Source organism: Balaenoptera musculus, chromosome 6 (assembly GCF_009873245.2).
Source record: "Balaenoptera musculus isolate JJ_BM4_2016_0621 chromosome 6, mBalMus1.pri.v3, whole genome shotgun sequence".
NCBI lineage: Eukaryota > Metazoa > Chordata > Mammalia > Artiodactyla > Balaenopteridae > Balaenoptera > Balaenoptera musculus.
In genome coordinates, this window is record NC_045790.1 from 79783426 (window position 1) to 80043216 (window position 259791).

The 259791-nt window shown below is 42.3% G+C and overlaps 6 protein-coding genes, 1 long non-coding RNA gene and 1 pseudogene across 14 annotated transcripts; 4 read left to right on the plus strand and 4 right to left on the minus strand.

Annotated features, from left to right (window-relative positions):
• Positions 1–7524: 7524 nt before the first annotated feature.
• Positions 7525–84031, plus strand: RECK (reversion inducing cysteine rich protein with kazal motifs). 4 transcript variants are annotated; one of them, XM_036856207.1, is made up of 21 exons: positions 7525–7671; positions 17360–17418; positions 22180–22254; positions 23170–23206; positions 25764–25849; positions 27418–27465; positions 41263–41296; positions 43872–44069; positions 54212–54479; positions 57091–57270; positions 61263–61475; positions 63168–63304; positions 66233–66373; positions 68529–68717; positions 70238–70360; positions 71822–71993; positions 77672–77864; positions 79141–79351; positions 80546–80619; positions 81464–81619; positions 82451–84031. In XM_036856207.1, exons 1-21 carry the CDS (start codon positions 7572–7574, stop codon positions 82670–82672), a joined length of 2916 nt encoding a protein of 971 aa, XP_036712102.1. In that variant the 5' UTR covers positions 7525–7571; the 3' UTR covers positions 82673–84031. The 4 variants fall into 4 exon arrangements, 3 of the variants coding, with proteins under 3 accessions (XP_036712102.1, XP_036712104.1, XP_036712103.1); XR_005020375.1 differs by lacking the exons at positions 77672–77864; positions 82451–84031 and having other exon boundaries at positions 81464–81527; XM_036856208.1 differs by lacking the exons at positions 7525–7671; positions 17360–17418; positions 22180–22254; positions 23170–23206 and adding an exon at positions 28653–28754 and having other exon boundaries at positions 25768–25849.
• Positions 19965–20505, minus strand: LOC118897222 (40S ribosomal protein S23). Its single transcript, XM_036856210.1, has one exon. The coding sequence runs from the start codon at positions 20470–20472 to the stop codon at positions 20041–20043; it is 432 nt and encodes a 143-aa protein (XP_036712105.1). The 5' UTR covers positions 20473–20505; the 3' UTR covers positions 19965–20040.
• A 13934-nt stretch (positions 84032–97965) lies between the features above and the next one.
• Positions 97966–116898, plus strand: GLIPR2 (GLI pathogenesis related 2). 2 transcript variants are annotated; one of them, XM_036856787.1, is made up of 5 exons: positions 97966–98082; positions 107276–107384; positions 107741–107844; positions 109694–109771; positions 116289–116898. In XM_036856787.1, the coding sequence occupies exons 1-5, from the start codon at positions 98070–98072 to the stop codon at positions 116447–116449; spliced, it is 465 nt and encodes a 154-aa protein (XP_036712682.1). In that variant the 5' UTR covers positions 97966–98069; the 3' UTR covers positions 116450–116898. The 2 variants fall into 2 exon arrangements, with proteins under 2 accessions (XP_036712682.1, XP_036712684.1); XM_036856789.1 differs by lacking the exons at positions 107741–107844; positions 109694–109771 and having other exon boundaries at positions 116289–116355.
• Positions 116899–121562: 4664 nt separating this feature from the next.
• Positions 121563–123507, plus strand: CCIN (calicin). The gene has a single exon (XM_036856553.1). The coding sequence runs from the start codon at positions 121650–121652 to the stop codon at positions 123414–123416; it is 1767 nt and encodes a 588-aa protein (XP_036712448.1). The 5' UTR covers positions 121563–121649; the 3' UTR covers positions 123417–123507.
• A 15855-nt stretch (positions 123508–139362) lies between these two features.
• Positions 139363–158717, plus strand: CLTA (clathrin light chain A). 4 transcript variants are annotated; one of them, XM_036854338.1, is made up of 7 exons: positions 139363–139683; positions 146577–146614; positions 148720–148837; positions 152875–152986; positions 156026–156079; positions 157268–157303; positions 158266–158717. In XM_036854338.1, exons 1-7 carry the CDS (start codon positions 139482–139484, stop codon positions 158435–158437), a joined length of 732 nt encoding a protein of 243 aa, XP_036710233.1. In that variant the 5' UTR covers positions 139363–139481; the 3' UTR covers positions 158438–158717. The 4 variants fall into 4 exon arrangements, with proteins under 4 accessions (XP_036710233.1, XP_036710234.1, XP_036710235.1 ...); XM_036854339.1 differs by lacking the exon at positions 157268–157303; XM_036854340.1 differs by lacking the exon at positions 156026–156079.
• LOC118896502 lies at positions 148845–160732 on the minus strand. Its single transcript, XR_005020191.1, has 3 exons — positions 159987–160732; positions 159566–159690; positions 148845–150804 (listed from the first exon to the last, which is right to left on the minus strand). It is a non-coding gene; the product is annotated as an uncharacterized LOC118896502 (long non-coding RNA).
• A 1823-nt stretch (positions 160733–162555) lies between these two features.
• GNE (glucosamine (UDP-N-acetyl)-2-epimerase/N-acetylmannosamine kinase) lies at positions 162556–203180 on the minus strand. The gene is given in 12 exon segments (XM_036854337.1): positions 162556–165050; positions 165611–165727; positions 168359–168541; positions 170512–170733; positions 171108–171237; positions 173352–173562; positions 174305–174392; positions 176800–177012; positions 179356–179508; positions 182264–182712; positions 197465–197670; positions 202800–203180. Coding segments are annotated over 11 exon segments (2166 nt in total). The 5' UTR covers positions 197629–197670; positions 202800–203180; the 3' UTR covers positions 162556–164814.
• Positions 203181–215856: 12676 nt separating this feature from the next.
• LOC118896392 lies at positions 215857–217583 on the minus strand (annotated as a pseudogene).
• Between the last annotated feature and the right edge of the window lie 42208 nt (positions 217584–259791).

Below are 259791 nucleotides of genomic sequence, written 5' to 3' on the forward strand. Positions count from 1 at the left end.
TGCATATTCCTGGTCTCTACCCCTCCCCCGCAACAATGATTCAAATTTCACTGTGTCTGCGGTAAGGCCAATAGGAAACCTGGGCTTAGAAACAAAGTTATTTAGTGTTTTAAATTCCCCAGAAGCCAGGACTTCCTTGGTGGTCCAGTGGGTAAGACTCCGTGTTACAACGCAGGGGGCCTGGGTGTGGTTAGGGGAACTAGATCCCACATGCATGCCACAACTAAAATGTCCGCATGCTGCAACTAAAGATCCCAAGTGCCGCAACGATGATCACACATGCTGCAACTAAGACCCGGCGCAGCCAAAATAAACAAACAATAAATAAATTCCCCAGAAAACTGTACCGAACTACATAAATTGCTAGTGAAGAATAATTGAACGGGACTTCCCTGGTGGCGCAGTGGTTAAGAACCTGCCTGCCAATGCAGGGCACTTGGGTTCGAGCCCTGGTCCGGGAAGATCCCACATGCCGCGGAGCAACTAAGCCTGTGTGCCACAACTACTGAGCCTGCACTCTAGAGCCTGTGAGCCACAACTACTGAGCCCACGCACCACAACTACTGAAGCCCGCGTGCCTAGAGCCTGTGCTCCGCAACAAGAGAAGCCACCGCAACGAGAAGCCTATGCACCGCAACGGAGAGTAGCCCCTGCTCACCGCAACTAGAGAAAGACCGCGTGCAGGAACGAAGACCCAATGCAGCCATAAATAAATAAATAAATAAATAAATAAAGTTAATTGTTAAAAAAAAAAGAATAATTGAACAATACAAGGATCTTTTGAAAGTAATGATGTTAGAGTCTTCCTGCCAGATTTGAACTTATTACAAAGTAACAATTACTGAACGATACACCACTGGCTATTTTTAAGTTTTGTAAAATCAGTGGTTATCAGAGATACCAGAAAATTAATTCCAACTATAGAATTTAATACATATATGTCAGGTCAAAATTAATAGCATGAAGAAGGAACCACTTTTTAATAAATAGTGGGACAGCAGCAACATTCAATTGAATGAAGGTTTGCCTTTAATCCATACATCACACCACACGCTACCATAAACTTAGGATGGATTAGAATTAAACATAAGACACCATCATGATCACACAAAACAAAAAGAGAACAGAATGACATATTTATTCCAGCTGGGGAAGAGGGCATGATTCACTATTCTGGAAGAGAAAGAGGGTTATCAGAATTAAAATAGACATATGCAAACATACATCGTACAAAACTCTTGAATACTATGGTCTGATCATACAAGAATCAAACTTCTCCCAAATGGAGGTTTGTTGGGTTCTGCAAGTATTTGATTTGAGTTTCTTTTATATATATGTATATATATTCTAAATGACTTTTAATATGTCGTAAGACCATGGACACATGCAAACTTACGTTTTGATTTTTGGCACACAAGAGGCCGCTACCACAATAGCATGTGTATTGTTGAGTTGACTCCTTTGCATAGACCTCAGAATAAATCTTTTCCTGCCATCTCTTCATGTTTATTTTATCTTCTTTAAATGTGTCCTTGATTAGAAAAAGTGTAATTCTGCAGTGATCTTTTCCCTAATCCAAGCCTACGCTCAACTGCTCATTTATAATTGTACCAGGGAGTACAAATGTGCACTGTTACCAATTAAGTGTCAGGCAAGGCTCAGAAGCATCTGCTTGGTACATGTTCTCATCATGGTGTCATAGCCAATTGCACAATAACAAGGAAACATGTAACTGGTCACACAGTAATAATGTCTCATTGTAAATAGTATTGGAATTAACCATACATTTGGGGTGTTACTTCTCTGACTACATTTATGATAAGGAACTTGAGCAGTTATCCAAACTTATTAGTAAATCAATATTTTTTCTTATTTTTACTGTCTAACGGGCATTTAAAAAATCAATACAGTTTGTTTTTTAGAGCAGTTTTAGGTTCACAGCAAAACTGAGCAGGAAGTACAGAGTTCCCATATACCCAGTCCCCCCACACACACAACCTCTCCGACTATCAACATCCAGCAGCAGAATGGTATCTTTGTTACAATCAGTGAATCTACATTGACACATCATCACCCAGAGTTCATAGTTTAGAGTTCACTCTTAGTGTACATTCTGTGGATTTGGACAAATGTGTAATGACATGTATCCAGCATTATAGTTTTGTACAGAATGCTTTAACTGCTCTGAAAATCCTCTGTGCTCTGCCTCTCCATCCCTCCCACCCCCTCTAACCCCTGGCAACCTCTAATCTGGTTACTGTCTCCATAATTTTGCCTTTTCCAGAATGTCACAGAGTTGGAATCATTTAGTATGTAGGCTTTTCAGATTGGCTTCTTTCACTTAGTAACATGCTTTTAAGTTTCCTCCATGTCTTTTTGTGGTTTGATAGCTCATTTCTTTTTATTGCTGAATAATCTTCCATTGTATGGATGTACCACAGTTTATGTAACCACTTACCTATTAAAGGACATCTTGGTTGCTTCCAAGTTTTGGTAGTTATGAACAAAGCTGCTATAAATATCCGTGTGCAGGTTTTGGTATGGACATGAGTGTTCATGAGTCAATATTGAAATTAAAATCTCTCAGTACTTCTTTTTCAAGGTACCATCTTAATTTGAACAAAGAGTAGTCTGAGATTGCAAGGTGGGCTAGTTCAAAAAACATGACCCTTTGCAAACTACTCATCTGTATCAATCAGGATTTTCTCTTATAGCAGGCAACCAAAACAAAATACAGAAATGGAAGCCAAGACTGATGTGACTGCAGTTATCATACATAATTCCAGATTTCAAGTTTTTGTGTTCATCAAAGTCTCATTTATTATCTTTGAAGTCTCATTTATTATCTTTGAACCAGTTAATTATTATTAATTATTATAAATTTGAACTTAGAAAATAAATGTAGAACTAAAACACAGCTTTTTTCTATTTTGTATGGCAGAACTCTGTAAGATTTTGTTGGAAAAAGGATTCCACTGCTAAAAAATAAAAATAATATTTTTTAAGTTTGAAAATTACTGAAATAAGCAGGCAAGAAAAGTAGAGAATGGGAACAACTTCATACTCACAAGCTCATATCTTTAGAGGGCTCACTGGAGGCTGGCAGGATATTGTACCAGTATCACAGACTAAGGTCACAATGCTAAATTTTATAACGTGTTGGTGTTGGATGCCTTGGCATTAGGGCTTCTCTCCCTCCTGTGAGATCTCAATATAGGGGCCAACGGGGCTTTCAGATACACCGATTCTGCTCCAAGTCATGGGATCCTTTGTTCTCCAAGGCCATATTCACAGTTAGTAAATTAACAGAGAACATGATAGCACTTAGAAAATGTTTGCTCTGGCTGGGCAGTTGCTTCCAAGCGACAATTTCTAGAAGGGCTGCACAAATCTTTGATGGACAGCTACTTGTCTCTGCAAGTCCCCTTCCTGCTGAATGACTAAAACTTAATCTCAGTCAATTCAGTAGGATCTCAGCTTAGTCAAGGCCTCTCCCGAACCGCCCCCTGAGTTTTGAGAGGAAAATACAGAGTCAAACCCACCAACTGGGACTGAGGAAGAAGGCAGGACATTTGGTCCTCAGTTGTCATCATCAATCCCTGTTGACACCTGCATTCTCACCTGGTGTCCAGTGTATAGACCATGCAAATGCCAGCTACAGCCTTCTCATTCTGATCTTGAGGCCTCTTCAGGCTCTCAGCTTTCTCAGCTCCTGCCTTGCCCCTCTCAAAGGGCATAGAAAACACTCAGCTCCTCTTCTGTGTCACTTTAGGTGGGGAGCAAGGAACAGTACATACCTGCAGCCATTTCTCCTCTACACTCCCATCATGCTCAGTGCAGGGGAACTTCATGAGGTGTGTCACTTCCCTGAGCTCCATGGGAAACGAGGCTCAGATCCCCTCTTATCTCATATTCTCAAGCCTTTCTGGGGTTCTGTGTCCCAGCCCACAGTAGCCTCCCTTCTCCAGTGGCTCGCCTCCTCCCCCATCACAGGGAGTCAAGTTGTTGGGGACTGATGGGGGTGGAGGTACTGTATTGACTGACCACGGTATTCTTACAAGTCCATTGTTCAGACAAATACTTTACGCCCTCAGCCTTTTGGGCTAGGTTCTGATATCTCAAAAGCTTTTACTCTTGAAACCACTGTCTCTGGGAATTTCAGATGTCTTGTTTTTAAAACCAAAAAGCTAGGAATTATCATCTTTGTCTACTTTTCTACTCTAATAATCATCCCTGAGGAAATGAATGCCTTGCTCTCATGTCTAGTTTTAGTAAAGAAATTACTGGGAATATACTTAAAATATATTAATATTTCAAAAAATTGGCCCACCATATATATATATGTGTGTGTGTGTGTGTATACATATATATGTGTGTGTGTATACATATATATGTGTGTGTATACATATATATATGTGTGTGTATACATATATATATGTGTGTGTATACATATATATATATATAAGACTTTATATATAAAGTCTTAAAGAATTCAAAATGGACCTATTCCTTATCAAGATAGGTCAATTTGTGATAAGAAAATGTGTTTAGGCTAAATAAACCCAGAAAAATTATTTCCATTAAAGATTAACTTCAGGAATTTACTGTGCATAAATTCCAAAAACCAATGTATGGGGTCCTAGTTAATTAAAATCAGCAAAACTTGCCATGTTCTTAATAAAAATGTTTCTCTTCCTCTAGATACTAGAGAGAAGGAGCTACATAAAGGAATGAAGAGCATTAGAAATGCTTAACATGTGGGTAAATATAAAACACATTGTCGGGACTTCCCTGGTGGTGCAGTGGTTAAGAATCCACCTGCCAATGCAGGGGACACGGGTTTGAGCCCTGGTCTGGGAAGATCCCACATGCCGTGGAGCAACTAAGCCCAAGAGCCACAACTACTGAGCCCGCATGCTGCAACTACTGAAACCCACGCACCTAGAGCCTGTGCTCCGCAACGAGAAGCCACTGCAATGAGAAGCCTATGCACCACAACGAAGAGTAGCCCCCGCTCGCCACAACTAGAGAGAGCTCGCGCACAGCAACAAAGACCCAACGCAGCCAATAAATAAATAAGTTTAAAACACATTGTTTCTCATTTTATAATCTCTTATTTAAATAATTGACTAAAGCAAAATAATAACAGTGTGTGGAAGCAAAATGTATGATAACATTAACACAGAAGATGGGAGGGGAAAATGGAAGTATACTGGTGTCACGTTCTTACATTTGACATGAAGTGATGATTATTTGAAGGTGGAGTGTAATAAGTTAAACTGTATACTATAAACCCCAGCGCACCTACTGAAAAATAAAGCAAAGAAGTAGAGCTGATAAGCCAATAGAGGAGATAAAATGAAATCATAAAAACAACACTCCAAATGCTTTATTATTCTAAAAGAAGGTAGGAAAAGTGGAAAAAAGAAAAAAAGAACAATTAAAAGACAAATTGTCAGATTAAATTAAAAAGAAAAAAAGCAACCAACTATATGATTTCTACAGGAAACTTACTTTAAATATAAAGAAACAACTTAAAAGTAAAATGATGGGGAAATTATACTACACAAAGATGAATCAACAGATTTGATGGGGTTTATTTATCTAAAATACAGAAAGATGTTTTTGAGCTCAGGACAAAATCATTGGTCAGAAACATTTTTTTAAAGTGCCATTTTAAAGATGACCTCTAAGCATTAACCTTTGTTTAGAATGAAAGATAATTACACCAGCACTGTACAATAGAACTATGTAAACGCCAGAGTGAACCACATATGTAATTTTAAGTTTTCTAAAAGGCACATTAAAAAAGTAAAAAGAATAATGGTGGCTACATGTTGTTATACGTTTGTCCAAACCCACAGAATGTGTTACCACCAAGAATGAACCCTAAGGTAAACTATGGACTTTGGGTGATAATGATGTGTCAATGCAGGTTGATCAGTTGCAACAAACCTACCACTGTGGTGTGGGATGTTGATAGTGGAGGAGCCTGTGCGTATGTTGTTATGTTGAGAAAGGGGGTATATGGGAAATCTCTGTACCTTCTGCTTACGTTTTCTGTGAACCTAAAACTGCTCTAAAAAATAAAGCCTATGTAAAACAAAAACAAGTCAAAAAAAAAAGGTGAAATTAATGTTAGTAACATTTTACATTCTTGTTTTCATACTAAGTCTTCCAAATCTGGTTCCAGCACATGTCAACTTGGACTTGCCACATCTCAAGTACTCAACAGCCACATATGGCTAGTGGCTACCATATTAGTGCAACTCTAGGATTTTTGACTCTTCTCTCCTGGGGAGGAGTGGGGAGTAAGGTGGGATGAAGTGGTAAAGGTGACTGGGTCTAAATGCTGAGAACCTCTGACACCACGTCGAATAACTGTACATCATTCTATCTTATAAGTAAAGAGGCGGCCTCGCAGAGAAGCAAGAGAATTGTTGCCACAGCAAATGTTTTAGAAAGATTATTGTAACTTATTCATGTTTTCCTTTTGTAAACCTAAAAGAGAGGGAATAGAGAGAGACCTAAAAGACATACAAACCAACTTCAGTATATGGACATTGGTTGGAACTTGAAAAACTGTAAAAGGAAATTATGAGACAATAACGAAAATGTAAACTTACTGGACATTTAACATTAGGTATTTTAAAATGTAACTGTGGTTATGTTTTTTTAAAAAGGAAGGGGAACGGAAAAAGTTATTAACATAACTCACGAACGGAAAAGAGAGGGAGAGGAGGAGGGAGAGAGGGACAGGGGTGGAAAACGCTTTGATAGCAAGTGAATCCTCTCAAACATACCCCACAGGAGCTGTGGGGATAAGGGGTGGAGTGGGGACCCACCTCCAAATTGTCTCTTAAAAGTCTAAACCCAACGTGACATTCAAGGCTCTCCATATTTAGATACACAAGCATTCCTCTTCCCACATTTTCCTGATAGGAATAGGTACCTAGAACATCAAAGACATTGAGGCTACACGTGCCAAAGAGCTTTGGTGGCGAATTCGTGCCTCGGGCCCTTGTCAGGGGACCGTGTCCGCGGCAGATTCCCTCCAATTTCAGGAGTTGTCCCGGGTGGCACGCCTTCTTTGGGTGTGAGGCAGCGTCTTGCAGAAAGGATATTAAGACCATTGAAGGTACGTGAAAGGGACAAGTCCCTTTGGTTCAGCCTTGGCTTATGCCCCAGTTCTCAGGCGAACTTGCAGTGTGACCTGGACCAGATGGTCTCTTCTCTGAGCCTCAGTGACCACATCTGCAAACCTCGGGAGGTCCAGGCGTTCCAAGGGCGGTTCCAGCTCTGACATCCTCCGACTCCACTCTTGGAGAACGCTGGCTGCGGTACTCCGCGGCAGAAGGCGACACACAGCTGGGCCTTAACAAAGAGCCCGGGTCTCGGGCAGGTTCCCGCCCCCAGCAGGTTTTGGAAAGTCTGTGCGGCCGAGGGGCGGGGCTTCAGCGCGCCGCAGCCAATCACCAAGGGCCCAGGCCGCCGGGGCGGGGCCTCCGCGAGCTGCGGCGGCGGGCAGGCTGGGTCCGAGCATCCCGCGGCTCCGGACCCCCGGCCCGGACATGGCGACCGTCCGGGCCTCCCCGCGAGGCGCGCTACTGCTTCTCCTGGCCGTGGCGGGGGTCGCGGAGGTGGCAGGGGGCCTGGACCCGGGCAGTGCGGGTGAGTAACTGCTGGAGCAGCGGTTCGGGGCGGTCCGGAGCGGCCGCCTCAGCGCTCCAAGATGGCGCGGGGCAGGGGGCGGGGGTGCCGGCGACCCCCAGACCCGGCCCAAGTCTGGTGACCCAGGGTCCGGAGGTCCCAGCAGGCTGCAGGAGGAGCTGAGGCGGGACGAGCAGGACCCCTCTCCACGCTCGCTCTCCCCGCCCCGATCTGCTGAACTGGGAGCGGTGACCCGGGTTCGAGGCCTTATTCTGTCACCCACCGAGCAGGGGCCCCCAGCTCAGCCCTTATCCCCTCACCCGGCTCGGGTCTCTGTCCGAAGAGGGTGAAATGCCTTTGCCCAGGATGGTCGCGAGGGTTGGATGGGATTTCTGAGGTGCCGCCGCCTTACCCCCGCCCTGGCCAGTTATTGTTGCTTGTTCCTTGACCCGCGGTTCAGAAAGGCCGACCTCGGGCAGCGAGGATTGATGGGCCCTGCAGCCTGCCTGACTTCTGAAGTCTCAGAAGAGAATAGATCCAAGCCTCCTAAATCCGATTCTGCTGCCGTTCGCTGTGGGTATGCTGTGTGTCCAAGACAGCGCTGGGCTCTGGCAGGAGACAGATTAAAAATCAGTAAACTGTCTCTTTGGGGGCTGACTGGCTTGAGGAAAGTTTTGTTCTTGCTCTAGAGGAATTAGACCACGAGTGGATAGCAAGCTGTTCAGTGCTTATTGAGTGTCTCTCACGTGCTGGGCTTTTAGGAGTTGTTGCCATCTCCTGCTTTCCAGCAGCCCTGGCTAGGAGGTGGGGTGCAACAAGACATGAGCAGCTCGAATTCAAGGCAGAAGGGTCCAGAGGAGATGAAGGGCTGTGAGTGCACAGAGGGAGAGAGATGATGGATGATGTCCACCTAGGGTAGGAAGAAAATTGAGTGATGCCCCAACTGCACTAGATATTAAAAGATGGCTGGGATTTGTACATGCAAAAGTGGTGGAGAAGTGCATTGCTTACAGGGAGACACACCTAGAAAGAGCAAAATCAGTCTCAAGGTTATAAGGTAACTTACAATGTTAAAAGTTTTTTTGTTTTTTGTTTTTTTTTTTCGGTCAAGAGTATTTAAAGAAGGGAGAGGATTGTCAGGAACCTGGGGTTAGATAGTTAATTATAATTGGATTCTAACAAGCTGTCAATTAGACAAATCAAAGGAGAGAGAGAGACAGAATGCTGTGTATTCGTGGCTAAATCAGCTTACCTTTCTGGGTCCCATTTTTCTCATTAAGTTAAAGAAATTGAACTAAAGCACTTTCAAAGTTATGGTTCATTAGAAAATTAGTCGTCCATTCTTATTCTACAACTAGTCAATTCTGTGGGAGATAGTAGGGTAGAATATAGTTAAGAATATTTGAACAAATTAGTTAGCTTTAGTCTCTTTGTGCTTTAATATCCACATTTATTGTATACAGAAATTCTCATAGATTTTATTGTGAGAATTGAGGTAATACATGTATAGCATTTAGAATAGCATATAGTAAGCACTGAAATGTTAGCTCTTAAGGTTGGGAAACACTGTACACTGTACCCCTCTCTTATAAATTCACAAACACGTTAGATTCATAATAATTCACAAGGATTCCTGTAGTAAAGAAACTTGTTGCTGGGAGAATAGAGAAATGGGGAACTGACTGCTGATGGGTATGCGATTTCTTTTAGGGTGATGAAAATGTTCAGAATTGGAAAGTGGTGAGCACAGTTCTGTAAATGTACTAGAAACAACTGAATTGTGCCTTTAAAAGGATGAATTTTGTGGTATATGATTGTTAAAAGATAAACTGAGGCATATTAAAATGTTAAGAGTTTATTTGAGCAAAAATTGATTTGAATTGGGCAGTGCCAAATGGGAAGTAACAGGAGCTAGCGGAAGGACTTTTATGGAAGAGGTGGAAACAAAGCAAGGAAATATTCGATTGGTTATAGCTTGAGCAGGTGCCTTATTTGGGAAAGTCCAGGTGGCTGTTTGTGATTGATTGTCCTTAGGGTTCTGATTTCTTAACCTTGGGGCACTATAGGCTTAGGTTTTGGTTTGCTTAGGTAGGCTACTGAGGCATTGAAGCCGCCGCCTCAGTCTAATGGCCTCCTTGTTTTATTAATTTAACATGATTTATATCTCAATAAAATTATTACGCAAAGAAAGAAAGAAACTTGTTTGCTTAAAGAACTCTTTTTTTTCTTCATAACACCTAAAGCACACTTTAGAAAATTCTGGGCTAGATGATTTCTAAAGGCCCTACCAGTTCAAAAAGTCCATGACAATATAGAGTTTGCATTGTTTAGTAAGAAGAAAAATTCCAAGTTTGATGTAAAAGTGAGATTTGTTCCTTTTACTAAATTCTTAGGCATATATTGCCTGGTTCCTTACATAAAAGACATTGAGTAATACAATGGACAAAGGCTTCCACTGTGGATTTGTATAAACTGTGGAAAACGTTCTTCAATCCTAAACAAAAATTAAGAACACAATATTAAATTGTATTTCATTGAAGGCCTGACTTGTATTCCTGCTCAGACAGTCTTCTTTCCCATCTCCTTACCCCATCCAAAGTCGGGTACTCCTGTCTCCTCTGGTATAAAGTGTTTCACAAGTCTCATCTGTTCTGACTTGCAGATTTTTGTTCCTGTTGGGGGAGAGGGGGTGAGGGAAGGAATCATTTGACTTGCTCAATTATTATTATCTCCTGTGAAGTTTGGCCACACCCTCCTCATTGGAGTAATGCCACACTTCCTATCCTGTGTACTTTCTGGTCTCCTCAACACCCCCAGCTCTCCTCCCCAGCACCTCTGGTGTTCCCTTTGGAGGATGGGATGGAACCCTATGCTGCAGTCTCAGGATCTGTGTGTCATGGCACCTGATATTAGCTCTGTTTCTATTTAAGATATTTTCTAATAGTACAAAAGAGAGAAAGAGGTAACATTAAGGGCTAGGTTTCAATAAGTTGACATTTAAGAAATTATGTAATAGCCTAGAATCCTGAAAAAGAATGTAATGAATTTTAAGTTAGAAAAAGCAACCGCCTATCTGGAGGAATGTAATAAGAAGCAGATTCTCTTCCCTAAGAACTATCTTGGCCCACACTGTACAAAGAGCTAGAATTGGTGATAGACCAGATATGACAGTTTATTCTGGTGTGCTACTAAAAGTTCCTATCTTATATCCATAGATTTAAACAGTCTTTCATTAATCATACTTTTCACCATATGCCACTTCTGGAAGAAAGTGGGACAATATCAAGGAGGTGGTTTTTATATATTATAAATGTGTTTTTTTAAAAGAGCAAAACAGATACTACAGGGGTTTGTTTATTCAAAAAATATTTGCATGCTTACTATATGTCAGGCACTGTTCTAGGTGCAGGGTTGCTGCTCTCAAGGGGCTTACATTCTAGCAGAGGGGAGACAGACAATAAACAGTTAAATAAAATGATTTCTGGTAGGGATAAATACGCTGTGAAGGAAACACATAGATGGTAGCGTAGAGCAACAGTCCCCAGTCTTTTCGGCACCAGGGACCGGTTTCGTGGAAGACAGTTTTTCCGCGGGGTGGAGGGAGGGGGGAGGGGGATGGTTCGAGTGGTAATGCTAGCAGTGGGGAGCAGCAGTTGAAGCTTCACTCACTCGCGCTCCACTCACCTCCTGCTGTGTGGCCCGGTTCCTAACAGGCCACGGGCCACCAGTCCATGGCCAGGGGTTGGGGACCCCTGGCGTAGAGGGGAGTGGTTCTTAACATAGTGATGACAAGAATGGCTTCTTTGAGAAGGTAAGGTTCTGAACTGAAATCTGAAGACCGAAGGTGCTGTCCTTAGAAAAGACCGGGGTGGAGACCAGGAAATACATAGGCCCTAAGGCAGGAAAGAACAGAAGGTCAGTATGGTTGCAACATAGTGGGCAGGAGAGTAAACCAGGGCTAGATGGTGCTGGGCCTTGCAAAAAGCCACGTAAGGACTGTGGATTTTATTCTATATACAAATAAAAACCAATGGACTTTTAAGTAAGAGATAAGTGCTTTGATTTCTATTTTAGATCACGCGGGCTGCTGAATGAAAAAAAGTGATCGTAATAGGGTAAGAGTAAAAGCAGAGCTACTAGAAGCCCATTTAGTAGTCGAAGCAGGAGATAATGTCTTACAGTAGAGTGGTGGTGGAGATAGAAGAGGAGAGATTCAAGATATATTGCTGTTGGATTGGATGTGGGAAGTGAGGGAAGGAGGCAGTAAAGATTATTTATAGATTTTTACCTTGAGCAACTTAGTGAAAAATAATGCTATTTACTGAGGTTGAGAAGATGGGGAGGAGCAAGTTGGAGGGTTGGCAGGTGAGTCAGGAAGAGAATCAAAATTTCCATTTTTGTATGTGTTTAAGATGGATATTAGGAATAACTCCCCTTGGTCCATTGCTTTATAAACTTAATTTCATGCCTGTAAGTATTCCATTCAGCAAATATTTGTTAAGGGGTTAATAGTGCCAGACACTGTGATAGGCACTAGGTATATAATGTGGTAAGCAAAAACAGACATGGTCTCTGCTTTCATGGGGTTTAAGGTTTATTGAGAACATCAGACATTAAATATCACCAAAAAGTGTATAATATCTACACTGCTAATATTTATATGGTTATATTAGTACATATCCATTTATATTCTAAATCTGAATATATTTGAGGAAAAGTGTGATTTAGTCAAGTAATGGATGCTGTAGAGCACATAGATTACATGAAGAAGACGTCAAGAAAAGTATAAGTATTAAGAGAAACATTTTGACCATGGACTATACCATTGGGAGCCAGACATTAATACTTTCAGATCCCTTGTTTTACACATGGGTGTCCTATGGCATAGAATGGGGAAGGGAATTATCTGAGAGTACTGGCTATTAGCATCTGCAGGGAGGATCTGAGGAGTCATTTGCTTTAGTTGTTTCATAATGATGAATGATAATGTGTTAAGGCTCTTTTGACCCCCAAAAGAACAGAAACCAGGGTTGCTCAGGATTAGGGAGCTAGTTTTATAGCATCTAACAGGGAACACATGGAAATCCAAGCATAGGAAATTGAGCACAGCACAACCTCAGGGACTGCTGTGGGAACTGGAAAGCTGCCAGCAACCAAGACTACTTTTAGAGACAGTCTCTCTCTCTACCTCTCATAGAGTCTCTCTGTACATCTCTTGCATTTCCCACTCTCCACCAACCAGCTTCCTCCTTTTACTCATGGTTTCTGCACACCATAAAACTTCCTCAGCCCCAGCTCATCTTGACCTTATAGATGCAGAGCCCACCACCAACTGGCTGTATACCTCTGTGCCTGTGCATATGATTGGGTCCAGCTTATCTTTTGACCTGGGTCAAAAACTCATATGATGTTTGCTAAATCATGGCTTGGTCACCGTGTGAAATATGGTATGGCAGTGGTATAGTGGGAGAAATAAACTTTTTGTACTTTTTTTTCTGATTAAAAAGGCATTGTATAAATAGGAAATTATTACTTATTAACCAATGAATAACTAAAATTTTTCGAGCTGAGCACTGTGCTAAATGGGTACAAGAAGTTTCCGTTCAATCTGGAGATACCATTAGTACACACATGAAATTATTAGAGTTAAGTGTTAAAGCTTCCAGTTCTGACTGGAATAGTAGGACATTAAATAACCAAAAAACCAACATGGCCTGGAGTTGTTGGAGAAGAAAGGCTTACTAAGAGTTGAGTTGGGATTTCAGCCTTGAAAGATGTTTAGGATTTATGTCAGCAGGAAAGAGGGCACTAAACATTTCAGGCAGAAGGCTGTGTTCATGGTAAATGTAGGCTTTCCTTGTTAAAAAGTAATAGAAGATCAGGGAAGGGGAGGTAAGAAGACGACTTGGAAAATTTAGAACTGGAATAGCAGGAAGCCATTGTAGGCCCTTAGATTAGAAGAGTGACATCATGAAAGGTCTATTTAAAAATTAATCTGGCACTCACTGATAATAGAAGAGAATAAGCATAATTGGCTGTTGTAGCAGTGCAGTATGAGGCAAGCAATGGAGAAGGATATCCATCTGTCTAGATAAATAAAGCGGTATGACAAGATGTTAGCAGTGTTGAATCCAGGTGGTGGGTATATAAATAATCATTTTATTGTTTGGCTCTTCCTTGGCTGATGATATATTTTATGTATATACACATATATATATATCATTAAAGGGATAAATGTGACAATTGTAAGAATGCATTTATAAGTTAAAGTTGCAGTTGTCATTTAAATGTTTTTAAAGTGATTGTCAATTTCCAGGCTGTTTTAGAAATAAAAATTTGATTAAAAGTAAGATGAGATTTTTAAAATTAGCGTATCTTTTTTATTTGAAATGACTGTTTTCCGCTATCAGCTTGGATTTAGTTTTTTCCCCTTCAATAGTGCAGGATATATATATTTTGTTCTAGTAATTCTCTAGGAATACATTAATTAGAAGGAATCTTTATTTTCTTTAGAAAAGAAAACAGGACTGGCTTTTCATTAACCAAATTGAATTACAGCTTTTGGGAGGCTTCTGTGGCAAAATCTCTTTTAACTTCAAAAATCCTATAATTCTGTGAATATTTTAGCTTTAGATTAGGGTGTGTATTTGTTTTTAAATGCTGGTTGGTCTTAGAAGTTGCATTTTTCCCTTGTGGCTGGAGCATGTGCTTCCTGCTTACTTGCCTATCTTTAGTAGACATGTGGTCCAAACCAGCAGACAAACCTTGATGTTTCTAATTATTGGATGATTCTACTCACATATTTCTAGATTACATTAATACCTTCTTAAACCCAATATACATGGCCTTTAGTAAGCAGTTTTTGGTTTTTATTAATTTTATAATTACAGACTTTTGGAATAAGAATGCAAAATATGACGCTCTTCCTTATGTCTCTAATGAGGATAACACCTGTGCTGTTTATTTTCGTCCTGTCAATATCAAGTGTTATTTTGAACTAATTTACCTTTATCTGTTCAGTTCCATTTTATGAAAATAACCAGAGTTTTAAACTATTCTTGAAGAACTAGAAATTAGGTTAGAATCAAATTATAAAAACAAAACATTTCTAGAATTCACTGTCTTCTCTTGTATAAAACATTAGGCTTTGGAGAGTTTTTTTGCACTCTAATAGTTCAATGACCCAATTAATCCATTTTAAAAGCTCTAAAAAAGACAAAGACCTTTAATTGCCACATTAATTGTGTTTGAATCCTTTGCCCTCATTCTTAATGAAGGCATATGACTAGATGTCTATTTGTAGATATTTATTTCTTAAAAAATATGCAGTGTTTAAGATTCTGGTAAGTTTTTGTTGTTTCAAAGAAAGAAAATTGTGTACTAATATAGCGATGACTAAGGTTAAAAATAAAGTGTGGAAAATGTGATGGAGTGTAGGTCCCCTAGCCTGTTCTAGGAGGGTGGCAGTCCTCTCAAGGGAGGAAATGTACTATTACAGAGGAATGCTTGGTTGGGAGGGGGAAGGGCATTATTACCAGAAGACTTCAGGCTGCTCTCTTTAATCCCATTTTGTCAGAAATTTCAGAAGGCTTTTGGAAAGACTAGAAGGGAATATGTCAAAATGTCAACACACGTTCTGGCAGGACAGTGGGAATATTAGGTCATTTTTCTTCTTTTCCAAATTTTGGGGTTTCTTAATGAAAAAATGAATTATTTTAAAATTTTAACTTTGGTGGCCACTCTACTATAAATTTGACCTTCACCATTAAATAGGAAAAAAACAGGCCTTTATATTTTTAATAAAACCTTTCATTGTTATTGGAGTTTTAATTATGACATGTTTTATGTTTCTGTTCTAAATAGACCTTTGCTCCAAGAAACTTTTTTCCAAAAATCCTTAGGCCCAAGTCAGACTCTTGTCTGCCTGACTGTTTACTTTTTGCTAAGCCTGTGCTTATTGGGACCATATGTTATCCTGAGCTATCTTTGCTCTTGATCAGCTGGATTTTCTGCCCTCGTGTGACCTTTGTGTTGGGGGACAGTAGAAAGTGGCAGCAACTTGAGCACTTCAAAAGAGCACATCAGTATCACACAGGAGCCTCCCCCCCCTTTTTTTCCTGCCTGTCCTCTCCATTCTAATGCGGCTGGGGACATAACAGAATCTTAGAAGAGGGGATCGGCATGGTGTGGCATGGCAGGGGAGAAGGGGTGTTGTGAGAAAGTCTCATGAGTGAGTGGGCCCTCCCTCGAATTAGTAGCTTCTAAGAAAGTAACTACAGCCTATAAACAAGGAATTTTTTAAATTTCTGAAACTTAATGGAATTTCTATATGTTTTTCAGAATTTTAAAGTCAAATGTTTAGAACTTTAAGACAGCTTTTCCCACATAGTATTAGAAAGCCAGCCCCACAATAGTCTTTTATGAAACTAAACTATAGTGGTATAATATCACTATATATCACAGTAATATCATACACCCTGTCATTGTTTTACGGATTAACAGTGATCGGTTTTGAACTTAAAGGATTGTTGGTAAGAGCTAAAGAGGACCTTTTTTATTCATTCATTTCTCCCCAATACTAATCCTACCTTCAATCAAAAAAGCTCTGCTTTCACATATACTGAAATTGTATAGATTTCATTTAAAGAGATGATGTTGCATATATATATATAAAACCATTGTATTTGATCTACCTGCCTGAAATATAATATTATTATGTCCTTGTCTCTTTTGACTTAGCAGTCTAAACAGGCACTGATCAATGTAGTTGTATCTTTTTTTTCCAGTCAACATCACTCTAGAATAGTAACATGCCCCCCTGCTGATTATCTCTATCACCAATTTATTAATTTCTCTGGGCCCATAATGCTGCTTGGCAAATTTTTCCTTTTCTCTGATATTTCTCAAATTGGCATTCTGAAATGTTAATACGTGGCATGAAAAAAAGTATTCTGTGCTCTGAGAAATCTGTCTACTTAGATCCCTTTTTAGGAGATTAATGATGCATATTAACATATTAAAACCTTCATAAAATCCTACAGAAAAGAATTCTCTTTAATTTTTTAATCCTTTGTTTCCTAATTTATTTGAACATGAAACATTTTCTCTTGAGGGATAGATATTAACAATTCATGAAACAGTGTTTCATAGAACAGAAGTTTGAGAAACATTTATAGTTGCCTCCTTTATTCTCTACAATGGCTGTTCCAGACCTCTACAACCTCACCTCAAGCCCAACACCATCTCAATCCTTTTTGTTTTCAGACCTAATCTCTACTTCACTGAGATAATGGAGGCTTACGTGTAATATATCCAAAACAAAATTCACTATCTTTTTATCATTTAACCTTACATTATAGGTATAATAATAGAATATAGTCCATAGGGTAATTGTGAGGGTTGAATGAGATAATACATAAAGCAAGCAGTAAAATTCTGGCATGTAGAAAGTACACAGTACCTAGTAGTTATTATTATTAAATGACAGTCTTCCCTATTAGATTGTAAGCTTCTTGAAGGCAAAAACCATGTTCTGCAACACAGCACCGTCCTTGACTTGAAATAGGTACTCAGCAAAAGTTTGTTGAGTTAAAATGGATAGTAATAGTAATAATTGTTGAATAAATGGTTTGTGTAACCATCTGGCTTAGCTTAATCATCATGTTTATTTAACAATAGGCAACATCAGGTGTTTATTTTTTCTCCCTAGGTGCACTGTGTTGTAATCATTCAAAGGATAACCAAATGTGCCGTGATGTATGTGAGCAGGTAAGCTTACATAATAATTGTAGAAGATATTATTTAGTATAATTGTTCTGGAGAAATCTGCTGGGCAGCACTTAAAACAAGTGTTCAGAGTTCACATCACCAATGATGGAACAAATTAACGTGTGTCTGCTGACATGATGGAGCACAGTATCTTAAGTAGGATTCTTGCCCAAAATACATAACCTAAATCATGAGGAAACAATAGGGCAAACCCAGATTGAGGGATATTCCTCAAAACAACTGCCTGTACCCTTCAGAGGTATCAGTGTTATAAAAACAAAGGCTAAGAAGCTTCTAGATTAAAGGAAACTAAAGAGACAACTAAATGCTAGTGCATAATCCTGGATTGGGTCCTGGAATTAAAAAAAAGATTGCTATAGAGGACATGATTGAGATAAATTGGTGAAATTTAAATATGAACTGTAGGGACTTCCCTGGCAGCACAGTGGTTAAGAATCCACCTGCCAATGCAGGGGACACGCGTTCAAGCCCTGGTCCGGGAAGATCCCACATGCCATGGAGCAGCTAAGCCCGTACGCCACAACTACTGAGCCTGCACTCTAGAGCCGGTGAGCCACAACTGCTGAGCCTGTGCGCCACAACTACTGAAGCCTGCGTGCCTAGAGCTCGTGCTCCGCAACAAAGGGAAGCCACCGCAACAAGAAGCCCGCGCACCGCAATGAAGAGTAGCCCCTGCTCGCCACAACTAGAGAAAGCCCGCACGCAGCAATGAAGACCCAGCACAGCCATAAATACATACATACATACATACGTACATACATACATACATTCATACTGTAATAATATTGTACCAGTGCTATGATCTGAATTTGATGATTATATTGTGGTTAGCAAGGACGGTGTCCTTGTTCTTACGAGATATGTGCTGGGATTTAGGAATGATCATGTCTGTAATGAATTCTAAATGTTTCATCAAAGTAATAGTAATAATCTGTATATGTAGAGAAAGTTAAAGCAAATGTTGCAAATGTTAGTAATGGGTGAATCTAGATGAAGGCTATGTTGGTGTTCATTGTACTATTTTGGAAACTTTTCTGTGGTTTTGAATTTTTCTGCTTGAGCGTTTTTAGGCAGGTTCCACTGAGACAGTAGCTGTTTGTGTCTTACCTTTCTTTCATCATCTTGATTGTGTAGTTCTAGTCTTACCACTTGAGAATTAACGACCTCAGTCATCTTTTGAGGAGTTTTCAAGTAATAACCTGGATTTTGTTACTTCTTAAAAATGAGAGCACTACCTAACTGGAATTAAAACTTCTCTCAAACAGTATTATGAATTTAGAAAGATTTTGCAAGATACTCTAAGTATAAAACAAGACAGCTCATCTAAATAGCTGCTAGAGAATTCATGTCAAAACACTATAGCAGATTAGGTTTTCTACAAGTTTACTGCCAGAACGATAGCTTTTGAAAGCAAAAATGGCCTCTTGATGGTGTCACCATAAGGGAGCTTTTAAAGTAGCTCTTCTACTTTTGGAAGCACTGCTTTCCTGACTTTTTGCTTTGTTTCCTCTTGTTTTTGCCACTAAGGTTCCATAGGGTAAATGATTTTTATGAGGCATCTGGAACAGGCAAGGTCTAATTTCTTTAAATATGAAGTGCTAGAAATTCTATAATTTAGCATATTAAGTGAATACTGTAGTCATCCTAATAAAAAAAAACATTCTTCCCTGACCAAGTTCTTAACTAATTGAGAAATAAGGCAAAGGAGTAAGGCAGGTAAAACCCCAAATATTACTTTTATCACTAGTTACACAGATGCTGAATGTAGCATTTATCTCCAGGTAAACACTAAACTACAGAATTAGACTTACTCCCAGAGGAGGAGAGGTAAGGGTTGGGTTATATATGTTCACTTTCCCCTGCCAAACTCAGCAGTCAGATGAGTCAGTCATCGCAATCACGGGAGAAGTGAGAGAGGCCAGGGTGCTAAAATTGCTAGAGCTCACTGAAAATGAAAGGAATTACCAGGAGTGAGGAATCATTATTTCTTCAACCAGTAGGAAATGAAGAAAGGGTGGCGTTCTGCTGATATTTAGGTTTTGAGTTGGAGTGAATACTAGTGCCCTTGATGGCTGTGGAAAGTTAGGAAAAAGATGGTGGGGGGATGAGTTGCTGAATTATCAGTGAAAACCACTATGTGAAGACAGTTGGAGATTTGGAGTTAAAACTTTTAGAATTTGAATTTAGATAAGAAGTCAGGACTGATGTTTTATAATAGCACAATAAGGTGTCAGATGCCATATAATTCAAGAAGTTTGAGATCTGAGAAAAGTCCCTCAGTTTTAAAAAGAGGACTTTTAGAGGAGATATTCTAGAACAGGGACTTTTGTTTGCTTTGTTTGTGCTGAATCCCCCAGTGCTTAGAATCGAAACTCTGCCTTTTCCAATTCCACTACAAATGTGATGTGCTTCCTCCTTCCCTCCTTCTCTCCCTCCCTCCCTTCTTTCCTTTCTTCCTGACTTTTTTTAATTCTTTCTTGCCTTTCGTCGTTGTCTTTTCCCCTTTCTTTTTCTTTTCCTTCTTCTTTTTTTTTTTTTTTTTTTTTTTTTTTTTTTTTGGCATATGGAAATTTATTACTATCCTGCTTTCATCATCAAAACTTATGATCTTGGTCTTTCCTTCTTGCCTTTGTATAAGGCCAAAAGAGAGACATTGGCTACTTTGACAACCTTAAAGCGGACTCCAGGAATGTCACCAACAGCATGACCTTTGCGACCAAATCCAGCAACCAGAACTTCATCATTTTCCTCAATAAAATTCAAACAACCATCATTGGGTACAAAGGCGGTGATTTTTTTGCCATTCTTGATTAGTTGAACCCTGACACACTTCCTGATGGCAGAATTTGGCTGTTTGGCTTCAACCCCTACTTTTTCAAGCACAATTCCCTTGGCATGAGAAGCACCTCCAAAAGGGTTGGCCTTCAGGGCTGTGCCCAAATGGGCTTTCTTGTACTGTTTATCATGCCACTTTTGGTCTCGTCGGTGGCTACGGAGCTTCCTGGCAGTACGAAGACCGCGACACTTGCCCATCCTGCCGGCGCCACGGGCCTCAGCGAAAGAGCCCTTCTTCTTTTTAATCTTTTCATGATGGGAATTTTCAAATATATACAAAAGTAAAGAGAAATACAATAAACTCCCATATTCAGCTTTCTCATTGTTAAGTCAAGGCCAGTTGTGTTTCATTTACAGTCCCATCTACTCCTCCCCCCCCGCGCATTATATTGAGGCAAATTTATATTGAAACAAATCCCAGTTGTCATATCATTTGCTCCATAAATTTTCAGTCTGTATCTATAAATTATAAGTATTTGTTTAAAAAATAACCATATTACCATTACCACTTCTTTAAAAATGTAATACTCAAATATCTAGTTATTTTTCAAATTTATTAACTGTTTAATAAGTTTCATTTTATAAGTTTGAATCAGGACCCAAGTGAGATATAAGCATTGCAGTTGTTTTTTAAATATCTTTTAATATGCGTTTCTCCTTGCAGTTTGTTTAATGGATAAATCTGGTCATTTATCCTGTGGAGTTTCCCACAGTCTGAATCATGCTGTTTGTAACCCTATGGTATCATTTAATGTGTTCCTCTTTCCTCTGTATTTCTGTAATTGGTAGGTAAATTTAAGAGCAGAGCTGTCCAATAGAATTTTCTTCAGTGATCAAAGTATTTCATATCTGTATGATCCAATAGGGAAACTGCTAGCTCGGTGTGCACAGTAAACACTTGAAATATGCTTCAAGAGACTGAGGAACTGAATTTTAAATTTTATTTCATTTTCACTGATTTAAGTTTAAATTTAAATAGCCACGCATGGCTGGCAGCTACCTTATGGAGTAGATCCAGAGGCTTGATCAGATTCAGGTTAGGTTTTGTTTTTGTTTTGTTTGGCAAGTCTTACTCATAAATAGTATTGTGTCTGGTTGTCTCTTTGTAATGTTAGCAGTCATTGTTAATAATTGCCTCAATGCATTAATTCACTAGGAGTTGCAAAATGGTGATATTCTAGCTCTCTTCATTTATTAATTATAGTTTGTGGTTTGGGAGAAAAATGGCTGTTAAAACTAACTGGAGATAAATCCTTTTTCATTGTCGTTAGCATTCATAGACTTTACAATCTTGACTATTTGCAGGTAATAATATATGTAATGATTTAAATTTACAGAGACATTAAATTGTAATTGCATTAATTAAAGTTGTATTTGGAAGTGAGCCAACTAGCCTGTTGAGTGAACTTGTCAACCCCTCAGCAGCTTTATTTAAAAGATGGCTTTGTCTCTATTTTATGGAATTCTGTGGAGAAGTTTTTGCTACAATGCTATTCACACAGTTGTTCTTCACCAATATAAAGGGTATGGCATAGTCTATTTTTCATTGTGGTCAGTTGACTAAAAGCAGTTTGTAGGACAGTTTAGAATAAATTTATTGTTTTTTCTTCCTTTTCTGTTTTTTTTTCTCCCCTATACCCTAACAGGTTAACAGCCTGGTTTTCTCCATTTTTGAGCATTAGACTTGCCATATTTAGATTTTGTTGATTATTTGCCAAGCTAACCAACCTTTCAAGAAATATTGCCTCAACTTAATTTAGATCTTTCCAAAGGTTTTCCGTTTATAAAGGGAAATTGGAAAATATTCTAGACAATTCATATATCTAGAGGACAATAAGTTTACCTCTTCTATTTTCTTGTTGAAAAAAATGCCACAAAACTTTTTTTTTTTTTTTTGTCAAATAGATATTCTCCTCAAAAAGTGAATCCCGACTAAAACATCTGTTGCAGCGAGCCCCAGATTATTGCCCTGAAACAATGGTAGGTCTTATTTAACTTAACTATGGAAGCTTTTGTCTAATGAAGCACTCTAATGAGTTACTTTAGATTTAGCAAATTTTTCAGTGTGATTGGGGTTTGTGGTCAAATAAAATGTTAGATTTAACTAGGTACTTTAAAAAGATCTTCACACAAATTGCTAGATAGAATATTGTTTTTCATCTTTCATTGTTTATTTTATACCTATGTTGTAGGTATATGATATATTCCAGTCTTTAAATTTCATTATAATAGTTTATCTGGAATTGGGAATTTTACTTATTATCATATTTTGACAATTTTATGAAAACCATAATAACTAAGTCTTACATATATTTTGATTTTTAAAAAGTTGGATTTGGGGTAAGGGAAAATGTGTGATTTCTCATTACTTCTGTCTTCCCATTTTCTGGTATATTATAGATACATTGCATTCCTGTCTGAATCATGTAACTTAAAATGCCTCTAATGCGTGGGCCATCCTCAGCGTTTGGGATACTCATGAGCCAGGCTAAGAAAGTCTGAGCTGGCATGAGGGAGCCTCCTTAGATAAGGTAGCTTGGGTTAAATTGGGGGAAGGTTGATGATCAAACAGTTCTGACTGACATATTTTCCTTTAGTCACTCAACAGGCACTTTTATCTCTGTGCTTGGAAACAGTTATCCCAGTAAGCATCCTGAGTAACCATATTTGTCCTTAGTACTCTCAGATGGGAAGATGGGAAAACAGCAAGCAGTATTTTTACACCTCAGTTCTATTTTTTCTTCCCTGAATAGCTGGTTGATACTCATATAGTTTTGGATCATTGATTGTATAGACACAAACATAATCAAATTAGCTATATATAATTTCTGTAGAAACTTTCATATTTAGGAACTGGTTATCTACATAAAAGTCTTTTGGTGATTACAATTTTAGGTTGAAATTTGGAGTTGTATGAATTCATCTTTGCCAGGTAAGCAATAGAAGTGCAACATTTAGCACTTTATTTTTTAAAACTTATTTTGTGATTGTAAAATCTGTGTCATAGTCCTGTAACCTAATGTTTACCCTTGAATTTCTATCCTCTCCTTCCTGTAGGCACCCAAATTTTCAAATGTATAATTAATTCTCATTCACTCAATCCTTAATGGTACTCTTGTCTCCACTTCTACCATTCTATTGAAACTGGTCTTTGAAAGATCACCAGGATCTCTTGGTTCCTAGATCTTATGGCTTTTTCTCAGTACTTATTCTCTTTGACTTCCCTGTGACACTTGATATGATTGACCACTCCCTTCTTGTGACTTTACCTTGGCCTTGTGACTTTGCCCTCTCTTATCCCCACCTCCCCCACACACCGTTCCCCCCATAACTACCACAGTTATTTCTGTGTGTGGTCCTCTTCCCTTCTCTCTCCACATTCACCCTGGTAACCACGTTCCTTCCCAGAACTGTTATCTAATCAGCTCTGGGAAGATAACTTTCAAATCCAAGTCATTGTTCATGACCTCTAGACGTCTTTACCTGGATCTGTGCATCCAGGTGGCATCTGAAGTGCCAATTCAAAACCAAACTCACCTTATAACTGCTTTCTCTTGTGAATGACACTCTAGACTGGAATCCCTCAAGTCATTATCTCTGATTGCTTTTTCTTTTTAGCTCATTGACTCTCTTCTTGTAAAATCTTGCGTCTATCCTCACCATTTCTAGTTCAAGCCTTTATGATTACACCTTTGGGGTAGATTATTGCAATAACCTTGTAACTGGTGTTTCAATACACCATAGGTGTCCTCCCCACCCCCTTCAAAAAAAATCCCTCCGGGGATATCCACTTCCATTAGAATAAAGGCCAAACTCCCTAGCCTGGCATTCATGGTCTCCTAGGATTAAAGCTCATTTTCCAGTCCTGGTTAAAGCCAGTGCCTTGAAAAAAAGGGAGTATATCTTATGTTTCTCTGAATTCTAAAGGCTCTCACACTGTTTGAAGTTTTCATTTCAAACAAATTGTACTATTTGCTTCCTAGAATTGCCCACGTCCTTGCTTGTTCTCCCAGTTATCCCTCTCCCTGGTGTCTGCAATTATATATATGTGTGTATTGTTCCTACCAAACTGTAATCTCCGTAAAGGGTTAAATCATATATTTTATCTATCTCATAGCCCACAAAATACCTAATAGAGTGCCTTGTACATAATAGGGGTTCAGTGAATGTAAATGCTTGTTGAATAATTTAATATTTTCTAAGAGACACTGGATATGTGAAAACAGCAGTAAAATGCTTTATGGTATAAAAGTTCACAGAGTTTATGACCTACATTGATTCCATTCAAAATTCTTTCTAGAATATGAGTGATTCTGAATAGCAAGCAGCAAAGATTGAGAGGAAACTATACTAGGCAATGGGACTAGATGGGAGTCTGTTGCCCTTTATACCATTAAAACATGTAGGGTTACAGAAGCTTATGATATGCAGGATTTTTAGCCAGTTTTAACAATTGGGATTGTTTATGATTATATTTTGAGAGCTTTGTCTGTCCATGGGCCTTTTGTTTGCTTTTGTTTGGTTTGTTTTTTAGCAGAATACTTCTATTTGTTATATTAGGTCTTAGTTTCGTGTAGAGAACTATGTTACATATTGCCTTGAATCCCTGACATTTTTTAAAAATGGAAATAATAATCTAATGTACATGTGGATTTGCAGATCTATGTATTATATGGAAGCAGCATAAAGCATTTCTTAAAAGAGATAAGAAGGAATTTGCAGCATTCCTACAAGTGAATCTTTTCTTTTTTCATAATTATTACTTATATCTCCTAATTTTATCCTAGGAGTTATTCATTGACATTTATGATTGCAAAAAGGGATCTGAAAATTGCATTAGAACACTGTGTAATTTTATCACCTTTTGGTATCACTGTAATTTGGTTGGAGAAATAGAGCTATGCATAAATTGAACCAAAATAGTCATTTTGCCCCACAATAAAGTATACCCATCAAAGTCAGTCATGGCTCACAGGAGGTGTTCCTGTCTGTTTACTAAGTATCAGTTTTTAAACAGCATCGTGTGTTTTATGCTATTCTAGGTATTTAATAATTTGAATGTTGGAATACAATAATACTCATGCCCATTTTTGTTTGTTGGCTTATTAAGTTAAATGGAATCCTTTCCTCTTCTGGTTCATAGTCCAAAGGTGAAGAAAGCCTCTCATTGCTTTCCTTAGCCTGTATATCCTCTAGAGATTCTGTTTACCTAAGAGTGAGAATGAGCTAAAGAGAGTTTAGGGTGGGCAGGGAGAAGAGGGAAAAAAACAAAGGACTTGGTAATTATGCTGTGAGGGACCCTGAGAAGACTGATAGCATTGAGAGTAAGGGTGGGAGGAGGGGCTTCATACTTTTGAGACCCTGCTATCTAAGCTAGCTTTCTTATGGACACCTGCTTTGACTTGTAGTGGTATCCATGAACCAGTTTGGCACTCTATTTGTGTTTGTCACTGCTTATGACCAAAACATTTGAACATTTTGTTTTTAAGGTGTGTTTAAGAAGTCTGATGGCTGGGTTGGCTTAGGCTGCTGTGAACTGGCTATTACCTTGGAGTGTCGACAGGCATGCAAGCAGGTAACACTTGGCGATCAGGCTTTTAAGCAGCGTGGAGTAGAGTTTCAGTTTTGGCTGTGTCTTGGACCTAGCCTACCTCATATCTTTGGAGAGGTGACCCATAAAAGCTGCAAATTTAGCATTTCTTACATGGACCATTTCCTTTTAGACATGCTGCTTTTTCAGTTTTGGCTGCTGCATGTAAGACCCTCAGCCTTCTCTTATTCTTTCTTAACTTCTCTCTGCCACACAAAGAAAGAATATTATAGGAATCAAGGCCTTTTGTATTCTGCCTATGGTCATGCTTAGTCAATGCTGAATGACTCCAAATGGTCTTGTAAATTTCAGGCATGCTTGGATGAGAGCAGTTGACACAGTTGGCTTATTTTGCTTTCATCTTCCCTCTGTCTTTCATCATGGGTTTACTCTGAGTATGTTCTTTTATACCTTCTCTGCTCCTAAGGTGAGCGTGACTCCTACAGTGAATTATGACTTCTCTTTGATTTGATATATCTCAGGTCCAATTCAAGTTAGACCCCTGAACTCTTCCTCACTGTGTATATTTTCATAGTGGTTCCTCAGAGTGCTGTGGAAAAACTGGTCTCCTGGCTCCTCATACTCCAAATGGTGGGAGTATGGAAAACTGGGAAATTTAAGTGTCCCTAAAACTAAACTGGAAAGCCTTCTCTTATTTTCTCCTTCTAGTGACTGGTCTCTAGACAGGAGTATATGAGACATGCTGATGCCTTTGCTTTCATACAGACCACTGAGCCACACTCTTTGGGCAGCACATAGCCTAGCTATCTGCTATTCTCCTCCAGGCATTGAGATGAAACTGAGTTGTAGAGGATTTGAGCTATAGTACATCTAGTGGGCCACAGAATAGTTGCCAGTCCATTCTGCTTCTTGCTTTCCCTGTCCTCATCAGCTGGTCTATTCAGAATTGCATGAGCTTAGGTGATAGAACAGGAGGAAATAGAACAAGGAACCGGAGTCCATGGCTTTGGAACTACGTCTCTAAATGAGGATTATCATCATGTGGAAGAACAGCCACCCCTCAGCAGATTTGTTTTGGCTTGTTTTTTATAGAAAGTGTATACTTAAATGTAGTAAATAACCTTCTGTTTTTCTGTGTGTCAGTTTCCTCATCTGTAGAAGGAATAATATCTTCTACATAAACTTGTTAAGAAAATTACATAAAAATAACTTATTAATTGCCTGGCATTGCCTTTCCCTCTTTAGCTGTCTCCTCTGTTATATATGGATCTTGGCTCATATGGGAACTTAAAACATGAAGGGTTAAAGAAAAAGCAAACTATAAATGCCCTAGCAAAACTTCACAAGAAAATTCACTGCAGCAGAGCTTCAGAGCTTCACAAGAAAATTTGCTACAGAATGGAATTCAGCTTAAAAAAAAGTCCTCTGTTTACAGTTCCTTCAAAGTTATCTAGTTTCTGAAATAACAAAAGGACTGTGTCATTATGTGAGATAAAAGCCATAAAAGTTAGAGTGAAATTCTAGCATATCTGGAGCTAATGTTTGTTTAATGTGGATTAAATAAATTAATGCAGAAATTTGTTATTTTTTAGGCATCTTCAAAAAATGATATTTCCAGAGTTTGCAGAAAAGAATATGAGGTATGCATTTTATTTAACAAATTTGGATAGATTAATTAGATGTTATCAGAATTGATAAAATCGCTCAAATTTTAAAAATGAATTCATTGTTAAATAAATTGCCTTTTACTTTACAGAAAATATGGCCTTGAGAAAAATGTGATTTACCTTTTTTAGAAATGTTATAACTTTAATTAACTTGTTGAAATTAAATGTTAATTTGAAAGAAATGCCTAAATCACATATACAGAGGATTTAACCTATAATGTTTTCATAATAAAGCAACTGGTTGTATCCAAGGTTGTAAAATAGTTTTCCTTAGGTTCCATATCCTCTTTTGCCCCTTTTCCTATACCTTGATCCATCCAGGTATCCACCTTTATCAACTACCTCTAATTGGAAGAAACAAAATCACATTGCTAGTGTGAGTAGCTTCAGACTTTCCTAGCATCTTACATTTGCGGGGGGAAGGTACATACCAAATTACAAAGGCTGTATTAAATCTGAAGGACTCTTGTCTTCCAATGGTGGTGTTTCAAGCACTGTGGTATCTAGATTGGGCGTGGGGGGGACACAGGTTGAGGAGGGACAGAGGTAGAGGAGGTATTTCACACCAGGCAAATATGTACAAAAGATTGTCCCTAATGTGATAAAGCTCCTCACTGGGACTACTTTGTTCAGTTCCTAGAACTTCATTGTTAAGTATGATAATATTATTATTTTTTATAGTGTAAGACCGTGTAATTAAGCATACTTAAGCACATATGCCTCATTCATCATTTGTATGTATAAACATTGGGATTCCTATTGCTTTTAATAGTCTGTATTCTCTTGGAGAAGAAAGATAGACCAACTCTCTTAACTGCTTCTAGATTATAGTTCTGATTTTTTTTTTTCTTTTCTCAAAGCCTGTAATTATATCTCTTGATTAATATTTTGGAATTGGAAAAATCTTATTTATCTTTTGTTCCTTTGTACTATTGCTAAGTTATATCTGTTTCTCTGAAGACAAATTTCCAAATTAACTGCAACTCTTCTCTGTTCTTATTGAAAAGAGCCTTTCTACAAAGAAGTAAAAGATCTTTCTTTTTTTTCTTCTCTCTCTACCTTTGAAATAACTAGTTTTAGTTTCTCTTGAACAGAGTGGCTAACTGTGATAATTCCTTCTTTTCTCCCACATGATGTCTGACACTGTCCATCTCCTGTAGCCTGTCCTCCATTATTTTAGTGTGCTTCCTTCTCTTGTCTGGATTTCTGCATTGCCCTAGGAAGTCTGCCAGTATGTGTTGATGAAGGACGGGACAGGAAAGGTAAGAGAGATAAACACTGTCCTATGAGAGAAATACTAAGAGTAGTTTACCTTTTCCAGTCTATCCTCCCCTATTTGGCCTAGAATTAAGCAGCTATCTTGCAAAAATATACATGCCAAGAAGGTTCTTTCGCATATATATAAACGTAAAATATATATATGTAAAGTATACATGTGTTTTATATATATGTGTGTGTTTTATATATATATAAAACTGACTGTACAAATTATTCAAGATAATTCAAGATTCAATTTGATTTTTTATATGTTATTTAGAAATAAAAAGAGAGGCAAGAGCACTTTAACACAGAAAGAAGTTTCTGCATTATAAGCCCCAAATAACAGTCACTCTCACTGAATTGGTAAAGTCTTGTCTAGACACAATGGCTATTTGTTATAAAGTGAATTGGGTAACATTGGTGTAGATCAACCTATTTTAACTGGATTAATTGCTTATTAACATTAGAATAATTTATAAAACTAGGCTTTTGGTACCTTTTCCTTAACCCTGGAGTGGTCCCTGGAAGTGAACTTCCAGATGTGTAAGCTATTCCTTTAGGCTTACAACTTTAGGGGTTAACATTTACCCTGAAGGATGGTGTTGTGTAGTTTGACTAGAGATTCAGAGAATGAGCGGTTATATTTGAAGGAGCTAATGTTTATCTTTACTGATAAGCTGCTGCAGAATCCCCTTTGAGGAGATTTCCTGAGAAATTTACTTACATGAATAAAGTTTAAAATTTTTATGCCATCTAAGATTGTTTTGTTCCAACCAAGCTAAGATAAACTAGTAAAATGTAAAGCATTTTTATGTCTGATTTTATAGTATCTGGTTTCTTTTTTATGCAAATCAACAAATATTTATTGAATAGTGAGAGGCAGTTTTATTATATTAGAAAGAAAACAAACTTTCGGGAATTCCCTGGCGGTCCAGTGGTTAGGACTCCGTGCTTCCACTGCAGGGGGCATGGGTTCGTTTCCTGGTCGGGGAGCTAAGATCCCTCATAGCTGCACAGCGTGGCCAAAAATAAATAAATAAAATAAAATTATCTTAAAAAAAGAAAGAAAACAAACTTTGGAGTCAGACCTAGGTTAGAATTATGGTTAAGCTACATATAGCTCAACTTCAAATACTAAAGAATTAATTATACCTGAGTCAAGATAGTTAAAATATGTACTGAACGTGCAAGAACTCAAGGAAATTGGAAAGCAGACTGAGCATGTTGGGAGTTAACAGGGAAAACTTTGCAAAAGAGAGGCCTGAAAGGATTGGTATAATTTGGGTTAGAAGACTGGATCAACAGCATGTTAGCAAAAATGCACATGACTGAGGTGGGGGGTAAAAACGAAGATAGGCCTATTTTGGGCTGAGAATCTGCTTGGATAGGCAAAGTGGGACCAGATCCTGGAAAAATGATATTTTGGGGCTCAGCCCATTATTAAGTAGAGGGAGATGATAAAGATTCTGTGATAGGAGACCAACATAACAAATGAAAGTCCAATATTTTAGAAAGCTTCAAGTCTTAGGTATGTGCAGGCTAAGTTTTAGATCCCCCAAATTCCTCTAACTTAGCTAAAAACAAATAAGGCCCACAACTAGGATGATAGCAATAGAATTGAGTATTTGGGAATAAATCAGAGATTTGAAGGTAGAGTCCATCATTCAGGATTTGTTATAAAGGATTGAATATAGGAGATGATGTTCAGGGAAATATAAAAAACAATTAGTGAATTGGGAGATAGGACTAAAGAAGTTATATGGAAAAGCAGCGCAGGATAGGCTGAAAGAGAGTTTAAGGGACATGGAGGATAGAGGAAGTATTCTAATTGGAATACTCAAAGAAGAAGAAAGAATATGGGACAGAGGCAGTGTTTAAAGAAGCCCAAGAAATCCCCAGCAGAATTTTTTTTTTAAAGCCATATGTTACAGATATACCTCATAGCCACAGGTCTTAAAAGCAGTCAGGAAAAAAGACATTGTCTTCAAAGGAGGTCAACAGCTGATTTTTCAGTAGCAACAGAGGAAGCCAGGAACAGTGGAATGATACCTAAACTATTCTGAGAGAAAACAACTATCATATCCAGCAGAAATATTTTTCAAGAAAGAAGGCAAAATTAAGGTATTTCCAGACGACAAAAACAGAGAATTGCCAGTACTGGACCCTTGCTAGAAATCCTTCTTTAAAGGAAGTTCTAAAATATCTATAATTATTTGAGATGCAAAGGAAAATGAGAACAATAAAAATACAAAGTGACTAAGTTAAAACACACACAGGTTGTATAAAACAGTAATAATTTATTATTGAGTTTAAAAAAAGAAAGAAAATACACAGCAAAGATAGCATATACATTGGGAAGGGATTTTAAAGAAATTGAAGTATATTGTTAGGTCTTTTTAAGTGTAAAAACCCGTATCTCAGAGGTAGTTAGGAATACCAGACTAAAGATGAGGAGAGATCATGCCCAAAGTCAACCATGAAGTAACCCTTGAACGTTGAGCGTGAAAGAAAGCTCTGTGAAAGAAAAATTATAGAAAAAAATAGAAAGCTGATTTTGAAAATCGTTTTTAGGGAACGGAAAGAGGAGGAGCCATATACTGATCTGACATTCAATGAGAATATTAGATTGAGATATTCCAAGAAAAAGAGAAATTCTTATTAGTGAAAGTGTTCAAAGCAAAGATTTACTGGATAAATACATTGTGGAGGGGATTTCTGCAATGGACAGGAGATTTGGCTGTTCTCCCATCTTTGCAGTTCTCTTATTCTGACTCATACCTATGAAAGAGTACTTCCTTCAGAAATTGAGAATACTTCTTTCAGAATCACACACATTTGGTTAGAGCTATCAAAATCAACCAGTGGCTTGATAACTCCATCACAGACGTGTTCAAGTGTCACGGGCATGCTTGGTTCTAGGTTAGCCATGCGTTTTCACAGGCTTGGTCTTGGCCCATCTAGAAGTATTTATCAGGCCACATGCGCTCATGGATGTATGATACTAGACCAGGGATGATATTTAAAATATTAAACAACTGGAATGACAGGCACCAACAATCAGAACAAATGCTGGATATAAACTAGAGCCACACTAGTTTAGCCATACTAGGGCAAATTGGCTGATTAGAACTAAAGTAAAAACTTAATCATGTTTTCCATGAGGTGTGAGACATCTAGTGTAATACTTTTTGCATAGTCTTTGTCTACAGCTGGCTGAAAACATTTTCTTCTAGCCACCAAGACAGTGGTTAAAAACAAAAATTGGTTGTTGATAGTGATTTTCTTGAATGTCAGAATAGACATCAAGATGATATGAGGCTGGTGTATTTCCAGAGACCTGGCAGTGTCTGTAACATGATGAGACAAATTTTAGTTTCAGGTTCATAAACCCATTTCATACCTTTATGTCACACCTTACCTGCCATTCTCTAACATAATGGCCATAAATATATATACCTTTCCATTTGCTGCATGAGCCACTGAAATACAGTGTTGCAAATTTGTCATCACACTTTTGTGCTTTTACTCTTTTGTTCCTTCTTTCACAGATCCTTCTCTACGCTTTTCTTTATATTGTTTTCAGAAATGTGATTTTCAATTCTCTCCTTTCTTCCTAGCTTTCTTAGGTCCAGTTATTTGATGTTATTTCATTAAGGAAGTTGAGAAACTATGAAGGAAAGTCAGTAGGAGATATTTTTGTGAGGATTTGCTTTTTTTTTTTTTTTTTTTTTTAAAGCTTAAGCCATTTAAGTTTTAAACTAAACTGTTGCTAAAGAAAACTAAAATAATGTTCTGTCCTGGGGCTCTGGTTCTCTGAGAATGCTGAGATAAAATTAAGACTCTGAGGATATTAAAAAGAGGCTCTAAGAACCACAAAAACCAAGATGGTCAGCCTTGTGAGTGCCAGGCTCAGTTCTGTCAGCACTATCCTATCAACACACAGCTAAATGCATAAGAGAAGAGTGCAGGTATGTGTTAAATTTTATTTTTTGAATATTCACATGTTCAAAATTCAAAACAGTATACAATAAAAAGTCTCTTTCCTACCTCTTATACCACAGCCACCCAGTTCCTAAGGTCACCAGAGATATTTTATGCACATAAAAGTAAATATGTATATATAGTCCTCTTCTACCCTTCTGTACACAAATGGTAGCTTACCACACACTTTGTGGTACCCGTGGATGCCAGTGTTTGGTGCATATTTATGTATGTCTATATGGGCTGTCCAGTGTATCCTCAGGAAATGTCGCAATAAAATGCTCTGTTTTAAAGATTTCTATGTTTTAATTTTATTTTGTTCCTTTTCTCTCAAATTAACCTTGATTCTAGATTTACTACCAGAAGCATAAAGGAAAAGGGATGAAAAAATAGCCCTAAAAATTTAGACCTAGGAGGGCAGGGATGTAGGACCAGCAGGATTCTCTGGACAGCTAGAGGCCTTCTGTGCCTCGGTATGATTGGATCTGTGCCGCAGTAGTTCCAGGAATAGAGTAGACCTTCTTACATGGCAGATGACAGCCTAGGCTCTGGAAGTTGGCTTGGGGATTTTAGCAAAAAGAATCATGTGGTACTTTGCCTCAGCAGAGCCTTCAGCACCTAAATGTAAAGCTTCTTTTAGTTAGTACCAAGGAAACTCTGAGAATTGTCAGAATATGGTAAGTAGAAGACTGTGAATGGGAGGCTTTGTAAATGGTAAAATGCTATACAGGTATGCTGTATCAGAGTAGATTTGAGCCGTTACCTGCAGCTGATGAGCTCCAAAAAGAGCGAAACCTATTAGGTCCTGCAGTACTGGCTTAAGATAGTATAAAACCTTGATTATGTTCCATTTGTATGTTGTTTTGTTTTGTCATATTTTGTGCTGGGGAAGGGAATAGCTCCCATTTAGTCTCCTTGAGCTAGTGTATTTCCTCTGCAGTCCATTCTTCTTATAAGTCACCTGAATGAGATCATCCCAAAAGGGAAATCTGATCAAGTCTGATTAGATTGTGACCTGGTCTAATCCAAATGGCCAGGTTTTTCTCCCTAGGCAATCTCATCTACTCCCATAGCTTTAATTGCCCCAATATGATGACAACTCCAGAATCTTCTTTGCTAACCTCTTTTTCTCCTGAATCACTGCTGGATATGTGTTCTTTCGATGCTCAACTGACATTTCAAATCAGCCAAACTGACTGTTAACCTTCCCTACCTCTCCTTCCCTCTACCCTACTGCTACACAACACCACACATACACACATCTCCAAACAAAAACTTACATTTTTCTTGCATTTCTTGCTTGGTTGTTTAAGTACAGTCCTCCCAGACACATAAACTAAAAGCCTAAGAGGTATTGTCTACTCTTTCTTCTTTCTCACCACCTCCCACAAAACAAAACAAAACAAAAAATAAAACAAAAAAACTGGCTATCAAGCTCTAAAGATTTGCCTCTGAAATATGTCTTAAATTGGTCTCCTTTCCAGATCCTCAGTTACTGCCTACCTCAGGCCTTTATACCACTTTGGGGGACAACTACAATAGCTGCCCAACTAGCTTTCCTGTCTCTAATTTCTCCTCTTATTTACTATCTCCACTTCTCCTAGGGTGACCTCTTTAAAGACCAAATATGGTCATATCACTCCCTTCCTTGAAACTCTTCAGTGCCTCACCTGTAAGATACAGTTCATGTTCCTCAGCCTGGTGTACTTAAGCTTTTCTCGATCTAGCCCCTGACTCTTCCCTCCTTGACGCTTCAGCAGCTTACTGCTTATAACTTCCCAGATTGACCATGTGTTGTATTTGTTAGTTGTAGTTGTACCACCTGTTGCCCTCCTGGAATTCCTGTTCCCTGAATCCATCCTATCATCCCCATCCATTAGTAGGCTGGAGCCAGCTCCTACCAGCTAGGGAGAACTGGTTGTTAAATATTCAGGAATTTGGCAAGCCAGTTTTTAACTTGAAAAGCAGGTGTGATGGGGGTATTTATACCACACATATCAGCAAATATTACAAATCAGAACTCCCCTTCACCCCCACCCCACCCCAGCATGCCACAACCCCTACTGAAATTCTGGCTTAGATGGTTCCTCTTTAAAACCTTTCCTGCTCAGCCCTCTACCCTCACACACACAAAATTAGTTGCTATTTATAAACACTTGACATGCTTTATTATAGCATTGGTCACCATGTAGTGTAACTCTTTGTTTTCAAGTCACTTTTTAATGCTAAAGTCTTGAGTTCCTAGGACAGAGTCCATGTCTCAATTGTCTTTGCATGTCATTCATTCATTCCTTCAACATTCATTGAGTTGATACACTTAATATGTATCAGGCACTGTTCTCAGAGTACAAAGATGGAAGGATTTAGCCACTGTCTGTAAGAAGTTCATAGCCTAGTCCATGGGAAGAGAGAAATTCAAATAGTCCATTACAATACAGTGAGACAAGTACGTTGCTAGAAGTCTGTGCAAGACACGTTGAAGCCTGGAGGAAAAAACCCTTCCCAGGGTAATGGGGAAGTCTTCACAGAGCAGGTAAGACTTAAAGGATGAACAAAAATTTGTTGCCTGTAAATAGGTGCTACAGTTAGTATTTTTATAGATAGAATTTTTTAATAGAAAATTTTCCCACTCTGTACAGTACACAAGTTTCTTTGTTTCAGAGTAAATAGCCGTTTTATGTGAAAACCCTGTGTAAATGTCTATGAATCAGGCATTCTTTGAATGAGCAGAGAAAGCACTGAATACCGTATCTGTAATCACAGTGTTGTGTAGCAAACCATCCCAAAACTCCATAGCCTAGAATTATTATTTAATAATAATTTAGTATTTCTCATGCATTTAGCAGGCCTAGCTGCTTCTGGCTGGGCTCACTTGTGCATCTGCAGTCAGCTGGCAAGTCAGCCAGGGTCTGGCTGGTTTAGGATGCCCTTGGCTAAGTCAGCTCAGCTCTCCTCCATGTGTCTCTCCCAGCCTTCTAGCAGGCTAGCTCAGGCAGGTTCCCATGGTGGTGGCAGGGGCCCAAGAAAAGAAGTGGAAACATGCAAGTATATGTGCAGGTCTCTACTTACGTCATGCTTGCTACTGTCCACTTAACTAAAGCAAATCACATGACTAAGTCCAGAGTTAGTGTGAGAGAAATAGATACAGGGAAATGTAAAAAATTGGGGCCATTGCTGCAGTCAATCTGCCACAAATACATACTCTGTGTAAGCTGTCTTCTAGACCTTATGTTACTCTGCAGGTGTTACTTGCCAGTGAATTTGCTTCCAGCTGGTTGGATGCTCTGGGTGATAATGAGCAAACTTCTCTGAGCAGTCTGGACCTATTAATCTTATCTCAGTTTTGGGTTTCATTTTTATCCCACTATTGAAATGACGTTTATTATTTGGGAGGCTGAAGAGTCATTTGTTTAGTGATATCCATGTCCTATTAAACTCCTTTACATATTCTAGTCACTTAGATTTTTTTTACTAAAAAGCCATGGTGTCCACAACAAGGAGAAAATATCTTGTGGAGGTTTAAAAAAACATGTTTTTAAAGGTCAGTTATTGGGGAATTCCCTGGTGGTCCAGTGGTTAGGACTCGGTGCTTTCACTGCCATGACCTGGGTTCAATCCCTGGTCGGGGAACTAAGATCCTGCAAGCTGCATGGCGTGGCCAAAAAAAGAAAAAATAAAGGTCAATTATTTAATCTCTCCAACTTAGCATTTAATAAGCTAGATTCTTCATGCAAAACTTCAAACTGGGAGAACTCTCAGTCCATCTGTGAAAAGCAAACAGATTTTATTTATTGAGACCTTAGGAACAAAGCAGCCCCTTTACTTTTAACTAGTAGCCTTGGGAATAGGAAACATTAATAACAGTTCATAGAATGTACTCTTTTGGGTCTTTGTCCAGAAGTGACTAAAATATCCAAGATTCAAACCTGGTTTTGTTTGTTTTTAATAAGATTCATGTGAAATGTTTGTTTCATTTTCATCATCCTCATCATTGGTGAGAAAGGGAAGCTGGAGGGACCAGTAGTAGTAGAAGGGCAGTGGACAGAGAAAGTATTGAGACAAGTGGACAAACGGAGAAATGCTAGAAGGGGTCACAAGTGGAAAAGTGAGTGGCCAGGTCAGAAAATAAATCTGCAGAGCCAACTTCTGAGCAAGAGGTTAGAGCCGCAGTCTACCTCGCAGATGGACCCCAATGGCTCTTCTCCCCAGAAGGAAGGTCAGTGTGGCATAAAGGATCACATAGGGTTCCCTTGACTTTGATTTCACTCTGTATCTGAGTTTTTCTGCTAGGTGTGCCCACAGGTGGGAGGGCTTATTGCAGTTCTCAAAAACCATTTTAGGTAGGGCAGGGAACTGGCTAATGAAAGCAGCTGCCTGAGGAAAGATTTCATGATCAAAAATTTTTAAGGGAAATAATAATACTTCAAGAAAATGATTTTTTTTCACAATTTAAGATGTTGATTTAAAAAATAGACTTAAAATAGGTTACTCTATGGACATAAATTCAACCTTGCATTGGCTGCATTCAGAATAATAATCCAAAGTCTTCTCACAGGACAGTGTCATGCGAGAGCACTGGCAGAGCAATCTGGGTTCTAGCCCCACCTTTGCCCTTTGCTTACAGTGTACATCTCTCTATCCAGCTGTATAGTGACGGCTTTGGGACTTGAAGATCTCTTGCTGTCAACGCTCACATACTGACTTGTTCTTTGGGTCTCTGAGGTTTTCGTAGATCCTAACCTCAGTTACACTGTAATTTTGATCTCTTCTAGAGTAAGATGAGTGGGGTGAGGGAGCTGCTATATGGAGTCACATTGGGTATAATATTGGTGGCAGAAGGTCAAAAGAGGCTCGGTATAAACCCAACTGAGTATAAACCCTCAGTTACTGCCCACTTTTGCCACTAGATGGCGATTAGACATTTGAAAGACTTAAGAATTGACTAGCTAAGACCCTGATGGACCATCTTAAGAAATGAAGAGACTGTCGGCCAGGGCTGTAACTCATGTGTGTCTTAAGCCCTGTCAAACTAGTCAGCAGTAGTTTTAGCAGTGAAAAGGTAGAGTTACCTATAGTTTATACCTTAGGTAGAGTTACCTAAGGTTAAGAATCTTTTATCAAAGAGGGGGATATGATAAAATCATGATGCGTGTAAAGTAAGCAACAGAGAATTAATGAATTCATCAAATACCAGTATACTTGAGTGAAGGATCATTCTTTTTTAAATTTAATTTCATTTCATTTTTTACTGAAGTATAGTTGAATTACAATGTTGTGTTACTGCTGTACAGCAAAGTGACTCAGCTATACATATATAGACATTCTTTTTCATATTCTTTTCCATTATGGTTTATCACAGGATATTGAATATAGTTCCCTGTGCTATACAGTAGAACCTTGTTGTTTATCAATTCTGTATATACCAGTTTTCATGGTATATATACCATGCAACCCCAAACTCCCAATCCAACCCTCTCCCACCCACCTCCCCTTTGGCAACCGCCAGTCTGTTCTCTATAAGGACCATACTTTGAAACCTTAAAACTGGTAAAGATAAAGAAAGAGATGTAAAAATGGTATTAACACTAGAGGTGCTGCCATGTGGAAATATAAAAGTTTTTAGTTCAACAAGTTAGAGTAACTCTATGCATGAAAGGTCTATCAGTGAACATTAAGGGAAACGAGAAATGCTTAGGGAACATCTCTGAACTCTGGATGTGACATAAAGAGAGACAGCTGAGCCCTTCTATATCAGCGGTTAGCAAACTTTTTCTGTGAAGGGTCAGGAAGCAAATATTTTAGGCTTACCGGCCAGTTTAGGCTTACTGTCCACTCAACTCTACCATTATAGTGTGAGATAACTGTATACAATATGTAAATGAATGGGTGTGACTGTGTTCCAATAAAACTTTACTTACAAAAACAGGCAGCAGACAAGATTTGGCCTGGGTGCCATAGTTTGCCAAACCATTTGTGGGTGAAAGCTAGGGTCCATAAGTAGTTCTCCTTTCTAGGCCTCAGACTCTGGCTTCTTCTGTCAAATGAGTTGGATTAGCTGATCTCCGACATTTTTCAGATTTTGTGTCCTTTAGTACCTCTCTCTGAAGCTAAGTGATCCACAAGGCTGACCCAGAGTGATATTTCTTTTTATTTTTAAGATCAAATTTAAAAAAAAAATCAAGCTTGAACAAATTTGTAAGTTTCTAGAGCAGGATTTCTCAACCTTGACACTATTGACATTTGGGGCCGGATAATCCTTTGTTGTAGGGGAGCTGTCTTATGCCTTGTAGGATGTTTAACAGCATCTCTAGACTCCTCTACCTACTAGATGTCAGTTCAGTAGAACACCCCAACCCCCCCGTGTTATGACAACCAAGAATGTCTCCAGACATTGCCAGATGCCCCCTGGGAAGCAAGATTACCTCCACTTGAAAACCACAGCTCTAGAAACTTTAAGAGTAACTGAAAGAATAACAAAAATGGAAATCAGGGCATGTAACCCAGGACGGCCACCAAGATAATAAACATACTTCTTTAGGAACAAGGCCAAAAAAGCCAAAACCAAGAGGAACCAAGAGGAACAAGAGGAACAACCAGCATATTAGAAAGAGAATGGCAGGGAATTCCCTGGCGGTCCAGTGGTTAAGACTCCGTGCTTTCACTGCTGAGGGCCCGGGTTCCACCAGGGAACTAGGATCCCACAAGCCTCTCAGCTCAGCCAAAAAAAGCAAAGCAAACAAAAAAAAGAGAAGGGCAATGAGAATTTTATTCACCCAGTTAAGAGGGGCTGGAAAATTGGTAGCAGATGACTTTTTTTTTTTTTTCTTTTTTTTGGCTGCACCAGGTCTTAGTTGCCACGTGTGGGATCTTTAGTTGCTTGCAGCATGAGGGCTCTTTTAGTTGCGTCATGCGGGATCTAGTTCCCTGACCAGTGATCGAACCTGGACCCCCTGCATTGGGAGCTTGGAGTCTTAACCATTGGACCACCAAGGAAGTCCTGGTAGCAGATGACTTTTTAATGTTGATTTAGATCATTTTATTGAAAGTGTTCCTGAAACCATTGAACCAAAATAGAGGGCTACCTATAATGGGTAGCTGAAAAGTCAAACTAAAACAAAGAAACATGGATGAAGAGAAATATGAAAAAGACCACTCTTAAAGAATACCAAGAATATTTACTCTTCACTATTTTATATTTAATGAGATCTCTAACAGAAAGAATTCATACTGGGTGAATTCATTAGCCCTTTTCTATGGGTCCTGGGTATTTTGTTTTGCTTTGGATAAATCAAGTGTGGTTTATTCCTACAGTAGAATATTATTTAGTAGAGAAAATGCAGTACAGCTTCACACAACTACATAGATGGATCCTTGAAGCTAGGTTTTAAATGTCAGTAAAGCTGATCCTTTAATAAGTCTAGATCGTGTAGCCAGCTTGGAAGTTAGTTGCAAATAAAAGCCAAAATCATCTCTATTCATTAATAAGGGTGTACTTGTTTTCCATCTACCTTTTATTTATGCCCATATTCTTTTTTTTTTTTTTTTTTTTTTTTTTTTTTTTTTTTTTTTTTTTTTTTAGATAAGAAATGGATTTATTTAGAGAGAAACACACTTCACAGACAGAGTGTGGGCCATCTCAGAAGGTGAGAAAGGCCTATTTATGCCCATATTCTTTTAAGAATTTATTCTCTTCCAAGTGTGATATTAATCATAGTCTACAAGCCCTGATTATCCAAATAGCTTTGTACAAGGAATTTTTTGTTTGTCTTATTTTGTTTATTTTCCTTACAATGACTTTAACACAGTGTGATATTTTCCGAACAGTGATCTAAGAGATCTAAAAACATTAATTCTAGTCTCAGATTCTACTTTTAACTTGCTCTGTGACCTGGGGCAGTCTCTCCCCTGCTAAGGAAATGGTTTCTTTATCTGTAATATGGTAGAGAGATTCCCCAACTCTGGCCCCAGGATGGCTACATAAGAATCATCTTTGAGGCCTTGTTTAAAATTTAGATTTCTGTGCTTCATTCCCAAATTCCAATTCTGTAGTCTAGGGTAAGGCCTAGGAAGCCCAGGTGTTCTAGTGCATGGCCAGGTTTGAGAACAATTAGAGGTGATCTCTAAGGTCCTTTCAACTCTAAAATGCAGTGGTTATATGAAACATGTATTTCCCTAAATAACCTTTATTATATTATTTTCTGAAAGCTTTTTTATGTTCTACAAGAAATAATTGAGATTACTACATTGTACTTTCCCCACATATGCACATTGGTACAGCTTTACATAAACTTGGTTTGCTATAATGTGGTCAGCTTATGGCTTGGGTGATAATCTTGATCCCCAAAATGTATTAGAAGATGGTTTCTCTTTTCACCAGAATGCTATACCATAGTTTCTTTGTTTTTAATCTTGGATTTAGAGAAGGATTAAATAGTTTGATATCCTGATTTCTGTATAACTATAAAAGTGGAATAAAATTAGAAATTCTATGTGGTTGTTAATTTCTGTTTGTTTTCCTTTAATTTACAGAATGCTCTTTTCAGTTGCATTAGCAGAAATGAAAGTAAGTATATTGTTGATGGTTATACAAGCAATCCAAAGAGCAAAACACAGTTTACAGAATATGATTTAGCTGTTATAAATATTGCCAAAACTCTGACATTATAACTTAGGCTGTTACTAAACTGTCTGAAGGAATGTGCACAGCACGATTCTGATAGGCTCTTTCCTCTGGAGGGTTTGGGCCATTCATGAATTCGAACAATTCCCATGTCCTAATTACAGATTTACAAAGCAGATATCAGTGCTGGGTGTTTTAGAGGAAGATCATGCCCCACTTGGATAAACAGGAAGTTGAGCACTCCCATGTGATATAAACAGAAGTTGAACACTCCCACGTAATACAACGCAATATAATTGCAGCACTTGCTGAAGGCTGCCTCTCAGTTCATTCAGCAGATATTCACTGAGTGCTTGCTCTGTGCAGGGCAGATGCACACCTGTGGGGGACACAACCTGTACACAAAGAACTCTGGGACACGGTGGGTATGGGATAGAGTTACTGATAAGGTGCCGAGGGAGTTCAGAGGAAGGAGGGATCACATCTTGCAGGGGCGCTTAGAGGTGACTTCATGGAGTTGGTAGCTGAACTGGGCCTTGAAGGATGGACATGATGTGAGCAGTAGAGATTGGAGGAAGGGCATTCCAGCTGAAGGGAACAGCGAGAGCAGTTGGAGATGGGGAAACAGGTGTGAGGAGTAAAGAGTTGTTAGGTGAGCTTGGCAGTGGGGTGTATTAAAGTATAAGAAACATTAGCTGTCTGTACTTTATCTTCTACTCTTTCTAACTGGGGTTTAGTTCAAGATTTTCCAGATAGTCTTTAGCACATAATCCTATATCCTCCCATACTGTGAGGAAGCCAGCCTAATTGGGGCATCAGAAGACAGGCATCTTTGTCCTATTCTCACTTGTCTCCTCTGTCCTCAGCATCCCTCACCCCTGCCCCCAGTTTTAGCTTCATTGAGGTTGACAATGATAAATGTAGCCATTAATGATTGTTCTTTGTGATTAAAATGAACAATTCAGCAATGAACAATGTAAGTTTGTTAGTAATTTCAAATCAAAAACTTAGCTGGCTGGGCTTCCCTGGTGGCGCAGTGGCTGAGAATCTGCCTGCCAATGCAGGGGACACGGGTTCGAGCCCTGGTCTGGGAAGATCCCACATACCGCAGAGCAACTGGGCCCGTGAGCCACAATTGCTGAGCCTGCGCATCTGGAGCCTGTGCTCCTCAACAAGAGAGGCCGCGATAATGAGAGGCCCGCGCACTGCGATGAAGAGTGGCCCCCACTTGCTGCAACTAGAGAAAGCCCTTGCACAGAAACGAAGACCAACACAGACATAAATAAATAAATAATAAATACATTAATGCAGCTTCTCCAACCCCTAAAAAAAAAAAACTTAGCTGGCACAATAGGTATGAAACAGTTTCCTTGTCCAGGAAAGAGGCTTGTCTTGCTATCAGTTTAGTCCTACTTTAGTTCATTTGTGTATGATTTTATCATTATCATTATTTCTAGAAGTCGCCTGAGTTCCCTGCTCATTCCTTGGTCTGTGGAATCCACCAGTAACCTGATTCTGGTTCCTCTATAACCATCCCTACTTATTATCAGAGGTTTCCTACCTGCCATTTTCTTAACCTTTTCCGGCCATACCTCTACCCTTTTGGCTCCCTTCAGCCTCCCACAGACCCCTTAGCCTCTCCTATGAGGACCTCTTGCTCTTCATTATAAATCCCACATCTGCACCCCCAGCCACTCATCCTGCTCTTCCCAGATACCTTAAATAGTCCACCTTGATTTTTAAAAACACGTACATACAGAATCATTTATTCCAAATGTGGGTTTTATTTTTCAGTGTTGAAGCAAGTCAGTCATATCAGTTATGAGGTGAGGACTTTCAATTTAGGCATAGTCTTGGAGATTTTCAAACAGTATAGAACTTTTGAGATTTTGTTTCAAGATAGACAGTTATATAATTTGCAAATTTATGAAGTGGTCCTGATATCTCTTAGTTTTTACTGGTCCTATTTTATAAATGTGAGGTATTTGGGGTTTTGTTTTATTTTGATATGTTTGATTTGTTTTGCTTTGGTTTGCTTTGTATATGAATCTCCACAGATCTAACGTGGAAAGAAGCTGTTCCAGTGGTTCTCAACATGGGTGCTATTAGCATTTTGGGAAACAGTTTCGATTGTATGAGACTTTCCTGTACGTTGCGCAGCATTTAACAGCCCTGACCCCCATGTGCTAAATGCCAGCAGTCATCCTTAAGTCATCATGAAAACCAGAAACACTTCCACATGCATCCAAATTCTACCAGGGGCTGGTACTGCTCCTGCTGAGAACCACTGCACTATAGACTATAAGTTGACAAATAATGACTTTCTCAGACCAGTGAGCACCTGAATGTCCCCATGGCCATGCTTATAGTAGTGCTGACTTTAACTATGTGTCTTCTATGGCATGGTTTTATTTCTGAAATTCAAAAAGACACATATTGTTCCATCATTATTATGATGATTTAATGTTAGCAAATAGCTGATTTCATTTCAATGTAATCTCCTTTTTTTTTCCCCTAGTGGGCTCAGTTTGTTGCAGTTATGCAGGCCATCACACAAACTGCCGAGAATACTGTCAAGCCATTTTTCGAACAGACTCTTCTCCTGGTCCTTCTCAGATCAAAGCAGTGGAAAATTATTGTGCCTCTATTAGTCCACAATTAATACACTGTGTAAACAATTATACCCAATCTTATCCAATGAGGAACCCAACAGATAGTAAGTAAAAGCCACATATTCCTCTCATTTCAATCTTTGGTAAAATAATTTGTAAAAAAAAAAGAAGTAAATTCTTGAAGATATCTACAGTCTGGGTCATTTGGGAAATACCAGGCTTCCTTTGGTCTTTAGATTTGGCAGACTGGACATTATCATCACAGCTAAAAGATGCCGAGAAAGACAGTGCTGTCAAGGGTATTAAGAAACAGGCACTCTCTATTCTGAAGTGGGAAAATTCACTGGTATGGATATTTTAAGAGGGAAAATTGGGTTATGACCATGAGAATTTCAAAAATCATACCTTTTAATCTAGCAATTCCATTTCTCAGAAATTATCCTTCACAAAAACTCACAAATTTTCAAAAATACATCTACACATATAAAGGATGTTTACTACAACATTGCTAGTATAGAGAAAAATTAAAAATGACCTAAACATCCACCAATAGGATATTGATTAAAGTTGATTAAATAAATTATGTATCTCTATAATAACAACATTATACAATCAACATACTGGAAAATGTATTATGTAAATCAATGAAGTTAGAACACTCCCTCACACAATACACCAAAATAAACTCAAAATGGCTTAAAGACTTAATTATAAGACATGATACCATAAAACTCCTAGAAGAGAACATAGGAGAAACATTCTCTGACATAAATTTTAGCAATATATTCTTAGGTCAGTCTTCCAAGGCAAAAGAAATAGAAGCAAAATAAACAAATGAGACCTACTCAAACTTATAAGCTTTTGCACAGCAAAAGAAACCATAAACAAAATGAAAAAACAACCTATGGCCTGGGAGAAAGTATTTATAAACAACGCGACCAACAAGGGCTTAATTTCCAAAATATACAAACAGCTTATACAACTCAATATCAAAAAAATAAACAACGCAATCAAAAAATGGACAGAAGACCTAAATAGACATTTCTCCAAAGAAGACATACAGATGACCAGGAGGCACATGAAAAGATGCTCAATATCACTAATTGTTAGAGAAATGCAAATCAAAACTACAATGAGAGAGAGGGCAGACAGCAGAAGCAAGAAGAACTACAATCCTGCAGCCTGTGGAACAAAAACCACATTCACAGAAACATAGGCAAGATGAAAAGACAGAGGGCTATGTACCAGATGAAGGAACAAGATAAAACCCCAGAAAAACAACTAAATGAAGTGGAGATAGGCAACCTTCCAGAAAAAGAATTCAGAATAATGATATTGAAGGTGATCCAGGACCTCGGAAGAAGAATGGAGGCAAAGATCGAGAAGATGCAAGAAATGTTTAACAAAGATCTAGAAGAACTAAAGGACAAACAAACAGAGATGAACAACACAATAACTGAAATGAAAAATACACTAAAAGGAATCAATAGCAGAATAACTGAGGCAGAAGAACAGATAAGTGACTTGGAAGACAGAATGGTGGGATTCACAGCTGCAGAACAGAATAAAGAAAAAAGAATGAAAAGAAATGAAGGCAGCCTAAGAGACCTCTGGGACAACATTAAACGCAACAACATTTGCATTATAGGGGTCCCAGAAGGAGAAGAGAGAGAGAAAGGACCCGATAAAATATTTGAAGAGATTATAGTCGAAAACTTCCCTAACATGGGAAAGGAAATAGCCACCCAAGTCCAGTAAGTGCAGAGAGTCCCATACAGGATAAACCCAAGGAGAAACACACCGAGACACATAGTAATCAAAGTGGCAAAAATTAAAGACAAAGAAAAATTATTGAAAGCAGCAAGGGAAAAATGACAACATACAAGGGAACTCCCATGAGGTTAACAGCTGATTTCTCAGCAGAAACTCTACAAGCCAGAAGGGAGTGGCATGATATACTTAAAGTGATGAAAGGGAAGAACCTACAACCAAGATTACTCTACCCGGCACAGATCTCATTCAGATTTGATGGAAAAATCAAAAGCTTTACAGACAAGCAAAAGCTAAGAGAATTCAGCACCACCAAACCAGCTCTACAACAAATGCAAAAGGAACTTCTCTAAGTGAGAAACACAAGAGAAGAAAAGGACCTACAAAAACAAACCCATAACAGTTGAGAAAATGGTCATAGGAACATACATATCGATAATTACCTTAAACGTAAATGGATAAAATGCTCCAACCAAAAGACACAGGCTTGCTGAATGGATACCTAAACAAGACCCATATATATGCTGTCTACAAGAGATGCACTTCAGACCTAGGGACACATACAGACTGAAAGTGAGGGGATGGAAAAAGATATTCCATGCAAATGGAAATCAAAAGAAAGCTGGAGTAGCAATACTCATATCAGATAAAATAGACTTTAAAATAAAGAATGTTACAAGAGACAAGGAAGGACACTACATAATGATCAAGGGATCAATCCAAGAAGAAGATATAACAATTATAAATATATATAATATTATAAATATATATGGTGCACCATAGGAGCACCTCAATACATAAGGCAACTGCTAACAGCTATAAAAGAGGAAATTGACAGTAACACAATAATAGTGGGGGACTTTAACACCTCACTTACACCAATGGACAGACCATCCAAACAGAAAATTAATAAGGAAACACAAGCTTTAAATGACACAATAGACCAGATAGATTTAATTGATATTTATAGGACATTCCATCCAAAAACAGCAGATTACACTTTCTTCTCAAGTGTGCATGGAACATTCTCCAGGATAGATCACATCTTGGGTCACAAATCAAGCCTCAGTAAATTTAAGAAAATTGAAATCATATCAAGCATCTTTTCTGACCACAATGCTATGAGATTAGAAATGAATTACAGGGAAAAAAACGTAAAAAACACTAACACATGGAGGCTAAACAATACATTACTAAATAACCAAGAGATCACTGAAGAAATCAAAGAGGAAATCAAAAAATACCTAGAGCGCTTCCCTGGTGGCACAGTGGTTAAGAATCCGCCTGCCAATGCAGGGGACACGGGTTCGAGCCCTAGTCTGGGAAGATCCCACATGTCACGGAACAACTAAGTCCGTGTGCCACAACTACTGAGCCTGTGCTCTAGAGCCCGCGCTCCACAACAAGAGAAGCCACTGCAATGAGAAGCCAGTGCACCACAGCAAAGAGTAGCCCCCGCTCACTTCAACTAGAGAAAAGCCCGGGTGCAGCAACAAAGACCTAGTGCAGCCAAAAATAAAATTAATTAATTAAAAAAAAACATTTAAAAATATACCTAGAGACAAATGACGGTGAAAACATGACAATCCAAAACTTATGGGATGCAGCAAAAGCAGTTCTAAGCGGGAAGGTTATAGCAATACAAGACTACCTCAAGAAACAAGAAAAATCTCAAATAAACAATCTAACCTTACACCTAAAGGAACTAGAGAAAGAAGAACAAATAAAACGCAAAGTTAGTAGAAGTAAAGAAATAAAGATCAGAGCAGAAATAAATGAAATAGAAACAAAGAAAACAGTAGCAAAGATCAATAAAACTAAAAGCTGGTTCTTTGAGAAGATAAACAAAATTGATAAACCATTAGCCAGACTCATCAAGAAAAAGAGGGAGAGGACTCAAATCAATAAAATTAGAAATGAAAAAGGAGAAGTTACAACAGACACCGCAGAAATACAAAACATCCTAAGAGACTACTACAATCAACTCTATGCCAATAAAATGTACAACCTGGAAGAAATGGACAAATTCTTAGAAAAGTATAGCATTCCAAGACTGAACCAGGAAGAAATAGAAAATATGAACAGACAAATCACAAGTAATGAAATTGAAACTGTGATTAAAAATCTTCCAACAAACAGAAGTCCAGGACCAGATGTCTTCACAGGTGAATTCTTTTTTTTTTTTTTTTTTTTTAAGGAGCACTAGTTTTTTTTTAATTAATTAATTAATTTATTTATTTATTTATTTTTGCTGTGTTGGGTCTTCGTTGCTGTGCGAGGGCTTTCTCCAGTTGCGGCAAGTGGGGGCCACTCCTCATCGCGGTGCGCGGGCCCCTCACTATCGCGGCCTCTCCGGCTGCGGAGCACAGGCTCCAAATGCGCAGGCTCAGTAGTTGTGGCTCACGGGCCTAGCCGCTCCGCGGCATGTGGGATCCTCCCAGACCAGGGCTCGAACCCATGTCCCCCGCATTGGCAGGCAGGTCCTCAACCACTGCGCCACCTGGGAAGCCCACAGGTGAATTCTTTCAAACATTTAGAGAAGAGCTAACACCCATCCTTCTCAAACTCTTCCAAAAAATTGCAGAGGAAGGAACACTCCCAAACTCATTCTATGAGGCCACCATCACCCTGATACCAAAACCAGACAAAGATACTACAAAAAAAGAAAATTACAGACCAATATCACTGATGAATATAGATGCAAAAATCCTCACAAAATACTAGCAAACAGAATCCAACAACACATTAAAAGGATCATACACCATGATCAAGTGGGATTTATCCCAGGGATGCAAAGGTTCTTCAATATATGCACATCAATCAGTGTGATACACCATATTAATAAATTGAAGAATAAAAACCATATGATCATCTCAATAGATGCAGAAAAAAGCTTTTGACAAAATTCCACACCCGTTTATGATAAAAACTCTCCAGAAAGTGGGCATAGAGGGAAACTACCTCAACATAATAAAGGCCATATATGACAAACCCACAGCAAACATCATTCTCAATGGTGAAAAACTGAAAACATTTCCTCTAAGATCAGGAACGAGACAAGGATGTCCACTCTTACCACTATTAAACAACATAGTTTTGGAAGTCCTAGCCACGGCAATCAGAGAAGAAAAAGAAATAAAAGGAATACAAATTGGAAAAGAAGAAGTAAGACTGTCACTGTTTGCAGTATCATTTGACATGATACTATACACAGAGAATCCTAAAGATGCCACCAGAAAACTACTAGAGCTAATCAGTGAATTTGGTAAAGTTTCAGGATACAAAATTAGTGCACATAACTAATAAGAACCTGATATATTAAAAAATAAATAAAATAAAATTCAAAAATTCAAAAAACCCCAAAATTAATGCAAAGAAATCTCTTGCATTTGTATACACTAATGATGAAAAATCTGAAAGATAAATTAAGGAAACACTCCCATTTACCACTGCAACAAAAAGAATAAAATACCTAGGAATAAACCTACCTTGGGAGACAAAAGACCTGTATGCAGAAAACTATAAGACACTGATGAAAGAAATTAAAGATGATACCAACAGATAGATAGATATACCATGTTCTTGGATTGGAAGAATCAATATTGTGAAAATGACTATACTACCCAAAGCAATCTACAGATTCAATGCAATCCCTATCAAATTACCAATGGCATTTTTTACAGAACTTGAACAAAAAATCTTAAAATTTGTATGGAGACACAAAAGACCCCGAATAGCCAAAGCAGTCTTGAGGGAAAAAAACGGATCGGGAGGAATCAGACTCCCTGACTTCAGACTATACTACATAGCTACAGTAATCAAGACAATATGGTACTGACACAAAAACAGAAATATAGATCAATGGAACAGGATAGAAAGCCCAGAGATAAACCCACGCACCTGTGGTCAACTAATCTATGACAAAGGAGGTAAGGATATACAATGGAGAAAAGACAGTCTCTTCAATAAGTGGTGCTGGGAAAACTGGACAGCTACACGTGAAAGAATGAAATTAGAACACTCCCTGTTTTTGTGTATTAGAATACACAAAAATAAGCTCAAAATGGATTCGAGACCTAAATGTAAGACCGGGCACTATAAAGCTCTTAGAGGAAAACATAGGAAGAACACTCTTTGACATAAATCACAGGAAGATCTTTTTTGATCCACCTCCTAGAGTAATGGAAATAAAAACAAAAATAAACAAATGGGACCTAGTGAAACTTCAAAGCTTTTGCACAAAGGAAACTACAAACAAGATGAAAAGAGAACTCTCAGAATGGGAGAAAATATTTGGAAACAAATCAACGGACAAAGGATTAATCTCCAAAATATATAAACAGCTCATGCAGCTCAATATTAAAAAAACAACCCAATCCAAAAATGGGCAGAAGACCTAAATAGACATTTCTCCAAAGAAGACATAAAGATGGCAAGGAAGCACATGAAAAGCTGCTCAACATCACTAATTGTTAGAGAAATGCAAATCAAAACTATAATGAGATATCACCTCACACCAGTTAGAATGGGCATCATCAGAAAATCTACAAACAACAAATGCTGGAGAGGGTGTGGAGAAAAGAGAACCTTCTTGCACTGTTGGTGGGAATGTAAGTTGATACAGCCACTATGGAGAATAGTATGGAGGTTCCTTAAAAAACTAAAAATAGAATTACCATATGACCCAGCAATCCCACTACTGGTCATATACGCAGAGAAAACCATAATTCAAAACGACACATGCACCCCAATGTTCATTGCAGCACTATTTACAGTAACCAGGTCATGGAAGCAACCTAAATGCCCATCGACAGATGAATGGATAAAGAAGATATGGTACATATATACAATGGAATATTACTCAGCCATAAAAAGGAATGAAATTGGGTCATTTGTAGAGACATGGATGGATCTAGAGACCGTCATACAGAGTGAAGTAAGTCAGAAAGAGAAAAACAAATATCGTATATTAACACATGTATGTGGAACCTAGCAAAATGGTACAGAAGAACTGGTTTGCAGGGCAGAAATAGAGACACAGATGTAGAGAACAAACGTATGGACACCAAGGGGGGAAAGCGGTGGGGGATGGGGGAGTAGTGTGATGAATTGGGAGATTAGGATTGACATACATACACTATTATGTGTAAAATGGATAACTAGTAAGAACCTGCTGTATAAAGAAATAAAATTCAAAAATAAATTTTAAAAATAAATTTTAGGGGCTTCCCTGGTGGCGCAGTGGTTGGGAGTCTGCCTGCCAATGCGGGGGACACGGGTTCGAGCCCTGGTCTGGGAGGATCCCACATGCCGCGGACCAACTAGGCCCGTGAGCCACGACTGCTGAGCCTGCGCGTCTGGAGCCTGTGCTCCGCAGCAGGAGAGGCTGCGATGGTGAGAGGCCCGCGCACCGCGATGAAGAGTGGCCTTCACTTGCCGCAGCTGGAGAGAGCCCTCGCACAGGAACGAAGACCCAACACAGCCATAAATAAATTAATTAATTAATTAAAAAATAAATAAATAAATAAATTTTAAAAAAACCTACAATGGGGGCTTCCCTGGTGGCGCAGTGGTTGAGAATCCGCCTGCCAATGCAGGGGACACGGGTTCGAGCCCTGGTCTGGGAAGATCCCGCATGCCGCAGAGCAACTGGGCCCGTGAGCCACAACTACTGAGCCTGCGCGTCTGGAGCCTGTGCTCCGCAACAAGAGAGGCCGCGATAGTGAGAGGCCTGCAGACCGCGATGAAGAGTGGCCCCCACTTGCCACAACTAGAGAAAGCCCTCGCACAGAAGCAAAGACCCAACACAGCCAAAAATAAATAAATAAATAAATTAATTAAAAAAAAAAACCTACAATGAGAGAAGAAAAAGAACTACACCTCACACTAGTCAAAATGGCTGTCATCAAAAAGTAAATAAATAAATGCTGAAGAGGGTGTGGAGAAAAGGGAACCCACCGACACTGTTGGTGGGAATGTAAATTGGTACAGCCACTATGGAGAACAGTATGGAGGTTCCTTAAAAAACTACAAACAAAGTTACCATATGATCCAGCTATCCCACTCTTGGGTATATTTCTGCAAAAGATGAAAACTCTAATTTAAAAAGATACATGCACCCCAATGTTCATAGCAGCACTGTTTACAATAACCAAGGCATGGGGCTTCCCTGGTGGCACAGTGGTTAAGAATCTGCCTGACAATGCAGGGGACACAGGTTCGAGTCCTTGTCCGGGAAGATCCCACATGCCGCAGAGCAACTAAGCCCGTGTGCCACAACTACTGAGCCTGCACTCTAGAGCCCACGAGCCACAACTGCTGAAGCCCGCGTGGCACAACTACTGAAGCCCCCGCACCTAGAGCCCGTGCTCCACAACAAGAGAAGCCACCACAATGAGAAGTCCGTGTACCGCAACGAAGAGTAGCCCCTGCTCGCCGCAACTAGAGAAAGCCCACGCGCAGCAACGAAGACCCAATGCAGCCAAAAATAATTAAATAAGATTTATTAAAAAAAAAAAATAGCCAAGGCATGGAAACAACCCAAGTGTTCATCAACAGATGAATGGATAAAGACGATGTGACACACACACACACACACACACACAATGGAATATATTACTCAGCCATAAAAAAGAATGAAATAATACCATTTGCAGTAACATGGATGGAGCTGGAGATTATCATACTAAGTGAAGTAAGTCAGACAAAGACAAATACTATATGATATCACTAATATGTGGAATCCAAAAAATAATACAAATGAGCTTTTTACAAAACAGATAGACTCACAGACATAGAAAACAAACTTATGGTTACCAGAGGGGAAGGGGGGTGGGGTGAGGGATAAATTAGAAGTATGGATTAAGGTGTACACTACCATATACAAAATAGGTAAACAACAAAAGATTTACTGTTATAGCGCGGCAGGGAGCTATATTGACTATCTTGTAATAACATATTATGGAAAAGAATAAAAAAACCCAACATATGTATGTATAACCGAATTACTTTTCTGTGCGCGTGAAACTAACACAATATTGTAAATCAACTATACTTCAATACAAAAAAAAAAAAGATGTATGTTTACAGAAGTCCAAGATGTAATAAGCAAAAAAAAGCAAGTTTCAGAACTAAATGTATATAGTAAGGTACATTTTTAGTTATATACCTATTTGTTCCACATTATATGGATGTGTAATGTTTGAATTTTACCAATGAAATTTATTACTTTTATAATAAAAACATCAATATAAATGAGATCCTGATACTTTTAAAAAATTAGGGCCTCCTAATGAACTTGCACCTTATGGGGTCTTCAAAATCTCAGCTTTGGAAAGCCCATAATCCACTTTGTTCATTTAGAGGTGATCAGACTTTAAGAACTGACTAATTAAGCAAAACTGGCAAGAAGAACTTGTAAGACTCAGAAGCCAGATGTCAATGTTTTGATTTACACTGGGATACTGAAAGACTTGTTTTTGTAAACTCAAAAGCAGTGCTATGGGCCTTGTTTGGCCAGAATCTAAAGCAGAACTCTAAGGCTTATGACATTTGTGTGGTTGTGTGATGAAAATCAGAGGGTGAAGCATTTGCCATAATAACCTTCATTCATTTTAAAGGCAGATCTGTCTTCACTGACATTTAGGCTATAGAGAGGTGCTGCTGAAGCAACGTTGATAGATAGCAGCTCAAAAAAAAAAAAAAAAGGCAGAAAAATGTTTTAAGGGTAGAACAACCATCTCAAATGTCTGTGCTAATACACAGGAAATCCGGAAAAGAAAGCTACAGACAGATAACAGATATGCCTGAATAAGCTTCTTAAGAAGTCAGACTCCTAAGAAAACTACTTCAAAGAAGCCCTCTGAATCCTATAGACTGGTTGAAAGTGTTCTCTTGCTTTCTGATTTTTTATAGAAAAGTAAAGGCAGAAGCAAACTGATATCTTGTCAGAGTTTGTAATTGTATTATTTAAATTACTACTTAGATTAATTAATTTGCACAGATTTGTAAAAGCTTTATATCCCAGAATGTAATGAAATAACAGTATTTGTGGTTATTGCTATTAAAATTATCATCTTTCTCATTATGTCAAGAACATAATCCCTTTTATGTAGCTGTTTCTAACATGAAATAATTCCAGTTTGATCTACAATACCCTTTCCAGGAACATAAAATGCCTTGCATGTAAGGACCTCTTAGGTGTAAGAGGACCTTTCATTTATCTAGGACTAGTGCTGGAGATCCCATGATTGGGCACAGTGGTGAATCTGGTAATAAATACCTAGTCTACCTTTAGCTTTTCACTTATTTGCTATATTGCAAAGTAATGGAGAGAGAATTTGGTAGGCTCAGTATCCTAGAGAAATTGACATGACTCAAAGTAATAACAGGTTCCAGTACACCACTGGGTCCTTCTGTCTGAGCAACGCATGACATAAAACCAGCTAATTAAGCCACTTATATTCTGAAAATGTAGGTTTATATTGCTGTGACAGAGCTGAAGATCATGCTTGCCAAAATGCCTGCAAGAGAATTCTGATGTCTAAGAAAACAGAAATGGAGATTGTTGATGGCCTCATCGAGGGTTGTAAGACCCAGCCTTTGCCTCAGGATCCACTTTGGCAGTGTTTTCTTGAAAGCTCACAATCTGTTCACCCTGGAGTCACTGTACACCCTCCTCCCTCTACAGGCCTTGATGGCGCTAAATTGCACTGTTGTTCTAAAGCAAACACTTCAACATGTAGGTCAGTACCTCATTTTCCTTTATTAAAAACAGTAGAAAATAACATTTTAATTAATGAATTTAAGTCTAGCAAATGTGTGTTATATTCTTGCACTGTGTAGTCTTAAGAGTCTAGAAGATATAAAATCATTCTTTCATCCAGCAGATATTTATTGAGCATCATGTATATATAGAACATTGTTTTTGTACATTGAACTAAAAGCACTGTGTTTTGGGGTGTGGAGGTTTAGCATTGGCAGGGCAATAAATATTTAAAGATGATGCAATATGAATTCTACCCTCGAGGTTATCGTCAAGTAAGCTTACAATTTAGGAGATGTTTTGACCAGACATCTAAGGGATATTCTTTTTGTTAAATTGTGAAACTTTGAACTTAATCAACTTTTTGCATATGTTGGTGAATAACCTGGGCTGGCACTTATATCCAAAGTTAGACAGCAGTGTATTGGCATTCATTTGGATGATACACTTAGGGATAAAAAATTGATAATACTATTTGTGTAGGATGGAGGAAACACAATCTAGAGATAAGAATAAATGGAGATAAGGTAATGGTTTAACACAGGTGAAACAGAAGTTTGCTTTATTAGAGATATTTTGGGTGAAAAGGTACCACATATTACTAGAATATCCTGAAATGAATATGACATACAAGGAGTAAAACGATCTTCCTGTGGTTTCTAAATTGGATGGACTTTAGCAAAAAATTGTGCCTAGAATAGCTCATCAGACTTTATCAAAGATATGAAAAAATCTGGAAAATATCCAAAGAAAATTAACAGAAGGGCTAAAAGAGAAGTTAAGTTGGCCCTATAATCCAGGAAATTGGGTTGCTGATAGGAATTAATAAATGTACATATGGGAGGGATGCTGAGTACTTCTCTGAATGTCTACAAAAGAGTTTATGCCCTGTAGTCACTGGAGATAGGACTGGCTGTGTCATCCCAGAAGAATTTCAGTAAGAAACATGGCATCTCTTACCTTGATGTAAGGTTTTATGGTATACTGAATGCTTTCACTTTCATCTTGTTTCATCCTCATGAAACCTTACAAGATGACTGGTATCATCTTATGACTGATGTCAATTTGTATAATTCTTGTATGTATATAGAAAACTAACTCTGAGATGTTAAACAATCTGTCCAAGGTCATACAGAAAGTTAGGACTAAAGAAGGGACTGATTTCCAGATCAAGGTACCTAATGGATCTTTTTTTTTTTTTTTATGGCTGTGTTGGGTCTTCATTGCTGCGTGCAGGCTTTCTCTAGTTGTGGCGAGCAGGGCTACTCTTTGTTGTGGTGCGCGGGCTCTCATTGCTGTGGCTTCTCTTGTTGCGGAGCACAGGCTCTAGGCACAGAGGCTCAGTAGTTGTGGCACATGAGCTCAGTAGTTGTGGCTCATGGGCTCTAGAGCACAGGCTCAGTAGTTGTGGCGCACAGGCTTAGTTGCACCGCAGCATGTGGGATCTTCCTGGACCAGGGCTCAAACCTGTGTCCCCTGCATTGGCAGGCAGATTCTTAACCACTGCTCCTCCAGCAAAGTCCCTACCTAATGGATCTTGATATCAGCTTTCTCATCCCCATGATGTGTAAGCTCAATTGAGAGCAGGGACTTTGTCTCTTTTATTCAACACTGCATATCCAGTGCCTTCAACAGGGCCTCACACAAAACAGGCACTCAATAAATGCTGGTAGAATGAATGAGCAAACTTATAAAAGTAAAGATACCCTCCTCATAGGGGTAATTATGAGAGTCAAAATGTGACAGGGGTGGAGAATTTTTACTTGTGACTTTGCATATTCCGGTAGTATTAAAATTTTATGTGTTACTTTTTTTTTACACTTTTATTACATTTATAAATGTTAAAAATTAAACTAATGAATATAATGTGTGAAAGCACTTTGGAAATGATACTGATGTTATTTTAGCTATATACATGCACTGAAGTTGCTTTATAATCATCGAGTACTGAAATAAAAATGCATACATACTACAATAGTGTATATATATATAGTATATATTGCTATATACAATAGTTTATAGCAGCTTTGGAATTCATAAAGCCTTTACATGTAGGCTATCTTGGTATATCTTAAGGAATATAAGTGGCTTGGGGATACTTTTTCAGGGAGAATCCAGTGAACCCTAAGTCTATAATGCTTCTTAAAAGGAGTCTGAGGATCATGTCACAATTTTGCCTCCTGTGATTGAAGCATAAATATAGTGGACTCTATCTTTGTGGAGACAAAACCATATGCTTTATCTTACTTCAAGTAAAGGTAAAAGAGAGATCAGAAATATAAAGGGGAATAATTGTGCCAAGAATAAGGATGTACAGATACTATAATTAAACATTAAATTTAGCACTGAGCTTTCTAGAAACCATAGCAAAAAGGAAAGAGATGGATAATAAAAGAAAGCTAACTTTTTCATATAAAAGATTACTTTTTCAGGCTCTAAATTCTAGAAGATAGATCTTAGTCTTTTGGTTTTTGTACTTTTTTTTTCATTTATGTTCCAAAGTACAGTTCATAGAGTTCAAGTTTTATGCAAATCAAATATTTATTCATTTGGCTCATCTGTACGTTTCTTCATTTGTTCTTTTGTTTCAGGGAACTGTGCACTAAACTTTATAGCATGAGCTGGGGCAATACACAGAGTTGGCAAGAGTTTGATCGCTTTTGTGAATATAATCCAGTGGAAGTGTCCATGTTGACCTGTTTAGCAGATGTTCGGGAACCTTGCCAGTTGGGCTGTAGAAATCTTACTTACTGTACTAATTTTAACAACAGGTAGGAGCAAGTTACTATACATGGAATAGAAGTATTTTACCATTAATTGCCTTGTTTTTAAATAAGTGAAAAGATCATTTTACTCTGATTTTGTTCCTGCTAAGTTAAAAGGAAGTAGTATACCTTTATCATTTCATCTTTAAATGCTGTATTCTATCTTGTAAATCACCCCTGGGAAAGGAAGCACTGTAACAAAGTCCCTTCTAATCTCGAGATACTTCAAACTTCTAGAATTCAAAGAGTCTCCTCTTCAGTCTACCATTCTTCCCCTCTCCCTTCTGCTGCACCACCAGTGGAAATAATTCACTGCAGAATAAAACACTGTGAGCAATTTGCTCATCCGAATGCCCTCTTACGGACAATTTGTTTTGAAGGACCTTCAGATTGGTTGAAGTTCCCACTCAGTGAGTCCCCTATTTCATACAAAAACTTTCTTTACAGAAGCAATTTGAATAGGTGTTTCCCTGAGATATCAATTATGGTATGAAAAATAAGGGCCAAGAACTGAATTAATGGTTGAAGAAGCAATGAAGAAAACAGAAAAAGGGCATTCAGAAGCATAGAGACCATATCAGAGAAGCCAGAGAGGGAGAGTTTCTAAAGAAAAGGGGACTGGCTGGTTTTATGAACTGCAGCCCAGAGATCAAGAACACAGAAAGGAAGAGAATCATTCAGTTGAGGCAGAAGGAAGTTCAGAGGATACTCACCTCAAGCTAACACACATCCGATCCTCTTAAAAGTATTCAGATTATTATTTTGAGTAAGAAAATTGAGATATCTTTACAACTAGTGTTAGCCAATAAGGACCTGGCTTAGAGGTTGAGCAAATTTGAAGTCTATGAAATGTTTCAAGTTAAATTTGCACATAGTTCTAGCTTCTGGTAATGGTGAAGCAGTTTGTATCAGACTACCACTCCTGTCAGTACCAATTATGAGCTCTGCACAAAATATAAAAACACAATTGTTTTGAAGGCATTTGAGAGTGACCAAAAGCAGGAGGAGGTACATCTCATTAAAGATAGAAACCACACTGAGTGGGGGCCACATTTATCCAGTTTTTTCTTCATGGGCACTCTCAGTCCCCTGGCATGGCATATAGAATTCAAGCAAAAAGCAGCAGTCTTGGGCTGAGGAGTTAAGAGATCACAGTTTGGGGCTGCCAGAGTGGCTGGATATGAAATTGGAAAATCCCAGAAAGGAGGGAACCACAAAAGGAGATGCCCCAACAATCTGCATACAAGCTCCCCTTAAATCCTTGAATTTAACAAAGTCACAGGGTACAAGTTTAACATACAAAAGCCAATTGTATTTCTGTATATTAGCAACAAACAGAAAATGAAATTTATAAAAAAAATTTACACATTGCATCAAAAATATGAAATACTTAGAGGTAAATCTAACAAAAGATGTGCAAGAACTCTACACTAGGAACCAGAAAACTTTGCAGAGAGAAATTAAATGGAGAGAAGTACCATGTTCATGGATTAGAAGACTCAATATTGTTAAGATGTTAATTCTCCTGAAACCAATCTCTAGATTCAGTGCAATCTCAATCAAAATCCCAACCAGCTTTTTAAAAAACAAAGTGCCAGACTAATTCTAAAATTCATGTGAAAAGACAAATAACCTAGAATAGCTAAAACAATTTTTTTAAGGAATGAATTTGGAGAACTTACAGTACATGATTTCAAGACTTATTATAAAGCAATAGAAATTAAGTCAATGTAGCAATTCCCTGGTGGTCCAGTGGTTAGGACTCTGTGCTTTCACTGCCGAGGGCCCAGGTTCAGTCCCTGGTCAGGGAACCTAAGATCCCGCAAGACGTGTGGCACAGCCAAAAAAGAATAATAATAAATTATATAATAAATAAATAAATAAATAAAATTTAATTTTAAAAAGAAATTAAATCAGTGTAATATTGGCATAAATTTAGACAAATAGATCAATGACAAAATAGAGAGGCAAGAATAGACCCACACATATAAATTGATTTTCAACAAAGGCAGCAAGGCAATTCAGTGCAAAAAGAAACATCTTTTCAACAAATGATGCTGGAACAACTGAATATCTGTATGAAAAAAAAAAAACCTTAACCTCCATCTCACACCATCCATAAAAATTAATTCAAGATGGGTCGTAGAACTAAATATAAAAGCTAAAAATAAAAGCTTCTAGAAAAAAAAATAGGAGACTATGTTGATAGCCTTGATATAGCCAGAGATTTTGTAGGCAGGACACAAAATACACTAATTATAAAAGAAAAAAATGAGTGAACTAGAGTTCAACAGTAAACATTTTTGTTCACCAAAAGACACCATTTAAAATTTGAAAGATAAGCCACAGTCTGAGAAAAAATATTCAATATATTACACATGTACACACACACAATCACACACACGTGCATTTGACAGAGGTCCTGTATCCAGAATATATAAATAACTCCCACAGCCTCATAATAAAAAGTCAAACAACCCAATTAAAAAATTTTCAAGGACACTTCATCAAAGAAGACATCAAAAGAGCCACTTAGTATATGAAAAAGTGTATTACCATTAGTCATGCAAAATGCAAATAAAAACCCCAATGAGATGCCTCCTCATACCAAATAGTTAAAATTAGAAGACTGACAAGCATGTAAACCAACTAGAAGTTTCATACATTGCTGGTGAGAGTGTAAAATGGTATGATGGTACCACTTTGGAAAACAGTTTGGCAGTTTCTTAATAAGTTATGACCCAAAAATGCCATTCATAGCCAGGGGAAAGAGACATGAAAACGAGAAACAACCTTAATGTCTATAAGACAGTGAATGAATAAACCAGCATTTCTCAAAGTGTGGTCTGTGGTCCCCAAAACCCCTTGAGATCAAAACTATTTTTATAATAATACTAAGATGTTATTTGCCTATTTCACTCACATTCTCAAAAGAGTGAAGAGTGAAGTTTTCCAGCTGCTTTAAGACATGATACAGCAACAGATTGAATGCAGGAGCAGATATGAAAATGCAGCTGTCTTCTATAAAGCCAGACATTAAATAGATTTTCAAAACTATAAAACAGATCTACCCTTCTCGCTAATTTGTGCTTTAACATGTAATGGGTTTATTATCATTTTAAATGAATTAATAAGTACTTTAAAAATCTCTCAGTTTTGATTTACAGTGTGATGGGTAGGGGTGGATATAACCCACATAAACAAAAACTTTTTGAGAACTTAATAATTTCTAGAATGTAAATGAGTCCTGAGATCAAAAAGTTTGGGAACCACTGAGATAAACAAATTGTGGTACATTTATTAATGGAATACTACTGAACAATAAAAAGAACAATTTATATGTACAACAACATAAGTAAATCTCAAGATTATTTAGCTAAAGACACTAGACCCAAAAGAATACATATAGTATGATTCCATTTATATGAAGTTCTACAACAGGCAGAATTAATCTATGGTGATCTAAGCTCAAATGGTGGTGGCCTCTGGGGTGCAGTCAGCAGGGAGGGCATTGACTGGACAGGGACACAAAGGAACTTTCTGACGTGATGGAAATGCTTCTTTGTTGATTTGGATATGCCTGTGTGAATGTACATGTTTGTCAAATCACATCAAACTAACCATAAAATCTGTAAATTTTATTTTTATAAATAATACCTCAATTTTTAAAACTTGGACTTCAATATTTATTTTGTGAAATGAAAGAAATGGTATAGTTGGAGATGATAGTCCTGTCCACAGTGTTTTAAAGTTTTTAACTGCCTCACAAAAATTCATATTATGAAGAAAAATTGCAATCAGAGTCTTAACTCTAGTGTCTATGTCTACATTGAATCTTCATATATTCAAAGCTGACAATCTTTGATGGGTTGTATGTACTTTCTTCTTTAAAAAAAAAATCAGATTTTCCTGATGCATTAGCATGTCAAGATTTTACATATTGTTTCTCTGTAGAAAGTAATTGCCTCTTGATTCCTTCTGGCCTTTTTTCTCTTCAGGCCAACAGAACTTTTCAGGAGTTGCAATGCTCAGTCAGATCAAGGAGCCATGAATGACATGAAGCTGTGGGAGAAAGGAAGCATAAAGATGCCATTTATCAACATACCTGTTCTTGACATTAAAAAGTGCCAGCCAGAAATGTGGAAAGCAATAGCTTGTTCACTGCAGATTAAACCTTGTCATAGTAAATCCCGGGGAAGTATTATTTGCAAGTAAGTTTCTTTCATCATAATGACTCTCTGGTTTTGGTTCAGACCCTTCATGATCTCTACCCACAGCCTATCTTTAGTTTTCTTTCCCACCACTTCCTTTTGCCCACCCCCCCCCCCCCCCCCCCGCATGTCAAATGCTTTCCCACTTTTCCTCCTCTGCTGAAAATACTCTTCCATCTCCACTCGCCCACCGCTTGTCCTTCTTAACCCCTCTCAAATACCAGTCATTCCTATGGAATCTTCCCAGATTTCTCCAGCTGATAGTAATTTATCCCTACTACAAATTTCTGTAGACCTTTATTTGTACTTCTCTAATGGAACTTAGTTCAAGAAACATTGTGTATCTTCAATGCACAATTCTATTTGTATATTTTAATTTGTGTACTTGTTTTATATTCTGTTAGACTTTGCTCTCCTTGAGGAGTTTATTCTTCTTTGTACCTCTCTTTTCTTATCTCCTCTCTCCTCTTTTTCTCCTCTTCAGGGATTAGCATAATCCTAATATGCAATAGGTATTCCAAAAATGTTTGATGAGTGAAAGACTTAGTAAATATACTCATTAGGGCCTGTTCCTGAAACATTTTATGAATGGTTTGCTTAAGATCTAGGATAAAGTACAAGGACCTACTGTATAGCACAAGGAACTATACTCAGTATTTTGTAATAACCTATAAGGGAGAAGAATCTGAAAAAGAATATATATATATATATATATATATATATATATATATATATATATATATATGAAACTGAATCACTTTGCTATACCTGAAACTAACACAACATTATAAATAAAACTATACTCCAATAAAAAATAAAATTTAAAAAAAGTAAATAGGAAGACAAAAAAAAAAGGATCTAAGATAAAGATGAAAGCTGCTATGGTGGGTGAAACCAAAAGCATTAACTACATAGTAATCTGTGTCAGCTGCTCTTCAAGCATCTTTTTTTCCAAAACCAAGGTAATATCCAGCCCCTAAGGTAATGGTATGTGACTCAGTGCTGCTGGGCGCTTGATGACTGACTGCAGATTATTTCAACCTTGAATAGGGTCCAGATCTGTTCTCTGACATGAGTTTAGGGTGGCCTGAGTAGGGGAGAGATGAGGGGTAACTACTGGGTGACAAGCAAGAGGCAACAAGTGGGAAATTTATAGACTCTTAGCACAGAGATTTTATAGATGTCAAATCCCTATTGAAGACAGAAAATTTTAAAGTAGTGGATTTTCCAGTTGTTATAGGCCAAACACCTTAATGTTGATAACAAAGCAGATTTTTAAAAAGAGAACGGCAGGAAGGGAGTGATAGAAGAAGAAAGGAAGAAGCAAGCATGCATAAGGTCCTGAGACAATGTATGATTTTGCAAAGAGCAAATCAGATTAGCCTAGGTTCATTTCCTTTCAAAGACAGTGAAAAGCCACACTGATGGTAGTAACAGTAATTATGAGTGTAAAATCTGAGCAAGGCCTTTGATCTCAGGTCGGAGAAAGTTAGGCATGCTTTGATGTGGTAATACATTACTTACTCCTCAACCTAATAAGGTCTGCTATCACTTCTGTTCTCTTTTGTCATACTTACACCTATAAAGTGTGAAACATTGTTGAGTTATGAAAACTGAAACAGAATTGATATTGGCTAGACAACGTGAGGCAGTTCCTCAAACCCTAAATTTGTGTGTGTATTCCTTTTCAAGATCAGATTGTGTGGAGATTCTGAAGAAATGTGGGGACCAGAACAAATTCCCTGAAGACCACACAGCTGAAAGTATTTGTGAGCTTCTATCACCTACAGATGACCTGGAGAACTGTATACCTTTGGATACATATCTCAGTAAGTACTTCCTGGAGAACTGTATACCTTTGGATACATATCTCAGTAAGTACTTTGTTTTTTTTAATTTCAAAGGCTTCTCCCTTCTGTCTCTGCCCTTGATGTTTGCTTTGGATGAGCATCCTTCTGTTGAGAACATGCGGTTTAATGATACTACCTCAACTGCAGACTCTTATTTGCTTGGCCTCTTTGGCCCAGGAAAGAATTGTCATCTTTCTCTCTTTTCTTTTTTTAATTTTTATTGGAGTCTAGGTGATTTACAACGTTGTGTTAGCTTCAGATGTACAGCAAAGTGAATCAGTTATACATATACATATATACACTCTTTTTTAGATTCTTTTCCCATATAGGACATTACAGAGTATTGAGTAGAGTTCCCTGTGCTTTACAGTAGGTCCTTATTAGTTATCTATTTTATATATAGTAGTGTGTATATGTCAATCCCCCCCATCTTAAAATATGTACACAGAAGCAATTATTATATCAGTCTGAGGAGGTAGTGAACTGTTATCAATCAGGAATTCTAAGTGGTGAATCAGGGGCCAGCATACTCAGATAACCAGCTCTTTATCATTGCCGTCTCCTTGCCATGATTTGACCAAGAAGTGGAATTTCCCCTAGGGAGTCTTCAGCTTTCTGTCCTCAGAATATCAGTGGACCTGAGCCAGGTGTTGGCTTGGACTTACCCACCAAATAGGGGGTAAGGAATGATGGTCTGGGTTAGTACATGAAAAATGGAATTTTTCTGTGCCAAATACTCCTACCAAGAGCTAGAAGAATAAGTTGGTATCTCCTTGAAGGATTCTGGAGCTAAGCTTCCTGGCAGGAGGTGACTATGTGTGGTGGAAACCAGGGAGTAACAAGTAGAACTCATACACACCATGTAGTTAGGGTAAGGGAAGTGTTTAGGCTGCCACCAGGGGGCATTAGTGCCTTGAGCTAGCTGGAAAGGCAGTGAATTCAGCTCCTGCTAGCTTTGTTTTCCTGTGTTAGATAGGATTAAGTTCAACTGCAAATAACAGAACAGATAGAAGCAAAAGAAAGCCCAGAAGTAAATAGTCCAGGGCTGTTACAGTGGCTCCATCATCAGGAACCCAGGCTCCTTTTTCTTTCTCCACCATCCTTAGTGCTTGGCTTCCATCATCAAGGTTACTTCATGTATTTATCTTCACAACATGACTACTGTAATTCTAGCCACCATATCCTAGTGTAAGGGAAAACCACCCCTAATTGTAAGGGAAACTGGGAGAGATGTTTTTATCTGTGGGTCCATTGCCATCCTGCTATATATAGCAGAAAATATAGCAGAAAATATCTGCTATATTTTCTCAAGACAAACAAACTGTGTCCCTTAGCCTTAGTGACCAGTATAGAAAAAAAGAGAGCATTAGACTAGAATCATAGGCAGATCACTTCTTTGAGTCTCAGCTTCCCTATTTATAAAATGATTGGGCTGGATGAGATAAACTCCAAGAGCCCTCTACCTCTTTTAGCATTAGAGGCCTAAAATCAAGTAGGCAAAATGAATGTATTCACAATCCTGGATGCTATTAGAGCAGTCAAATATATGTGTAGAAGGAAACTATTTCAGTGGGAGGAAACTTAAAGAAATGCTTTTGTTTAAATTTCAATACTCTTTTTAAATATCACACATATAGTTGGCCCTGCATATCCACAGGTTCCGCATTTGCAGATTGAAAATATTCGGAAAAGAAAAATTCCAGAAGGTTCCAAAAGGCAAAACTTGAATTTGCTGTATACCTGGCAACCATTTACATAGCATTTACATTTTATTTACAACTATTTACATAGTATTTACATTGTATTAGGTATTATAAATAATCTAGAGATGGACTTCCCTAGTGGTGCAGTGGTTAAGAATCCGCCTGCCAATTCAGGGATCACAGGTTCGAGCCCTGGTCCGGGAAGATCCCACATGCCATGGAGCAACTAAGCCCGTGCACCACAACTACTGAGCCTGCACTCTAGAGCCCGCGAGCCACAACTACTGAAGCCCGTGTGCCTAGGGCCCGTGCTCCACAACAAGAGAAGCCACCGCAATGAGAAGCCCGTGCACCACAACGAAGAGTAGCCCCCGCTCACCGCAACTAGAGAAAGCCCGCGCGCAGCAACGAAGACCTAACACAGCCAAAAATAAATAAATAAATAAATAAAATTAAAATAAATAAATAATCTAGAGATGATTTAAACTATACAAGAGAGAGCACTTAGGTTATATGCAAATACTATGTATGCCATTTTATATAAAGGACTTGAGCATCCTCAGATTTTGGTGTTCATGGGGGTCCTGGAACCAATCCCCCACAGATACTGAGGGATGACTGTATATTAAATGAGATTCTTCCTTGGTCATTGTTTAACAAGTTAAGAAATATAATCACGGTATAGGGTCCATCTTACCATAATAAATTATCATCATTTATGGTGAAATGTGCTAAATTATCCCTCTTAGACATAAGCTATTTGACTACCTTATTCAAAATATACCTGTTACTTTCCATCCCCTTACACTGCTTATCATTTATTGTTATCTGACTTTTTATTTACATACATACACACACACACACACACACACACACACACACAGTGTCTATTTATTGTCTATTTCCTGACCAGAACGTAAACTCTATGTCAGAGGTTTGTCTGTTTTGTTCACTACTGTATCTCTAGTACCTAGAACCTTGCCAGGTGTATTGTAGGCACCCAATAACATTTATTTATAACAAATGAATGAATGTACGTTTATGCTAAATGCACAAATGATCAAGGAATCTGAGTATTTTAATAGCTTACTAGAATCAGTCCTCATGAGCTGTCCATTTGTTCCAGATGTCATTAACTCAGACAGTTTACAGACCTCTGTTACTCTTTTGGGTTGGTTAAACTGATCTGTTTTTGTTTTTTCAGGACCAAGTACTTTAGGTAACATTGTAGAAGAGGTAACTCATCCCTGTAACCCAAATCCTTGCCCTGCTAATGAGCTCTGTGAGGTAAACCGGAAAGGGTGTCCGTCTGGTGATCCCTGCCTTCCATACTCTTGTGTTCAAGGTAAGAGGTAGATGGGTGGGGTGTGGGGTGGGTATGAGTACGTGCCTCTGCTGTTTCTTCACAGGAGTTATCTTTGGAATGAGATTATTTTCTAAATTATGTTTTTCTATAATGTTCAAGGTTTTTCCAACATGTATTATTTATGTAAGCAGAAAAAGACAAAGACAAATGTAATTTTCGATAGTCATTTTGATTGTAACCTAATTTCAATCCAAACCCAGACTCTCATAACGAGTCGTAGGGTTCTTGACAACAAAAGAAGAAAGACCCTTGGGCCAGCTTTTTGTACTTTGTCTTCTATGCTATAATGTTTGAGAAGATGTACTGCACATTGTTCGTGTTTTTTCTTTTCTTTCCTTTAAAACATGGAGAAATAGCATTCTCAATCGGATGTGTAATTATCTTCATAAATTTAATGTTGTGCTGAAATGCATATGATTTTAAGGCTGAAAAATTTTTTTTTTTTTTTTTTTTTTAAATTTTATTTATTTATTTTTGGCTGTGTTGGGTCTTCGTTTCTGTGTGAGGGCTTTCTCTAGTTGCGGCGAGCGGGGGCCACTCTTCATCGCCGTGCACTGGCCTCTCACTGTCGTGGCCTCTCCCGTTGCGGAGTACAGGCTCAGTAGGTGTGGCTCACGGGCCCAGTTGCTCCGCGGCATGTGGGATCTTCCCAGTCCAGGGCTCGAACCCGTGTCCCCTGCATTGGCAGGCAGATTCTCAACCACTGCGCCACCAGGGAAGCCCAAGGCTGAAAAATTTTTATCCCATAGAATTCTTATGGTCTTTATCTCTCTGTGGGTCCCTTTAGAATATAGTTGCTTTCTTATATCTATTTCCCAATTGAAGATGTTTCTTTATCATGTTAGAATCAACATTTTTAAACATGTGTGAAGTAAAAAGGAACAAAAGATTAAATAAGCATGATGTCTCAAAGGACCATGTATAATATTTGTGTAATGCTATAATATATCAGCTATAGCATCATAATAAATCTTGTTAAATTTGGAAACAAATGGGTTTTCCTTAAGTCCAATCAAGTATTCAACTTTTCTTTGAATTTAAGATGTACTTGTTTTCCATCACTAAAAGTTTTCTGACCAAGATTATTCTAAAACTAGTCAGTCGCCATACTCCATTTTAAAAATATCTGTGATTCCAACTACTGAGCCTGCGCGTCTGGAGCCTGTGCTCCACAACAAGAGAGGCCACGATAGTGAGAGGCCCATGCACCACGATGAAGAGCGGCCCCCACTTGCCACAACTAGAGAAAGCCCTCGCACAGAAACGAAGACCCAACACAGCCAAAAATAAATTTAAAAAAAAAAAAAAAGAAGATGTGAGCTATATATATATATAATGGAATACTACTCAGCCATAAAAAAGAATGAAATAATGCCATCTGCAACAACATGGATAGACCTAGAGATTATCACACTAAGCGAAGTAAATCAGAAAGAGAAAGACAAATATATGATATCACTTATATGTGGAATCTAAAATATGACACAAATGAACACATCTATGAAACAGAAATAGACTCACAGACATAAGAGAACAGACTTGTGGTTGCCAAGGGGGAGGGAGGAGTTGTGGGGGAAAGGATTGGGATTTTGGGATTAGTAGATGCCAACTAGTATATATAGGATGGATAAACAACAAGGTTCTACTGTAGAGCATAGGGAACTATATTCAATATCCTGTGATAAACCATAATGGAAAAGAATATGAAAAGGAATATATATAACTGAATCACTTTGTTGTACAGCAGAAATTAACAGAACATTGTACATCACTATACTTCAATAAAATTAATAAAAAATACAGTAACAATTTAAAAAAAACTGATTTTAACATACATTTGATAAGCCTAAAGAAATAAAAAACTACATATCTTATAGCATTTTTGTACAGAACTATTGCTATCTTTGAGGTACGTGTCCTTTAATCACCACCAACTCACAGAATATGGAATTTTTGTTTGAGAGGATATGTTTTTGGCCAGTGAACCAAAGCAGTTCCTTAGTTTAGTGAAAGTTCTATTACATAATCTTTAGTGGCCACACAGTACCTATAAGACTTGTGTGAAGTGTATCTAATGTCATAAAACAATATCAGAGAACAATACCAGCTCTCTCAGCTAATTTTATCTATACAGGTTGCAAATTGGGAGAAGCATCTGATTTTATTGTCCGTCAAGGGACACTGATCCAAGTGCCATCATCTGCAGGGGAAGTTGGTTGTTATAAAATTTGCTCATGTGGGCAAAGTGGACTCTTAGAAAACTGTATAGAGATGCACTGTATAGACCTTCAGAAGTCTTGTATTGTTGGAGGAAAAAGAAAAAGTGAGTCTTGAACTGTTTTTGTTTTTTGTTTTTAACATGAGATTAGTTATATTAATTTTGTAGGGAGAACATTGGATGGGTTCTCACCAGAAAGTAAAGTCTACAAAGCAGATATTCCAGGGAAGTATTTTTCAACTATACAGAACATGAGGACTTCTAAGGAACCCTCTTAGAAGCCTCATCAAGAAGGGACTAACAGCTAATAATAACTAACACTTGAACTCTTTAACTGTGTGCCAAGCACTATGCTAAGTCTTGGCCTGTGTTATCTCCTTAAATCCTCCCAGTTGCTCTTTGATACGGGTGCTATTGTAAGGAAGCTGATGGTAAGAGAGGTCACCCAACTAGTAAGTGACCAAAGCAGAATTCAGTCCCAGGCCTATTCGACTCCAAAGCCCTTGCCCTCCACAGGCAAGGACACAGGTCTACCCCTCCCCACCCCTTCCTCAACAGTCTCTCTCCCCTCTGCCCCTTTCCCAGAAGTAAAACTCAGAGTTTGACGTCATGCAAAGCAAACTGGGGGATGGAAACGACACTGTTGATCCGTGGTTGCGAGAGAGCACATTAAAAGGTGCCCCGCTTTATCGCCTTCTCTAAAAGTCTAAGAGTCTTGCTTTCTCACTGTTTCCTTAACCATCTTTTGCTTATAGCCCTAATAACTGTTCTTATCAATATATAACCTCAAAAATTGTGAAAAAATACCACTTTTGAGAATGTGCTCCCCACTACACGTGCTCATTCTGCTATCCTTACCTCTACGTCCATCCCCCTAGCCATCAACCAGAGTAGTTCAGCTTGTATATGCCTCTTGTTTTACTCTTCTGTGTGAGATTTTATTTTAAGAAGAGTACTCTTGGCTAAAAAGGGCTTGCAAATTTCTGCTTAGACCAGCAAGTCAGGTATTCATTGCTTAGTCCATATTCTAAAATGTAATGTATGTACCTTGAATCACAGAAAACATCTGAAGATAGACAAGTTCATTCCTTCCCTAAGCTTTCACTGATTAAATGCCTATTCTATACAAAAGAACATACTAGTGCCTTGTGGAGCTGAAACTGGGATGAGGGATTGAGGTCATGCTTTGCATGCTAAGATGGGAGAGAATTTGAGCCACAAAAAGGAGCAGACCAAATGTATGTACTTTAAGGAGCTAGTCATTTCTGCCAGGGCATCAGGAGAGTCTTCAACCCAAAGATGGCATCAGGGCTGGTCCTGGAAAGATGAGTTAAGTTCCAGAAGGAGGAAAGGAATGAGCACTTGAGGCAAAAGAGGTAGCCAGAAACATTCTCAGAGAATAAGGTGCAGTCTGGTGAGATGAGCACATTAGGGGTTTTGAGGGATATGGTGGGAGGTAAATACAAAAATGTAAGTATTACAAATTTAACTCCCTAGTTTGTGTATTCAGAAGTCATCTTTCAAGAATTTCCATTTTAGAGCTCTTTAAACTATTAAATTTTTTAATTTATGATTTATTTATAAATGCATGACATAGATCAACATTTTATTTCTCTTTCTCTCAGGTCATGGAACTTCCTTTAATATTGACTGCAATATCTGTTCTTGTTTTGCTGGCAATTTGGTGTGTTCTACCCGCCTGTGTCTCAGTGAGCACAGCTCAGAAGATGACCGTCGTACCTTCACAGGTAACCATGGTCACCCAGAAGCTGCCCTCATCCCTTTGTACTCATGTTCCCTTCAAGGCAGCTTCTCTGGTCTTGCCTTAACTGCAAATTTTCACAGTAAAATTAATACATAACCTGAGAGCAAGGTACTTTCCTCTCTGGATCTGTTGCCTCCTCTAAAAATTGAAGGCATTAAACTAAGTGGTTTCTTAGGGTCCTTTTGGAGTTCCATGAGTCAAAAAGAACAGGGCCAGTGATTGGGATGGTTTTAGTTAAATGTAATTTTTCTACCTGCTAAAATAACCATTTATCCCTACCATTATGGTCTAAAGTATCCATATATTTTCTAAATTTGCTTCTGTTTTAATGTTTTTTTTACCACCTTCTTTCTTGTCCTACCTTGTCTTACTGAATTCATATAGGTAGGGACCCCTATAAACAAAGCTATAGGTAGAAAAAGTAAAGAGTGTTTCTCCCAATCTAGTATATAAAATCTAGAAGTTAGATGTGTCAAGTCTTGCTTGGGAGATTTCTGGAATGTTGAAGGGTGATAACAAAAGCAAGACAAAGACAAAGGTTGTAAACACCTTACATAGATTCCTTCCATTCATATCTCATTAGGGATGGGGAAAAACAGGAAAGTAACTCAGGAAATTATTGTAATTTTGAAACTTAAGAATTTTTGTGAACAATCGGTCAAGAATATGACTTTCTTGACTTTCCTTTGCTTTATGCTGCTGGTATTATGCTCACACCAGCTGCAATAAGTGAAAAGCCTAGCTCGATGGGATGCTCTTTTCTTGAGAAGAAGCTATGGTTGTCAACAGCAACAGCACAGTGGCTGGTATCTGCTGGTGTCTGCTTTTTCCCAAATCTGAAATACCTTCGGTTCTGGGTGAAGAGGAATCAGGTAGCTTCCCTTACTCCATTTCTTGCTGCTGCAGCAGCAGCTTGATTCTCCTTCCATGGAGTTGGTATTACACATGGAGTGGGGTAGGGAGAGAACAGAATAGGGTTTTACCAACCTTGTAAAGGCTTTTTGAAGGCATTTACAACCTTCATTATTTGTCTTGGTTTTGATATTATCCTTTAACATTCTAGAAATCCCCTAAGCCAGAATCAAACATCTAAATTTCAGATTTTATATACCAGACTGGGAGAAACATTCTTTACTTTTCCTACCCATAGCTCTATTCGTCTCTACCCCTGGAATCAAGATCTGGAGGCCCTCAATTAGCTGGCAATAAATGGAACAAAGGAAAGTCGTTATGCAGACAAATGTTATGCAGACAAATGGCTTTTCAGAACCTTTCCACCTTTAAAAACACTGTCAGAGATTGGAAGGATTTTTTTTCTGACTTATTAAAATTCTATTTTAACCTGAGACCTCTGCGTGCTTGTTAGTGGTTTGCCTTAATTAGGAAACATGAGGGGAAGGGGACCATACAAATGCACACTGTTGAGGCACTCTCCTCCCTTCAGGTCTGCCCTGTAACTGTGCAGATCAGTTTGTCCCTGTGTGTGGGCAGAATGGACGCACTTACCCCAGCGCCTGCATTGCTCGCTGTGTGGGCCTCCAAGACCATCAGTTTGAGTTTGGATCATGCATCTCAAAGGATCCATGTACTCCTAACCCCTGCCCAAAAAACCAAAGGTAAGTCAAATGCCTCCTTATCTTTTTCAACTGAAGGTCACCACTTACTCTATACCAGACAGTGAAAATACAAAGATGAATTAAGGTGGTCTCTGCCCTGAAAAGTTGGAGTCTAGAGGGAAAGATCCAGGTAAACCTGCTTGGTAACATGCTTTGATTGGGGGCCCAGAAGTTGAGCAGTTTACACAGCCTGGGGGAACCTGGGAAAGCCTCTAGAGCATGTGATAGTCGGCTGGAAAAACGAGGAGGAGACTGACAGCAAGGTTTACGGTAGAGGAAAGGTGGTGCTGGTGAAGGCAGAGAGAGTAACAGGAGCAAAGATCTTGGCTGCTGGAAACGAGGAGAGAGCGTGGTGTATGCCGGGAGCTAGAGCAGTTCTGTAAGACTGGAACAAAGTGTGAGGCGAGGAGAGGTGGCAGCTGAGACAAGAGAGGCAGATGCATTCTTGTTACTAGCTACCTATGCCTGATGGCAAGAGGAAACATTCTACTTAAAACCTACCTCCATTGTAGGGATGGGACATGAGAAATCTCTGGAAGTGCAACTTCAGTATTTTATGAAGTTGTTTAGGGGCTCCTTTCTCTGCAGGTTCCTCAGGAGCTCAGAGTGCAGTTGACCTCGCCTTAATGACGGATTTCTGCCTGTGGTGGCTGCAGGGTCAGGGTCCTGATGATTCACTTAGGTTTCAAGCTTCTAGAACTGGAGTTTTCACTGACTACCTCAGAGAGCTGAGCAGGACATGTCCCAGTGCCACAGTCCTTGCCTTATGAAGGTTTTGTGGAGAATAAGCAATTGCTTCTCCATCCTGAAAATCCTGGTGCAGCATGAAGGGAGGGAAAGATTTTCTCGTGTGTTAAATTTATTTTAACAAACTTAAATTTTCTTTTAGCAAAGAGAGTTGGTCACCCATCTAGCAAAGTTTACATCATGAAAACTAAGCCCAAAGAGTTGCTATGGAAGGAAGACAGGGTGCTATACATAAGGAAACATGATAAAGAAATAAGTCAAAAGGATAATATAGTTGTGTTGGGAGGTAGAATTGAGGGTTGTTTTGGTATTTGTTTGTTTCCCTCTATTTGCTAAACTTTCTGAATACGGTTGGCTTGCTTTTATAATAAAACAATAAAATCTCAAAGTGGAAAGGGCTGGCTGGGTATAATACAAAATAAATATAAAAGAAAAGTTTGAAAAATGCAGCTACATGAAAATGAAAATTTTCTGCATGGTAACAAACAAATGACAAACTGAGAAGAATCTCAGAGAAAGGGCTGATGTCCTTACAATATAAAGAACCCCTACAAATCAATATGAAAAAGATGAACAACCTAGTATAAAAATGGGCAAAGATCAATAACCAATAGAAAATGGACCAAGGACGTAAACATAGGAGAAGAAGTACAGATGGTTCTTAAACACTTGAAAAGATGCTTATATTAGCTGGGGGGGAGTTACTCTAGCTACTGTATACAAACTCCCAAATATCAGTGCTTTAACATAGTAGAAGTTCAAATACAGTCCATTTGGGTGTTCAGCAGGTGGCTTTCTACATGTGATTCAGAGACTTAGGATCCTTCCATCTAGCAACTCTGCTCCTACAGCCTCTAGTCCTCCTCTGTCCAGCAGACAATAGAAGGGAGATGATGGAGGTTGCTCTTGAGAAGCTTTTATAGGCCAGGTTAAAAATTCATCTCTACTTCCAGCCACATTCCATTGTCTAGAACTTAGTCATTCGGCCAGAACTACTGCCAGGGAGGCTGGGAAATGTAATCTAGATGTATGCCCAGGAAGAAAATTAAATGAATTTGATGAATGATCATCTAGCCAATCTACCACAATGCTTAACCTTTCTCATATTAAGAGAAATGTAAATTAAAGTAAAACTACAATTGTGTACCATTTTCTGTCTACCAGATTGGTAAAGGTAAAAAGTTTGATGACAAAATGTAGGGAAGTAGGCACTCCCATACAAGAGGGTTTTGGAGTGAAGATTGGTACATCCTCTTTGGAGGGCAATTTGTCCAAGGCTACCAAAATTTTAAATGCACATACTTTTTGAGTCAGCGTATATAAATGCTTATCCTTATATAAAATATCTCTGGAAGAATAAATAAGAAATTGATAATAATGGTTGCCTCTGGGGAAGGGAATTAGGTGGCTGGGACACAAGGAGTAGGAAGGAGATTTACTTTTCACTGTATATGATTTTGTGTCTTTTCACTTTCTACATGGGCTTGTATTATCTGTTCAAAAACTAATTGTTTAAAAAATAAGAAGTTGAGAATAAATAAATAAAGTTGTACTCATTCATCAAGTATCTACAGATATACCAGGCATCTTTCTAAACACTAGGACACAATAGTAAGCAAGACAAAGTCCCTGCCCTGATCGTGTTTATTTTAATTTACCCACCAGAGTCTCAGCCTTTCCTATTGATCCTCTTATTTTTGTACGTTCAAATTGGTAATGTTTTTCCTTCCAAAATTACCAAATTTCTCCTGATAATCTTTGTTCTCATTCCTTCAATGTTAATAGATAGTGAAGTTCTAAATATTCTTCTTTTTCTTTATTTCTCTTCAAATGTCTTAAATTTCTGTAAAATTATTACTACATGCATTCTAATTTCTTCTAGTTTTATTGAGATAGAATTGACATATAGCACTGTATAAGTTTAAGATGTATAGCACAATTATTTGACTTACATACATCATGAAATGATTACCACAATACGTTTAGTGAATGTTCATCATCTTATATATATACAAAATTAAAGAAATAGAAAAAAAAATTTTTTTCCTTGTGCTAAGAACTCTCAGGATTTATTCTCTTAACTTTCATATATAGCATTCAGCAGTGTTAATTACATTTATCATATTGTATATTACATCTCTATATTATAACTAGAAGTTTGTATCTTTTGACTACCTTCATCTAATTCTCCCTCCCCTCACCCTTTGCCTCTGGTAACCACAAATCTGATCTTTTTCTATGAGTTTGTTTGTTTGTTTTGAAGTATAATTGACCTACAACTCTGTGTTAGTTCCTGGTATACAACATAGTGACTCAGTATTTCTATACATTTTGAAATAATAGTTTAGTTACTGTCTTCCATCATACAAGGATATTATTGTACATAGTTATCGACTGTATTCCCCATACTGTACATTTAATAGCTGTGATTCCTTTATTGTGCAACTGGAAGTTTGTACCTCTTAATCTCCCACACCAATTTCTCTCCTCTCCCCACTCTCCTCCCCTCTGGCAACCACCCGTTGGTTCTCTGTATCTATGACTCTGTTTCTTTTGTTATGTTTGTTCATTTGTTTTGTTTTTTAGGTTCCACATATAAGTGAAATCATACAGTATTTGTCTTTCTCTGTCTGACTTATTTCACTTAGCATAATACCCTCTAGGTCCATCCGTGTTGTCGCAAGATTTCGTTCTTTTTTATGGCTGAGTAATATTCCATTGTGTGTGTGTGTGTGTGTGTGTGTGTATGTGTGTGCACTCGCACACACATGAAGTTTCCCTTTTCTCCACATCCTCACCAAGACTTATTTGTTGTCTTTTGGATAATAGCCATTCTGACAGGTGTGAGATGATATTTCATTGTGATTTGATTTACATTTCCCTGATAATTAGTGATGTTGAGCATCTTTTCATGTGCCTGTTGGCCATCTTTATGTCTTCTTGGGAAAATGTCTATTCAGATCCTCAGCCCATTTTTTGATTGGGTGTTTGTTTTTTTGATGTTGAGTTGTATGAGTTCTTTGTATATTTAGGATATTAACCCCTTATCAGATATATCGTTTGCAAATATCTTCTCCCATTCAGCAGGCGGCCTTTTGATTTTGTTGATGGTTTTCTCTGCTGTGCAAAAGCTTTTTAGTTTGATGTAGTCACATTTGTTTATTTTTGCTTTTGTTTCCCTTGCCTGAGGAGACATATCTAAAAAATATTACTAAGACTAATATCAAAGAGCATACTGCCTATGTTTTCTTCTAGAAGTTTTATGGTTTCAGGTTTTACATTTAAGTCTTCAATCCATTTTGAATCTATTTTTGTGTATGGTGTGAGAAAGTAGTCCAATTTGATTCTTTTACATGTAGTTGTCCAGTTTTCCCAACACCATTTATTAAAGAGGCTGTCTTTTCCCCATTGTGTATTCTTGCCTCCTTTGTCATAGATTAATTTCCCATATAAGAATGGGTTTCTTCGTGGACTTTCTATTCTGTTCCATTGATCTATGTGTCTGTTTTTGTGCTAGTACCATACTGTTTTGATGACTGTGTGTAATATAGTTTGAAATCAGGGAGAGTGATACCTCCAGCTATGTTCTTCTTTCTCAAGATTGTTTTGGCAATTCAGGGTCTTTTGTGTTTCCTTACAAATTTTAGAATTATTTGTTCTAGTTCCATGAAAAATGCTATTGGTATTGTTATAGGGATTGCATTGAATCTGTAGATTGCCTTGAGTAACATGGCCATTTTAACAATATTAGTTTTTCTAATCCATGAGCATGGCATATCTTTCCATCTTTATGTGTCATCTTCAGTTTATTTCATCAGTGTCTTATAGTTTTCCAAGTACAGGTCTTTTACTTCCTAAGTTAAATTTTTTCCTAAATATTTTATTCTTTTTGATGTGATTGTAAATGGGATTGTTTTCTTAATTTCTCTTTACATGCATCCTAATTTTAAATCCCATCAGAAGAGGCAACCACATTAGTAGTAGTGATGGTGGTGGTGGTGATTTCAGTGCAGGAAGCTTATCTCTAAAAAGAATAGAAGTAATTTCCTTTGAAATTATATGATGCTAGCTAATATATTCTTCTCCTTTTACTTTATAGATTAATATTTGTGTATCCTATTATTTCAAATACCCAGTAAAAGCTAAACATTTTCGTAGGTCTTATCTTGTTATAGAAAATTATAAGTACCCTTTATAGAAATGAGGGAGGCAAAAAGAGTCTAAAGAAGAAAAGAACCATCCTCCCTAACCCCTCTGAAGAAGTTCAGAGATTGAGAATGGAGCAAGGTTCAGGTATTACTGGGAAAACCCAGCTTCAGGGGGTGGCATTCTCTCAGTGATTCACTACCAGCCAGCATCAGGTCCTCAGCCTTGTAAGCACAGAAACCTGAAATTTTCAGCACATACTGTGAAGCCTTCTCTTAAGATAGACTCATATTAGCCAAGCTGATAATTCAGCCTCTGAAAATGCTTCATTTATTACTAACGAGAAGGCCTCCAGCCTTGGGCCCCAGCCCATTTGATGGCTTCATATCATGCCTCTTCCACCCTGAGCATACTTTGCTCCTGCTCTCGGGGTCCCCTGCCCTCTCCCCCAGCACCACAGGGTCTCAGGCATCACACCTTTGCTCTGCTGCTCCCTCAGCCTGGCAGGCCTTCATCCTCCTGGTTCTACCTCCTCCCGGTGCTTTCTCCAGGCTCCCCAATCAGAATGACTCATTCCCACGATCATTTGGTGTGTGATTTTCTACCTGATAGCCTGCTTTACATGCACGCTCGACTCCCCACTCTCCATAAGCTCTTGGGCACAGGGACTGTTTCTGATTGCTCTCTTACTTTCTCCTCAGCCTCCTGTGCCCTGTCAGTGCTTTACCGGCCCCACCATGGTCCCTTACGACATTGGCTCATGGTGCTGCGTTTGTGTTTTTCAGATGCATACCCAAACCACAAGTCTGCCTGACAACTTTTGATAAATTTGGATGTAGCCAATATGAGTGTTTGCCAAGACAGCTCACCTGTGACCAGGTCCGAGATCCTGTTTGTGATACAAACCACATGGAGCACAGCAATCTCTGCACTTTGTACCAGAGAGGGAAAAGCCTCTTATACAAAGGCCCGTGCCAGGTACCACTGTTTACCTGACAAACCCAAGTACACTGAGCATGAAATCAGCTTATGATCTTTTACACATGAATCAGCAGTGAGACCCCTTCAGGGTCTGCTGTGAATCCCGTCAAATCTAGAGCACTCAGTCCTCCACCAAAAATGAGCCATCCCGAGGCTGGCTTTTCCTCCTAACACTGGAGGGCCCCCTTGCTCATGTGTGAACCTTTGCACATCTAGTGTACAGAGCAAGAAGAGAGAGGCTTCTTGCCGCCAACCAGTAGGAAAAGAATTTAAAGTCTCACACCCCCTGGCATTAGTCAGCAGCATCTTCACTTCCCCTAGTTCTGCGGGCCCTCGTTAGAAAACAGCCCAGGAAGAATGCGAGGTAAAACAACGAAGAAAAGAGCTCTTTCCCCACTCTTCCCACTGAAGTCCCACCTGAGGTATGAAAAGTGACTGCAAATTTCTCTGAAACTTAATGTTGTCTTACATCAGTTTATCTTTCAGTCTTTGAGGGTCATGAAATCTGTATTCATGTTAAAAATAACCCCAAGGACAACCCCACTGAGGCCTCCCACAGTAGCACTGATCTGTGTGCTGGGCCCTCTGCCTGGGGGAAGCCCAGCCTTGGGCCAGCATCCCCTGCCCACAGCTGGCTGACACCAGACGTTCTAGCTGCTCATTTCCTGGTCTTCACTGTCGGAAAATCCCTTCAGCTCATCTCCCTGGGCTTGTTTCCCCTCAGAGATCATGTTCCAAGTGCACTGATACCTTTACTCTGAATTCCCAGTCTTCTCTTCCTGTTGTTCCCTGTTCCTGGCTTCAAGTTTTCTCTTCCATGTTCCTAACCTACCTCATGGATCCAGTCTGTCTGCTCTCCTGATCTCTCCACTCTTCCCTCTCCTTATCCCGAACCCAGCGTGAAATGATAAGGCCTCTGAATTTGCATAAAGATTGGTCTTGTTTTCTTCTAACAGGTTCTTCTGGAATAATGGAAGTCTGGAGGGAGGGAGGATTTTTATCTCATATCAGTTCACAGAGAACGAGTACCCAAGTCGAGTACCCAAGTCCCGGAGAGGCTGAGAAAAGTAATCTCTCTTCAGTTCATCTTGGGACAGCCCTATTGCCCCCAGCCCCACCCCATGTTTAGCAACCTCAGGAGCTTACTTCAGAGGGTCCAAGAATTTATACTGTCTTTTTTCCTTCCTGAAAATAAGGAGACCTACTCTGCACTCTTGGTTAGGAAAAGTGCACCACAGAGGTTTACAGGCTAAGTGTGCTTTCTTGCCCTCAGGCCTTCTGCAGAGCCCCAGAGCCCATCTGCGGGCACAACGGGGAGACCTACAGTAGCGTGTGTGCTGCCTACTCGGACCGGGTGGCGGTCGATTACTATGGGCCCTGCCAGGCCGTCGGGGTCCTCTCCGAGCACAGTTCTGTCACTGAGTGTGCTGCTGTGAAGTGTCCTTCGCTCTCAGCGACCGAATGCAAGCCCATCATCCCACCCGGTAGGCTGGCGGTATTGGGGGTGGGGCAGGGGTGGAATTGGGAGGATTTGCATATCTGTCTCCAGAGAGTGAGTCACTGAGAAGAGAGATGACTAGTGTGTTTAAACTTTCCAGAAAGTCTTGACTCCAGCTGATGCTGATTAGATGCATTACTCTGGGCCAACCTTAAAAAGCTGCGGATCTGCCTTAGACATCATCTGGTCTGGTGATTTTAAAACAATGTGGAAAACTTTTTTCAATCCTGCCTTAAACACCAATAGATAAACAGCAATATATAATTGCTAGAATTATGGTTATTAGTTCAAATGCGTAGTGTTTGCATATTATAAAGTTAATGAATAAGGAATTGGTCACTAATGAATGAATAATTGAAGTAGTTTTGATGAACACAAACATTTGAAATTGAGAAAAACAGAAGATAGTTGTTGTCTTAGATTGGCCTTAGCATCTAATTTAATTGTTTTGGTTGCATATAATCAAGAAAGTCTTGTTTCGTACAGGCTATTATAAGCGGTGACAGTTTTCAAACAGCTTACCTTACAGTCTCATACTCTTCGGTTAAACAGAGGTGTCAGAAGAGACTTTATCCCAAGTCTGCACAGAACAGATTAATCTGGAGTCCAACAAGTTCATTCCTCTGTCCATGAACTCAGCAAATGTTTCTTGAGCTTCGCTATGTCCTAAACACCTTCTAGGCACTGGGGACACAGCAGTGAGCAGAACAAAGCCTCTTTCCTCCTGGAGACCACGGTCTGACATTTTATTATGGTTTAACGGTTGAAAATAATTTTTAAAATTAAATTTGAATTAAGCACTCATGGAACCTCTGAAACCCTTGCTCCTGTGTTTCGCAGACAGGAGACACTTGCCCAGGATCACACAGTGAGTTCTGAGCAGGGCAGGGTCTAGGCCCTGCCTGTCTTGAAAGGCCAGCTCTCCCTGTGCTGTATTAAACCACAGCTGCCCCACCTGAGAAGTAGCACAGGAGGAAAGCAGGGATGGAGGAAGGATTTCGGTAAATGTATAGATTATAAGACTCCAGGTTGGTCAGGGAACATATCTAAAAGTGCAGTCATCAGGAAGGACTGCTGTGACTTTCCCAGCACAAAATGAAGGGCTGGTCATTTCACCAACTATTATGAATTCTCTTTGTTTCTAATTCTGAACACACATAAAATGGTTTCTGTTATACAGGTGCTTGTTGCCCGTTATGTGCTGGGATGTTAAGAGTTTTATTTGACAAAGAAAAACTGGATACTATTGCTAAGGTAAGTTGCTTTATGTGCCATGTACTGTTGAAACCTTATCGATAAACCTGTCAGTAATCGTACAGACAGAATGGGTCATGACATTTATAGATGAAGAAACTAATTTGCACAGGAGCAACTTGCCCAAGGCCATATAGTAGCCCACAACCAGGAGAACTGGGGTTTGAACTCAAGGTGTCTGGCTGCGTCCTGTGCTGCTTCCCTCTACAGCCTGGCTGTGTGGTGACCTTGCTCTGCAATCCGTCAGCCCGGGCCTTTCTCAGAAAAGGTCTCCTGCCAGCATAGTGGAGGCAGACCAGGCAGCCAGGGACTGGTCACGCCCAGATGGTCTCAAGGTTGCCAGCCCTCACATGGTCCCCATGCTGCCGGGGGCTGCGTCCAGAACCGGCCACGTTCCTCTGATGGTTTTGCCCCTTGCCCTTTGCTGTATCATCACTTTTTCTGCTTGCTGTTATAGAGACTCGTCTCTAGAAATGTAGCAGCCAACACCTGCCACTACCTAGAAAATTATGCCCATTTATATGAAAACACCTGTATTTTTACAGGAAGGCTTTAATTCTTTTCCTGTGGCGTCTAACTCAGAACTGTCCCTTAAAAAAGTGCTCCTGGTGAGAGTGTTTATCTCAGCCAGAAAACTCAGCAGTCAGAAAAAAAAAAAAAAAACCCATTGGAATGGGCTCTGTGGATATTTTAGAATTCAGCCAACAAGGCCCTGTTGGGGCCCCGCACTTAGGGGTTCCTTGGTTAAAAGAGCCTCTATGGCTTAGGCAAGGTGGCAAGGCAGCTTAGGCAGTACTAAGGAATTCTTCTTTTTCTCGGGTAATGAATTTTTTTCTCTCTCTAGGTGGCAAACAAAAAGCCAATAACAGTTCTGGAAATACTTGAGAAGATCCGCATGCATGTGTCTGTCCCGCAGTGTGACGTGTTTGGATTCTTCAGCATCGAGTCAGAAATCGTGATCCTGATCATTCCTGTGGATCATCATCCAAAAGCTTTGCAGGTGGGGTTCAGCACATGTTGTGCAGCCATCCTGTTACTTTCAAGTTTGGAGGACCTGGGAGGGGGCGAGGGCAGGAGGAAGGAAAGCATGGCAGTCTCTGAGGGACGGAGCTGCACCAGGTTAGCAGCGGCCAACAGAACGCAAAGGAGTGGGAGAGGGGAGAGGTTGAGATGCTGTGACTCAGAGCGTGCAGAGATGGAAGGCATCTGCTCATCGTCCAGACGAGGAGGCGGCTGAGGCCCAGGGAAGGCAGGGACTGACACAGGTCACGCAGTAACAAAGCCGGAACCGACTCCTGTCTCCCGAGGGCTGTGCTCCCACTGGGGAGGAGGAGCCCCCCAGCGCTGGTCTTATGGGCCAGCTCACAATCTAGAGGTGAACTTCACTCAGGAGGCCCAAGTTTCAGCATCAACATAGTGAGGGCTCCAGTGAAGGGGGTGAATACAGCCGTTTATAAACTGCCACAATTAGGAAGCTCATTAAGTCTAATTGCTTTCCTCCTGATGTGTGGGTGGGCATTGAAAGGCCACTCCCTGTGACTATGTTTAAGCATGAAAAGATAACTTCTAAGGGTGGAGAAGGGGTGAACAGGATTGTGGGAAAAGAAAGGGCAGTGGCAGTGTGGGTCATGGCTTTTTTCATTTGATTTCCATTGATGCAGTTATTTTTTGTGTAATAAATTAAGACTATTAAAATGTTACTTTGGGTAAGAAAAGAAGGACAAAGAGAAAGCGTATTCCTGGTGTTGGAATATTTGTGGCATTTGTCTGACTTGACCTTTTCATGGATTCTGTGATATTATATTAAAAGAATCTGATTATCCTCTCTCAGATTGAGGCTTGCAATAAGGAAGCAGAGAAGATCGAATCCCTTATCAACTCCGACAGCCCTACTCTGGCGGCCCACGTCCCTCTGTCCGCCCTCATCATATCTCAGGTGCAGGTCTCCAGCAGCGTGCTTTCTGCTGCTGCCAGGGCCCAGCCTCCTTGCCACTCCCACCTCTTCCTCCTCAGCCTGGGTCTCGCCTTGCACAGGGTCTGGACACACAACTGACTGCCCGTGAAAAGTGCAAATTATTCCTCGATCTAATCTTTCTATTTTGGAAAAGATGTACAGGACTGCTGGTTTATAGTTGAATAGTGGCCAAGTCAAAGCACTTGTCACCTCTAACCTCTATGCACCACACAGTATTTTTGTTAATCACCAGTGTTAGTAAGGGTTTTGTTTTGTTTCTACAAATGTTACAATACATTCTTCCAAATACTAATGAAAAGAGGATGTCTCCTTCTGGCGGATCACTGCCTTACAATTTACATTTTGCTCATTAGATGGGTCCCCCACTCTAAAACAAATTCTGTATCATTGGTAAATGAGATGATCACATTTTAGAAAGATAACTCACTTTACTATGGGCTTCGTATCACAAAAACTTCATTTCCAAGTTCTTTTTAGTATTAAGGTGCCCCTAGAGTGTGTGTGTTTGTTTACAGATATTCCCTACTCTGTCTAGAAGTGAGGGGTCACAGCAAAGAGCCACTGCTATTAGAGTATGAAATAAAGATAAGGCATCTTTGGAATTATCATATAAATCATCAGGCAAATTTAATTTACGAAATCTAATTCAGGAATCCATTTAATGTGGTAAGCAAAAGCAAGCTAAGTAAATGGCACTCATATAATATATTGTAAGCGACAGTCTCAGTGGTTCCTAATGTGTGTCTGTGACTTTTGTGAAAGGGAGAAGTCATATCCCATCAAAGCGACTTGTATTATGCATTTTTATATTAACCAGATGTATATTCTTTGGTATCATCCAAGTTAAATTTAGAGTTTTTAAAAATCGACCTTTAAACCAATTGCTGCTACTTATGTAATTGCCAAAAAGTGAAATAATTAGTAGTTCATGTAAATAATACATGATTTTTCTATTTTATTATGAAGAAGGTGAATAGCCATATTTGTAAAATGACAATCATGTGTGTTAACCCAGTACTTTCCGTTCATGAAGACACATTTGCTTTTTGTGATATGCACAGTGTAGATAAGTGTTCTGTTTGACTTTCTTTTTTGATATAGAATTATAAAGAATTGTGGTTTATATATTTAAAAGTGTCAATCTAAGTTTGAAAATGTTTGCATGTTGTCTAAGAAATTGAATACTTTGAATGTGTTTCACAGTTTGAAATAAGCTATTCAGTGTAATACTTCTTGTTTATATGCACCTAAACTTAGATTTTACATGAAGTGGTTTTTTCAGTGTTATATGTACCTTCTGAAAAATATAGGGATATGCATATTATACCAAAATGTTGTTTAAAAGTGGGCACTTAAAGCTTTCAAAATTTCTCAGTGGTGATGTAGCATGTTTGTTGCAATTGCTTTTTCTATATAAATGTCTTCAATGCAATATACTGGAAAGCTTTTCTATTTTAATAAAATAATTTTATATGATTATGTGTATTTCCAAGCAATGTGCACATTTTAAATGAAACCACTGATCATTCTTGGGCAAGCTATGTCCTTTGCTTTGGAATAAGAAGTTATGGGAGTGTTATTACTCCAAACCTGGGAAAGCGGAGCAGCTGGAACAGAGCTGGTCAGAGCAGACCCAGGCGTGACCAGAGGCCAGGCTGTGGCAGAAAGTCAAGTACAAAGACCCCAGCTTTAGGTCTTCAGGACCGAGAGAGCTTCAGGCCCTCCAAGACCAGGAACAGACTAGGGAGTTCTACTCCCCACTGCCTCGGCCCAATATTCCAGCCCCAGGATATGTCCTGGGAAAAAGAGAACTGATCAGCAGGCCCGAAAGGTTCTGTCAGTCAGCAGAGGCTAAAGCCCCAAGCCTCCATCTTGCTCCCATCACATGTCTGCTGTGGGTCAGTTGCGCTTCTTCTCTATACTGTCTTCACTTCTGGACCCACCCAGTGTCCTCACAAAGAGAAGAAGGAGACGAAGAAAACCACAACTGGCCCTTAGGTCTCTACTCAGAAGCGACACTGTCGTTTCTGCCTACGTCTTACCAGCCCAAGCAAGTCACTCCCGAGTTCAAAAGGTAGGGATGCATCGTCTTCTGGTGTGTGTGTGTATGTGTGTGTGTGTTGGCGGGAGGCAGTAGGGAAGGAGCTGGGGGCGGGACCATGAGTATTGTGAACACTGATACAGTATACTGCAGAGGCCCTTTCTCATCAGGATAGGACAATAGCCAGGACTGACTAAATTTCTTATTAAAAAAGCAGTAGAATGAGAGCGGCGCTTGGGTTTGGGGGAGGGGGAATATCAAGGGAGGAAAAGATCTAAAGGTTGGTCCTGCCCTGAGGACACAATCACACAATCATGAGAACTCTGACGATAGATAGTCACTGGCCAAACAAGCCCAGTGCTGGTCAGTTCAGGAGACGGTGCTCCCCACTGGCCAGTGTCTGTGGTGATCACAGCCAGGCTGCCTCATGGACAGGGTGTCAGTGGCTTCCTGGCCTTGAAGCAGGACAGAGCCCCTGCTGGTTGGCTCTGCCCAAGTGTGTCAGGCAGGCTAGTAGAGGCCCTGTGGGAGACAACGGGGCTGTGGGAGAGAGAGAAATGAGGCCCATGCGCCCCTGTAATTCTGCCAGGGCCTAGTAGCGGGGGGGCCTGGAAGTCCAGGAGAAAACGGTTCTGCAGGATGGGGACAATTTAGCAGGTGAGGTAACTGAATGAAAAGGGGACTCCAGAGAAAGATTCAGAGGCTCCTATGGCCATGGGTGATGAGGCCAAGGCACTAGGAAACAGATGAGATGGCCCCCTATCCAGCCTAGAGGAAGTAACTGGACAGGAATGGACCCTAGGAGAGTCATAGGCCTGGCCTGGGTCACATGCTCACCTCTGTGGAAGAGAAGGAAAATCAGGAGAGCTTCAGCCCCACCTAAACCAGATGGAATGGATTTCTCACAGGAAACAGCTCAGTTCCGAGAAGAAACCTTCTGCTAGATGTGTCCTGTGGGGTGTGTGCATCTCTCACAGGCCATTAGCCCCCAAACCAATTCAGCCTGGGAGCACACAGCTATGCCTCGCCCTCAGGCCAGGTGCACACCTGGAGCTGTCAAACCGTCAGCCACCAGAGCCCAGGAACAACCAACAGGGTCCCTGTGAGACCGACCTATTGAAAAACGGAATTATCCAAAGTGATTGATAATAAAGTAATTGTTATCCACAGAGCAAAAGTGCCAACCAAAAGGAGAGACTGTGATGAGTGCAGAAATTTTAAATCAGTGCATAAAGAAGCAAGCCAACTTGGGGAAGATTTTGTTTGCCTCCTGGATGCCTCGCTCCAGAGCAAGCTCTATCAGGGAGCTTCCCAAGGGCTCTGGGACAGAGGACCCGGGCTTAAGACTTGATTGTCACTGGATGACACTAAATTGTTAGTCTCTCCTAAGTCATTTTTCTGTAAACCAGGGACAGCAAATGCATGTCATTCATGCCACCAAGTCGTCATTTGATGTCCATGGTAAAGTGATCAGGGCTCTGTCATGGTCTCCTGGTGGTTGTCTCCGCTCCAAGCCGAGCTTCAAGCACAGCGTTCTGAGCGAGAAAAAAAGGGGACGAGAGTCGTGGTGCCTTCTTTTCCTGCCAGCACCTCTTATGAGTAAGAAAAAACATCTCTCAGAAATCCCTCCACAGTTGTCCCTTGTATTTCCTTCAGGATCAGGTAATATTCCCAACCCTAGTCAGTTGGCCAAGGGGAGCAGGATAGCCGTAGCTGGCTAGTCAGGGGCTGCACACACTGCTGCCCCAACCAAGTCGAGGTGCAGGAGGACAAGAGTAAGATGGTCAGGGCCGCCAACAGCATTCGCCTTAAGATAAAGCCAGTTTTTTGCAGTCTCAACTTGTTAGAGTATAAATATGAAAAGTTTTGTTTTTCCAGTAATTGCCTCCGGCTGTTCTAGGTGGACCCCTATTTCTAACTAGGTAGCAGAACCCCATAAGAACAACTGTCTGATTTCATAACTTTAGTGCTTTCCTCCAGTTACTTAAACAGCCTCACTTCATTTCTCAGGCCTCTGTCCTGGTTATTTTAAATCTTCAATCCCATATCCAATGCGAAGGCCTCTTCCACCTCCTCTGGCCTAGATGCTTGCTTAGAGTAGGGGGCGTGGCAGGGATGGTCTTTTTGCAGCCAACAGAGGCAAGGCTTACTTCTCAGTGCGTCGGTGAGCTTGTCCTGGTGTCCCTAGTGGCATCAGTCACAGACATTAGGATGTCTTCAGTACAAACTGTGGGACATTAGTTTCTAGTAAGAAAACTTGTCAACCAAGAGCTGAGTGGTCTTGCCCTCAGCTATGGTTTGCCTGTACAAGACAGGAATAGGTAACCTTATTGTACAATGTGTCATGGGAAGTGTGAGGAGGGGGAGAGAATATCTAATAAGGAGCAGACAGAAGGCTTCCCAGGGCGCTTGATTTGAGCTGGGCCTGGTAGAAATAGGGATGCTTTGCCAGATTGCTTTGAGGTGCGGCATTCTAAGTAGAAGGTACGGCTTAAGCAAAGATACAGAAGCAGGAGAGTCTGGGTTCATCCCAGTGGTAGCGCAGTGGAGCTGACAACTTGGGGAGGGGTGGTGAGGGGAGGTATAAGGCAGGTCATGTGTGCAGCCTTGAATGCCAGACCAGAATGGCACCCAAAGCCTCTGGCCTTGCCTTCCCAGCTATACTGGCTGACTGGATAGCTCCGGTGTACGTAGGACTGTGGCCGTCCAACTTCAGTGTCCAGAGAGACCCTCAAGATCACCCACTGATCTTGTTATGGGGCTGTGCTCCCTTCCCCTCTGTCCTGTGAACATCCTGGACTCTACTGAGGAAACATTAACTGAGCCTGGCTGGGTGCCAGGCTTCCCCTCGGCCTGGTACCCTCCCTCAGGGTTCAGCCTGGGTCTGTTTCAGCTCCACCTTGGGAAGAAAGTTAAACCCGCCAACAACACTGATAGTCTTGACACAAAATCCATAGAAGACATTTTATTTTCCTTCATTTGATTGAATGGTTTTCCTCTAGCCCTGGCTGATGGGAGTCGAACCCATACATTCCCACAGAGGGAACTGTATTTCTCAAAGGGACCAGAGGCCCTGCTCCTCTCGCCCTCCCTCCCAGCTGCGTGTGAGCTTTGCCAGGCGAGGGAAAGGGAACGCTGAGGGATCATTCCTAAGGAAATTCCTTTCCCCAGTCCAGCAATCTTGGAGCTGGGGAGCGGACATCCATTTTGTAGACAGAGGGCAGTAGACTCAGAAAGCAATATTAGCCCAGGGTCACACTGCGAGTCAGGGCAGAGCCAAGCCTGAGGCCAGGTCTGGGCTTTCCCTGGCACAAGGCAGCCGGGCAGGATTTGTGTTCTCAGGGATGGAGCCAGCCATGCAGGAGAGCTCCGTGAAGGTGGACACCAGGAGTGGCCCGAGTGAACTAGGTTCAGCAGCAGGTCAGGCTGATAAGGCAGGCACCTGAGTGGGGTCTGACAGGTCCAAGGAGCAACAGGGATCATAAAAGTAACAGACACAGCTCTCCTGCCCTTTCTGTGGCAGAAAACGGTACACAGAGAGGGCACGTGCTGAGTCTAAGATCTGGTTAGGTTCTCAGGACGTTAGGCTGGCGGGGGTAAGGGTGAGGCAGGAAGCCTTCACATGGGGAAGCGTGTTAACACCCCTGCCCCCAGCTCCACCCACTCTTTCATTTTTCCTAAATGAAATTCTATTGTTTTCTTAATGTAAAAAATAACCTGTGTGCATTCCCCCAAATACCTGGAAATATAAACAAAGGAAAAAGTCACCCTCAATGCACCTTCCTTCCCCTGCCTCTACCAATGAGTGCAGAATCCTTCTAGAGCTGTCTCTGTACCTAGTTGGGGCAGGGTCCTTCCTCTGTGTGCGTGGGAGCACAGGTGGTTACCTCAGGACCATGGTTTCATATCTGGGACGTTGCCTGCTGGTTGGCACTTCCCTGCCTGCTGGTTCGCAGGTGGAAGCTGCATCTCGGCCAGAACCTCGCCAGGTCATCAGCTGTCCTATTCCTGAAGCCTGCCTCACTGTTTCCCTGGACAATCTCCCTCTGACCTCTGCTGGAGATGTGAACCGCAGTTTTACTAAGGAGTCATGGAGGCATTTATGTTGGTCAAGACCCAGCAGGAAAACAGGTGGCCCACCCAAATCAGGATAATTTGCGGAAGGCTTAATAAAGGGACTATTTACAAAGGTGTGAGCAGGATGTAAGAAACCACAGGAAGAGTGCAGGGCATGAGCTATGACATGGGGCTGTTAGCACCCCTTGGCCCAAATCAGTGAGGTGGTTACCAGAACCCAAGGAGAGTGCTGCATGGAGGAGGCGTCCTGCCCCTCCCTCAGGTCTCCTCCCATTGCTGAACCCTGTCAGAAGCCAGAGGACAAGGGAGCCTGCTGCAACTATACAGGTCAGCCTTCCCAGCAGAGAGCAGGGCGTGGAGTCAATTTAGGGAAGGAAGTGGAGCAAAAGAAGACACCAGCATAACAGACCAGGGCAATGCCAAGTAAGAGGACGGGAGATGTGACAGTATCTGCCCCCTCATTCCAGTGCACCCCCCTCTTGATTTAAACTTTTGGAGGGGTCCCGCTGAGCACGCCTACCTTCCTGACCTCACTCAGCCTCCGCAGTTCCTCTCTATCCTCCTCTCATAGCCCTTCTTCATGCCCACATTTCCCAGACTCTCTCCCCAGCTCCCCACCCCTCCACGACCTAGAAAGGATCCAGGCCCTCTGCCCCTTCCTGAGTCACACAAACGCACTCCCAGCCTGTAGTGCTTCAGGCAGGAGCAGAGTTACAGGCTGCGCTTGTTCAGGCTATGGCAGAACACTTCCCCTCCCAAGCAGAGGACCAGGCTTCAGGATCCAGCTCACCTTCCCCATCAGCAAGGAGCTGCCCAAGAGCAAGTACCCTCCTCAACGTGAGTATTCATTTTCTTCCTAAAGCAGCCCAGGCTGTCGCATGTAAAGGGACAAAATCCTCATAATAAAATGAATTTGATCATGTGTCTAGTGAAATAAGTCTATACTTGGGTGCTTTTAAAATGGGTTGCCGGCTTTCTGGGGTCTCTATTATAACAGCACTAATCCATTCATGAGGACTCTACCTTCATGACCTAATCACCTCCCAAAGGCCCCATCTCCAAATTCCAGCATATTGGGGGATTAGGTTTCAACATATGAATATCAGCAGGACACAAACATTGTCTACAGCAATACAGTTATCAGTAAGAAGGGATTTTCCTTGAAGTCCCTTTATTTTCAAATCAAAGAGGTATCAAGTGATAAGTCACGGGGAATTCCCTGGTAGTCCAGTGGTTAAGAATCCACCTTCCAATTCAGAGGACACGGGTTTGATCCCTGGTTGGGGAACTAAGATCCCACATGCCACGGGGCAACTAAGCCAAAACTAAAGAAGCCCGTGTGCCGCAGCTAGAGAAGCCTGCGTACTGCAATGAAGAGCCTGTATACCGCAATGAAGAAAAGACCCAGTGCAGACCAAAAAAAAAAGTAATAAGTCGCTACCTATAGACACTTTTCTCAGCCCTTTGATGGTGAAGCTTCTCTCTTTACTGGTTTCCAAGCTCTGGGCAGAGAGTCGGGTGTGTCCTCTCTTAAGAAGGGGATACAGTAAGAGACTCATCTAGAGTTTGGCTCCATTGATATGCTGTGGCGACTGCTTCTCTCCCTTCCACCTTCTTACCTTCCTTTGCTTATCCAAGTTTGACAGCAATGCCATCTAACTACAGCTTTTCTTTCCATCTGGAACACTGAGAGATAAACTTGGTCTGTATGTTAACAGGAATACATACTACAAATCAGCAAAATGTAAAATCTAGCAAACACTCCATGCTTGGTTATATCTTACATCTATTATCTCATAGAACTAGTACAGCTTAAGCCTTGTGTATCATGCTCTTCTACTGACGGTTCCCACTGGAAGAATTATCATGTGAAAAATGACCAAGAAGGTTCCTAGACCATTTTCTCAAGATTGTCCAAGGATTCCTTTCACACAAGCATAGTGGTCAAGTGTTTTAAATGAATTACCTCATGCAATTCTCACAACCTCTCTCTGAGATAAATAGTATTATTAATATCATTTATAGTTGATGCAATTAAGGCTTGAGGAGATGAAATAATTTCTCCAAGGTCACATGGCTGGTAAGTAGCAGAGTAAGGATATTTTGAACTTAGGTCTAATTCAAAGCTATACTCATATTTATTATACTGTGTATTTTCCTCTAAGTACAGCTTTGGCTGCATCCCATATATTTTCTAACAACAATAACAAAGAGAGCCTAACCCAATAACATAAGGAGATTTTCTGCCAAGGTTTTTCTTTCCCCCACTTTTCTAGTTGCCATGGCCTTCTACCCATTGAACTATTACAATGAATTTTTTATTCCAAATAACTCTGCAGATCAAGACCCAAAGGCTGAAGGGCTTAAAGCATTATACATATCTTAAACCATAGTTTAGGGAAGAATTCATAAGAATATAAGACTTTAGACACTGAGAAGGGCTGAATCATGGAGTGCAGCACACTCTGGGGAAGCATTTAGGACAGAAACAAAATTTCCCTTTCTGAAAAGGGAGATATGGTAGACATCTTCTGGGTTTTGGCTGCTCAGCATGTGGAGAAGTCTCTGTATGAGTGTAAAAGATCTTGTATCTAACTATGGAAGCTGAAGGGGGGCAGACATTCCTCTGTTCTCTTTCTGAAAGCTTGTGTGAAGGCATGTGACTCAGGCTCAGCCAAACAGGTGCTCCTGCCCAAGAATCTGAGTCTGGAAGAGTTGACCCAGAGGTGTAGAGAGGGGTCAGGAAAGGTTCTGGATTGCTTGAATATTTATCCCCAAGAGACTAAAATAGATATGACTGAGTTTCTGTCAATATGCAAGTTTAAGTTTTCTACCATCAGCAGAATTTGGACTAGATCTATACAGAGAAAAAGTTACCTTATTACATATCTAAATTGGGACTGTGAAATATTACACACACAAAAATAAGTGATTTTTAAAGAGTGCTTTTAAGTAGCATCTCATTTAATTAAAAAAATCCTCTAAGATAGGTATTACTGTCTTCTTTTCAAGCACCTGGATCATATCAGTCAGTGGGCAGCAGAGCCAGAACATGGATTTGGGCCACATGACTTCAAGTCCGTGCCCCAGGCTCTTAACTGAGTATTCTAATTGCCATTCATCTCTGAACACCTGTTTTGACTTCACCTTTCAGTGCTCTAGGAGGGATTTTTAAAATTTTCTAAATAGTTCAAAATTTTTCAGTTAATCTTTTGTTAAATTTTAGTGTTATTATATTGTGTTCAGAAAATTTAACTGAACAGTTTTTACTTTCGGGAATTTATCATGGTTTACTTTAAGGCCTAATATTTGGTCAACCTTGCATTTGTTCCATAGAAATTTGAAAATAATGTTATCAAATAGAAATGGTCTTAACACAAATTAAAAGACAGATATTGTCAGACTGGATAAAAAGAAAGACCCAACTACATCTTGTCAACTACAAGCTAGCCACTTTTTTTTTTTTTTTTTTTTACTTTATTTATTTATTTTATTTTATTTTTGGCTGTGTTGGGTCTTCGGTTCGTGCGAGGGCTTTCTCTAGTTGCGGCAAGCGGGGGCCACTCTTCATCGCGGTGCGGGGACCGCTCTTCATCGCGGTGTGCAGGCCTTTCACTATCGCAGCCCCTCCCGTTGCGGGGTACAGGCTCCAGACGCACAGGCTCAGTAGTTGTGGCTCACGGGCCCAGCTGCTCCGTGGCACGTGGGATCTTCCCAGACCAGGGCTCGAACTCGTGTTCCCTGCATTAGCAGGCAGATTCTCAACCACTGCGCCGCCAGGGAAGCCCCCAAGCTAGCCATTTTTAATGTAAAGAAAGAGCTGTGTTAAAAGTTAAAGAATGGAGTGGTGGTAAACATTTCTACAGTGCTTAATATTGTCAAGAACTGTTCTAAGTACTTCACATATATTAGATTTAGTGTGAACAATGTTGCAATAAAGCAAAAAGTATACAGTTTTTGCCTATGTGTGCAAATTTTGTCTTTTGTATGCCAGTCAATATATACAACCTTCCAAATAAGTCAATATCAAGTTTTATGCCAATAAGGCTATAATTCTATAAAACACAACAGCAAAATGGTGTTTTGCTATGTAAAACAGTAGTCTTCTGGGTTGCTGAAAGAAGGAAGAAAAAGTTAAAGGATGCAAATTAAATGAACCTACTAACACTAATTAAAAGAAAGCTAGAACCATTATATTGATATCAGACAAAGTAGAGATTTCACAGGAAGGAGTATTGCCAGAGATAGCATCCTTGCATAATGACAAAGGAGTCAGTTTATCAAAATGATACATGAATTGTCAATATTTATGCTCCTTATTTGGAGCATTACCTTTTTATTTAAAGGTTCAAAGTACACGAAGCAAAACTGATTAGAATATAGAGGAGAAACAGACAAATTTACAATTATAGCTGAAACTTTCAACATCTCTCAATATTTGATAGAACAAGTAGACAAAAAATCAGTAAAGATATAAAAGACTTGAACAACACTATAATCAACTTTATCTAATTAGCATTTGTGGAATATTCTACCCAATAACAACAGAACACACAATCTTTTCAAGGGTACACAGAATATTTACCAAGATAAGTCACATTCTGGGCCATAAAACAACTCTCAGTAAGTGTAATAAAAGATTGAAATCATTAAACAATACTGTTTCCCAAATATTTAGAAACTAAATAGCATTTTTTTTTTTTTGGCTGTGTTGGGTCTTCGTTGCTGTGTGCGGGCTTTCTCTAGTTGTGGCGAGCGGGGGCTACTCTTCATTGTGGTGCGTGGGCTTCTCTTGTTGTGGAGCGTGGGCTCTAGGCGTGCGGGCAGCACGCGGGCTCAGTAGTTGTGGGACACAGGCTTTGCTGCTCCGCAGCATGGTCTGGGATCTTCCCGGACCAGGGATCGAACCCGTGTCCCCTGCATTGACAGGCGAATTATTAACCACTGCACCACCAGGGAAGTCCCTAAATAACATTTTTAAATAACCCATAAGTCACAGGGAATAAGTCACGAGGGAAGTCAGAAATTATTTTGAACTGAATGAAAATGAAAACACAACATATCAAATTTGGTGACATGCAGCTAAAGACAGTCTTAGAGGGAAATTTATAGCACTAAATGCTTATGTTAGAAAAGAAGAAAGGTTTACTCAGACTTCCCTGGTGGTGTGGTGGTTAAGAATCCACCTGCCAATGCAGGGGACACGGGTTCAAACCTTGGTCCAGGAAGATCCCACATGCCGTGGAGCAACTAAGCCTGTGCACCACAATTACTGAGCCTGTGCTCTAGAGCCCTCAAGCCACAACTACTGAGCCTGTGTGCCACAACTACTGAAGCCTGCACGCCTAGAGCCTGTGCTCCACAACAAAGACAAGCCACCGCAATGAGAAGCCCACGTACCTCAATGAAGAGTAGCCCCCGCTTGCCACAACTAGAGAAAGCCTGCAGGCAGCAACAAAGACCCAAGGCAGACAAAAATTAATTAATTAACTATTTTAGAAAAAGAAGAAAGGCTTAAAATTAGTGACCTCAGCTTGCACCTTAAGAAACTGGAAAAAGAAGAACAAATTAAACCCAAAGTAAGTGTGTGTGTATATATATATATACATATATATATTTATAAAGAGAAATCAATGAAATTGTAAATGGGAAAACAATAGTGAAAATCAATTAACCCAAAAGCTGTTTTTCTGAGATCAATAGTACAGCTGATTCTCATTATTTGCAGTAATTATGCTTTATAAAGTTGCCGGGAACACTGAATTAGAGAATACTGAACCATTGCTCCTAGAGACAGTACAGGGTTAGGTTCCTGTGAGCTTCTAGTCACATTTTTTTTGTCCGACAATCAATAATAACCCTGATTTATGTGTGTCTCTGTTTAAAGACATTCTATTTAATATATATTGTTGATTCATCAACATTGGACTCATGGCCAACAGCACTATACCTCATGCCTGAAAGAAACTTATCTAATGTACATTTTCTTCTTAAGGCACACCACAGCCTTCTTGCACTTAGGAACACTAAACAGAACTTCAGCACTTCACTTGGGGGTCATTTTAAGGAGGAAAATCACCACCACCACCACCACCACCAAGAAAAAGTTACCAAAGCGCACTCAAGAAGAAATAGATCATCTGAAAGGTTCTATATCCATTAATAAAGCTGAATTTATCATTTAAACTGCCCCCCCCCAAAAAGGACCTCCATGCCTAGATGGCTTCATTGATGATTTGCAGCAAATATTTAAGAAATAATACTAATTCTATACAAACTTCCAGAAAACAGGAGAACCCTTTCCAACTTACTTTATAAGGCCAGCATTACCCTGATACCCAAGTCTGAAAAAGACATTACAAGAATAGAAAACTAACTATAGATCAACATTCTACAAAACATATCTGAGAGGGATTAAAGAAGATATAAATAAACGGAAAGATATACCATGCTGGTAGATCAGCAAACTCAATATTGTTAAGAGGTAACAGTTCTTCCCAAGTTTATCTATAAATTCAAGGCAATCCCAATCAAAATCTCAGCAGGCTATTTTTAGTTGTTTTGTTTTAAAGTAATTGACAAGCTGATTTTTTAATTTACATGGAAATAAAAAGGACTTAAAAGGAACAAAACAACCTTGAAAAGAAAAAACGGGTAGATTTACACTATCTGATTTCAAGACATTATAAAGCTCTAGTAATCTAGACAGTGGGGTCTTAGTAAAAATAGGTATATAGATCAATGGAATAGAATAGAGAGCCCATATATATATATGGCCAGTTGGGAAAGAATAATCTTTTCAAGAAATTCTATTGGAGCAATTTGATATTTATACGCCAAATAAGAAAACAAAGAGAGAGACATAGAGAGAGAGAACTACAACCCTGACTTCACACCATACACCATAATCAAAATGAATGTAAGAGCTAAAACTGTAAAACTTCTAGAAGAAATATAGAAACTTTTCATGATCTTGGAGTAGGTAAGGAGTTCTTAAATAGGACATAAAACAAACAAAAAATAACTTGGGTCAAACACTCTTTCCATCTGACTTTTGTTGCCATATCTCTTTTCTCTGGGGCCAGCTAGGCAGTGACTCCCCCTCCAACCAGCCCAGGGCCCTTGGTAGGGGTCAACTTTGGCACTGACATAACTCCATTCAGCACACTGTCCCTTCCCCGTGCCTGCTGCTAAAGCCAGCTCTAAAGGCCACAGCATCCCACCCTGCACAGACTCCAAAGATGCCACTACTTAGGATTCTGTCCCCCACCCACTCTCAGGCTCTCACCTCTAGCCCTCAACTCTATACAAGGAGATGTGAGTGAAACTTGGTCCCCACATGGGCTTCCAGCTGTGTGCAGTGAGTGGCTCCACTGTGCTCAGCTATCTCAGCCCATGCACCTCCTTGAAGTTTTGTTTACAATGGAAACTGCCTTCTAGAGATTCTAGAGGTGACATGGAATTCTTCCTACTGGGTTCATTTGGTCATTTCAATGGGGATCTGTTGGCAAAATGGGAGAGGAATTGAACAGAGGGAATTAGACCCTTAGACCCCCACCTAGCACCAGAAGTCTCTTTGGATTTAGAGTGGGCAGCAACTTGGTCCCCTCTGATGCTGTTTGAAAGTATGAAACTACAGTAAATGTATTTGCCTGACATAGGCGAGGGAGTAAAGACGGCAGTGCCCAGCCTTGCTGTTGCCCTACTGGACATCTGAAGCCCTTGGTGTTAAAAAGTCTACCCTTATGGGGACTTCGCTGGTGGCGCAGTGGTTAAGAATCTGCCTGCCAATGCAGGGGACACATGGGGTCGAGCCCTGGTCTGGGAAGATCCCACACGCTGCGGAGCAGCTAAGCCCGTGCACCACAACTACTGAGCCTGCACGCCGCAACTACTGAAGCCTGAGCGCCTAGAGCCCGTGCTCCGCAATGAGAAGCCCGTGCATCGCAACGAAGAGTAGCCCCCCGCTCGGCACAACTAGAGAAAGCCCGTGCGCAGCAACGAAGACCCAACGCAGCCAAAAAAAAAAGAAAAAAAAAAAAAAGTCTACCCTTAAAATAAGCAAGTAAGAAAAAATAAATAAATAAATAAGCAAGTCAGTTCACTTCAGTGCCCACTTATTGAAAGGTCTTAAAATTAGCTTCCTTCAATTAGGGTTTACTGAGCCCCTTCCCCAAAAAGGAGTTACTCTGCGGAATCTCACACAGGTGCCCCAGGCTATGTCTTTATTCCCCACTCTTCTCACACGGGGTGGGGCTGTGACTGAGACCAAGTCTCCCCAGTGCCAGGTGTGTACTGACCACTGCCCCAAGGCCAGAAAAGGTCAGGACCTCTGGAAGTTGAAGGGACCCATACGCCCTGAGGGAAGGGTAGTACTTGAACCGGCAGAGATGGGCCAGCAGCCCAGGCTGACGGAACAGCCTGAGGAAGGCAAGGAGGCGAGGAATCTCAGAACCTGTTTGGGGAATATCAGAAAGTCTACTTTGGGGAATTCCCTGGCGGTCCAGTGGTTAGGACTCAGCGCTTTCGCTGCCAGGCCGGGTTGGATCCCTGGTCTGGGAACTAAGATCCCGCAAGCCGCTTGGCGAGCCCTCCCAACCCCGCAAAAAAGTCTAGTTTGACTTCAGGGGTGGGGGATTTGGCTTGGTGTGACAGGCAACGAGGGACAAGAGGACAGGTCAGAGCGGGGCTGCAGGAGCCTCCCCGGGACGGCCACGCAGGAGGGTTGGGGAGCGCGCATCTCCCACCTGGACTCGCACCACAGGGTGTGTGCTGGGGAGAGGACGGAGACGCCCTTCGGAGCCCGGGGTCCCTGCGGAGGGGAAGGCGGCATGCTTGCGGCCTTAGGGGTTTGTGGGGGTCAGGCCGCGGCGGGAAGAGCACCGACCCCTGGTGATGCGGGTCGGAACCGACCCTCACACCTCGACTGTGAGCCCCGCGGTCCCCGCAGCGCAGCAGTTGCTGAACATCTACCAGGAACAGGGCGAGAGGCCTGGGCTTCCCTCTGCATCCCCATTCAGTGTCCCAAGAGGCACAGGTATCCAGGAGGCCCAGAGCTCCCCGTCCGCACTTGGAGAGCCCTGAGCGGTCGCTGGGGTCCCCACGCGGGGCAAGTTCTCGGGAGCAGGGCGAGAAGGCGCGCGGAGCGCCGGGCGCGCGGTGCCTCCTCCAGGAAGCCGGCGGGGTGGCCCCAGGCGCCTTCTCCTGCAGCTGCTGCTGCCTTATAAGGCGGGGGCCGGGCCGCGCCGGGGGTGGGGCTGCGGCCGCCCGGCCTCCTCCTCGGCTCTCGGAGCTGCGCGGGGCCGGCAGGGAGCGCAGCGCAGCGCAGCGGGAGCCGAGGAGCGCGCGGAGCCTGCCATGGGCAAATCAGGTGAGCCCGCCGGGCCAGCCGGGCCGGGGTGCGGGGATGGCTCGGAGCCCCAGGCTCCGGGGTTTCACTGTCACTCTTCCCGCGGTGGGCTGGATCCCCGGAGGGCGGGTCGACAGCCTCCGCCGGGGCGACACGGCTCCGGCCGCGCTCCGGGACCACTGGGTGCGGGATGGAGGGGCTCGGGACGCGGGCAATTTCCGGGGCAGCCAGGAAGCCGGGGTGGCCGTCGGGCCCTCGGGAGAGAGGGAGGAAGGCGAGACCGAGGGAGGGTCCTCCTGTCTGCGAGCCAGAGATTGCGTCAGGGAGGGCTTCCAGGCGCTGATGGGATTAGCGCTCAGCGTCCGGCCAAGGCGTGGCTTTTGCTTTGTTTCAGGACAGAGTTAGAGTTGGAAAAAGCCACAGAACTGTGACAGCATCTCTTCCTGCACAACAGCTTGCCCCGACCAACCCTCCGAAAGACAGCTCTGAGCATCCTTTTCTTCTGTCGTTGTCCCTCTTCCTTTAAGCGCCCCTCCACCCCTACCCCGTGCCAGACTCAGTCAGGCTACACACGGCTGCCAACAACGGCTTCCCCTTTCTCTCTGACCTGTCGCGGCCCATCCTCACCACGGTGGCTGTCCCGGTGAAGTCCCGTCATTCCCTAACACCTTCCATCCCATTGTCTGCAGGTGAAAGAGTACACATTCTTCAGCCCCACGGTGGGGCCCTCTGGGAGTTGATCATCGCCCGTTTCCTCCCCCTGCACTCAGCTATGCTCTGGGCATAGTTCTTCCCCTGGGTTCCCTTTCCCAGAGCTCACCACCACCACCAGCACTCCACCTCTCCCACTTCTGTGAAGTTGAAAATCCTCCCCATCTTTCTCGGCTCAACTCCTGTGCTGGGAGCCCACCCCGATTTCCCCACCTGGTGTCTTCTTTGTTGCAGCCCTCCCAGCAGTCAGGTTGGGACACTATCCAGGCAAAGACCTGTTTCCCACAGACTCCTCACTTTGGGCAGCCAGGAACCATGTCTATCTCAGCATAGTTCCTGCCTCACAGGAGGCTTTTTAATGAACAGCTTTTGAACAGAGTTCAAAAGTCCTGCTTCATGGGAAGTTGAGATTGTCAGCCTCAGATGGGTAAGGCTGGGTCTCTTCTTGAATCTGTCCTCAAGATCTGGACTTATGAGGTACCAGTGTTGGGAGTAAGTAGCTTTCTCTGGCATTGGTCCTAACCTGCCCTTATCTGTAGTTACAGGTCTGGCTTTCAGCCCCGACTCTGCTAATCACTTGCTGTGTGATCTCGATCAAAGCCCTTTCCTTCTCTGTGCCTCAGTTTCCTCATCTATACAAGGAGGATGGCCTATATCATCCCCAGGGTCTTTTACAGTATGGAAAGGTGACATGCAGTTAAAGAAGAATGTGATAGGTGGCGGATGTGGGGAGAGGAGGGCGGGGACATGAGCATGGCAGATGTGAGAGGGCACTTTGAGATCCCTACTTGGGAAATCAGTTCCTTTCTCTATAGGTTAGGAGAAAATCCACAAATTCTCTAAAGCTACATTTTAATCAGTTGTTTCTGGCTTCTTCCCTAAGAAACAGTTTTCCAGAACTGCTGGGTGCCTATCTTCTATTTGTTCATTCATCCCTCTCCCCCTCTCTCCCTCCCTCCATCCTTCCTTCCCTCCCTCTCATCCTTCCATTCCACCATCTATCAGCTCTGTACCAAGCTGTGGACCCAGTGCTGCGGAGGGCATGGCCCCTGCCCTCAGGAGTGTTCATGTGGATTATGAAATACACCATAAAGTGGATTGGGGGGATAGACAGGCACCACATGGCTCCAGTAAGAGGTGGAAAGTGATCTAAGCCACAGACAGGTACAGGTGAAGAGCAGTGGGAGCTCAGGGGAGGGGGAAATCTCTGCCCAAGCATCCAATGAAGGCTCCTGGAAGAGGTGGTCAGACCCCAGAGTGTCTTGGAACTTTGGACTTTTTCCGATGGGACCTGGGGGGACCATTGAAAAGCATCGATCTAAAAGCCGAAGGACTAGAGCTGTTCCAGGGTGGAGGGTGGATCAGATGGGAAGAGGGTGGAGGTGGGAGAGGCTGCTGCAGTTACTCAGGCAAGAGATGACAGAGACGTCTAAGGGACTGGAGAGGAAGCAGGGATGGATTTTCAAGATGGTAGCCTCGAGCAGACTTGGTGACTAACTTGTTGTGAATAAGAAGGGAAGGTTAGCGGTATGAATCTGGGTGCAGGAAGGTGATGACACCTTCTAGGACTGGAGTTGCCGAGTTGAGCAGGATGGTGGTGGAAGACAGGTTAGAGGTGGTTCAGGCAGTTTCCACCCCCCTTCCCATGCCCACCCTCCACATATACCCAGGGACCTTCCAGAATGCTGGCCCTTAGCCACATGTATTTGATTTGTCTCCCTGCCCCCCCCCAAAGACTCTGAGCCCCCTGGATAGTATCTGGCTCCCCTAAGGGTCCCCAAGAGAAAATGACTTTTCTGGGTGACACGGGCCCAACCTTGATCTTCCAGGCCACCAGCCTGAGGCTGTCTGTGCCCAAAAGACAGGTGGCATCACAGACGTGTATCCATACAGGGGCTTTTTGTGGTTCCATAAAGACCTTCATAAGGAGCTTGCCTCTTCTGGGCCTCAGTTTCCTCATCACTGCATAGGAGCCCATCTCTTTTTAATCTTCAACCTCAGATATACCCCAGAGTTGTTGGGGTAGCGGGCATTGCTGGAAAAGTGTCACATAACCAAAACAGCTTAAATTCCAGAAGTCACTTGGCCCAGTGTTCAGAGACTTCCAGGTCCGGCCGCTGGCCCTGGTCTCCCTGCTGGGCTTCAGTCTGCAGCTGAGCAGAGAAAGGCAATGGCCTGGGGCTCAGTGGAAGCCTCTAATATACTCCCTAATAATAGCGATCACCAATTATTCTGCTCCTGCTGTGTGCCAGGCTTGGAGCTGGGTATTTCATATGTTACTAATTTTCGTAACAGCACTGTGAGGCAGTTGTTAGCAGCTGAATAGATTTAAAGAGGTTGAGTACTTCGCCCAAGCTCACACCCTGACCAATAAGTGGACAAACTGGGATTTGTACCCAGCTCTCTGACTTCCCAGCTGGGCGCTGTCCCCTCTACCACAATGACCACTTGTCATCCTGCTTCTCAGCCTGGACTCTGGCCCTTAGGGACATCCACACACCCTCCTGACCCACATCTCCCAGCCCCAGAGGTTATCAGAGCAGAAAGACCTTCAGGGACCAACTAATCCAGGAATTTTCTACTGAGCAGGGCCCTCACACCTCTGCAGGGGGAGGCCATGTGGCCAGGTCAGTCCCAGCAGTACCGTTTTCATCTGTTGATTCCAAAGAAAGGTTCAAAGAAAGGGTTTCCCTGCTTTGAAGCTATTTTGAAAACCACAGATGTCATCCTGCCTTCTCACACAGGTGGGGAAGCAGGGCCCCGGCACTGGGCAGGGACTTGCCCAGTGCTGGTGGGCAGGCCTGAGTGGTGGCAGGCAGGGCTGGAGAGGGGACCGCCTGTCTGCTGGTGGGAACAAGCGCTCTCCCTGCCCTGGCTCCTTCAGCCCTTCAGTGACTATTGCCCATCACAAAGGGGCAGCCGATACACTGGGACATCCTTGTCATTCTTGCTTAGGGAAAGGAAGATGTATGTAAGGTGAAAAGTGTGTGAGATGCGGGGCAAGGGAGGGACATTCTTAGATCTGGCTGTAATGTGGACTCACTGTGTGACCTCGGGCAATTCACATGTCCTCCTAAGACCAAAGTTTCCTCCTCTGTAATGAGAAGAATCCTGTCCTCAGGCTTACCCAGTGATGGTGTGAGATTCTCATTCATTTGTTCTTGTGCTCACTTACTCAGTAAATATCTTAGCTCAGAGGTACTGAAAGAGGTCATCAAAGGCCAAGTTAAATACCAGCAGCCCTGCTCCTGTTAAAATCAGGGAAGGGATCTGATGGGGGCAGTTTCGCCCAAGGCCAGGAGGCTAAAGGCTCCTCTGCCCAACAGTAATGATAATAATTATAGCTGACATTTAGTTGAACTATAGTTGTTCACTTTGCTCCAGATCTGTTCTAAAGCATTTACGAAGATTAATTTATTTAATTCTCACAACAACCCTGTGAGGTGAATACTGTTATCCCCATTTTTTATATGGAGTCCATGAGGCACAGAGTGATTAAGCAACTTGTCCAAGGTCACACAGCTAGTAAAAGGCAGAGCTGGGATTTGCCTCTTGAATTTCCTGGAACCCAAGCTGAAAAGAGCTACTCATCTGGAACTCATTGCTTTTTTGTTTGTTTGTTTGTTTTTTGAATTTTATTTTATTTATTTTTTATACAGAGGTTCTTATTAATCTATTTTATACATATTAGTGTATATATGTTTGTTTTTTTAATCAACTTTTTATTCTTTCTTCCTGATAAACTAGCAAAACCAGCTTTGCCCCAAAGGCTTTCTAGCCTCTTGCCAGGGGACCAAACAAAACCAGCTTTGCCCCAAAGGCTTTCTAGCCTCTAGCCAGGGGACCAAAGGGGCCTGTCCATAATTCCTGCCTTGGCCCCTGACGGTCCTGGGCCTCTCTGGCGGGGAGTCTGGAGAGGGCTGAGAAATGAGTCAGCTGGGCTCTGGGAGGCCTCGGAAGAGAATGGATGCTGAGGGAGGAGCCCATCCCAGCCACCAGCTGCGAGGGAGGAGGGGCACGGACCTCCTTAGAGTCTTTATTCAACAGTTAGAAGCTCTGCCCTAAAGAACCTTCAAGAGCCCCCAGTCCAGCCCCACCCAAGACGCCTGCACCCTCCACGCAGCAGAGACCGCCCTGGCCTGCCGCCTTCCCTCAGCCACAGGAGCCAGGCCCAGGCAGCCCCTTCCACCTTTCAACAGCTCTGGCCTTAAGCCCCAGGTCTGCCCCCTGGAGCTTCTATTCCACAGCCCCTGATTTTCCTCTAGGGCCCCTCATGCCGGTCTGTCTATAAAGGCCTTGGCACAGAGGAGGCTCTTGAGAAATCTTAGTTCTTTTCTCCTCTTCCTTCTTCCTCTTCTTTCCCCTCAGAGATTTGAAGGCGGCTGCCAACCCCACTGGGCTGATCCTCCTCCTGGGTCTGGTGGCCCTCTCTTTCTCTTCTCAATGATTTCCTCTGTCTCGTGACCCTTGGGGTGGGGTGGGGTTAAGGGCAAGGTTTCTCTCCTCGTGGGCCTACCTCTGGACCAGTTGTGGGAATGTGGACAGGTTACTTCCTTCTTGAGCCTCAGTTTCCTCATCCAAAAAATGGGTACAGTAGTGGAAGCTCCCACAGTGGTGGTGAGAAGTAAATCAGATCTTGCACAGGCCTGGCACCTAGAATGGTTGGCCATCGAGCAGAAGAAAGGTCCTCCTTCATTCCAGGCTGGTACCCTGAGGCTGTGTGACCTCTGAGCCTCAGTTTACCCTCCCACAAAATGAGGGCATAATCCCTCCCTTCCCCTCCCCCCCAACCATGGGGTGGCTCTGAGGGCTCTCCCTGCCTGATGCAGGGATTGGTGGGTTTTCTTTGACTCCTTTTTTCCTTATGTTTATCTGCTCTCAGGTTTTTCTGAAAAAGTGAGGCGTGCCTCTTTCTGGGTGTGGTCATCAGTGGTATCTTGCCTCCCTGAGGCTGCGGTTCTGCTCACAGGGGCCGCCTGGACTGGGACTGGCTGCCGTGTTGGGAGGGGACTCGTGAGTCAGCCAGGGGTGTGGTCATGGGGCCCCCAGGCCTCCCAGCCAGGCGCAGGGAGAGAGGGCACCCCTCCTGACCCCTCCCTAGGAACCCTGGCCCAGGGCACTGGCTCTGCTGGAGACAATGACTGGCTTCAGCTTCTGGGCCACGAACTTAGATTGGGCACAGGAACTTTCACTTTTGTTTCACTACTTCCCACATTCTGGGAGTGCAGTGACCTAGTTTTTGGCAGCCTTATGTCCCCTCTGCCAAGGAGGCTGCAGGGCCTGAGCACTCCAGAGTCCAGTGTATCCTCACCCCAGCACTCAGAGCTGTCTTTAAACGGGCTTCACCTTAGCGACCCACCCATTCCCCTTATCTCCACCTCCTCCTCACAGCCCCGGGATACACCAGATCCCTTCCACACTGGCCCTTTCTGCGCTTTTGTCTCCTCATCACCTCCTCCAGGGAGCCTTCCCTGATACATCTGTGGTCACCATTGCCCATGCCACTCAGTCCCATGCATCTCCTGTAGTGTCCCACCGTGGCCTGCCTGGGACATAGGAGCTGGAAGGGACATTAGTATGGGCCTGGCCAGGTCTGTCACTCAGATAGAGACCTTCTGCCACTTTGTGTGTATCCACATCTGCCCTTGCATGGACACATACACTTACCTTGATCACTCCTTAGACAAGCTATGAACTCCTGGAAGTTTGGGGTCAGTCGGTCATCTTGCCTCCTCTCACCCCTACCCTGATGGGACCTTATGGGATCTCAGGGTTGGAAGGGACTTAAAGGTCATCTGACTGGGTCTCCAGTGCCTGAATCCCTCTGAGAGGCATCACCTGCTTGTTTGCCCCCAGTGCTGGAGAGCTCACTACCTTGCAAGGTAGCCTTTTCAGTCTTCAGAAAGCTTTCATGGAGAGAAAGATCTTTCTTAGGCTGAGCTGAAATCTGTCATCCTGGCTTTTCCACCCACTGGCCCCAGCTCTGCCCTGTGGTGCCCCAGAATTCAGCAGGGCCCTCTACGGTGTCTTCCAAAGTCTGATCTTCTCCTGTACTTGCAACCATCCCTTATAAGACCACATATCCAGCCCCTCCTTCACCTCATCACCATCTCTGAACACACTTCAGATTCTCACTGCCTCTAATGCAAGGTGGGGGCTGGGCTGGGTGAAGCATTCCAGCTGGACACTGGCTTGTGCAACGCATCGCCCTGGAGCCCGTGGGTTTCTGGCCGCCATGCCACCCAGCTGACTCCTTAAGTGTTGTCAGCGAGGCCTCAGTGTGGTTCCCATGAGTTGCTGTGGCTCCCGCCACTTGCACCTGAGATATTCTTTAAAAGCCTGTGACTCCATTATCCAAGGAACATGCTAAACCCACAATCTTTTTTTTTAATTGTGGTAAAAAACACATGACATAGAATTTACCATCTTAACCATTTTTTAGTGTAGTGTAAAGTATATTCACATTGTTGTAAAACAGATCTCCAGAACTTTTCCATCTTGTAGATCTGAAACTCTATACCCATTAGACAGCACCTTCCCTTTTCCCCCCTCCCTCCAATAAACCCGAAATCCTTGTCTTTTGTACCAACAAGGGCTTGGCCGGCCTCTTGGCCACAGAGGCCTGAGACTTCAAGTGGAAGCTCCACCCTCTGCCTTGTGCCCAGTTACCATCACCAGGGTTTTCACCCACATGCCTTTGTCACAGCATCTCCCCATCTCTGCCTGTCAACCCAGATCTCCCAGATCCTGGCATTCGGCACCCCTCTCCCACCCCTGTCCCTGTCCCACTCCACATTACTGTGACTGGACCCCACTGGACTGCCCTGCCGGGCCCTGGAATGTTTGAGGTCAGGACCACTCGCTGTCCAATATCTCGGAAACCCCTAAAGCTCAACCACCACTGGCATAGCCTGCAGTTTCCTTCCCTCTCCTGGGTCGGCATCTAGCCCAAAGCTCCGGAGGGCAAGCCCTGGGTCTTCTTCCCTCACATCCCCTCAGAGGCCCAGTGGGATTCTATCTGAAGGCCCAGGAGACCTGGGGGATCTGGCTGAGGGAGGGGAAGAGGACCCCTGCTGGTTCATCTTCACGGCCTCTGGGGGAAAAGACAGCAGAGGAGGAGAAAGGTGGCTGGTGAAGGTGACCTGGGCCAGTGGACGGAGGGGTGCTTCTTTCATCCTCCCTGCCCATGGCCAGGCCTCATGGGCAGGCTCCCTCCAGAGGGGACTAGCTCAGTGTTATGGACGCTCTGTGGCCATCGCTCATAACTCACCCAGCTCACACCCCTGTTTCCATGGTGGGGGGGTGGGGGGAGGGGGAGGGGGGACTCCCAGATTCCTAAGGCTGCGCTCTGTGCCTTCACAATCTTAGCCTGGCCAGCTCCTGTCCAGACATCTGTGGGGCCTCAAATCAGGGGTCACCTTCCTGATCCCCCAGACCATGTTAGGCTGCTTTTCTCTGAGTTCCTCTTGACCTGTGCTCACCTGCACCTTGGCCCTACCACACTGTTGGCTAGTGTCTGTTTACAAGGCTGTCTCCCTTCTGTGTGTGAGCCCTTTGAGGGCAGGACATGGCTGATTTGTCTCTGGACCCCCAGCATACAATATGTGACCTCGCACAGAGGAGGCACTCAGAGAGCAGATGAACAGAGGGATGGGTTGGGATTGGATGGATGATGGATGGGTGCTTGGACGCTGATGCTTAGATCATGAATCAATAGGTGGATGGATGAGTGGTGGAGAGATGGATGGAGGATGTGGGATGGATGGGGTTCCATTTCAGATCCGAATTGAAGTGACCTCTGTCCACTACTGACCTGGCCTACCCTTGGCTTCACCACTTCTTGGCCTTGCTCTTTCTGAGGTTGTGACCCAGTTGGACACAGGCTCCACCTCTTCCCTCACCTGCAAGCCTGAGCCCAGCTGATCCCACCCCACCACCGCGTTCTTTCCCACACTCTCCCCTCTCTCCGCTTCCCAGTGCTGTCCTACCCTGGTTGGTCCTCTTCTCTTCATCTGTCCCTCTCTCTCGGGACAGTGCAGGCACCCCTCCACCCCAGCCAGGCCTGTTCTCTCTGGGCTCCCACCTCCAGCCCTTCCCAGTACCCCCCACCATGCACTGTAGGTCCGCTCTGAGATACCGTCTCCTTCAAACATTTTCTTGCAGAAGTCCTGCTGCTTCCTTTCCAGCCTCCCACCATCTGCTCTGCACCTCCAGCCCATCCCCCACTCAGCAGCCAGCAGGGTCTTCCAGAAACACAGCTCTCCTCAGCTCACTTCCCCGCCCCCATTCAGTCGCTTCCCATTGCCTTGGATAAAGATCCAAAGGCCTAACATGCCCCATGGGGCCCTGCGTAGTCCAGGGGGCATCAATGTGCAGAGACTGGGGCAGCAGCCTGGGCACGTGGCCTGAGGTTTGAGCTGGGCTTCGCTCTGAAGCCCGCTGGCGTACTTTCCGTGGCTCTTTTCTCAACGCTGAGACAGTCTCCATCTTGAAATCATTGCAGCTTCCAAGCAGTTTAATGACGAGGTCCTGAAGGCCCACAATGAGTACCGGAAGCAGCATGGCGTCGCCCCGCTGAAGCTCTGCAAGAAGCTCAACCGGGAGGCTCAGCAGTGAGTCCCCCCGGGGCCCCGGGCAACTCGGGCCCTTCCCGGTGCTGCCACTGCTGCAGTCCCAGATGGGCTCTGGAAGGCAGGAGGGACGTGGGTTGGGGGGCAAATACAGCCAGACTTGAATAACCGCTCTGCCACTTACCCAGGCAGGTCCCCTTGTTCCTCTGAGCCTCGGTTTGCTGCTCTGTAAAATGGGACTGGAGTGGGGGCTTAGACAAGATGCAGGTGTGATGCTCCTGACTGCCTCGGCGAGCCCAGGGCAGGGAAGGAAGCTCAGCCACACCAGGTTAGGGCTCCTACTCTGGGGGCTTCCCTGGGCTGTACTCACTCTAAGGAAGCACCGTGGACTCCGGCAGGTATTCAGAGGCCCTGGCCAGCACGAGGATCCTCAAGCACAGCCCGGAGTCCAGTCGTGGCCAGTGCGGGGAGAACCTGGCGTGGGCATCCTACGATCAGACAGGTGAGTCGTTTCTCGGCTCCCCTCCTCCTGCCTGAGCCGGGCCTAGGACATCCAGCGTGCAGGCCCCTTCGGGCCCCAGCGCCCTCCGTGGTGTCGTCGCCGTGATGCAGCCACAGGCCCAGAAAGGGGAGAGAACCCCAGAGCTGTCTGTCTGCTCCCAGGAGCTGACTGCAGCTCACCACAAGGTCTCCGATGGCCAGCTCAGGGCCAGGCCTGCGCTGGCTGCCAGGGACACAGAGATGACTCAGACTGCCCGGCCCCACCCCCTTTCCAGAAGAGCTCCCAGCAGAGGAGTGAGGGCGGGGAGACAGACCGTTTCTGTGCTGAGTCTCAGCCTGACCCTGCGGGCCCTGAAGCATCCCCAGCCTCAGAAAGATTTTACGTTCCTCACGTTCTTCTGAAAATATTTACAGTGCTTGTGTATTAACTTTCTTCACGAGAAAAATGCAATAGAGCTTTCTTCCGTGCTGGAAAAAGTAATCATAATGGGAAAGACAATTCCTCATCCAAGGTCACAGCCTGGAATGGTGATCCCACCGCACTGACCAAACATTCTTGAGCTTCCTGGCTCTGACAAGGCTGTCGTGGCTTTTTAGGAAAAATGCTGGAGAGAGCTACCTCGTGCTCTGAAGCTTTCTCCAAACTCCCGCGGGAGAATGACTGCTCCTTCCCCGGCCTCACATTCCTGGGAGTTCCCTGGGGAGGCCCTGGGAGTCCTCTTGGTTTCCCTGGGGCAGAGTCCCTCCAGGAGAAGTGTGCGCTTGCTGCCCGGGAAAGCAGGAGCCTGAGGCCTGCGGCCCCTCCCCAGGCTCAGGCTGTGGGCCTTGGCGGGGAGAAGGGAGAGGGGTGGGAAAGAGCCAGCAGGAGACATGGCTCCTCCTCGCACTGGCTCCCTGTAGAGCTTTGAGCAAATCTGCTACGTTCCTTGGCCCCAGTTTCCCCATCTCTACAGAGAGGGGTTGGGTAGGACATCTCTAGGGCAGGGGTTCCCCACCCTGGCTACACACTGGGATCTTTTGTGGAGCTTTCAAAAAATACTAGTGCCTGGATCTCTCGTCCCGAGACACTGATACAGTCCGTCTGTGGCAGGCCCCAGGCATCAGTAATTTTGAACAGTTCCCCAGCTGCGGCCACTATGCAGCCACTGTTCTCGAAGGACTTGCTCCTCAAAGTGTGGCCCACAGATGAGCAGCAGCACCTGGGAACTTGTTAGCAATGCGGACTCAGGGCTCCACCCTAGATCTTCCAGAGTCAGAATCTGCATTTTAACAAGAGCCCCAGGTGATTCGTGCACTCATTCAAGTTCAAGACTTACTGCTCTGAGGTCCCAGGCTCCCAGCTCTCTGGCCCTGAGATGAGCCACTCCCAGGGAGATGCTGTGGCCAGTGGATGCTCCAGGGGAGTACCCTTCTGCCTGCAGTGGAGACCTTGACCCACCGGCCCAATTACATTTCCTCCTGCGGGTGTTTCAGGAGCCAGACTTGGGGTGGGATGAGGGTGTGGTCTCCCGGAAACTCGGAGCATCATTAGAAGCCCTTGGAGTACGTTGCATTCAACCCGATTGTACAGAATGGGGCAGGCCTTGCCCAGGATTACACAGTGAATTAGTGTCAGGGCAGGGACACAGATGCTGGTCCCCTGACCTGAGGCCAGGGCTCCTCCCAACCCCTAACAAGGCCCTCCCTTCAGCCTGGATGTGCTCATGAGCAGGAGTCCCCATGTCAGCTCGTTGGTGCTTTATGAGATGTCTAACTGTGGGATGGGTGCTTTGGGGTTAATGGGAGAAGATGGAAGGAATAGGGAGTCGGTTGATTTTGCTGCTGAGTTTTAAACTGTCTTTTCCATACAGGAAAGGAGGTGGCTGATAGATGGTACAGTGAAATCAAGAACTACAACTTTCAGCAGCCTGGCTTCACCTCCGGGACAGGTGAGTGACATGGTCACACCAGTGACCTGGCCCTGGGCTGGGTTGCAGTTTGGGTCTGACTTCAGAGAGGAACTAACCCTCTGAAAATCAATCATTTCTCTCCTGTTTCACCTCTTCCATATTTCTCTGGTTGGACTTTGCCCAGAGGGCAAAACCCTCTTTCCCCAACACCTCTCCCAACACACACACACACACACACACACACACACACACACATATCCCCCCATCCAAGAGCACCCAAGCTGCCGATTCCTGCCCCACCAGCTCAAGGCTCTTCACCTGACTGGAGTGTGATATAAGGAGGCTGTGGATGTCAAAGGCCGCTGAGTGTTTCTTTCCAGGAGTGACGCCTCAGCGCTTTGAACCCGTCATGCCACTTCTGCTCCTGTTCCCCTCCAATCCAGCCTGCTCCCCAGCAGCCAGAATGTTCTAAGACCCTTTCTGCCCACGCTGCTCTCCTGATTAAGCTGCCAGGGGCTTCCTGGGGCCATCAAGAAGAGGGCCAAGCTGCTGGCTCTCCTCCTGGTCTTAACTCCCGCATCCCCCCACGCCCCCACATCCTTCCTCTCTGCCCCTCACTCCTCACAACCTCCCAGGCATTCTCCCTTCACCTTTATACTCGAGTTTGTCATTCAGGCGAGCTTGGAATGCAGAAAGCTTGGATCTAGTCTCAGCTCTGACACTATTAGTTGTGTGAACTTGGGTCAACTCCCTGTTCTTCCCTGTCCCCAAGGGAGAGGGACAAGGTGGAGGCCTCTATGGGCCGTTCTGAGAGCCGGTATTTAGATGCAGGGAACCGGCCACGGGACCATCAGCCTTTGCCATAGGCCTCCCCGGTGAGCAGTAAATGGTTAGCTTACTAAAGCCCCGGGCAGCCGCTCCAAGCTCTGGGCTCCCCGCTGCCCCTCAGCAGGAATCACCAGGCTCCTGTCTTTCCTCAGAACCAACTCACATCCACCCAGGGCCCAGGATGGGTTGGAAGGGGCTGTGGATTTCTCTGACCAGAAGGCACCAGGGAAACTGAAAAGGGGGTTCTCTGTCCACCCCCCATTCCTCTACCCCACCCCATCCCACCCATGGGTGGAGCCACTTATGGCTTCTTACCCTCTGGAGGATTCTTCAGAAGCAGGAAGTGACATGTTCTCAGAGCCAGTCACCGTTTCCTGTGGTCTGTGCTCACCCCTTTGGGCAGGGGTTCTTGCAGCCGTGTGGGGAGAGGTAGAAGCGTCTGCCCTGCGGGGCAGGACAAGGAGGCCACTGTCAGGCCCTGAGTGAGAACTGCTGGTTCTGTGGCAATTAGATTTGAGAGGTGAGGGAGGGAACGGTGACAACCTGCCACCAGTGATTAAGGACATGTAGGCAGAACCTGGTCTTCTTTTCATAAAGATCAGTGACCAGAAGACGTTTTATTTCACAGCGTCTGGATCTCCTTTTCCGTTGAGCAAGATTCTTGAGCAATCAGACATGTGTCAGAGCAAGTGATTGGCGTTGCTCGTGTGTGCACGCCACTTGACAGTAAAAAGCATCTCCGCCTCCATGGCCACGTAACCCTGCTACACCGTTTGAAGGTGGGGCTTTATTCCACCCATTTGCAGAAGAGAAACTGAGGCCCAGAAAAGGGAAGAGACTTCTGTTTACCTTCTATCCTCAATCTGATGCTTTTTCCATGGCCCCTGCTCCAAGGTGGGAATCTCTCAAGTGTCAGAGCTGGAGATGGGACTCAACTTTCCGTGATCACTGACCCCCTGTGATCCTGTCTGTTGCCCCACATCTCCCAGCCCTAAAGAGGAAAACCCCAGAGCCTCCAGCCCCTATGTCATCCCAGGTGCCAGTGGACAATGCCTGGGGTCACACACAGCCTGATCCTCAGACGGGAGCACAGCTTTGGGTGGTGATATAAGCGGGGCTCGCAAGACCCTTAAAGATGCTCAGGCCCATCCCCCATGAGTCAGCCTCCCCCAGAGCTGCTTCTCGCTGCACCATGGTTCAGGGGTTCCCTGACCTGAGTCCATGTTGTAGGTGAAAAGGCCTTTGAAATATCCTATAATCTGTCCCAACCCCACCCCACCTGGGTCAAAGTCTTGTGATGAAGGACACTGTTCTGTGCTTTGTGCTGAGCGGAGAAAAATAGCTTCTTGCAGTCCCTTTATGTTTTCTTCTAATGAGTAGGCCTTGTTTATTCTGAATAAATGATACTTTTATATGACATGAAATTTGCAAGCTGTATAAGGTGGAAAGTCTTCCTTCTGTCCCTGGCCTCCAGCGCTTTCCCTCCCAACCAGTAATACCAGTTTCTTGTGTATCATTCTAGAGATGTTGTGAACCAGCAGTTGTATAAATGCTCTCTTTTCCCTTTTTTATACCCTGGTGTCAGATAGATGATCTGTTTTGCACTTGCTTTGTTCACACAGCAGGTTGGCAGAGATTGTTCCATATCAATACAGAAAGAGATTTCTCTTTCTTATGCATTATTCTCTTGCAAGGATGTACTGTAACTTATTCAACTTGTTTTTCAAATGCATATTCTAGGAAGTTTGGGTCCAAGCTGTTAGTAGTTTAGGGTTAGAAACCAATGTGTATCTGATGGTTGCTAAGGAAGTTGTGTCCTTTAATTCATCTCTAAATACCCAGGCTTAATTATCTCTGTGCAGGCAGAAACCTCTCCAGTCAGAAGAAAGATTACTTAGTCTCATCTGTTTGGAATAGGCTTCCATGGGCATTCACACTGCTGGTGCACATGTGGTGTCTGTAATTATTTTCTTGGCAACCAGTGGATAAATGGCAGCTCTTCCTTGTCTGGGTGACAGAGAGAGTGGGTGGGTCAGTGGCCAAAGCATGTGGTCTCTTGGAGAAAAGGCTTGTATGAAAAAGGGCATGAGCCTTAATGAAAAGACAGTCTAAGGGACTTCTCTGGCAGTCCGGTGGTTAAGACTCCATGCTTCCAATGCAGGGGGCTTGGGTTCAGTTCCTGGTTGGGGAAGTAAGATCCCACATGTCTCATGGTGTGGCCAAATTAAAAAAAAAAAAAAAAGAAAAGAAGAAGAAGAAAAGACAAGACAGTCTATAGAAGCAGTGACACCTGGCAAAGCTGCTGACAGCCTGGAGATGGGAAAGAGATGTGACTCAAAAGTGTAAGGACCAAGGGTGAATTGGAAAGTAGTGTTTCTTCTTTTCTGAGGTGAGAATCAAAGTGTATTGAGCAGCAGTTAACATGAGCTTAAGGATAAGTGGTCAGGATGCATACTTGTACTTAGTGTTTGTTTTCTTTTAATTCTTGCTTTGATTGTATCACATCAACCCTACTGATGAGTGTTTATGTTTGCTTATTTTCATAAAGAATTTAGTAACCTCAAATCTTTTAGGGATGTAGGCAAAGAAATAAACTATACCTAAATTTCAAAATTATAAAAATGGAGTTCATTTATAGGGGGAAAAAAACCACAATTTAATTAATGACAGTTTATTTAGTCCTTACCAAATACAAGACACAATGGGAAATATCAACTCTGTCTCTTCCCTGAATGGAAGAGTGTGGGTACCAGCCTGTCTCTTTCCTTCCTTCCTTTCTTCCTTTCTTTCTCTTTCTTTCTTTCTTTCTTTATTTTGTGGTGAAATACACTTAACATAAATTTACCGTTTTAACCATTTTTAAGCATACAGTTCAGTGGGATTAAGTACATTCATGTCGTTGTGCACTCATCACCACCATCCATCTGCTGAACTTTTTCATCATCCCAAATTGAAACTCTAAACCCATTAAACAATAACTCTTATCCTTTCCTACCACCCCCAGCCCAAGCCTTGGTAACTACTATTCTACTTTCTGTCTCCATGAATTTGACTATTCTACCTATATAGGTAAGAATCCTACAATATTTATCCTTTCGTGTCTGGCTTATTTCACTTAGCATAATACCCTCAAGGTTCATCCATGTTGTAGCATATGTCGGAATTTTATTTCTTTTTAAAGTTGAATAATATTCCATTGTGTATACATACAACATTTTGTTTATCCATTCATCGATCGACAGGCAGTTGTTTTCTTTCCCCCTTTTGGCTGTTGTCAATAATATTGCCATGAACACTGGTGTACAGATATTTGAGTTCTGCTTTCAGTTCTTTTGGGTGTATGCCTAGAAGTGGAATTACCGGATTATATGGTAATTCTGTATTTAATTATTTTAGGAACTGCCATACTGTCTCCCACAGTGGCTGCACCATCTTACATTCCCATTAGCAAAACAAAAGGGTTCCAATTTCCCCCCATCCTCACCAACATTTGTTATTTGGTTTTGTTTTTTAAATAATTTCCATCTTAACAGGTGTAAAGCGGTTGCCCTCTTTCTTTCCTAACCAGCCACTGGAAGCTTAGCTACTCTGATCACAATTTTCCTCCTTCCCTCTGTCTCTTCCTTTCTTCATCAGATATTAATTGGGCATCTACTATGTGCCAAGCCCAGTGGTCAATAAGACAGATATGGTGCCTGCCCTCAAAGAGGAAACATAATCTCTTCGGGGTTGTTTTCGAAAATGAATGCCATTCTGTGACATGGCAGTAAATATCCCATTGACCTGTCAAAGGATCTCTATGAGAAAGGTGCGAAGGATGAACTCCCAATCTCTACTCCCAGGAGACGAGAATTTATGGTCATTGAGCAAAGAGTATGTTACAGCATCAGCTCTTTGACCCCAAAGCAGGAGGGGAGTTAGAAGCTAAGCTATGTTAGCAGTTTGAAAATACCAGTGAGTGAGGGGCAGGCAGCCTGAACAGTGGGAGAATGATGCTGGGAAGCCTTGGCAAGCCACAGAAGCACCTGGAGGGACAGGCAGTAGCTTGAGAAGGAACTGGGCTATTTGGCTCAGAGCAGAGGGAACTGAAGGAGGCTCTAACTTGTCAAGGTCTCAAAGAGCTCTCAAAACGTAGAAAGCCTGCACTTCCAGTGGTGGCAGAACTCAGTCCAAGATGGTTCTTCCATATGCCTTTCATTCATTCACACATTTATTCCATTCATTCATTCAACCAAGGTTTATTTTACATTTTCCATGTGTCAGGCTGTGCCAGGGCACTGCGTGTACTTTGATGAATAAACCAATTTGGTTCCTGCCCATGTGGGGCTCATGGCCTAGTGAAGGGGCCAAACAATTAGCAAAATATCAAATATATCATTGTAAATGGTAAGAATGCTACGAGGGGGAAAATGGTGCAATAAGACTCTCTGGGGAGGGAGGTGTTCAGGAAATAAGAGTGATTGTGAAAGGCCTCTCTGAAAAAGTGACATTTGGGCTGAGACCTAAGGGACAAGAAAACGCTGGTCATCAGAAGAGCGTTGCATACAGTGGCCAGTGTGTGCAAGGGCTTTATAGTCGGAAATAACCGGATGTGTTCAGGGAATGGAAAGGAGGCCACTGGGGCAAAGCATTCACTCTCATTTTAGGTACGACTAGAAACAATGGAAGGATTTTTAAGCAGAGAAGTAAACAGATATGACTTATGTCTCAAAATGATCACTCTGGCTATGTCAGTGGAAAGTGAATTGCGGAGGCAAGGGTGGATGCTGGAGAGCCGGGCGAAGGCTGTTGCAGTGGTCCCAGTGAGAGAAGTTTGCGCTTGAGACCACAGTTTGGGGAGTGGACGGACTAGAGATGTATTTTGGAGTTAGATTCTTCAGGATTGAATGGTGGGTTGTTGTGGGGAAATGAGCGGGAGGGAGGAATACAGAGCCACCCTGAGGATTTTGTGCACAGAGGTGCCAGTCATGGAAATGGGAGGGACCAAAATCAAGAGTGAGCTTTGGGCAGGTTAAATTTGAGATGCCTGTGAGTCATCCAAGTGGAAATGTCAAGTAAGTAGTTGTGTTTGGAACACAGAGGAGAGATTTGGGCTGGAGAAAGAAATTTGGGAGCCAAGGAAAGATGAAATTGCCTAAAGAGTGCAAAAAGAAAAGATAAGAGAGCCCAGGATTGAGCCTTGGGAAATGCGGCTCCTCCAATATTCACAAGTGAGATGGAAGAGGAGGAGGAAGAGGCAGTGACATGGGAGGAATGCCAAGAGAGGAAACCAAAAGAGGAGAGTCCTTTGAAAAGCGAAAGAGTCGACTCCATTAATGTTCCTGAGATGTCAAGTAAGATGAAGACAAAAGGTGACCATTGGGAAGGAACATGGAGATCATTGGTGACCTTGAAGAGTACAGTTTGGGGGGAGGGGTGGAAGCAGGTGCCAGGTAGGGTGGCATCCTAATTGTTGGGGTCTCTGGGCTTTGCCATGATCTCTGGGAGACCTTGAAACCTTTGGGCATCCGAGAGTGAGATGAGTAGGGTCTTTGTGGCTGACTGAGAGGACCTGATGCATTAGAAAATCGGTCAGTGTTTTGTGTCTCCTTCCTCTGATTGGTGGCTGAAGATCAAGCCTCTAACAGCATGGCAAGATGGCACAGGGGTTCAAGAGTCCCTTGAAACATCACTCTCCAGGCTTTGCTAACTAATCTGTTTCCCTCTCCCCATGACTGTTCCCCTACAGGACATTTCACTGCCATGGTATGGAAGAATACAAAGAAGATGGGAGTGGGGAAGGCATCTGCAAATGATGGGTCCTCCTTCGTGGTGGCTAGATACTTCCCAGCAGGGAATGTCGTCAACCAGGGCTTCTTTGAAGAAAATGTCCTGCCTCCAAAGAAGTAATTTGTCCAATGTAACGGGAAGGTGGCAGACTTAAGAACTTGGATTTGAAGTGCCTAGAACAACAAAAACTCAGCTGTGTGTCTGTCCCTGTGGGTGTATGTGCTTGCTTGTGTGATGCTATGGGTCCCTTGAGCACACACTCAGTTTTACAGTTCTGCATGAATTCATTCTTACCAAAGAAATGAGCATATGAAGCCTTTACCTTGATGGTTCCCTAGACTGCAATTATTTGGACTTTGGGGGGGGAAAATCAATTTTTAAACTTTAAAAAATTTTTTTAAGCAAACTCCTTTTGTACCTTTCTTACTTATAATATCCATCCCTGGACTTTCTGTATTCCAAATGTTTGTGATGCTGAGAAAATGAAGTTCATTTTATGTGACCTTCATGCATTGTAATCTACTTTTGGTAGATATTTAAGAATATTAAACCCTCATTAAATGTGACACAAGATACAGCTTTAAACACATAAATATAAAGCAGCTTCCATCGGAAACACGGGGTAGGCAGGGGCTCCATTTCACAGAATTACTGAGCTTTCTCAGTTGTAAGCCATGATGTCATCTGCACGCCTCCTGGAATTCTCTAGTGGGATTGCCAAAGAACAAATGGAGAAAAAAGCTTTACTTCCTTGCATTTTTCTACCTTCCACCGCCCCTTGCCCACCCACCACCCTCCCTTTTTTCTTAAAATCCTCTGGCATTTCAGAGTTCAGTATGCCCCCCAGCACCACCTTGGTTTCTAGGGAGCTGGGCTAGGCCTGCGACTCACCCATCCCCCACTCGGCCTGGTGGCCCAGGGCCTGTGCTGGGAGAAAGCCCCTCACACTGCCTGGGCTCTTGGCCAAGCAGCCTTGGAGGATGAAGTCAGTGAGCGTGGGGGTGAGGGTGAGCTCACTCAGGGCCCCCAGAGGAAGCCCTCCAGCCTCTGCCCTCCCCCCAACACACAGGGTGGGAGCCCGGGGCGTGTTCCTGGCAGCTGTGCCTGCAGCTGTGCTGCTACTCCCTCCAGGAATGTGTGACAGGCCCAAGTGTTCCAGGGAGATATCTCCCATGCGGGGGCTTAGAGTCGCTAATTTAGTTCCGTGTTTTGCCTCAAACTACACAAAGTCCTCTTGAATAACGACTTCACATGGTCCATGTGGGAGGGACCAACCCAGGCGCCAAGCTGTGTGTCCTTGAAACCGTGGCATCTCCAGGTGGTGAGATAGGCAGGGCTGGGGGTCTGTGCAGGCCAGTCTTTGAAGGTCTCTGTTGCACTGTGAACACAGGCTCATGCTGGGCCCTTCATTTCACCCAGGGATATTGACTAAGACAACAATAAAATCTTTTTTGTTTGTGTAATATCTTACTCCCATGTGATTCATGCCCGATTCTTTATCAGTGACTAAGGTAATCCATAACTCTGAGTTCCCATCTTAGGTAACTCAAGATTCTGAATACCTCCAACCTCTCCCCTGTAGACTGTGCTCCTTAGGTGGCTATGTTTTGAATCACGTGACCTACCATCACACAGCTGACTGGACTAGAGTGGACATGTGATCCAAGGGCAGCCAATCCCTAGGCTGGCCATGCACTGGGAATTGGAGCCAAGAAATATGGAGAGAATTTACCAGTGGAACTGAAAAAATAAGGATGCCACGAGTTTGAGTTAAGGCCATGGCAAGCCAAAGCTATATGCAAGCCCTGTTATGAGTTGGAAATATATAGAAGTGAGAAAGCCAGTTGTTAGAGGTATAAAGCAGGTGGAAATACGGAAAGACTCTTCTTGACCTTTCTAGTTCCAGGCCAAATCTGTATCTTTAAAACATACCCTTCATTTTCTTCAGGGCTTCCCAACAAGTTGATATATCAACTGATGGTCCCCAGAAGATTAGAATATTAGAGTCCCCTCCCTTCGGGAGTTTCCAGGAACAGAAAATGCTGAGCTGGGCAGGAAGCTGAGGATGGATGGAGTAGAGAGACCCAGCTGAGGGCCTTGAGCTGAGGTCCTATTCTGGCCACACCTGGGCAGCTACCACGAACAACACAAACTCAATGACCAGTCACTGAACTTTCTGGGGCTCCTAGGGATACGCTCTGCCCAATACACACATACATAACCAGGTGGTGGACACTGGCAGGCTGCCAGCCGCTTTAGGCTGGAGTCTGTTTCCTCAGTTGGCTGGAGTAAGGGACAAGCTGACCAGGGGAGATTTCCAGGCTGAAGACAAGCCAGACCACAAAGCTGGCTGAGCGGGTGGGCACAAATCTAACTTCCTTAATGGATTTCTTAAAGATGGCAACTCCCACAAGTTCAACAGGAGCAGAAGACAAGCCAGATTGCCGGCTCTCCTTTGCAGCCAGAGGGCAGAGGAAGGAGTTGGGAACCCTGGCTCCCAGCCCTAGCTCTGTGAACTGAGTTGGACGAGCCCCTTCCCGCCTCTGGGCCCCAATCTGTCCAGCTGTACAAGGTCTGGCACATGGAGTTAAGTCTAGTGGATGCTCTCAGGTCTCCATGACAGCCCATAAGCCCAACTTTCTTAACTGGGAGGAAGCATCTGATGAAAGACCTCCCCTCCATGGTGTTCTGGGACCTGAAACAAAAGCAGAGGGGCATGGCCACCTCCTCCACCAAAGTGGGTGTGCGGGCAAAGGAGTGGTGAAGCACCAGGGCCTGACCCTGGGTGGGCAGGCCTGGAAGCCAATGGGAGTGACAGGTCTCTGACAGCAGCACCAAGAGACCTCATCCTCCTCCGCCTGAGTCATCGCTGCCTCTCGCCTCCCCTCTCCGGAGATCAGAGCTGGAGAAGCAATTAGAGCTCAATTATCCTCACACGGGGAGAACAGACCAGGTGGAACTCACCTCAGCCACACAGCTAGTCTGTGGAGGGGCTGAAAGCCAAGCTTTGTTCCTTTGGGGAAAACAGAAAGTCTTAGTCCTGTGCAGACTGAGTGCCTCTAACCCTGAAGACATCAAGGTGAACAAATTCAGCATTAAAAGGTAGGTACTTTAAAATAATTTTCAAATTAAGAAAAAGCCAGGTCTGGAATGAAAGGATGAGGGAGAGACAGTGAATAATAGTGAGAACTTGACTACACCAGGGAGGGAAAGACCTGGCAGGCTCACATTCCCCAGGCTGCAATGACAGTTTTCCTAGTAGGGACGCTAAGGACGGCCTGAGGGTCAGGAGTGGGGCTCAGGGCCCAGGCTGGAGATCAAGGACGCGGCCCGAGGCCAGGTCCTCTCTGCACGACCTCGCCAAGGCCGCCAGGGTCTGCGTGTTGAGCCGCTTCCGGGGAGCCCCCAAAGGCTGGTCCGGGTGGGGCCCGCAGGAGCCTGCCCTCCTCCGTGGGAGGCTCCGGTTGGTCCTTATCCCCTCCTGGGTACAGTCGCGCCTCGGGAGCTCCGAGGGACCCACGCCCGCTCGGAGGCGGGGAGCGCAGTGGACGTGCGAGCCCGCCGAGCCCGCGAGCACCCCACCCCGCGGGGCGCTGAGGGGGACGCCCGGGGTCTGGATGGCTCCTCTCTGGCCGCCGGGCCCTGCGCCCTCAGTCTGGAGCTCAATACCCCCTTCTGGAAAATGGGCACAGTTATGTTTTGTGTTGATCGTAGGAGGCCCGGCTACAGGGAGGAGGGGGTGAGGGGCGGTGCGCCGCTCCCAGGCGGGAGATGACCCTCTAGCGCCACCGCGTGGCCGAGGGAGCGCATGGAGCCCGGCCGGAGGGGATGGCGATTGCAGACTTCCCAACCACCGCGAACTGAGAACCACCGCAAGGGTTTCCGAAGGGAGCAGCAAGCCAGGAACGCCGGAGCTTGGAGAACTGGTGTAATATTAAAGTAATGGCGGCTAGCAACTATTGAAGGTTTGTTACGAGGCAAACACTGTGCTTAACACTTTCTAGTCCTTTCCTCTTGTAAACTCGTATTAATCTTTTTTTTTTTAAATTAATTAATTAATTTATTTTTGGCTGCGTTGGGTCTTCGTTGCTGTGCGCGGGCTTTCTCTAGTGGTGAGCGGGGGGCTACTTTTCGTTGCGGTGCGCGGGCTTCTTATTGCGGTGGCTTCTCTTGCTACGCAGCACGGGCTCTAGGGTGCGCAGGCTCAGTAGTTGTGGCGCATGGGCTTCGTTGCTCCGCGGCATGTGGGATCCTCCCGGACCAGGTCTCGAACCCGTGTCCCCTGCACTGGCAGACGGACCCTCAACCACTGCGCCACCAGGGAAGCCCACTTATTAATCTTTGAAGCGGGTACTATTATTATTCCCATCTTACAGAGGAGGAAACTGAGGTTTAGAGAGAAGTCCACACTTGATGAAGAGAGCAGACCCATCACAACCCCCAACATTTTACAAGCTAGAGACTTGGAAATGTGGAGAGAATGTCCCAGTTTTCGGTGGAACTGAAATAATCAGGGCTTTGAAGGCCCTCCCATCCCCCAGTACGCAGCTTACTCCTGTGTCCCTGCTCCTGGGAGTGGCCTCCACCTTTCTCTCTATTTTATAAAGAATGGTATCTGTAACCACAAAGGTCAGAAGCCAAAGGACAGAGCTTTTCTTCTCTGATATCCAGGAGCCTTGGCAGAAAAATGTACTTTGGGGCTTGAGAATCAGAGACAGAGGAAAGCTGAGTAGTTACGAGCATCCTGGAAGGGTGGGAAAAATCCTACATTACAGAAGGCCTGGGTTCCAGGCCCTGCTCTGCTTCCAACTGGCTATGTGATCTTGGGCAAGTCCCTTCTCTTCTCTGGGCCTCAGTTTCCCTCCTGTACAATGTACATTCTTCTAGATGATCTAATAATCCCTTTCCTTCCCCTCACCCCCAGCCTTCCTAACCCTCTTCACACCACCCCTGCCCAAACTGGCTCTGACATTCCAGAAGCAGCCCTGAACTGAGGTTGAAGGTCTCAGGTGGGAGTTGCGACCCATCTCTGAGTTTCCTCCTGAGTTCTGGGCCCTGGCACTAGGCCCTGGCAGGGCATCTGGCCTTGGCAGCTCAGGGCCATCAGAGGGGAGAAAAACCCTGTGCCTCTGAGAAAGGCCTCTGGTGGGCCTGCATTGTGATGACCTCATCCACTCTGTGACATCATCCTCTCTCCCACCCCCACTCCTCCCTGATCAACTGCTCTGCAAACAACCATCAGTCTGAATCCCAAAGGCCTGAGAAAGTCTGTTCTCCAGTACCTGCTGCTGATCTTCTGCCTCAGCCAGCAAGAAGCACCATGAAACTGGAATTCACCGAGAAAAACTACAACAGCTTTGTGCTGCAGAACCTGAACAAACAGAGAAAACGCAAAGAGTACTGGGACATGGCCCTGACTGTGGACCACCATGTCTTCTTTGCACATCGCAATGTGCTGGCTGCGGTCTCTCCACTGGTGAAGAGTCTCATCTCCAACCACGACATGAAGACCACTGATGAGCTCTTTATCACCATTGACCCCAACTACCTGAGTCCGACCACGGTGGACCAGCTCCTGGACTACTTCTACAGCGGAAGGGTGGTAATCTCAGAGCAGAATGTGGAGGAGCTGCTTCGTGGGGCCCAGTATTTCAACACACCACGCCTTCGAATTCACTGCAATGACTTCCTGATTAAGTCCATCCGCCGTGCCAACTGCTTGCGCTACCTCTTCTTGGCTGAGTTGTTTGAGCTCAAAGAGGTATCAGACTTGGCCTACTCTGGCATTCGCGACAACTTCCACTACTGGGCCAGTCCTGAGGCCTCCATGCACTTCATGCGCTGTCCACCTGTCATCTTCGGCCGCCTGCTCCGAGATGAAAACTTGCATGTGCTCAACGAGGACCAGGCTCTCAATGCCCTCATCAATTGGGTATACTTCCGGAAGGATGAGCGGGAGAAGTATTTCAAGAAGTTCTTTAATTACATCAATCTTAATGCTGTCTCCAACAAGACACTGATGTATGCCAGCAACAAGCTGATGGGCGTGGAGAACAGCTCAGCCCACTCAACCCTGATTGAGAGTGTCCTTGTGGACCGCAAGCAGGAGAGGCCAACCAGCCTGCTGAGCTACCAGCGGAAAGGGGCCCTGCTTGATTCGGTGGTCATCCTAGGTGGCCAAAAGGCCCACGGCAAGTTCAACGATGGAGTGTTTGCTTATATCATTCAGGAGAACCTGTGGTTGAAGCTCTCAGAGATGCCCTATCGGGCAGCAGCACTTAGTGCCACCTCTGCTGGTCGCTACATCTACATCTCTGGTGGTACCACTGAGCAGATTTCAGGGCTGAAGACGGCTTGGCGGTATGACATGGATGACAACTCCTGGACCAAGTTGCCCGACCTGCCAATTGGGCTTGTCTTCCACACCATGGTGACCTGCGGGGGGACAGTGTACTCAGTGGGTGGGAGCATTGCCCCAAGGAGGTATGTCTCTAACATCTATCGCTATGATGAGCGCAAGGAGGCCTGGTGCCTGGCAGGGAAGATGAGCATCCCTATGGATGGCACAGCCGTGATCACCAGGGGTGACCGGAACCTGTACATTGTCACTGGGCGCTGCTTGGTTAAGGGCTACATCTCCCGGGTCGGGGTGGTGGACTGCTTTGACACCAACACTGGGGACGTGGTCCAGTGTATCACCTTCCCCATTGAGTTCAACCACCGGCCCCTGCTCTCTTTTCATCAGGACAACATCCTCTGCGTGTACAGCCACCGGCAGAGCGTGGAAATCAACCTGCAGAAGATAAAGGCCAACAAGACGACTACCTCAGTGCCTCTCTTGCCCAACAACTGCCCCTTGGATGTGTCCCATGCTATATGCTCCATTGGAGACAACAAGGTGTTTGTATGTGGAGGTGTCGCCACAACCAGTGATGTCCAGACAAGGGACTACACCATCAATCCAAACGCCTACATGCTGGACCAAAACTCAGGCGAGTGGAAGACCCTGGCCCCCCCACCAGAGGCACTGGACTGCCCTGCCTGCTGTCTAGCCAAGCTGCCTTGCAAGATTCTTCAAAGGATTTAAATGGCTTTTTAAGTGGGAGAATAAGTAAATGCATTATTATTCACAATTTAATGAGAGAGAGAAAGAGAAGAAGATGGCCTGTTGGTTCCTTCTTAGTCTTTGTTTGGCCCTAAAGGTGGAGATGCTGGGCTACAGCTACCCCCAGTGGGGGGAAATTCACGGCCACTCTGTCACTGGAGGGATCCAAGCTGAGGCTAGAAGAGTCCCTGATGTGTGGGATCAAGACATCTCCTGGGTAGTGGCTCCCAGTGGGTGGAAATTCAGGGCTACTCCGTCACTGGAGAGATCCAAGCTGAGGCTGGAAGGGAATCCCTGGTGGGTGAGATTGAGGCATCTCCCAGGCACTGGCCAAGGTGATGTCTGGAAGGCCCCCTATTCTATACCCCTGTAGTCACCTTGCGGGCATCTGCTAGACTGACAGTTAAAGCATTTACTTAGAGTTGTGAAGCCTCAGACTCCTCCAACACTCATTTCCCTTGAGTCTGCCTAGGAAGGCAGGGGAGGGCCAATCTCAGGTCTGGGAGAGGAGCCTCCTGGGCTGGGGAGGGGGAAGACAGTGTGAGCCAGGCTCAGGGATGTGGGCAAAGGGAGTGGGGTTGGGATGGGAGGGGAGGCAGGGTTACTTGGCTGTTGTGCTTGGCCACGCAGCTATGGTGTGTTTGTGTCTCATTTGTGGGAAAGTTGGGGGTTTACTTACAATTGTTTCCAGTAAGCAAGGTTCATTGGGAACTTTCTCCAGGAATACAAGTTCTGAGGAGCTGGGGGTGGAAGAGAGGCGAGTAATGGGAGAGAAAAAGGAAACTGCATCTCTGTTGGAGAGAAGATTGGCGATAAGGCGAGATGACGGGATGAGAGACAGGATAGTGTTGCAGTTAGGGGTCTGGACACTGGGGACAGATGGCCTGGTTCAAATACCAGTTCCATCACTTACTGGGTAATCCTGGGAAAGCTGTTGACATCTCTGTGCCTTAGTTCCCTTATCTGTAAAAGGGGGACAATAAGAGCACCTACCTCACAGGGTGATGTGATGTGCAAAATGCCTAGGACAGTCCTTGGCATATATTAAAGTGCTGTGGGAGTACTTTTTGAAAAGAAAAAAAAGAGGAGTGAGGCAAGGGTCTAGGTTCTTGGGTCCTTATATTAAGTTAGGTTCCATAAAATGTTCTTTGAGACTCCCTACCTCAAAGTCTTAGTGAGCTCTCCTCAATTCTAACTCCCTCTTCCCTTTCATTCGTGTACTTGCATATAATCCTCAACAGTTTAGAAGAAACTGACTCACGTCCTCGAACACTCTATATAATCCTCATTCACCCATTCACTCGTTCATTCATGAATTTACTTGTCCACTCATCAATTCACACACACACACACACACACACACACACACACACACACACACACCAGTCACTGAGGCCTCTCTGCAGGTCCCTGTGCCAGTGTGTATTACACTTACAGCATGGCTCATGTTAGACTAACTACATACATAAAGCCCCGCAAAGCTAGTGGCTACTGTATTATACAGTGCAGGACACTTTACATATCCTCATGGTTCAAATCTGCTCCATCCCCTGCCTTTTCCCACTCAGTCCTGCTTCACCTGCTTAGCGGCATCTTCCTGACTTCCCTGACAGGTGGCCTCCCTCTTCAAAGCCTACCCCTCTGCCCAAGTCTTACTTTCCTCCTTGCAGGCCAGGACCTTGGATGTCACAGCTGATGCGCTCTCCCCTGGAACTTCTCCCACGTTTCTCACTTCTCCAATCCTGGGCAGCCCCCGACTCTGCTCACCTCATTGCGTCCCCCAGCTGGAAGAACAGGGTCTTACAGACCCACGCAGCTAAGCCCAGCTGCCCCATCAGCACCCCACCAGGCTTGGCTGACCCCAGAGTCACCTCTTATGACATCGGATGCCATTCCCTAGTGCTGATTCTCCAACCTTCTCTGGTGTCCTGGGGCCCGGCCCTTCCTTCCTCTTTCTTCTCAGCCACTTACCTCTCATTCTGCCACCAGATCTCCAAAGAAATAGAGGTCAAATTACCTAGCACCATAAACGATCCCTTATCCCCCAGAGCTTCTGCTGCTTTTCTGCACCTCAGAGGAAAAGGTGTCCTTCCATGATTCAAAGCTGACCCCTCCCTGTCTCTCTCTTTTTTTTTTATACATTTATTTATTTTATTTTTTATTTATTTATTTTTGGCTGCATTGGGTCTTCGTTGCTGCACTCGGGCTTTCTCTAGTCGCGGCGAACGGGGGCTACTCTTTGTTGTGGTGCGCGGGCTTCTCACTGCGGTGGCTTCTCTTGTTGTGGAGCACGGGCTCTAGGCACGCGGGCTTCAGTAGTTGTGGCACACGGGCTCAGTAGTTGTGTCTCGTGGGTTCTAGAGCGCAGGCTCAGTAGTTGGGGCACACGGGCTTAGTTGCTCCACAGCATGTGGGATCTTCCCGGACCAGGGCTCGAACCCGTGTCCCCTGCATTGACAGGCGGATTCTTATACCACTGCGCCACCAGGGAAGCCCCCCTCCCTGTCTCTTCATTCTGTGACCTCACAACTTTTCAGGCTCCCCAGTGCCCGTCTCTCTCCACATCCGCTTCCTGATGTCTTCTCTTCATCCCATAAAGGTTCTCCTATCAAGGTTCTTCTATCCTGAAAACAAACCCTCCTCAGTTCTGAGGTCTGCCTCTTGCTATCTGTGCATATCTCTCCTCAGCTGAGCTTCCTAAATGTTGCTTCTGCTCTCTGGCTCCAGATCAATCTCTAACCCACTCAGTCTGGCTTCTGTTCCCACCATGCCACCAAACTGTCTACTGATGACACTGTCCTCTGTCTTTTTCTCAGCATTCTTTCTATTCCTTGCAGTACTGGACAGTATTGGGCACTCCCACCTGCAGCAGAATCACTAGAGTGCTTGCTAAAAATGGGAGATTTTTAGCATAGTGGGATTATAATTTGATATATTAACCAATGTGGCCTTTCCTTCCTCCTTCCCACATTAAAATTAGACCATGAGGCTGAAGCATCAGGGTTTATCACCTTGAGGAGGCTGACACAGCTGAATGTAGGAATCAGAGTCCAATTCTTTTGTTGCTAGGGGAACTTTAGCAATTCATAGCAGAGATTATGGTCTTGAAAGACATGACTTTTGTACTACAATCCAGGTCTTCAAACTGGGGTACATGAAGTCTTTCCAAGGGAAATTCAGACATTCATAGTTTTAAGGGAATCAGTTTCCAGATCCTCAACTTTTTCCTAAAATTGATCTGAGAATACACCTGTGGTGGAGATTTCATTCTAGCTCCCTTTTCCCATCTTCCCTTTCAAAATTATCTGTCAAACATTTTACACACACACACACAGAGCAAACTTTAACCATCCCAAATCTTCCCAGGATGCACTGCCCCGGATGCCACGTAAGGGTATAAACTGGTGTCAGTGAAGTGTCGGCGAAGACTCCTTTCATCAAGACACCAATATCCAAAGAAGAGTTTGTTGTATTTATCTGGCTTTTCTAGACAGTGTTTCTGCCAAGGTGTGAAATCTGGTGTTAGAAACTGGGGTATTTTGGTCCAAGTTGGTTTTTTCAGAAATGTTAAATAGCACAATGGTATGATGACATATTTTTAAAAGCTTTATTGAGGTGTAATTCACATACTACAATTCACCCATTTAAAGTATAGAATTCAATGGCTCTTATATATTTACAGAGTTGTACAATCATTGCCACAATCAATTTTAGAACATTTTCATCGCTCCAAAAAGAAACCTTGTACCCCTTACCTATAACACTCCAACCCCCTCATTTTCCCAGCCCTAGGCCACCACTAATCTACTTTCTGTCTCTATGGATTAGCCTATTCTAGACATTTCATATAAAATATGACCTTTTTTCTAGCTCTCACTTAGCATAATGTTTTCAAGGTTCATCCATGTTGTGGCATGTGCCAGTACTTCATTCCTTCTTACAGCTGAATACTATTCCATTGTGAGGTTATACCACATTTTATGTATCCATTTATCAGTTAGTTGATGGACATTTGGGTTGTTTCCACTTCTTGGCTATAATGAATAGTGCTCTATGAACATTTGTGTACAAGGTTTTGTGTTCACATATGTTTTCATTTCTCTTGGGTATATACATAGGAATAGAATTTTTAGATCAAATTTTAACTCTATGTTTAACCATTTGTGGAACTGCCAGACTGTTTCCCAGAGGAGCTGCATCATTTTACATTCCCACCTACCATCTATGAGGGTTCTAATTTTTCTGCACCCTCACCAACACTTCTTATTATCTGTCTTCCCAAATATAGTCATCCTAGTGGGAGAATGTAACATCTCATTGTGGTTTTGATTTGTATTGCCCTGATGCCTAATGATGCTGGATATCTTTTCAGGGACTTTTTTTTTTTTTTAACTAATTTATTGTTTATTTATTATTTTATTTTTGGCTGTGTTGGGTCTTTGTTTCTGTGCGAGGGCTTTCTCTAGTTGCGGCAAGCGGGGGCCACTCTTCATCGCGATGCGTGGGCCTCTCACTATCGCGGCCTCTCTTGTTGCGGAGCACAGGCTCCAGACGCGCAGGCTCAGCAGTTGTGGCTCACGGGCCTAGTCGCTCCGCGGCATGTGGGATCCTCCCAGACCAGGGATCGAACCCGTGTCCCCTGCATTGGCAGGCAGATTCTCAACCACTGCGCCACCAGGGAAGCCTCAGGGGCTTATTTTTGATTACAGTTGTTTAATAACCTTGCCTCTTCTGTGCTCAACTGTTAGCAGAGAAAGTATTACTCTTGAGGAAGAGTTCTGTGAAGACAAAACAAAGATAGCATGGCTCAGAACATGACGGTTGTAGCGCATTATTTCATTCAGGCCACAGAATCATGACAAGTCTCTATGCCTTCCTACCTAGCCATCTATCTTAGAATATTTAAGATTTTTTAAAGTATGTTAGAAAATATCCACTACCAAGCATGTCCTCTCTGCATTTTCACCATTCTCAGTAATAAGAAAGCACTCCCATTCTCCTTGGTCTATTTGCATATTTGGTACCATTTAAAGGATGACATAAAAAGTTCCACATTTATTTTCTTTTTTTTTTAATCTTTTAAAAAATTTATTATTTAATTTATTTATTTTTCGCTGCGTTGGGTCTTCGTTGCTGCGCGCGGGGTTCTCATTGCGGTGGCTTCTCTTGTTGCAGGGCGGGCTCTAGGCACGTGGGCTTCAGTAGTTGCGGCGCATGGGCTCAATAGTTGTGCCTCGCGGGCTCTACAGTGCAAGCTCTGTAGTTGTGGCACACAGGCTTAGTTGCTCCGTGGCATGTGGGATCTTCCCGGACCAGGGCTCGAACCCATGTCCCCTGCATTGGCAGGCAGATTCTTAACCACTGCACCACCAGGGAAGTCCCCCACATTTACTTTCAAAAGAACAGTGTTATATCTTTGAGCAAAAGTAAATATATCAACTGTAAGTTAGAACGCTTATTGGGAATTCCTTGGCACTCCAGTGGTTAGGACTCCGCCCTTTCACTGCTGAGGGCCTGGGTTCAATCCCTGGTCGGTGAACTGAGATCCCTCAAGTGCGCAGCATGGCCAAAAAAATTAAAATTAAAAAAATCAAAACAAAATTTGGGACTTCCCTGGTGGTCCAGTGGTTAAGACTCTGTGCTTCCACTGCCGGCGGCGCGTCTCTGATCCCTGGTCGGGAAACTAAGATCCCACATGCCGTGCAGTGCGGCCAAAAACAATTTTTTTAAATTTTATTATTAGAATGCTTTATTCAGACTTGTAAGAAACATTTAAAACCTTTTTTGTTAGGGATATAACACACATAGAAAAGTGACAATACATAATTGTATAGCTTAACGAATTATTGTAAATATTGTAAATATCCATGTAACCACTATTGAGTTCAAGAAATAGAATGTTGCCAATACGTCAAAAGTCTCCTATGTGGCCCCCTTCCTGATTATATCCCTTCTCTCCCCTCTGACCTTTATGATAATGCCTTCCTTGCTTTTCTATATAGTTTACCATCTAAGTAAGCATTTCTAATACACAGATTAGTTTAGCCTGTCCTTGAACTTTACATAAGAGAATTGTACAGTGTGAATTATTTTGTGTCTGGCTTCTTTCAGTCAAATTGTTTTCACAGTTGATCCATGTTGTTGTATGTAGGTGTAGTTCTTCCCATCCCTCTTCTATATAGTTTTCTGTCATATGAATGTATCCTTTCATTTATCCAGTCTCCTGTTGATGGACATCTGGGTTGTTTCCCATTTGGACAATTACAGGCAATGCTATTCTTGTGAATGTATCTTGGTGCACGTGTACTCAAGTTTATCTGGGACATATACCTAGCAGTGGAATTGCTGTCTTCATTTCTAGATAATGCCAAACTATTTTGCAAAGTGATTGTGCCAATTTACATTGCCATCAGCAGTACATGAGAAGTCCTGTTGTTTCTACATGCTTGCCAGTACTTGGTATTGTCCGACTTTTATTATCGCCGATCAGATTATGAAGTATTATCTCCATGCAGTTTTAATTTGCATTCTCTTGATTGATAATTATAGGTTAAGCACCTTTTAATGTTTACTGGACATTTGGATTTCCTCTTTTGTGAAATCTGTGCTTTTTTCTATTTGGTTGACTATTTTCTCTTTTTGACTTGTTGGAATTCTTAATATAGACTGGATATGAGTCCTTTACCAGTTTCAAATGTGGTAAATATCTTCTTCCACTCTGTGGCTTGCCCTTTCTCTCATAATGGTATATTTTAATTTTAGTTAGTCTGATTTGTCTTTTTGTTTTTGGTTACTGCTCGTGATACTTGAGGAAACCATTCTCTACCCAGAGGACACGAATATCCCATGTGGATATATAATTGTCCCAGTACCAATTTTCCCACTTCTCTGCAGTGCCGACATGCTTATGAGCTCTCTTATTCCATTAGTCTATCCGTCTGACCTTATGCCAGTACCACAGCCTCCATTTCTATAGCTTTAACATATCCTATACAGTTTAGAATTCATTTGTCAAGATCAATTTGGATTTTGGTTGTGATTGCAATGAATTTACAGATCAATTTAGGAAAATTTCATATATTTAGAATATCAGTTTTTAAAATTCACGGAGGTGGTATGTTTCCATTTTGGGGAGTCTTCTTTAATTCCTCTTAAAGTTTTATACTTTGTAGAGGTCTTACACAACTTTTGTTAGATTTATTCCTAGGTATTTGATGTTTTAAAATTAACAAATGTTATTAAAATATATATAGTTATGTATATTATATATAATATTCTTTTAAAAATATGTAGTATTCTTTTAAAAATTCATTTCCTCTTTTTATAGTTAGTCTATAGAAATACAGTTGATTTCTGTATATTCATTATGTATTTAGCAGATTGTAGGAGATGTTTAGATATTCTAGATGTGAGCCCTTTATCAGTTGTACATGTGGTAAATATCTTCTCTCCACTCAATATGAATCACAGCTCTAAATGTAAAATGTAAAACTACAAAACTTCTGGAAGAAAACATGGACAAAATCTTTGTAATTGGGGGTTAAGCAAAGATTTCTTAAATATGACACCAAAAGCATGATCCGTTTAAAAATTGGTAAATTGGACCTCATCAAAATGAAAAACTTTTGCTCTGGGAAAGGCGCTGTTAAGGGGATGAAAAGACAAGCCGCATATTGAAGAAAATATTTGCAAATCACCTATCTGACAAAGGACTTGTATCCAGAATATAGAAAGAATTTGTAATAATTTATTTGGAGATATTTCCATAGTTTCCATATACACAATTATATCATGTATAAATAATGACTTGTTTTTTTTTAAGGAAGTTCCCTCTATTCCAAGTTGCTAAAAGCTTTTATTGTGATAGATGTTGAATTATCAAATATTTTTCTGAATCTATTGAAATGAGCATGTTTTTTCCTTGTTTTAGGACAATTCACTTTTATTAATTTGTCAATGTAAAACCATCCATTCATTCCTGGGATAAACCTAACTTGCTTATGACATATTACATATATTTTTTTATATAAAATACAATATACATTTATATAATTATTAGCCTCAGTAATTATATAATTTCTTTAAAATATTACCGGATTCCATCCACTATATATTCACTCAGGTTTTTATTTGTAAAGTTCTCATATGGAGCTATTGTAAACGGTATTTTCAATTTTTTAGTTTCTAATAATACACTGCTAGTACTATATAGAAATACAATTGATTTTTGTGTGTCGACCATATACCTTGCAACTTTGCTAAACTCACTTATTTTAGGAGTTTATTGGGTAGATTTCTTGAAATTTTCTATGTGGACAATCATGTCATCTACAAATAGGGACAAATTTATTTCTTCCTCTCTAATCTGTATGCCTTTTATGTCTTTTTCTTGTCTTGCTCTGCTGGCTAGGACTTCCAGTACAATGTTGAATAGGAATGATGAGTGGGAACATCTTTGACTTATCCCTGATCCTAGGGGGAGAGCATTCAGTCTTTCACCATTAAATAGGTTTTTCATAGATGTCCTTTATCAGGCTGAGGAAGTTCTGCTCCATTCCTAGTTTGCTGAGATTTTATAATATATATATTATACATATATATTATATATATATATAATATATATATTATATATATATAATTTATTAAAATGTTTTTACTAGCTATAGGAATATACAGTTCTATTTCTCCTCGTGTTATTTTTAAGTTGTATTTTCTAGGAATTTCTCTTTCATTTACATTTTCAAATTTATTAACATACAATTGTCTGTATATACTTTTATGATCTTTATAATCTCTTTAGACTCTTCAGTGATCCTATTTTTATTCCTGATTTTGAATTTTTAAAAAACTTTTATCAGTCTCACATAGGTGCCTTTATGACTTTGGATAGTCAGTAGTTTCTTAGATATTACCAAAAACATAAATGACCATCATAAAAATTAAAAACTTTTGTGCCTCAAAGGACACCATCAAGAAAGTGAAAAGACACAAATGGAAAAAATATTTGAAAAGCACATATATGACAAGGAACTTGTATTAGAATATATAAGGAAGTCTTACAACTCAGTAATAAAAGGGAAAAAAAGCAATTTAAAGATGGGCAAAGGATCTGAATACATTTCCTCAAAGAAGATACACACATAGCCAACATGCACATGAAAAGATGCTCAATATCATTAGCCATCAGTGAAATGCAAATCACAACCACAATGAGATGCCACTTCATACCCACTAGGATGGTTATAATAATTTTTTTTTTTTAAATTTTTGGCTGTGTTGGGTCTTTGTTGCTGTGCGCAGGCTTTCTGTAGTTGTAGCAAGTGGGGGGGCTACTCTTTGTTGCAGTGCGCGGGCTTCTCATTGCAGTGGCTTCTCTTGTTGTGGAGCACGGGCTGTAGAGCACACGGGCTTCAGTAGATGCGGCACGTGGGCTCAGTAGTTGTGGCTCACAGGCTTAGATGCTCCGCAGTATGTGGGATCTTCCTGGACCAGGGCTTGAACCTGTGTCCCCTGCATTGGCAGGCGGATTCTTAACCACTGCGCCACCAGGGAAGCCTAGGTTATAATAATTTTTTAAAAAAACAGATATGAAATATTAGTGAGAATGTGGAAAAACTGGAACCCTCAAACAATGTTGGTAGGAATGTAAAATAGTACAACCACTTTGGAAAACAGGTCTGGCAATTTCTCAAATGATTAAACATGCAGTTACCATATGACCCAGTAACATATATACTGGGTATACATACCCATTAATTTCATTCCTAGGTATGCATACTCAAGATAAATAAAAACGTATATGCACACAAAAACTTGTACGTGAATGTTCATAGCGGTATCATACATAATAGTTAAAAAGTTGAAATAACCCAAATGCTCGACTCATAAATAAATAAATGTAGAATATCCATATAGTGGAATATTATTAAGCCATAAAAAGGAATGAAGTACTCACACATGGTACAACATGGATGAACCTTGAAAACATTATGCTAAATGAAAGAAGCCAGTCACAAAAGACCACATGTTGTATAATTCCATTTTTATGAAATGTCCACAATAGGCAACTCTACAGAGACAGAAAATAGAAAATTAGTTGTTGCCTAGAGCTGGGGGATTTGAGAGTACTGAGAAGTAGAGACTGAAAGTACAAAGTTTCTTTTGGGGGTAATAAAAAGTTTCTAAAATTGATAGTGGTGATAGATGCACAATTCTGTGACTATACTAAAAGCCACTGAATTGTATACTTTAAATGGGTGAATTGTATGGTATGTGAATTTTACCTCAATAAAGTTATTAAAAAGATACCATGCCTCTGTCTCGGTCATTCTTTCTTTCTTGGATTGCTCACTCTGGAGGATGTCAACTTCTGTGTCATGAGCAACCTTTTGGAGAGGCCCATGTGGCAAGGAACTGAGACTTCCTGACAACAGCCATGTGAGACAACCTCATGGGAGATGCCCCTCAGATTCCTGACCCTCAAAAACTATGTGAAATAATAAATGTTTGTTATTTTAAGGTACTAAATTCTAATTACACAACAATAGATAATACAAGCCCATCAAGATTTTTAAGACATGATGTTCTAATAAAATTTTACTTTTTCTATTTAGTAATATTTAGTAATTATAAAATTTTCTGGTATATTTTGTTGCTTTGGTTAAATGTATACTACTAATAATGATGTCAATGCAAAACAAAATTTTAACATTCAGAGCCTTATTATGGTCATAGGATATTTTAAACAGTTAATTATATTACATATTTTTGTTACCAGGAAGTATGATAGGGGCAAGTGTTGGAATGGTAGTATGTGTTCATGGAGCAAAAGTAAGAATCTGAAATTTAATATTAATGAAAAGCTTTATCATTTTTTAATGGATTATGGTATCAAATCACTATGGTATTTAGATGCTACCAGATACATTTAAAAGAGCAATGCAATGATTTTATTTGAAAGGATCACTATTACAAGATATGAGAAATTATATCCCTTGCAACTAATTAAGTTATGAAAAAAATTAGATGTCAATTTAAAAACGCACAAGAGGCATGTAGATTTTAACAGTTCCTTTAGGGAGCGTTTCTTTTTTTTTCTTTTTATCTTGCTTGGAGTTCATGGTGATTCTCTTAAATCTGTGGTTTGATTTCCTTTACCAATTTTGGGAAATTCTTAGCCATTTTCTCTTCCAACATTGCTCCATTCTTTCTCTATTCTCCTTGCTAAAATTTTTTTTTAATTAATTAATTAATTTTTGGCTGTGTTGGGTCTTCATTGCTGCGTGTGGGCTTTCTCTAGTTGTGGTGAGCGGGGGGCTACTCTTTGTTGTGGTGCGTAGGATTCTCATTGTGGTGGCTTCTCTTGTTGTGGAGCATGGGCTCTAGGCGTGCAGGCTTCAGTGGGTGTGGCATGCGGGCTCAGTAGTTGTGGCTCACAGGCTCTAGAGCACAGGCTCAGTAGTTGTGGCGTACAGGCTTTGTTGCTCCACGGCATGTGGGATCTTCCCGGATGAGGGCTCAAACCCGTGTCCCCTGCATTGGCAGGCAGATTCTTAACCACTGAGCCACCAGGGAAGTCCTCTCCTTGCTAAAATTACATTATAAAACCTGTCCCTCATATCCCATGTTTTTTATGCTCTTTTCTGTGGTTTTCATCCTTTTGATTCTGTTTCAGCTTGGATATTTTTCTGCTCTGTTTTCTGGTTCACTAATTCTCTTTTCAGCTATGTCTAATCCACTATTAAACCTATCCATTGAACTCTTAATATCAGATACTGTAAATTTTAGTTCTCAAAATTTTAAACTGCTGAAATTCTCATTATTTTAATTCCTTGAAGTCTTTAATCATAGCTAGTTTAAAGTCTAGGTCTGATAACTCCATTATCTGAATCCTCTGGAATTTCTATCATATGCCTGTCCTTGAAAATATTTCTGAACATGTTTTGTCTTTTCATGCTTATTTATTTTTGGATGAAATTTTTTTCTGTTAGAGAGAGTTTACTCTTGCTTTTGGCAGGCAGCTCTAAGGTAAGGGCACTAGAAAGCCTGGATCACTTTAATTCAATCAAGGCCTTTTCCCCCTTTATTCCTAGTAGGTAGCCCTTTGGGGTCCCAACAAAAAGCCTGGTACATTTATCAGGGCCCCTTCTTCTTGGTAGGCCCTCAACTATTTTCTTCTCCCAGCCTTGTTTATTGAAAACTCTACTCAGCTTCTCAGCCTCTGCTTTTACAAGTAACAGTCTCCTTGAGAGGAAAAATGGCTCCAAATGTTAGGCTCACTTTTCTTGGCTTCCCTCCCCTTCTAGAACTTTGGCCCACAATTCCTCACTGCTTTGGTAGTCCTCTGATGCCTTCAAAGATTTTTAAAACTTTTTGCCCAGATCTTCTAGTTGTTTTCAGCAGAACAGTTGGCCCAAAACAACTTGCCCACCATTGCTGGAATTAGATCTACCTCTCTCCTGAACTTCAGACTTAGATTTCCAATATCCTGTGGAATGTCTCCTGAATATCCCACAGGTCCCTCGTGCTCAGTATGTCCACACTGAACTCTTCATTTGTCTCATCTCCTCCCATTCCACACAACCGGCTTTTCCTGTTGTGGCTATTTCTGTTCGTGGTTTCACAAGCTATAAAAGTTATCTGTGAATCTCCTCTCTCTCTCTGTGCCTCCTCTCTCTGCTATTACTTACCAAGTATTATACTATGTATATTACCTCCATTATTTTCCTTCCACCTGAGCCCACTGCTCTGTTTCCTAGAATATCATACTTGGCCCCCTGCATCTCCCTCCTGAACCACTGCAGCAGTCTTTCCTAACTGTCCTCCCTGCTTTCAGAACCCTCTGCCATGCTAACTGCCTGAGCTGCCAGAAGATTCTTCCAGAACAGGGTTCTGACCAAGTCATTGGCCAGGTAATGTCCATCAAAGGCTCCCCACAGCTTCTTCAAATTTAGTAATAATCCTCACCTGGGCTCTCAAGTCCTCCATGATTTGACTCCAACACACTTTCTTCAGCTGTATCCATTTACTTTCCTGATCTTCCATCACGTAGCCAAATCACTTCCCAGAGCACAGCCTGCCTTTCTTCCTCTCCCTCATATATATCTCACAACCCTTCTCCTTTGAGATCCATCTCAAATGCCACTCCATTCCAGCAACAAATATTTATTGAACACCTGCTATGTGCCAGGTATAATGCTAGACCCTAAGAATACAAAGATAAGTAAGGCATACATGGCCCCTGCCCTCACCTAAAGGTCTAGTGGGAGAGATAGACACTGCACTTATCTCCCATATGAAACTTTTCTAGGACTTCTCAACCAAATGTGACTCGCCTCCCTTCCATCCTTTCAGTTCTTTGCTTGCTCACCAATGCCCTCTCCACACCCCTACCATATCACCATCTGCACCTATCTTAGAGTAATTTGTATGCATTTCTTACCACCCTTCTTCTGGATCAGATACTTTTTGGCTTTAGGGAGTGGGGTCTGAGTCTTAACCCCTCAACCAAGACCCATCAGACGTCACTGTGTGGCCCTTGGTCCGGCTCTGGCAGAGTGCTGAGGAAAGATCCTGCACAGTCCAATCTCTGCCTCTCCCTAGAACCAAGGGTTCTTCCCAGCTGTGTCACCCAGTACTTCCCTCTCCCCATCTCTCCCACTCCAGGCCAGGAGCTCCCCTCCTTGTGTATACTTCTAACTACCTTCTGGATATCACCTAAATCTTCTTCTCTGTCTCCTGGCAATTAACTGGAACTCCCCCAGAGAGCATAAATTAGTGGCTTTGGTGAATTCAGGTATGATTTATGATCTCATCCTTTCCCCCTGCAACTCTCCCAGTCCCTACATCTTGTGGTAGGTAGGGACTTCCCATCAGTGCTCCCTGGATCATCCAACTCCACATCACTGCCCTGCCCAGACCTTCATCATGCCATTGCTCAACTTCTTTCCCACAGCCTCTGTTCCCATCCATCCTGCACACAGGGATCAGATTAACCACCTAAGCAGCACTTTGATCAAAGCATTCCTTTTTCTGGAACCTTCCATAATTTCCTATTGCTAATAAGCCTCCTTAGCATGGACTGCATTCAAGACCCCAGCATATGTCTCCAGATTTACCTTCAATTGTTCCTCTACTTAACCCCTTCAGGCCCAGCCAAACTGATTTACTCTCTGTCCCCCAAACATGCCAAGCTATGAAACCTTGTACAACTGTAACATTAGGCCGCCAGGAGTAACTCTTCTAAACCTTACCCAAATATCATAACTGAACTCCAAGCCACCTCCCCTGTGAAGTCATCCCTAAACACCGCAGCTGATTTCCTCAATTTTGAGTGAATAAACACTTGCTGATTTTGCATGATGAGAGGTGGTGCCCCCTCTAGCAAGTGACTCTCAGGACAGCTTCCCCAGAGTTACGCACTTGCCCCCGAGAGAATGCTGTTTGTCCCTCAGCTACTACTGCTGTGAGCAACCAAAAGTTGTCTTCCTTGGGCCCTCTCAGGGTAGTCCCTGTCCCTTATCCTCCTAACAGGGGCAGGATATATTGTTTCAAAGAGAAGAGGAATGTGAAACTACTTCATGCATTGTTGCCAATTTCTGTTAGGGATGAGCCCATTTATGTTAGGGATGAGCATTAAAACAAAAAGAGAGGGGGGAAACTGAGTCAGGTGCAGGCCCTAAAATTTTAAATTTGTTAAATGATTTTCTTCAAAACTTTCCTACACTTCATACTTTAAACGACTTTAAAGGTAAATACATGCTTTAAGGAAGCAATTACCCTTTTGTGTCAATAAAGATTAGTGTATATTTTTAGGAACCACTTTCTTGTCCCTTGCTGACTATTTCTGGAGGCAACTTTGACCTCTGGCTGGTTCTTTTGGTTTGTTTCTGTTTTCGACTTTTTAGGGTAGTGGTGGTGAAGGAGAAAGGTCCTTCTTTTGGCCAGTGGATAAGCCCCTCCTCAATATGAGCACGAGAAACTGGAATCACTGGATTATCCTCCCTAGGGTGTAGACAAAATTAACTAGCCATGTTATTAACATGTCCCTGATTTAAAAGAAATACTGACAGCACTGTTTTCTAAGCAAGTTCCTGCTGTCCTTAGGTGGGAAGGGTGTGCACATATAAGATGTGTGGCTAGTACCATTCGGGATTGCCCAGGAGACCTGGGTTTCCTCTTGGCCACTGACTCCCTATGGGACTGACCCCTCATGGGGGCCTCAGCTTCCCTACGAACCCGATGATCCTTAAGGAATTTTTCAGTCCTAGAAACTTCTGTCTAGCTCTGAAAAGAGTACTGGCTGCAAAAGGGCTTTGTATAAGGGGATATATTCGCCTTTTTATAACAATACTATAGGGGAGAAACGTCAGAGTGGATTTGAATTGATTACATTTAAGTCAGGCGGCTCTAGGGGAGAAAACAACCCAGACTGGGTCAATGGGTTAACAAATAAAAATTTTTTTAGAAAGCCAGTACACAGCCGTAAAAGGAGTCAGTTTTCCCAGTAATCCTGGGAGGGACATAGTGCAGGATTCTTGTTCCCATTTTACAACTGAGGAAACTGAGATTCAGAAAGCCTAAGTGGCTTGACTCTTCTGCAATCGGCCAATCATCGCCGCCCTAACTTCACCTCACTTCCCGGTTCAGCACGAGAGTCCTCTGTGAGGTGGTGGTCCCGGGTCTGTCCAGCCCCAAAGGCGGGTCAGGCAAAGCTGCTTTAAGTCACGCACCACTTCCGCCTGCCGGGGGCCGGCCGGGCTCAGCACCCTCCACGCAGGTGCTTCCCGAGTCACGAGCCTCACTCGGGGGTCCAACCCTCCTCCGGCTGATTGGTTAGCTCTTGAACCACTTCTGTCCTCTGATTGGTTATTACCTTTTCGGCTCTCCAACACCGCCTAGACCGACCGGATATTGGGGCAGGGTTTCCGCTTCCGTCTTCTCCCTCCTCCCGCTTGATATCAGTCGCCACCACAGCGGCCGCTGCCGGGCGCGGAGTCGGCTGGTGTGTCTCTCAGCGTCGGTGTCCGTGCTGTTGAACTGCCCGCCATGGCTGAGCTAGATCCGTTCGGCGCCCACGCTAGCGGTCCCGCGCTGGGGAACGGAGTGGCCGGCGAAGAGGACCCTGCCGCGGCCTTTTTGGCGCAGCAGGAGAGCGAGATTGCGGGCATCGAGAACGACGAGGCCTTCGCTATCCTGGACGGCGGCGCCCCCGGGCCCCAGCCGCACGGCGAGCCGCCGGGGGGTCCGGGTGAGTGTGGGCGCGTTCGGGGCGGGAGCACTTGTACGGAAACGGCCCGGAGCGGGTCTGAGAGCTCTGTGTAACTCTTGCACCTCGCTGAGCGGGAGGTTAAGGAGGAATGCAAAAAGGAAACGGGACCCCGGCTCAGTCATGCAGAAACGCAGGCTCGGCAAGTCTGGTCCGTTCTGTGAGTGTGTTTGAGCGCTCCCGGGCACGGGCGGGGGATAAAGTCAAGAAAATAGGATGACAAGCTGAGGATCCCGAAGAAGCCCGTTCAATGCAGGGATCTTTCATTGAGCACTTGCTGTGCCTTGAGCCTGGCCTCAGAGGCACAACCGCATTGGCGCACTTTGGCCAGACTTACAGGCCAGTCTGAGCCTAACACAGACCAGTTAGTAGGAAGGAAGGCCGGAAAAAAAAAAAAAGAATCGTGGTATCGTTTTCGAGACAGAAACGAAAATGGCAATGCAGTTCAGTATTTCAGCACTTAAGGTGTACAGAATGTTGGGTGAGGGGGAGGAAAGGAGGAGTGAATAGGGAACGCGAGAAAGACGGTCTAGCCCTGGAGAAACTCTGGCCAAAGAGGGCAAGAGTTTTACCGCTTGTGGAACGTATCACGGCTAGGACTTCCGGAGCTCTCCTTCCTCTGGGAACAGCTTTGGTAGGCAGTGTTGCCTAAGCAGAACCTGAGATTAGCCTGGATCGGTCTTCCAGGAGGTGAAGGGAAAAAGTAGTGTGGCCTTTCCCCAGCCAAGGTCCAGCAAACAAGAGAAAGCGAGCACGTGGCAGGCTGCCAGTCTGACTTCTGAATGCCTTACCTGTGTGCGGTGTTTCGAATTGTGGCGGTAGGAGGAAAGGATGAGTCGAAGAGACCTTTTTAATCGTATAGGGAAGTAGGAAATGAGCTAGAAGAAACGGGAGGCGGCTTTTCATTTCTTTAAAAAACGTTCCAACTAAGGGAGAATAAGGTACAGGTGGGACAGATAGGGGTGTTTATGCTACCCTAAACTCAGACCTTACGGGGCCAGGCAGGTAACATAAATGAGAGAAACATGCGGGCTGTGAGTAATAAGGAGTATTGGAGACTGCGGCTTTGGTGCACTAGAGTAGTGAGTGGTCTTCGTAAAACCGTTCAGACTCTGAAATCTCAGTCTTCAGCCAAGCAGAACCTGTTTGGGGAGTGGGGGTGGGGAGACTGCTAGTTTGCAGCCTGAATTTTTATACTACATCATGCTGCCTCCTGAGCAAATCAGTTGCCCAATAAGAATTTACAGGAGAATGGGTAGTATACCTGCAAATGCAATTTATAGCAAGCAGGTTGGGCTGAACTAGGCTGTGGCTGGAAAATGAATTTGGCTTTAGGTGATTAGGGTTTCTTTGTTGTTGTCGGGAGGTCTTCAACATTTGCCTGAGAATCGTAATATTTTTAGATCCTTCGTTTATCTCCCTCATTGAATAGAAGGAGAAAACTGAGTCCTGCAGAGAAACGACTTGCTTAAGAAAAAAGGGCAAGTTAATAATAGCTGAGCGCCAAGTCCCCCCCACCTTAGACTGTGCCATAGTCTGTTGCAGTTGTTTAAGCAGGGGTGGCGTGGGATAAGAGATTGTCATTTCTGAAAGGCAGTTGTGGCTGCCCTGGGGAGGACAGTTGGGGGTATCAGGACTCACAGAGGCTGTCCTGATTGAAGGACGGTGTTGACTCTTGCTCACTGTTGTATCCCTGGTGCCTAGCAGGGTGTCTGGCACACAATAGATAAAAAGGAATGTGCAAAAATGTCAGGTACAGGGGTCCTGTATAGAACCAGCAGATCTTGTTGATGGGAGGGGTAAAAGGGAAAGAATAGAGCTGGACACACAGATCCCTTGTGCATCAAGCTTTCAGCAAAGGGAAGGAAGGGATGATTGCTGACTTAGTTCCTAGGAAGGACTTTCTTAGTGAACTAAGCATTTAGTGACTTAAAGCCAGATCTCTGACAGTGTAGTTGAGGTTGGTAATAGTGCAGTGGTCAGCACTTCCTCTGAGGATTAGAGCACTAGTTGGACACTTTATCTTCTTTCTTTTTCTCTTTTCTTCTCTCTCTCTCTAGGGGTTAAGATTCTGTGCTGTCCTAGACTGCTTGAATGTGAGTTTAGCTTTGTGGTCTCAGACAACTTACATAACCATCGCTGCCACTGCCCTGCCTCAGTTTTCTTCTCTGTAAAAGGTGCGGATACACACCACACAGGATTGCTAGGATTATATTGGAGAGCACCTGTAAAGTGCTTACACACAGAAGCTGGTATGTTATGACTACACACAGTCCCTGCCTATTATTCCTTGGGAGTGAGGTGAGAAAGGTGTTACAAAGCCTGTAGGCTTTGGGGTGTACTGAAGACACAGATTTTAGGAGGGAGCTCTGTATCTGATGTGTTACCGTACAGAGATATATAGGCAGGAGGCACTAACAGAGATTGAGGAGAGAGGAACATACCTAAACTCCCCCAGCCTTGGGGAAAACTCCCATGGAGGAGGGGCTAGGCCTGAGCCTTGGATGACGCCCTCAGTTGTTAGGACATCAGTTGTTAGGACATCCGGAGAAGAACATTAGCTTAGAGGTGGGAGGTAACCAGCTGAGTGAAGTGGCTCGGGGATACTGAGTAAGAACAAATGGTCAGGAAAGAGGCAGCCCGAGTCTAGAGCCGAGGAAAAGCCCTCAATCGTGAGGGCTGAGGATGGAGGAGGATAAGAGAGGCGATTAAGGAGCTACTGAGAGAGTATGGCAGTGAGGCAGTCATCGAAGGAAGAGAGGTACATAAAGGAAAGCTTTCTGGAGGTGGAGAGTAATTTTCTTGGTAGCAGTGGTGGAGGGAAGTTCGGGGAAATTGCATGCATGATACTTAGTGATACTGCACATTTGCTGTGTCCCGGGTTCTCTGTGTACTTTCAGATCCATGCAGTAACTCTGCAGGCAGAGTGGTAGTGTCATCCTGTTTCAGGTGAGAACTGATGGTTGTGGAAGTTAAGCAGTGTTCCTAAAGTGGCAAGCTAATTCATGATTCCACAGGAATTCAGACCCAGGTCTGCTTGACTTCCATTGCTTGGGGAACATGGGAAGTTGAAGGTGAGTTTGGGATAAAGAGTCTTTCATCTCTGGAAACTTATTCTGGCCCTTGTTTCTGTCTGGAGTTCTAGAGATGCCCTAGAAAGTTTCCTTCTGGAGCATTAAGTTGGTTAGCTTAGTTGTCCTAATAAATCAAGGCCCTGGGTGGCCTGCCTTCTGCATGTTTCTATAGCAACAGATGATCCTTTGATTTGAGGCAGTTGAATGTCAGTACAGTAGTACAGTAACTAATAAAAGCTCAAAGCACTTGCCAGTGAGTCTGGTTGAGTCTTCATACCTAAAGGACAGGCAACATGTGACTTAGAAAGAGCTATGGGATGAGAATTGCTTCTGATGTTGTGTCTGGAGTAGTGACCAAGGTCTCTCCTACTGACAGTGGCCCTGGGTTGAAGTAAATATTAACTGGATAGTTGGTGTGTTAGTTGTAATATATTAACCAGAACGTAGGCCTGGCCAGACTAGCCATTGTAGGCCCGAAGATTTAAAATTATCTCACTTTTTTTAATAGTATTTACTTACTTATTTATGGCTGCGTTGGGTCTTCGTTGCTGCGCATGAGCTTTGTCTAGTTGTGGAGAGCAGGGGCTACTCTTTGTTATGGTGCACGGGCTTCTCATCGTGGTGGCTTCTCTTGTTGTAGAGCACGGGCTCTAGGCGCGTGGGCTTCAGCAGTTGTGGCTCTCGGGCTCTAGAGCGCAGGCTCAGTAGTTGTGGTGCATGGGGTTAGTTGCTCTGCAGCATGTGGGATCTTCCCGGACCAGGGCTCGAACCCGTGTCCCGTATCTCACTTTTTAAATTTTACTCAAAAAAAAAAATAAATTCCAGGTGGATTAAAGAGAGGCTTTTTTTTTTTTTTTTTAAGTACCAGAAGAAAAGTGAATATTTATCTTAGAGTAGGAAAGGCCTTCATCATAAATGCAGACAGAGAAATCATAAAGGAAAAAAAAACTGATAGTGTCTCATACAAGTTAAGTAGTTCTAGGCATTAACTATTGTAAACCATACAGAAAGATAATGGGGAAAATATTTGCAATGTGAGAAAACAAATAATACAGAAAGAATACTTAGAGATCAAAAGATAGCAGAAAAATGGGCAAAACTCAGGCAGTTCAGTAAAGAAGAAAATCAAATGTCAGGTGATTACCTCACAGAAGATTGGCACAACAAAGCCACCTTAAGGGTTTTTTTCCTGATAATCAGATTAGCAAAAATTTTAAAACACGCTAAAACTCAGTCTCTAGTATCAATGAAGGTCTGAAAAATGGGGCACTCGTGGTGATGGTGGAAATACAAATGGTGGACCAAAGGGGGCAAATGGCTGGTGTTTAGAGGTCTTTAGAATATATATTCTGTGATCCATCAGTTCTATGTCAAGAAATTTATTGCTGAGGAAGGATTGAATATGCCCCCTGCAAATACTTTTATTAGTTTTTTGCTAAATTTACATTTCCAAAACTTGATAGAATACTTTAAGAATGATAGGGATAGGTGACACAGAAACAGCTTAAAGTAGAAAAAAGCCACTGACAAAAACTACAAGAAACTCATTTTTGTACTTTCATAAATAAAGCATAGGAGTAAAACAAGTAAGGAAATTAAGAAAAGTACGAGAAATATGTTGAAATGATTGATAAATAACCAGCAAGTGAAACATGGATCAGAGCTGTGGTGGGTTGGTAAGTGCTTAGATCCTGTGGTTTGTCTTCATGCCTCAGGTTATCAGATGATCCTTCCTCTGACTTCTTGCTTACCCAGGTATTGCACCACTTTTTAAATGCTGATTATCTCATGATACATGCATTTAATGTTTTTCTTATATATCTTAAACATAAAAAAATAAATTTAAGAGTGAAAATACTGTCATTAGTTATCTGCCCCTTCAAGAACACCTTACTTACCTCTCAAGGAACCAACCCTACATGTATTTTAAGGTCGTTTGTGAAGTGCTGATAAGTACAGATGTTGTGAGGATTAAACTTAATGTATAGAAAGTGTTTAACATTGTGCCTGGCACATTGGAAGCAGTAAGTAGTAGGTGTTTTCATACTAAAAAAGTTGAGAATTTAATGATAGAGATGAATGGATTACTAAAAAGCATTTGTTACAGGAGTTGTTTTGCTGGAAGAAATTTTATGTATATGCATTAGATAAAGTAAAAAAATAGAAACCAATAGACTGAGTAATGAAATTATGTGGTATTTTCTTCTCTCTCCATTTTCCTTTTTTTTAAAACAATGTTTTGGTATCAGGGAGACATGCTGGGGAAATGAAAGTTTTCAGTACTCCCAAAGCTAAGAGGAGGGTAATTGGGAGAAGCAAGAGAACGAGGCTGATTTGGAAAATAGGCGGTTCAAGTTGGGTTTAATTAGTTAGGAACCAAGAAAACTGGAGGAGTGGTTTGATGAAATCTTTGCCTGTTCAAAGGAAAGAATGTGGCTGAGAGCACCCTGCCTCTGGCTTCTAGGAAAACCTCTGATGTTTCTGAGGGCCTTGTGATGGTGGCCCACACTAGCTGCTCTGCATTTCTTTTACTACTTGGGTTCTTGTATCTTTTAGGTTCATCTCTTTTCTCCTCTTCCCTCTCCCATCCCATGCAATAACATGGTCATCATAGTTTGAAAACAATTGGACAAAATACTGGAAGTCCTACATAGTAGGCAGTAAATACGGGTCAACCAACAGATAGAGAATACATAGAATATGTAGGTGGACGCTGCATTTTTGTGGTGCCTGTATTGAAGCTTTCAAGGGGAGGCAGAGCAGCCACTCCAAAGGGCTGGTGTGCGGCCTGGGACAGGCTGTCTCAGTGACGGCTCTTGGGTCAGGGCATGGGTTAGAAACACATGCTTATTGGGCCAATCAGGTAACTGAATTAGTGACACACAGAAGGGGTTAAAAAAAAAAAAAATGAGGCTAGTGGGGACTGGCAAATTGTCCAGAGCATGCTGCACGTAAAGGCTGCCTTCATTTAAGGAATGCAGGCCCAGTATTGCCAGATCTTCTGTCTGCACACCCCCCCCCCCCACACACACACACTGGGAATCCTGATTTTGTGAAATTTCCTGATTTAGTGCTTTGTATTTTAAATAAAATATGTTCAGCCTGTGGACCACCATCTTGTACTGTATGGATTGATAATCTCTGGGTCTTAACTTAGACATTTTTCTTATTTCTGAGATGGACTTTCTCATTTAGCTCATGAACAATTAATTGTGCCAATAAGATCAGACTGTATACAATCTGAGTTTTTGTAACTTGCATCCTTGAAAACACTAATTTAATTTGGTATGCCCAAATCTTACTGTTCTGGACTAATTCCAAGTAGACTAGAGGAATTAGCAAGAAGTCTCAACTGTAGACTCTCAGGTGCCAAACCTATTCTAGCCAAAGGATGGAGAGTCCTGACCCCCAAGAAAGCACCTTGGTTTAAATATGAAGCTGCATATCTCTGCTCGCTGTGAAGGATTCCGGGCCACCCTTATCCTTTGCCTTCTCTAGAACTTTCATAGAGAAACTGTTGCCCTGTGAGGCACTTCTGCCGGGCTTCTAAGTGTTATCTCTAAGCCAGAAGACAATTATCAAAAGCTTTTGGACAGATTTGTCCACATTTTGGTGAAGTCATTTGTGTAAGCACATCTTGATTTCATTAAATAGAAAGTTGTCCATTCTTCTATCTGGTACCTAGCACAGGGATAGTATTTAGTAACTTAGAGTACTTACAGCACTGTGTCATACTCTATAACCCTTTGGCCCAGCATATGACCAGCCCTGATTGACAGATTGAAATCTTATGTCTTGCAGATGCTGTTGATGGAATCATGAATGGCGAATACTACCAGGTACAGAGTACTCTGATTATGTTGCATGATAGTGTTGAGTCTTCCTTTCCTGTGATTTGAATTGACTGACCTGGAAAGGACCCCACTCCTTTGACTTCCCTGGATGTATTAGTAACTGGTATGTTACCTGCCAAAGTGGAAGGATTTGAAGAGAGGTGGCATTGATAGAGTAGTCTTTTAAAATGTGATTGACCTGGCCCTAGTGTTACCAACTTTATTCTCAAGAAATGACCCTTCATGATGATGGCAGTGCTGGTGGCAGTGGCAGTGGCGGCTAATTTAAACACTGTGCCATGTAGTGTCAAGCACTGTTTATACTGAATTTTCTTTAATTCTCACAACAATCTGAGGGACCTGAACTATTGTTATTCGCATTTACAGATGAATAAACTGAGGCACACAGAGGTTAAACCAGGAGTCTAAAAGTAACAAAGGTAGTATGTGGTGGGGCCAGCATTGGAACCTTTTAGCTTTTAGATTGTCTTGAGGGTGGGGGGTGGCTGGTATTTGTGATGGCTACCATTATTTTCCCTCTGTATCACTGAGTTTTTGGTCACCAGCCCAACTTGCATTGGCTTAAATAGAGAGAATTCACTAGCTCATATAATTGAAAGAACTCTGAGATAGGCTAGGGGTCCTGGAACCTGGATTCCGACTCAGTTCCTCTAGGACTCTGGTTCTGCCAGCTGAGTGTGCGGTTTTATACTCTTTCACGGTGGCAGAATGGCTACAGCACTTCGAGGTCTCACATGTGCATGTCATACTATCTAGAACAACTTGGAGGTTTCTCCCAACCATTCAACAAAAGTCCTATGTTTCCCTCTTGACCAGATGGAAGTAATCACTGTAGCCTGGGGAAATAGCGTGGTGCTTTGCTTCTGCCTGGGTTTCTGCCCACCCTTCAACCAGTTAACTGTCAGGAAGGATGAGATTAGTCTAATTGGTTTAAGCCAAAGGTGGACTAACTTTTGCTGTAAAGGACCAGATAGTAAACATTTTAAGCTTTGTGGGTCATAAGGTCTCTGTCAGCCTATTCTGTTGCTGTAACATGAAAGCGTCTGTAGACAGTATGTAAATGAATGGGCACAGCTCTGTTCCAGTAAAATTTAATTACAAAAACAGGTGGCCGAGCCTGGCTATAGTTTCCAATCCCTGGTTTAGAGCTTGGTCTTTAGAGTGAGATGGAATGGGGTTCAGTCCTGGCTTTATCCCTTACTAGCTGTGAATTTGGACATGTCATTTCTCTGCGCCTCAGTTTAATCCCCTGACTGTTGACATGGGAATAAAAATTTGACTTGCAAGGTGTTTGGGAGATAAAGCTTTTATGTGGCTGAAACATGGAAAGTGCTAACAAGTTAGTTACTAATAAATACTACTGTAAATAATTTTCTTTACATCTTTGTTTATAGTCTGGTTAAGTTAAGCTGGTAATATTCCCTAGTTCAGTAGGTGAAATAATTCTATAAAGATTAGATTCTATTTGAATCTTTATCAATTTATTAGCTCCCAAATCTTAAACACTGTAAAGAACCTGTGTGTCTCCCTCCCCTCCCCATACGCTGTGACTCACATTGGCCTGCCTTTTTATTTTCTTTGGTGTGACTGTAGTAACTATACATTTTCTTTTGGACTCTCTTTTTCCTAGAATTCACTATATTTTGATTAGGTGGTATTAAGTGTACTTTTCCCTGTATTGTATAATAACATTCAGAAGTGTCAGGTTCTAGGCCTATGCTGTGCTGTGTATTTACCTTTGTTACTTTGAAGATACCACAATCTCTGTGTCAAGTAAGGAAACTAAAACTGATCACACTGTTTCCTAGTAAGTCCATTACTCACTTCCCCAGCTTTCCTATCTCCCACTCATGTCCCATTTATTAACAGGATAAGAACTACTCAGGCTCCCTTGTGGATTGCAAGGATTGAGTGCATAATGTTGAAAGCTCCCTATTGGCACGTAAGGTGGTGGTGTTGCTCGGAAGGTAATCCTTTACATTTACCACAGCCGTCAGTGTTGCACATAACCAGCGGTTCTAACTTGGGTGAAGCGCGTTTCTGGGAGGAGGTTTTGGTACTGATAGAGCACAACTGTGTTTTGTGTTAAGGAGAGTAATGGGCCAACAGACAGTTATGCAGCTATTTCACAAGTGGATCGATTGCAGTCAGAGCCTGAAAGTATCCGTAAATGGAGAGAAGAGCAAACGGAACGCTTGGAAGCCCTTGGTAAGGAATCCCTTTCTGTCTTTGGGTGTCTGTTTTCAGTGGAATAGTTGACTTTGACTCTACTTTTATCCCTTTTTAACATGAATTAGCCATAATGTCCTTGTACAGTTTCGGGGAAGGTATCTTTCCCAACAAGGTCACAAGGCCACCACATGGAGATGCTTAATCACAGGCCGCTGTGTGGGGATTCGGGCAGCCCGGAGAGCCACAGTGCATCTCTCCTCTCAGGAAGGGCAGAGTGGTGCTGTGGAAAGAGCCTTGGACTTGGAGTGAAAGACTGGGCTCCAGGCCCAGCTGTAACTTACCAGCTGTGGGCACTTGGTTGCTCAAACCTTACAGAGCCTGTTTCTTCATCTGTGAAGTAAGATCAGTGTTATCAGCCCCAAGGGTAGTCTGAGATGGTATTTATGAGAGTGCTTTATAAACCTGAAGGTGTTAATATCCATGTGAGGGACTGCACAGTCCATTTACCATTTGAAGGCTGAATTTAAAGTAATGCTTGAGAGGAAAATGTGAAGGATGTTAGGTAATATGTACGATTTGGTTTTCTTACCCTAATATCCCTGTAAGTTTTTACTTTTTATGGGTGAGGATCATAGGAAGAGTAAGTTTTTGAATCACCACGGCCAGAAGTGGTAGAGTCAGAGTTTCAGCTTAAGTCTGCTCTGCTTCAGAATCCACACCCATCCCTTCAGCTGCATTGCATTTAGTGTACGCCATCTCGAGGGGCAGGCCGAGCCTGAGACTCAGTGCCAGCCAGCCTGGCCTTTGCTGAAGTGCCTTCTCCATGGAGTGTCAGCTGTTGGTCAAGATCAGGAGAGACTTGGTATCTGTACATGTGGGTTGGAAAGGTGTGGCAGAGGCGGGGGGGGGGGTGTTATCCACAGGGTATTCTTTTCTCAATTTTTTATTAAAATTTCAGACACAGAATAGAGTAAAACAAACATGTGTGCCCCTTCCTCCAGATTCGGTAATGAACATTTTGCCATATTGGGTTGTCTTTGTATAAATGAGGCATGTATGTGTATGTTTTATACACTCACATGTGCATACATTTATATGTGTATTGTGAATATACACATAATTTTTTTTTCTGATCCACTTTAAGATATAGACACCACCACATACATCGTACCTAAATATTTTAGTGTACATCTAGAAATAGCAACATGCTTCTATGTTACCACAGTGTCAGCATTATTATTCCTTCTTGGAGATCGCTGAACTAGTGAAAACATGACTCAGATGGTGTAGAAATAGGAAAGGACACCTAGAAATAGGAAAGGAATTGACCCAGATAATACAGCCAATTAGTGTCTCTCCAGCCCAGTTTCTGTGGCTTTCAGAACAGAGGGCACACTTATGTTTAACCTTTACAGCAGTATCCGATAGTAGTTTCTTTGATGACGGAAATGTTCTATATCTGTGCTGTTCTGTATGGTAGCCACTAACTGCATGTGGCTATTATGACTGAGGAACTGAGTTTTAAATTTTATTTAATTTTAGTAAATTTAAATAGCCACATGAGGCTAGTAGCCACTGTACTGGATAGTGCAGCTTTAGAAAGATGAAGATAGGTCTTCATGGTGCAAACAGCCTTGGTCCTTGCTTGTTCTTCTTTGAGCATCTCTTCTGAGTAGACTTTGAGGCAAGACTTAGCAGGTATTAGTACTATTAGAGTCTTTTTCATGATGCAGAACCCAGCTTTATCTTTTCTCTTTCCCCAAAGTTTAGCAAAGTTGTCTTCTCCATGCAGAAGCATACACTTTGGTGTCTGGAAAAATTTCATTTTCTTTTTCAATTATCAAATTGGGCTCTTTGGGAATATTCCATGAAGTGCTGTTTTCTTAACTCATGTTGCCTTCCTGAGGGAAGTCAAACATTTGGCCTCGTATTCCAGTAGAATCGAATTAAACTGGTCCATGAATTAGGTGTTTCTGCAGGTTCACCTTTTTCCCTTGCAAGAACTGTGAGAAAGTGCAAGATGCTAAAAATAGAGAAGCAATGTCCATGGTTTTAAGCTTAGCTGTGTGCTACGTTTTCCAATAATTTTCTGTGAACAGTAATGCGTATGGCCAGAGAAGACAGCTGTCAGTGTACCCTGCTCTCTAAGAGGATTTTTCACCCTCTCCTCTCCCTTCTCCCTCCCAGATTCAGAGATGCTGTATTACAGCTTGGATCTTTGTTCCATCAAGCTAAGCATTTAAGAATTCTAAATTCTTGTTGCCAGTGTCACTTCATAAATTTATAAAAGCAAGAAGACAATTTAAAGGAACTATTTTATGCAGTAAAATGATCATTAGACTATACAGAAAGAAAATACTCTCCAATCAAAAAGTAATTCTTTGGAAGTAATTTCACAACTCTTGAAAAGGAGACCTTATTCTTTGAAGTTTTTTCAGTTTCTTGTCCACAGGGCACCGTCGGCCCACAGCATCTCTCCCTGCATCACAGCACCCTCCATTCCACATACACTTAACGCCATGGACAGACACACATCACAAGTTTACTGTGTATACTTGAGTCAGTGGAAAATTTGAGCGAAATAATTCTCCTCCTGAGCCAATAGGTCACCTTCTGATAAGTTAGGTAACAGGGTAAAAAGTTCTTTATAATCTGAAACTTCGGGGGAGTTTCTAGCTGCTACTAGGTTATTTCTAGTAGTTAAAAAGTCTTCTGCAGGTTGTTACTACAAGACCTTTCTTGCAAAGGCCCTAAAATTGCCCCTGAATGCTTACTTTCTTCCCTTCAAGAAGTTGTTTGCTTTGTACTTTGCTCCTCAAGGACACTCATTACAGGTTGGGCTCTGGCTCTGCACTGTCCAGACTCTGGTCTGGATCACTGATGCCCATCTGCTGGTCACATCTGTGACTGTTGCTGGGCCTGCCTCCCTTTCCGTCCCTCATCCCTCTCTTTGGAGGCAGCACAGTGAAGTAAGAATGTGTGAGCTTTAGAGTCAGACCTGGGTGTGAATCTTGGCTCTGCCACTTATTATAACCTTTGGGAACGTTACTCAAACTTGCCGAGCTGTAGCTTTTCTCACTGCTGAATATGGGACTAGTTTACCTTCTTGGGATTGTTGTAAAGATTAAATGAGATGTCTGTAAAACACCTTCCAGAGAGGACATCCTTAAGAATGTGCTTAACGTTTAGGTATTAGCGTGACTTCTGGTGTCAACTGTGGCAAAAGTATGACCTGTATTTCCTTCTCTCTACGGTAATTTACTGACATGTTTCTTTAGCTCAGTATCTTAGGGAAACTCGTATTTAGTCCTGAGAAACTTCGTGGTTGAGAATCCAGTCTGGCACACCTGCTAGGTGTGCATTTTCTCTCTCACCTAGAACCTTTTGGATAGCTGTTAATGACGACCCTTACCTCTCCCCCCACAGTTCTCTGCATTGGAGTTTCTCCTTTAGTTCTGCCCTAGCTCTGCCACAAACTCGCTCTGTGGCCTAAGCAGGAGTAGATATTTTGTGCTCCCCTCAATTCCATCTATACCCTACTGTTTGCTGGTTCTGGAATCATCTCTACCTCTGATAATTTTTCTCATAGCTCCCTGCTTCATAGATGTGCATCTACCATTAATTGTCCAACCTGTGTGGAATGTAGTTTGTGAGGAGATTTTATTAAAAGATTATCTAATATGAATAGTCCACCCTGAACTGGCAGCATCATTAAAGAATCACCTGTAATTGCTTTTTCCCCAGTTGGTGTCCCAAAAGCCTTTTTTAAAATTAAAAGTCAGTATTTCCACCTCTCCCCCACCTCAAAAAAACCCCCAAACTAGTGATCCACTAACGTGTAGGTGGACTGGGATAAATGGTGGTGAAACACTTTGAATAGAATTGCTGAGCTCGAGAGCTGGACATACAATCAGGGAAAAGAGAATTTTATCTTTCCTCCCGACTGTTCTCCCTCCAACACACACATGCGCCCGCACACAGCATGAGATTAATAAGCCCAAATACACGGTGAAGCGGACTTCAATTTGCATTTCGCCTCATTTGTATTGTCTTTCTTTTCCTTCCCTTCAAAGATGCCAATTCTCGGAAGCAGGAAGCAGAGTGGAAAGAAAAAGCAGTAAAGGAGCTGGATGAGTGGTATGCGAGGCAGGACGAGCAGCTACAGAAGACGAAAGCGAATAACAGGTCAGTCTGCACTGCTTCTAGAACAGCTCGTTTGTCAAGACAAAATCAGGTCTGTTTCCACCAGCCAGGGTAGGTTTTCAGCTGCCGCGTCTTTTAGTGTGAAATGTCTTTGCAGGTTTTCAAAAATATACTTTTGAAACATAAGGGTTACAAGTCTCTTGGATCTTGTGAGAGTAATTCAGCCTGTTTTTTCGCCACACTAGTTGTAGTGAGTCTAGCTCTGCATCTGAGAGTTTGGTTAGTATGCACTGCCTGTAATGGTATGATTCTGCAGAAGGAAGTGTCATCTCACGGGATCAAGTGCACATGTAAAAATGTAACCTTGGAATGAAAGGCCACTTTCATGACTATTCCAGGATCTCAGTACTTTGGAGGTGATTATAGGCTCAGTCATGTCGCATCCCCTACCTCTGAGGGCTGCTCCCCAAAGGGTCCAGTAGCAGGGATGTGTGTTTCGTCGTTAGGTGGCCAAGATTTTCCAACACAGTGACTTCATAATTAAGGGTTCTCTGGGTGCTTATTATCTGTGTCTAAGAAAATCATGAGTTGACTTTTTAAAAATGCTCTTTTCAGAATTTACTCACTTACTGAAGGTTAAGTAGTTGTAGGGAGTAAAGGGTGTCATTCTCCTTCACCACCGACCAGCAGCTGTGGTCTTTAAATGCTCCGTGCTCGGAGTCCACTTGGAAGCAGCTCAGAAAGAGAGATGGGGGCAGCACTGCTTGCCTGGGCGCAGGCCGGTGGGCTTGCTTCCCCTGCCAGACTGGAGACTCTGAACTGGCTTTCACTTCATAGTCACTCCACCCACTTCAGTGTAAAAGATAGGTTAGACTCGGCCTGGGGCTATTTGTAATTTTCATGGTAAAGAGCCTTGGGTCCTTGTTCTCAGAGGCAGGAGTGGGTTTAAGTACCCTTGTCTTTGGCAGCTCTTAAGTGGAAATCTGCCAGAAGAGAGGGAGCTGACCTCTTTGCCGGATAGTTTCTGCCGTCGTGGGGCAGCTGCGGCAGAGCAGGTGGACTGTTTGTGCAGCAGCCTTCAACTACCTGTCTCCCGTTGCCCGTTCTTGGTTCTGTCACTGCCTCGGGTGCCAGGCTCGAGCCTCTGTCCTGGCCACCTTCCTGTGGGGCATGCGTGCCTGTCAGGTTCCATTTGAAGTTTTATGACAAGTGTGGTGGGGCTGCCCTCTGGTCCGGGTTGTGTTGCTGAGGGTAGTAGCGTTAGCCCGGGGCTTCTGCTGTGAGATTGTGGTCAGTTTGAAGTGCTGACAGGTCCAGGCTCCTTTATCCTGTGCTCATTCAGGATGATTTCCCCCAGATGCAAGTTCAGATTTGCCTCAGGCCGTGAATCTGCTCTGAAGTACTTGGTAAAACCAGGCTGACCCTCCATGTGTGGAGTCCCCTTCCTGCCTTGCCTGAGGACTGCTGCTTTCAGGCCCCTCTCAATAGGTGGAAGGGCCAGCTGAGTTTTTGTGTGTGGTTTCCCTTTTGTTCTGGGGCTGTAGCCTCGACGGGGCTGTGCTGTCCTGTCACCAACAGCTCCTTCCTCTCGGGCTAGCTGCAAAGGAGCAAAAGCCTGACAGCAAGCTTTTGTTGTCTTAGTAATGCTTTGAACAGGAGTCATTAAACCTTTATTCTCTCCCAGTAGAGGCAAGCACAAGTTGAAATTGACTAGGTTTAGCCCTTTGTGTAAACTAAAAGGATTATGGGTTTACAAGCTGGCCTGCCTTTCCTTTCCCTCCCACTCATTGTGCCCACAAACTACTCTGTTTTCCTGCTGACTTATTTGGAGTTACAATCAGGCTGTTCTTTTTGCTTTCTTTAAATTTCCACAAAACACCTCCTATGTATAAACCAAAATGGGAGAGAAGCAAGGGTATGTGTGAGTTTAAAAATAAAATTACTAGAATTTCCCTGCAAATAAATATGGGAGCTTAGGTTAATGACCAGGCATGACTATCCTTAAAAGGTCCCTCCCACTCCTGTGCCCCAAACCCACTGGACAAAGGAGAGGGTAAGACTCATTGAGGGAGGTTCCCTGCCCACCCATGCTGGATGAGGGGGGCTGGCTGGGCCCAGGGATTCAGCCTGTCCCCTGCTTTGTGAACTTGTCCACCCAGCTTGCCCCCCTTTCCTTCTTGTCCCAGAGTTTCCATTTTGGTCCATCCCCGTGTGAGAGTGAAGGGGGGATGAAGTTCTGGCCTCTGGGCTGTACGTTGTCAAAGCAGTCGAGTCTGGCAGGGACTGAGCGGACTGACAGTTGTGTTCAGGGACACACAGTACGCCAGAGCCAGGACCCTTGTCTGCTGGTCTTCTCACTGCTTGCCTCCAGCTCCTCTTTTTTCAAAGGTGGGCATTTTGAAATGACCCTCTATGTTCCCAGGATACTGGCAGTTGGTCCCAGCTAGTCAGTGTGGGGAAGCAGTAGTCGGATAATCCAAGATTAAGCTGGCTTTGGGCCCTAGCGTTCCTGGCGTCTGGCAGCGTTTGTGCCCAGTGGTGTTTACTGAGGCTGGCAGAAAGGAGGCGTGGCTTCCCGAGCGCACACCAGCTGGGGAGCAGCAGTAACTTACAGTGAAAAGAGCCAGGCCGCCTTGGTTGTGAGTTCTGCCACCCCTGTTGCTACTTGCTGCCAAACAGGTTGCTTCTTCTCGAGGCTTCCCTTCCCTATCACGTCATCTGTAAAGTGCGGGGAGAACACTCAGCGTCCTAGGTTGTTTGGGGTTGAGGATGGAATGGACACAATGTCTGTCAGAGGGCTCAGCCCATAAGTGGGTACCTAGGAACTGCTCGTCGTTGCTGGGGTAAGGCCTGGGGATGAAGCTGGCAGCACTCTGGAGAATCCCACGGAGAGGGCCAGTAGGAAGCCTCACCTGCTGGAGTGTCCGGTGCTGGAAGCCTCGCTCGGTTAGGATGGAGCCTTGGGAGCAGCTCCCCAGAGCACAGTCGTGCCTCTATTGTGGATTTGAGATGTTTCTGCTTCTCAATGTTCTCTCTTTTTTCCTGCCTGCTTGCCTGCCTTTTGGACCTCTTGCTGTCTAGGGTGGCAGATGAAGCTTTCTACAAACAACCCTTCGCTGACGTGATTGGTTATGTGTATGTTGCAAAACTAATTCCTTTTCTTGTCTTGATTGTTCCTACTTTTTGTTTATAGTTAATGCTCCTTTTATGTCACAAGTTGCTTTGCTTTTAAAATTATTTCAAACTGGCACTGTGGGGGCTGCCTAAGAGTTGATAAGCTGGGGGAATGTTCCATTGATTGTCTCACAGAACCACGACTCCCTGCAACTCTGGTTGCCATTTTTCATTTTGGGGTTTGGAGAGAAGGAAGCTAACTCACTTTCAAAACGTGAGTCATTCGTGATCTCGTCTGGGAAGGCTTTGGGACTGGGGAGGGCGCTGACCTCTTGTTGCTGCTGCCACTGCTGCCTCCCTGCCCCAGGTGGGAAGGGGGAGTGTCCCCACCTGGGGAGGGGGAAGAAGCCCTGGGTTAGGAGCCAGTGCCGGCAGCATTTTCTACACTGGGTTCCTTTGAAGAATGTGAGGTTAGGGCAGAAGAGTCAGCAGAGGGGGCAGTCTCCCGTGGGGTCCGTAATTGTTTCTCTGTGGTCTCATACCAGAAATTGTTGTTTCGTGGCCAGCTTCTGATGCCCTGTCCCCCACTCTGGCATAAAGAGACCCCCAGCTCTGAGGTTGAGACAGCCAGAGCTGTCTGATACAGGCCACTGTGGCTTTTCCTCCTAAAGAAAACTGCAACTTCTCTGGAAAAGTGTTGTTTTGTTTTGGTTTAAGGATTCCTGTTATCAAAGCAGTATTGCTGAATCGCTTGTTTCCTCCTCGAAAATTAGGACTAGCCTTTTGATGTAAGGGAAATGAGGGTGGAATGAAGGAAGTGAGGAACTTGTGGGAAGAGTAGACAACAGGCTGAGGTCTGTAGAGCCTCTTAGGGCGCGTGACCTTGAGCCCTTCATCCCGTTAGGAGATAGAGCTGGGTTTCCTGGGCCCGTGGGTGCATTTGCAATGAGACTTGTGAAATGCTGGACTTACAGGTGGTGTTGGATTTACTTTTTGCACATTCTCTCTGGAGTAGAAAATGGAGACTGGAAAAGTCAAGTCTGGGTTTGCTGGGCAGCAGGGTGGCCCAACAAAGCCAGCCGCATGTCCCCAAGAGTACAGAGTGGCAAGGGCATGTCTAGCTTACTGACCATCTGCATTGAGCTCATTCTCATTTTCTGTATCTGACCTAAAGTTTTTCTTGTTTCTTTTCTTCTCTTCACCTTTAAGCACAAACATAAACCATCCTTGCTACAGCCTAGAACAGTTAAGTAAACCTTTCTCACTGCCCCTGTGTGTGCCATGAAGTCGCAGTGTTGTAGTGGCTCTGGGCTTCAGCGGTGTTTGCCACAGCCATCCCTGTGAGAGTGCTACCCCTCTGTCCCCACAGACCAGTCATCTCCATTGCTTTCGCTTTGCCCGTGATGCCTGTTGGGAGTAGATGAAGTAGTGTGTCTTCCCTCCTCTTAGCATTGTCCTTTTAGGCTGTAGCTCCTACAAGTTAGTTCCCAACTGGGGATGGGCTGACCTTGGTGTGAAAAAATGTTGGAGCAGCATCCTACCAAAAAGCAATTCACACTGATTGGCTCTCAGCCATTGGGCGCCCACCCCTGCCAGAGTGCCCTGAGAAGCCCATGGTACCCGGCTGGAGGGAAAATGGCAAACTTTTGGCTGAACTGGAGAATGTTGTAACAAACCCCTTCCAGAATGGCTTTAGTCTCTAGTGCCTGCTAGCATGGGAGCTTTGTCTTGAATTCCTTTTGATCTGCCCTATTTCTCTCCAGCCTTAGGAATAAATCCAGAGGCTACTGTGCAGTGACCTGTGGGCTTCTTTGGAGGTCTCTAAATTTACTTGAAACTCAGTACAGCCCAACATAAACTGCTGTTCAAGTTCTTGGCCAGCCTGCTGCTTTGCCTTTGCTAATGAAGGCGGTGAGTAGCTGGCTAAGGACTGGCTTTTTAAATTCTCTGTATGAACAGAGAGAGTGAGCCCTGAACCAAACACCTGTATTCCAACATTTTACACAGCAGTCCGGGCACCCTGTGCCTAGGAAAGCTGACCATGTGTCTGCTCCCGAGTCTGACCTGGGCCAGGGGCTGTTATTCTTTGGAAAACCACAATGCCATTAAGTCAGGCATAAAGAGGCAGTTGCTTCCATAACAGGGCAGCTGCCAGGTCGCTAACAGGGATTCTACATTAAACCAACATCTTTTGTTGTTGCTTCCAGGGCAGCAGAAGAAGCCTTTGTAAATGACATTGAAGAGTCGTCCCCAGGCACTGAGTGGGAGCGGGTGGCCCGGCTGTGTGACTTTAACCCCAAGTCCAGCAAGCAGGCCAAAGATGTCTCCCGCATGCGTTCTGTCCTCATCTCCCTCAAGCAGGCCCCCCTGGTGCACTGAAGAGCCACCCTGTGGAAACACTACATCTGCAATATCTTAATCCTACTCAGTGAAGCTCTTCACGGTAATTGGATTAATTATGTTGAGTTCTTTTGGACCAAACCTTTTGTCTTTAGAGTTGATCATTGTTTGTGATTGCATGTTTCCTTCAACTGTGTTGTCCCTGGCATTCAAAGAGGAGGGGAGGCGGCGGAGGAAGGGAGGGAAGGCTCCCAATGGCAGCCTCAACCTATGCTTTTGTGCATTATTCTGAGAATAAATTTCTGTTTCAGACAATAAACAAACATGAAGCTTCATTATTGACCACAAGATGTGCTGCAGTTGGGAGTGAGGTTGGTGAGGAATTTCCTTTTATCCTTTCTAGGGCTGAGGCACAGCCACTGGGTGCCAACCCCTGCCTTGAACTAAAATAGCTCTGAGTTTCTATTGTCTATAGTAGGAGTCTGTGGAAGTTTCCATTTGAAAAGGGAGTTCCTTGGCTAAAAGTTAACCCCTCATTGCCCACCAAAGGTAGAGCTTTGAATCCCCACACCACCCTAGACATTTTCTCCCAGGTGGCTCTTGTTTGTCACTGTCCCTTACTATAGGATCTTGGATAGTATATTTCAGCAGGGGTCTCTCTGGGAAATAAAGCTAGTGAGACCCTTACTCCTTTGGATTCAGCCAGTAAACCTGAGTCAGGATGGCATGAATGTGGCTGGCCCCATTAACTCTGAATCCCTGTAGCACACATTTGGATCTGTGCCATCCTTAGCACTTTTCTAATATTTCTATTGTCAAGTCCTTCATCTAGACCTTGCTGGCCAGTACAGTAGCCACAGGTGGCTATTTAAATCAATCAGAATTAAAAATACAATTCTAGCCCCTAGATCCATTTCATATGCTCTGTGGCCACATGTAGTTAGGTAGCATTCGGATTGCACAGGACAGATTATAGAACATTTACGTCATCACGGAATGTTCTGGACCACACTGATCCACACAATAGGTGCCTGTAGGAGACCGTTCCATTCAGGCATCAACACATTCATTATTTGCTCTCAGAACCTGTCAGAACCTGTCACATTTTAGGTGATGGCTCTAGTGACTGATAAAGCCATATTTCAGAAATCTGCTACTAATGGTTACCTGATACTAGTCCAAGTTGGAGATTGATGTAAACACCTGTAATGCCACACTCAGGAGGTGGAGCTGGGTTAGGTCTTGCCATTGCCAAGAAGGAAAGTCCACCATCTCTCCTATGGTAATTATGTCTGGAAGGGAGAGGAACATTTACTTTTCTGCCTACTTTCCCCTCTCCAAGCTTCTTAGTTGGGCATTCCTTGATCTGGCCCACATTTCTGGCCTCTTTGCTATTCCTCCCCTTTAGCCACCTCCACTTGTAATCAAGCAATCACTTGCTGTTGTTCACCAACCATTAGTTGCTTCTGGGCCTTGCTAATGCCCTTGAAAATGTTGAAATCTGGTTTAAGAAGTAGCTGAAAGGCCACCTCCGTAATGCCTTTCCTTTCCCCTGAGCTCCCATGGCCCTCTACGTGCAACAGCTTACCTTTTGATATTGTCTTGGTTGGTGTCATCTGGACTTGTCTCGCCTCCCACACAGGATGGGCTTCTTGAGGGTGGATGTGGCAGTTAATCAGATGTCAGTGAAGTCTGACTTTCTCGAAATCAAGAGGTGACTGGATAATATGACAAAAGTAATGCTATATGCATCCAAGGTTAGGTTGTAAAAGGCAATACAGCTTACGGCTGGTTTGTTGGAACACAGAAGCTGGTAGTCCTTGAGCCACCATGTAAAAAGCTCTACAATCCTGAAGCCACCATGCTATGAGGAAGCCCAAATCAGCCCACGTGGAGAGACCTGGAAACTACAAGCAAAGAGAGATGCATGGCCAGCCCTATTCCAACCTATTCCAGCTCCAGCCACTGTCTAACTGCAAGTGCATCTGATGCCCTAAGTCAGAATTGCCAAGTAGAGCCTTTCCAAAATTCCTGACCCACAGAAACCATGAGAGAAAATGATTACCGTTTAAGCCTCTTAAGTTTTGAGGTGGTTTGTTACATAGCAGTAGTAGCTTTGGATTGTTTCTAATGCCTACATTACTCACATGGGGCTTCATAAAAAAGGAAGGAGTTGGCTCAGAAACTCAGTGAGTGCTCAGTATTTAGTTTCAAACCTCTTTCTTGGGACCACTTTGCTTTTTATGTCAAATTTTAAATGGATTCAACATAGTATTGGAAGTCCTAGCCAGAGCACTTAGGCAAGAAAAGAATAAAAGGCATCCACGTTGGAAAGGAAGCAATAAACCTGTCACTATTTGCAGATGACATGATTTTATATATAAAAAACCCTAAAGACTCCACCAAAAAATTGTTACTAATAACAACTAATAAATGAATTATGTTGTAGGATACAAAATTAGTATACAGAAATTTGCTGCATTTCTGTACACTAATAACAAACTATTAGAGAAATTAACAATCCCGTTTACAATTACATCAAAAAGAATAAAATACCTAGGAATAAATATAACCAAGGAGGTGAAAAAACTGTACACTGACAACTATCAGACACCGATGAAAGAAACTAAAGACAGACACCAAGCTCGTGGACTGGAAAAATTAATATTGTTAAAATGTCCATACTATCCAAAGCAATCCACAGGTTCAATGTAGTACCTATCAAAATCTCAATGGCATTTTTCACAAAAATAGAACAATCCAAAATCAGTATGGAAACACAAAAGACCCTGAATAGCCAAAGCAATCTCAAGAAAGAACAAAGCTGGAAGCATCACTCTGATTTCAAACCATATTACAAAGCTATAGTAAAACAGTCTGGTATTGGCATAAAAACAGACACATAGATCAATGAAACAGAATAGAGAGCCCAAAAATAAACCCCTGCGTATATGGTCAGTTAATTTATGACAAAAGAGCCAACAGTATACAATCAGGAAAGACAATCACTTCATAAATGGTGTTAGGAAAACTGGACCATTATCTTACACCATACACAAAAATTAACTCAAAATGGATTAAAGACTTGACTATAAGGCCTGAAACCATAAAAATCCTAGAAGAAAACACAGGCAGTAAGCTCCCTGACATCAGTCTTGTGATGATTTTTTTGGATTTGATGCCAAAAGCAAAGGCAACAAGAGCAGAAATAACTGGGACTACATCAAACTAAAAAGCTCTGCACAGCAAAAGAAACCATCGACAAAACGAAAAGACAACCTACTAAAAGGGAGAAAATATTTGCAAATCATACATACAGTGAGGGGTTCATATCCAAAATATGTGAAGAATTCATACAACTCAATAGCATAAAAACAATCCAATTTAAAAATAAGAGGATTTGAATAGACATTTATCCAAAGAAGCTAAACAGCTGGCCAATGGGTAAATGAAAAGGTGCTCAACATCACTAATCATCAGGGAAAATGAAAATCAAAACCACAATGAGATACCACCTCACATTTCTTAGAATAGCTGTTATCAAAAACACAACAAGTGTTGGAGAGGAGGTGGAGAAAGGGAACCCTTGTGCACTGCCGGTGGGAATGTAAACTGGTGCAGCCACTATGGAAAACAGTATGGAGGTTCCTCAAAAAATTATAATGGAACTCCCATATCCAGCAATTCCAGTTCTGGGTATTTATCTGAAGAAAACATTAACTCAAAAAGATATATGCACTCTTACATGCAGCATTATTTACATAGCCAAGGTAATGGAAACAACCTAAGTGTCCATCAACAGATGAATGGATAAATAAAATGTGGTGTAAATATATATGACAGAATAGTATTCAGCCATTAGAAAAAAAATGAAATCTTGCCATTTGTGAAACATGGCTAGACCTTGAGGGCATTATGCTAAGTGAAATAAATCAGACCGAGAAAGACAAATAACGTATGATCTCACTTATATGTAGAATGTTAAAAAAACAAAACAAAACCAAGCTCATAGAGAACAGATTGGTGGTTGCCACAGGTGGGGGGTTGGGAGGTGGGGAGTGGGTGAAGAGGGTCAAAAGGTACAAACTTGCAGTTATAAGTCATGGGGATGTAATGTACAGCATGGCGACTATAGTTGATAATACTATATGGCATATTTGAAAGTTGCTATGAAAGTAGATCTTAAAAGTTCTCATCACAAGGGAAAAAAACCCTTAACTATGTATTGTGACGATATTAGCTAGACAGTGTGGTGATCATTTTGCAATATATATATATTTTAAAGTTATATAACAATGCTTTCTATTAACAAAGTTTTTTGGTGGGGTGGTTGTTAAATCAATTATTAAATGCCTTAAGTTATATGACCTTCAGAAAGTAAGGAGCACAACAAATCTCTTTTGGGAAGGGGAATGCTTTTAGCTAATGAGTTAATTAAGAACAAAACAAAATACAAAAGTGGCAGGATTTCCACAAGGAAATACATTTATTTTTTTAGAATTTGGCTCAGAACAGTAACATAAAAATATTTACATTAAAATAAATTAAGATGTGATCATTTATCTATATGTAATAATTATGTTGGAATATATTAGCCTTTCCATGAATTTAATAAAAACTAAGATTTGGTTTTAGATTCAATACCATCCTTCCAAATATTTGGTATGAAACTTGGTAGCAGTGCAACTGTCTGGTGTATACAGTGGTTGTAGGTTTTGTCAAAGAACAGCTGATGCCCCTTCACGGTATACCGACCCGCCCCAGACACTGATGGCCAAGCCAACTAGCTTCCTTTCCAGGAATCAGCTAGGACCTGGAGATTATTTCAGAGCTGACAGAGTTCTAAGAATCAGCCAACCTATCTTTTCACATTAACCCACCAGGAAGGAAGTAATTCAAATGCAAACTTGATTCCTTCATTTTATATGTGAACACTGAAATAATGTTGTAGAAACCTTCAGGTTTTCCTAAAATAATAAACAATCTGAAAAACATATGCATGTCCTTTTTTAGGTCATCTAAAAGTACCCATAAAAACCTGTCACTAGGCCAAATACTGTACTGACAAAATTTCCACAGCATACAGGAATATTTTATTAAATTCACCACTGAGAGATAGTGTCAAGGATGAATCGATTCATTTGGTAATGAGATATTCTTGTGAAAGCTCTTGGTAGCCTGGAATAAATTAGAATATATTTGCACTTTGGAAGTTTTTGATATGAAGAGAGGTTTGTGTGGCTTAGCAGAAAAAACACAGAGGGACCCGGGTCAAACCCTGTCTTTAAGACTCATTAGCCACGCGGCTTTAGGCACACCACTTAAGACTTAGTTTGGGGTTCTATAAAATGGGAATTAAAACACCTACCTTACTGGTTGTGAGAATTTAGAATAATGCATATGAAGCACCAAGTTCAGAGCCTGGCACACAGTAGGCACTTAATAAATGGTGGCTATCAGTATTTCTTCCAGGTTGAAATTAATAGCAAGAACCTTGGCCTTTGTTATCTTGACACCAATGCGAGCGTGGAAATCTTATTTAGCCAGAATCCAGATTCACAGATGTGGGCTCTAGGTATGACACACAACAAACACTGCCTTAATCAACACTCCAGGGTCATATTCAACATAGTATGAAAAGCTATTGAAGGGAGAGGTGTCTGCTTGTCAGTAGCAACGATCCTTCTGGGATGGTTAATCTTTCAGAGGCTGTAAGTCCTAGTGGCTTCTCAGCTAGCCTTAAGAAGATAAGGACAAGGTCACTCAGGCCACTGTAATTCAGATCCCTGATCTAAAGTTGCTCAAGATTCTGAGAGAGTAATAGCAAATAACATCTTTCAACAAGTAACGTTTGGGGGTGAGAGATATATACACCTGATGTCCTTATCGTGGCCATGGTTTCATAGGTATATATATGTCAAAACTTAACCAAATTGTGCACTTTAAAAAATACCTCAATAAAACTGCTTTTGAAAGGTTTACTTATTAAGCCCTTCATGGTGAGATTTCCTTCTCTTCCCTGACTGGCTCCCTTTCTGTGTTCTGAACTTAGGGTCAGAGGAGGCAGGATTAATAATCCAAACTCCAGTATCAAGGTCACACCCCAAGCAAGGCCTGCAGGTCTAAGTGGTACATCTAATAAGCAGAGTCATAAGGCTTCCTCGGCTGCTACTGTAGCTCCTTTTGGCACAGAAGATTGTGACAAGGTTTGAGCTGAAATGACCCCACAAGGAGCAGCATCTACAAAAACAGGGAAAAGTGACTTTGGAAGAGGAGACTAAAAGCAGAAACTGCCAAAGTTGCCTGCCAAATAAATTGAAATACCAAATTTGTCTTTTAAGAAATGCTCATCTAGAAGACAACCTGATTCCACCAAGGAGCTCTTGAATCTCGGTCCACGTCCACTCTTTGGAGGACTAGTAGATCCTGCGAGTCGTGTAGTCCAGAACCATGCTGGCGGCGCCGAGCAGGGCGGGTTCCACCAAATCCGAAACCACCACGTCCACGTCCTGAACCGAGGACAAAGCTTGCTGGCGGATGACGTCTTTGACAGTGTGGATATAGTGACTGGCTAGGACTCCAGAGAGGATCACAAGGGAAGGATTCATAGTGTGGAGGATGTTCACAACCCCAAGACCCAATGCTGTTCCAGCTACAGGAAAACAAAAATTAAAAACAAGTTTTCAGGGAGAGAGCCAAATCCAAAGTCAAAGAGGAAGGTGGAAAAGAGCACCAGCCAGGAATAGTTCGTTCACACTACCTCATGGAAGCAGTACTTTTAAAGCTGTTTATATGATTTATCCTTAATATGAAAAGATGATTATGTGATACTTGGAAATGAAAAGAGCTGGGTATAAAACTGTACATATACTATACTATATGATCTCAACTATGTAAAAAAAAAATAGACTGGAAGGAAATGTTAATAGTTGATATCTCTGAACAGTAAAACTAAAAGATACTTTTTCTTACTCTCCTGTATTTCTCTAAATTTCCAGAAAATGAACAAGTAGTTTTTTCATAGTTGTAAAACAAAACAAAAACCTGTTTAGAAAGGCAATGCTGCCAAATACCTTGAATGCAGTAAGTAGGAAAATTACCTCTGCGCTGGTCCTGAGGGCTGGGCATTTGCCGGAGCCCTGGGCCGTCTGAGGGCTCGCCGCCCCCCCACCCTGCCCCCCGTGGCAGAGCTGCCCAGACCCGCGTGCTCACCTGTTCTCAAGATGCTCTGGGCCTTTGCATTGCCAAGTTTCGCAGCTTGGATGAGATGGAGTGCGCCCACAGCTTCGTCTTTTGGCACTGACATCCCTTCCACCAAGAGCTGGTCTTCTGTTTGAGCAGAGGTGAGAAGGAGAAGCAGTCATTCATGAGCTGCGGAAGGCCAAGCTCATAATTATGCCTGTGGGCGGCAAGCCCCCAAGTGGGAAGATGATAATCCCTTTTCACATTTGCAAAGCTTTTTATCATTCGTAAATATCCATATACATTTGCCAGAGGGCTTTGCTGCCCTCTTGCTGCCTGCTTATACATCATCCAGAACTTCTCTAACTGGAAATCCTCAACTCTGGCCAGAGCCTCCTTCACTTCCCCCTTCCATATTAAACAGTCTTGAAGTGTGTTTTTCCCCCCAAATTACCAGAACTCCTCTGCATTCATCTCCTTCCTTATCTATCCCAGATGCAAGGCTGCATTATTTGCCAGTGACCCACAGTGGCAGGAAGGCGCAGCACCTCAGAAACGGACAGACCTGGGTTCAGCTGTCAGCTCTACCACCACTGGCTGCATTACCCTGCCCATGTCGTGTCACCTCCACGTGTTTCTCTTCCAAGACTGGGGTAATGATACCTACCCTAGCAGGATTCCTTTAGGGATTAAATGAGAAAATGGACTTAAGTACTCAACTGCTGGCCAGAGTAAATGCTAAATGAACAGTAGATATTTCTGTAGTTATCTATAGTCCTTGACTTTCTGCCCCTCACACTGCCAGCCACCAACCCAGATCAGACTCCTTCCTCATCTGCTATTACTTGGGCTCTGATGGGAGAAAATCCCAACCAAGCAGACAGTTACCTAGACACCAAGTGGTGGTCTCCTATCTTCCAGGGGCCCTCACAGCTGCTCTGGCCACTCTCTCCCATTCCCGTTCATTGCCCTTCTCAGCCTTCATCTCCTCAGACCCTCTATCCCGCTCCCTCCCGCTACCGAGAGATTTCCCCATTTCTGACCTCTCAGATAAAGGACGCCTCCAGGCAGAACTCCCTTACTCTTCTGCCCCTGCTTATAAACACGTCTGTGTTCGCACATCCCACGTCCCGCTGCTCTCCCTCTCGCCCCTCCACCAGGGCTTTGCAGCTCATCTCTTCCGCCCTCCCCAGGGGCCTTTTGTAAGGGCTCCTCCACCCTTCCTCTCCTGCGTTCTCAACCCTCACTTCTGCTCTTACTCAGGGTAGTTAGGCTTCTGCTCCCACTTGACTGAACTTCTTTAAGACACGCATTTACCCCCATGGGGGCAAAAACTGGTTCTTGTGGGCAAAAAAATTCTTGCTCTTTTTATACAGACAGTAACAAACAACAACAGATAAACAATGTATCTGTGGTATTAAAGTTTCATGGGGTTGAATGATTAGGAAAAAATGTCTAAACATTTAGGCTCCTCCGTGGGGGTGATGATAAAAACGAGACTGAAAAATAAACAGTTTTCAGGGCTTCAAATGATGTCCTTCCTCACGGTCAAAGCCAATGAACTTCTCGTTTCCTCTTGCTCAGCACTTGACACTACCCACTACTCTCCCTGAAACACTCCCTTTTTGGTTCCTGTGACTTTACCCTTTCCTGGTTTTCCTCCCTGCCCTCAAGTGCTGACATTTCACAGGATTCCACCCTCGACTCTCATCTCACTCCAAGTCTCATTCACAGGTTTAATGGCCACCTCAATGCCCACGATTCCAAATCCCGACCTCCAGTCCTGTCCCCTCTCCTGAGCATCAGACCCCTGCAGCCAGCTGCCTCCTGCGCAGTCCCACCTGCATGTCCCACTGGTTCCCAACCGTCAGCTCTGCCAAGCCGTGTTCCTCCTCTCATGTCCCCACCCCCAAAGTTGTCCACCCAGAAAACTGGAAGTCACTCTAGAACTGTCCCCCTTAAAGCCAGCCTCCATTCAACTACCATTTTCCCGCTAGGAAAAAAAAGTGTGGTGAAGAATCTAAAATTTGGATCTATGTCTTTTCCCTAAAATTTTTCAGTGGTTTTTCCATTAGCTGCTGGTCCTGGCTTACCTCTTGCTGCACTATACCCTGCCTTGCCCTTATGCACCAACACCACTGTTTCCTATGCTTGGAAATGCTCCCTGGCTCATCCAAACTTGCCTCAGTAATTCTATTTACCCTCTTGACTCTCAACTCCCAGGACAGCACCCTAACGCTCCCTTCCCTATATGGAGAGGGCGGGGAGGGAACACTGGTGTCCTTCCTATATGCATCTATGTTCCTTGGCCATCGTTCTCATTGCACTTGACACACCATGTTGTAATGATACTAAACGACTCCCTCTTGCATTAGACTAGAAACCATCCTGACATTTATAACATGTCCAGAAATAGGTGTAATTCAAATAAACCTCTCAGAGTTGAAAAATTGTAATATGTTCATCCATTTAATTCTCCATTAAAATCTGTATTAAGTACCCAACCTGTGCTAGGGGCTGAGAAGGCAAAAATGAAAGACATCTCCCCTGCTATGCTGGAGCTCAAGACCCCGGCCCTCCCAGTGCTGGAGAGGAAGGGTATTAATACGGGTCAGGACCAAGGAGACTTTGAGCTGCAGTATGTGGAGCCCTGATTTTCCTCTAGGGAGTGAAAAGGTTAAAAGTTCTGGCGTCAGCGTTCAGCTCTCTTTGGAATAATTACTCTGAAGTACTTGTCTACCATTTGGCTATTTAATTCCTCAGGTGAAAGAAACCGACCATCATGTAGCTTTTTTGCTTCCCTCTGCAAGGCCATTCCAGAGGCATATGCTTCAATACACCCATGGCTTCCACAGGAACAGTCAGGCCCATCCAGGGACACCACAATGTGGCCAAGCTCCGCAGCGCAGAAGGAGCTGCCATGGATCAGTTCATGCTGATGGATGATCCCCCCGCCAATTCCTACAGTGAGAGACGACAATCACTGAAGTGGCTCTGCACCTGAAACAGAAAACTGTGCTATGGCAATGCCTCCTCTGTTTAGCAAAGCTTTGGAATGTGAGGTTCTATATGGTGCCTACTTTCCTAGATAGCTGAAACTTACTAAGTACCAAAGCTTTACCTGGAATCATTTTGTATGGAAATATTTTTAGCTGATCCTCCAATGCCCTGTGTTGCATCTGCTTGGCTCACTATGATTTCAACTTGGTTCTCACCAAGGCCTTCTCCAACACTCAAGTAAGAGCCTAGCAGCCATGCAAGCACAGTTGCCCAGAAGCAACTGTCAACCAAGGAGAGACAGGAGCCAGCAGATTAAGTGGACAACTCTGGGTAGTATTCTGCAGGCTTTCTGGGAGGTTCTGGTAGATTTCAGCCCCCACTGTCCTCAAGGCAACTTTGATAATACATCCTCTAATGGCTCTCCTACTCTGTTCCATTCTTCCCACTCCCTCACTCCTGCTTCTCAGAATCACCTCCAAAATAAAACACCCACACTGAACTCCTTGTCTCAGGCTCTGCTGTGGGAGAAACCCAAGATAAGACAATCTTTCTGAAAGGTTTCATACACCACCTGCTTTCTTAAACAGAGAATATGAAACATGGTTTTGCCTCTTCGTAATGCCACCATGTCTAAAAATCTGTGATTCAATAATTACGAATTTCGATGACTATTTTTTGTTATGGAGTTGAGGAGTTAGTAAGGGGTAAAGGGCATTTTGCTTTAATAGGGTCTGCATTTTAGAGTTGTCCTGCCATCTCTTACTTCTTATGGCACCTACTCATCAACCCTCACTCCTCTAATTTGCAGGTTATTACTGCTCTGAACTAGGAAATGATATCCAAGTTTGCTAAAACTGTGTCCGAGACTAAGAGAAGTGCATGAGCTCAGCATTAGGGAGGTAGTATAATGTGGAGTTTAAGAGCACACACGGTTTTATACATATTTGGACAGCGCAGGGAACTCCATTTCGCTGTACAGTAGAAACTAACACAACATTGTAAAACAGCTATACCCCAATTAAAAAAAAAAAGAGCACGCATGGTTTGAAGTTAGGCATATGTGGGACCAAGTGCTGCCTCGAACACTGACTAGCTGAGCCCGTCTTCTCATTTAAACAACAAATTGGGATATCAGCAAAAGTGGCAGAGTAGGGAACTCCAAAAGCCCATCCCTCCACTAAAGCAATGAACAAACTGGCAAAAACTGTCAGAATCGAGTTTTTTGGAACTCTGGAAACTAACCAAAACTTTACAACAACCAGGGGAATAATTAATCAAGAAAAAAACGGCTGAATCTTAGTAAGAGATTTCTGGCATTTTCTGGTCCCATCACGCCCACCCCTCACGCCCCAGCTTGGCGATGGCCTAGAATAATAGCCTACATTCCCAGTACAGATGGCAGTACTGGAGAGAGCAGAATGAACCTTCTTTTCAAAAAACTGTGGTGGTTTGTTTTGACCTGCTTGGTGGCTCCCGGAGGACCAGCTCAAAGGGCTTGCCTTTATCTCACCTACCCCAGAACTTTCCCAGGGCTGAGGGGGCTATCCAGGGGGCACTCATCAAAAACATTTAAAGGCAAAATATAGTTATTAGTCTCTACTGCCTAGGGCAATGGACAACAGTTGTGACAAACAATATACTAACCAAAGAGAGTAGGAGGAAATCCTGGGGAATGAGCAATGAGAAGCTTTGGGGAATAAGAGCTTTGACTAGCTCGGACAATTCCTGGGAATTTAGAAGGCCACATGCATGCACAGGGCCAGGCACACGCTCAGAAAAGACCTGGGCGGGCCCTCAGCTCTCACCTTCAGGCTCTACTCAAGCAGGAAGTGAAGGTGAAAGCTGACTTGTAAACTGCCTGGCTGAGTGGTAAAGGCACGTGCCCCAACACACACCCTAGCTCCTGAAGCAGGCGTCTCTACTCCTCTTACCTGTGCCTGTGATAAGTGTCACAAAGTTTTCAAGGCCCTTTCCTTGGCCGAATTTCCTTTCTGCCAGGGCAGCACAGTTGCCATCATTGTCTACCCATACGGGGAGATGCAAAGTGTCAGACAGGGGGGTCCTGAGATCCACAGAGTTCCACTCTTGAATCAGTTTGGTTGAATGCAGCACAATTCCTTCCCGAGGATTTACACGGCCACCTGTGGAAATGCCTGAGCTCCACCACAAACACAAGGAAAATGATTCTGATGAGCAATCTCAGAAAAGTGTGCCGACTTTCTGGGCTTGGAACACAAATTAATTCACCCAAGATCTCCTAAAACATACATTACCAAGGACTGCAAGGAAATGTAAGGCAGTTCTGAGCTAAATCTGTGGCTCCCCATAGATTGACAGTTCCATCAATGCTTCCCTCACAATGTTTGTTGGGGTCCCAGGAAGGCCCCATGCTTGGGGCCCACAGACAGGACCGGGAGCCATCTACACACAGGGCAGACAGTGACCTGATGTTCCATCATGCATCAGAACTCAGCAAACTTTGTACATTAAAATGAACGTTGCTTAGGTATGTAATTTACAATCTCACCTACTCCCAAAATTCTGCAGTTCAGTTTTACAGCTTCTGCTGCAGCTTCTACACACATCTGTAGGATTAAATTAATCCTCTCTTCATAGGTTTTAGGATTGAACTGAGTATACTTCTTAACTATTTCACCCTAAAAGAGAAAAAACAGATCTGTCTCATGGTCTCAGCTAAGGAGCATACAGTGAATGTTTGACCTGTTTCATGATAAATCAGACATTACTCTAGGACAGTACTGCAGAGTCAGATGACTGCTGGGGAAGGGATCCACTGTCTGGCTTGGGCCAGCCCTGGGATACACTCAAGTAGTTTCCTGGGAAGACAACCTAGCATATGGCCGTTGAAGCAATGACAACTCCACAGCCAACCAGATGGGCCCTCTCTTAAACAAAAGGTGAATGTTGGCTAATCTGAATCGTCATTAAAAGGTCATTTTTAACTCTTTCAGGTTGACAAAATTTCCTTGTTTAAATACTGAAGCAACTAAATAAATATCCTAAGTCGTTAAGCTTTAATCATCTGCCATAACTGAAGTCAATAATGGTATGGAACCATGATGTTTAAATTACTGTGCTTGGTGATATGTTTTAATACCAATCAGGGACCGTCCCTCCTAATTATTCTTGTTTTTAAATTTCTTTGCTCTTCTCACTTGTATATTATTTTAAGTAAATTTCAGAATAATGCTGTTAAACTTTAAAAAACCTCACTGAAATATTGACTAGAATTACGTTAAACTCATAATTCAATTTGGAAAGTGCTGACATTTAAAAAAATACTCAGCACTCCTAACCAGGATATTTTTCAAGCCTTTATATTTTATAGTAAAGTTTTTAGATTTTCTTTTTATAGATCACATAGTTTTCTGGTTTAGGAAACCAGAAAACTTTATAAGTTCTGTTTTTGTTCTAAATAGGATCTCTTTTTCCATTCTTCTGTTATTAATGGATTTTTATCCATTTACAAGGGTTAAAGCTGTCACTAATGACTGTCATTAAAAATAAACCTAGTTGTGCTTCTCCGCCTTCACTGTGCATCAGAACCACCTGGGCAGCTTTGAACAACTATTGATGCCTAGTCCCTACCCCCAGAGACTGGCATCTAACTAGTCTGGGGTGGGAGCCAGGCATCCATATATTTTTTAAAGCTTCCAGGTAACACTAATGTGCAATCAGGGTTGATAAATACCTACAGAAAAACTCAAATCTTTACCTACAATTTCATATAAGTAAAAAGTTATTGATATTTATATATTTATCATAATATCTAGCCATTTTACTCAATTGTGTTATTAATTCTACAAGCTTGTTGGTTTATTCATATTGTCTATAAATAGTATTTTTTGTTTTACCCTGTCCACAATTGCCATTTTTGCTATTCGTTCCTTGCTTTATTCCCTTCCTAACTTTGAGAATTATGTTAAATGTTGCAGAAAACATCCTTCTTTTCCATTTGATTTTAATAGGAATGCCTCTAGAAATGCCACTACAGAGGGTGTTCGCCATTGATATGGAATATATCATCTTTATGTTAAGAAAATATTTTTCTATTAATACTTTTTAAAGAGTATTTAAAAAGGAGGCCTTTGTCTTCACTAGATAAAATTATGTTTTGTTTTGCTTTTCTTTATTTGATCTAAACAACTCTGTGTTTAAAATCCTCTGTATTTCTCATGGATTCCTGAAATTTCACACATCTACAATGCTTCAAACAAAGATTTTTCTGTTAGGTTTATTCTTCCTTGTTAAGTCATCAGAGATCATTTTAACGTGGACAGTTTGGTGTTTTATAAAGGCTCTGTCAACACTGCGGTGATGGTTTGGTTAAGAGATTGAAGGTATGCTGTATGCAACTAAAATCATGATCTAGAGGAGAAGCAATTCCCCTCACCATTTGCAGACACCCTCCCCTGGGTAGTGAGAGTAATCAACATACTCCATGCTCCAAGCTGTTACCAAGTATAGAATTTCAGGTCTCCTGGGTGGCACATGCTCTCTCTGATGCCTAATGGGTCTCCCATTGTCAACTCAAGTCTACTAACTTGGATTCCCTGAGAACTTTACTTCTTTAAAATGTTAGTGATTAGTAAAATAGTGAGACACACATTGTAATGGAACCAAAAGTCAATACTGTGGGCAAATGATTACAAGCTCTTGTGTATGTTTCCAGTCCTACCTTCCAACCACACTTTTTAAAAATCAACTACTCATATGGGATATAAAGTTAAGACCTTAGGAGTTATTTTACCTTCATGCTGACTATTGCAACTCGGAGGTTCGTCCCACCAAGATCAACAGCCAAGGCACTCAGAGTTTCAAGAATATGGTCAATATCTTGGGAGATGTTATCCTTCACAGGAGGAAAACAGAATTTCTTTTGTAGTGGCTCTTGAAGATCAATAGATTTGAGAAACTTCAAAATCCTCGGAACAGCATTTCCATCCCCATATATCTTTGAACTGCAATGTCCAAAGAGTCAATTAAATTGTTTCTCTTATACATATTAAATTATATTGAGGACATAGTATTATTGGAATCTGAAATTTCGGGTAATAAATAGTTTGGGCTTCTTCTTTTAAAATAACAACATCTGGGTCTCTTCAGCAACACTGTTAACTAAATACCTTCATATTATCAATAGAATATCTAAAACCATTGTTGATTGAAATACAACTGTTTCCTGCCTGAGATATCATTAACAAATTGCCTGTAAGATCAAAGAAAAATTATCTTTGTTAAGCCAATTTCAGAATATATCATAGTTTGGGACAGTAAAAAAATTTTTTTTTGCTTTTTTGGTTTTCATCTTTACTTCTGTAGGGAAAAAATTATTTTCAGAAAAAAAGATTCAAATAAAGGAAAATCTGATTAATTTGAAACAGGATAGTCTAAATTACAATGCTGAACTATACTATTTTTAAAGAAAATCGTTACATTACTTTCTAATACTTATAGAAATTCAAAATAGGCTAAAGCAGTAGTTCCTAGCAGAAGTGCTATATTAATTAACTGAGACAAATAAATTATTCTCCACTGGAACCCTTGGTAGAGTAATAGGGGGTATATTAGCAAGCCCTGTCTCACCAGCAGATAGGGACCTCTAAGGATGTAGAATGAGAGCACCATTAGGATGACTAAACAGCTTGAAAATGGTGCTCAGAGAAGCTCCTGTTTTAAATCACTTTAAAAGTATACACTCACCAAGGGTACTGTTTACCAAACTGAAGGTGCAGCGCTTGCAATATTTTGTCTTGGGTATCAGCATCCCGGACATGAAGGACATTCTCCCCTAGGTAAATCCAGTGCCGTATGGTGATTCGGAAGTGGGAGAAGCAAAAGAATATAGAAATGAGCAGTGTGTCGTGCTCATAAGTAGCCCTGAAACCCAGAAGGCTTCGAACAAGTCTTCTATTAGAGAGACGAACTTTTCTACTTTGTACCTTTTAAAGCACTCTCAGCAAGATCTCCATATATCAGATTCTTAAGGGCCGTAGGTTCCTTTATTCCCAAAGAGAATAAATCAAGCTCTTGTTTATTGGAATAAATAAGGTAATTAATCCAGTATCCACTTGCCACTCATCTATTCATCCAGCATGTCCACTCTTTCCATCTGCCCTGCCTTCCATCTACTCAGCCAGTTGTGGGATCAGTTGGTCAGGCCAGGTTGCCAGTTAGTCAACTGGCCAGTCAGCTGTTGATGCAGTCACTTCCTTTCCATACATTTTCTGACCAATTTGAGGGAGTAAATACAGTGACAATGACATGTTTTTTCAACAGACTTGGCTATGAAGAGGAGAAAAGCAGAAGGGTGGTGGCTGGGGAGAGGTTGTGTTGTATTGTTTTGTTTTGAAGATACCAGAGACTTAGGCATGTTTAAATGCTGAGGAGGCTAAAGATACATGGAAGAGAAACGTCCTTGAGAAGGGAAGAGGGGTGGGGATTTAGAACACAGGCAGAAGGCTGAGCAGTGGACAGGCAGGGGTGACCCCACACCCTCCAATGTAAAGAAGGTAAGAAGAAAAGGATGGAGGGGCACGTGTTTGTGTAAGTGTGGTGGCAGAAAGGACAGACTGCCATTTTTTTTTTTAAGAGAAATCTTTTTTTTAAAAATAGATTTATTTATTTTTGGCTGCATTGGGTCTTCGTTGCTGCACACGGGCTTTCTCTAGTTGCGGTGAGCGGGGGCTACTCTTCGTTGCGGCGCGCGGGCTTCTCATTGTGGTGGCTTCTCTTGTTGTGGAGCACGGGCTCTAGGCGTGCAGGCTTCAGCAGTTGTGGCATGCAGGCTCAGTAGTTGTGGCATGCAGGCTCAGTAGTTGTGGCTCGCGGGCTCTAGAGCGCAGGCTCAGTAGTTGTGGTACACAGGCTTAGTTGCTCCGCGGCATGTGGGATCTTCCCGTACCAGGGATCGAACCCGTGTCCCCTGCCTTGGCAGGCGGATTCTTAACCACTGCACCACCAGGGAAGTCCCAGGACAGACTGCTTTTGATAGAAGACCCTGGTACCAAATCCAATGTTCACATCTTATTTGAACTCTTAGCATCATTCAACACCACCTCCTTGAAACCCTTTCTTTTCTGGACTTTAATAATATCACACTCCTGGTTTTCTGGCAGTTCCTTTTCAGTCTTCCCTCCTGGCCCTTCCCTCCTCATCAGAAGGGCTCCAGAGTTTGGTCCTAGGCTCCATTCTCTTCCCTATTTACATGTTCCCCCTGGGTAATCTCATTTCATCCCTTGGTATTAAATACCATTTCTGGCAGAGTGCGTCATTATCCTCAATATCCTTTGTACAGTAGCAGAATTTTTAGCTTGGCATCTAATCACCCAGCTAAAGGGTATATGTATTCTTCAGCTACCCTTGCAGCTGGATGTGGCCATGTGACGACATTCTGATAGGATGTATGAAGAAATACTTGCAACTTCCAAGTTGTGCTTTTAGAGGGAAGGACATCTTCCCCTCTCCTCCTTTCCCAGTGGCTAAAATGTGCACTTGACAGCAAGAGCTGGAGCAACCATCAAGAAGATAGATGGAGGCTAAGTCTCTGATGACTTACCAGTGAGAAACAAAGAAAATCTAACTTATTTGAGGCACTGTTATTTTGGGTCTCTCTGTTACAGCAGCTGAACTGATATCCTAACTAAACACCATCTATACGCCATCACTCTCAAATTTGTATCTTCAACTTCAACTCTCCCTGGAACAACATAGCTGCCAACCTGCCATCTCCACTCATATCTAATAGGCATCTCAAACTTAACATGGCCATTAGAGAACTCTTCATTCTACCCGCTCCCAAATTATTCCTTCCTCAGGGTCCTCCATATCAGGAAAGAATACTCCCACTACTCAGACCAAAAGTGTAAGAGTTACTGTTGATTCCCTTCTTCATTTTACTGGGCACAGGAAAACGAAAGACTAGCACTCATATAACACGTTCAATCACATTCTCTCTTAAACACAGCCATCAAAGACCATAATTAACGAAGAAACTCGTAGCTCTGATATTACAAAGACAATAAAAAATTTGGTAATCATTGTGTGCTACCTATAGGTTTCAGGCTACAATTGGTCATTAACCTCATTCACTCACTTATTGATAAACACATATGCCGGCACTGATACGTGCATACTTTATAATAACTCATACAAATGTGTTAAGCTTAGTCAGTTGAAATAAAAGCAAAGGTAAATACCTGTTTCTCTTCCAATCTGACGTGTTCCTAGGTTGATCACAGGTGTTCCAAAAGCTCCAACCTCTCGTACCCCACAGCTGCTGTTCCCAATCATACAACCAGCATGGGCAACCAGCTGTATAAACTGGTCAAATGGGACATGTTTAACTGCACGAAAATTGGGATGATGCTCAATGCCCTTCTTCCGCATCACTCGAACCATCTCTTTGCTCCCTGTGAAAATGAAAAGAACCAACTGTTAAATGGTTTACGAGATAAAGGAACAATTTTCATTGGCAAGTATAGCCCCACTTAAAGAAATATCCCCTATAAAAGCTCATAACAGTTATCAGGGAAATAGTCATTTTAATTACTGATCTTTTCATGAATGATGAACATCCAAAACATCTGGTCAGCCCTCTGTTTGAACTCATCTAGAAACGTCAAACAGCAGCAGTGGGTCTCTTCAAACAGCACTCCACAAAGCAAATACTAACACCCCAGTAAAAGCTTTTACCTTACCAATTAAGAGGCTCAAGACAGGCCAACAGTCTCTATCTCTTAAGCCAGGAGTTCCTAAATGGAAAGGTCTCGGGCTCCACATACCAAGCTGACCAGAGGGCCTCTGCCTCAGCCATGCGCACATCTACATTAACGACAGCTCAAGGGGACAGCAAGCACTCCCACTTACGTGGACTGAACAAGCTCTAAGCAAATACAGATAGATTCTGATACTGTGGCTGATATTTTACTTTAAATGCATGACTTTTTTTGGAAAAGTTACGGATGTATGAGGGGGAGACGATATTCAATGCCCCTCTGCTTGCCTCTCTACTCACCCTTTCCTAGTGGCTGTGACCAAGGCGGGCAAGGCGGCTAATCTGATCAGTTACAAGGCAGGACGACGACCACACCATGTCCACTGGTGTGCAGGAGCCGTGAATTTAACAGAAGCTGGGCATGCATGTGTTCTCCTTTTAACTTTCTCCATGGCAGGGTAGGCAACAGACTCAGGGGCTAACTCCTTAGAGCAGGCCCGGCCACTTCTCTCCTGCCAGAACATGCCAGTCATAGCACGCCAGAAGCTGCTACTATTCCAAGATTCAGATTTGGGTTCAACTGAAGGCTTCTCTTTGGCCCTATATCTAAATGACAGGCACTAAACCTGCTTTCCAGAAAACTCTACATTAGGGAATGGGGCACTAAGTCAGATAATGAGAAAGTGATGCCTTGATTCTTATTTCCCTCTTGTTCCTTCTGTATATTTTATCAAAAACCCTGTGAAAAGGAGAGGCGAGTGGCAGACATGATTTAGGCATTCCTGGGACCCTTTCCTTTCATAGGGGTAAAAAATCTCAAATTCTAAAGTATATACAATAAGGAAGGTATATTACAAACAATATCACTGACAATGAATACTGAACAAGAGATATAATTACATTATAAATATTTATGCAAAAATTTAAAGGATTAGAAAAGAATAAATATTAAGGTTTTTGAAATATTGATACATAACCTGGATGAAATCTGGGTTGGGGGTCTTAAAGTTTTTTTCCTACTAACACCCTACTTTGTTCCCCCTAACGGAAAAGATTATTCAAGACACACTAAGGGAAGGATTCTTTCAGTGTAAGATGGTGACATTTTGGCACTGCAGAGAAGGGATCCTGCCTCCTTTACCAAAAAATGCCTAAGAGCTCAGCAATGAGTGGTATCAGCTAATAATAACCAGTATCTGAAAATCCCTCAGTATCAGGCCCTGCTCTGGCATTTCCCATTTATATATCCCTACCATTAACCTAAGGTCTTACCTGCACTTGTTCCATCCACCAGTAGGTGATCAATCAGGTTAGGCTTAAGGATCAACTGGTTGGGAACTAGAGATCTAAATTGCTTAAGCTCAAGATTAAATTAAGGTATAGCTAACATAAATAAGAGAACAAGAAATAAAAATAATGGCTATTTTACTGCAGTCAGTAGGATCATTACTTTCCTAGAGACACTCTTTCAGCTTCTAAGGTTTATATCTCTTGGCTATTGCATTTTTTTTTTTAACATCTTTATTGGAGTATAATTGCTTTACAATTGTGTATTAGTTTCTGCTTTATAACAAATCAGCTATACATATACATATATCCCCATATCTCCTCCCTCTTGTGTCTCCCTCCCTAGAGTCTGTCATACAGAGTGAAGTAAGTCAGAAAGAGAAAAACAAATACCGTATGCTAACACATATATATGCAATCTAAAAAAAAAAAAATGGTTTTGGCTATTGCATTTTCTCGTTGATGGAAACTGGAGGGAAGAGACTAAACATGAAACTAGAATGGAGATTTGAGGGTTTTTTTTAAGTATTTCTTTCTTTCCTATTAAGTTTCTACTAGACATGACAATAATATCGCAAACTCCTCAATCTACTGCAAAATCAGTGATCCTTTGAAAATCAGAATGCATTTCAGAATAGAATGGCCTTCAATGATAAGATAAGCAAGATAGGAAAGTCGGTCAAAAGAAGACATAATAGAAACATAAAACTGGAAAGGTAGGTGGCATACTTTCATTTTCAAGTTCAATTACCTGCATCAATATTTGGAAACAGAACTAGGGTCCGCTTGTTAAATGAGATAAGTGCATCCAATGTTAATTCAAACATTTTTATGGAATGCTTAATGTCCGTGGTCACAGGGTGCTGTAGTGCAACAATGTAATCTTTAGATTTTACATCATCACCTGTTTAAAGAAAATCAAACCACATTGCTTCATTAGTTAAGAATCTTAAAGGAGGAAGAAGCAAATTCTAAAAAGCAAAACCCCAAAGTCTATGTTTTAAAATTCTAAGGAAAAACACAATTTGTCACATTCTAAGCAGGGCATCCAAATTCAGATCAAAGGATAAGAACTTATAGCAACAAGTCCAAGGATTCCTCAGGGAACTTAACATTTTACAAAGGTGCTTGCTACCACAAACAAAATATATAATTTTAAATAGTAGACACTAGACTTCATTGTTTTAAAATTCAAAATATTTCAAAGCGTTAGAAAAATGTGACTCTTCCCAATTTCTAACTAGTGTTTCTAATGAATTATCAGCAATATTAATGAGTAATAATGTGTTGCAAATCAGGGCATTTAGAGATTGATTGAGCATGAAATAAATTTCGTATAATGCATAGGCATTTCCCCACTATCGCCCACCAGATTCAACAAACCACCAGTGTTTCTAACTCTGTTCAAAGGACTAGAAAGGCTTCACTCATCCCCAGGCTGGGATCCCAAGGACAGTTCCTCAGCAAAAATGTAAAGTGAAAAAGATTTGGATGGACAGTGCCATGCCAAATAACACAAAGAATTCTGCAACAGGGCCTATATTATCCCATAAAACTGAAGATGAGCTCTATTCACTTATTTTTTTGTTTGTTTTGTTGTTTTTTTCTACTCACTTATTTTTAATGAAAGAATATATTTCTTTGTGATATTATATTTTAATGATCAACTTTATCATGAACTATGTTTATCATTAATCCAAATTCAATCAGTAGCAGTTACTTTTTATAATTTAATGGTAACAGAAATTTTTTACTAAGAATCTTCAGTAGTATTTGATTTAAAAGACTACAAGCTCCAAAATTTTATTTTAAAAAATGACTGGTCCCATATCACGTTCTAAACTGGGGGTGGAGTGGGGATATAATTACTAAATTTTTGTACAAAGTAGTAAAAAAGAACAGTGAAAAAGAAAACACAGAGCGATGAGCTGGAGCTACCCATCCCTGGCAATAATATATTTTGTGCAAAGCCTGCACCTGGTCCTCAATGTATGACTTCTGACATTTATCTGCCTTTGTCTCCAGAACTCAGCAGCTTCAGCCCTTCCACACAACCCTTTCCATTATGGTACCATTACTTGGTTTTGGGTCAAAAAGTTCTATATTTACTGTGGTATTTCTTTCAGTATTAGGAATGTAACATGTCTTTTTAACTTTGCTAATATTTTTATTAGGACTGTTATTTATTAATGTTCTGGTTACAAAGCTGCATGTTCTGAGTGGCTTACCCAATACTATTTTTCTTATAAGCAGAAGGATAATGTCAGAAATTGCAGGTTGAGAAGCAGGTACAGGCTTTGCACAAAAGGTATTATTGCCAGGGACAGGTGGCTTTGGCTCAATGTCTTTTCCCCCCCAACTGGTTTAAAAAAAAAAAAAATCTAGTTTTTGCTATTTCGTCATTCTTCTTTTCACAAACAAACTGCTTAAAAGGTTCCAAAGAGAACCTTAAGCCCTACAAGTACAATTTTGCTGTATTCTGCTTTATAAGGGTTATTTTCTATTCATTACAAGTTTTTCAGAAATACAAAGTTTTTCAGAAGACATAGTGAGCTAACACTATAATCAGGACAGAATGCAAGAATGTTTACGTAGAAGCATGCAGAAAGGGGAGACTGAAGAGACAGAAGCCTGTTCCATCAGCATTATCTTGACAGGTTCCCTGGTAGCTACGAATCTGTCCAAGGATAAGAAATATATAGACTGGATTAACTTATATAGTAGAAAAACCCAATTTATTTCCTGTTCTAATGTAATCTGGATTTAAAATATACACAATCACTTTGATTACACAATCACCCAATCAATTTACTATTAATTTCATTATTCAACAGATCTACCTCTTCACAGAGGAAAGTCCTAAATACCTAAATAGACGATTAGTCCTGATTGGCCCTCTAAATAGTACTCTCACTATAAATTAACTAATTGACATTGTTTGTAAACCTATTTTCTTGGCCTCTGATTAGCAAAAAGTAATTTCCAGGAATCTAGATCATTGATCATTGAAGATTTCAGACCTTAAGGCTTACTTACAGAGGTAACAATCTCTAATGGTACAACTATGACTTCTGCTTTTTAATAATAATCATAATCCCTTATAACTGCTTTCAACATTCATTATTTTATCTGAGTATTCCAACAAAGCCATAAGAAAGGCATTAAAATTAAAAATAACAATTTTTTTCATTGTGCGAAAAAGCAAAATAAAGGAAAAAAAAACACTTAATTCTACTAACCAGAAGTGAATATTATAAATGACTTGATGCACATACTTCCGACCTTTCTACGTTACTGTTTTTATAAAAATGTATCATTATACATATAATTTTATAGCCTGCTTTTTTTTCCTTTTTGATATATCAGGATCGGTCCCTGTAACTAATATTCACCTATAACATTATATTTAATGGATTAAAAGCATTCCATTGTATAAAAATAGCATAGATTTAAAAAATTCAATCCACTAAGTCTATTTTATAGAAAAGGTGAGTCTCAGAGAGGTGAAGTCATACCATAGGGTGAGATCTATGAACTAAAAACCTTGGCCTTCTGATTGCTAATGGAACATTCTATCCACAGTAGTTTCCAAAGGATTGAAGCATACCCAAACTTTCAGACAAAAGCAACCATTAGACTGACTGAAGTCTGATACATACCTAACCACATCCGAATGATGCTCATGTAGTCTTTGTCTTGGCGAGAGAAGTTGTCATAGGAAGGGCAGCCTGCCAACAAGATGCGATCATGTCCTCACACATGGAATCAGGTGTTTGCTCTGGCACTTCGGGTGCAGCACACATGATAATGAGCCAGTTTCGTTATAGCGTGTCTGATAGAGTCATCAATGGTCCCACTGACTTCCCCCCCTTCAATGTGAAGGATTCGGATGTTCATCAAGGCAGCAGACGTAGCCAGAGCCAGGGCATCAAACCTGTCTCCATGAACAATCATGATATCAGGCTTCAGGCGGTTAAGAACATCTGGTAGCTTCACAAGGGCCAGGCCCACTGACTCCACCATGGCTGCCTCATCTTCCCCTCTGACAATTGTGTGTAGTCTGGTGTTAATGTCAAAGTCATCTTGTTCAATCATGCGATATGTGTTTCTAAAGCAGGAGAGAAAAATGTGAGAGCGTGTTCTTAAGTATAGGGCTATAAAAACATCAACATTAACCCTGAAGGGAGAAATATTTCACAAAATTTCCTTGTTAAAATAAACTGAAGTGTAACTTACACACAAAAATAAAAGCACAGACCATAAATATACAGATCACTTGATTAATTTTTCTACACAAACACCCCTCTAGCCACCACCCAGATCAACACATCCCGCACCTGGGAGGTCTCACTTGTGCCCCCTTCAGTGAGCACCTGGAGGGAGAAACATCGGAGGGAGAATGTTTTTATCAGGAAAAAAGAGAGTAAATTTTACAGTGGTCACAACTTTTTCTTTCTTTTTTAAAATATATATATATTTTTAAAAAGAAATATGCTACTTAATAGAAAAAAATTACTTATAAAAGCAGAGCTCATTAAAAAAAAATAGTATGGAACCAGGATACCTGACATGTCACTATAATATAAATTTCTGAATGATGGAAATTATCTCCTGAATTCTCTTTGTATGTTACCATTAATGCAGCATAATTCTGACTGGGGTGAAAATGTAGGTTTTTAAATTGGCTGTGAAATGCAGTTTCAGGTCTGTTTCATGCTTCAGTAACAACAGCAATTCTCAATACCTTAAAGTTTCCTGCCTGTTATGACTAGATTTTAAAAGATCTGACTTTTTTTTCTAAATATATAGTACATTTATTATTTAAAAATTGGAAAATACAGAAAATTATCATGCATAAACGTACCACTCAGCAATATCAGTATTACCATTTTGATTTCTTTCTAGCCATTTTATGCATAATATTTTAACATGGTTGAGAACACATCATAGTACAATTCTGTAATCTAGTTAGTCTATTTAACACTATATTTTCTCAGATCATGAAGGATTCTTTACATACATCATACTGATGGCTTAGTAGTCATTTTACAGATTCCTTTGGATTTTCCTACAAAAGCTATGATGTCGTCTGTAAATAAAGACAATCTTGTGCCTTTATTTATATTTCTTGTTTCATTGCACTGGCTGTTACATCCAGTACACAGAGAAGTGGTGAAAGTGGATGTCCTTACCTTGTTACCAATCTTTGGAGAAAAGCACAAATTTTATGTTAGCTATAGGTTTTTCACAGGTGGTCCTTATCAGACTGAGGAATTTCCTTTCTATTCCAAGTTTGCTGAAGGTTTTACCATAACTAGTTGTTGAATTTTGTCAAATGCTTTTTTAATATCTATTGAGATGATTGTGTTGGTTCTTGCCCCCCTCCCCTGCCTTTTTCCTTAATTGGGGTATAGCTGTTTTACAATGTTGTGTTAGTTTCTACTGTACAGGGAAGTGAAGTAGAGTTCCCTGTGCTATAGAGCAGGTTCTCATTAGTTATCTATTTTATACATATTAGTGTATATATGTCAATCCCAATATCCCAATTCATCCCACCCCCCCTTCCCCCCTTGGTGTCCATAAGTTTGTTCTCTACATCTGTGTCTCTATTTCTGCCTTGCAAACTGGTTCATCTGTACCATCTGATTTTCCCCTTTACTCTGTTAATACGTGAATCACACTAATTGATTTTCGAATGTTAAATCAATCTTGAATTCCTGAGATAAACCCACTTGGTTATGACGTATTATCTGTTTTTGTATATTGCTTGATATGATTTGCTAATTTTTTGTTTAAAATTTTTATGTCTATAATTCGTGAGGGATACTGATCTGAATTTTCTTATAATGTCTTTCTCAGGTTTTGATATCAGGATTATGCTGACCTTATTAAATAATCTAGGAACACAAATCAAGCCTCAGTAAATTTAAGAAAATTGAAATCATATCAAGCATCTCTTCTGACCACAACGCTATGAGGTTAGAAATGAATTACAGGGAAAAAAACGTAAAAAACACAAACACACAGAGACTAAACAATACGTTGCTAAATAACCAAGAGATCACTGAAGAAATCAAGGAGGAAATAAAAAAATACCTAGAGACAAATGACAATGAAAACACGACGATCCAAAACCTATGGGATGCAGCAAAAGCAGTTCTAAGAGGGAAGTTTATAGCTATACAAGTCTACCTAAAGAAACAAGAAAAATCTCAAGTAAACAATCTAACCTTACACCTAAAGCAACTAGAGAAAGAAGAACAAACAAAACCCAAAGTTAGCAGAAGGAAAGAAATCCTAAGGATCAGAGCAGAAATGAATGAAATAGAAACAAAGAAAACAATAGCAAAGATCAATAAAACTAAAAGCTGGTTCTTTGAGAAGATAAACAAAATTGATAAGCCATTAGCCAGACTCATCAAGAAAAAGAGGGAGAGGACTCAAATCAATAAAATTAGAAATGAAAAAGGAGAAGTTACAGCAGACACCGCAGAAATACAAAGCATCCTAAGAGACTACTACAAGCAACTCTATGCCAATAAAATGGACAACCTGGAAGAAATGGACAAATTCCTAGAAAGGTATAACCTTCCAAGACTGAACCAGGAAGAAACAGAAAATATGAACAGACCAATCACAAGTGATGAAATTGAAACTGTGATTAAAAATCTTCCAACAAACAAGTCCAGGACCAGATGGCTGCACAGGTGAATTCTATCAAACATTTAGAGAAGCGCTAATACCCATCCTTCTCAAACTCTTCCAAAAAACTGCAGAGGAAGGAACACTCCCAAACTCATTCTATGAAGCCACCATCACCCTGATACCAAAACCAGACAAAGACACTACAAAGAAAGAAAATTACAGACCAATATCACTGATGAATATAGATGCAAAAATCCTCAACAAAATACTAGCAAACAGAATCCAACAACACATTAAAAGGATCATACACCACGATCAAGTGGGATTTATCCCAGGGATGCAAGGATTCTTCAATATATGCAAATCAATCAATGTGATACACCATATTAACGAAGAATAAAAACCATATGATCATCTCAATAGATGCAGAAAAAGCTTTTGACAAAATTCAACACCCATTTATGATAAAAACTCTCCAGAAAGTGGGCACAGAGGGAACCTACCTCAACATAATAAAGGCCATATACTACAAACCCACAGCAAACATCATTCTCACCGGTGAAAAACTGAAAGCATTTCCTCTAAGATCAGGAACGAGACAAGGATGTCCACTCTCACCACTATTATTCAACATAGTTTTGGAAGTCCTAGCCACGGCAATCAGAGAAGAAAAAGAAATAAAAGGAATACAAATTGGAAAAGAAGAAGTAAAACTGTCACAGTTTGCAGATGACATGATACTATACATAGAGAATCCTAAAAATGCCACCAGAAAACTACTAGAGCTAATCAATGAATTTGGTAAAGTTGCAGGATGCAAAGCTAATGCACAGAAATCTCTTGCATTCCTATACACTAATGATGAAAAATCTGAAAGAGAAATTATGGAAACACTCCCATTTACCACTGCAACAAAAAGAATAAAATACCTAGGAATAAACCTACCTAGGGAGACAAAAGACCTGTATGCAGAAAACTATAAGACATTGATGAAAGAAATTAAAGATGATACCCACAGATGGAGAGATATACCATGTTCTTGGATTGGAAGAATCAATATTGTGAAAATGACTATACTACCCAAAGCAACCTACAGATTCAATGCAATCCCTATCAAGTTACCAATGGCATTTTTTACGGAACTAGAACAAATCATCTTAAAATTTGTATGGAGACACAAAAGACCCCGAATAGCCAAAGCAATCTTGAGGGAAAAAAACAGAGCTGGAGGAATCAGACTCCCTGACTTCAGACTATACTACAAAGCTACAGTAATCAAGACAATATGGTACTGGCACAAAAACAGAAACATAGATCAATGGAACAAGATAGAAAGCCCAGAGATAAACCCACGCACCTATGGTCAACTAATCTATGACAAAGGAGGCAAAGATATACAATGGAGAAAAGACAGTCTCTTCAATAAGTGGTGCTGGGAAAACTGGACAGCTACATGTAAAAGAATGAAATTTGAATACTCCCTAACACCATACACAAAAATAAACTCAAAATGGATTCGAGACCTAAATGTAAGACTGGACCCTATAAAACTCTTAGAGGAAAACGTAGGAAAAACACTCTTTGACATAAATCACAGCAAGATCTTTTTTGATCCACCTCTTAGAGTAATGGAAATAAAAACAAAAATAAACAAATGGGACCTAATGAAACTTCAAAGCTTTTGCACAGCAAAGGAAACCATAAACAAGAGGAAAAGACAACCCTCAGAATGGGAGAAAATATTTGCAAACGAATCAACGGACAAAGGATTAATCTCCAAAATATATAAATAGCTCATTCAGCTCAATATTAAAGAAACAAACAACCCAATCCAAAAATGGGCAGAAGACCTAAATAGACATTTCTCCAAAGAAGACATACAGATGGCCAAGAAGCACATGAAAAGATGCTCAACATCACTAATTATTAGAGAAATGCAAATCAAAACTACAATGAGGTATCACCTCACACAAGTTAGAATGGGCATCATCAGAAAATCTACAAACAACAAATGCTGGAGAGGGTGTGGAGAAAAGGGAACCCTCTTGCACTGTTGGTGGGAATGTAAATTGACACAGCCACTATGGAGAACAATATGGAGGTTCCTTAAAAAACTAAAAATAGAATTACCATATGATCCAGCAATCCCACTACTGGGCATATACCCAGAGAAAACCATAATTCAAAAAGACACATGCACCCCAATGTTCGTTGCAGCACTATTTACAATAGCCAGGTCATGGAAGCAGCCTAAATGCCCATCGACAGACGAATGGATAAAGAAGTTGTGGTACATATATACAATGGAATATTACTCAGCCATAAAAAGGAACGAAATTGAGTCATTTGTTGAGACGTGGATGGATCTAGAGACTGTCATACAGAGTGAAGTAAGTCAGAAAGAGAAAAACAAATATTGTATATTAATGCATGTATGTGGAACCTAGAAAAATGGTACAGATGAACCGGTTTGCAGGGCAGAAGTTGAGACACAGATGTAGAGAACAAACGTATGGACACCAAGGGGGGAAAACTGCGGTGGGGTGGGGATGGTGGTGTGCTGAATTGGGCGATTGGTATTGACATGTATACAGTGATGTGTATAAAATTGATGACTGATTAAAAAAAAAAAGAAAAAAAAATTTTTATGTCTATAATTCATGCGGGATACTGATCTGAATTTTCTTATAATGTCTTTCTCAGGTTTTGATATCAGGATTATGCTGACCTTATTAAATAATCTAGGAAGTCTCGTGGCTCCTCTATTTTCTGAAAAAGTTTATATAGGATCTTAAAAGTTTGATAGAATTCAAAAGTGCAGCCAACTTTGTAGGAAGTTATTTTTATAGGAAGTGTTTGATAATGAATTCAATTTCTTTAATATAGAGCTATTGAGATTTTCTATTTTTTTCTGTCAATTTTGGTAAGTGGTGTTTTTCAAGGAGTTTGTCCATTTCATCTAAATTGACTGTCAAATTTACTGGCCTAATATTCTCCTTTTATTCTTTTAATGGCTGTAAGATCAAGATGATATCCTCTTTGTTATCCTATATTGGTAAATACTGTGTTCCCTTTTTCTTGTTCTGCAGGAGCTTGTCAATTTTATTATTTTAAAGAAATAACTTGCCTCGATTAATTTTCTCTACTGTTTAATCTACTCTTATATTTCACTGATTTCCACTCTATTGTTCCTCCCTTCTACTTACTTTGGGCTTAATTTTCTTTTTCCTGTTTACTAAAGTGGAAATGGATCCTTGACTCTAAATTTCTCTTTTTTCACGTAAGTATTTAAAGCTATAAATTTCCCCATAAGCACTGCTTAATCTACACCCACAAATTTTGATATACTGTAATATTTTTAATTTAAATTTATTTATTTATTTATTTATTTTTGACTGCATTGGGTCTTCGTTGCTGCGTGCGGGCTTTCTCTAGCTGCGGTGAGCAGGGGCTACTCTTTGTTGCGGTGCGCAGGCTTCTCACTGCAGTGGCTTCTCTTGTTGCGGAGCAGGGGCTCTCGGTGCACGGACTTCAGTAGTTGTGGCTCGCGGGCTCTAGAGCGCAGGATCAGTAGTTGTGGTGCACAGGCTTAGTTGCTCCGCAGCACATGGCATCTTCCCCGACCAGGGCTCGAACCCGTGACCCCTGCATTGGCAGGTGGATTCTTAACCACTGCACCACCAGGGAAGTCTGATATACTGCAATATTTATTATCCAGTTCAAAACATTTTCTAATTTCCCTTAGGATTTCTTGTTTGACCCCTGAGCTTAAAACTCAACAATAAAAAACCCGATTTAAAAATGGGCTAAAGGGCTTCCCCGGTGGCACAGCGGTTAAGAATCCGCCTGCCAATGCAGGGGACATGGGTTCGAGCCCTGGTCCGGGGAGATCCCACGTGCCGTGGAGCAACGAAGTCCGTGCGCCACAACTACTGAGCCTGCACTCTAGAGCCCGCGAGCCACAACTACTGAGCCTGAGCGCCACAACAACTGAAGCCTGTGCACCTAGAGCCCATGCTCTGCAACAAGAGAAGCCACTGCTATGAGAAGGCTGTGCACCACAACGAAGAGTAGCTCCCGCTCGCCACAACTAGAGAAAGCCCACACGCAGCAACAAAGACCCAACACAGCTAAAAATGAAAAAAAATAAATTTATTTAAAAATAAATAAATAAAAATGGGCTAAAGACCTTAACATACACCTCACCAAAGATGATATAAAGATAGCAAATAAGCATATGAAAAGATACTCCACATTGTATGTCATCAAGGAAATGCGAATTAAAACAACAAGATACTGCTACACACCTATTAGAATGGCCAAAATCCAGCAACACTGACAACACTAAATGCTGGCAAGGATGTGGAGCAACAGGAACTCTCATTCACTGTTGCGGGGAATACAAAATGATACAGCCACTTTGGAAGACAGTTTGGCAGTTTATTGCAAAAGTAAACATGCTCTTACCATACGATCTAGCAATCATGCTCCTTGGTTTACCTAAACGAGCGGAAAACTTATGTCACACAAAAATCTGCAAAACGAATGTTTATAGCAGCTTTATTCATAATTGCCAAAACTTGGAAGCAACCAAAATATCCTTCAGTAAGGGAATGGAGAAATAAACTATCATACATCCACACAATGGAATATCATTCAGTGAAAAAAAGAAATGACTATCAAGCTATGAAAATACATGAAGGAAACTGAAATGCGTATTACTAAATGAAAGAAGCAAATCTCAAGAGGCTACATAATATGATTCCAACTATATGACATTCTGGAAAAGGCAAAAATCTATGGAAATGGTGAAAACATCACTGATTGCCAGGAGACTGTTGGGGGTAAGGGATGAATAGGTACAGGAGAAGACTTGGGGGGCAGTGAAATGACTCTGTGTGATACTATAATGGTAGATACATGTCATTATACATTTGTCCAAACCCAGAGAACTTACACCACCAAGCTGAACCCTAATGTAAACTATGGACTTTGGGTGATAACAGTGTGTCAGTGGAGGTTCATCAATTATAAAAAACGTACCACTGAAGTGTGGTAGGGTATGTTGATAACGGGGACGCTATGCATGTATAGGGGAAGAGAGGTATACGGGAAACTTCTGTACCTTCTGCTCAATTTTGCTGTTAGAGCTAAAACTGTTCTAAAAAATAAGGTCTATTTTTTAAAGACATTCTTTCTTTTATATATATGCATATATTTTACCATTTCTAGTCACTCCTTCCTGTAGATCTAAGTTCCCAACAGGTATCATTTCTCTTCAGTTTGAAGAATCTGCCTTAGCATTTTTTTGTAGTATATACCTGATGGTGATAATTTGCTTAGCTTTTCTCTTCAACTTTATTTTTGAAAGATATTTTCACAGATAAAAAATTATAGGTTAACAGGAGGTTTTTTTTCCCCCTTTGAGCACATTAAAGATGCTCCATTGTCTTCTGGCCTCCACTGTCAGACAGTGAGTTAGTTATCATTCATATCATTGTTCCCCTGTAAGAAATGTAATTTTTGTCTTGTTGCTTTCAAGATTTTCTTGTTTTCAGCAAATTGACTATGCTATTGTATACAGGTAGTTTTCTTTGTATTTATCTGTTAGGGGTTGTTGACCTTTCTGGATCTGTACATCGATGTTTTGTTTGTTTGTTTGTTTGTTTGTTTTACCAAATTTGGAAACCTCTGGCCAGTATTTCTTCTAAGATTGCAACATAGCTTTAATTCTGAGACTGTCCTGCCTACAGAATGTTCATACCTAACTGTCTGAATCAGGAACCAGAATCAGAATCCCCTTGAAATAGCATCTCAAAAAACAAAACACTATGTCCCATAACACCAAATATACTTGAAGAATTTGCTAAGCCCTGAATTAAACTGAAATATTGAGTTTATTTTTAATCTAAGTTCTGTATTAAACATGTATTAAACAAACATGTTTTAAGTATTTAGTTTGAACTGCTGCCAAACTTGAACATTTTCAAAAACTATGGGACTGTAACAAAACTAGGCCACCGATATAGTCTCTAAATGAAATTAGACTTGATCCAGTGCATTTGTCTTAAGTCCCCAAACTGAACCTCTTCACCGCAGTAGGGGCTGTCATGGTACCCACACCACCACAACCAATCTTCTCATTAATCTTTACTGATAGTACCTCTCCTCCTCCTCTTAAATAACATTGTCTCTAATTTGGAAGCATCATTCGTAGATGAAAATCAGTTGAATGATCTATCAGTTGTTGTTTTCTGATTATTTCTTTTCTTTGTGCTGTTGCATATTAAAAGTATAAAGAAATATGATTAGCAGTTCTCAAACTTCACCTCTCCAATAGCAGAATGAATCATCCCTGAGGGATTTAAGTTTTCTCCTCAGCTTTTACATTTGGGATGGTCCCCCTACCATGTCTCTTCCTGCAGAAAAATGCTCAGACAGCTGCATAAAGAGTGCCAACTATCTGCTGTCTTGAGATACAAAAGTTATGCACAATTGTGCTGGAGATACTTATTCTGTTAGAGTCAACTAGACTTAAAAATTACTCAATTCCTCCCGAGAAGATACTCCCACCTCCACAATTAATTAGCATGTTTGGCAGTCTGATTCTAAGTTTTTCACCTTAATTTGTTTTTATTTTCACTTCCTATCCAGAGCAACTTCCTTTAGTTATTAGAATATTAATCCTTCTGAGTCTACGACAGTCATTTTTAACCCTCTCTAAATGAGAAACTAGTGGGGATGGGAAAGTCTTCACAATGCAGTGAGCACCAGTTGAGCATACAGTGCAGGGCACTCTATCTGTGTTAAATATTGTGTGTTGAGGAGAGAGAGAAAGAAGAGAGAGAAAGAAGGTTATTTACTTACACACACAGAAAAGAAAGTACAGCAGATTTTTGCATGCATGACTTTAAAATTCTCAAGCATTCCTGAAATACCAAGTCATGGAGTCATGAAGTCATGCGCAATTTTGCTAAGCATGAATTTGAATCCCACCTATTTGACATTAACCTTAATAGGCGAGCAAGTCACTTAGCTAATGATTAAGCCAATCTTTCAGACCAAAATACAGCATTGTTTCCATCATTTTCTTCATGTTTCTGTGGGGGAAATACCATAGAGCAAGGTCTCTCAATGTCAGCAGTATTGACATTTTAGGCCAGACAGATCTGTGTCGTGGAGGGTTGACCCGTGAACTGTAGGATGTTTAGAAACATCCCTAGCCTCTTAAAAAAAATGTGCTGAGATCGGATCAAACTGGAGGAGTAGGATGTGGAGCTCACCTTCTCCCACAAATATGGGGTTGGCCAAAAAGTTCATTCGGGTTTTTGCGTAACATCTTATGGAATATGTTACGGAAAATATATATCAAAATGTTTAAATCAAAATATATCTACATGTGGAACGATTCTCACAGAACATCTACTGAATGCTGGCAGAAGACCTCAGACTTCCAAAAGGGCAAGAAAATCTCCACGTAACTGGGAAGGACAAAAGAAAAAAGAAAAATAAAGAGAGAAAGGAATCAGGATGGGACCTGCACCACTGGGAAGGACCAGTGAAAAAAGAAAGGTTTCTGCACACTGGGAGGTCCCCTCACTGGCGGGGAGATCAGCTGGGATGGGAGGGGGACTTCAGAGCCTCAGAAGAGAGCGCAGCAACCGGTCTGTGGAGGGTAGAGTGGAGAGAGACCTGCACCGACGGTCATGCTGCTGCCCGACACTCCCCAGCCTGAGACGCTCATTCGCCGGGGCGGGTGGGGGCTGGGAGCTGAGGCTCGGGCTTCAGAGGTCAGACCCTGGGGAGAGGACTGGGGTTGGCTGCCTGGAGACAGCCTGAGGGGGCTAGGGTGTGCTATGGGAGAAGGCCTGGGCCCGCCAGAGAGGCAGGGTGCCATTGCTGGGTGGCACACAAGAAGAGGGGTGGGACCACCATAGGAGCTTCTTTCTCTGCTCACACACTAGCCAGCGGCAGGGCACTGCCTACATGACCCCCAGGGGTAGGCGAGAGCCACCACTGCCATCTCGGACTCTAGAGGCAGGCACAGACCGCTGCTGCTGCTGAGGGTCCTATGAGCAGGCACCGGTCACTGCCCCCACCTTCCTGGGAGCGTGCGTGGCCTGCTGCCACTGCTGCCAAGAATCCCTCGACCGGGTGCCATCCACTGCCCCCACCTTCCCAGGAGCACACACGGGCCATACACCTGCACACCCCCTATGAAGGGGCTAACAGTGAGCACATGCTGAGGAAAGAGATGGCAAGCATCCAAACTAAAAAAAGCCCTCGTGCCAAAAAAATATTAAATCCACACAAGCTATGCAGGGATGCTCCCACATATAAATAGCCCTCCAAGACTAGGGTAGATAATTTTTCACCTAAACTCACAGAGTAAAAGAAATATAAGCAAAATGAAGAAGGAGAGAAAGCACTCCCAGTTAAAAGACCAAGAGTATTCCCCTGAAAGAACAAACAATGAAACAGACCTCTTCAGTCTAACAGACACCAAGTTCAAAAAGGAGGTAATGAAAATACTGAAGGAATTAAGAAAGGCTATCACAGAAATGCAGAGTACTGTAAAAAGGAACTAAAAACTATAAGGTGGAGCCAAGAAAAATTAGAAAATTCATTTGCCGAGATGAAAGCTAAGCTAAAAGCAAAGAATAGCAGGATGAATAATGCAGAAGAAAGAGTAAGTGATTTGGAAGATAGAATAATGGAAATTACCCAATCAAAACAGCAGACAGAAAGCCAAAAAAAAAAAAAAAAGAGAAAGTAATATAAGAGACCTATGGGATAGTATAAAGCATGCCAATCTATGCGTAATAGGAATTCCAGAAGAAGAAGAAAGAGAAAAGGGGATTGAAAATGTATTTGAAGAAATTATGGCTGAAAACTTCCCAAACCTAAAGAAGGAAACAGATATCCAGATACCGGAAGCACAGAGGGTCCCAAACAAGATAACCCAAACAGAGCTACACCAAGAAAGACATATCATAATAAAAATGGCAAAAGTTAAAGAGAGGATTCTAAAGGCAGCAAGAGAAAAACAAAGAGTTAATTACAAGGGAACCCTCATAAAGCTATCAGCTAATTTATCTACAGAAACACTGCAGGTCAGGAGGGAGTGGCAAAATACATTCAAAGTCTTGAAAGGGAAAAATGTGCAACCTAGAATACTCTACCCAGAAAGATTATCATTTAGAATAGGAGGAGAAATAAAGAATTTCTCAGACAAGCAAAAACTAAAAGAATACAACAATATTAAACCTATCCTAAAAAGAATATTGAAAAGTCTTCTCTAAACAGAAAAGAAGCAAGAAGATATAGGAAGAAGGAAATCACAGTAGGAAAGTAAATCACTTAAGCCAATATACAGATTTTTTTTTAAAAAGCCTATTTGTGAAAGCAACGATAAACACAAGGAACGGCAAAAGGATAAACATAAAGTTGTAAAAAAGGAAATCAAAATCACAAAATGTGGGGAAGGAGAGTAAGAAAATGTAGATTTTTTTTTTTTTAGAATGTGTTTGAGCCTATACGACTATCAGTCTAAAGCGAGCAAATATAGGAAGGGGTTCATTTAACATACTTGAAAAACAGGGCAACCACAAATCAAAAACATACAACAGATTCACAAAAACCAAAAAGAAGAAAACACAAGCATAAAATAAAAGGAAATCATCAAAACACTAAAGGAAAAAGAAAGGAACAAAGAAGAAACATAGAATCAACTGGAAAACAAGGTTTAAAATGGCAATGAATACGTATGTATGAATAATTACCTTAAATGTCAAGGGACTGAATGCTCCAATCGAAAGACACAGAGTGGCAGACTGGATTAAAAAACAAGGGACAATACACTGCCTACAAGAGACCCACCTTAGGGCAAAGGACACACATAGATTGAAAGTGAGGGGATGGAAAAAGATGTTTCATGCAAACGGAAATGACAAGAAAGCAGGAGTTGTAATACTCATATCAGACAAAACAGACTTTAAAACAAAGGCCATCAAGAAAGATAAAGAAGGACACTATATAATGATAAAAGGATCAATACAAGAAGAGGATTTTACACTTGTCAACATATATGCACCTAATATAGAAGCACCCAAATACATAAAACAACTACTAACAGACATAAAGGAAGAAATTGATGGGAATACAATAATAGTAGGAGACTTTAACACCCCACTCACATCAATGCACAGATCTTCTACACAGAAAATCAATAAGGCAACAGAGATCCTAAATGCTACAGTAGAACAAGTTTGACTTAATTGATATTTTCAGGACATTGTTTACATCCAAAAAACCCAGAATACACATTCTTTTCAAGTGCACATGGAACACTCTCTAGGATTGACCACATACTAGGGCACAAAACTCACCTCAGCAAATTTAAGAGTACAGAAATTATTTCAAGCATCTTCTCTGACTACAATGGCATGAAACTAGAAATCAACCACAGGAAAAGAAATGAGAAAAAAACAATTACATGGAGACTAAACAACATGCTACTAAAAAACCAATGGGCCAATGAGGAAATCAAAGCAGAAATTTAAAAATACCTTGAGACAAATGACAATGAAAACACAACCATACAAAATTTACGGGATGAACTGGGAGTTTGGGGTTAGTAGATGCAAACAATGACATTTAGAATGGACATGCCACAGCAACTAAGCCCGTGCACCACAACTACTGAGCCTGCGCTCTAGAGCCCATGAGCCACAACTACTGAGCTCGCATGCCACAACTACTGAAGCCCGCACGCCTAAAGCCCGTGCTCCACAACAAGAGAAGCCCGCACACCACAACGAAGAGCAGCCCCTGCTCGCCGCAACTAGAGAAGCCCTGCACGCAGCAATGAAGACCCAACACATCCATAAATAAATAAATAAATACATAAATAAATAAATAAATAAATAAATAAAAACAAAATTCAAGATACAAAAGCTTGTACAGTGAAAAGGCTACTTCTCACTTTTGTTTTACCAGTTATCCAGTTCTTCTCCCCAGAAGCAACCAATTTCTTGTGCTAGAATGCACTGTAGACATACATTTCCATTAAGTACTAGTCAAGTTTCCATTTCAACAGTCTCACCTGACAAATACTACCTTCCCCACTTAATTACTGTGGTAGGCAGATAAGAAACCTACCACAATCTCCTTGAAAGTCTCTCCCCCACTAGTCTTCTGCCAAACTTTTCTCACAGAAGTAAAAGAACACACTTAGACTTTCCCCTCAGGCTCTAGCTAAAATTTCTCCTTTACTTTGTCCTATCTCTGTTCAATAACGTAAGAAAACCCAAGTGGATTTTCTTAGATAGCCAGAATTCATTTCACATTTTAAAAATCTATGAACTTTTGAGCTCTCCATAAGTTTCTTCTCTTGTCTTTAAAAGTTATTTTCTTAGAGCAAATTGCTAAACTGGTTTTTGGGGGCAGGTTTTTATTTGTTTTTGCTGTCATTATCTTATTGTTAAAGGACATTTAAAAAGACAATTTTACCTTAACACAAGCTTCTTTCATATTTAATACTTTGGAGGCTGCATTAATGTTTTCATGCCATAAGGGTACACTAAATGCCACTTTATTACATATAACAAAATGAATGTTCATCTTTGGTTTATACATCTGCTCCCTCAAAGATTTCCCAAGTTTCATTTTTCATATTTAGAGTATGATCGATAACAAACCTAATGTCACCAAAATAAGAATTAATGGTAATGGTATTATAAAATTCTACTTTATCTTGTGGCTCAATTAGATTTTAAAAATCTTGTTCCATATCTACTACTTTATATGCAGTTTTAATATAGGATTAGCATTAGAACTCACAAAACAGATTACATAGAATCACATTATAGTCACACAACATATATTTATAAATGACATTTCCGGATGTAATAGCAAATAAAAGTAATAATAATAATAGCTATAATTTACCAACCATCTAATAGGCAGCGTCCCTGTATAGACACTTTATGTCACTATCTCCATTCTTCACAATAACCTACAACACAAGTTTTCACTCCATTTTATAACTGAGGAACCTGAGGCTCAGAGATGCTAGGCAACTTCTCCAAGGCCACCTAAAAACTAAGTGGTAGAATTGGGATTTGAAGCCAAGTCCACACAGCTCCAAGACCGAAGTTCTCACCAGTACATCATGTTGCAATGAAGAATATCATAAGAAAATGCTTTCATCTTACCCATAGTCATCTATCAGGTGAGAGCCAAGTACCACCACGTCAAGTTCAAAGAACTCAGGTTCCATTTTAATGCCAAACATGATTGGGGCGAGTTTAGAATAATCAGCACGGTTGCAAGTAGCAACACAAACCCGAAGCTTTCGGTTATTCTCCTTCTTCTCCATGACTTGTTTTTTTCTTTTTGAGAGGTTCTTAAAATAGAGTTCCTGAAGTCGCAAAAATAAAAATTAATATCCTATGATAAACCATAATGCAAAAGAATATGAAAAAGAATGTATATATATGTATAAATGAGTCACTTTGCTGTACAGCAGTAATTAACACAACATTGTAGTTCAACTATACTTCAGTAAAAAATAAATTTTAAAAAGACATTATAAACACAAAAAATAAAAATTACTTATAATCAGAATGATAGGTCCTAGATATAAACGTAAAATTTTGCAGTCTTAAGTCCTTAAGCACCGTTTAGTATAGTGATTCTTAACTTTTTTTCACCCCACTTCTGTGTGACACACCCAACTGGTATATCAAGTTATGAAATTCCAGCAGACCAACTATGACTCCACCCTTTTCTCTTACACTTAAGAAAGCATGCTGGAATGCAATTTAAAAAGAGTTTAATATAAATCAACTCTCATTGAAAAGGCAAGCAAACATCAGCTCTTTATTATTAATTAAAAATTACTTGCCATTCCTCACAATTGATCCAAACATACCAGACTAGAGCGAAAGTTTGGTTGAGAACCACTGATCTAGTTCAACTTCCCCACTTACAGAAAGAGAAAAACACAAGTCTTAAGAGAGGAAATTACTTCCCCAAGATTCAAGATCACACCTGTAAGGAATGTGAGCTATTCACCCTCACGCTACACACTATATACAAAGCACTGTGATTAGTGCTGAGGAAAAGATGAGTTAAGATGAAACAAAAACCCCTACCTTCAAGGCCTCATTAGCATCCATAGCCAGTACCTACACACTTGACAACTCCAAATACCTACCAGCTATCTCCTGTCCCATAGGCACGTCAAAGTCACTGTCCCAAACTGAACTCACTTTCTTTTCCAAACCTGTTCCTCCTTCCTTATTCTCTAACTCTGTTATGAACTTCCACTCATCCAAATGCCTTGACATCCTTGTCTTCTCTGCTCCTCACCCTGTACCTCCTCAGTCCTGTCAATTCAACCTCCTGAATGAATCTTTCAAATCTATCTCCTCTCCATCCCCACCCACCAGAACATCCCCCAGTCCAATCCCTGATCTTAGGTCAGAACTATTCTAACAGCTGTCAAAGTGGTTTGCCTGTCTCTAGTCTTGCCCTGCCTCCCAAAAACTTTCAGGGTGATCTTTCCAAAGTTTATAAATCTGATTACACTGCTAAACAGGATATACCACCTATGGATTCCAAATTCCAAATTGCTGATCTGGACTTAGTTCATCCTTCCATTTGTCCCCTTACCACTAACTATCCTTACTCTGAACCAAAGCCATGCCAAAGTGCCTGCAGTTCAACCTGTGGGTCTCCATATCTCTGTGCCTTTCTAGATGCAAGCTCCTCTACCTAAAACTTCCTTTCCCTCTTGCCTGGATTCTTCCTCATCCTTTAGAACTAAGGCTAAGTGTCATCTCTTCTGGAAAGCCTTCGCATAAACCTCAGTTCCTCCTTACTCCACCCCTCTTCGTGGCTGCCTCCCTCTCAGCAGTGTGGCCCCATCATACACACATATACTATTCCTCAACTCCTTTGCCCACCCATCCCCCCACCATTCTATACCCTCCTTTCAAAAAGTAAAAACCAGGGGCAAGGGATAAGAGCTATGTTTCAAGGAGCTTTTTAAACTTCCTTATATCAATGTAAAATTTCACTTCATGGACTGATCTCAATGCTTATGTCTCTGGAAGTGTATCAATATTCAGAATTTGCAATCAGGAATCCAGAGAAGCTTGAGTAAAGATGCCAATAAAAGGGGAGCTGCCTTTTCAATCAGGGTAGACTCTGAAACTCACTGGAAATCTCGTCAGTAGCCTTCTGCTATTGATATCTCATCTCTCATAGGCTAGAACTTCTATAATCACAAATTGCCCATCATTAGGCCGATTCAGAATTTATAATCTCCAGTAAGAGCTAATTCCACACAATGGAAAGCATTTGTAAGATAGTGAAGTGAGCATTCGTCAAGCGAGTTGTATTTGTGAGATCTAAGCACTACCTAACCAAAGAGACAAAAATATTTTTCCAAAAACGGTTGTCCTAAGTGTTCTTGTACATAAACCTTTTTCCACTCATCATTAAATTTGAGCTGAATAAATTGTTGGTGATATTTAATTTGCTGGGTGAGGCAAAGCAAATCATTTATGGTTGATAAATTTGTATTTATTTTAAGAGAATAGTAAACTTTCCATTGGGCAATTCTAAAATGTTAGTATTTACCAAGTAACTCAAAGGTTATTATACCAAAACTGAAAGTAAGGTAGCCATATACACAAACTATGAAAAATAAAACAATGTTACTAAGGCCAAAACTTTTTTAAGGAAGAAAGTTAAATCTTAGGGGGAAAAAAATGGTAAAAATCCTTTGTTAAGGGGAGAATTCTTTTTTAAAAATAATTTTTTATTTAACTAACTTATTTTTTTTGATTAGGTAGTACATTCACATGGTTTAAAATTGAAAAGGCACAAGAGGCTATAGAGCAAAAAGTCTTCCCATCTGTGTTCCCAGACATGTAGTTCTTCTCCCTGGATGGTTAGAATTACTAGTTTCTTATCTATCCTTCTGCAGATAAACTATGCATATACAAATAAATATACATTTCTTCACACATATAAATACAAATATATTTTATAAATACATAGAGTGTGTATCATGCAGTTAGTAACATATGCTACACTGTTGTTGCATACCTTGTTTTTTTAACTGCTCTTATGTTTCGGAATTAAGTGGTAAAATGGGAAAGTTCAAAGGCATTAGAAATATCAAACATAAAAGTGCAATTTTGAAAATTGCTGGCCATCAACTTTTCAAATATATGTAGGGTTATGAGAGCCCTGGAAGTAAAAATGACCAATGTCACAAACACTTATTGAGAATTGACTCTGTGCAGAGCACTGTAAAGAAAACTGAGAGGGACTTCCCTGGCAGTCCAGTGGTTAAGACTCCACACTTCCAATGCAGGGGGTGTGGGTTTGATCCCTGCTTGGGGAACCAAGATCCCACATGCCACATGGCATGGCCAAAACAAAACAAAACAAAAACTGAGAGACAGAGCTGAGAAAGACCTCACCTCTGATTTTTAGGAACTTACAATCTAGTACATGACACCTGGCCACATAATAGATCTTCACCAGTTCACTTTCCCAAACAGAAGCACCAGGAACAAAATTAACAAATTTTCTTTCTCCGCCTAGTGTACATTATTATTTGTTCTGTATAAAATGTCATGCCCAAGGATCCATTTTTATACTAAGAACTGTGACCAAAGTCTCCATGACCAGTATGGAATGAATAAATGTGACATAATGGACTTAAACTATAACAGGAGGATTTAAGTTGCATAAAGTGCAATGTAAAACAAGATAAAACTAGTTTCTTTACACAATGGAATCCTAGTCAGCAATGAAAACAAATGGACTATGTCTAAGTGTGTCAATACTGATAAACCTCAAAAACATAACATTAGAGGAAAACAAAATTCTAAAAAGTTAGATAAAAAGGGCCATTTTTTAAAATATGTAAAACATTACTGTATGTTGTTTATTAATCTGTAGTAAAATTACACAGCAACTCAGGAAAGTAGTTACGTCTGAAGGAGAAGGGAAGGGAAAGGAAAAGAGGGCCTAAAGGATTTTTGTTGTCTATGTAAACATTTATAAAAAAACATAAGTAGAGGTCTGAAACTAACATGGTAACATGTTAATATGTCTTCAATCTTGATGATTGGTAGAGTGTCGTACTGTTCTGTCCTTTTCAGCATATTTGAAGTATCTTATTAAAAACAAGAAATCTTTTAAATGGACACTGAAGATGCACTGTCCACAGTCCTTAAACCCTAAAGCTCAGAAAGCAGGTGGATTGGATATTTACATCCATTTCACTCAATTCCGTAATAGTTAGTAACCAGAGGCACTAAAACCAGAAAAATACCCGAAAAATACACCTTCACCTTGAACTCACTGGCAATCTCTGAGAAACCTGCATTCTTTCAACTCAAGACTGACCATTACAAATACTGACAAAAGGTGAGTGACCCTGTCCAGAAAAATAAATACTGTTGTCCCACTCAACTATGGAAAAAGACAAACACTTTGCTCAAACAGTCTCTGAGCAGAGGAAACCATCAAAGTAAACAACTGCCAAGCACTGTGTTAAGAGCTTTACAAGCATTAACTCACATCATCCTCACAGCCCTATCTTATTAGCCCGATTTCACAAACGGGCACACTGAGGTACAGCGAAAACCAATTTACTTGCCCCAAATCACAGTTAACAATTACCAGAACCAAATACCAAATCAGCATTCAAGATAGTGCCCATATCCAGTGTTTGCCTGTGTCTGTTCATTTCATAAACACCAATGAGTGAGAACCTTCCTTATGCCTGGTCCTGCCAGGCACCATGGGAACGAAGGGAACATATGATGTATCACTCTCTTCCCTCAGTGCAGACGGGATGACACAGGAATCAGGAGGGTCTGAAATTCAGAACCCTATCCTGAGCTATGTACTCTGGTGTGACTTCTTTCTGAGCTTCCATAGTCGGCTTAACCAGTTATCTCTAAATGCCAAGCTGTACCACACCCCTCTTCTCCACCAGGATTCCAAAAAAATACTTTTTCGTGCTTTTTTACAAGTGTGCTCCGGATTGGGGGGAAAATAAACGCATAACAAGCTTCCAAGGAAGCCCAGACTCAGAATACAGTCAGGGATGGGCGCAGACCCTCAAGATGATCTTTCAGTCCAACCCTTTACACCCCGGGGCCACTTGTCCGTCACGGAGCTCTCCGCCCTCTCCTGCACACCTCCGTGACGGGATGCTCGCTATCTTTCAGGACAGCCGGTGGGATGGAGTGCAGCTGGCCTCCCTCTAACACCCCGCGCCCCACTCCCGGTTATTCGACCGGGGTCCGCACTCCACCCGTCTGCTCCACGGGCCAAAGGCTGAGCCCACAGGGGAACTAAAGAGCGGCCCTGGCGTGCAGGCCCGCGGGAGACAGAGCGAGGCCGGGCCGGGTGCGGAGCCTCTGGCCGGGGAGCTGAGGCCTCGGCGTGCGGGCCCGGAGGCTGCGCTCCCCGAGCCCGCCTCCCCCGAGTCCCCGGCGGGAGCGCGGGTCTCACCAGGCGCCGCTCCGCCGTTCCTCCCGCGTCGCCGCTGCCGCCGCCGGGCCTTGCGGACGAGAGCTGAGCGCCGTGCCGGAAAGCAGGCCGGCGCGAGACCGCCCCCTTGGCTTCCGCCACTCGGTCCCGCGGGCGATGACGCGCCTCGACCCCCACCCCGCACACCCCGCGCGCCCTGCGTTTCCACCCGAATCTGCCGACGCGCCTTACGTGAGCGGGGAGGAATTCTGCGATTGGCTGCGCGAGGAGGCCGGGGCGGGGTGGCGCCTTCCGTGGTCGTGGCACAGCCCTGGGCGGCCGGCCAGTGTCCCGCCCCGGCGGGGCTCGTCTGCCTGCCACGCGAAAGTTCGGAAGCCGAGCGCCGCACGAGGCAGTTGTTTTGGCCTTGGGCCCGAGATGTAATTTCTTACGCCTTCCAGTCACGCAGTCATTTCATAGGCATGACCAAAACAATACGGTCGTCTGGGGGTCGACCCAGAGCCCTCTCCTGAGTGAAGCTGTGCCACTCCAGAACCGTGTCTGCTAGAGGGCTCAGTGGAGTGCTGATGATGACCCAGGCAAGGCAGAGACCAGCTGATCCTTATAATGAGCTCAGCCTCTGCCTCCCCTGCAGGGAACCCCCAGGCCTTCCTGCTGCAGGGAGGAGCACATAGGTGGCAGAGAAACTGGCGGGAAAGGCCTCACACAACTCCTCATGAAGACTTTCTAATGATCGTTTCAAATTCCTAGTCACCATTGACAAGAAGCTTTGAGTTGGTGATACAAAACATTAAAATATTTTTTTTACAACCATTAAAGAATTTATCACAGGCGAAACTATTTAAACAGCCTAACAATTCATTGACGGTTCTTGCTATAAAGTGAATTTCAAGTCCAATCAAACTTTTGCACTTGATGTATTTCAGTTAATGATGCTCTAATTTGCGGAATACTTGTGAACTGTTAGTTCCCCTGCAGCTAGCTTGGAGCCACCAAAAGGTCATATCAGCCACAAAAGGACAGACATTAAGGGGTTTCATGCAAGGAAGTGCTAGGAGATTTCTTTTTTAAATATCACTTTGGCTGTTCTGTGGAGAAGGGATTGGGTGAGAGTCAAGAATGGTAGCAGTGGAAAAAAAAAAGCCTCTGAAATACACACACAAACACACACACACACACAAACATACACATACAAACAACCTGGTACCACTAATTGCATCTGGAAGGGCTGGGAGGAGATAGACTTTTCACTGAATTCCTACTTATATCTTTTGTATTTTGTAGTATATGCACACATTCCATATTAAAGAGAATAAAATAAAAGTAATTGTAAAAAAAAATGGTGGCAGTGAAACTCATTTGAAGTGGATCGATATGATATTTAGTTTGGAAGTAGAATTGATGCAACTTCATTATGGATTGGGTATGAGAGGATGACAGAGAAAACGAAGGAAACAAGGTTGACTTCCAGATGTCTGGCATTAGTAGTTGGGTGATTGGTGCCACTTACCAAGATGAGAAAAGCTGAAGAAGTGAGCAGGTTTGGGGAGTTAAAAAGAAAGGTTTAATTTGTGATGTTAGGTTTGAGATGCCTATGAGATAGCCACATGAAGCTATTAGATAGGCAATAAGATATATGATTCTGGACACAGATTCACCAGACTCCAGATGGCGTATTAGTTTCCTACCGCTGCTGTAACAAATTACATAAAACTTAGTGGCTTAAATATACGATTGTATTATCTTCCAGTTCTGGAGGTTAGGAGTCTGAAATGGGTTTTGAGGGGCTAAAATCAAAGAAGCAGTGTAGATATCATCACAAGAAAAATTTTTATAACTATGTGTGGTGATCAATGTTAACTAGATTTATTGTGGTGATCATTTCATAAGATACACATATGTCAAACCCTTGTGTTGTACACCTGAACCTAATATAATGTTATATGTCAATTATATCTCAATTAAAAAAAACAAAGGTATCAGTAGTTTTGTCTTCCTTAGGCTGCAGGGGAGAATCTGCTTCCTTGCCTTTTCCAGTTTCTAGAGGCTACCCACATTCCTTGGCTTATGCTTTTTCTGACATCTGCTTCCCTTGTCACATCTCCTTCTCTGACTCTCCTGCCTGCCTCTTTTACTTAAAAAGACCCTTATAATTTATTACATTGGATCCACTCAGATAGTTCAGGATAATCTTCCCATCTCAGAATCCTTAATTCAATCACACCTGCAAAGACTCTTTTGGTATGTAAGGAAACATATTCACAGGTTCTGGGGATTAGGACACGGCTATCTTTAGGAAGCTATTATTTTGTCTACCACAAGTGATACTGAAAGTCCTAGAAGGGGGACTTCCCTGGTGGTCCAGTTGTTAAGAATCCGCCTTACAATGCAGGGGACGTGGGTTCGATCCCTGGTCCGGGAACTAAGATCCCACATGCTGTGGGGCAACTAAGCGTGCGCACTCTAGAGCCCGCGCACCGCATCTAGAGAGCACAAATGCTGCTACTACCTATCCCACGTGCTCTGGAGCCCACGAGCCACAACTAGAGAGAAGCCCGTGCACCAAAACGAAAGATCTCGCATGCCTCATCGAAGATCCCCTGTGCCGCAACTAAGACCCAACGCAGCCAAATAAATAAAAAAATAAAAGTGAAAAAAAAATAGAAAGTCCCAGAAGATGTTCAAGATGGGAATGTTGCTTTTAAAGTTACATGCCATACCACCAAGTATCCAGAATAGAACATTAATTTTTTCCTCTTGAAAGTGAATAAAAAATTTCAAAACAGTGTTAATGTTCAGTTTTTATCTAGGGGCTTATTACATGGGTATGTGTAGTTTGTAAAAATTCATATTGTCCACCTAAGATATGTGTACTTTTTTGTATGTATATTGTAAGTACAATATGTTTCTAAAATACTTAATGCTTAAGATTATAGATAGGAAAAATGTAACTAGAAATATAAACACTTGTAATAATAGGAAATACAATTTTGAGAATTTGTACACTTATTAAGCCACTTGGAGATTTTGTGTTTGTTTGACCAATATTGAGAATTTTATATTTCCATATATAGTTGAATGGTTCTGTGTTCATAGAATCATTTAACCCTAAATAAAGTGACCTCTTTTAGGGTTTTCTCCTATGTTCTCTTGAGATGAAGTTGCAGCAAGGAGCTGTAGGGGGCATTTTCTCCTGACTTTTTAAGACCATTTTTCTTTGGGTAAATATTACATTTCTGGATCTCTGTTACTTTGCTATTTAATAGTATAAATACATATCAAAAATCTCAAGCCATTAAGTTTTAATTTTTTTACTTTAAATAATAATTTGCTGGGCTTCCCTGGTGGCGCGGTGGTTGAGAATCCGCCTGCCAATGCAGGGGACACGGGTTCGAGCCCTGGTCTGGGAAGATCCCACATGCCGCGGAGCAACTAGGCCCATGAGCCACAACTACTGAGCCTGCGCATCTGGAGCCTGTGCCCCGCAACAAGAGAGGCCGCGACAGTGAAAGGCCCATGCACCGCGATGAAGAGTGGCCCCCTCTTGCCACAGCTGGAGAAAGCCCTCGCACAGAGACGAAGACCCAACATAGTCAAATAAATAAATTAATTAATTAAAAAAAAAATTACATTTAAAAAATAATTTGCTGACTTTTTCCCAGTTTTACTGAGTTATAATTGACATACAGCACTGTATAAGTTTAAGGTGTACAATACAATTTGACTTACATACATCATGAAATGATGACCACAATAAGTTTAGTGAGCATCCATCATCTCATATAGATGCAAAACTAAAGAAATAGAAAACATACATTTTTCCTTGTGATGAGAACTCTTAGGACTTACTCTTCCAACAACTTTCATTTATAACATACAACAGTGTTAATTATATTTATCATGTTGTACATTACATCTCTAATACTTATTTATCCTGTAACTAGAAGTTTGTACCTTTTGACTGTCTTCATTTAATTTCCCCTCCCCTCACCACTGGTAGTCATAAATTTGATCTCTTTTTCTATGAGTTTGTTTGTTGGTTGGTTTGTTTTTGAAGGAGAATTGAATTATAACACTATATTAGTTCCTGGTACACAACACAGTGATTCAATATTGCTATACATTTCAAAACGATCACCATGATAAGTCTAGTTGTCATCTGTCACCATACAAAGATATTACCTAATTATTGACTATATTCCTCATGCTGTATATTTCATACCTATGACTCATTTATTTTGTAACTGAAAGTTTGTACCTCTTAATCTTCCCTCACTTATTTCTCTCCTCCCCCTAGCCCCCTTCGCTCTGGCAACACCTGTTTGTTCTCTGTATCTATGACTCTGTTTCTGTTTTGTTATGTTTGTTCGTTTGTTTTTTGTTTTTTTGTTTTTTTTAGAGAAATTCCTTTATTTGGATGTTTTTGGTATTTAGATTCCTGGATATTTAATCTTCTATTGTATTTTTCTATTTCTTCTTCTACCTTTTCAGTGAGATATTGGGGTGTGAAAAGATGTTCAGTCCGCTGTTTCAAAATGGAAAAACGTTGTTTTTTATTTTTTATTTTATTTTTTTAAATTTTTAAAAATATTTATTTTTATTTTTTATTTATTTATTATTTATTTTTATTTTAGTTGCAGCAGGTGGGCTCTTCGTTGCGACACCGGCTTCTCTCTAGTTGTGGTACCTGGGCTCCAGAGCGCATGGGCTCACTTTCATTTGTTTTTTAGATTCCACAATAAGTGATATTATGCAATATTTGTCTTTCTCTGTCTGACTTATATCACTTAGCATAACACCCTCTGATCCATCCATGTTGTCACAAATGGTAAAATGTCATTCTTTTTTTTGTGGCTGAGTAATAGTCCTGTGTGTGTGTGTGTGTATCACATCTTCTTAATCTTTCATCTTTTGATGGGCACTTAGGTTGTTTCCATATCTTGACTATTGTAAATAATGCTGCAATGAATATAGGGGTGCATATAGCTTTTCTAATTAGTGTTTTCATTTTCTTCGGATAAATATACAGAAGTAGAATTTCTGGATCATATGGTAGCTCTATTTTTAATTTTTTGAGAAACCTCCTTACTGTTTTCCACAGTGGCTGCACCAATTTACATTCCCACCAAAAGTGCATGAGGGTTCCCTTTTCTCCACATCCTGGCCAACAGTTGTTATTTGTTATCTTTTTTATAATAACCATTCTGACAGATGTGAGGTGATATCTCATTGTGGTCTTGATTTGCATTTCCCTGATGATAAGTGATGTTCAGCATCCTTTTCACATGCCTGTTGGCCATCTGTATGTTTTCTTTGGAAAGATGTCCATCCAGATCTCTGGCCATTTTAAAATTGGGTTGTTTGTTCTTTGATGTTGAGTTGTATGAGTTCTTTGTGTATTTTGGATATTAATCCCTTATTGAATATATCATTTGCAAATAGGTTCTCCCATTCAGTAGGTGGCCTTTTAATTTTGCTGATAGCTTCCTTCACTGTGCAAAACTTTATAGTTTGATGTAGTTCCTTTTTTAAATTTTTGCTGTTGTTGCCTTTGCCTGGAGATATATGAAAAAAAAAAAGTATTGCTAAGACCAATGTCAAAGAGAGTACTGCCTATTTCTCTTTCAGGAGTTTATGGTTTCAGGTCTTACATTTAAGTCTTTAATCCATTTTGAGTTTATTTATTTATTTATTTTTAAAAATTTTATTTATTTATTTATTTATTTATGGCTGTGTTGGGTCTTTGTTTCTGTGTGAGGGCTTTCTCTAGTTGCAGCAAGTGGGGGCCACTCTTCATGGCGGTGCGCGGGCCTCTCACTATTGCGGCCTCTCCCGTTGCGGAGCACGGGCTCCAGACGCGCGGGCTCAGTAATTGTGGCCCACGGGCCCAGTTGCTCTGCGGCATGTGGGATCTTCCCAGACCAGGGCTCGAACCCATGTCCCCTGCATCGGCAGGCAGACTCTCAACCACTGCGCCACCAGGGAAGCCCCTTAGAATTGCTTTTGCTGCATCTCGTAGATTTTGGGTCATTGTGTTTTCATTTTCATTTTTCTCCAGATTTCTTTTTTAATTTCTTCGATTTCTTCAGTGACCCATTCGTTGTTTAGTAGTATATTGTTTAGCCTCCACGTGTTTGTGTTTTTTGTAGTTTTTTTCTTACAGTTGATTTCTAGTCTCATAGGTTTGTGATCAGAAAGAGGCTTTATATAACTTCAATCTTCTTAAATTTACTGAGACTCGTTTTGTGGCCTAGCATATGATCTACCCTGGAGAACATTTCATGTGCACCTGAAAAGAATATGTATTCTGCTGCTTTTGGATGAAATGTTCTATATATATCTATTAAGTCCATCTAGTCTAATGTGTTGTTTAAGGCCAGTGTTTCCTTATTGATTTTCTCCCTGGAAGAGCTGTCCATTGCTATCTGTGTGTTGTTAAAGTCCCCTATTATTGTTTTACTGTCAATTTCTCCCTTTATGTCTATTAATATTTGCTCTTTGTATTTAAATGCTCTTGTGCTGGGACTTCCCTGGTGGCGCAGTGGTTAAGAATCTGCCTGCCAGTGCAGGGGGCACGGGTTCGAGCCCTGGTCTGGGAAGATCCCACATGCCACGGAGCAACTAAGCCCGTGCACCACAACTCCTGAGCCTGTGCTCTAGAGCCTGCGAGCCACAACTACTGAGCCCATGCGCCACAACAACTGAAGCCCACGTGCCTAGAGCCCATGCTCTGCAACAAGAGAAGCCACCGCAATGAGAAGCCTGCACACAGCAATGAAGAGTAGCCCCCGCTCACTGCAACTAGAGAAAGCCCATGCACAGCAACGAAGACCCAACACAGCCAAAAATAAATAAAATAAAAAATAAATAAATTTAAAAATAAATGCTCCTGTGCTGAGTCCATATATATTTACAATTGTTATATCTTCTCATTGGATTGATCTCTTGATCATTATGTAATGTCCTTCTTTGTCTCTTGTTACAATCTTTGTTTTAAGATCTATTTTGTCTGATATAAATATTGCTACCTCAGCTTCCTTTTTGTTTCTATTTGTATAAAATATCTTTTTCCATCCCCTCACTTTCAGTCTGTGTGTGTCTTTAGATCTTAACTGAGTCTTTTGTAGGCAGCATATATGTGGGTCTTGTTTTTGTAGCCATTCTATGTCTTTGATTGGAGCATTTAGTCCATTTACATTTAAAGTAGTTATTTGCCTTTACTGATGAGCTTTTTCATTTTGCAATTTTTATGTTCTTAGTTGTGGCCTTCTCTTTTTTGCTCAGAGAAGTCCCTTTAACATTTCTTGTAACACTGGTTTGGTGATGCTGAACTCTTTTAACTTTTGCTTGTCTGTAAAACTTTTGATCTCTCCATCAAATCTGAATGAGAGCCTTGCTGGGTAGAGTATTCTTGGTTGTAGGTTTTTCCTTATCATCATTTTAAATATATTGTGTCACTCCCTCCTGGCCTGCAGAGTTTCTCCTGAAAAGCCAGCTGATAGCCTTACGGGAGTTCCTTTGTATATAACTTGCTGCTTTTCCCTTGCTGCTTTTAATATTTTCTATTTATCTTTAATTTTCACCATTTTAATTACAATGTGTCTTGGTGTGGTTCTCTTTCAGTCAATCATGTTGAGACTCACTGTGCTTCCTGGATCTGGATGTCTATTTCCCTTTCCCAGGAAGGGACGTTTTCAGCTATTATGTCTTCAAATATTTCTCTGCCCCCTTCTCTCTCTCTTCTCCTTCTGGAATCCCTATTATGTGAATGTTAGTATGCTTGATGTTGTCCCAGAGGTTTCTTAAACTGTCCTCATTTCTTTTTATTATTTTTTCAGTTCAGTTTCAGTAATTTCAGACAGTAATTACTCTGTCTTCCGAATCACTGATATGTTCCTCTATATTATCTAATCTACTGTTGATTCCTTCTAGTATATTTTTAATTTCAGTTATTGAATTCTTCACCTCTGTTTGGTTCTTCTATATATTTTCTAACTCTTTGTTAAAAACTTCTAACTTCTCACTCTTTTCATTCATTCTTCTCCTGAGTTCTTTGAGCATCTTTTTTTTCCCCCACAGCAACTAATGATATTTATTTAGTACTCATTTTATATTTTCACAGTTCTGAGAACCTTTTCATTTAATCCTCACCAAAAATCCACAGAGAGAGGTTCTGATTTTATGCACATTTTCAGATGAGAAAACTGAAACTGAGAGAGGATAAGTTAACTTGGTAGAATCACCCAGCCAGGAAGTGGCTTAACTGGTATTCAGATCTGGGGCCTCTGACTTCAAAACTCAAATTTATTCAGTCTCCTCCTAAGGAAGCATTTCTAAGCTTAGCCAGAGCACACTGAGGGAGGCAGGTATCATCCTGGGCTTAGGAGACTAAGGAAGCTGTAGAGCCAGATCCAGTTAATTAGCACAGCTTCCTCCCTGCCTGTGGTTCTGTCGATAGCCACTTCTCCAGGCAACCATTGACCCCTCTGTCCGGCCCCTCCTACTTTCCTTTATACCTTCCCTAAGACCAGAGGAAGGCCTTACAAGGTGATATGATTTTCTGTGAATAACATTCCCACAAGATAGGAGCCATCTGAAGGATGTTTCAAGGTTCTTACAGGATGAGAGAGACAGAAGGAGGCTCTTCTTTGAGCATCTTTATGATCATTGCCTTGAACTCTCTATCAAGTAGATTTGCTTATCTGCACTTCACTTAGTTCTTCTTTGGAGGTTTTTTTTCTTTTCCTTTATTTGGAATATATCTCTCTGTTGCCTCATTTTGCCTAATTTCCTGTTTTTATTTCTATGTATTTAGTTGGTTGGTTATGTTTCCCAATCATGGAGAAGTGGCCTTATGCAGGACATGTCCTATGGGTCCTGGCAGCACACTCTCCTGTGGTTACCAGAGCTACTTGCTTTAGGGGTGCCCTCTTATGTGGGCTGCTTGGGACCTTCTATTGTGGTCGGCTGACTACTGTGGGCATGCTGGTAGGTGTTGCTGGCCATCATTCCAGTTGGTTTTAAGGCTCTATTTTGTTTAGGCTGGGTCTTGGCATGGCTGACTGCACAGCCAAGGGTGTCCTGGTCCTTGTGCCAGCTCACCAGTGGGCAGGCCTGGGTCATGAGGCAACTGTCTACAGATCCCGCCTGGGGGTCCCAGGGATAGTGCTAGCCCATTGGTGGGTGGAGCTTGGTCCCAGAGTGGCTGAATGCTGGGCTGGGGGTCCCGGAGCTAGTGTTGGCCTACTGATGGGTGGGGCCATGGCCCAGGAGTGTCCTGGGGCTGGTGTGGGATGCTGGTGGGTGGGGCTGCTTCTTGATATGGCTGGCTAAGGGTCCCAGGTGACCCAGAGCTGGTGATGGCTCACCATTAGGTGGGGCCGGATCCTAACATGGATGGCTGAGGGGCCCAAAGTGTCCTGGAGCTGGTTTTGGCCTCCCATTGGGCAGGGCCAGGATCCAGGGCATCCTGGAGTGGTGCTGGCCTGCTAATGGGTGGGTGTGATCTTGACATGGCTGGCAGTGGTCTGTGTGGTCCTGGGGTTTGGTCAGCCCACTGGTGGGTAGGGTTTGGGCCCAGGGGGTCCCAGAGCTGATGCCCATCCACTAGTGGGCAAGGCCAGGTCCTGGGGCTACTGCTAGCCCACTAATGGGTGGAGATGGGTCCTGGGGTCTCTGGCTGTGGGGGCCAGGGTTTGCAGATTTGGTGCTGGCCCGTAGGTGGGCAGGGCCAGGGCCCTGGTGATCCTGGAGTTGGTGTTAGCTTGCTGGTGAATGCACCGGGTCCTGACACAGCTGGCTGCAGGGTCTTGGTGTTCATGGGGCTGGTGTCCCCCCACTGGTGGGTGAGGCCTCTTCCCAAGGCTAGTGTCAGCCCACTGGTGGAGCTGGGTCCTGGGGTCTCTGACTGAGGGGCTGGAGGCTCCAGAGCTGGTGTAGGCCCACTAGTTGGGTGGGGCTGGGTCCTGGGCCATCTGGTAGGTGAGGGTGTGTCCTGGGGCAGGGCTGGGGCCTCAGGGGGTCCTTTCTGCTGGTGAGTGAGGTCATGTCCCTGCCCATCTGGGGCACCTGGCCTGGGGCATCCTAGGAGGGTGCTGACTGGCTGGTGGGTAGGTAGGTTCCAGCACTAATAAGCTAGAGGGAGGATTCCAAAGTGGTGCTTACCAGTGCCAGTGTCCTCATGGTGGGTTGAACTCCCAAAAATGGTGGCTGCTGGCATCTATGTGCCCAGGGTGAATTTCAGTTGCCTCCTGCCTCTTCAGGAGGCTCTCCAAGATCAGCAAGTGGGTTTGATCCAGCCTCCTTTCAAATTACTGCTTCTGCCCTGGGTCTTGGAGTGTGTGAGATTCTGTGTGTGCCATTTAAGAGTGGGGTCTCTATTTCCCACAGACCTCTGGGTCTCCCTACACTGGCCTTCAAAGACAAATGTTCCAGGGGCTTGTCTCCCCAGTGCAGGATCCCTGGGATGGGAAGCCCAGTGTGGGGCTTGGACCCCTCGCTTTTGCGGGAGAACTTCTGCAATTGTAATTATCCTCCCATTCACGTGTCACCTACCTGGGGGGCTTGAGTCTTGACTAATTGCATCTCTGCCCCTTCTCCCTTTCTCATTGTGGTTCCTTCTTTGTAACTGTCAGCCCTTAGAAGACCTTTTTTGCTAGTCTTCAGGTTCCTCTCATGGATACTTTGTCTATAAATAGTTGCAATTTTGGTGTGCCTCTGGGAGGAGGTGAGCTCAGGGTCTTCCTGCTCCACCATCTTGTCCACTCCTCAAGTCATTAAGTTTTGTTCGTTTTGTTTGATTGCCTTTGGCTTTAATCTGAGGGCTCTACACGCTGCAAAAAAAGTCCTGATGGCTTTGTAGTATAATAAAAGCAGATTTTTTAAAAATTAGCAAACAATTTCTTGCAAAAAAAGCAAGGCAGTTACCTTGATATTGTTGGCAGATTACTGAAGGTGTATATTCCTATTGGGCCTAATGTATATTTCAGATGATGTGTAAAGGCAGGTGTTCGTTTTAAAGAACAAATGAAGCAGCCAAATCTCTGTTTCTTTCTTCTTTCTTCAGGTTTACAGGTCGGTGTTTTTCTCTAGGTTGAGGCAATGTATCTTTCTCATGTTTTCACCCAACATTGGAAAGATGAGCTACTGGCTTTCCGAGTTCTCAGATGTTTCCAAAGCATGCCCATTTTGTTATGGGTGACCCCGTCTCCTCTTGGCAAGTAATTCTATAGAACTACTCCATAAGCAGAATTATAACTTCAAGTATTTAGGGCACAATTAGACTGTCAAAGAATCCTAGACCTTGAGAGATCATCTAATCCAACCTTCTCATTAAAGGAAGGGACCTCTTTACAGCATCCCTGACAGATGTTCATCTGACCACTTTGGGGACATTTCTTCTAACAGGGACTTGTCTTGCTCTTTAACTTGGTGATTTAATTATAAAGTACTCTGCCACTGTACAAATTCTACCTGCATATTAGTGGCCTACTATTCTGAACACTATTTATGTTCACTCAGTACTCTAAACCATCTTAAGATGTAGACTCTATCACTCCCATTTTATAGATAGAAAGACTGAGGCACGGAAGGAAAAGTTCCCTAAGGTCAAACAGCTATTAAGCAGAAGAGCCCAGCCCTTGATCCCACATGCTTGGCCTGTATTTCCTCTCTATACTAAACAGAATCCTCACACATTATGACAGAAACCTATCTTCAGGTTGATCTTGATTGTCAGTTTTGGGGTAAGTTGTTCCACTAGTTAAGAATTCACATAACTCTTCTACTATCCAGCCCACATCTCTCTGAACTGCACATAACGGCCTTAGGAAATTTTAAAAGATGTCTTCTTTAAGATGAACATATACGTCTATGACATTCTCCTGATGTACTAGTTTGATAAAGCCTTCAAAAAAGAAAATGAGATCAGTTTGCCACAACTATTTTTAGAAAAATAAACTTATTAAAATATAACAAAGAAACTTGCACATAAGCACATGTTGAATTTTGAATTTTCATGAAGTGAACACACCTGGATAACTACCACTAAGATAAAGAAAACATTACCAAAAAAAGAAAAAAGAAAACATTACCAGTATCCATGGGCTGCCTACCCAAGGGCTGCCTATTCATGACCCATGACAAAACCTGGCACCAAGGCTACGGCTTAGTAATAGACACAATGGTAATTAACGAAGCATGTTAAATTAGCTCTCTGAAGCATTTAGACTGTGGAATACAAAGAGGATTGGCCAGTTGGGAAATGGGGGCACATTAAAAACAGAGACACAGACATGTTATGAGAGGTTGAACAGGTGGACCATAGGGCGAGAATCCAGTCTCTGACTTGCCTTGGATCCTGAACAACTCTCTGACTCCAAACTATGTGTATCCTTAAAATAAATCCTCTTTTTCTTAAGGTTCCCTGTTCCTTGTAATCAGAAGATACTAACACCAAAAACTGTAAGCCACAAAGAATCTCCAACCTCATAATTTCAATTCCCCACTCGAACCAACTGGTAGTGGCTGCCTGGAGAACTGTGGAAAATGACTCTGAGGCTGAGTTCAGTGGAAAAGAGTATTGTGGTGTCTGCCATGTGGGCTTTTTTTTTTTTTTTGGTGGGGGCGGGGGTGTGCGTGGAATAGAGGCAGGGATGGTGCCATGAACTTGCCATTCCTGCTCTTAGCCCATATGATGAAGAAATCAATAGATGGAAAAAACTGAGTAATTAATCACCATATTAAGCTGGATATTTCAGTTTAATAAATATCCTTCCCTTAGCTGTTCCCCTCGCCCCACTCTATATCTCAGCCACAACATTTTTATTTTTTTTTTTTTCTTCTTATTCTGTTTATTTGTTAGAAATAACACATTCTGAATTGAAATGAACTTACCATCATTTCAAGTGTGTACTGGTTACAACTTAGCAAACATCCTTTTCAGGATGGGGTCATTTTATAAAGAAGATGGACTGTCCAGTGGAATGATTTTATCTTATCAATAAAAGTGAGACTTTTAAATGCCTTTATTATCATTGTACTATATGTATAGACTATCATTTTGTATCACATTATTCAAGATAAATTTCAGAAACATCGGAGCCTCACACACCTATGAGTGTCTCAGAGCCAACTAGGCATGAACAGAGGAAGTAATACAATTGCTTTTGTTAATGTTCTCATGCGACAGGCATAGGCAGTCAATGTTAGACGTGGTAAAACACATCTAGCTCTAGGTGAAATCTGAGGGAAGATGCAGCAACAAGAAAGCAGCACCGACTGAGCATGCTCCTATTCAGGCAGAGACAGAAAGGGAGTGGACGTACTGTAGAAGCTGGCCATTATGTAGTTTTGGCAGGGATCACCAGTAAACTCATTTGGGCACTTGCACAAGTATCTTGAGGGGTTTGAAAGGTCTTTCACCATGAAGCACTTGCCTAAATTCACACAGAAAGTTTTCTCCTTCTGGCATGCTTGGAAAGATGGCTTGTCCCACTGGTAGATGTAGATGTGGATGAAGAAGTATTTGCTCCTTCTGTTGATACTGATATTCTAATGGGAGACTGAAGACACACACGTTGTCTCAGTTGAGGCTGGCATGCCAGTGATGATCTCATTTGAGTCCACAATGGTGATATTGGCAGAGGCACTGTCATTTCCTAATTTGCTGATCACTTTGCACATACATTCTCCAGAATCAGCCAGTGATGCTTTGTTAAGGTGAAGTTCTCACTTCCCTGGTCTTTTTTTGTATCTTGATGTTTTGAGGTTCGTTCTTTCGGTTTAATTCATTCCCATTCTTGAACCATTTGAATTTGAGAGAGGAGTATTCAGAACTGGTCTCGCACCGAAGCACTAGTTTCGAATCTGCTGCAGACTCCTGACTTTTCATCTCTTCCAAACGAGGAGGCAAGGCGCACCGCTTGCACAGCACTCGGCTGACCTCCTTCTTGAGGTTCCGGACCGTCTCGAGAGGGGGGAAGGATGCTCGGAAGGCGGCCGGCACGCGGCCGCTGCTGTTGGCGGCATCGGGCTCCATGAAGAAGATGTACCTGCTGTCCTCCTTGAGCCGCCCGCAGGAGGGGAACGCGGGGTGGCCCCAGGCGCCCAGGCGCACGCTGAGCAGCGAGTCCTTCTTCAAGCTCCCGGCTTTCACCGCCCACACCTGGTGCACCTTCACCAGATAGGGCGCCTCGTCTCCGGGCTCGGCGGCGCTGGGCGCGGGGCGCGGGGCCCGTGGGCCAGGAGGGCACGGTCCGGTTGGCGGCGGGCAGCGCTCCCGGGCCCACGGCTGGCGGCTGCCGCTCGCCTCCCCGCGCCCCTGCCTCGCCCGCCGCCCCCTTCCTGTCGAGTGCCCCCCTGCTGCCGCCGCGGCGGGTGCGCATTTCCCTCTATCGCCACCGCGGCGCGCTGAGCCAGCTCCTGCACCGAGCCCACGCTGGGCGGGGATGCCTAGCACACCGAGGCCCTCGCGGGAGCCGCCTCCTCGCCGGCGGCCGCCCCCCGGCGCCACGGCCGCGGTCCACGGCAGCGGCAGCAGCGGCGGTGAGAGGGCTGCGGGGCTGGGCCGCGGGGCCGGACCGCGGGACCGGGGCGCGGGGCCCGGTGGCCGGTTCTCCAGGAGCGGTGCGGGGCGCGTCGCCGTCTCAGGGTGCGAGGTGCGTGCTGGCTCCTGGCTGTCGGTTCGGACTCTCCAGCCACAACATTTTTAATGGTCAGTCTCTTGAGTATATAAAGAGGTAAAGCACATCTTACAAACCAGGTATCACTGCATAAGCCAGATGGTTTACAGCCTAACCAAGTCATATGGGCACTTCCCCACAAGAGAGAGAATTGCTCCTGTTACGCTGATGAGGCTTCACTACACAGAAGGGAAAGCACTTCTGTTCCTCTTGGGAAAGGCATGTGAGGATTAAGTTTACACTAGCTGAAAATAATTCAGTAACAATCTAAACTGTATGGGTCAACTTCAGGCTTGTAAGAGCATAAGATTGAAAGATATGCTTGCAAACGTCCTGACTAAGATACTCATGACAAGAGAAGCCTTTTTGAAATTTGTATTTCGGGATCATATATCACAATTCATATCCCCAATTACTAATCATGTCAGCCAATCAGCTTTTTAGAGCTCCTGTGATGTTGAGACATGCCTGTGCTAGCTCTCCCAATTATAGAAGAAAAATACAAAAAAATTCAATGACTATGTGTTTGTTTCTGTGAAATACTGCCCTTCATTGGACATTTTTTTATGTATTTTTATGGGCTATGAAAGTATCACATTTTAAACCAATAAATAATTTTATTTCTTATCTGTCTGCTAGGGAAATGAGGTAAGCCAGAGAGAACTAAGTCATCCCTGACTAATAGGGGTTCAGAAAGTTTAACTGGCACAGCTATTCCAGCTGAACTGGTAAAGTGCTAAAAACTAGTTTGCCTTTAACTTTGTTATAAAAAGTTGGGTCAACAAAATTACATTCTTAAATAACTGCTCATTAAAGAGCTAGGTGGGAAGTACGTTCTTTTGGACTTTATAGGATCTGGCTAAGATTAACTGCACGTGATACTAGCAACAAGCCTTTGGAGAAATTTCATGATTGCTCAACAAAGGCTGAGGAACCAGCCAAGGTACTGGTCCAGAACTCCTGGAGCTGAGGAATAGCCCACAGTTAGTAGCCAGCATCCGGCTAAGGATGAAGGTGGGGGCCCAAGCGAACATTGCTTTGGAATACTGCAGTGGGCTTCTTCACACCAGTGTGAAGGCTTAAGGCACACCCAAATGCACATGATGAACACCCGTAAATCCTAAGCATGAATATAAGGCTTCAACCTCCCTCTTCTTGTGGCTTTCATGCCCCTACTATGGAATGAATCTAATTCAACCTTTCAGATCATTTCTGTTTTTCTCCCTTACCCTGCTTCCTGTCCCGAAACGTGGGCACTCCCTTGCAATTACACCTCTGCCCCGGTCCTCTACATGCTTGACTTTTCAAAATGTCATTCACTCTCAGACCTTGCATTCCGACTTGTGTGTAGCTAATTCCTTGGATAATAGATCCAAGATCTATTATCTAGAAAGATCTAGCCTGATCTTCCTTCCTAGTTCTAAGCCCATATCTTCAACTGTCTATTAGATATTTCCTCACCTCCAACTCAATATATAAAATTTAGTTTGGTTTTTTTTTTACCTCTTGACTTCCCCATTTCTTTTAATGGTACCAACTTGGTACTTTCATTCAGACTCAAAACCATGGAGTCATATTTTAATCTTCTCTCTCTGACTTTTAACATCCAAATTCTCAAATTCTTCAAGATTTTTTTTTTCTCGTTGCATCTACTCTTCCCTTCTCATTCCCACCATCACCACCTTAGTTCAGATCTTCATCTTATTTCCTTAATTCTAAGATGCCTACATTTTTGTAATTTTACATACCTAAAAATAAAGATTTATTTTATAATCAGTGTATACGTTTAATGTGGGTTTTTTATTACAAAAATCTATCATGTCAATAGTCTTAGAATCAAAATCTATAGCATCTCAGACCTACATAACTGCTTCTACTTGTTCTTCTGGCCTCCATTCCCTTGCTTTTCTAACCTGTCCTGCACACTATTGCCTGATTAATCTCCTTAAAAGACTGCATTCATTGTGTCCAGTGGTTAAGACTCCACGCTTCTGCTGCAGGGGCACGGGTTCATCCCTGGTGGAGAACTAAGATCCCGCATGATGTGCAGCGCAGCAAAAACAAAAGCAAAAACAAAAACAAAAAAAAAACAACTTCAGTGGTTCCCATTCCCTGATAGGTAAAGTATGCAAGTATGTCTAGGGGATCAAGCTGGGCATCGAAGGGACACCGCAATCACACCCTGACGTCTTCCTGTCCTTACCAACATTATTCCCCTACCCAGGTCTTTCTGCCATGAACACATCCTCCTCTGCCTCTGTTTGTGTCATTCCCCACAATTAGAAGACTATTCCCCCTGCTATGTACACCCTACTCAGGCTTCAAGTCCTATGTCTGTTGTGAAACGTTATCTGAACACCCTATCCGGAAGTAATCTTTTCCTCCTCTAAATTCCTGTAGGACTTGTATTGACTACTTATTTCACACTTATTATTAATTATCTGGTATCTTTGAATGTCTGTATATGTTTATGAGTGTAAAGCAATGAATCCGATGTTTTATAATGAATGGGAAAAAATCAATCACATTAGTTACCTCATTCTATATGTCTTATTTCTCTCATCAGATCATAAATTCCTTGCAGTTAGCTCTATTAGGTATACTTGTCTCCCTTGAATTGTGATTTATTTAAGAAATATAGTCTACTAAGCACTGAGTTCAATGGGGGGGATCAATCTCTCATCAGAGAGGCACCGCTACCCCTATTCTTTTCTCTATGGCTGGTCCAAATCACTTATATTCAACTTCTCCCGTTTGCCCTCCTCCAGCACCCAAGCTTATAATCTTAGTAGCACAAGACTGTTTCTCAGGCTTTAGAGTGAATCAAGTGTAAAGGAGAGGGTGAGTTGAAGAACAAGGAGAAACTTCGTGGTGTTCTAAGACAGATATGTGGAGGCAGAAGGTCACTGCAATGCAGCGAAGGTGAGGGGGCAAGGCCAGGTTGGCAGGGACCTTGCATGATGTCATGCTAAGGAGGTCAGACCTTCTTTCTCCTCACTGGAATTGGGAGATTTTTTTTAACCAGTGGAGGGACGTGATCAGATTTGCTTTATTAGAGTTGTGGGAGATGGACTGGGAAGAGGAGGAAAGACTAGAAGAAGGTAGGCCAGTTAGGAATACTATTTCAGGACCTGGATACAGTGGCAGCTGTGGTGGTGGGAATGAAAAGCAAGAGGATGGAATCAAAAGAAGGTGGAGAAAGAATGGACAGAACTTGATGACAGAGATGAGACCAGAGGGATGATGATGGAAGAGAACGAGTGACAGAGGTTTCCACTTCAGACTACGGGGTGGCTCCAGTGCTATTCCCTGAAATTGAGGAGAAGCAGGTTAGCGATGGGCTGGAGTATGTGAGAAGACAATGAGACATAATTTGGATATGTTGAATTTGTAGCTTCTAAAGGATATTTGCATGAGATTGGGGACCTGGAGACAGATATGGGTTGGAGAGACAGACTTGTGATAGGCACAACTCACTCAATAAAATGTATATCTGTCTTGAAGTACCCTGCTCACTCTTAGCCCAATGCATCCAACTACATTTCTTGTCCTACCTGTTTCACCAGATTTTTATAATGTTCCTGGCTCCCAGTTTGTTATACTTTTACTCTTGGCCAGTTCAGAACTCTTTTTATAATATTTTACGTATAGTAGTTATTTAAGTCTTAGGCAATCTGACTCTTAGACATTACTCAATTTAATTTCATAGAGAGTAAAGTTCTGTGGAAGCTCGGGGACTTCAGTTTACTGCACTTAATGTTAAACATTCCGTGGTGTTTCCTGGCCATGTTCCCCCTTTTCCAGCTCACTTCATCCAACTGCTCATGCATATAATCTTTTCTGCCCTCCAGCTTCTATGCTCTTAACCCCTTCTTTACACTTTTGGCCACTGCTTTATTCTTAAAACTTTCTTCTTCCTGGGCTTCATGACATTTCCCGCCTACCTCCAACCTCTCTGGCTGCTATACTTCCCCAAACGCCCACTTAAAAGTTAATGTTTTCTAGGATTCCCTATTTAGCCTTCCCTTCATCTCGTTTTAGTACACACTTAGTGTGACTTCATCCACTTGCGTGGCTTAACAAACAGCCATTAATATTATTTCTAAATCTGAAGGTCTAGCCCAGTCTTCTCAGTCCAAACCCAAATATCCAGCTCTTTTTAGGACACCTTTATTCGAATGTGTTCCACGGGCATTTCAAATCAACTTGTCACAGTGAAGTTTTCCTCTTCTTCCTCTTCTGTATCAGTGATGGTATTGTCACCCTCCCAGTAACCTGTGAGCCATCCCTGACTTCTCCTTTCTCTTTCAAACTCAGTCAGCCAGGAAATCCTGCCTATTTTACATTTTAAATGAGCATTTTCCTAGATGAGAACACAGTGTGGTTGAAGATAACAAAAAGGGAGTGAGACTAGCCTGGTGGGAGAAGTTTTGTTGAGAAACATTGGGAAAAAATGGTTGGATTATTAAGTGGGAGAGTACCTTGGAAGGTAACGTTAAGGCCGCACAGAGTATTTCAGAGTTGATGTGGTTGGAGAACCACCAGACATTAGGCAGATGGATGAAATGGTAATTTCATCAGTCACTTGAAAAAAGGGAGTCAGAGCAACTATTACCTTTGTAACTAGAGACAGCCATTTCTTACACTTCATTGACGACATGAGGAAAAAACCCGAACAAGTTACAACTAGAAGCTCAGAAAAGCTGACCCTGAATTTAAATGAAGTACAAGTGCTACTAAAAAATAAAAATAATAAGTTCTCTTTGAAGAAGACAAATTGAAATTAGGCATTAATGATATAACTAGAAGTAGACTGTGTTGAAAATAATTGCAAGAATGACATCATTTGATGGAAAAGTGCTTATAAGCCAATTCCTTAACTGTAAATAATTTTAAAATTGAATATCTATAGACATCTTTTTAAAAAAATCACCAGCCTTCCCTGGTGGCGCAGTGGTTAAGAATCCGCCTGCCATTGCAGGGGACACGGGTTCGAGCCCTGGTCCAGGAAGATCCCACATGCCGCGGAGCAACTAAGCCCGTGCGCCACAACTACTGAGCCTGGGCTCTAGGGCCCGTGAACCACAACTACTGAAGCCTGCTTGCCTAGAGCCCATGCTCCGCAACAAGAGAAGCTACTGCAATGAGAAGCCTGCACACTGCAACGAAGAGTAGCTACCGTTCTCAGCAACTAGAGAAAAGCCAACACGCAGCAACGAAGACCCAATGCAGCCAAAAATAAATACATAAAATAAATAAATTTTTAAAAAATCACCAAATTGAAATGTAATGATGATTTCCTAAAACATCTGGATTTCTACATGCCTCAATAAAAATTTTAGGCTAAATAAGCTCTGTTATAATATAACACACTATGTGACATATTTATATATTGATAAACATGGTAATTTCCATTTAATTTGGCTTAGATACTAATTAACTCAAAATAAATGCACTCCCCTCACCAATGTAGTAAGTCAATAGGTAAAGAGCTGGGAGAAAAAGTACTCCAAGCCAGGCAGCTCTGTATGTTTCAGAAGCAAAGGAAAAAATAAAAATAGTCACAGTAAACACTGCACTTCTGGAAATAAACTACATTTATGAAGTAGAAGAGTCAAAAAGTGAAAGCTAACCCTCTTTATGTGATGAAAGCATCACTGAGAAACAAATAGCAACCAGAGAATGACTACCAGGAGTTAGCAGTAAAAAAAAAAATGACATTAGAAAAAAATGGCAGATGTGACAGATTTAAAACCAAAGCTTTTCTCTTACTCCTTGTCATTTTCTCCTTTTTTCCTGATTGCAGTTTCAATGATAAAGGTCTATTGAATTGCTGAATTACTTACATGAGGGCCTGGAAAGCACACTTGGTGAGGATACACATTGATTTCCATCCTGTGGCACAAGCTCCGTACCTGGTGTTGTTTGAATCAATGAGGAGGGCAGCTATTTGTTCTCTTGGTTTAACTGCCACAGAGCAGTGATAAATAGGCATCTGATTTCCAGACTAAATCTTGAGCCCCGGCTCTCTGAAAAGGAAGAAAAAAATGAGGTGACTCTAAACTCTTCCTGTATTTCTGGACAGTAGCTTGAAAGTAGGACAGTCAGTGTCTGAGTGTTACTTTCCTGTTTTTGATACACAATTCTACCTGATGATTTTATTTTCCACTAGAAAAATTATTTTCTTCTGAGTTTCTTGAAGGTAGAAACAAAAATCTACAATCAAAATCTCAATAGTCTTTTTCACATTGTTTTCACACAGGTTCATTTAAAACATTTATTGATATGCTACTTAGAGGAAAGAAGTAAAAGAGATTAAACTAGAGGATTTAAGGTTCTTTAATAGTCACAGGCCTCAACATACTTAGAACCCTTAGTTTCATGAGATTGAAGGAAAAATCAATATTGTTGCACTTTATCTAAGCTATATTAGGATAGAAAACTGTTGCTACATTTTATAAAGGAGGAACCTTATACTTTTGGTGCTCAGGGACCCCACAGCCAGATTGGTGGCAAGGGATATAGGCTGATAATCTGCTTATTTTGATTTCATTGGTATATGTTCATTTGAACACATCACCATCCTAGCTTTTTCTACCACATAAAGTTACATTCTACTTAAGGAAAGCTAAAATTAAAAGTGATCCATTTTCTACTGTATAGCACAGGGAACTCTGCTCAATATTATGTAACAACCTAAACAGGAAAAGAATTTGAAAAAGAATAGATACATGTAATGTGTATTACTGAATCACTTTGCTGTATACCTGAAACTATCACAACATTCTTAATCAAGTATACCCCAATATAAAATAAGAAGTTAAAAAAAAAAAAGTAATCCATTTTTGGGAATGCCCTGGTAGTCCAGTTGTTAGGACTCGGTGCTTTCACTGCGGGGGCTGGGGTTCAATCCCTGATGGGGGAAATTAGGTCCCACAAGCCTCTTGGTCAAAAAAAAATAAAAAATAAAGTAATCCATTTTTAGGAAGAGAACATGCTATACTGCCGTTTTTAAAAACTAATGAACATAATGGGGCGCATATAGCCTAGCATAGGCTAGCACATTTACTGAACCAGCACAGGCTGGCACAAACCAAAATATGAAATTGATTTAAAGAATCCTAAATAAAATATTAGTAAATAAAATCTAACTATGTATGAAAAGAATAATACCTAAATGACCAAATAATGTTTGTCTCTGGACTGTGAGGATGACCCAACAAGAAGTCTTTTGATATAATCTGTTATATTAACAGAAAAGAAAAACTAAATAAATTAGATTTTGAAAAAGCATTTGCTTCACCCATTTCTAATTTTAAAAAAAAAAAACAAAAACCAAGACAAAAGCTCTTTTTGTCATGTAGGATATCTGGAAACTTCCTTAACTCATTAAAGTACAACTACCAAAATCTATAGCAAGCCTCACATGTGATGGTGAAACAAAAAAACCTCTCATGCTATTGCCACCACTATTCACATTGCATTGAATGTTGTAACCAGTGTAACAAGAAAAATATATGACATATAAATATTGGAAAGTAAGAATTAAAGCTATTATTATTTGTAGATTATGTGATTGTCTACCTAGCTATCCCAAGAGGATCAACTAAAATAACTATTATAATGAGTGAGAGGTTACTGAGGTGACTAGATACAAAATCCCTAGTAATAATGAACAAGAAAATGTAACAGGAAAAAGAAATCCCATTCACAAGAACCACAAAGACAATTGAGTACTTGGAACTAACCTAATAAAAATTGTGCAAGACTTATATGAGGAAAACTTACTGGAAGAATGTTGATTCTTCCCCAATAATCTACACATTCATTGGGGAGCCCAATGAAAATTTTCACAAGATTTTTAATTGAACATGAAAAGTTGCTTATCAAGTTCTTCTAGAATAGAAAATAAACAAAAATAACCAAAAAAAAAAAAAAAATTGAGGAAAAAAATGAGGTGAATTTGCCCTACCAGATAAGAAAACAATCTATAAAACTACAGTAATTAAAACAATGGAGTGTCAGAGAACAAATAAACATATGGATTAATGAAAGAGAATAGAGTCCAGAAATTGACCCATGTATTCAAAGGAATTCAGTGTATGATAAAGGTGGAATTTCTAAACAGTGGGAAAATGAAAGATTACTCTAAAAATAGTACTAGGACAATGGGAGCCATAATGAAAAAAAATAAACAGAATCACTTCCTCATCCCATACTCAGAAAAAAATCCAGATTGATTCAAGATCTGCATTTATAAAAGTATAGAAGAAAACACCAGACAATACGTTTATAATCATGGGGTGGGAAAGACTCAGTCATCAAGAAAAACCAGACAGATTTTATTAAACAGAAATTTAAAACTCCTCAGAGCAAAAGACTGGGAAAAATATTTGCAACATATACCACAGACAAGTGCTTAATAACTATAATATACATTTAGAATTCCTACAGAGATGTGACAAAACATAAGCAAGCTAATGGAGAAAAAAGGCAGGGGAAAAAACATAATTCTTAGAAGAGGAAATAGAAATATTTCTATAAATATTTGAAAAGATGCTCAACCTCACTAGCACTTAGGGAAATATACATGAAAACAAACAAGGAGGAATTATTTTTTGCCCATCAAATCTTACAAAGCTAAAAGGACTGATAATGTATAATAATGGTGATGGTGTTGGGGAAGAAAACTCTCATACTCTTGATGAGAGTATAAATGGTTGGAGGAACAATTTGGCAACACCTATCAGAATTTGTAATGTACATACTCTTTTGACTCACTTCCACTTCAAGTCATCTATCATATATGTATACCTGCTAACGTGTACAAAGATATATGTACAATTACGATCATTGCACCTTTAAAAAATTGGAGATAACCTAAATAACTCTCACTAGGAGACTGGTTAAATATATATAGAATATCCATACTGTAAAATACCATGTACTTGTTAAAAGGAATACCTAAGTATTCCTTTGTATCAGTATGGAATACTTCTTAAGGCATATTACTAAATGAAAAAGCAGCATCAAAATTATATGAAGGGACTTCCCTGGTGGTCCAGTGGTAAAGAATCCACCTTGCAATGCAGGGGACGTGGGTTCGATCCCTGGTCAGTGAACTAAGATCCCACATGCCGCAGGGCAACTAAACCCCAGCGCCACAAATACTGAGCCCACGCCTCAACTACAGAGCCCACGTGGTGCAAACTACAGAGCCCACGCGCCCTGGAGCCTGTGCACCACAACTAGAGAAGAGAAAACACGCCCGCCACAACTAGAGAGAAGCCTGCGCACCACAACGAAGAGCCCGCACACCACAACGAAAGATCCCGCATGCCTCAACAAAGATCCCGTGTGCCACAACCAAGACCCGATGAAGCCAAAAATAAATAAATTAAATAAATAAATCTTTTAAAAAGCTATATGAAGTGTGATCCCACGTATGTAAAAAATTATCTAAACTATATTCTATGCATTTTATAGACAAGTATGGATATGTAACTAACCGTATTGTAGTCATTAAACCACATGTTTTACTCCTAAAGCAATTCAACATTCAAAAAAGCACAATTCAAACAGGATTTCCAATCTTCATTTATGCCTCTTAAAAACTTAGAGAATTCAGATATATAGTCTTTACTATTTTAACTATTTTACTATTTAGTATTCTCTCTATTCTTTGCTTTTCCATGTAAATTTTAGGATCAACTTGCCAAGTGCCATGAGAAACTCCATTTGGGATTTTTATTGGTTTAATTAATTTTTAAAATTTCTCTGTCCCTATAGACTGAAAACTCCTTGATGACAAGAGACCACGTCTGTCTTGTTCTTACTGTGTTCACAGCACCTAGCCAGTGCCTAGAAGATAGTAAGTACTCAATAAACTCATTCTAGAATGGTTGGATGAATGAATGAATGAACTACGATAGCATAATGATAATATAAAATGTTTTATAGGCGTTAAAATTTTATTTTGGGGCTTCCCTGGTGGCGCAGTGGTTAAGAATCCGCCTGCCAATGCAGGCGACACAGGTTCGAGCCCTGGTCCGGGAAGATCCCACATGCCACAGAGCAACTAAGCCAATGCGCCACAACTACTGAGCCTGTGCTCTAGAGCCTGTGAGCCACAACTACTGAGCCCACGTGCCACAACTACTGAAGCCCACGCGCCTAGAGCCCGTGCTCCGCAACAAGACAAGCCACCGCAATGAGAAGCCCACGCACCACAACGAAGAGTAGCCCCCGCTCGCCACAGCTAGAGAAAGCCCGTGCGCAGCAACGAAGACCCAAGGCAGCCAAAAATTTAAAAATTAAAAAAAAAGAATGTATGCACATGCATTTTTTTTAAATTTTATTTTCAAACTATAGTAAATTATGGGAAAATGTTCACAATGTATTATGTGAAAAAAGTAGGCTTCAAAAATTTTTAAATAAAATGATCCTAATATTGTAAAAAAAAAAATCTATCTATCTATACTATATATAAAGTTTATGTATGCATTAAAAAAACTAAGAAGGAAATAGAAAATAACAGTAGTTGCCTGGGTGGTAAAATTGCAGATTGTAATTTTCTTATTTACACTTTTCTAAATTTTCTATAATTAGCATATAGTACTTTTAGAATAAAATAATAGACATAATTTTAAATGATTAACAAAAGAAAATATCACAATATTTAAAGTTTCTGGGATAGTATGAGAGGGAAGTGCTAATTTGATAAGTTCAGGGGATTAGGTTGAGTTACTGTATTCTAGTTAAGGCTGCAGTTTTGTCAGTGGACCAAAGGAAAATTTTAAACTTTTTCTTTTCACTTGAAGTAGAACACATACACAAAAAAGGGGCACAAATCATAAGGTGTACAGCTCATGAATTGTTACAAGGTGAACACACTGTGTAACCATTGCCCAGGTGAAAATGGACTGTTAGCAGCGTCCAGAAGCCCCCTTCCAAGCACTGCTTCCTCCCTCCTCCATAGAAGCTGCTCACTGGGTTCTGCAGGAGCTCCAGGCTCAGGTTGCCAGGCAAATTCAGGGAAGTCCACTGGGGAAACGGGTAGAAACACCTCTGGGCGAGGGGAAGAACCTTACCACCACCCCAGCCTCCCTCCCAAACTGGGAGCCCCTGGCCACTGCCAAAGTGTGATACCAAGATTTTCTAAAGGTAGAGTTCAACAACACCTAAAATAAAAATTTTAAATACCTCCAGACTCACTCTCTCCTGTCTTCCTCCACTGCATCTGCCATTGTGACCCCAGAGATGGGGAGAGGTCAAACGCCACCACAGCAAGGAGACGAGGCAGGGGAAATTCATGCGAGAGAGAATAAGCCCACTTCTTGCAGCCCCATTGGCTGGTGGGAGGAAGATGGGAGTGGGGTGGGGCGACAGTGATCAGGGGAGCCTGACTTGTATTCTCCTTCTCCAGGCTGAAATCTGGAGTGTGCTCTGGGGTGTTGACAGGTTAAAAGGGATGACAAAAATAGAGGAGATTTGACCCAACTTGCCATTTGGGACCTGGGATGCCTTAGTCTGTTTGAGCTGCTGTAACAAACTACCAAAGCACTACCATAACACATAGTGGTTTATAAACAACAGAAATTTATTTCTCACAGTTCTGGAGACAGAATGCCCAAGATCAGGGTGGCAGTGTGGTGAAGTTCTGATGAGGACTCTCTTTCGAGGTGCAGACTATGGACTTCTCCGCTTCTTGTGGTACCTTCACGTGGCGGAGAGCAGAGGGAAAGCCAGTGCTCCCCTCACTATTTTTTTTTTTTTGGCTGTGTTGGGTCTTCGTTGCTGCTCTCAGGCTTTCTCTAGTTGTGGTGAGCGGGGGCTACTCTTTGTTGCGGTGCGCGGGTATCTCATTGCAGTGGCTTCTCTTGTTGCAGAGCATGGGCTCTAGGTGCGTAGGCTTCAGTAGTTGCAGCACGGGGGCTCAGTAGTTGTGACACTCGGGCCCTAGAGTGTGCAGGCTTCAGTAGTTGCGGCACACGAGCTCCAGTAGTTGTGGTGCGTGGGCTCAGTAGTTGTGGCTCGCGGGCTCTAGAGCACAGGCTCAGTAGTTGTGGCGCATGGGCTTAGTTGCTCCACAGCATGTGGGATCTTTCCGGACCAGGAATTGAACCCGTCTCTCCTGCATTGGCAGGCAGATTCTCAACAACTGCGCCACCAGGGAAGTCCTCCCCTCACTCTTATAGGTGCACTAATTCCATTCATGAGGGGCTCCACTCTCATGATCTCATCTAATCCTAATTACGTCCTGAAGGTCCCACTTCCTAATACATCATATTTGGGGGGGGGTGGTTTCCAACATATGAATCTGGGGGGACACATTTAGTTCATAACATTGCCTCTCAGGATGGGCCCCCTTCACCCGGCCCCATCAACATGGGGTGGCTGCAGAAGTGAAATAAACAGCGTGATAAGGTTAGGGAGAGGGAGGCTTGGACTGAATTTCCCAGATATTCTCCATCTTCTCCTGGATGGCAGTCATTCTCAAGGGAGGCAATTCCATCCCCAAAAGGGGTATATTCCAAAATGTGTATGGGGGCAGGTAATCTTTAGCTGTCGCAATGAAGAACAGGTGCTTTTGGTTTCACTGGGTAAAAAGAACTTTCTTGCAATGCCAGAAATTGTCCTGCACACTAAAAAATTCTCCTGCCCCAAATGGCAGGAATATTTCCACTGAGAAATTCTGCTAAAGTATTATGCCCACTCTCCTTTCACCATATGTAGAAAGCTTAAGGAATTTGCAATTCCATAAAAAATAATAGAATTGTCTTCTGCAATTTGGTTGGGAAGTTCAAGAGGGTTAGGCATCATCATCATGGATCTCCCTCCAGGCACAGAAATTCCTAGTTAATCATTATATATTTACAGACTATGAAGCAAGCCATGGTCTGAACTTGAAGCAGTGTTGCAATCAGAGAAATCAGCTGGGCCACCAAAGAGTAATTGTTAAATAACTCAAAATTTTTCTTACGTTTCCCAAATATGATGAAGGGTATACATAACCCTCAGCAGCATTTTTTTGTAAAATGTCCACTCTTCATTCCCATCCATTTCCTCACATCCAGTTTGCTTTTTCTCACTTAACTAAAAACTCTATTTTAAAAAGCACTCTCCCTCCTTTTCTAGTCTCTGTCACTAAAGCTCAGCTCTGAGGGCTGACTTGGAGAATGTTCTCATTGCTGGGTTTCAAGCTGGGTATCTGGGGGCCCGATGGCTCAGCCGTGAGCAGAGTCTTGTGCAGGGCACCCAGGCGACAGCTGCCCTTTGGTTGCTCATATTTGTCAAGCACACGGCAGACCAAAGACGGGGCCTGACCAGATGAAGAGTAAAGATACAACAAGCCACTTTCATGGTGCCAACTCCCTTGGTCCCTGTCACACACACCAAACAGGACAACACAGAGACAAAAAGGGCCCGTTGACTGCAATGCGAGATGTGGGACACCCCATTGCTGAGGAGCCTATTCTAGGCTACAGCAAGGAGTTTCACATTCTGCAGCCCTATTTTGAGGGGACTGGGGCAGGAAGCCCCTTCCTCCTCAGAACCCGGAAGGCCTAAGAAATCATGCCATGATATCCTCCCGGGGAAGGTAGGGAGGTAGGTGGGAGACGGGCTACAAGCCTCCCATTCTCTCACGTTAAGGTGTCTTTAAATAGAAATGCACACCAAGCAAGGTTATATATTGACCAGTGGGCAAAAATGTTGTGACCAGAGGCTCACAGGAACCTAAGTTTATGTTTCTCTTAGGGGTGATAAACAGTTTGGTATTCACTAACTCAGCGTTTCACAGCAACTGTATAGACCCTACGTACTGCAAAAAATGAGAATAGGCTGCATTATGATGAACACAGCAGTATGTTTGGGCTTCACACACAGCCCATCTCAGGGACTCCTCCTCCCTTCCCAGCGGACCCCAGACCACACTTTGAGAACCGCTGCTCCAGAGCACGACAGTTCAACAGGCTGGCGCTGGGAGTAGACTGTAAACTCCATTAGGGTCACCACAGCTATTTTGTTCATCTTTGTATTTCCAGAATCTTGCATAGTGCCAAGCACATAGTAGGCACTCAATATGTGAATTAAATTAAAATGGGCTGGGATGAGGTATTTATGAGAAGGCTAAAGAAACCTGAGAAAGGCAGAATGGTCTCTTTGGTGCTGAAGGTCAGCTCAGTCTTAATCTTCATGATTTTATGTCGAGAAGATTATTTGATCTATTGAAAGTAATTCAACATGTTTTAGATTATTGAAAGTGAGAACAACTATATCAAAGATATGAAAGAGGATTTTTTTTTTAAAAAAAGTCAGATGTGGAGAAAGCAAACTCATACTCAAAGAATATGAGACATTGATAAATAAATACAAATCTATACTGATGAACTATCTTGATTATTGAAGTGGATTTTGCAGTGTGAATTTTTTTTTTCTTTTAAGATGCAGGATTTAAAATCAGGCCTCACCTCACATTTTTCTAGTACTGTGTTAACACTTATGTAAACTTTAACTACTCTGGATTGGGAAACAAAACATCATTGTTCCTTATCTTTTCTTATACAAACACAAGCGTTTGGTCCATGGCTTTGATGAAATAATGATTGGTAACTCCTTGTGTCAAATTCAGCCTCTGCCTTACTTCCATTTGGCCTATGGCTTCTTCCACAGCAAAGACCAACAAATGACACCGTGTACATTTTTAAGAGGGTCCACAGTTAAATTCTGGTTCTAATATCCCACACAATGGGATCCTTGCACCCAGAAGGTAGAGGAGGGGCAGGCACTAAGCAGATTGCTAGAAACTGGTGGCCATTGCTAGAAACTCCTTCTTGTGTGTGCAAGTGCAAGGGTGAGGAACCACAGCACAGAAGTGAGGGAGAGGAGCCTCTCACAATTGTCCAGCTGAATTAGTTTCCCATGGCAGCCGTAACAAGTCACCGCAAGCTGGGTGGCTTCAAACAACAGGAATGTATCCCCTCACAGTCTAGAGGCCAGAAGTCCAAAATCTAGGTGGTGGCAGGGTTGCACCCCCTCTGGAGGCTCTAGGGAAGGATCGTTTTTTGCCTCTTCTCACTCCTAGTGGCTTATTTGTGATGTGACTACATCACTCTCGTCTCCTGTCCGTCTCCACGTGGCCTTTCTCTGTCCTGTGCATCTCTCCTCTGTGTGTCTCTTGTAAGGACCCTTGTCATTGGATTAAGGGCTTACCTGGATGATCCAGGATGATCTCCCCATCTCAAGATACCTAATTCCAGAAACTCTTTTTCCAGATAAGGTAACATTCACTTGTTCCAGGAATTTGACAGGGACATACCTTTTGGGGGATATGATGGTGAATTTTATGGGTCAGTTTTGCTGGGCCATGGTACCCAGATATGTGCTCAAACATTATTCACTGATTGGCCTCCATATTGTGGGTGGGCCTCACCCAGTCAGTTGAAGGCCTGAATAAAACAAAGGCTGACCTCCCCAGAGCAGGAGGGAATCCTGCCAGCAGACAGCCTTTGGACTTCATCTGCAATATTTGTTCTTCCTGGGTCTCCAGCCTAACTGCCTTTCGACTCAAACTACAACTCTTTCCTGAGTCTCCAGCCTGCTGCCTCCCCCATCAGATTTTGGACTTGCCAAGCCCCCATAATCATGTGATCCAATTCCTTAAAATAATCCTCTTTCTCTCTATATATATTTACATCCTATTGGTTCCGTTTCTCTGGTGAACCCTACCTAATACAGCAGACCACCATTCAACCCACTACACGAGTATCTACCCCAGGGGAGGGGGGATTTGTGAACACTTGAGACTTCCCTTGAATGTGGGGATAAGTGTAAAGGTATCTTGCAGTGGACAAATCCATTAAGTATTAGTTCCTGACGTGGGGTGCCATGGGTGTTACACACTCTCTAAGTGTCTTCCCTTCCCAGTTCTTTTAATTTTCTATTAGTCAGGGTGATTTCTTATCAAATTCCGCACAGTGGCTCAGCAGATGGCCTCACCACTGACTTCATGGAGACAGAGAACCTTCCAAGGAAACTCCCTCCTGCTTCCTACCCTAAGCTGAACATTTGCTATAGACTGACTCACTCTTCTCCTTGCCTGGCAGATAGTGAAAGGAGCAGGGCTGTGAAGTCAGCCAGAGCTGTGCTTGAATTCTGCTCTGCCATTTACAGTTGATTGATCTTGGACAAGTTGCTTAACTTTTCTAAGGCTGACAGTACTTTTGAAGAGATAATATTCAGAGGGCTGGTACCAGGCTGAAGGAGATACTGACGCAAAATGTATACCCAGTACCTGACACTCAGTGAATTTCTTTCCTTTCCCCCAACCAGGACGGAATGGTGACAAGGCCCTAATGAGCAATGCAGGCAATGGGGGAGACAGTGCATCTTGGTCTGATGACTGCCCTATCTGCTTGTAATGTTATTTTACTTATATTTTTTCCTGAAATTAAATCAATTCTTTTTTTTAAATTAGCCTTGTCCTAGACACTTGTGAAATCATGGGTTTAACTTGCTAATTATATATAATATATTTTTTTATTAATTAATTAATTTATTTATTTTTGGCTGTGTTGGGTCTTCGTTGCTGTGCATGGGCTTTCTCTAGTTGTGGTGAGCAGGGGCTACTCTTCGTTGCAGTGTGTGGGCTTCTCATTGCGGTGGCTTCTCTTGTTGCAGAGCACGGGCACTAGGTGCACGGGCTTCAGTAGTTGTGGCTCGCGGGCTCAGTAGTTGTGGCGCACGGGCTTAGTTGCTCCGCGGCATGTGGGATCTTCCCGGACCAGGGCTTGAACCCGTGCCCCCTGCATTGGCAGGCGGACGCTTAACCCCTGCACCACCAGGGAAGCCCTATATATTTTTTTTCCAATGCACAGTAAATACACTTAGTCACTCATTCAAGAGTGCATTTTATGATCTCAGTAGGGTTAACAGGCTAGTTATAAATCTTTTTTCTAATATGCAATAGATGAATACGTTCAAGTAGTCATTCATTCAGCAGGTATTAGAGTGCCTTTTTTTGTGCGAACAGCCTGGCACAGCTCTAGGCTCTGAGCACCCAGGCAAGGCAGTTGACTCCAGACGCCACTCATTCCCGGGGCTGAGAGGGTCAGTCGCACTGGTTAGGAAGCTCTGTCAAGTGTTTACCAAGGTACCTAGTTGGGGGGCACTAAACCCCAGGCCTCGAGTCAGAGGCTTTCTTCTGCTCTGCATTTGCCCCCATGCAATGGGAGGGAGGTAAGAAAGGGCGGTGGATCTATTTTAGACCCTGGGTGTCTTCTTGCTTTCCATCTGATTCTTCCTTATAGGTGACTGAAAGAAAAATTGACTCATGCCTGCTCTGTGGGTTTGGCCATCGTGTGTGTGTGTGTGTGTGTGTGTGTGTGTGTGTGTGTGTGTGTGTGTGTGTGTGTGTGTGTGTGTGTGTGTGTGTGTGTGTGTGTGTGTGTGTGTGTGTGTGTGTGTGTGTGTGTGTGTGTGTGTGTGTGTGTGTGTGTGTGTGTGTGTGTGTGTGTGTGTGTGTGTGTGTGTGTGTGTGTTTTCTCTCCCTTTGTTTCCTCTTTCCAGGCAGCTGCATGAGTAAATGGGCTCAGGACCTCACAGTGACTGGCCAGCCAGCCACACTCCCCCACTTCCTTTTCCTCAGGGGTCCACATTTTGCTCACAAGGCTGCCCTGGGCTTCAGGACCAGGCCCCGATAAGATGGCAAGACTCAGATTTGGGGATAGTGTAGGAGAGGCCAACTTTCGGCTGAGCCAAGAGCCCCAGCCCAACTTTACCTGCGCCCATCAGAGACGCACCCAGGGTTCCACACGCTGCCTGCCCTCTCACAATGCCTCCCACCTCCAGCGTGATCTGGGGACCCGGCTTTGTCAATACCTGTTCAGTCTGTACCTTTCTCCAAGGGCTTCCTCTCTGAGTACCAGCGTGTTTCTCTATGGCAAAACCAAACACAACCCGTGCAAACCAGTTCTGTTACGTGCCCCTTGCATGTCAGTGCTGTGCCTCTCCTTCCTCACGACAGCATGCTGGGAGAATGGGGTACACTTAGGGTCTCCCCATGCCAGCCACCTGCTCGTTCCTGACTTTCCCCGGTCTGTCCTCAGGCCCCACCACCCTCCTGAAATGGCTTTAACAGTCAGCAGTGACCTTCCCAGGCCCCTCACGGACCCCAGCAGCCTGGGGCGCGTGGACCCTCCCTGGCCGCCGGCACGTGCTGCCCCATCTCAAGGCTCCCGGACCCATCTCCTCCTCCCCGCAAGACGAGGGCCCTCCTGTCTCCCCACCCTCGTCCTCTCCTGCAGCAGCCCCGTCTGTGCCCCCTGCCCTTCCACCCTGCGTTGGGCCCTCGGCCTCCATGAGAGAAAGGCTGCCGCACTTGGCTGTTCTCCTTCCTTCTTGGAGCCCAGAACTAAAAATAGAAATGGCCAAAGCCTCATGACCAGGCTTCTGGGAAGGCCGGTGGGAACAGCTCAGGGTTTCAGAAAGGAAGCGTGATGTGAGCCCGGGAGTCAGGCGGCCCAGAAGAACGAGGAGATTCCTAAAGAATGGGGCTTGGCAGACCCGCCGCCCTGCCCTCTGTTGACAGGGAGCCAACTGGTGAGCTGCCAAGGCCAAGTGCAGACCTGGGCGCCTGGGTCAGAGGGGCGTAAGTCACAGCTTATCATCATAGACTATGGACGAGAAGGCAACCTAGGCGCCAGGTGAGGGTGAAGTCAACCTTTCACCTTAAACAGCTGTGGATGGAGCATAGGGAGAAGGCAGGGCTCCTGAGGCACCAGACTGTGTCAGGGTGACCTGAGGCTCCTCCAGTAATGGTGACGGGAAAATAGAGGCCCTGGGAAGTGCTCCAGGGACGGCGGGTGAGCAGGGCCCACCCCCTGCTGCTGCTTCAGGCTCCCTCAACCACCCACGCTGCACAGACCTGGAGGCCCTTACAGATAGATGCTCCTTTTATCAGGCAATGGCGATACCTGTTTTAAACATCAGCAGGTTCTGAATGCAGCCGGCAGAGAGCTCTCCACTGTTCAGGAAACAGGCGCCCCGGGGAGGAACGAAGTTGTGCTTTCCCAGAACTGTGCTCAAGTGCTGCTGGAGAAGCCCAAGCTCCTTCAGACTCCTTGGGCAGACGCACCGGAATGCGATGAGGGAGTAGAAACAGGTGGCTCCCACCTACCCGATTACGATTACAGCAGCAGCTTCCAGAGGCAGAGGGGATGAGTTAGCGTCAGGCATAACTGGGCAGGAAGCCCCAGGCTGTGGTTTTTACCAACAAATATTTGTAAATAAGTTGCAGAACCCCTAACACACTGTTCTGGGCTGTGTACGTGTGCGTGTGTGTGGGTCTGTGTGTGTGAGATGGGGGACACATTTACGAGAGTATAAAATAAAGCATGCAGACACAGAGGGGAGGAATAGAAGAGATGGATGGTAGAGTGGAGTGAGACCTGCAGTCAGGACCCGAGAGCCAGAGGAGGAGATGAGGCCTAAAGAGACTCTTGTGGCCTAAAGCAGCAGATCTTATTCTTGAAGGATCTCCAGGAGCTGTGCTGCACTTCCTAAGAGACGGTGTCCAAAAGCAGGAGGCATCTGTCAAGTAGAAGAGAAAAAGGGCTGTTGACCAGCAGGCCAGACACGGATGAGAAGAGCCAGTGGTCTGGGAGCAGCGGGGGCAGCACCAGATCCCCAGGGCTTGTTAAGCGCACCTGGCACCGTCCCTGCTCTCCTGCATCTGTTTCTGCTGTTAGAGCATGGCTCAAAATCAAAACAAATAAGTTAAACCTTTTTCCCTCCAGATTTTCCTTTTCTTCTTAACGATAAACTTATTTTGTATGAAATATAAGAGGCAATTAGAGAAGAATATAACAACCGAGGTTTAAAATTTTAGCATTATGCCATTTTGCATCAGATCTTGTTCAGAGAGAAAATATCACAGATGCAGTGGATCTGTGGATCCAGTCTTTCTAAGAAGCTGCTTCATCTCCAACAGCCCCATGGTCAGTGGGGCTGCCTTGTGGGAGTGGACAACACATCCCTCTGAGAGTGATGTAGGAAAGCAGGAGCTGAAGTGGTCCCTAAATTCACTCTCTCTTCTCAGGAAGGAGGGCAGATGGCAGAGGGTGGGTGTGTGGGCAGGTCTGTTGTTAAATGAGGTCTAAAGAAACAGGATATCTAAAGACGGCTTCAAGCTGTATCCATGTAATTAAGAGCTCTGGCCCAAGCACTGGTACCAGTTTTTCTTGTTTAGGACTTTAGTCTTGCTGGTTGTCCTTTCACTCACATCTTTATTGAATTTTATACCCTTATTTATCATGTGCCCTTTTAACTGCCAGGGTTCACGAACCATTACTGTAATTTTCCACTTATGTGACTTGATCTGCAGATGGGTGCTACCATACTTAATCAAATATTTCCTGTTTACTCACCTGCAAAATTAGGACAATAATACCTATTTCAAAAATTTCCCAAGGTTTGAGATAATATATGTAAATCACCTAGCGCAGTAATTGGCAATATAATAGTAAATGTTTTTTCCTTTTTCTTTCTAAATTCTCATAAAGCATCTGTTTGAGAACTCCATTTAGGATTCTCGAAGAATTGCCAACAAGCACCACAGTTAGAATTTCTGGAAACTACTTTTGGCTCAGTAATGGAAATTGTGGCAATTCCTTTCTTCTGATTAACCTAGATGCTGGAAAACCTGCAGGAGTTAACAGTGTTAAAGTATGATTTTTTTTAATGTAAAAATATAACAGTTACACAGTTATAAAATGAACGGGTCAAAGATTAGTTTGTGGGTATCACACTGGTACCCATTAATTAATGAAGGCACCAGTAAGATGTTAAGACTGTTTCAAAGGAGAATCTGAGGAACAGAGAGGCAATGACAAAAGATAAAATGGTTTTGCTAATACACGCAAAACTGGTTAATATTCTCACGCAATAAAATATAATGTTTGGGGTTACCTTTTCTACAGAGGAGAAATCAATTGTATCTTCACCAGACAAAATTCACTTGCATTGCTAGGGACAAGAACCTTTTGCATTACTATAAATTTTTTTACAAATTTACTTCAGCTCCTCCAGAGATGGAAAATAGCCTGGTCAATAAGAAATCAATTTGCATAAACTTGTAGAATCAGAAAATGACAGAGATTCCAGCAGGCAACGATAAGCATTCCACTGAAAGGAAACCTAGTAATCTCTCTTGTCCATTTCCAAATCTTGGACGGTTTTCCCCAGTGATACCTATACAATTAGACTGTGATCTAGGAGGGAGGCTTTGGAATTTTCTCACCCTGAATCATGGGATCAGGCCCCTGTTATAGCCAGTGCCTCACTCCCCGTCTCTGATTACAGGAATTCTCCTCTCCCTGAGCCATGATGCGGATTAGGGTGAGGGTGCTGAGGCAGCCAGTTCCGACATTAATCATTTTGTTCCTGTGTTCTGTAGCTCAAGGGCTAGCTGTATGTGTAGCACCACAAACTGCTCCAACTGGCTTCCCAGACTGCTCTCCTACTTTGCTCTTGCAAACCCTCAACCCAAGCCCGAGAAATAATTAACAGACCCTGAGGGACTTCCCTGGTGGCTCAGTGGTTAAGAATCCACCTGCCAATGCAGGGGACACGGGTTCGAGCCCTGGTCCGGGAAGATCCCACATGCCGCGGAGCAACTAAGCCAGTGCGCCACAACTACTGAGCCTGTGCTCTAGAGCCTGTGAGCCACAACTACTGCGCCCACGCACCACAACTACTGAAGCCCACACTTCTAGAGCCCGTGCTCCACAACAAGAGAAGCCACCTCAATGAGAAGCCTGCGCACCGCAATGAAGGTAGCCCCTGCTCACCAGAACTAGAGAAAGCCTGCATGCAGCAACGAAGACCCAACGCAGCCAAAAATAAAATACATAAATAAATTTTTTTTAAAAAGCATCTGCCCTCCAATGCAGGGGACACGGGCTCGATCCCTGGTTAGGGAACTAAGATCCCACAGGCCGTGGGGCAACTGAGCCTGAGCGCCACAACTACTGAGCCCAGAAGCTCTGGAGCCCATGCACTCTAGAGCCCGTGTGTGCCACGACTAGAGAGCCTATGTGCAGCAACTACTGAGCCTGTACACTATAGACCCTGCGTGCCATAACTAGAGAGAAGCCCGCGTGCTGCAACGAAAGATTCCATGTGCCACAACTAACACCCGATGCAGCCAAGTAAATAAATAAATACTAAAAGAAAAGGAAGAAATGCTTCTCAAAAACACACACACACAAAAAATAACAGACCCTGAAATTTGCCAAATTTCACAAAATGGTTTGTTGAACAATTCATCATGTACTGCCTTGGAACACCTTTTGTGTCATATTTTTTAACTTGTCCACAATTTTTTTTTAACATCTTTATTGGAGTATAATTGCTTTACAATGGTGTGTTAGTTTCTGCTGTATAACAAAGTGAGTCAGCTATACATATACATACATCCCCATATCTCTTCCCTCTTGCGTCTCCCTCCCACCCTCCCTATCCCACCCCTCTAGGTGGTCACAAAGCACCGAGCTGACCTCCCTGTGCTATGCGGCTGCTTCCCACTAGCTAACTATTCTCCATTTGGTAGTGTATATATGTCAATGCGACTCTCTCACTTCGTCCCAGATTTGTATACAATTTTTAAAAGAGTTATTTCCTCTGTCTTCAATTAAGGTACACTTCTTTGATAGCAGAAACGATCCCCCTCTACCAGCACCCAATATTAGGTGTTAAATTAGGTGTTCAAACAGGTGTTTAATTAGATGTTAAACAAATATTGATTGAAGGGATAGATAGAAGGTGAATAGAGAACTTCCCTGCTCAGAAAAACTCTTTGACTTCCCAGTGCCTTCAGAATAACAGCAAACCTATCAGAGACCTCACCCTCCCCATCCACGTTGTCTACCTACTCCTGCCAGCCGGATGCTTACTCCCAATACATTTTTTTTTTTTTTTTTTTTTTTTTTTAGCAGCTCTGTAACTCCTCTCTCAACCTGGAATGCTCTTTCCCTTCACCTTCAGGGCTTAACTAAAATACCGTCTCTTCCACGAAGCCTTCCCTGATCCCTTAGATGTGACCTTATCACTTGCCTTGTCCTCTCAACAGCTGGAGTGAGACCATGAAAGATGAAGGCTGTGGAGCCAGGTGGCCTGAATCCACTTAGTTTTGTGACCTTTGGTGAGTGACGAAACCATCCTGTGCCTGAATTTTCTAAGGTAAATTTGGGGAGAATAGTACTGCTCACCTCAGGGTTTTTGTGAAGATTAAATAAACGAATACACTTAGAAGACACCTGGGGACTTCCCTGGTGGTCCAGTGGTAAAGAATCCACCTTACAATGCAGGGGACGTGGGTTCGATCCCTTGTCAGGGAATTAAGATCCCACATGTCGCGGGACAAATAAGCCCGCACGCCACAACTACTGAGCTTGCGTGACTCAACTAGAGAGGCTGCGTGCTGCAAACTACAGAGGCCACACACTCTGGAGCCTGCGCGCCACAACTAGAGAAGAGAAAACCTGCGTGCCACAACTGGAGAGAAGCCCGCGCACCACAACGAAGAGCCTACATGCTGCAACAAAAGATCCCGCATTCCTCAATGAAGATCCAGCATGCCGCAACTAAGACCTGACGCAGCCAAAAATAAATTAAGTAAATAAATAAATAATAAATACATTTTAAAAACACGAATTACAATTTAAAAAAAAAGAAAAGAAGAAGATGCCTGGAACATAGTCAATGCCCAGGAAGATTAGTTATTATTATTCCTTTTGGATGCTCTCCTAATTCTATACTGGAGCCTTGTCCAGTTAGTTCATTCTGTCTCACATAGATTTTATTTACTGGTTGCTCCTCTGACCCATGGCTGAAGTAAGTTCCTCAAGGGATGTTTAGGGAACATTTGCTGAATGAATGAACAAATTAAAGAATAAATGAATGGTTAAATGCTGCCCTGGCTTTCAGTAAATAACTCCTCATCAAAAAGCAGATTTTTTCCTCATGGTATGTGGGACTTTTTTTTTAAACCACCAAAACTTTTGAGCTTCTCTTTTGCAATTTCAGGCCTCTGTTTGCTCTGAAGTGTAATGTTTGCATAGATGTGACACCTACAGCAGCAGGATCTTTCCGGCATAAACCATCTTGGGCATATTTGTTTTCTGGGTGTAATTCAGAGTAGTAACTTGATAGTCAATTTGTCTTGCCTTATAAAATTCACACATATAGTTAATTTTTTCCTAATGCAAGTCCCAATGCAAGTTGGAAGGAAGGAACATTACTGCTGGAAAGTTATGTTACCTTGAGCAATTCACTTCCACAACCTTTCTATTTCCTTAGTTTTAAAAGGAGGTGATTTCACTGCTTATGAGGAGTGAATGGTTTGCGCCACACATCTAGCCGCCCAACTTTTTTTTTTCCATATAGAAATCTGTACTTTCACCTTATTTGGAAAATTGAAAAATTTGACAACTCTGAACCTTTATTCCCTCTAAGAAATATTGGCTGGCACTGAACAGGAGTTGTGAGTTGGGTAGGCACTCTCCAGACTGCCACCGTGCCACCACTCCAAGTTGTCTCCATGACACCCCTTCACTTCTCTGTGTTATTTTCCTATGGCTGCTGCAACAAATTACCACAAACTTAGTGGCTTAAAACAACACATACTTATTATTTAACTCACATATTTCAGAGTTCTGAAAGTCAGAAGTCCAAAATGGGTCTCACTGGGTTAAAAACAAGGTGTCTAGCCCCCCAACTTTTAAGACTCCCACCTGAGGGACAGGCCCGCAAAACACCTAGCTCTGAAAGACAATGGGGCTGGTGTCCACAAGACCCACAGGACTATAGCAAACGAACCGTTCCTTATCCGTGCCTGAGCGTTCCCCACAGCTATCCCTGCACAGGGCTCAGCGCAGAGGGAGCTCAAAAAAACGCTCACCTCCTAGGCTTTCCATGAAAGAGGTTTGATTGCTTACTTTACAAGCTGCTGCCTGAGGGTCTGGCTTCTAATTTAGCACACAATGAGGGGCTGGCTGCGATCCTCCCTAGAGTCCAGAGTCTGGAGTTTAGGAAAGCTGGTGGGCACTTCCCCTGCCTTCTCCCGCCAGTTGCTCCAACAATAACATTAAGTCATCAGTATCTCCCTAGAAGGAGTTTGTCCACACCCCAATTTTTAGGGCTGCCACCCAAAGGACAGTCCCCCAGATCACTCAGCTCTGAGAGCCAAGAGGGCTTGCATCCACGAGGCCCCCAGGACAATAGCAAACAAAGAAGCAGTTTTTAAATGGGTTACCCCAAACTATCTATAGGTTCAATGCAATCCCTCTAGAGATTCCAATGGAATTTTCACAGAAAAAAATTCTAAAATTTGTATGGAACAAGAAAAGACTCCAAATAACCAAAGCAATCTTGAGGAAGAACAAAGCTGGAGGCATCCTGCACCCTGATTTCAAACTATATTACAAAGCTATAGTAATCAAAACAGTATGGTATTGACATGAAAACGGACATAGACCAATGGAACAAACTAGAGAGCCCAGAAATAAACCCATGCATATATGGTCAATTAATTTTTGACAAAGGAGCCAAGAACATATAATGGGGAAAGGATAGTTTCTTCAATAAAGGGTGTTGGGAAAACTAGCCTGCCACATGCAAAAGAATGAAATTGGACCACTGTCTTACAAAATACACAAAAATTAACTCAAAATGGGTTAAAGACTTGACCTGAAACTGTAAAACCCCTAGAAGAAAACATAGGGACTAAGCTCCTTAACATTGGTCTTGAGATGATTTTTTTGGGAGTTGACACCAAAAGAAAAGGCAACAAAAGCAAAGATAAACAAGCAGCACTACATCAAGCTGAGAAGCTTCTGCAAAGGAAAGGAAGCCATCAACAAAATGAAAAGGCAGGGACTTCCCTGGTGGCACAGTGGTTAAGAATCTGCCTGCCAGTGCAGGGGACACGGGTTCGAGCCCTGGTCCGGGAAGATCCCATATGCCATGGAGCAACTAAGCCCGTGCGTCACAACTACTGAGCCTGCACTCTAGAGCCTGCGAGCCACAACTACTGAGCCCGCGTGCCACAACTACTGCAGCCCATGTGCCTGGAGCCTGTGCTCTGCAACAAAGAGAAGCCACCGCAATGAGAAGCCCGCACACTGCAACAAAGAGTAGCCCCCGCTCATCGCAACTAGAGAAAGCTTGCGCACAGCAACGAAGACCCAACGCAGCCAAAAAATAAATAAATTTTAAAAAAAAGTGTTAAAAAAACAAAATGAAAAGGCAACCTATGGAATGAGAGAAAATATTTGCAAACCACATATCTGTGGTAATACCCCAAATACACAAGAATGTTATACAATTCAATAGCAAAAAACTCCCAAATAACCCCATTTAAAAATGGGCAAAAGGGGGACTTCCCTGGTGCTCCAGTGGCTAAGACTCTGCGCTCCCAGTGCAGGGGGCCTGGGTTCGATCCCCAATCAGGGAATTAGATCCCACATGCCACAACTAAGAGTTCGCATGCCGCAACTAAAGATCCCATGTGTGGCAACGAAGATCCTGCGTGCCGCAGCTAAGACCCAGTGCAGCCAAATAAATAAATAAATAAATATTTTTTAAAAAATGGGCAAAGGACTTGAATAGACATTTCTCCAAAGAAGACATACAAATGGCCAACAAATATATGAGAAGGTGCACAACATCACTAATCATCAGGGAAATGCAAATCAAAACCACAGTGAGATATCACCTCACACCTGTTGGAATGGCTCTTATGAAAAAGACAAGAGATAAATGCTGGTGAAGATATGGAGAAAAGGGAACCCTTTTGCACTATTAGTGGGAATGAAAATTGTTACATCCATTATGGAAAACAGTATGGAGGCTGGTATACAAACTGTCAGAGATAAGATGAATAAGCCCTGAGGATCTAATATGTGACATGGTGACTATACTGATAATACTGTTTTGTATAATTGCAATTTGCTGGAAGAGTAAGAACTTGTGTTCTCACCAAAAAAAAAAAACAACACCGGTAAATATATGAAGTGATGGATGTGTTTATTAGTTCAATGGTAGGGGTACTTTCACAATGTAGACATATACAAATCATCATGTGCACATTTAAAATACCTTACAATTTTATTTGTTAATTATACCTCAATAAAGCAGAGAAAAAAGAACAAGGCCTGGCATCAAGTAGGCACTTGATGTTAAATAAATGGTTATACTCAGGGATGAAGTGACAAGGGCTTGGGCTAATTGAAAAAAGGGTTCAGATGTGAAAAATATTATGAAGAAGCACCTTCAGAACTTGGAGAGAAGACCTAGGCATGGCTGAATTAAATAACTTAGCAACATTAAATGCATACAAGGCAAGAATGCAAGAAATGTCATAAAAATCACATGATCATCATCAGATAAAAAGCATAGGCAACAGTATGTCCATACAGAGGAGAGGGCATCACTTCAGTGTGGACAGGAAAGGCTCCCGCTGGGCCTCAAAGGATGGCTGAAGCAGGGGTATGCTTCCTGTTAGGGTGGTGGTATAAGGCTAAGCCAGACAGAAACTCCTGGAGCCAAGGGTTTACATGGGACTGTCCCTGTGGTGGCCTAGAGACCCCTGGCTGCCAGGGGGGAGAGGCCAGATTTCCACCCTCTAGTCCTTCAGATCAGAACTAAAGCTCTGTCTGTTTTGTATTTATAACAACCAGCCAGGGCTTTCCTGGTGGCGCAGTGGTTAAGAATCCGCCTGCCAATGCAGGGGACACGGGTTTGAGCCCTGGTCTGGGAAGATCCCACATGCCACGGAGCAACAAAGCCCGTGCGCCACAACTACTGAGCCTGTGCTCTAGAGCCTGTGAGCCAAACTACTGAGCCCATGTGCCACAACTACTGAAGCCCGCACGCCTAGAGCCCCCAAAACAAGAGAAGCCACCGCAATGAGAAGCCCGTGCACCACAACAAAGAGTAGCCCCCGCTCACCACAACTAGAGAAAGCTCGCGCACAGCAACAAAGACCCAACGCAGCCAAAAATAAAAAAATAAAAATAAATAAATAAAATAAGTTTGAAAAAATAAAATAAAATAACAATCAACCATAATGTATAGGTTATGTATAAATTGCTTTCTGATACAAGCTACCTTCTTTTTAAAAGTGTTTCTAGAAAAAATAAAAATGCAACACAAGAACATGGCTTTAAGACCTTCTTAAAAGAGAACTGAATCCCACGATTGTGAGCTGAGATTGGTTTCATCCCCATAGTGCCAGGACACACACATACCTTCATATTCAAGGAGCATTTGGTGAATGGGTGAGTAGATGCAAGAATGGACCTGAGGTGGCCGTCTGGATCCCTCAGTGGACTAGAGCAGGGTGACAAGGGTGTTGATGGGGGCCAGGTGAGCCATCCAGAAAGAGGTCTAATGAACAGGTTTTTAAATCTGAGGCAAAGAGAGCAGAAGCAGACGTCTGCCTTTGTGGGTCCGGCTTTGTTCAGCCTCAGAGCTCTGTGTGCGGGAGATAGTGTGACCTTTATTTCCCCTGTGTCCGGTCAAAGAGGCTTTCTGATTAATGTTTGCAGTACACGGAGACAATAAACATAGGCAAGTCTGGCCTCTGGAGGGAGAGGTCTGGGGTTGGATCCTTTTCTCCAGTTTTGGCAGTGCCGACGATGGGGGAAGCATTATTTTTAAATCTTTGCCAAATGACATTTTGAAACCCGCACACGTTGGGGTGCGCCAGGCCAGAACCCTTGAAGAACAGACAGGCAAGGCCACGGGAGCACTCGGCTGCCCAAGGTGCACTGGCAGCTTGAAAATCCCCCTATCACAGGCCCCGCTCTTTGTTTAGATGAACACTTTCTACAGCCAGAGGGAGGCAGGGACAGGCATTGCTCTTCTGGGGGGAAGAGCCCCAGGCCTAGTGGGAAGAACATTATTTTGGACACTGACAGATCTGGGTTTGGAGTCTGACACTCATGGAAAGCCTGGGGAAGTTATACATAATTCCTGCCTCTTGCCAAGTCAATCTTAATCGGAAAATGTAACATTTAGCCCTGCATGAATAGCACTTAGAAGAGGCCAAAGGAGGCGAGAGAGAGAGAGAGAGAGAGAGAGAGAGAGGTGAGAATAAAGGGGGAGCCAGGCTGCAAGACCCAGGCCAGCTCTACCAGGCAAAGAGCCCACTGCACAAGCCTTGACTCGGGGACTCACAGTCAGAGGCCCACAGACAGAACCAAGAGGGTCTGTTTTTCCTTAGCAAGGAAAAAATTACACCCTGATTTTCATTAACCTCTAACTGCAATTTACATTGCCCTTCAGTTAAGCATGTGGGTAACAAACCATGTGTTTCAGAGAACCTGTGACTTTATCACAACTAGAATCACAGATGCTTTCACCATCATACTCTGGTTGTCCCAGAGACCCTGAAATATCACTTACATCTATCACTTTTTCTAAAGCACAGCCGTAATTAGACCTATTGCTAGATCATGTCATTTAATGCATTAGTAAACTAGCATTTTTTCCACATCACAAATTTGTTTATATTCTAAAAACTACATTTCCATATGCTCGGTTTCCTCTATAGCCCTCTGTGCTTATTTTACATTAGAATCAGCAATGTGAGACGAGGTCCATAGGCTTCACTGGCCTGCCAGAGGGGTGAGTCAGAGCACACGGAAAGGTTAAGAGCCCAGAACAGCAGCCAGCAAAGGGGAGGTTCTGAAAACACAAGATATATGTTGAGTTCCGTTTCAACATCCTTTTCAGAAGACACAAAGCCCTTTGCTGCTCATGTCTTTTGCCCTCAAAAGTTGATTGAAGGCCAACTGAGAACAGGATGGAGATGTTGGGAGCAGAATGGGTGGAGGGCCCCAGAGACATACAGAAAGGGAAGATCATGGCCGATACTCCCCACTGCCGTCCCCCAACACGCTGTATGGCCGAATCCAAGCTCATAAGCTAGAGCTGAACCAGCAGAGGCTCAGAGCCCGTAGCCTTTGGGCACCCCTCACAGCACAGCAGCAGCTGGCTGCTCACAGACTCAGTAGCTGTCTGCTCAAAACTCCCAGGCTGCTTCTAACACCTGCCCAGCCTACTGAAAAACTTCCAGACCTCAAACATCTTTTCCTTAAGAAGGCTGACATGAACTTTATGGTCTTTGTTTGATGAGTCTATTGCTATTTGATCACTGAGTGTATGAGCCAAAGCTCAATACTAAACACCCACTTGAACTTTGCAGCTTCCGTGTTTCATTAAGAAGGCTATTGTAGAGTCTGGCCATGTGTCAAGGACACGTTGACTCTGGGGCCACCCCATTTACCCGAGTCGGTCCTGGAGGAGGGAAGGGTGTGGCCATGAGCCAACAGGGAGGGACGCGGACCAGAAGGGAGAGGCTCTGCTGGCAGCTGGCAGCCCTGCCTCTCACTCCCTGCTTGACCTCGGGTGACTCTCGTCCCAGGGTGCCTCGGTTTCCCCGTCAGAAGGTTAACCATGGTTGAAGATCAGTGGAAGAGGAAGAGGGAGGAGGGGCAAGGGGGCAGGTGGGTGGGGTTCTGGGAAGCCAGGCTCACACGGGGAGAACCGAGGGAGCAGTGAGGTCTGGCAGGTGGCGGAGTCCCAGCCAGAGACAGACAGGACTCTCAAGGTGCTGGTGTCCCCACTGGTGGCTGGTCATGAGCACAGACCTGTTCCCAGTGCTGGCTGAAAGCCCCCTCCTCGGTGTGGGCAGCCAGAGAAAAGAGGAGTTCTCTGGGCCTGACACCTGCCGCCCCACAGCAGAGATCAGACTGGCCAGCTGCCGTCCTACCCAACTAGTCAAGAGTTCTGCATTTAAATGAGAGAGAAGAGGGATGCAAAGCTGGTCTTTCTGGTAGCTTTCTTTAATTCATTCATTCATTCATTCATTCAGTGTTATCTCTGGATATTTTTCTGCTTCTAAAAATAAAACATGCTTATTGTAAAAAAATTCAACATAATGAAAATCTGAAATCACTGGAAATAATGTTTCTCAGTACTACCCCTTGAGCAAACCATTTATTGTTATGTGTTCATTGTATGTACTTTTTAAAAATTCCTTTATTTTCTCCTTTTTTGGTAACATAAACATGTTTATTTTGGGCAATATAGAAGTATTTGGAATAAAACATCAGAGTTTCTTTCCACACCTTTTGACCCCTAATTCCACTCCCCTCTGCAGATAGAGTTGCTGCTAATGTTCAGGGTTCTTTCTATCCTTCTAGAAATTCAAATGCAGGGAGCTCACTCTCAAGCTTGCTGTCCAGCACCGTCAGTGGTAAGGCAGCTCGTGCCAGTGCAGCCCTGCCCAGCCTCTCCACGCAGCCCTGCTACACTACACTTCTCAGCTAGGCATCAGACCCTGTCCCCTCTGCCCCCCAAAGTCCAGAGGGCACATGTAAGCCCTCTAGTCGTTCCCTGAAGGCTCCTCTCACATTACTTCAGGTAAAGGGGAAGCATCTCTCCCTCCCTGTGGGGAGTGTGGGGAGAGGGGACAGGAAGCCTCCGCACTCCAGTAACTCTCCAGCCCTCTGTCCCTTGTGGGCTGGATGGGGTGAGCATTAATGCCAGCAAGGCTGGTTTCAGGACATCTTAGCATGTCCTGCATATGTGGTCTGGCTCCTCTCTTGGGATGCAGGGGAATTAAGCCTCTATCATGTACTCTCAGCCTTTGGGGTCTCAGCTGAAACAGAGACAGAAAGAGGGTATGTGTGTGTATGTGTACGTATGCTTACGAGCTACCGCAGGCAGGCTTTTAATTTAGCTGCTGATTCTTCTAAACAGTTGTCATTTTGGCCTCCCCAGACCATCCCACCAGTCCTGGAATAGGTCCCCCTGCCCTGCTTCTCAAACTGGGAGAAGCTTAGCACTGGACATACCCAATGTATGCCACGGGGTTTATGAGAGCATCTCATTTATGTAAAAGTTTTGGTGGAAAAGGTGATGTAACATAATTATTCAGTATTTAATACAAGAGGGATACATTGGGAGACATCAAGAACATTTCTCCTTTGCAGTTAGCTGCTTAGGACTTTGGTGCCAGACCTCCAGGAGATGCACAATTATTCTTCTGTGCCCCGAGAGATGTTCTCCTATGTCGTTCTCCTATGCCTCTCGGGACATCTTGAAATGTGCTGCTTCCAAGAAGGCCCCTGCTGATCCCTGCCTCCCAGTAGTCACACCTTTGAGTAGTCCCTTCCCACACTGTGCCAGGGCTGGTCTGTGTGACCAATAGAATATGGCAAAAGAGATGTCATGTCACTTCCAAGATTAGGTTATAAGGTTACCAGGTTATGAAAGACCTGAGTTCTCTTTCTTGGATCATTTGCTTTGGGGGAAGCAAGCTACCATGTGAAGCAGCCCTATGGAGAGGCCATAAGTGAGGGGCTGAGGGCTACCAACAACCATATAAATGAGCTTGGATGCAGACCCTTCAGCCCCAGTTGAGTCTCCAGAGACTGCAGCCCCAGATGACAGTTTAATCACATCTTCATTCACACCTTGAAGTGTGAATCACTTCAATCACACCTTGAGCCAGAACCAGCTAAGCCGCTGCTGGATTCCTGAGCCTCAGAAACTGTGTGACATAATACATGTTTATTATTTTAACCTGTTAAGTTTTGGAATAATTTGTTATGCAGTAAAAAACTAATGCCCTGCCTTATAACACAGTTTCTTTTATAAAACAGCTTGACTACAGGTTGTCTTCCTCTTGATCTCTCTCACTCTTAGCCTTTCTGGCTATTAAAAATTTATGCTGAAGTAAACATGGCAGGCATGGGCCTCCATATGCAACTATTTCTGGACCCCTGTGTGGGTTTAACACAAGGTCAGAAATTCAGGATTACTGCTGCTGACAACTGCAGTTTGAGAGGGCTAACTTCTGGAAGGATGACCTGATCAACAGCCCAGGCCTTTCAACTTGAGCACCTCTCTTCTTTCTGAGTTGCCAAGGGGACATCCAATCTGAGGCTCAGGAGAGACGCAAATCTGATCATTATTGACATATGAGTAATAGCTAAATCCAGGTGATTAGAGGAATTTCCTTGGGGTAAAAACTTTGGTTGAGAACTCTGATGTTTGGGGAGAAATTTGAATAAATTGTCTTTCATCTCAAATATTAGTGCTGCTTCTGTTTAAACACTGGCACTGTTCATGGTTATCTTTTTGAAATCATGAACCCCAGAAGATGTTTGCATGGTTCTATCAGTTATGATCCTATTTTGCCAGTTACAGAAAAGCCAAATTGAACAGGGGCTTTGCTGGCTCACATGGCCAGAAGTCAGATGAGAGTGAACTTTGGTCCCATTTCTTTCCAAATCTCCTTTGCCTTCACGGGGTCAGCTTCATCCTGAGGCTAATTCCTGTAGGATAATTCTGGGTAGCCAGAAGGGACACATACATCCATGTTTACATCCAGGGGGACAGAGGGCATTTCTGAACCAACATTCCAAGTAAGAGCTGGAGATTCACCATAACTTGCCCCTCAAAGCCCTGACTGTGCCCAGAGGAATGGAATGTCCTCACTGGCTTTAACTACCCAGGGCCCACCTGGAGCCAGGACTGAAGTCCATTTCCTCCGGAGAACGTGTGCTGCATGGGGAGGGTGGTGGGGACTTTAAGGAAAAATGAGGGAATGGTAGGTAATGAAAAATATCCTTTAGACAAGCATCTAGATCTGCCATCCTAAGAACATAGTGCAGAGAAAGATGCTGCCTCTTCAGTTTCAGAAGACACTCAATGCTCTAGTCCTCTTTTAGGGGGAAAAAGAACTGATTTTTCATCCAATTCTGGGTTTCAACCACCCATCACCAATATGTGAATGACTCTGGAGTCTTCTCTCCAGATCTTTGCGGGGCCTTTGGTCTCTTAGGGAAGGAGTCGATGGGAAAGTCATCAGTCACGAGCCTGCTGTGTGGGTGGTACTATCGTCAGCACTTTCCCTTGCACTACATTATCTGATTTAGTTCCTTTGATCCTGTGAAGAACCTTATTATCCTCAGTTGATAGATGAGGAAATGATGCCCAAAGAGGTTAAGCAAATTACCCATGGGCACAGAGCTAATTAGTGGCGCATTTCCAGGACTGATTAGGATTCTCAGTGAGTTGGAGTGGACTTAGCCGAGTCAAAACCCCGGACGTTTGTCGTAAGGATGCAAGGGTATCTCGTGGAGCCTAAGGGCTGAGATACAGGTGGGAAAAGAACCAGGCACTGAAAAGCCATCAAGATTCTATTCTTTTATCTCTGCTCATTTCTGTGTTTCTGCTTCATTCTTCTCTCCTCCAGCAGACATGTTCTCTGCTTCTCCAGGTCTTGAGGCAGGAGAAGAGGCCAGTAAGTCACTGTCCTTTTCTTCCTCCCCAAATCCTGGGAAGGCACACCCCCTGATACAGGGGGTGAATGACGTTATCTGAAATGGCCGCTCCCCTGGTCTCCCTTTGGATGGGTGTCAGCTAAGTAAGGCCATGGTGAGCTGAGCAGATACCCCAGAAGCAGTATTTTCTCTGCAGACCAGCAAAAGGGATCACACCTTCCAGCTAGCGGGTTGCTGAGAAAGGAGCTTGGAACCCACAAGTTCTGCTGGTTGCCTACTTTTTCTCTCCGTGGGCATTTGGTCCAAGCAGCCCCTGTGGCTGTTTATTGTGCAATTCACAAAGTGGACTGAGAGCCCGTGATGAAATAGTCACTTGGGACCTCAGAGTTCTCTGCCACGTTGTGTCATGAAGAAATTCTGGGGCATTTCTTCCAGCATGGCCTTTGGTTCCAGGTTGGGTTTGGGTGGTGGATTCCCGGGAAGGATCATAACACTCCAGCCCCTGGGGGGCAAGCAAGGCCCTCTCTGGAGAATTAGCCCTGCTGGACCCTGGGTGGTCAAAGAACTGATGGCATCTGTGTTCGGTGCCCAGGCCAGGGCTTGCTCCTGATAGGGGTCTACTAGTGAGTGAGGCCAGTATGAGGGGCGAGGCTCTCACCTGCCTGAGTTAATGTTGACCTGAACCAATTCACCCCACATGCGAACCCAGGAAGTGCGGTTCTCTCCGAACTGGGAGAGTCACTGACAGCTGGGGCAGCCTCTCCCTGGCGTGTTTGAGTAAAGGAGTGTCTGTTTATCTTCCACTATTCAGAGCCACTAGGAGCCTGGCCCAGGTCAGCATGCTCCAGTTCATGAGGAAGGGAGGGTTGGTCCCCCACCTCTCGGCCAGCCCTGAGGAGATTCCCTCCTGAGGCCTCTGAAGTCAGCCTTGTCTTCTTAGCTGACACAATTAAACGCTTCCAAAACCCAATGGCCCAGGCTTCTCTCCAGAGCTCCAGACCTGGTCATCCAGTTGCCCATTGGACATCTGCCCTTGCGTGTGCACCTCACCGGGAGTCTAAAAGGCCAGGCCCCCATCCTTCACACTCTCCTCTCCCATCCTCACTTTTGTCAAAACTGCTCCTAGTGCAGATTCATCCCTTGGGTGATTGTTCCCACCAGCCAGCTAACCATTCAAGCTGGGGAGCCATTCTCCCTTCCTTCACTCAGGAAACATTTCTTGAACCTTTACCCTGTGCCAGATTCTGTGCTAGGCCCTAGAGGTAAAGACATGCCTCAGTGCAGACTCAAGATGCTCACAGGCTAGCGAACAAACCCCACAAGTACTGACAACACCCTGGGGAAGAGAAATGGCTCATCCCAGGCTGTTACAGAAGGAGTTAAAGCATCTGACCTGACTTACAGTACCAGGAAAGATCTTCTGGTGATACCTGAGTTGAGACATGCGAGGAGAGAGCAAGGGAGGAAGAGGCCTTCCGGGCAGAGGGGTCTGCCTGAGAAAATATAGAGAAAGAAAGAATACGATGTGTCTGGGGAACCTTCAGCAGATTGATACTGTTAGAGGGTAAATTACAAGGCAAAGGGGTCTTGAGCATTGAGGCTGGGACCACAGTCAGCAGCAGACCAAAGGGGGGCTTTTGTTGGAGAGGGGCTCCTGCCGTAAGCTTGGATTGTGTCCTGCAGGCAATGAGAGCCTTTTAAGGGTTTGAGGCTATGGGTGGGGGTGGGGGTGAAGGGAGCCAGATTAATACTTTGAAGGACTCATTTTGGAGGCTGTGGAGAGGTCTGAATATGAGGGGGTGGGGTGCAGAGCTGGAAGCAAGAGCTTGTAAAGGCAGATGATGGAACCTGAACTAGGGGGCTGTGGAGGAAGGGGAGGAGACAAAGGGGAGACTGATTAGATGTCACAGAGGCACAAGATGGATGAGTCAGGGACGACTTCCCTGTTTCTGGCTGGGTTATTTGGGTGGGTGGTGGGGTCAGCAATGGAAACAGAGAATGCAGGAGGAGAAACAAGTTTGGGGGAAATTTGATGAGTTCACATTTGGATGCACTGAGTTTGAGTGCCTGTGGGCTGTTCAGAACGGGGAGGGGGAAGTTCAGGAGGAAATGTTCAAGTAGGCAGAAACTCTGGAGAGAAGCTGGGACCGGAGATGTGAATCTCTGGGTCATGAGGACTGATCAGTTGAATCAGTAGGACAGGATGCGGTCACTCAAGAGAAAGGGTGCGGAATGAGAAAACCAGAGGGTGAGGGACACGTCCTAGGGAGCCCTGATATTAAAGCAGCAGGCCAAAGAAACTCAGAGAGACAGGAGAGAGAAGAAACTCAGGAGAGAAACAGGAAGATGGGAGTGAGAAGAGGACCGTAACAGCCAAAGGCACTTAAAGAAAGGAGTCTTTTAGCTGTAGTGATCCTGTACTATTCTGGGAAACAGATTTTTTTAATGTATGCTTTCTGTAAATAAAAGCAACATTAAAACAGATTTTGGATGTTTATAACCACATCAGTCCTGACCTGCCTGTACATTAAAAGCCTTTTATTTGGAACCTGGTTTTGTACAACAGTGCCCCCTGGTGTAGATGTCATGCTTAAATACTTACCTTTTATTAGCATGGAGGCAATATCCTGGAAATATTGTTGCCGCTCTCACACTTTCTTTTTTAACTTAAAAAGAAAATTCAAAACACAGATGTTTTGGGATGGGGAAGCGTTTAATTTGGGGAGCTTAAGTTTTATGTGATGCAACATTGGGGGTATTGATGTACCTGGTATGGCTCATTTAATATGACAAAAATTTGGAGTTCCCTGGCGGTGGTCCAGCAGTTAGGTGGGCCCTGGTTCAATCCCTGGTCAGGGAACTAAGATCCTGCAAGCCATATGGCAAAAAAAAAAAAAAAAAGATAAAAATTCATTTGCCCACGTTCATTGTATAGCTGTGCTTCTACCAAAGGGTCACAGAGCGGGACCTACAATTTATTTTTAAAATAAAGTTCATAAAATGATATATACAGAAAACTGGACAAATTGTAAGCATAGATTACAATTAATTTCTCAAATAGAACCACTGTGTAAAGAAGCACATAGATTAACAAACAGAAAATTCCTAACAGCCCAGATGCCCCTCGTGCCCTCTGCTCCTTTCAGTCACTACCACTGCTGCCAAGGATAACCACTGTCATGCCTTCTCATGGCATAGATCCATTTTGCTTGATTCTGAAATTTCAATAATTGGAATGATCAGTATGTATTCTTTTGTGTCTTATTCAATATATTCGTTGAGATTCATCCATGTTGCTCTGTGTATTTGTACTTTATTCTCTCTGCTGTTTTAAAAACCATTGCAAAAATCAACCATAGTTTATCAATTCAGTAGTTGGTAAAAATTTGCGTTATTTCCAGTTTGGGGCTATTAGAGTCTGCTATGAACATTCTTGTATGTACTTTTTGTGTATGCATTTCTGTTTGGTATATACCTAGGAGAGAAATTACTGGGTTATAGGATATGCTTAGCTTTAGTAGATACTATCAAGCAGTTTTCTAACTCGGTTGTCCCAACTTATATTCTCATCAACAGTGTATGAGAATTCCCTTTGCTTCATGTCCTCACCAACACATGGTATTGTTAATCTTCTTAATTATAGACATTCTGATGGGTATTGTGTTGTTTTTTTGAAAAACAGCTTTATTGAGATATAATTCACATACAATTCACCCATTTAAAGTGTATAATTCAATGGCTTTCAATATATTCACAGAATTGTGCACCCATCACAACTTCAGAATACTTTCATTACCCCAAGAAGAAACCCATACTCCTTGTCTGTCACCCCCAACCCTCCTAGGTCAGCCTAGTCAACTGCTAATCTACTTTCTGCGTCTACAGATTTGCCTTTAACATTTCACATAAATGGAATCATACCATATGTGGCCTTTCATCTGGCTTCTTTCACTTACCATAATGTTTTCAAGATTCAACAGATTTTGATTCAACAAAGGAACCCTCATGGATCAAATAGTACACCTGGGACATAGAATGCAGGCTTGTTCCTATTTATTCATCCCCCTTTAAAAAAAAATTGCTAACTGTTCACTTACCTGATGGTACATTTCATATTGAACTCTCACAGTTAATTTCATGGATATACTAGGAAGCTGTGCTACTCTGAATCAATTTGTGAGAGCATGGCTGAGGTTTATCTTTGGCTGCAAGAATGAACTGAAGATAAAGGAAGGAGCCCCTTCAACACTTTCCAAGTCAAAATCATTTTGGTCATGCTTTATAAGAAATTCTGGGGGACTTCCCTGGTAGCGCAGTGGTTAAGAATCTGCCTGCCAATGCAGGGGACATGGGTTCGAGCCCTGGTCCGGGAAAACCCCACATGCCGCGGAACAACTAAGCCCGTGTGCCACAACTACTGAGCCTGTGCTCTAGAGCCCGCGAGCCACAACTACTGAGCCCACCTGCCACAACTACTGAAGCCCACGCGCCTAGAGCCCGTGCTCCGCAACAAGAGAAGCCACCACAATAAGAAGCCCACGTACCGCAACGAAGAGTAGCCCCCACTCACCACAACTAGAGAAAGCCCACGCGCAGCAACAAAGACCCAACGCAGCCAAAAATAAAATAAATAAATAATAAGTTGTAAAAAAAAGAAAAGAAATTCTGGAATTTTGAGTTCATTCATTGAAACAGATTCAAAAAAGTTACTGAGATTGGACAAACCTGGCTTTCCCTTGGAGGTACCCCTATAGCTGACTTCTATGTAGAGGTGTGGGGACTTAAAATTCAGTTGAAGACACACAGAGATGCAGGGGAGACGTGAAGACCCATGTACAGACAGGCAGAGACTGGAGTTTTGTGTCTACAGGCCAAAGAACTCCAAGGAGAAAGAAGCATGAAAGATTCTCACTTGGAGCCTCCAGGGAAAAACAAGGCTGCCAACACCGATTTTGAACTTCTGGCCCAAAAGCTGAGAGATTAAATTTGTTCTAAGTCACCAAATTTGTGGAAATTTGTTACGGCAGTCATAGGAAACTAATACATTAAGACCTCCTGATTCTGAAGCTGCCTTGCCTAAGTTGGTGCTTAATAAAAACTTGTGTAGCATAGTTTGTTCATAGGAGACTCCTTAGGAAGGACTTGGATCTCTCCTTATTTTGTGGGAAACAGAAATTGATTGACCTTGAACTATTTCCTTTCTGATTTGCCTCCCCAACTAAAATTTAGTAGCTTGGATGAGACAGAGGATCCAAGTTTCTTTTAGATATTCTGGAATTAGAGTAAACGCAATCTATGTTTCTCCTCACTGATATCAAAACTGGGGCATTCTGAGCCTGAATCACCATAGATTGAGATAACATTTTTTCTTGGCAAGGCTGGCTTTGTTTTGGTAATGGAGTCAAGGTTATTGTTCTCTGATTTAGCTGAAGTCCAGTATGAACATATCCAAAAGCAGAAGGGGAGAAAAAGAACCAACTAAAACATGTGGATACCATATTGCTTGCACTGACTACAGAAATGTCTATTATTACCAGGATTACGTTGGCACTGTCAGAAACCTACTTGGCACATGTTTGGAGAACTCTTCTTTATTAAAAGATAATAACTACCAAGAAGGCTGGATAATATAAAGCTTATTCTCATCTAAACCTGAAAGTACTGTGGTAGTGAGAAGAGGGAGGCTGCTTTAGAATCTCTTAAGTTTACTATTAAGGGAGGGCTGTGGGCAAGGGATTCTAACACTGAAAGGGAGGCTAAGAAGGCAGCTGGTGAACACCTTTCCTGTATACCTGGCTGGGTACTGGCAGAGTGCTGGGTGTGGGCTGTAGGTCCTTCTATTAACCAGCCGCTATACTTTGTTTCCATGTGTAGACCAAGAACCAGAGGTTTGAAGGGAATGTGGGTTCCTTCCTCCTGAGTAATTCTCTTCCTCTTTGTAGTGAGAAAACATCCATACTGATTCTGCAGCACATTTCCAAAATATGACATTCAGTATCCCTGGCTGTCACTATGTTCATTTTTTTTTTCTTCAATCTTTCTTATTCCTGCATCTCCTGCCAGTTTGGGAGGCAAGAGATAGCCACATGAAAAAGGTTAAGAGCATGTGCACTGTAAAGCGATCTCAGTTGGGATCCACCCCACCCTCTCCGTGTGGGTTCAAAGTTTCTTATTCTCTTCAGAATGCCCAATTTTCTGATTGGCAAGTTAATCTTTTAAATAGGTATGAATCCTGAAGGTGCTATAAGCAAATGTTTGATTTGGGAACTTACTGACAAACAAGAAACTTTGTTCTTGAATGTTAGCCAGGGAAGCTATATATGATGTTCACAGGAACTAAGTCTGATTTTTACGTGTTTATGTATTGAATATAGCAACGAGTTACATTCAACTCTACAAAGAGTAAAATATTTCTAATCATACTGTAGTTTATTAAGGCATGCAATGAAAACGTTAAGAAGCCTTGGGATATCAAGAGTAACCTTCAATTATTTGGAAACCAGATAACCTGGCATCTAGATCTGTCCTGTCCAACATGGTAGCCACCATCCACATGTGGCTGAGAATTTGAAATGTAGCTAAATTGAGATGTACTGTAAATGTAATTTATACACTGGATTCAAAGACTTGGTACAAGAAAATACAAATTATCTCAATAATCTTTTATACTGACTACATATTGAAATATTTGGGGTATGCTAGGTTGAATACATTTTTAAAAAACTTAACTGTTTCTTTTTACTTTTTAACATAGCCACTAAAATTTTAAGAAGTACGTACGTGGCTAATTACACTTCTATTGGACATCCTTGTCTATACAGTTCATTAGTCTGAAGCACACAAGAGACCTGAAACACTTGATAGTGATCTGACCACATTCGAAAGAATTTTATCCTGTGGTGCAAATCAGATCTTGTGATCTAGTAAGTTAACTGTAGCCAGTGATGTTTAATTGGCACATTTGAGGATCAGTATTATCAAAATGTAGTTAGAGTAAGACTGAAAAGACTTGTAAAGGGGGAAATAAACTGGCAAAGATGAAGTCCTGATGAAGAGTAGTTTAAGGACCTCTATTTATTGTTAACAGAAAATCTGTGGAGTCCAGTGGCTTTCTAGGACAGCTCTCTTCCAGACAGTGGCTCAGGATCCAGGGCTGCCATCAGCATGGCAGAGGAAAAGAGAGCTAGCTTTTAAATGCTCCCCCATGGCCTAAGCTTACAGTCCTTTGGTCAGACCCAGCTGCACGGGCCTCGCTGCCTTATTGTAGGAAGGGGGATGGGAGAGAGTGCATAGGTAGTGACTGGGCAGTAAATGCTTCTGCAGTAAGACAGTACAAGTTTTGAGTCATTCAAAGTCCAACACAAACACTCACTCTTTCAAGTATGCTGGAAAAATGAGGGAAACAATCAGGACTTAGTCCCTTTTCTGAATGCTTCTGTCAAGGGAGTACTGGAGCCAGTCTGAGGGTATCACCTTAAGCCAAAGGATTGCTTCCTGAAAGAGTGAGGAGAATTGGGATCTATTAGCCTCATTATTTTCTGGTATTTTACTTCTACTTTCAGCATATATATAGACTGCTTTACTTTCTTCCATTTTTAGTCGAAGGAAAGCAATTACACAAACATGTATGGAAAATGATAAGCAGAGGCTCCTCTTTCCATACTATATTGACAAGTCAGACATAAGCTACTATAGCTAATGTGAACAAATCTGCCCAATTATCTTTTTTTTTTGGTTTCCATAGTTTATTTTTTTTAACATCTTTATTGGAGCATAATTGCTTTACAATGTGTGTTAGTTTCTGCTTTATAACAAAGTGAATCAGCTATACATATACATATATCCCTGTATCTCCTCCCTCTTGCATCTCCCCCAATTATCTTTTGTACTCTTATTTCCTACATCTTATGTTTGACATACACAGAAAGAAACCTAGCTACCCACTTATGTAACCTTACTGTTCAATAAGCTTAT

Bases quoted from the DNA above. Each gene is read 5' to 3' on its own strand.
- CLTA (XM_036854338.1), top strand. From the start codon at position 139,482: ATGGCTGAGCTAGATCCGTTCGGCGCCCACGCTAGCGGTCCCGCGCTG. The intron at 148,838-152,874 runs GTAAGGAATCCC...TTCCCTTCAAAG, and splicing joins GGAACGCTTGGAAGCCCTTG to ATGCCAATTCTCGGAAGCAG. The intron at 152,987-156,025 runs GTCAGTCTGCAC...CTTGCTGTCTAG, and splicing joins AAGACGAAAGCGAATAACAG to GGTGGCAGATGAAGCTTTCT.
- LOC118897222 (XM_036856210.1), bottom strand. From the start codon at position 20,472: ATGGGCAAGTGTCGCGGTCTTCGTACTGCCAGGAAGCTCCGTAGCCAC.
- RECK (XM_036856207.1), top strand. From the start codon at position 7,572: ATGGCGACCGTCCGGGCCTCCCCGCGAGGCGCGCTACTGCTTCTCCTG. The intron at 7,672-17,359 runs GTGAGTAACTGC...TTTTCTCCCTAG, and splicing joins CCTGGACCCGGGCAGTGCGG to GTGCACTGTGTTGTAATCAT. The intron at 68,718-70,237 runs GTGAGTCTTGAA...TCTTTCTCTCAG, and splicing joins TGTTGGAGGAAAAAGAAAAA to GTCATGGAACTTCCTTTAAT.
- GLIPR2 (XM_036856787.1), top strand. The intron at 107,385-107,740 runs GTGAGTCCCCCC...GGACTCCGGCAG, and splicing joins CTCAACCGGGAGGCTCAGCA to GTATTCAGAGGCCCTGGCCA. The intron at 107,845-109,693 runs GTGAGTCGTTTC...TTTTCCATACAG, and splicing joins GGCATCCTACGATCAGACAG to GAAAGGAGGTGGCTGATAGA.
- CCIN (XM_036856553.1), top strand. From the start codon at position 121,650: ATGAAACTGGAATTCACCGAGAAAAACTACAACAGCTTTGTGCTGCAG.